Here is a 288,358-nt window from a genome sequence, read left to right as displayed (position 1 = left end):
ACTCTTAGAAGCAAACTGAGACATCAACTTTATCATTAAGCCCTAAGACTCCCGTTGCGTCAGTAGCAATTATCCATTGTGTCTCTCTTCTAAGAAGGTTTTTATCAGATCTTAGCCCCGGTCGTGCAGCTACTTTTTCTATTCCTGCAAACCTTAATGATTCGTGACTTCCTCCATGGGCTTCCACTACATGGGAAATAAATCTGGGAGCTCCCTTTTTAGTGCGTAGAGAGTAAAAGTGCTCTCTAATTCTAGCGCACATTTGTCTGATTGTTTTCCCTATATAGTAGAAGCCACATGGGCAAAATATAATATAGACCACATTTTTTGTTTTACACGTGATAAGTTCGCTAACCGTATGGGTAATTGGACCTATTCTGAATGTTTGCAAGCCGAGATTATATTTACAAAAATTACAATTTTTACATTGAAAATTCCCTGTTGGTACATGGCTAGTTAACCAGTCTGTTTTATTTTTCTTTTCTTTATCTTTTTGTATGTTATGTGCACGTTTCAATACTTCTCCGATTGTTTTCGTTTTTCTATAGGAGATTAATGGTTTCTTTCCTGCCATTTCTTTGAGGTCTTCATCTGTCTCTAGTATGTACCAATTCCTCCTAATTGCTCTCTCTATCATTTTATTTACCGGTGAATTCTGAAATGTGAACGTAAACCTATTCAAGGGCGCGTTTTTATGTTTTTTTCTGCATAATTCTTCTCTATTTTTCTCATCTGCTTTTTGTCTCCCTTTCTTAATTAGATCTGCTGGATAGTTACATTCTATTAATCTTCTTTCTAGCTCAGTTGCCTGTTTTTGATATGTTGAATCTTGAGTGTTATTTCTTTTTAAACGTAAAAACTGTCCGTATGGGATACCATTTTTAACTGCTTGTGTGTGGGAACTTTGATAGTGAAGTATCGTGTTCTTGGCCACTTCTTTCCTGTATCCTTCACTTATTAGTTTCCCTTCTTTCACTAGCAATTTAATATCTAGGAATTCTAGTGTATCTCCACCATATTGGTGTGTAAACTCCATATTATAACCTTTAACGTCATTGAGGTAATCTACGAACTGATAAAATTGGTTTCTGGTTCCCGACCATATTAACAAAATATCGTCCACAAATCGGACATAAGTTCTAATATATTTTATGAATGGATTAGCAGTAGTATATACTATGTTATTCTCAAAATTAGCTAGATACAGATTAGCGTATGTACAGGACACCGGTGTCCCCATCGGGGTCCCGGTGTCCTGTCTATACCATCTGCCTTCATATACAAAAGTACTGTTCTGTAGGACGAATTTGAGGGCGTCTTGTACGAATTTAATGTATTGTATCTGATAAAAACCTTCTTAGAAGAGAGACACAATGGATAATTGCTACTGACGCAACGGGAGTCTTAGGGCTTAATGATAAAGTTGATGTCTCAGTTTGCTTCTAAGAGTGTTTTTTATGATACTAGTCCTGGCAGTCTGAACAAGGAGCTAGATCTAAGTAGGAACAAGCTTAACTAAGCAACCTCCTCCCCTTCTTTTAATGTCACAAGGTGTGTTAGATGGTGATAGGTCCAATTACTAAACTCACCTGTATAAGAAGATGACATGTTCCGGTAAAGAGATAGGCCCGTTGAAGCACTACTAAGTGCGAAACACAAGTGTCGCCTCTCTGTGGTACCCCCCTTGTACCATCCGTCGTCTCCCCGAGAATTGTATTACGGCTGTGAGCAACGTGCAATAAAATCTGCTGAATTGGAAACCCGGTGAGTGCCGACTTTTCTTTGTCTTCTCATGCACTGATAATTTACAAATCTGTTTAACTTTCTAGCACCAGTTGATTTAGAAAAAAAAAAAAAAAGTTTCCACTGGGTACCCCTTTAACCTCTTCAGGACATAGGGCGTATGGATACGCCCTGAATCCCGAGTCCTTAAGGACCGAGGGCGTATCCATACGCCCGTGGGAATTCCGGCCCCCACCGCTAGCCGGTTGGGGACCGGAGCCGGATGCCTGCTGAAATCGTTCAGCAGGCATCCCGGCATATCGCCCAGGGGGGTCATTATGCCCCCCCATGTCGGCGATCGCCGCAGATCGCTGGACAATTCAGTCCAGCGATCTGCGGCGATTCCGGGTCAATCGGGTCTCCGGTGACCCGGAATTACTGGCTGTTCGGGGCCGTCTCTGACGGCCCCGAACAGCCAGAGCCTGCAGGGGTGAGGTGGCACTGGTGCCACCTCACGATCGCCCTGATTCGTCGGCCGGATTACCGGCCGACCAATCAGGGCGCCTGCTGCGGGTGTCACTCCCGCACCCGCTCCGCCCCTCTTCTGGAGGACGTGAGCGGGTGCGGGAAGACGACCCCCGGTGCTGGGGACCCCGATCCCCGGCGCCCCTGTTGGGATCGGGGCCCCAGGAGCAGCTGCGGCGGCGGAGACGACGAAGGACTGACCTGCAGCGTCTGGATCGTTGGAGGTGAGTGACAGTCTCCTGCTGTTGCTTAGCAACAGCTCCCAGCATGCAAAAAGGGCATGCTGGGAGCTGTAGTTATGCAACAGCAGGAGGCAGACCACCACAACTCCCAGCATTCCCTTATGGGCATGCTGGGACTTATGGTTTTGCAACAGCTGGAGGCACATTCTTTCTATGGAAAAGTGTACCTTCAACTGTTGTATAACTACAACTCCCAGCTTGCACAAACAGCTAAAGTGCATGCTGGGAGTTGTAGTGGTGCATCTGCTGGTTGCATAACTACAACTCCCAGCATGCCCGTTGGCTGTCGGTGACTGCTGAGAGTTGTAGTTTTGCAACAGCTGAAGGCACACTGGTTGTGAAACTCAGAGTTTTTTTTTACCTAACTCAGTGTTTCACGACCGGTGTGCCTCCAGCTGTTGCAAACTACAACTCTCAGCAGTCACCGTACACCATGCACCGTACATGCTGGGAGTTGTAGTTTTGCAACAGCTGGAGGCACACTGGTTGTGAAACACTGAGTTAGGTCACAAACTCAGTGATACATAACCAGTGTGCCTACAGTTGTTACAAAACTGCAACTCTCAGCAGTCACCGACAGCCAACGGGCATGCTGGGAGTTGTAGTTATGCAACAGCTGGATGTCCCCCCCCCCCCCCAATGTGAACGTACAGGGTACACTCACATGGGCGGAGGCTTACAGTAAGTATCGGGCTGCAAATTTGAGCTGCCGCAAACTTTCTGCTGCAGCTCAAATTGCCAGCGAGAAACTACTGTGAACCCCCGCCCGTGTGACTGTACCCTAAAAACACTACACTACACTAACACAAAAAATAAAATAAAAAGTAAAAAACACTACATAAACACATACCCCTACACAGCCCCCCTCCCCAATAAAAATGAAAAACGTCTGGTACGCCACTGTTTCCAGAACGGAGCCTCCAGCTGTTGCAAAACAACTCCCAGTATTGTCGGACAGCCGTTGACTGTCCAGGCATGCTGGGAGTTTTGCAACAGCTGGAGGCACCCTGTTTGGGAATCACTGGCGTAGAATACCCCTATGTCCACCCCTATGCAAGTCCCTAATTTAGGCCTCAAATGCGCATGGCGCTCTCACTTTGGAGCCCTGTCGTATTTCAAGGCAACAGTTTAGGGTCACATATGGGGTATCGCCGTACTCGGGAGAAATTGTGTTACAAATTTTGGGGGGTATTTTCTGCTTTTACCCTTTTTAAAAATGTAAAATTTTTGGGAAAACAAGCATTTTAGGTAAAAAAAAAAAAAATTTTTTTACATATGCAAAAGTCGTGAAACACCTGTGGGGTATAAAGGTTCACTTAACCCCTTGTTACGTTCCCCGAGGGGTCTAGTTTCCAAAATGGTATGCCATGTGTTTTTTTTTGCTGTCCTGGCACCATAGGGGCTTCCTAAATGCGGCATGCCCCCAGAGCAAAATTTGCGTTCAAAAAGCCAAATGTGACTCCTTCTCTTCTGAGACCTGTAGTGCGCCAGCAGAGCACTTTTCACCCCCATATGGGGTGTTTTCTGAATCGGGAGAAATTGGGCTTCAAATTTTTAGGGGTATTTTCTGCTATTACCCTTTTTAAAAATAAAATTTTTGGGGGAAAACAAACATTTTAGGTAAAATTTTTTATTTATTTTTTACATTTGCAAAAGTCGTGAAACACCTGTGGGGTATTAAGGTTCACTTTATCCCATGTTACATTCCCAGAGGGGTCTAGTTTCCAAAATGGTATGCCATGTGTTTTTTTTTTGCTGTTCTGGCACCATAAGGGCTTCCTAAAGGTAACATGCCCCCCAAAAACCATTTCAGAAAAACGTACTCTCCAAAATCCCCTTGTCGCTCCTTCCCTTCTGAGCCCTCTACTGCGCCCGCCGAACACTTTACATAGACATATGAGGTATGTGCTTACTCGAGAGAAATTGGGCTACAAATACAAGTAAAAATGTTGTCCTTTTACCCCTTGTAAAAATTCAGAAATTGGGTCTACAAGAACATGTGAGTGTAAAAAATGAAGATTGTGAATTTTCTCCTTCACTTTGCTGCTATTCGTGTGAAACACCTAAAGGGTTAAAACGCTGACTGAATGTCATTTTGAATACTTTGGGGGGTGTAGTTTTTATAATGGGGTCATTTATGGGGTATTTCTAATATGAAGACCCTTCAAATCCACTTCAAACCTGAACTGGTCCCTGAAAAATACTGAGTTTGAAAATTTTGTGAAAAATCGGAAAATTGCTGCTGACCGTTGAAGCCCTCTGGTGTCTTCCAAAAGTAAAAACTCATCAATTTTATGATGCAAATATAAAGTAGACATATTGTATATGTGAACCAAAAAAAAATGTATCCGTAATATCCATTTTCCTTACAAGCAGAAAGCTTCAAAGTTAGAAAAATGCTAAATTTTCAAATTTTTCATCAAATTTACGGATTTTTCACCAAAAAAGGATGCAAGTATCGACAAAAATGTACCACTATGTTAAAGTAGAATATGTCACGAAAAAACAATCTCGGAATCAGAATGATAACTAAAAGCATTCCAGAGTTATTAATGTTTAAAGTGACAGTGGTCAGATGTGCAAAAAACGCTCCGGTCCTTAAGGCCAAAATGGGCTCCGTCCTGAAGGGGTTAATGACTGAGTAGTAAGCTTAGAAAAAATGATCCCATATGCAAAGGATAGAGGTTAAGTGTCCCATCGCCGGGGGTTCAACCGCTGGGACCCCCGTGGTCTCCTGTATGGGTCCCCTCCTGTGGAGTTGTGAGGGAGAGCCGGAGATACCTGAGTACAGTGCTTCGGCTCTCCCACAGAGATGAATAGAGGGCTCTTGCCGACCCTCCCTCTGTGCAGGAGGAGAGTCGGGGCGCCGAGCAGGAGAATAGGGGATCCCAGTGGTTGGACCCCCACCACCATCTGACACTTATCCCCTTTCCAAAGGATAGTGGATACATTTCTTTAACCCCTTAAGGACACATGACGTACTGGAACGTCATGTGTCCACTCCCGATCTATAACGCGGGGCCACGGCGTGGCCCCGCGTCATAGCGGGTCGGGCCCGGCCTCTAACAACGGCCGGGACCCGTGGCTAATAGCGCGCGGCATTGATCGCTGTGCCGCGCGCTATTAACCCTTTAGACGCGGCGTTCAAAGTTGAACGCCGCGTCTAAAGTGAAACCGAAAGCATGCCGGCTAGCTCAGTGGGCTGTTCGGGATAGCCGCGGTGAAATCGCGGCATCCCGAACAGCTGACAGGACAGCGGGAGGGCCCCTACCTGCCTCCTCGCTGTCCGATCGCCGAATGACTGCTCAGTGCCTGAGATCCAGGCATGAGCAGTCATGCGGCAGAATCATCGATCACTGGTTTCTTATGAGAAACCAGTGATCAATGTAAAAGATCAGTGTGTGCAGTGTTATAGGTCCCTATGGGACCTATAACACTGCAAAAAAAAAGTGCAAAAAAAAAGTGAATAAACATCATTTAACCCCTTCCCTATTAAAAGTTTGAATCACCCCCCTTTTCCCATAAAAGAAAAAACACAGTGTAAATAAAAATAAAAATAAACATAAATGGTATCGCCGCGTGCGGAAATGTCCGAATTATAAAAATATATCGTTAATTAAACCGCACGGTCAATGGCGTGCGCGCAAAAAAATTCCAAAGTCCAAAATAGTGCATTTTTGGTAACTTTTTATATCATGAAAAAATGAATAAAAAGCGATCAATAAGTCCTATCAATGCAAAAATGGTACCGTTAAAAACTTCAGATCACGGCGCAAAAAATGAGCCCTCATACCGCCCCATACACGGAAAAATAAAAAAGTTATAGGGGTCAGAAGATGACAATTTTAAACGTATTAATTTTCCTGCATGTAGTTATGATTTTTTCCAGAAGTCCGACAAAATCAAACCTATATAAGTAGGGTATCATTTTAATCGTATGGACCTACAGAATACATATCAGGTGTCATTTTTACCGAAAAATGTACTACGTAGAAACGGAAGCCCCCAAAAGTTACAAAACAGCGTTTTTTTTTAAATTTTGTCGCACAATGATTTTTTTTCCCGCTTCACCATAGATTTTTGGGCAAAATGACTGACGTCATTACAAAGTAGAATTGGTGGCGCAAAAAATAAGCCATCATATGGATTTTTAGGTGTAAATTTGAAAGAGTTATGATTTTTTAAAGGCAAGGAGCAAAAAACGAAAATGCAAAAACGGAAAAACCTCCGGTCCTTAAGGGGTTAAGCTGGATAACCCCTTTAATAACTTTTATTATAATAAATGACCAATAAATGTATTTATGTTCCCTTTTGGAAATGCTTTCTATGAAACAGTCTGTATTAGGGTGCATTCACACTTTGTTTTTACATTACAAGTGCCGGATCCACCCAGGGGACGGGGAAACCGAGCTCTCTCGTACCCCAGTCGGACCAGCGTCGAAATCCATTTACTTTAATGAGCCGATCGAAGTCAAACGGTGACTCTGGTCGGCTCATTTTTGACCCGTATCTGGTTTTGTGACCGGACCTAAAACTGTAGTATACTACGGTTTTAGGTCCGGTCAGGAAACCGCACATGGGTCAAAAATGAGCCGACCAGAGTCACCGTTTGACTCCGATCGGTTCATTAAAGTAAATGGATTTCAGCACTGGTCCGGCTGGGGTACGGGAGAGCCCGGTTTGCCCCTTTTGTAAAAACAAAGTAGCCTTAGAGACATCCACATAGGATCTATCAATGGTGCATTGTGCAGCCCGCTGGTACTGAATTGATGTGTGAATTATTACAGACAATCCGATTACCAGTCTACAACTGAGTAACTCTACAATACAATGGTTAGTACTTATTTATGAGTTTTATTGGTCTATATTTTAAGACCTCCAGACTAGGCACAAATTTAGGTAGAGAAAAGGACCCCTCTTCATGAATACATTGCTATAACTGATGGACCAGGAATAGAAATGACCTTTTTCTTCATCTTGCTGTCAGCCCTTGAGCCTTACACAAAGGGAAATACCATTCTTTTACTGCTCCAAAGACCTCGAGAGCTCCCAATGAAATCTATAACACAGGAACTGAACAGCTGCCTCCATGGCCTTGTATTTAATTATTGATACCCAATGACCTTTCACCTTCTCCTTGGACCCGCTCAGCTGGAGCCAATTTAAACAGATCAAGCAGATCTAATTGTCCCTGCCATGTCTACTCCCTGGTTATGACTGATAAGACCATGCAATGCGATGAGTAAGGGTTTAGCCTGGTCACAGTCTGGAAAAGGCACATTTTAGGATGATGGTCTCCTATGTGGAATAATACAGCAGGTATAGAGTGACACATAAAAATAATTGTAATCCATTATAGTCAGTAGTCAACTTGTTGACTCCTTTAACCACTAGTAGCTTTTTAACTACAGTATATAAAACAATATGGTATGCCCTTCTAAAGGGGGGGGGGGGGGGGAGACAGGATCATTTTATTATTACAAGGAGAAGACTGGGTAAAAACAAATAGAATTAGTCACCTCCTCAAACCCCAGCACTGCTGATCAGATGTTCACTGGGTCCCCCCTGATCTCCATGTCCTGGTTCCCTTTTAACACAGGAAATGCTTGCTCTGCCAGTTACTTGCTGAGGTAGGTACCCACTGTGGCTAATGATTGTCTGAGCAGCATTTCCTTCCATTTCCTGTGTGTCCAGGCCGTGGTGATCAGTATGGAACAACAGTAGAGGAAAATCTAGAAGGTAAGTAAGAGTGGTTTTATTATATTCACCTAATCTATGTAATAAAATTATCCTTACGTATTTGACGCTGTGGATGCGCTACTGACCATCCCTATAGGGAGCCTTCTTCTGTGCCCATTCATCCTGCCTTGTCTGCTCGTAGCAAATACACAGTGATCTGCGAGTCTCTGCGCGCATGCACATTGTACTCACAGACATCGCAGTCACTCCCCCTATTCCCTGAGTTAGTCCGAGAGTGGCCACGATGTCTGTGAGTACAATGTGCATGCGTGCAGAGACTCACAGATCACTGTGTGTTTGATCGTAGCAGCTAAGTGCATACCAAAGCAGGACCACCAGGCACAGAAGAAGGCCAACTCCAGGGACTGTCAGTAGCGCATCCACAGCATCACATACGCTTCGGATGTGCTACGTGTGACCCTATTCTAAGAATGTATTCACATGTACAGTATCATGCGCATATTTGATGCACAAGATTTATTGCTGTGTTAATTACTGTGTAAATTACTTCCTTTAAAAAATCCTAATCCTTCAGTATTTATCAGCTGCTGTATGATCCACAGGAAGTTCTTTTCTTTTTGATTTTCCTTTCTGTCTGACCACAATGCTCTCTGCTGACACCTCTGTTCATGTCAGGAACTGTCCAGAGCAGAATAGGTTTTCTATGGGGATTTTCTCCTACTCTGGACAGTTCCTAAAATGGACAGAGGTGTCAGCAGAGAGCACTGTGGTCAGACAGAAAAGAAATTAAAAAAAATAAGAACCTCTGGAGCATACAGCAGCTGATAAGTAACGGGAAGGATTAAGATTTTTTTAATAGAAGTAATTTACAAATTTGTTTAACTTTCTGGCACCAGTTGATTTTTTTTTTCCAGTGGAGTACTCCTTTAACCCCTTAAGGATGCAGGACGTAAATGTACGTCCTGGTGCGGTGGTACTTAACGCACCAGGACGTACATTTACGTCCTAAGCATAACCGCGGGCATCGGAGCGATGCCCGTGTCATGCGCGGCTGATCCCGGCTGCTAATCGCAGCCAGGGACCCGCCGGCAATGGCCGATGCCCGCGATCTCGCGGGCGTCCGCCATTAACCCCTCAGGTGCCGGGATCAATACAGATCCCGGCATCTGCGGCAGTTCGCGATTTAAATGAACGATCGGATCGCCCGCAGCGCTGCTGCGGGGATCCGATCATTCATAACGCCGCACGGAGGTCCCCTCTCCTTCCTCCGTCCGGCTCCCGGCGTCTCCTGCTCTGGTCTGTGATCGAGCAGACAATACTAGAAGATCACCGATAATACTGATCTGTTCTATGTCCTATACATAGAACAGATCAGTATTAGCAATCATGGTATTGCTATGAATAGTCCCCTATGGGGACTATTCAAGTGTAAAAAAAATGTAAAAAAATGTAAAAGTAAAAGTAAAAAAAAAGTGAAAAATCCCCTCCCCCAATAAAAAAGTAAAACGTCCGTTTTTTCCTATTTTACCCCCAAAAAGCGTAATTTTTTTTTTTATAGACATATTTGGTATCGCCGCGTGCGTAAATGTCCGAACTATTAAAATAAAATGTTAATGATCCCGTACGGTTAACGGCGTGAACGAAAAAAAATTAAAAAGCCCAAAATTCCTACTTTTTTAATACATTTTATAAAAAAAAAATGATAAAAAATGTATTAAAAGTTTTTTATATGCAAATGTGGTATCAAAAAAAAAGTAAAGATCATGACGCAAAAAATTTGCCCCTATACCGCCGCTTATACGGAAAAATAAAAAAGTTATAGGTCATCAAAATAAAGGGATTATAAACGTACTAATTTGGTTAAAAAGTTTGTGATTTTTTTTAAGCGCAACAATAATATAAAAGTATATAATAATGGGTATCATTTTAATCGTATTGACCCTCAGAATGAAGAACACATGTCATTTTTACCATAAATTGTACGGCGTGAAAACGAAACCTTCCAAAATTAGCAAAATTGCGTTTTTCGTTTTAATTTCCCCACAAAAATAGTGTTTTTTGGTTGCGCCATACATTTTATGATATAATGAGTGATGTCATTACAAAGTACAACTGGTCGCGCAAAAAACAAGCCCTCATACTAGTCTGTGGATGAAAATGTAAAAGAGTTATGATTTTTAGAAGGCGGGGAGGAAAAAATGAAAACGTAAAAATTAAATTGTCTGAGTCCTTAAGGCCAAAATGGGCTGAGTCCTTAAGGGGTTAAGAAAAGTGCACTGGCCACTTTCCAGGTATCATTGAGCTATGTAATGTGCCCATAGTACAAATTATATTCTTTGGAACAGTAAGGAGAAGATAAAGATATAAGTTTAAAAAGAAGAAAAGAATAGGTTTTCCCCACTGAAATTTCTGTTATTGCTTACTAAAAGGATACGTCAACAGTCTGCTATAAGGTTTGATGTGGTCTGGATATTATTACATTGTTATGTGGTTGGTTTTACCTGTGGTAAATTCACGTGATTGAACATGATCTGGAAAGACACAACCCTGTCTATATAAGGTCTCAATGATGACAATGCAGATCAGAGCAAAAACCAATACATGAGGTGGAAAGAACTGCCTGTAGAGCTCAGAGAAAGGATTGTGTAGAGGAACAGATCTGGAGAAGGTCCAACAAATTGTCTGCTACACTGAAAGTTTCCAAGGAACAGTGGCCTCCATAATTCTTAAATGGGAGAAGTTTTGGACAACCAGGACTCTTTCTTGAGCTGGCTGCCTCACCAAACTAAGTAATCAGGGGCGAATTTCTTGGTAAGAGTGGGGGCCAAGAACACAATGGTTACTTTGGCTGAACTCCAGAGATCCTGTGTGCAAATGGGAGAAACCCAGAAGGTCAACCATCACTGCATCACTTCACCAATCTGGGCTTTATGACAGAGGGGCCAGAAATATGTTTCTTCTCAGTAAAAGACACAAGTGTTTCCCTCATACCATCCCTACAGTAAAGCATGGTGGGGGCATCATTATCCTGTGGGGCTGTTTTTTAGCAGCTGTGGTAGGAAGACTGGTCAGGTTTGAGTGAAATCCGAATGGAGCAAAGTACAGAGATATTGTTGATGAAAACCAGCTCTGAACCATAGATTGGGCTTGATATAAGACCGGCATTGGCAACTTTTAGCACTGCAGATGTTTTGGACTACATCTCCTATGATACTTTAGCAGCATTTTGGCTGTAAGAGCATCAGGGGAGATGTAGTCCAAAACATATGTAGTGCCGAAGGTTGCCTATGCCTGGTATGAGACAACCACTGGATCTGATGAATATAGACTATACCATATCTTGTTGTGGAATCCAAGGATTCATTTGCTGAACCAGGAAAGTCATGCACTATTACACTACTTTCATGTTCCATTTCCAATATATCAGCTCAGGGACCTATTTTAAGTGAAGAACATAGGTATGTCCCTGTCCTTCATTGAACTCCATTTGGTTAACTGAGTTTAATGATGGAGTGGAAACCAATGAGGAGTCAAAGAAGATAAATTAACCATTATTCACAAGGGACTAAACAATCTTCAGTTTACTATTCAATGAGGGCTTTGAAATTATTGAGGGGGGCTATCAGAGGTTAGGTAATATGCAAAACATAAGAAGTAGATAGTATCTTGGGCAAAAGAGTTGATTGGGAAAAGGCATTGCGGATTCAGGTCTGGGGAACGGGTGGGCCAGTCCCTAGCATCAATACCTTGCCACATGAGGTCTAGCATTGTCCTGCATTAGGAGGAACCCAGAACCAACTGCACCAGCATATGGTCTCACAAGGGGTCTGAGGATCTCATCTCAGTACCTAATGGCAGTCAGGCTACCTCTGACAAGCACATGGAGGGAGAAATGCCACCCCACACCATTACTGACCCACTGCCAAACCGGTCATGCTACAGGATGTTGCAGGCAGCAGAACATTCTCCACGGCGTCTCCAGACTCTGTCATGTCTGTCACATATGCTCAGTGTGAACCTGCTTTCATCTGTGAAGAGCAAAGGGTGCCAGTGGCAAATTTGCCAATCTTTGTGTTCCCTGGCAAATGCCAAACATCCTGCACGGTGTTGGGCTGTAAGCACAACCCCCACCTGTGGAGGTCAGGCCCTCATGCCACCCTCATGGAGTCTGTTTCTGACCGTTTGAGTGGACACATGCTCATTTGTGGCCTGCTGGAGGTCATTTTGCAGGGCTCTGGCAGTGCTCCTCCTTGCACAAAGGCGGAGGTAGAAGTTCTGCTGCTGGGTTGTTGCCCTCCAACTGCCTCCTCCACGTCCCTGATGTACTGGCCGGTCTCCTGGTAGCGCCTCCATGCTCTGGACACTACGTGGACAGACACAGCAAACCTTCTTGCCACAGCTCATTGCCTGCATTCAAAAGTGAGCAAAACATCAGCCAGAAAGCATAGGAACTGAGAAGTGGTCTGTGGTCACCACCTGCAGAACCACTCCTTTATTGGGGGGGTCTTGCCAATTGCCTATAATTTCCACCTGTTGTCTGTTCCATTTGCACAACAGCATGTGAAATTGATTGTCAATCAGTGTTCTTCCTGAGTGGACAGTGTGATTTCACAGAAGTGTGAATGACTTGGAGTTACATTGTGTTGTTTAAGTGTTCCCTTTATTTTTTTAAGCAGTGTATATTGTTGAATAACCAGGGCACTATACGGTATGCAAGCCTACTAGGGAAGTAGTAATGACAATTTAGGATTGTTAATAATTTGTTTAATTTAATAGAAAAAAACGTATTTTAGTCACACTTAAAGGGGTACTCTGCCCCTAGACATCTTATCCCCTATCCAAAGGATAGGGGATAAGATGTCTCATTGCATGGGGTCCTGCTGCTAGGGACCCCCATGATCTCCCTGCTGCACGCGGCATTCGTTTAGAGCGTCGGGTGCCGCACCAGAGGCTCGTGATGTCATAGTCACGCCCCCTCAATGCAATTCTATGGGAGGGGGTGTGACAGCCATCACGCCCCCTTTCATAGACTTGCATTGAGGTGGCGTGGCTGTGACATCATGAGCGGGCTTGACCATATAGCCAGTCATCCGGCATCGAGCGAAGTTCGCTATCCTTTGGCTAGGGGAAAAGATGTCTATGGGCGGAGAATCCCTTTAAAGAATTTGTGAACATAGTAAATATTTTCTAGAAGAACCACCTGCGTGAAGGTCTTACGGCCTCAATTCCTGCTTACCAGGTTGAAAGGCAAATCAGTGACATAACAATTATTACCTATCCGGCAGACAGATAAGGCCAAACGTATGGGATAGAATGGAAGATCCAGAGGTTAACGGACAGGGTGCCCAGAAGAGTGCAATGGTCCCTTTGTTTTATCAATTGGTGGGTGTAACAGGGAACAGACCCGCACTGAATACATCTTATTACTTGTCTCAGTGACATGTCTGAAAAATGTCCTAAACCTGCACATTCACTGACTGTAGTCATTGATAATGAAAGGCGAAGCTACACTTTAATTATAGGTACAGTATATTCTAGGTTGCGTCTGTTGCAAATATATCCTTCTAGACATGTAATTCCTGTAGATATTAGAAATAACTAACATAGTTTTTCTTAATCTCTTTCAGTGCTGGAAGTACTAGTTACTACTTAATCCCCTTTAAACCCCCTTCTGCTCCACTGAATAACTTTCCTTTATCTGACTTATCCGGACTGAGTCCCTAACTGCTCCTCTAATTACTCCTAAATTAGCTCTACACTAAAAAGGGCCATGTTTGGGAGTCATCCGAATTTTCCTTACATTTCGGCAGCTGGGATCCCTATGTTATCATTAGTCCTATTTATGAATGTAATTATTTACAAACAAGTTACTAAACTATGTTTAACCCCTTGGGGACAGAGCCCATTTTTACCCTAAGGACGGGAGCATTTTTTAAAAAAATCTGACCTCTATCACTTTAAGCATTAATAACTCTGGGATGCTATTACTTATACATTTGATTTCGAGATTGTTTTTTCATGACATATTCTACTTTATGTTAGTGCTAAATTTTTGTCGATTCTTGCATCATTTCTTGGTGAAAAATTCCCAAATTTCAGGAAAAATTTGAAAAAGGGACATGTCAAATAAATGATATATTGATTTACATATACAATACAATATGTTAACTTTATGTTGGCATAATAAAGTTGATATGTTTTTACATTTTGAAGAAATCAGAGGGCTTCAAATTATTGCAGCAATTTTCCATTTTTTTTCACGAAAATTTCAAAATCAGAATTTTTTAGGGACCAGTTAAGCTTTGAAGTGAATTTGAGGGTATTTATGTTGGAAATCCCCTATAATGGACCCCATTATGAAAACTGCCCCGTTAAAGTATTTAAAATGACATTCAAAAAGTTTGTTAACCCTTTAGGCTAAGTTTCCACTTGGTTTTTTTTCTGACAGTTTTTGGAAAACTGCCACTGCAGTTTTTGAGCCAAACCCAGAAGTGTATTCAAAAGGAATAGGACAAAGTCCCTTATGTATCCATGTCCCTTATGTATCCAAAGTCCCTTATGTATCCACTTCTGACTTTGGCTCAAAAACTGCAGTGGCAGTTTTCCAAAAACTGCCAGAAAAAAAAACAAGTGGAAACTTAGCCATAGGTGTTTCACAGGAATAGCATCAAAATGGAGGAGAAAAATCTAAATCTCAATTTTTTACACTAACATGTTATTGTAATCCATTTTCATTTCTACAAGGGGTAAAGGGTAAAAAGGCCCCCCAAAACTTGTAATTCATTTTCTCTTGAGTAAGGAAATACCTCATATGTGGATGTAAAGTGCTCTGTGGGCGAACTACAATGCTCAGAATAGAAGGAGCGCCATTGGGCTTTTGGAGAGAGAATTTGGTTGGAATGGAAGTCGGGAGCCATGTGCGTTTACAAAGCCCCCATGGTGCCAGAACAGAGAACCCCCCCCCCCCCCATGTGACAGAGGGGTGCAGTGAGCATTTACACCCCACTGCCATTTGACAGATCTTTGGAACAGTGGGCTGTGCAAATGAAAAAGTAAATTTTTCATGACGACTGTTCAAAAAATCTGTCAGACACCTGTGGGATGTAAATGCTCACTGTACCGCTTATTACAATCCGTGAGGGGTGTAGTTTCCAAAATGGGGTCACATGGGGGGGGTCCACTGTTCTGGCACTATGGGAGCTTTGTAAATGCACATGGCCTTCAATTCCAGCCTAATTGTCTCTCCAAAAGCCCAATGTCGCTCCTTCTCTTCTGAGCCCTGTAGTGCGCCCGCAGAGCACTTTACATCCACATATGGGGTATTTCCATACTCAGAAGAAATGGTGTTACAAATTTTGGGAGGCTTTTCTCCTATTACCCCTTGTGAAAATGAAGAATTTGGGGTAACACCAGCATTTCAGGGAAAAATAGACAATTTTTTTATTTTCACGTCCAGCTTCAACGGAAATTCGTCAAAGATCTGTCACGTGTTAAGGCTCACAATATCCCTTATTACATTTCTTGAGGGGTGTAGTTTCCAAAATGGAGTCACATGTGGGTGTTTTTTTTTTGCATTCATGTCAGCCACAGCCACCCCTGTGCAAATTACCAATTTAGGCCTCAAATTTACATGGCGCTCACTCACTAATGAGCATTGTTGTGCGTCCGCAGATATTTCCGTACTCTTTCTCCTTTTACCTCTTGTGAAAATGAAAAGTAGGGGGCAACACCAGCATGTTAGTGTAAATTTTTTTTTTATACTAACATGCTGCTGTAGCCTGTAGCTTTTCCTTTTCATAAGGGGTAAAAGGAGAAAAATACCCCCAAAATTTGTAGCGCAATTTCTCCTGAGTATGGAAATACCCCATATGTGGCACTTAACTGTTGCCTTGAAATACGACAGGGCTCCATAGTGAGAGAGCGCCATATGCATTTGAGGCCTAAATTAGGAATTTGCAATAGGGACGGACCCGGTTACAAGGATGAGGCTTGTCTCCACCAAAACCCTACGGCAGTGTTTCCCAAACAGGGTGCCTCCAGCTGTTGCAAAACTCCCAGCCTGCCAGGACAGGCAATGGCTGTCCGGCAATACTGGGAGTTGTTGTTTTGCAATAGCTGGAGGCTCCGTTTAGGAAACACTGCCGTATGAGACATGTAAGGGTGTATATGTAGTGTTTTACTCTTTATTTTGTGGTAGTGTAATGTTTTTAGGGTACATTCACACAAGCGGGGGTTCACAGTGAGTTTTACCCTGGGAGTTTGAGCTGCGGCGGAAAATTTGCCGCAGCTCAAACTTGTAGAAGGAAACCTACTGTAAACCCCCGCCCGTGTGAATGTACCCTGTACATTCACATGGGGGGGCACCCCAAACCTTCAGCTGTTGCAAAACTACAACTCCCAGAATGCACTGAAAGACTGTACATGCTGGGAGTTGTAGATTTGCAACAGTTGTAGGCACACTGGTGAGGAAACAGACTCCAGCTCAGTGATTCCAACCCGCGTGCCTCCAGCTGTTGCCAAACTACAAGTCCCAGCATGTACGGTCTGTCAGTGCATTCTGGGAGTTGTAGTTTTGCAACAGCTGGAAGCACAGGGGCTGGAATCACTGAGATAGGAAACAGATTCTAGCTCAGTGTTTTCCAACCAGTTTGCCTACACCTGTTACAAAACTACAACTCCCAGCATGCCTTTGGCAGTCTGGGCATGCTGGGAATTGTAGTTTAGCAACTTTTAGAAGGTCACAGTGAAGATCACTTAACAGCGATCTTCACTGCAGCCTCCTCCACCGCCGCACTTTCCGGCCTGCCTCCTCCTGCCGCCGCCCGATGTCTCTGCCATGCTCCCCCCACTCTGCCTGGACTTCAGTCAGTTGGCAGAGCGGGGGAAATGAACTTTAAAACCCCGCCCGCCCCGAACTGCCATTGGACGGTCAGCCTGACTGACCAATGGTAGGGGATAAGAGGAGGTGGCACTTCTGCCACCTCACTCCTATCCTTTAGGATGGTCTGAGCTGTCTCTGACAGCTCCGATCACTCTTATTTTCCAGGCGACCGGGTCACCAGTGATCCGATTGGCCAGGAATCGCTGTAAATTGACGGTCTGAATTGACCGCCGATTTGCAGCAATCGCCGACATGGGGGGTCTCATGATGATAGACGATAGATATCAGCAGTCATCCATATCCAATCACCGCCCAGCGAGCGGTCGTGATCGGAAATACGGAGGGCGTACAGGTACGCACTACGTCCTTTAGTACCCGGACGCAAGGGCGTACCTGTATGCCCTCCATCCCCTGTAAATCATGGCAAAAGATTTACCTTTCTAATATACTTCATAAGAAAATGTTATGTCCTTTTTATAGAAATCACAGCATAGAAGAAAATGCATTAGTATAGAAGAAAAAAGCAAAAACAAAAAAAAAAACACTAGGGGTCCCCATACTCTCCAGAAGATAATCCTGTCCAGCTGCAGTGTCATCTTTGTCCCAGCTTAAGTGAGAATGGGATTAGCTCTCCTCTGTGCTCACTCCTGTCCTATCAGACTGCAACACAAAAACAGAGGGAAGAGGGTTACAGACCAGTCTGATTGGATGAAGAGACCCAGCACAGCAGACTCAGGGAAAAAGTGAATGCATGGTGAGTGAGGGCGGGCTCAGTGCTTGCCTCGGACATGTTGCTAGAATCTTACTATAGCTTAGAAGAAAAATGATCAAAGGTATGGAGATAAAAGTTGAAATACCATGTAATAAAAATATACCCAGTGCATGCAAAGTACTGCCAAATCGTCAAAATCTAAAAAATGAGTGAATTTATTTCTGTCACATCAATCAAGCAACATTACTTCTCCTATGGAGACATTTTCAAGCTGGCAAATGGCTACCAAGGAGCAGAAACATTGCTTGTTTGATGTGACAGAAATAAATTCACTAATTTTCAGGATTTTGAGTGCTGTGCCATTACTGGTGTGTGTATATATATATATATATATATATATATATGTGATGAGGGCAGATGGAATTACCCTAGGGGCAGATGGCATTAACACCTTGTATTTGTGACGCCAGGGTGTGGTTTAACCTCTTTACCACCCGAAGGTATACCGCTGGATCCTGGGCTAGGCACGGGGGGGGGGGGGGGGGGGGGCAAATAATGACTCCGACGCAAAGTTAGACAGGTGTACCAATGGTAAACCGATGGCAGCTTTACTAAGTTAGACAGGTGTACCAATCTTAACAGCTTAGCCAGACTCAAGGTGGTGACCAGTGACTTCAGGGCTCGCTGAGAGTTGTAGTGGACTTGGACAATTTGATGCAGGGCCACGCTGACCTGACACAGATTGATCTTGACTGACTTGACTGGGAATGACTAGACAGACTTCACCCCATTTGTAGCTTACCAGGATTTCATGTTCACCTGTGGGTTAGTGGACTGGTGGATGCGTGGTAGGCTTTAGGCCTCCTCAGGACACCAGACACTCTCTCAGGACTTGACCTCACTGGACTCAGCAAAGACTTGGACTTTGACTAAGAGACTGAACTAGCTTCACCCAGGGTTTATATGGGGGAGACTCATGACAACAGTATTTAAAGGTACATAACACTATATACACTTTACATTGATTATCATAGGCATTTAACACTATTCACGGAACATAGGTACAGGGGGCCCAGGGGTCACTAAATAGAGTCCGCCTGATAGGGCAGCAAGGGTACAGGGGTGGAACTCCTGTACTGGGCCACTATATATGTATGTGTATATAACAAAGATCATGTGTAGCCCAAATAAGTGCCATACAGTGCTACCATAATATTGTAACACATGCCTACATAATACTGCATCTCAAAGAACAGCGCGATGCTCTGTACACATACATTTGTCATATAGTCCCAACATAATAGAGCCATGCAATGAAAAATAATGTTATTTAGTGCCCAAATTGTACCAGTAGGCACTAGATATATAAGTTGTTTCCAACCAGTGTGCCTCCAGCTGTTGCAAAACTACAACTCCCAGCATGTTGGGCATGCTGGGAGTTATAGTTTTGCAACAGCTGACGTCACACTGGTTGGGAAATACGGAGATAGACATTAAATGGAACAATTATTTGGGCAACACCTATGACCCTCAATTATTATAAATGTGGGGGATCTGCAGGTACAGACATCAGCTGCTGCACACCGATGGATAACTATTCTTCACAAGTCAATACTGTATATACAGTCTGGTCACCAGGTTATTGCACTAATGTGTTTGTGGATGCTGCCTAGCAAATGTAGCATATGAATAAATAATGTATTACTGAATATTTACTGTCAGAAGCTGTCATTACCAGAGATGTCCGTCAAACTAAGGCTCAGCTTCTCCTTGTTTTTTTTTTCTTTGGGGGGGGGGGGGGGGACGCCAAGAAAAACTCCAATTTTGCCGCATGGCGGTTTTTCGTCCAAAAAACGCTGCGGCCAGATGTTGGCTGTAAATCAATAAGAAATCGCAAAATTCTTTTTCCACTTGCCATTTTTCAGTTTTTTATTCCTTTTGGCGTTTTCCCCCCTTTTTTTTGTTTGGCGGTTTTCAGCTCCTTGCCGGTTTTGCTAAATCACAGCATATTGAACCACTGGCGTTTTTTCCCCTGAAATCGTATCGTTTTTCTCCCAGAGAAGTCTGTGGGAGTAAAAAAGCACCAAGAAAAACGTCATGTGGTTTTTACTTTGGCGTTTTTTCAGGCGTTTTTTTTTCTCTTTTGGATCCAAAAAAGTGACGGAGATACCTTTTTTTCGTTTCTTAGGGTACCATTTAAAAAAAAAAATAATAAAAAAGATACAGTAGTGATGGAAAAAATTGTATCTAACGAAATGTATCTTTTTTATTACACAATTTTTATTAATTTTTAAACAGGGATCAATTTATGTGGGCGGGCAGGGACCTAAAAATGTAGCCGGCAATAATAAAAATTTAGTGTGTGTGTTTTTCACTTTTTTCTTTATTTTTATTTTTTACATTTTTTAGGTAGTACTACTACTCCCAGCACACTGTTCCATGATGGGAGTAGTAGTAAATGTACTAATTGTCAGATCGCCCGTTGCGATCCTCCTGTATAATGTATAGATGTGGCCGGACACTCTTCTATGGTCCCCCCTGCACTGTCGCATATATACACCTATTCATATTTCCCACAGAGAGCTGTGATTGGCCAGATGGCTCCAGCCAATCACAGCTCTCTGTGGGAAATATGACTGTGCATATATATGGCCGTGCAGGGGACCATAGAAGAGTGGCCACCCGAATCTATACATTATACAGGAGGATCACAGCGGGTGTCAGGAGTGACATCCTCTGTGATCTTTCCTTAACTGCAGGTACTACTACTCCCAACATGGAGCACACTCTGCTCCATGCTGGGAGCTGTAGTACCAGCATTAATAGACAGATTGCAGCGGGTGTCAGACATTACACTAGCTGTGATCTGTCTATTAATGCAGGTACTACAGCTTCCAGCATGGAGTAGAGTGTGCTCCATGATTGGAGTAGTAGTACCGGCAGGTAAGAACAGATCACAGCGGGTATCACTACTGACACCCGCTGCGATCGTCATGTCTATAGCAGAGATGCGGAGCGGCTCTATGCAGCACTCGCATCTCTGCAATATACTCCGGCCGGCCATATATTTCCCTCAGAGCTGTGATTGGCTGCCATTATCCAGCCAATCCCCACTCTGGGCGGAAAATACGAATGAGTGATGTTCTATTCACATCACTGGCCGGAGTATAGTGCAGAGATGTGAGCGCTGTATAGAGCCGCTCTGCATCTCTGCTATACTATGGCCAATCACATCGGGTGTCCCTACTAACAACCGGGGCGTTATGTCTATTAGTACAGGTACTACTACTCTCATCATGGAACAGTTCATGGAACAAATTTTGGGTACCCAAAAAAAAAACGCCAAAGGGGCCAAAAATGCAATTCCCACACAAATGAAAATGCCAGAAAAAACACCAGATGCAGGAAATTGCATTGGCGTTTTTTCCGGCATTTTTTTCTAACCAAAAAACGCAGGACAAAAAAACGAGAAGAAACTTAGCCTAAACTGTACTTGATGGGTCTGTAAAATAACATCTTCAGAAGAACTCGTACCCACGGGCAGATAGAAGCCTTTCATAAAATGATCATCCCTTTATATGTTTAGGAAGATGTGCGGCCACAGAAAAGGAATGATGGATTGTTTCCCATAAGAGATGATTTCATGTTACTCTATTTCATGTCCACTGGGACAAGACTCCTTCTTGTATGCCTATAAATCAAGCGGTAATAGTGGGAAAGATGTCATGATGTCTCCAATCCTCACACCAAGAGATGTAATCTATGGAAGTATGGAATATTAAAGGGAAACTCTGGAGGGAAAAAAATGTTTTAAACCAACTGGTGCCAGAAAGTTAGATAGATTTGTAAATTACTCCTATTTGAAAATCTTAATCCTTCCAGGAATTATCAGATGCTGTATACTACAGAGGAAGTTGTGTAGTTCTTCCCAGTCTGACCACAGAGCCCTCTGCTGCCACCTCTGTCCATGTCAGGAACTATCTAAATCCCCATAGCAAACCTCTACTGCTTCAGACAGTTCCTCATCAATTAAATAAGATATTTTATTTTGTTAAACTTGGTACCCATCTTTCTTTCTATCGAGAGATGTACCAGAAGTCCCATGCAAGTTAATGGTACTTTGGGTCCATCTCCTGATCACGTTATTCTTGGGCTGCAGAGATTCTGCCACTGGACCAACGTCATAGTAGATTATGAACTGTCCAGCAGGCAAGTGCTGTGAATATTTAGTGAGGGGAAAGATTTATTACAGGCTGATAGAAGAGTGAGAGGGGACAGAAGACATCAGTGAGGGGGCAGGGAGAGAGCATGGCAGAGCTGCTGCAGTGAAGAGTGCAGGGAGGATAAGCAGCATATCACTGCCTATCATTGTCTAGTATAGTACAGTCTAGTATAGGTTAGTATAGTACAGTCTAGTATAACATAGTATAGTATAATATAGTGCAGTCTAGTATAGCATAGTGTAGTATAATATAGTACAGTCTAGTATAGCATAGTGTAGTATAATATAGTACAGTCTAGTATAGCATAGTGTAGTATAATATAGTACAGTCTAGTATAACATAGTATAGTATAATATAGTGCAGTCTAGTATAGCATAGTGTAGTATAATATAGTACAGTCTAGTATAGTACAGTCTAGTATAACATAGTATAGTATAATATAGTGCAGTCTAGTATAGCATAGTGTAGTATAATATAGTACAGTCTAGTATAGCATAGTGTAGTATAATATAGTACAGTCTAGTATAGCATAGTGTAGTATAATATAGTACAGTCTAGTATAGTACAGTCTAGTATAACATAGTATAGTATAGTGCAGTCTAGTATAGCATAGTGTAGTATAATATAGTACAGTCTAGTATAGTACAGTCTAGTATAACATAGTATAGTATGGTGCAGTCTAGTATAGCATAGTATAGTATAGTGCAGTCTAGTATAACATAGTATAATATAGTGCAGTCTAGTATAGCATAGTGCAGTATAATATAGTACAGTCTAGTATAGTAGAGTCTAGTATAACATAGTATAGTATAGAGCAGTCTAGTATAGCATAGTGTAGTATAATATAGTACAGTCTAGTATAGTATAATATAGTCTAGTATAGGTTAGTACAGTACAGTCTAGTATAACAGTATAGTAGTATAATATAATATAGTACAGTCTAGTATAGTATAATATAGTACCGTCTAGTATAGTATAGTATAGTATAGTCTAGTATAGGTTAGTATAGTACAGTCTATTATAACATAGTATAGTACAGTCTAGTATAGCATAGTATAATAAAGTACAGTCTAGTATAGTATCGTATAATAAAGTACAGTCTAGTATAGCATAGTATAATAAAGTACAGTCTAGTATAGTATCGTATAATATAGTATAGTCTAGTGTAGTATAATACAGTCTGATCTGGTATAGAATAGTATAATAATACAGTTTAGTCTAGCATAGTGTGGTATAGTATAGTCTAGTACAGTCTAGTCTAGCATAGTCTGATATAGTATAGTACAGTCTAGTATAGTATAGTATAGTAGTCTAGTCTAGCATAGTCTGGTATAGTACTGTCTAGTTTAGCATAGTCTGGTATAGTATAGTTCAGCCTAGTCTAGCATAGTATAGTCTGGTATAGTATAGTACAGTCTAGTCTAGCATAGTATAGTCTGGTATAGTATAGTACAGTCTAGTCTAGCATAGTCTGGTATTGTACAGTACAGTCTAGTCTAGCATAGTCTGGTATAGTATAGTACAGTCTAGTCTAGCATAGTCTGGTATTGTATAGTACAGTCTAGTCTAGCATAGTCTGGTATTGTATAATACAGTCTAGTCTAGCATAGTCTGGTATAGTATAGTACTGTCTAGTCTAGCATAGTCTAGTATAGTATAGTACAGTCTAGTCTAGCATAGTCTAGTATAGTCTGGTATAGTATAGTATAGTACAGTCTAGTCTAGCATAGTATAGTCTGGTATAGTATAGTATAGTACAGTCTAGTCTAGTATAGTCTGGTATAGTATAGTATAGTACATTCTAGTCTAGCATAGCATAGTCTGGTATAGTATAGTACATTCTAGTCTAGCATAGTCTGGTATAGTATAGTATAGTACATTCTAGTCTAGCATAGCATAGTCTGGTATAGTATAGTACATTCTAGTCTAGCATAGTCTGGTATAGTATAGTATAGTACATTCTAGTCTAGCATAGTATAGTCTGGTATAGTATAGTACATTCTAGTCTAGTATAGTCTGGTATAGTATAGTATAGTACATTCTAGTCTAGCATAGTATAGTCTGGTATAGTATAGTACATTCTAGTCTAGTATAGTCTGGTATAGTATAGTACAGTCTAGTCTAGTATAGTCTGGTATAGTATAGTATAGTACATTCTAGTCTAGCATAGTATAGTCTGGTATAGTATAGTATAGTACATTCTAGTCTAGTCTAGCATAGTATAGTCTGGTATAGTATAGTACATTCTAGTCTAGTCTAGCATAGTATAGTCTGGTATAGTATAGTACATTCTAGTCTAGTATAGTCTGGTATAGTATAGTATAGTACATTCTAGTCTAGCATAGCATAGTCTGGTATAGTATAGTACATTCTAGTCTAGTATAGTCTGGTATAGTATAGTATAGTACATTCTAGTCTAGCATAGTATAGTCTGGTATAGTATAGTACATTCTAGTCTAGTATAGTCTGGTATAGTATAGTATAGTACAGTCTAGTCTAGTATAGTCTGGTATAGTATAGTATAGTATAGTACATTCTAGTCTAGCATAGTATAGTCTGGTATAGTATAGTACATTCTAGTCTAGCATAGTATAGTCTGGTATAGTATAGTATAGTACATTCTAGTCTAGTCTAGCATAGTATAGTCTGGTATAGTATAGTACATTCTAGTCTAGTATAGTCTGGTATAGTATAGTATAGTACATTCTAGTCTAGCATAGTATAGTCTGGTATAGTATAGTACATTCTAGTCTAGTATAGTCTGGTATAGTATAGTATAGTACATTCTAGTCTAGCATAGCATAGTCTGGTATAGTATAGTACATTCTAGTCTAGTATAGTCTGGTATAGTATAGTATAGTACATTCTAGTCTAGCATAGTATAGTCTGGTATAGTATAGTACATTCTAGTCTAGTATAGTCTGGTATAGTATAGTATAGTACATTCTAGTCTAGCATAGTATAGTCTGGTATAGTATAGTATAGTACATTCTAGTCTAGTCTAGCATAGTATAGTCTGGTATAGTATAGTACATTCTAGTCTAGTCTAGCATAGTATAGTCTGGTATAGTATAGTACATTCTACTCTAGTATAGTCTGGTATAGTATAGTATAGTACATTCTAGTCTAGCATAGCATAGTCTGGTATAGTATAGTACATTCTAGTCTAGTATAGTCTGGTATAGTATAGTATAGTACATTCTAGTCTAGCATAGTATAGTCTGGTATAGTATAGTACATTCTAGTCTAGTATAGTCTGGTATAGTATAGTATAGTACAGTCTAGTCTAGTATAGTCTGGTATAGTATAGTATAGTATAGTACATTCTAGTCTAGCATAGTATAGTCTGGTATAGTATAGTACATTCTAGTCTAGCATAGTATAGTCTGGTATAGTATAGTATAGTATAGTACATTCTAGTCTAGTCTAGCATAGTATAGTCTGGTATAGTATAGTACATTCTAGTCTAGTATAGTCTGGTATAGTATAGTATAGTACATTCTAGTCTAGCATAGTATAGTCTGGTATAGTATAGTACATTCTAGTCTAGTATAGTCTGGTATAGTATAGTATAGTACATTCTAGTCTAGCATAGCATAGTCTGGTATAGTATAGTACATTCTAGTCTAGTATAGTCTGGTATAGTATAGTATAGTACATTCTAGTCTAGCATAGTATAGTCTGGTATAGTATAGTACATTCTAGTCTAGTATAGTCTGGTATAGTATAGTATAGTACAGTCTAGTCTAGTATAGTCTGGTATAGTATAGTATAGTACATTCTAGTCTAGCATAGTATAGTCTGGTATAGTATAGTACATTCTAGTCTAGCATAGTATAGTCTGGTATAGTATAGTATAGTACATTCTAGTCTAGTCTAGCATAGTATAGTCTGGTATAGTACATTCTAGTCTAGTATAGTCTGGTATAGTATAGTACATTCTAGTCTAGTATAGTCTGGTATAGTATAGTATAGTACATTCTAGTCTAGTCTAGCATAGTATAGTCTGGTATAGTATAGTATAGTACATTCTAGTCTAGTATAGTCTGGTATAGTATAACTCTGAACACATTAAACATTAGTATATCTCTTGCTTATCTATACTCCTCTATTCCTGTGTTCAGCTTTAATTACTCCTCTTGTGAGATTTGCCATACAAAGTGACTCCTCAGGGGGAAATTAACATAAGGGTGGTGATAATACAACAACTCTGGCAACCTCTCATTAATAATAAGTACACATCTGAACAGGAAAAACTGCATTTTTCTGGATGACTGAGCTTTTTTTTCCTGCAAACAGAAGCAAATTGAAAACAGTACATCCTGCATAAGTGCAGTGAATTAAAACACAGCAATGATCTTCTAAAAGATAACAGATGTTGCATCCGTGATGGGAATACCAGGGACGTCTCGGTTGCTGTACATGTTATCACAACAGGCCCCAGCACAAAATATTTAAATGGTCACTGTCATTTAAACAAACTTTGCAAAAAACAATATTACCAGCAAAATTGTACCAGTACAAAAATCTTTGCAATATATCTTATCAGGGAAAAATGCTTCTTTCTCCTCTTATCACACTTCTTTTCCTCTCCCCTCCCTACTAAACTTTTATTCACACTTAAAACACATCTCAATTCTGTGTTATCTGCTTACTGAGACACCAGATTACATGCTGCTTATACAAATCTATGGAGAAGTGAGGGGTTAGGAGCAAGATGGAGAGGGAGCTCAGAGAGCAGAGTTAGCTTCTTATTAAAAAAAAAAATTATTCATTTAAAATGTATGTAACTATTGTTAACTTGGCAATGTCAGTATAACTTGTAACTTGACTAAACCATCATTTATATTTAAGCCATAATTGAATACATCACATTGTATTTTAATGGGGATTTATGTATAAGTAACCAAGGTTGTCTTATATGAAAACCATCTTGGATCACCCAAATTGTAATGGATTTCAATATACTGGGCACCCCTTTATGTCATGCAAGAACACTTAGCCTGAGCCAAAACAGATTTTATATCGAAATAATTTGGTTTGTCTCAGGCTAAATGATATTGCATAACATAGAGGAGTGCCAAGTACGTGAACCCCTTTCTACCCAAAAATGTATGGATATGTCCTTACAGCTAACACAGTAGTGTGGATGGACATATCCAAACATCCTGCTGATCTCAGTCACTGAGAAACAGAGTGCACAGGATCAGCAGCAGGAGTAGACTGTCAATTACAGCCTGGATCACAGCCGCTACAACTGCTGGGATCCAGATTGCGCTGGTCTCGGCAGTTTCTTCGCAATAAGTACTGACCATGGCATCTATAGGATTGACAGAGGGAGGGGCTCCATACGTCCCCCACCCGAAACCCCTCAATACAATTGCAGGGTCCAAATGGTTTCCATGGCAGCTGGAGGACATGGGGCTTAGTCATTAAATAGGCACTGTCAGATTCAAAAACTCTTTATATGTTGTACATCTTGGCAAAACGCCAACCTTTCTAATATACTTCATAAGAAAATGTTATTTCCATTTTATAGAAATCATGGCTTAAAAAATCATGGCCTTATCCAAGCTGAGAACAGGCATGGACAATGTTCAGTAAGTGAGGGTGGCCTAGCACTGCTCTTTGCTCTCTCCTGTCTGATTGGACTTCTCTGTGCTCTCTCCTGTCTGATAGTACTCCTCTGTGCTCTCTCCTGTCTGATAGTACTCATCATTGTTCTCTCTTGTCTGATAGGACTCCTCTGTGCTCTCTCCTGTCTGATAGGACTCCTCAGTGCTCTCTCCTGTCTGATAGGACTCCTCTGTGCTCTCTCCTGTCTGATAGTACTCCTCATTGTTCTCTCCTGTCTGATAGTACTCCTCTGTGCTCTCTCCTGTCTGATAGTACTCCTCAGTGCTCTCTCCTGTCTGATAGCACTCCTCTGTGTTCTCTCCTGTCTGATAGGACTCCTCTGTGCTCTCTCCTGTCTGATAGCACTCCTCTGTGCTCTCTTCTGTCTGACAGGACCACTCTGTGCTCACTCCTGTCTGATAGTACTCCTCTGTGCTCTCTCCTGTCTGATAGCACTCCTCTGTGCTCTTTCCTGTCTGATAGGACTCTTCTGTGCTCTCTCCTGTCTGATAGCACTCCTCTGTGCTCTCTCCTGTCTGATAGGACTCTTCTGTGCTCTCTCCTGTCTGACAGGACCACTCTGTGCTCACTTCTGTCTGATAGAACTCCTCTGTGCTCTCTCCTGTCTGATAGCACTCCTCTGTGCTCTCTCCTGTCTGATAGTACTCTTCTGTACTCTCTCCTGTCTAAAAAGGATTCCTCTGTGCTCACTTCTGTCTGATAGTACTTCTCTGTGCCCTCTCCTGTCTGATAGCACTCATCTGTGCTCTCTCCTGCTTGATAGTACTTCTCTGTGCTCTCTCCTGCTTGATAGTACTTCTCTGTGCTCTCTACCGTTGGATAGCACTCCTCGGTGCTCTCTCCTGTCTGATAGCACTCCTATGTGCTCTCTCCTGCCTGATAGTACTCCTTTGTGCTCTCTCCAGTCTGATAGCATTTCTCTGTGCTCTGTCTGATAGTACTTCTCTGTGCTCTCTACTGTCTGATAGCACTTCTCTGTGCTCTCTCTTGTCTGACAGCACTCCTCTGTGCTCTCTCCTGTCTGATAGCACTCCTCTGTGCTCTCTCCCATCTGATAGTACTCCTATGTGCTCTCTCCTGCCTGATAGTACTCCTCTGTGCTCTCTCCTGCTGATAGCACTCCTCTGTGCTCTCTCCTGTCTGATAGCACCCCTCTATGCTCTCTCCTGTCTGATAGTACTCCTCTGTGCTCTCTCCTGTCTGATAGTACTCCTCTGTGCTCTCTCCGGTCTAAAAAAGGACTCCTCTGTGCTCTCTCCCATCTGATAGGGCTCCTCTGTGCTCTCTCCTGTCTGATAGTACTTGTCTGTGCTCTCTCCTGTCTGATAGGACTCCTCTGTGCTCTCTCCTGTCTGATAGGACTCCTCTGTGCTCTCTCCCTTCTGATAGGACTCCTCTGTGCTCTCTCCTGTCTGATAGTACTCCTCTGTGCTCTCCTGTCTTATAGGACATCTCTGTGCTCTCTCCTGTCTAAAAAGGACTCCTCTGTCCTCTCTCCCATCTGATAGTAATCCTCTGTGCTCTCTCCTGTCTGATAGGACTCCTCTGTGCTCTTTCCCATCTGATAGGACTCCTCTGTGCTTTCTCCTGTCTGATAGGACTCCTCTGTGTTCTCTCCTGCCTGATAGCACTCCTCTGTGCTCTCTCCTGTCTGATAGTACTCCTCTTTGCTCTCTCTCCGGTCTAAAAAGGACTCCTCTGTGCTCTCTCCCATCTGATAGTACTCCTCTGTGCTCTCTCCTGTCTGATAGTACGCCTCTATGCTCTCTCCTGTCTGATAAGACTCCTCTGTGCTCTCTCCCGTCTGATAGGACTCCTCTGTGCTCTCTTCTGTCTGATAGTACTCCTCTGTGCTCTCTCCTGTCTGATAGTACTCCTCTGTGCTCTCATCTATCCTATCAGACCAGAGAGAGCACAGAGGAGTGCTAGCCCTTACTGGACTTTGTCCATGTCTGTACTTCAGCTTGGACAAAGCCATGATTTTATAAGCCATGATTTCTATAAAAAGGAAATAACATTTTCTTATGACGTATATTAGAAAAGGTTAATGTTTTGCGAAGATGTACAACATATAAAACGTTTTTGTATCTGACAGTGCCCATTTAAGGACAAACAGGTCACGTCCTTAAGGGGTTAAAATCCATGGAAATTTGGGTGAACCATGGAAAACCTTCATAAAGGAAAACCTTGGATACTTATCAGAAATTCCCAATGAAATGTATTGAGTTGATGGTGACAATTTTAGATTCAGTGTAGTTTGACTTGAAATGCAGTTTGACTTGAGGGTAAATGATATTACAGTGTACTGAACTCCATGACAATTTGGGTGAGTTGTTTTTCAAAAAGGATAACCTTGGTTACTAAAATTCCTAATGAAATACAATGAGATTTTTTTTTTTAGCAAGTCACATGTTGTATTGACATTGCAGAGTTATAGTTACATACATTGCGAATGAATAAAAAAAATATTTTGAGTAAGAAGCTGGCCGTATAAGAAGCTACCTTCAGGATCATCTGAGAGATTGAAAATAGACTACACAAACTAACTGTAAGTAATATGTCTCACCCCAGGGTTTGATTCAGTGTAGACTGTTCACTACTGCTCTATAATGTCCTCCATGCTGCTGATGCTTCTTCCTGCTTCTTCCTTCGTGTATGGAGACATAGTGGAGCACAATCCCCTTGCTTGTGTATGTGCAATGTATGGAAAATGGCATAAACAAGTTATATAATGGCCAGAAATAGTACTTCTCACACACACAACACAGCTTATCCTTAAAAGTAACCTAAAACAACAGCTATGCTTTAAATGGGCACTGTCAGATACAAAAACTTTTGATATGTTGTAAAGCATACAAAACCAATACTGAAAAAGCCAGTCAAATAACTAACTGCCCCCCCCCCCCTGCCTGCTTGGACACATACTAGTCCTGCGTCATCACCTATGTCATGGACACATTTCCTTGATTGACAGCTGTGAGTGCAGGGCTCACAGCTGGAGGAAAAATTCCCCCACTGTCAGCTGGGAGTTGTAGTTTTGCTAATGCTAGGGGAGATGTGAGCAGACAGCATACTGAGGGAGGGGACGGAGACCTGCACAGTGAGACCACGCCCCCTCCCTTTGAGAGGAATTCAGACTAGTGAGCTAAATTAAAAGTGTAATAAAAAAAATAAAGGTGCTAGACACATCAAAATTAGATGTACCGTACATGTTCAGGATTAGGTACTAAGTGATATATTAAATGGGCACTGTCTTGAAAACAAAAAAATTATATGTTGTAGTACTTAAGTACTACAACATATCTCTAATATAGTTTAATTAAAAAAAGTGATTTTAAAACCGTTTAAAATCACTTTTAAATTCGGCCACTAGGGGTCGCCCTCCTAGTGGCCGAATGCATTCAGCAGTGACGTCATCAGACAGGCGGGAGCGAGCGCTTTGAAGGCAGAGGACGCGCGCAGGCTCGGGGACAAGGTAAAGTATTATGTTCACTGTATTATGTATACATGTATTATGTATATGTTCAAGTATTATGTATACTGTTCACCTATACATTATGCCTCCAGTTTCCCCACTACAACTCCCAGCATACCCTGGGAGTTGTAGTGGGGAAGCCTGGAGGGACACTGACTAGGTGAACTGAGGGGGAGTGCGTTGAGCGGAGCGGCGGGGCGGGGGGGGGGGGGTTTGCGGGCTGTGCGGCGGGGAGGGGGTACTCTGGGTGAACTAAGGGGGAGGGGGAGCTAGTTGAGCGGCGCGACGGGGCCGGGGGCGGGGGGGGGGGGGTTTGCGGGCTGCGCGGCGGGGAGCGGTATGTGCTCCGGTGTTCACCTATACAGGGTGCCTCCAGTTGTTTCCCCACTACAAATCCCAGCATGCCCTGACAGCCAATAGATGTCAGGGCAAGCTGGGAGTTGCAGTGGGGAAACAGCTGGAGGCACCCTGTATAGGTGAACTACCGGCGGAAGTGCCGCCCCAGCAGGCATCAGTGACGTGGTGCCTGCTGGGAAAGTCTGCCTGGTAGTGAGCACGCTACCAGGCAGACAAAAAAGCATTTTTAATATGTAAAAAAAAAAAATTAAAGGCAGGGAGGGGGTTAGGGATAGATGGGTAATAGGCAGGGACAGAAAAAAAAAAGTGATGGTTGGAGCTACCCTTTAAAAAAATGATTTTTTTTGTTGTTGGATCTGACGGGTACGCTTTAAGGCTAATTCCATTATCATTGACAATGATATGCAAGTCAATGTTGAGTTTTATGGGCTATAGCCATAGCGTGCTGGTCAGAAATCCATCTCCTAGCTAGATGTAGGCTCAGGACGCTGCTCTCTCCCTCACACTTGCAGCTCCTCCTGTTCAGTCTAGCTGTTGTGTCTCAGCACAATCCCTTCTCAGAAACATAACACACTCACGTAACAGAATGGAAAACAAATTACATAGGACTATAACAAGATGTAAAAGGTACAAAGGTGTTAATGTGACTCATGTAACAAAATAGGTTTCCCTTTAGTTTGCAGATAACCAATTGACAGGCAGGCGATGGGAGCAGCCTGCTGTGTGGAGGTTACCTGCTATCTACATGATTCATAACTTGTTATTCATCAGCTCTTACGGCAATTGTCGCACCCTCCGCCCACGTGTGGCTCATATCACCTGCAGCCCCTATTCCTTGTTCTGCCATCATTTTTGCAAAATACACAACTTTCTAGGAAGCTTTCACTGTTTTCTATCAGCACTCCCTTTTCGCACGATCTGAATCATTGATCATGCACAACAGCAGAAGACTGATAACCCGATAGAAGCCATGCTACATTGACAGCGAATGCTTTCATAACACTTTACACACTAGAAGCAGATAGGGAACTGGAGAAGAAAATAAATATTCTGCCAGACACCATATCTGTATATTGTTATATGATAGGTAAGTAGGAAAACATCGAACACGGTGAAATAAAGTATTTGCTCTCTGCTGCCACCTGTCTGTGTCAGGAACTGTCCGGAGTAGGAGCAAATCCCCATAGCAAACCTCTCCTGCTCTGGAAAGTCCCTGACAAGGACAGAGGTGTTAGCAGAGAGCACTGTGGTCAGACTGGAAAGAACTACACAATGTTCACTGTAGCATACAGCAGCTGATAAGTACTGGAAGAATTAAGATTTTTAAATAAAAGTAATTTACAAATCTGTATAACTTTCTGGCACCAGTTGATTTGATTTTTTTTTCCCACTAGAGCATCCCTTTAACATCTTGGGGACGCAGGGCTTATGCATACGCCCTGCATTCCCGATCCTTAAGGACTCCGGTCCCTGTTGCTGGATTGGGATGCTTGCTGAAATCATTCAGCAGGCATTCCGTGACAATGCCTTGGGGTGGCGGGGGGGGGGGGGGGAGGCCTGAGACCCCCTCCATGTCAGCAATCACAGCAAATCGCCGATCAATTCAGATCGGCGATTTGCGGCTATTCCGGGTCAATCGGGTCCCTGGTGACCCAGAAAAAAAGGATGACAGGTGCGGTCCGAGATGGCACCTATCATCCTTTAGCAGCAGGAGTGGGGTGGCACTGGTGTCACCTCACGATCGTCCTGATTTGTCAGCCTGTAATGGCCGACGAATCAGGACACCTGCTGTGGGGTTGTCCCTTACGGCACCCGCTCTGCCCCTGTTCCGGAGGACAAGAACGGGTGCCGGGAGTGTGTACCTGAAGCTGGGGCCCCCGATCCCCGGCAACGGCGGCGGGATCGGGGCCCCAGCAGCGGAGTCGGCAGCGGCAGGCAGGATCTTCACTGCACAGCAGCAGGAGGTAAGGCTGGCCTCCTGCTGTTTCTAAGCACACAAGGGCATGCTGGGAATTGTTATGCAACAGCAGAAGGCACAACTACAACTCCCAGCATGCCCTTTGGTAGTTTGTGCATGACTAGGGGATAGTCTATGCCGCTGTGACCCCTTAAACCTTTAATAAACATACCAACACCCTGTAGGGTAGAAAAAGGCCACAGCAGCCCACTTTTATTAAATAACTTATTTTAACAAATATAAATAACTTTATTAAATAATCAGGTAAACATTACCCATAACATTATCAACAGTGCAAATAACAACCTTAAACCCTATCCCAGCAGGAGGGGGTCCTGAAGGCACCCGAATCTTCAGTCTCCTACTTTACCCTGGGCCGTGTCTCACCTGACCCAAGGGCACCTCATTCGCAGACCATTCCCCCTTTGAGAGCGCTCCCACAGGGAATTTCCACCACCGGCCTCAGCCCCACCATACTAATCTCCAATCCTCTTCTCCGGGTCTCTCCAATTGCCTCCAAGTCCCCCTCCAGCCCCTGCTACAGTAGGCGCGAGTGACACCTTACTCGAGCCAGCCACCCACAACTCCACCGCTCTCTCCACAGCTTCCCGAAGGGCGAGCGCCCACAAGTCCCTCCCGAAGGCGTTCAGATGAATGCCATCGGACACCATGAAATCCCACAAAGGCACTTCCAGATCCCTGTGTCTGACCACCAACCTCCATTCCTGGCCACAAATCTACCAACTTCGCGATTGACTTTAGCCCAGGCCCGATTAATGCCCCGAACCGACCTTGCCTGTCTCCACACCAGCAGGGCCACGATATCAGACCATATGATCAGGATCCCAGGGAATGAGGCCCACAACCTCAACAGGTCTGATTTAATATCACTCATTAACACTCTGGACGTGCGCGCCCCCAGGTCATTGCCCCCGACATGCAACACCAGGACATCAAGAGCCCTATCCAACACCACACATGATTTACCAAATGGCAACAAACCCGCCCACAACAAGCCCCCTATTCCCAACCACCCAACCCGGGCCACCTCCTTGTCCAGTACCAGCTGATGTCCATGCGGGCGAATGTCTGCCCTCACGGTGCCCCTCCTGACGTATGAATGCCCCACGATCCACACGAGACATGAAGCTGGCCTTTGAAAAACACAAACAGAAAAATAAACAAAAACTACCCACCCCAACAGCACACAATAAGCCGCAACCAACCCCTTCATAGCAACTGAGGCCAAACATCCTATCTAAACCGCTCTGATTCCCACCGTCCCATCCTCCGAATTTCCTCAGACCCTAAACCCCATCTAGCCTCCTCCGTGGCCGCCCCAATCCTAAATGAGTGAGAGCTAAACTCCCGAGATGACTTCCCCCTGCACCTCCAAATAGCAGCAAAAAACCTGTGTGAACTGATAACGCAACAAAAATTCCCCATTCTCATGAGCCAATAAGGACCCCGCCCCAGTCGGGCGAAGCACCATGAAAGCGCAAAAACACCTCACCAGACCCATGATGGACCCCTGCACCACAGACAACCGTACAACGAAAACCCGACCCAACTGATCTGTCTTTCTGCATCGAACACGACACTCCAACATCTGCCCCACCAACCCCACATCCGACACAATAAACCCTCCCACCACTTTCTTACTAGGGGCGACCAATTCCGAAACCCGAAAGGCCCCGAAAAAAGCCAAAGCAAAGGCCAACCTAAACAATGCCACATCAAACTACGAAAAACACACCCGCAATAACTCCTATCCCAGCTTTACTAGCAGGGGGAAGGACACCGGGAGCATAGAGTCCAGAACCACAATCCTTCTACGAAAGCCCTTCGCTGCCTGCCGAACCAAAAATGCCTTGGTGATGTCCACCAAACCCCGAACCTTAAACCAAAACGCGAGCGCCGCCAACCCGCGCCCCAGTTCGGATGGAGACGCTCCGTCCCCAAATAATCACCCCACATAATATAAAACCAACACCTCCCAATCCCCGGGCCCCACCTCCCCATCAACTTCTAACAATAGCGCTTCCCATTCTCCCCAACATTGACCATAACTCGTCCAAGTCGACTCACTGACTTACCGCTGAAACAGCACAATCTCCGCTCTCACACCATCGCCCACAGCCAATCCAGGCAAGGAATGCCCCGAACCTCTGCGTCCGGCGACAGCCTCCGAAACTGCTCCCACTGGAAACAAGAAAGAGAGTAAGCAATTTCATTGAGAACCCCAGGCACATGCAAAGCGACAAACTGCACATTGAAAACCAAACACCTCTACACCAGCTGCCGCAACAGCCGCACCACCGGCGGGGAGTCCGCCGTCTGCGCATTAACCGTCTGCACGACGCCCAAATTGTCACAACAAAAACAACCCTTCCGATTGCGAAGGCGATCGCCCCATATCTCCGCCGATACCACAATGTGAAACAGCTCCAAGAGCGTCAAATTACAAGTCAGGCACGCCACCCTCCGCGACTCCGGACACTCACCCACGCACCACTGACCCTGAAAGTAAGCCCCAAACCCTTGACTGAACAACGCGAACAACACGATGTTCCAATTGGACACCTGGTGGTCCATCAACATCGACCTCCCATTATACAAACCCAAAAATTCCTGCCACATCAACAAATTGGCCCGCAGCTCCACCGAAATGACAAAGCAGCCGAGCCCCAGATGTGGCCGTCACCAACCTGCGACAAAAAACACGGCCCATTGGCATAATACGGCAAGCAAAATTAAGGTGACCCAACAGCGACTGCAGGTCGCGCAATTGAATCTTCCGTGCTCGAGACGCCGACCCCACCGCCGTCAGCAATTCCGCCAACTTATCCTCCGGAAGCCGACATTCCATAGCAACAGTGTCAATCACGATACCCAGGAATTTCAACTCCGTGGTAGGCCGCTTCGTTTTATCGGGTGCCAAAGGCACCCCATAACGGGCCGCCGCCCTCTACATGGTTTGACACAAAATGGCGCAAACCGCAGAACCCTTCGGACCAACGAACCAAAAAGTCCTCCAAATAGTGCAAAACTGACGCCACCTGCGACTCTGATCGCACGACCCATTCCAGAAGCGTAGCAAAAAACTCAAAGTATGCACAAAAGTTGGAGCAACCCATCGGAAGGCACATGTCCACAAAAAACTCTCCATCCCAGCAGCACCCCAACAAATGAAAACTATCCGGATGGACCGGCAGGAGCCGGAACGCCGCCTCAATGTCAGTTTTTGCCAGCAGCGCCCCAGCCCTGTACCTCCGAACCCAAACCAAAGCCTTATCAAAAGACGTGTAAGAAACGGTGCATAGCGTAGGATCAATCCCGTCATTTGCCGACGCCCCCTCTGGGTGCGAAAGGTGGTGTATAAGGTGAAATTTATTCTCCTTTTTCATCGTAACCAAACCCAAAAGGGGACAAACGCAAATCAACAACTGGGAGGTCCCAAAACGGGCCAGCCTTCACGCCCAACCCTACCTCCTTCAACAATTTCTCCCGCCCCACCTCCGAATGACGGAGTGCCAAAACCAAATTCCGCACTTCCCCTTCCGGACGCTCCAAGGAACACGGAATGTGGAACCCCTCCTCAAAACCCGCCTGCAATAGCTGAACCCCCTGCCTATCGGGGTAATGGGCGAGGTAAGGAAGCATCCTTCCCACCATCACCGGCATTTCCCATCTTCTGGTCGGCATCGCCACCCACTCGCCCCTAGCCCTTCTTGAAACATCTAGACAAGCTATACCCCCCCCTCCCCCCCCCCACAACAGGAGCACTCATGCCTAAAGCGACAGGATTACCCAAACTTGCACTGACCCTCATTGTACTGCCAGCAACAACCTTTTCCCGCCCCCGCCGGTCGGCCGAACCCGGGTCCGAAAACGCCAGCACCGGTGGAGCCCTGCTCCCTTTTGGCACTGCCATCAGGCACATCCACAGGCTAAGGTCTTTGTGGTCCCACTGCAAAGACGCCCTAACCGCCTTCCGCTGACGAAATTGCTCATCATATCTGAGCCAGGCCGTGCCCCCATAAACCCTATACGCCTGCCCGATAGAGTCCAAATCTCAGAATCAGAATAAAAGGTATAAGCATCTCAGAGTTATTCATGCATAAAGTGAGAGCGGCCAGAATTAAGGTGAAAATGGGCTGAGTCCATAAGGGGTTAAAGGGGTACTCCTGTGGAAAAACAAATGTTTTTAAATCAATTAGTGCCAGAAAGTTAAACAGATTTGCAAATTACTTCTATTTAAAAATCTTTAATCCTTCCTGTACTTAGCTGCTGTATACTGCAGAGAAAGTTGTGTAATTCTTTTCAGTCTGACCACACTGCTCTATGCTGACACCTCTGTCTGTGTCAGGAACTGTCCAGAGCAGGAGCAAATCCTCATAGCAAACCTCTCCTGTTCTGGACAGTTCCCGTCAAGGACAGAGGTGTCAGCAGAGAGCACTGTGGTCAGACCGGAAAGAACAACACAACTTCCTGTGGAGCATACAGCAGCTGATAAGTACTGGAAGGGATAAGATTTTTAAATAGAAGTAATTTAAAAATCTGTTAAACTTTCATGCACCGGTTGATTTAAAAACATGTGTTTTCCACCCCTTTAAGTTGTTCATGAGTTCTGAATGGAAAGAAGATCCACTTCTTGATGGATCCACTTCTAGCTTTCATGAAAAAAAAAAAAAAAAAGAAAGATTATAAAAAAAATTAAATAAAAAACGCAGTGGCAGTTTTACAATATAAAGATGTGTCACCTGCTTTAGGCTGGGATTTCACTTTCTTTCTTTCCTGCCACTGCAGTTTTTTTTTAACTAAAGTCAGAAGTGGATCCAGAAGGAAGGAGAAGTATAAGTCCTTCCATTATATTTCCCATTCCTTTTGAAAACACTTCTGGCTTTGGCTAAAAAACTGCAGGGGCAGGACTCAGAAAGATTGGCAAGTGCCTGAGGGTATCTTCACACATGGCATTTTGATGCAGTTATTGAAGCCATTTGCCGGAATGGATAGAGGGAATCTACTTTTCCTATTTTTCTTCATCCCCTCTTAGCTTTGGCTTCATATCTCCAGGACAGGCAACTCCTTGCCCTACAGCGACGTACAGGAAAGCACTTGATTGGATTGGGCATAACTGATAAGTCCTTATACTATCTGATACTGCAGTCACCTGAGTCAAGCATTGCTTAGCCAACAAATACTTCTTACAAGGATGTTAAAGGGGTACTCCACTGCCCAGCGTTCGGAACATTTTGCAAATGCTGGGTGCGGGGGTCGTGACGTCACGCCCCCTCAATACAAGTCTATGGGAGGGGCAACCACCATGCCCCCCTCCTGTGGGCTTACATTGAGGGGGCATGACGTGACATCACGAGGGGCGAGGCCGTTACGTCCCGACCCCCGCAGCCCGCACCCAAAATGTCCTGAACGCTGGGGAGGAGGAGTACCCCTTTAAGTGTAGATATTCATACAAATTGGATATTTTTTTCTCCGTTATTTGTCCTTACATGTAAACTCCAACCTTGAAGCTTTTTTTCACTACGTACATTTGTAGCTACGTTCCCAGTAAGACATAAACAAGTTCCGTTCTGGAGCAGATCTTTGGATGGCTGACATATTGTTACGGTCATACAACTTGCTAGCATTGTAAAATGATGAAAACATGTTTTTCGTTTATCCATACAACAGCTGCAAATCTGGCAAATCTAACTTTTTTTTTTTTTGCAGTTTAGATTTGCTGAGAGCAGCATTTTGTGGAATGTTTTGATCACTCGCAGGTAAAACAGACCGATTTCTTACATGTCGGAGGATTCCTGCATAATGTAAGCGCTCATGTTCCAACCACAGCGCTGATTCACAAGAAAGCAAAATCTGTAAGCATTATTTCCAAATAGAATATGCATAAATACATTTTTGTTCTTGTTATTGATAGTCATTGCTCTGTCTGCGGGAAGGTTAAACTTCTTCATGAACAAACAGCGCCATCTATAGGATACAGGAGCAATTGGAAAAAGTTCAAGCTCCTTGTGTTTCAAATTATTGCCACTTAGAGTGCGTTCTGCCCTCCGTTCCCCCCCCCCCCCCCCGTTTAGGTTTTCGTTGTTGCATCCGTTTGTATCTGTTATTGTCCTTTTTTTTTTTTTTAAAGTCCGTTTTTATTATTGACAGGAGACGAACAGGACGGGTCTAGACAGCCGTGTGAATGCAGCCTTACTTGTACTCGCATTTTCTTAAAGAATGCTTTACCGTATTTTTCGCCCTATAGGACGCACCGACATATAAGACGCACCCAATTTTAAAGTGCAAAATCTAGAAATAAAGCTTCTGCACCCAACAGTGATCTTCAACCTGCGGCCTCCAGATGTTGCAAAACTACAACTCCCAGTATGCTCGGACAGCCGTTGGCCTGTCCGGGCATGCTGGGAGTTGTAGTTTTGCAACATCTGGAGGTCCGCAGGCTGAAGACCACTGGATAGGAGGAAATACTCACGTGTCCCCGCCGCTCCCGTACCCGTCACCGCTGCCCTGAATGTCGCTCCATCGATGTCGCCGCGTCCCCGGGGTGTCCCCCGACGCTCCGGACGTCTTCTTCCCCGGGATCCGCGCCTCTCCGTCGCCGTCATCACGTCGCTACGCACGCCGCTCCTTTTGGATGACGGGACGGTATGCGCGACGACGTGATGACGTCGAAGGAGAGCGCCGCCATGCAGGGGATCCTGGCACGGAGCAGACAACGAGGAGGCAGGTAAGGGCCCTCCCGGTGTCCTGTAAGCTGTTCGGGATGCCAGCGATTTCACCGCGGCGGTCCCGAACAGCCCGACTGAGCAGCCGGGTTAGTGTCACTTTCCCTTCAGACGCGGCACTCAGCTTGATCGCCGCATCTTAAGGGTTAATACTGCACATCCGCTGCGATCGGTGATGTCCTGTATTAGCCGCGGGTCCCGCCCGTTGATGGCCGCAGGGACAGACCCGATAGGGGTGTATTTGCCGTATAAGACGCACCAAAGAAAAAGTGCGTCCTTATACGGCGAAAAATACGGTTACTTTGTGTTATTTTAAAAATGTTGCATGAACAATAAAAAAGGATACATTTCATTTTCCTTATTCATATGTTATTTATTTTAGAGAAATAAAGAGCAGATGTGAAATGCTGTAGTACCCAGTGATATCAGATAGGTGCAATGACACTGTTTAATATGACTGGGCGCTGTTTATTACTGGGGGAAAACATATCTCCTATACATTAATAAAAATATAAACTTCACAATGTATGGATTGAATCATAGGGTGGGGGGTGGGAGGGCGGGTTTGCAGATCATGAGTTAGAGTGCCTGGTATAAGTAAGTATCACCCCCTTGGACTTTTTGCTTTTTTTGTTACTGTTACAAATAGACCTAAAGGAGAACCTCTGGGATATAACTTAAATAAAAAAAAAATTGAAGACTTGCCCAAAATGGCAACATGTAAAAAACAAAGTGGACTTACTTCCCACCGCTCCTCCGCTGCCTCCGGTGGCCCGCTCCAGGTTTCTACAGCGATCCTCTTCCTTCTTGTGGTCGACGCGTCCCACGGCAGCCCAGCTAATCGTCAGCCGCAGAGATGTCCCACCCCGGCCTGTGATTGGCTGAGTCAGGACAGGGCCCAATACGTCACACTGCCGCTCAGTCTATCACCGGCTGAAGCGAGACATTGTTGCATCCGGTGATTAGTTGAGCCGCAGTGTGACACATCGACCACAAGGAGAAGGAAGAGGATGGCTGTGGTTGGATGGAGGAATCGGGATACCAGAGGCACAGAGTGAGTGGCAGGAGGTAAGTTCAGTTTGTTTGTTTTAAAATACTAGAATTGTGTACAAGTTTAGGAAAAAAAAAAAAGGTATTTCCCAGAGTACTTCTTCAAATAGACTTGTACCACTTAATCAACACAAAATGCATAGTACTTTAAAAGTGCAAGCTACATTTTATTGTCATAATGAGAATAAAAAAAAGAAGACATCTGTGTGTAGGTATTTACCCCCCTGAGTTAATACTTGGTAGAATCCCCTTTTGCTGTAATCTATAGCGGATAGTCTTTAGGGGTTGTGGGGAGATTCATCAAGACCTGTGCAGAGGAAAAGTTAACCAGTTGTCCATGGCAACCAATCAGATAATTTTTTTTTTTCGGAAGCCTTTCTAACAAAAAGCTTAAACAAGCATTCTGATTGGTTGCTATGGGCAACTGGTCAACTTTTTCCTCTGCACAGGTTTGGATGAATCTCCCCTTTTGTCTCTACCAGTTTTGCACATCTAGGGATGTCTGTTGATCTTTTGCAGCTTCTCCAGAGTTATCATGGGTCTTCTTGGTTGCTTCTAATTATAAGCAACAAAAAGAAGACCCTCATTTTTATCTAGTTTTGTTGGGAAACCAAGCCATCAGTTTGCCTATTGGTAAATGTTTTGTTGGTTGTTTCTCATTTTTTCCCTTGCCCTTGCCCATATTGTCTGTTTAGGTGGACGGCCTTGTCTTGGTAGTTTTGCACTTGTGCCATATTCCATTTTCTGATAATGGATTTTATGGTGCTCTGTGAGATGTTCAATGCATGGGATTTTTTTAATACATTTTCTGCTGCATCAAATCTGCAGCATTTCTGCAACATGTGTTCCTACCCTAATGCTGCAATGCAGCTTTATACTTCTCCACATCTTTATACCCTCACCTGTTTGGTGAGCTCCTTGGTCTTCATACAGTGGTTTGTTCAGTAATGCTCTCTAGCAAACTCTGAGGTTTTCACAGAACAGGTGTATTTGCACTGGGTTAAATTATAGACAGGTGGACCCTATTTCCTTATTAATTGACTTGCAATTGGTGGCACCAGGTCTTTGTTAGGGATTTCACAGTAAAGGTGGTGAACATATGCACTCGACAATATTTCGATTTTTATTTGTAACAAATTTTGAAATCCATGTAATATTTCCTCCACATTCAAATGATGGACTATTTTGTGTTGGTCCATTATATAAAATCCTAATTAAAGGGGTACTCCGGTGGAAAACACATTTTTTTTTTTCAAATCAACTTGTGTCAGAAAGTTAAACACATTTTTAAATTACTTCTATTAAAAAATCGTAATCCTTCTTGTACTTATCTGCTACTGTAAGCTCCAGAGGAGGTTGTGTAGTTTTTTCTAGTTTGACTACTGCTGCCACCCTCTGTCCATGTCAGGAACTGTCCAGAGGACAAGTTTGCTATGGGGACTTGCTTCTATTCTGGAAGTTCCTGACAAGGATAGAGGTGACAGCAGAGAGCACTGTGGTCAGACAGAAAATAACTCAACTTTCTCTGTAGCATACAGCAATTGATAAGTACTGGAAGAATTTAGATTTTTTTAATAGAAGTAATATTAAATTTAGATATAAAAAAAAAAATGCCACCAGAGTACTCCTTTAAATAAATTTGAATCAGTGTTTATAACATGACAAAATGTAAAAAAAAGACCAAGGGGAGTGAACCGCCTGCCAGTTTGCTTGCCTGACACCTATCTCTCCTGATCTATACACAAACATGAACGTTGGGCCAGGCGGAGTGTTCATTTGTTTTGTTTTGAAACAGGGGGCTTATCTCCCTGAGAAATAAAGGACTGTGAGGTTTAAAGGGAACCAATCATCAGATTTTACCCTATATAACGCTTGGCAAAGCGTTATATAGGGTAAAATCTTTATTTTCACCATTCCCGGGGGACTCTCCTGCCCCCAGGGATGGTGAAGATATGAAGTTATAAACTAGTCACCGCCGCCGCCGTAAGTAGTCACCCTGGGCGGGGAGCTCTTCTCATCTACTTCCGTTCTTCGGCCGGGAGCGACGCCCCCTCCGCTTGATTGATGGGCCGCGTCATCACTCTGCTCCGTCTGTTCAGTGAGCGGAACAATGACGCGGCCCATCAATCAAGCGGAGGGGGCGTCGCTGCCGGCCGAAGAACGGGAGTAGATGAGAAGAGCTCTCCGCCCAGGTGACTACTTACGGCGGTGACTAGTTTATAACTTCATATCTTCACCATCCCTGGGGGCAGGAGCGTCCCCCCGGGGATGGTGAGGACAACAATTTTACCCTATATAACGCTTTGCCAAGCATTATATAGGGTCAAATCTGATGATTGGTTCCCTTTAAATCCAGCATGCCCCATCCTTCTCTCCCCAACATCATATCATACAAAGAAAGTATATGAATGTGGTTTTACTGCTTTGTAGTGTATTTCTTCCAGGTTTGCAAATCATTTCCTGTAGCTGAAATTAGACCATTTCTGCAATGTCAACAATAGCGACTGTGCACACTATACATATTGGGGGAGATTCATCAAAACCTGTCTGGAGAAAAAGTTTTCCAGTAGTGTAGAGAGAGAGAGGGGGAGGGAGAGAAAGGGAGAGAGAGAGGGGGGGAGGGAGAGAGAGAGAGAGAGAGAGAGAGAGAGAGAGAGAGAGAGAGAGAGAGAGAGAGAGAGAGAGAGAGAGAGAGAGAGAGAGAGAGAAAGGGAGAGAGAGAGGGGGGAGAGAGAGAGAGAGAGAAAGGAGAGAGAGAGGGGGGAGGAGAGAGAGGGAGAGAGAGAGAGAGAGAGAGAGAGAGAGAGAGAGAGAAAGGGAGAGAGAGGGGGGAGAGAGAGAGAGAGAGAGGGAGAGAGAGAGAGAGAGAGAGAGAGAGAGAGAAAGGGAGAGAGGGGGAGAGAGAGAGAAAAGGGAGAGAAAGGGAGAGAGAGAGGGGGAGAGAGAGAGGGGGAGGGAGAGAAAGGGAGAGAGAGAGGGGGAGAGAGAGAGAGAGAGAGAGAGAGAGAGAGAGAGAGAGAGGGAGAGAGAAAGGGAGAGAGAGAGGGGGGGGGGGAGAGAGAGAGAGAGAGAGAAAGAGAGAGAGAGAGAAAAGGGGGGAGAGAGGGGGAGAGAGGGGGAAAGAGAGGGGGAGAGGAGAGAAAGGGAGAGAGAGAGGGGGAGAGAGAGAGGGAGAGAGAGAGAGAAAGGGAGAGAGGGGGAGAGAGGGGAGGAGAGAGAGAGAGAGAGAGAGAGGGGAGGGGGGGGGGGGGGGGGGGAAAGAGAGGGGGGAGAGAGAGAGAAAGGGGGAGAGAGGGGGATAGAGAGGGGAGAGAAAGGGAGAGAGAGAGGGGGAGAGAGAGAGAGGGGGGGAAAGAGAGGGGGAGAGAGAGATAAAGGGAGAGAGAGGGGGAGAGAGAGAGGGGGGGAGAGATAAGTAGAGGGGGGAGAGAGAGGAAGGAGAGAGGGAGTAGGGGGGAGAGAGAGTGGGAGAGAGAATGAGAGAGAGGGGGAGAGAGAAGGGGAGAGAGAGAAGGAGAGGGGGCCCTACTAGTGATTGACAGCTCTCTCTATATACACTGCTCAAAAAAATAAAGGGAACACTTAAACAACACAATGTAACTCCAAGTCAATCACACTTCTGTGAAATCACACTGTCCACTCAGGAAGCAACACTGATTGACAATCAATTTCACATGCTGTTGTGCAAATGGAACAGACAACAGGTGGAAATTATAGGCCAGTGATTCCCAACTGGTGTGGCCATTCGTAAAGTCTCTCAGTAAAGTAATACTTCCTGATATTACTTTTAAACCTTTGCCCCTCTAATTTAAAACTATGTCCTCTTGTGGTAGTTTTTCTTCTTTTGAATATGTTGATTCCCTGTATGTATTTAAAAGTCTCTATCATATCCCTCTGTCTCCTCTTTTTTCCAAGCTATACATGTTAAGGTCCTTTAACCTTTCCTGGTAAGTTTTGTCCTGCAATCCATGTACTAGTTTTATTAGCTCTTCTCTGAACTCTCTCTAGAGTATCTATATCCTTCTGGAGATCCGGGCCTCTAGTAACTGCGCACGATACTCCGAGAGAGGTCTCCCCAGTGTTCTGTACAGTGGCATGAGCACTTCTCTCTTTCTACTGCTTATACCTCTCCCTATACATCCAAGCATTCTGCTAGCGTTTCTTGCTGCTCTATTACATTTTTTTCCTACCTTTAAGTCTTCTGAAATAATTACTCCTAAATCCCTTTCCTCAGATACAAAGGTCAGGACTGTGTCAAATATTCTATATTCTGCCCAAGGGTTTTTACTCCCCAGGTACATTATCTTGCACTAATCCACATTAAATTTCAGTTGCCAGAGTTCTGACCATTCTTCTAGTTTGCCTAAATCATTTTCCATTTGGAGTATCCCTGCAGGAACATCAACCCTGTTACATATCTTTGTGTCATCAGCAAAAAGACACACCTTGCCATCGAGACCTTTTGCGATATCACTAATGAAGATATTAAACAAAATTGGTCCCAGTACAGACCCCTGAGGTACCGCTCTGGTAACAAGACCTTGCTCTGAATATACTCCACTGACTACAACCCTCTGTTGTCTGTCACTCAGCCATTGCCTAATCCACTCAACAATATGAGAGTCCAAGCTCAATGACTGTAGTTTATTGATAAGTCTTCTATGTGGGACAGTGTCAAAAGCCTTACTAAAATCTAGATATGCGATGTCTACTGCCCCCCGCCATCTATTATTTTAGTCACCCAGTCAAAAAAAATCAATAAGATTTGTTTGACATGATTTCCCTGAAGTAAACCCATGTTGTTTTTCATCTTGCATTCCATGGGATTTTACATGTTCCACAATCTTATGCTTTAGTAGGGTTTCCATTAATTTCCCGCCTATTGATGTCAGACTTACTGGCCTATAGTTGCTTGATTCCTCCCTACTTCCTTTCTTGTGAATGGGCACGACATTTGCTAATTTCCAGTCTCCCGGTACGACTCCTGTTACCAGTGATTGGTTAAATAAATCTGTTAACGGTTTTGCTAGCTCACCACTAAACTCTTAATAATTTTTGGTGTATCCCCTCAGACCCCTGTGACTTAGTTATCTTCACTTTAGATAGCAAACGTAGAACCTCTTCCTCTATAAAGACACATGCATCAAACAATTCATTAGTCTTCCTCCCTAATGGAGGTCCTTTTCCTTTTTTTTTTTCTGTAAAAACTGAACAGAAGTATTCATTAAGGCAGTCGGCTAGACCTTTATTCTCTTCTACATACTTTCCTTCCTTTGTTTTTAACCCTTTAAGGATGCAGGGTTTTTCAGTTTTTGCACTTTCGTTTTTTCCTCCTTACCTTTTAAAAATCATAACCCTTTCAATTTTCCACCTAAAAGTCCATATTATGGCTTAATTTTTGCGTCGCCATTTCTACTTTGCAGTGACATTAGTCATTTTACCCAAAAATGCACGGCGAAACGGAAAAAAAAATAATTGTGCGACAAAATTGAAGAAAAAACGCCATTTTGTAACTTTTGGGGGCTTCAGTTTCTATGCAATGCATATTTCGGTAAAAATTACACCTTATCATTATTCTGTAGGTCCATACGGTTAAAATGATACCCTACTTATATAGGTTTGATTTTGTCGCACTTCTAGAAAAAATCATAACTACATGCAGGAAAATTTATACGTTTAAAAATTTCATCTTCTGACCCCTATAACTTTTTTATTTTTCCACTTACAGGGTGGTATGAGGACTCATTTTTTGCGCCGTGATCTGAAGTTTTTATCAGTATGATTTATCTTTTGATCGGACTTTTTGATCCCTTTTTATAAATTTTTTAATGGTATAAAAAGTGACCAAAAATGCGCTTTTTTTGACTTTGGAATTTTTTTGCGCATACACCATTGACCGTGCGGTTTAATTAATTATATATTTTTATAGTTCGGACATTTACGCACGCGGCGATACCACATATGTTTATTTTTTTTACACTTATTTTTTTTATGGGAAAAGGGGGGTGATTCAAACTTTTATTAGGGAAGGGTTAAATGACCTTTATTAACACTTTTTTTTTGCAGTGTTATAGCTCCCATAGGGACCTATAATACTGCACACACTGATCTTTTGCACAGATCACTGGCGTGTATTAACACACCTGTGATCAGTGTTATCGGCGCTTGACTGCTCCTGCCTGGATCTCAGGCACGGAGCAGTCATTCGCCGATCGGACACCGAGGAGGCAGGTAAGGGCCCTCCCGGTGTCCTGCAAGCTGTTCGGGACGCCGCGATTTCACCGCGGCGGTCCCGAGCAGCCCGACTAAGCAGCCGGGTCATTTTCACTTTCACAGCGACGGTCAGCTTTGACCGCCGCTTCTAAAGGGTTAATACCGCACATCGCCGCGATCGACGATGTGTGGTATTAGCCGCGGGTCCCGGCCGTTGATGAGTGCCGTGACCGACGCGATATGATGCGGGATCGCGGCGCGATCCTGCTTCATATCGCGGGAGCAGGACGTAAATATACGTCCTGCGTCGTTAAGGGGTTAATTTAGTTATTCTTTGTTTTAATTTCCTTTTTTCAATTATATATCTGAAGAATGTCTTATCCCCTTTTTTTCACAGACTGAGTTAGTTTTTCTTCTGCCTGCACTTCAGAAGTTCTTATAACCTGCTTGGCCTCTTTCTGCCTAATCTTGTAGATTTCCCTATATTCATTGCTCTGGATTGTTTTATAATTACTAAAAGCTATTTGATTTTGCCCACTTTTGCTGAGTACCACAGTGGTCTCTTCCTTTTCCTGCTTTTACTGACAAGTCTAATGCAGTTTTCCGTTGCCTTCAATAATGCGTCTTTTAAGTAGTCCCATTTCTCTTGGACTCCATGTAATCCGTTCCAGTCTGATAGGGACTCATTTATGACTAATCTCATTTTTGAAAAGTCTGTTTTTCTAACATCTAAAACTTTTGCTTTTGTGTGGTGCGTGGTGACTCCTTCACTGTTCTTATATTAAACCACACTGACTGGTGATCACTAGATCCCAAGCTTTCGCCTACAATAACATCATATACCAAATCCCCATTTGTGAATACCAAATCAAAAATGGCCTCCCTCCGGGTTGGCTCCTCAACCACTTGTTGTAGAGATAATCCCAGTAGGGAATTTAGAATATTTGTACTCCTGACAGAACTAGCTATTTTGGTTTTCCAGTTTATATCCGGAAGATTGAAGTCTCCCATAATGATAACTTCTCCTTTCATTGTCATTTTAGCTATTTCTTCAACTTGTAGATCATCTAATTCTTTAACTTGGCCAGGTGGTCTATATATCACACCTACACGAGTTACTGTCTGATTACCAAACTGCAACGCAACCCAAACCGACTCTATGTTGGCCTCACTAACTTGTATTAGATTAGATTTTATGCTTTCACATATAGGGCCACTCCTCCTCCTTTCTTGCCTCCTCTGTCTCTTCTGTATAAAGAGTATCCTGGTATGGATATGTCCAAGTCATTAATTTCATTAAACCATGTCTCAGTAACAGCCACTAAATCTACACTCTCAGATGCCATTATTGACCCAAGTTCATTGATTTCATTACCTAAACTGCGGGCAAACCATCTTTTTAGTACAGTTCCTTTCTATTCCAAGTAGAGCTATCATGAGACACAAAGCCAAATCCTTGCTCTTGACACCATTTACTAAACCATAAGTTGAACTCCTTAATGCGCCTCTGCCTATCATTCTAAACATTATGCACAAACAGAACTTCAGAAAATGAAACAGTGGATGCAAAATCCTGTACATTACCAAGTGTGATAAAAGTTTCCTTCACCTCTAAAAATTTCATTGCAAGCCAGGTCATTTGTCCCTAGACGGACAAGAACATCCACGTCCCCTTCCTGCTTTGCTTGCTTAACAATATTAAGAAAACGTCTTCTATCTCTTCTAGCAGTAGCACCAGGGAGACATCTCACAAAACCATTTTCCTTAAGCTCCACACTTCTTATGATTGAATCACCCAGCAACAGCTGCTTCCTTTCAGACTTCACTTTATCTTTTTTGTCCTTGGCTGCAGTCTTGCATAGATTAGACATAGGAGTCGATGGTTCCTCACCTTCTGTGCTTGAGCCAACATACATGTTGCCCTTACATTCTGAGAGTGCTGCAAATGAATTATGGAGAACCACAGACTGTGGGACATGTCTTCTATCCACAACTCTAAGTCTTCCAGAACCTACAGTAACCCATCTGCTATTTCTAGTGGTCCTCTGTGGCAGTGGCATTGCAGCAGTCCCAGTCTGGGTTTGTTTAACCTCTTCAGGACGCCGGGCGTATGCATACGCCCTGCATCCCGAGTCCCTAAGGACGTGGGGCATATGAATACGCCCGTGGGAATTCCGGTTCCCGCCGCTAGCCGGTTGGGGACCAGACCGGGATGCCTGCTGAAATCATTCAACAGGCACCCCGGCACATCGCCCAGGGGGGTCCTGAGACCCCCCCCCCCCCCCCGTGTCGGCGATCGCAGAAAATCGCATGTCAATTCAGACATGCGATTTTCTGCTATTCCAGGCTGATCGGGTCTTTGGTGACCCGATCACCGGGAAAATAGGGATGATCGGAGCTGTCAGTGACAGCCCCGATCATCCTGAGGGCTAGGAGTGAGGTTGCAGTTCATCGATCTCCTCCTATCCCCTGCCATTGGTCAGAACTGATTCTGACCAATGGCAGAGCAGGACAGTGGGTTGCCATGGCAACCCCCTGTTCTGCCCACCCCTGGATGTCGAAGGGAACATGGGGAGAAGATGGAGGCCAGTACCTGGAGAAGATGCCTGGTGACCCCGGATCGTCACTGGAGACTGCTGGATGAAAGTGAAAGTAAAGTGATCTTTCCTGTGGCAACCACTAGGAAGGCCAAACTGCAACTCCCAGCATGCCCAGACAGCCAAAGGCTGTCTGGGCATGCTGGGAGTTGTAGTTTTGCAACATCTGGATGGTCACAGTTTGGAGACCAATGTTACAGTGGTGCCCAAATGGTAGCCCTCCAGATGCTGCCAAACTACAACTCTCAGCATGCCTAGACTGCCCAAGCATGCTGGGAGTTGTAGTTCTGTAACATCTGTCCCTTCAGATTTAGCAATTTTCATGAAATTTTTGAAAATTGCTGCTCTACTTTGAAGCCCTCTAATTTTTTCAAAAAGCAAAAGTATGTCCATTTTATGATGCCAACATAAAGTGGACATATTGTATTTGTGAATAAAAATAAAATGTATTGGGAATATCCATTTTCCTTACAAGCAGAGAGCTTCAAAGTTAGAAAAATGCTAAATTTTCTAAATTTTCATGAAATTTGGGGATTTTTCACCAAAAAAGGATGCAAGGAACGCCGAAAATTTACCACCAAAATAAAGTAGAATATGTCATGAAAAAACAATCTCAGAATCAGAATATTCGGTAAAAGCATTTTCGAGTTATTAATTCGTAAAGCGACGGTGGTCATAATTGCGAAAAAGGGCTCAGTCCTTAACCCCTTAAGGACCAATGCAAATAAACCTGTACGCCCCTGAAAGACCAGGCCTGTTTTTTCAAATCGGGGATGTCTGTCTTTATTAGAGAATAACTCCGGTAACGTTTTGCCAATCACGATAATTCTGACATTGTTTTTTTGTCACAAGTCGTCCTTCATGTACATAGTAAAAGTAAGCCGATATCATTTGTAGCTTTTTTTTACAATGCAAAAAATCATGAAATTTTTACAAAAAAATTACGATTTTTTGCTATTTTAACACTAATAGGTTGCATATAGTTATACTTACTGACCAAATAGTTTATGAAACTTATACTTTCAGATGTCTACTTTATTTTGACGTCATTTTTTAGTTTTTAATTAACATTTTAAATTAGTTAGAAGCCTAACAATTTAACTTGAAATTTAGAAAATTTAGAAAATTTGAAAAGTACATCTTTTTTTGCGTGCTATGCAAGGTTTTCAGAAATTAAAAGGTAGTAGAACATAGGAACACCCCCCCAAAATGACCCCATTTTAAAAACTAGACCCCTCAAGGTATTCGCTAGGGGGTACAGTGAGTATTTTAACACCATAGTTTTTTGGCAGGAATTATTACAAAGTCAGTGTTAAAAATTCGAACATTGCAATTTTTCACAAATGCATCATTTGGGGGGCATAATTTTTGTACATCACTTCTGATATTGAAAGAAATGCACCCTATATTTTATTTAGCTGCTTGTCCCATGTTCGGAAATACCCCCGCTTAGGCCATATTTGGTTCCTTGGCGGCGTGGTAGGACCCAGAAGGAGAGGAGCACCATTTGGCTTTCAGGGCAGAACAGTACCCCCACCCCCACAAGTGACCCCATTTATATACCGCACCCCTACAAGTTATTGGCTGGACCAGGGACCTCTCTGATTGGTCCTTGGTCGGCTGGCAGTATAACGCGTCTGTCTGTGGCAGTTAAGGCTCCTGATGGATATATCCGCCATGTTGTGGGAATAAGCACCCGCTCATTGCGAATATATCCATCACTGCTGCGGCTGGGTAGCTCAGTGTGTCCGCTCATGACTGCTGGCGGGAAATCCGCCGCTATGAGTGGACGCACAAAGCTACCCAGCCACAGCAGGGAGCTCATTACCGTGACTGCTGCATAATGTGTAGGATCACATGGTGGACATCCGCAGCATATTACATGCTGCGGATGTCCGCCAATGCGATCCTACACATTATGCTTTTTTTTTTATTAGATTCATTTAATAAATGTATTTTTAAGATATATATTTTTTTTACACTTTTATTACATTTTTATTTATTTTTACACTTTTATTTTATTTATTTATTTTTACACTTTTTAATGCTTTGGAATACTTAGTATTCCAAAGCATTGCAGTTATATGCTGCCTGCCAGTTTTCACTAGCAGGTAGCATATTTCACTAGCAGGCAATACCCAGGGCAGACCTGGGGGTCTTTGTAGGACCCCCGGCTGCCCAGGTATGCAGCAGCACCCCGCGATGCTCCGGGGTGCTGCAGGAGAGACAGAGGGAGCCCCCTCCCTCTGTCAGAACTCCTTACAGCGCGCGGTCACTTCTGACCGCGGCTGTAAGGGTTAAACTGTCGGGAGTGAAGTGAACTTCACTCCCGGCAGTGCGGCAGGTCCCGGCCAGCCGCGTATTACACGCAGCACCCCGCGATCGCGATGCGGGGTGCTGCAGAGGAGACAGAGGGAGCTCCCTCCCTCTGTCATAACACTTACAGCCCGCGGTCACTTCCGACCGCGGCTGTAAGGGTTAAAACTGCCGGGACCGAAGTTTACTTCGGTCCTGGCAGTGCAGCAGGGTCCCGGCTGTGTGATACAGCCGAGTCCCTGCCGCGATCTCGTGGGTGCACTGGGCAGCACCCACGAGAATAATGGACGAGTATAGACGTCCAGGTGCGGGAACTGCCGCCAACCTGGACGTCTATACTCGTCCATGGTCGTTATCGGGTTAAGGTGAAAAAGGGCGGCGTCCTTAGGGTGCGGTGCGTTCACACGGAGTAATTTACTCGAGTAATTCCTCTTAAATTCTCCGCTACAAACTAATGCACATCTCCTCTGCCCATTGACTTTAATGTCGTTTCTGCTGGCCTGTTCACACTGCGGAAATTCTGCTAGTAGAATTCCGACGCTGAATTCCGTTCCGCTTGAAGAAAGAACATGTTCATTCTTCAAGTGGAATCCGCTAGCAGAAATCAATTGAAGTCAATGGTAAAAAAATTTTAAAAAAAATTCACGCACAATTTGCGCGGAAGTGGCTGAAATACCCTTCACTTCTTTCTCCCCCATGTCTGCGCGCAATAAAATTTTTGCCGCCAGTAAATTTTTCAGCGTGAATTACTCTTCATTTACTCCGTGTGAACGCACCCTTAAGGGGTTAACAGATAATTTAAACATCTCAGATTTCAAAAATGCAATTTCCTGCTGCAGTAAGAACTGTCTACAGATCTGACAGCATCCAAACCTCCAAAGAGTGGAACCTGAAATAAATGCACAACAATTCATACACTGAAACAAGTCATTTTAAAGAGGAGAAAAATTCAAAAACAAGCAAATCTTACGCTTTTAGACTGTATCCACCTCCAGCCTACCTCCTGACTATCTCTCCAATGTAGTCTACCCCTCTGTCAACCATGTCCACCCCCTATTCACCCCTCTGACCTCCTGTTACCCCTGTTCACACCCCATCTCCCTTGTCCACCCCCCTGTCATTCATGTTCACCCCCCTGTCCACCCCCACCAATTCACCCTTCTGTCCCTTTGTCACCCCAGTCCACCCCTCTTTTACCCCCTTGTCAATCTCCTGTCATCCATGTCACCTTGGCCAAACCCCTTTCCACCTCTCTGTTGCCCCTGTCCATCCCCGTCACCCATGTTCACTCTCCATTGTCCACCCCTGACCACATCCTTGTCACCCATGTCCATCCCCTATTCACCTCTCTGTCCCTTTGTCACCCCTGTCCACCCCTTTGTTACCACCTTGTCACGCCTGTCCACCCCCGTCACTCCCTACGACCCCCGTCACCCATGTTCACTCTTCTACACCCATCTACACCCCTCTGTCACCCATGTACACTTCTCTACCACCCATGTACACTCTTCTACACCCCTCTGTCACCCATGTACACTCTTCTACACCCTCTCTCACCCATGTACACCCCTCTGTCACCCATGTACACTCCTCTACACCCATGTACACTCTTCTACACCCCTCTGTTACCCATGTACACTCCTCTGCCACCCATGTACACCCCTCTACACTCCTCTGTTACTCATGTAGACTCCTCTTCACCCCTCTTCCACCCCTGTACACTCTTCTACACCCATTTGTCACCCCCTACGCCCCTCTGTCACCCATGTACACTCCTCTACACCCCCCTGTGACCCAAGTACACTCTTCTGCACTCCCGTCACCCATGTACACTCTTCTACATCCATCTGTCACCCGTGTACACTCTTCTACATCCCTCTGTCACCAATGGACAAAAAAAAACGTGCAGAGCCTAATAGGTTTGTTTTGCAGGTTTAATGGTGAAGAATTGTGGTTGGAAGAAATTGTCATGATGGCCCGGACCAGATGGATAAGAAAAAGGAACGACGCTGATTAGAGAAGATGTCATTTGTGAGTTGCTATCTAAAGCAGTACTTTAATCTACATACCCATAGATAAATAGATATTGTGCATTTTGTGTATTGCAGCGCTTTTCCCCTTTTTTTTTTGTTCGACAACCTTGGTAGAGGTGCCCAGCAATTTTTTTTTTCGGAGGGGTGCCCCGAGACGAAAAAGGATGGGAAACACTGTTATATGCAATTAGCAAGACATCCCCAATAAAGGAGTGGTTCTGCAGGTGATGACCTCAGACCATTTCTCAGTTCCTATGCTTCCTGGCTCATGTTTTGGTCACTTTTAAATGCTGGTGGTGCTTTCACTCTAGTGGTAGCATGAGACGGAGTCTACAACCCACACAAGGTAGTGCAGCTCATCCAGGATGGCACATCAATGCAAGCTGTGGCAAGAAGGTTTGCTGTGTCTGTCAGCATAGTGTCCAGAGCATGGAGGCGCTACCAGGAGACAGGCCAGTACATCAGGAGATGTGGAGGAGGCCGTAGGAGGGCAACAACCCAGCAGCAGGACCACTATTTCCGCCTTTGTGTAAGGAGGAGCCCTGCCAGAGCCCTGCAAAATGACCTCCAGCAGGCCACAAATGTGCATGTGTCCACTCAAACAGTCAGAAACAGACTCCATGAGGGTGGTATGAGGGCCAGTCATCCACAGGTGGGGGTTGGGCTTACAGCCCAACACCGTGCAGGATGTTTGTCTATTGCCAGAGAACACCAAGATTGGCAAATTCACCACTGGCGCCCTGTGCGCTTCACAGATGACAGCAGGTTCACACTGAGCACGTGACAGACGTGACAGAGTTTGGAGACACCATAGAGAACATTCTGCTGCCTGCAACATCCTTCAGCATGAACGGTGGGTCAGTAATGGTATGGGGTGGCATTTCTTTGGGGGGGCCGCACAGCCCTCCATGTGCTTGCCAGAGGTAGCCTGACTGCCATTAGGTACCGAGATTAGATCCTCAGACCCCTTGTGAGACCATATGCAGGTGTGGTTGGCCCTGGGTTCCTCCTAATGCAAGACAATGCTAGACCTCATGTGGCTGGAGTGTGTCAGCAGTTCCTGTAAGAGGAAGGCATTGATGCTATGGACTGGCCCGCCCGTTCCCCAGACCTGAATCCGATTTAGTACATCATGTCTCGCTCCATCCACCAACGCCACACGTTGCACCACTGACTGTCCAGGAGTTGGCTGATGCTTTAGTCCAGGTCTGGGAGGATATCCCTCAGGAGACCATCCGCCACCTCATCAGGAGCATGCCCAGGCATTGTAGGGAGGTCATAAAGGCACGTGGAGGCCACACACACTACTGAGCCTCATTATGACTTGTTTTAAGGACATTACATCAAAGATAGATCAGCCTGTAGTGTGGTTTTCCACTTTGATTTTGAGTGTGACTCCATATCCAGACCTCCATGGGTTGATAAATTTGATTTCCATTGATAATTTTTGTGTGATTTTGTTGTCAGCACATTCAACTATTTAAAGACGAAAGTATTTCATACGATTAGTTCATTCATACAGATCTAGGATGTGTTATCTTAGTGTTCCCTTTATTTTTTTGAACAGTGTACATACTTAAGAACATAGAAGTGAAAGGAAAGGACTTAGCATTGGAGTCCATACACTATGCATGTGAATATCTAGGTTGCCAGTCCAGAACCAAATACAAAATTGGACTCTTTTTGGCTTGTATACAACAGTTATACTTTTTTCTGCTTTGTGGAATAGTGCAGTAAATTTTCAATATGGGAGCCTATGGGTGACAAATGTTACTGAATACCTATACAGCGGCATTCAACCGAGGCATACATTGCAACATATACCTCTAATGGACACTGTAAAAAGCAGGTAAATATGCCATGGATAGAGCATGCTGCATTTGAAAAACATTGCAAACAACTTTTTATAGCAGGACTCCATTAGATGGGGTTTTTTAGTCTCTAAATGTAGAATTTATTTTTATCAATTTTGCCCTTAGTAAGTAGAAATCTTAAAACTTATAAGGAATTTAAAAAATAACATCTATCTATCTTTATATAGTCAACACATTTATTAATTATTTTACTTTAGCTATATTTCAAACACAGAATCATTATGAAGATTGGCCACATGATGGCAGCACATAAATGCATAAACCCCAAAGTACAGGGCAATGAGCCTCTATAAGACTAAGTCGGTTTGTGTGACATCAGGATTACAAGGCTACATTGTGACACCTCGGTAGTGGCTGTGAATGTGGTTACATAACGCACAACTCGATGTGACATGTCAGTCGCAAAATGTTTAAACCTGTTGAATTTTTGGTAGCAAATAGCAACTGACTTTTCAGGTAAAGAACTCAATGTTAGATGCGACTACAACTTATTTCTGAAGAACCTTTGTTCTCAGAGTCTCGGTTTAGTGTCATCTTAAATTGAACCCATTTGTCTACATGTTATTGTTGCATTCGATGTCTTTATGCTGCACAACCATACTCGCTATGCAGCCCTAACCTAATACTTGCATTCTCTTACATTTTACATGCTCTTTGACTAGATGTTAATACTATAATGATGGAATGATGGAAATGATCATTTTAGGCTTTTGTATATTGGATACATTGCCATTGGACACCTAGGTACTTCTTTTGATATTAAATGGGCCCTGTCAGATTCAAAAGCTGTACATCTTGGCAAAACATTTCTAATATACTTCATAATACATTTTTTATTTCCTTTTTATAGAAATCATGGCTTATAAAATCATGGCCTTGTCCAAGCTTAAGCACAGGTATGGACAAAGCCAAGTAAGTGAGGGCGAGCTAGTACTCCGCTGTGTTCTCTCCTGTCTGATAGCACTCCTCTGGGCTCTCTCCCGTCTGATGGCACTCCTCTGGGCTCTCTCCCGTCTGATGGCACTCCTCTGGGCTCTCTCCCGTCTGATGGCACTCCTCTGGGCTCTCTCCCGTCTGATGGCACTCCTCTGGGCTCTCTCCCGTCTGATGGCACTCCTCTGGGCTCTCTCCCGTCTGATGGCACTCCTCTGGGCTCTCTCCCGTCTGATGGCACTCCTCTGGGCTCTCTCCCGTCTGATGGCACTCCTCTGGGCTCTCTCCCGTCTGATGGCACTCCTCTGGGCTCTCTCCCGTCTGATGGCACTCCTCTGGGCTCTCTCCCGTCTGATGGCACTCCTCTGGGCTCTCTCCCGTCTGATGGCACTCCTCTGGGCTCTCTCCCGTCTGATGGCACTCCTCTGGGCTCTCTCCCGTCTGATGGCACTCCTCTGGGCTCTCTCCCGTCTGATGGCACTCCTCTGGGCTCTCTCCCGTCTGATGGCACTCCTCTGGGCTCTCTCCCGTCTGATGGCACTCCTCTGGGCTCTCTCCCGTCTGATGGCACTCCTCTGGGCTCTCTCCCGTCTGATGGCACTCCTCTGGGCTCTCTCCCGTCTGATGGCACTCCTCTGGGCTCTCTCCCGTCTGATGGCACTCCTCTGGGCTCTCTCCCGTCTGATGGCACTCCTCTGGGCTCTCTCCCGTCTGATGGCACTCCTCTGGGCTCTCTCCCGTCTGATGGCACTCCTCTGGGCTCTCTCCCGTCTGATGGCACTCCTCTGGGCTCTCTCCCGTCTGATGGCACTCCTCTGGGCTCTCTCCCGTCTGATGGCACTCCTCTGGGCTCTCTCCCGTCTGATGGCACTCCTCTGGGCTCTCTCCCGTCTGATGGCACTCCTCTGGGCTCTCTCCCGTCTGATGGCACTCCTCTGGGCTCTCTCCCGTCTGATGGCACTCCTCTGGGCTCTCTCCCGTCTGATGGCACTCCTCTGGGCTCTCTCCCGTCTGATGGCACTCCTCTGGGCTCTCTCCCGTCTGATGGCACTCCTCTGGGCTCTCTCCCGTCTGATGGCACTCCTCTGGGCTCTCTCCCGTCTGATGGCACTCCTCTGGGCTCTCTCCCGTCTGATGGCACTCCTCTGGGCTCTCTCCCGTCTGATGGCACTCCTCTGGGCTCTCTCCCGTCTGATGGCACTCCTCTGGGCTCTCTCCCGTCTGATGGCACTCCTCTGGGCTCTCTCCCGTCTGATGGCACTCCTCTGGGCTCTCTCCCGTCTGATGGCACTCCTCTGGGCTCTCTCCCGTCTGATGGCACTCCTCTGGGCTCTCTCCCGTCTGATGGCACTCCTCTGGGCTCTCTCCCGTCTGATGGCACTCCTCTGGGCTCTCTCCCGTCTGATGGCACTCCTCTGGGCTCTCTCCCGTCTGATGGCACTCCTCTGGGCTCTCTCCCGTCTGATGGCACTCCTCTGGGCTCTCTCCCGTCTGATGGCACTCCTCTGGGCTCTCTCCCGTCTGATGGCACTCCTCTGGGCTCTCTCCCGTCTGATGGCACTCCTCTGGGCTCTCTCCCGTCTGATGGCACTCCTCTGGGCTCTCTCCCGTCTGATGGCACTCCTCTGGGCTCTCTCCCGTCTGATGGCACTCCTCTGGGCTCTCTCCCGTCTGATGGCACTCCTCTGGGCTCTCTCCCGTCTGATGGCACTCCTCTGGGCTCTCTCCCGTCTGATGGCACTCCTCTGTCCTCTCTCCCGTCTGATGGCACCAATCTGTCCTCTCTCCCGTCTGATGGCACCACTCTGTGCTCTCTCCCGTCTGATGGCACTCCTCTGTGCTCTCTCCCGTCTGATGGCACTCCTCTGTGCTCTCTCCCGTCTGATGGCACTCCTCTGTGCTCTCTCCCGTCTGATGGCACTCCTCTGTGCTCTCTCCTGTCTGATGGCACTCCTCTGTGCTCTCTCCTGTCTGATGGCACTCCTCTGTGCTCTCTCCTGTCTGATGGCACTCCTCTGTGCTCTCTCCTGTCTGATGGCACTCCTCTGTGCTCTCTCCTGTCTGATGGCACTCCTCTGTGCTCTCTCCTGTCTGATAGGTCTCCTCTGTGCTCTCTCCTGTCTGATAGTACTGTGATTTTATAATCCATGATTTCTATAAAAAGCAAATAACATTTTATTATAAAGTATATTAGAAAGGTTAATTTTTTGCCAAGATGTACAACATATAAAAAGTTTATGTATCTGACAGTGCCCATTTAAAGAGGCACTGTCATTATGAAATTTTTATAAACTTTTTATATTTTGTAGTACTACTGATAAATGTCTTTAAAAAAGTCATCTTATTTTTAAAAAAAAATCACAAAAAAATTTAAATAGTTGCCACTAGAGGTCATCTATCTATATGCAGACAGACTACTCTGTATTTTGCAGCATACTGAATATCAGCGTGAGGTGCAAAACTGCACCTCATGCAATTTTCCATCGGCCCCTCCTCTCAGCTGTCCGGAGATTTCTAAACAAACAGCGAGGGAAGGGGAAGGCAGAGCTGTGCAGGACGCAGTTTTGCTCCTCCCTCAGCCCCGTACACAGCTCCCTCCTTGCCCCTCCCTCAGGATGTAGATTTTCATAGCCCCGCTCCTGGATGGAGATTTTGTCAGCTGTGAAAATCTACATCCAGGGGGCTGTGTGAGCGGTGCTGTCGGAATCCCTCTCCTCCTAAAGGGAGGTGAATGAAAATTTACGTCCTGGAGCGAGGCTGTGAGAATCCCTCTCCTCCTAAAGGGAGATGCACAACCCCACTCCCACAGCCCCCTGGACTTAGATTTTCACAGCTGTCAAAATCTACGTCCAGGAGCGGTAGAGGGAGGTGCAGAACTGGGGAGGATTTCCATAAGTGTTTTGGGGGAAAAAGCAGGTTTGCACGGTAATAGCTAAGGCAGAGCAGCGGGAGATAGGATGTACACTCCCTCCTTGATATGACTCCCTCCTTGCTGCCCATGTAAACCTGAGTTCAGAGAACGCAGGAGGGGCTGAGAAGGGGAGATGAGGAGGGAGTCATATGTACCTCCTATCGCCCCCTGCTCTGTCCGTGCAAACCTGCGTTCTCCGAAGGCAGACGGAGAAGAGGGAGGGGAGATGAGGGAGGCGTGTACCTCCTCTCTCCCCCTGCTTTACCTTCGCTCTGCCCTCCCCCCAGCTCTAGTTTCGGAAATCTTCGGAGAGCTGAGGGGAGGAGCAGAAGCAATTTTACACAGGGCGCAAGTTTTCAACTCATACCGGCCCTAAAGTGTGTTGGTATCCAGGAGATCACTGCTGTACCACTGCAGCCTTCAGATGTTTCTAAACTACAACTCCCATGGAGTTGTAGTTTTGCAACAGCTAAATGCAACACTGCTCTAACACGGCTTTACAAACACTGCAGCTCCAGCTGTTGCAAAACTACAACTCCCAGCATGCTTGAACAGCCAAATCTTTCTCTGACTCCTGAATAATAAAGAAGCTGATGAGACATTCAGGAGTCTGTGAAAGCATCCAGCTTTACTAGGAACAGATAGAAAATGTATGCATAAAAACTACTGTACTTTTATCATTAAAATCCTTGCACTAATTTAGAAAGATCTGTTTTTATATTTACACATTTTACATTGTTATAAACTCACCATAATGTCTTAGGAATACTGCAGGCAATCTGTACAGCATGAAACCGGAGAAGAAAGGTTAGAGTGCAGTGATTTGCAGACTGCCAGGCTGCTCCCAGACTCAGAGCATATGAGTCATCACAGTAAGGGAGAGAGATGGACACACCCCCTCCACAAGGCAAGAAGACAAAGCAAGTGAGCAAGGTATAAATGCTATTTGTACGGGATATATAGGTCATAGACACATAAAAATTATATGTACATGATCGGGATTAGGAACTGAGTACTGAGTTTGGACTCCCTGATTTTAGTAAAAAAAAAAAAAACAACTAAAGATATGGTCCCACGTTGCACTTACGCAGCATATTTCACAATGCGCAACAGGAAATATGCTTTGTATTCTGTGATAAGCATACACACAGGGCTTCCCCAGCTCAGCCCTGTGTGTTTAGTGAGGTTTAGGGCTACTGCTGGGTAACCCTGTGTGTATGCTCATCGGAGAATACAATGCGTATGTCCTGTTACGCAGCATGAAATACATTGCGTAAAATACGCTGTGTAAGCACTATGTGGGACTGTACCCTAAATAAAGACCAAAATAAGTCAAAAACTGTAGTTAATTGCCCACAGCAGCTCAGCTTTTATTTTACCAGAGCTCGATAAGATATGAAGGCTAAGCCGTGATTGGTTCTTGTGGAGGAAGTTACTCCAGTTTTTGTCTCTAACAAATTAATCAGCTGGGCCATTAGAGGAGATTTATCAAAACCTGTGCAGAAGAAAAGTTCACCAGTTGCCCATAGCAACCAATCAGATCGCTTCTTTAACTTTTAGAAAAAGGCTTGGGCAACTGGTCAGCTTTTCCTCGGCACAGGTTTTAATAAATCTCCCACTAGTGTGTGAATCCAGCCGTATAAATACGAACGCTTATGCAGGACCATATTTAGCACCAGGCACTGGATGTCTGTAACTTGGGTGATGGGCACCATTGGCTTCTTGCCCCATCTGACGCTTTCCTGTATTAGGGCTGAATCCTTTGCTTGTACTTTATCTTCCTGGCAGAAGATGGGGGGGGGGGGGGGGTTCTTACAGAGGTGGTCAGCCATAGCACCTCGTAGTTTCAATTTACAAAATAGGAGCCTGAAATAAATAGTGTACTATAGTAATGTGACTACACCAAAAGGACACAGTATAAAGCCTTGTGTAGGAGGGGCGCTTATAAAAATGTTCCCTACAGTGCTCCTAAGGTAGCGGTCTTCAAACTGTGGCCCTCCAGATGTGGCAAAACTACAATTCCCAGCATGCCCGGACAGCCAACGGCTGTCCGGGCATGCTGGGAATTGTAGTTTTGCCACATCTGGAGGGCCACAGTTTGAAGACCACTGTCCTAAGGCTATATGGACATGTGTATACTGTCAATACAGAAAATACGAATATACCAACCTATATAGCAAAAGAACTGTTGCAGACAACAACGTGAATGCAAATAACAAGAATTTTGATTATAATTCTTTTTTAATAATAAAAACAAGGATGGCGTCTGACAAACATGGAGCATCTCTCATATGGATACCCCGGAAGAAGGACGCAAGTCCAAAACGGACGTAGGGGTGGACGTCTCTCTATTGCACTTTTTGTCTGCACGTGTAGGTATTTGCTGCTGTGATCCTGCGCTTGTACTTTGCCTATGCACTTTATGTTTGTACCTTATGCACTGTAGTTGGATACAGCACCTTACTATTGTTCTGCTGCTGTAAGATTCCTAGTACTTCCCCTTTATGCTGTGTGGGTATTTTAGATTACTCCATACTAGCAGCTTCCATATGAGAGCTGCTCCATGTTTGTCAGACGCCATCCTTGTTTTTATTAGAATTCTTTTTTGAATAATAAAAATTCTTGTTATTTGCATTCACGTTGTTATCTGCCACAGTTCTTTAGCTATATAGTTTGGTTTAGTAATGTGACTGCAAGAGATGAGCGAACTTACAGTAAATTTGATTCGTCACGAACTTCTCGGCTCGACAGTTGATGACTTTTCCTGCATAAATTAGTTGAGCTTTCAGGTGCTCCGGTGGGCTGGAAAAGGTGGATACAGTCCTAGGAGACTCTTTCCTAGGGCTGTATCCACCTTTTCCAGCCCACCGGAGCACCTGAAGGCTGAACTAATTTATGCAGGAAAAGGCATCAACTGCCGAGCCGAGAAGTTCGTGACGAATCAAATTTACTGTAAGTTCGCTCATCTCTAGTGACTGCAGAACCATAAGAGGCTTTTCCTTTGCGGAGTTGTTAACATATACAGAAAGATCAGTGTATGCCTTGTGCTGTATGATAAAGCATATAGCTGGTGGTAGTACAGGTATATGTGTCCTCTACAGTTAGTACCTGGAACGATTGACCACAATAAACAAAATGCATCATTTACTTGTGTAACAGTCTAATGCAGGGTTTCCCAAGCAGGGTGCCTCCAGCAGTTGCAAAACTACAGCTCCCAGCATGCTGGGAGTTGTAGCTTTGCAACTGCTGGAGGCACCCTGCTTGGGAAACACTGGTCTAATATCATAAATGAAGATATACTTATTGAGTGCATGGCAACTGACTGATAGGGAGGGTACCCAATGTGCTTAATGTGGACATAGATCTCCCAAACATTATGGGGGAGATTTATCAAGAAATGTCTATGTTAGATCAAATTTCCACCTTTTTTTTGTCTATACTTTGACTAGCGTGCGCCTTATTCATCAATAATGTGCAGCATAATGATGAATAAGGTGCAGCTCTCCTTTAGTGTGAAAAGTTGTCTAAAGTACACCTTTTCTAAAAAAAAAAAGAGTCAGACCAACAACCAGAGGCCTGGGTTCTCAGCCCGTGGTACACGTACCCATAGGGGTACGCCACGTGTTGAGCGTTGGTATGCGAAAGCGCTGACAAATACTGGCCATGCACTGGCAAGTACTTGTCAGCACATAGCCGGGCAAACCTCCAGCTGTTGCAAAACTAAAACTCTCAGCATGCATGGTCTGTCAGTGCATGCTGGGAGTTATAGTTTTGCAACAGCTGGAGGCACACGGGTTGGGAAACCCCGAGTTAGAAAACAGATAATGTTTCCCAGACAGTGTGCCTCCAGTTGTTGCAAAGCTACAACTCCCAGCATGCCCGGACAGCCGAAGGGCATGCTGGGAGTTGTAGTTTTGCAACAACTGGAGGAGAACAGATTGGGGACCACTGTGTAGTGGTCTCCAAACTGTGGCCCTCCAGATGTTGCAAAACTTTAACTCCAAGCATGCCCAGACTGCCTACGCAGGGCCAGATGTTACAGAACTACAACTCCCAGCATGCCAGGACTGTCTGGGCATGCTGAGAGTTGTAGTTTTGCAACATCTGGAAGAGCACAGATTGGAGACCACTGCACAGTGGTCTCCAAACTGTGGCCCTCCAGATGTTGCAAAACTTTAACTCCCAGCATGTCTAGACAGCCAAAGGCTGTCTGGGCATGTTGGGAGTTGCAGTTTTGAAACTCCTAAAAGCAGCAGCGAAGATTAGTGACGACCTTCACTGCTGCCTCTGATGCCGCCGTTGCCCCATTGCCTCCCCCATCCCCGGTTTTATAATTACCTGTTCCCAGGGCCCGCGCTACTTCTGGCTCCTGCGGCGTCCTGCACAATGACGAGTGACGTCCTCAACGCCACGTCACCATCAGTGCGCCCAGTGACAGCTCAGGACGCCGCCGGAGCTAGAAGTAGCGCAGACCCCAGGAACAGGTAATTATAATACTGGGGATGGGGGAGGCAATGGGGCAGCGGCGACGGTGGTTGGACTAGGGAGGACCCCAGGACAGGCAGGGGGAGAGAAGCGGGCACCAGCAGTCTCTGGCCCCGCTAAAGCATTGATCTGCAGCAGCTTCTGAGGGGGGAGAGATAGCCGATAACTTATACCGGAATATCGGTATAAGTTATTGGCTATCGGGCTGGTAACAGAGGGACTTCTGCAAGTTAACCCGTTCGATGCTGCGCATCGCCGGGTTAACTGAATGCCGTAGGTGGTGTAGCTTTGCGCCTAAAAATGTACATTTGCGCACAAAATAGCGACTTTTGACAAAAGTCGCAAATGATAAATACGTGACCACTGCATGGTCAAAAAGAAAAAGTTATATGGGTAGGCAAAAAGAGTGAAACTGTCTATATCAAAAGGCGCATAAAAGTCTCAAAATATGCGGCATGCGCCTGAACTGCGCCTAAACATAGACAAAATGCTCTAAAAGCAATGATAAATCTCCCCCTATGTCCTCCTCTTGATTTCTAATGAACAGTAACAGCTGTCTGGGTATGCTGCGAGTTGTAGTTTTGCAAAAGCTGGAGATGCACTCTTTGAAAAACACTGCATTAGCTTAAAGGACAACTATATTGGTACACATTTATATATGCCCGTGCCTCAAAAACAAACAAAATAAACTCATACATACCTTCCTACGAGCCCCCATTGGTCCGGCACAGGCCTCACTGTCCGGTAGTGCTGACATCATTCCACTTCCTGGGGACGGGGACACCGCAGAGCCGTCGGCGTATCACCGGCCGCAGCGATGTCCCGCCCCAGTCGGTGATAGGCTGAGCCCACTGTCATGTAAGGAGCTCTGGCCAGCTTCTTACATGACAGTGGGCTCAGCCTATCACAGGCCGGGGCGGGACATCGGCGTCCCCAGGAAGTGGAATGACGGCAGCACTGCCGGACCGTGAGGCCTGTGCCGGACCAATGGGGGCTCATAGGAAGGTATGTATGAGTTTATTTTGTTTATTTTTGAGGCCCGGGCATGGGCATATATAAATGTGTACCACTATAGTTGTCCTTTAATGCAATAAACCCAATGTAGCCAAAACCTGCAGTCCCATTGTTCTATTTCATCTGACTCTTCTTCGGACTCCGGTTCAACAAGTGACAGATAGTAAGCATTGAAGCTACCAAAATATCGGTTAGAGAATATAGCTTTTATTATTCTTTTTTATTAAGTGTCATTAACATCTGTGGTGCTCTGCAATCCTTCTGTATGCTTCCAGTTTTACAAGGAGATATACAGTATATGCTGTTTGATTCTATACAAGCACCATATTATGGGGTACAGAGCTGCATGTGATGCCATGTGTTCATTTTTTTATGGGTTAATTTTTGCATGTCATTGCGAGTAGTAAAAAAAGCTTACACTTACACTAAGTCCTGTTCTTAGCTATTAAAAAAATAAATAAACAATTAGAAAGATTTTTGGGGGACTTTATTGGGAAAAAGCTATTCATCTTTTGTTTTTTAACCCTTCCATAATAATTTAATCTGTACCCTCCCGGTGCTCCATGACTTGCCCATGCCCACTCTTGGACTTACCATATTCTAAATAGCGCAAGCATTTTCTAGGTCTGCAAGAATAAATCTTGTTTTGAATCACAGACAGCAACTCCTCCACAAGTTCCTGTTTTTTTTCCCAGTCCGAAGCTTCCCTAACACAAACACAAAAAAAATGGTTTACTTAAAAAAAGAGCCAAGATTGTATCATAAATTACATCCTGTTGTTTTCTTGTTCCGCTGCGGCTAAAAGAAAACTGTCAGAGACCGTGGAACTGTGAGATGCTTCTGGGAGCTCAAAAGAGGAATTGAGGATAAAGCCCTGTCTTTAGAATGATAACTTGCATGACTATGCTTTGGGATGTGTCTCTTAAAGGGGAACACCGGTAATGAAGCTCTTATCCCCTATACAGCTCTCCCAATGCATGGAGCGGCAACGCACTCAGCAGTGGTCAACACCCCCCTCCAGGCATCTCTATGGGAGAGCTGGAGTTACATGAGCACTGTATCTCCAGTTATCCCATAGAGATGCATGGAGGGGACATGTTGACCACCGCTCTGCCACCGCAGTGGTTGCTCCGTACAGCCGGGGGTACTGGGTGGTCAAACATTTATGCCAAAGGATTTCGATAGTTTTTTCCAGTCTAAAATTGTCGACCAGGAAGTAGCAATCTAAATACGTGCAACTTTTTCATGATTTTTTGTTCATGATGCATTCTAGGCTATTTTAGATGGAAAAATGCATTGGTGCTGAATTTATCAATTGCGACTTTTCAGGGAAAATTAGCATCAGGCGAAAATATGCCGAAATGTCAGACCATGGTAGAGCAGGATTAAAAACAGTCTAAACTGTAGAGCCTGAAGTCCGTGCGCAGAATTTATTAAGAGCCCTGCGACTTTTGATAAATTAGGCGCACAATAGACCGGCCTAAGATTTTAGGACATTGTTTTACATAAACCTGAAGGCTCAAACCTGAGACACATGTCTCATTGGAATATTTCAGGTACTAAAGAAGGTTAATCTGGTTATAACTCTCTGCTCCATGTAAATCATCAAACAGATAAAGACCAAGACACCTTCTGGCGCTGCCATTAAATCATAACAGATTTAAACATTGAGCAAATCCTGGATTGCAAGAAGCTCAATGGAAAATGCTTCCATCCTATTGATACTTCCTTACTTTGTCTAGTTCCAGTGCTAAATATTAAGGAGGCAAGTGGTTGCCTCTTCCCTTTTTCGGCTTTGTCTCCCTACATTCAGCAGTGGCTCTCCTTCATCAGAGATGTTACACTGCCCAGAAATAGAACCTATTTAAAGGGGCACTCCGCTGCCCCATCGTTCTGAACATTCCAAGCGCTTGGAGCGGGCGTCGGGGGTCGTGAAAACGCAACCACACCCCCTTAATGCAAGTCTATGGGAGGGGTGTACCACACCCCCTTCCATAGACTTGCATTGAGGAGGCATGATCGTGACGTCACGACCGCCACCGCCAGCACAAAGCGTTCTAAACAAACGCTGGGTGCTGCACAGAGATTGCAGAGGTCCCAGCTGCAGCACCCCCCACGATCAGACATCTTATCCCCTATGCTTTGGATAGAGAATAAGATATCTACGGACAGAGTACCCCTTTAAAGTCAGCCTGCAATCCCTTGTCTAATGATTTAGGGTCATGCCATCTTGGCTCTATTGTTTCTATTTGTGGCTTCTGACCCCAGACTGGTCTTTCAGATTGGTCGCCAGGTAATTCTACCTACATAATGCCCAACTTCTCAGCTTTCAAATCCTCTGACCTATCACATCCTGACTACGCTCCTTGGCTCGATTTCTGCCTATGCTATTGTTGAATCAGAGCTTCTTCCACAAACCTTAATAAAGGCTTCACACAGAACCTTCTAGATGATATGTCACCAAGGTATGTTTGTATAAACCCCATTTCAAATTGATTAGAGGAGGATTCCTTGCGGCTTATTTTCTACAATGGCTTTCTTCTTGCCTCTCTCCTATACGGCCAGATTTCAGGAGTACACAACTAATAGTGATTCTGGGGACAGATTCTCCCACCTCAGCTGTTGATTTTTGCAGCTCCTCCAACGTTACCATGGGCCTCTTGGTTGCATCGCTGATCATTTTCTCCTTGCGCGGCTTGTTTGGTTGGATGACCTTGTCTTAGTAAGTTTGCGATAGAACCATATTTCTTTTTTCGTGGAGCCTATATAATTATGTGACTTGCCAATGGAACTTGTGAAGGAAGTCGGTCGCACCAGAACTTTTTTTTCAGAGTTTCACACTTAGGATATGTTCACAATGTGGAATTCTGCGCAGTGAACAGTACCATCAGCGTGAGTGGGTCTTCCACAAGACCAGTTCACACTGCAGAATTTCAGCGGCAGAAATTGTTCAGCATAAAGAAAGAACTGCATAGGCGTCAATGGTGACGGTGCAGTGCCGCAGTCCTTTCACCAAAGTATTTTCAGCAGTGGCCACCAGATGGGATCTCAGCAAGCAGATCTTCTACAGTATGAACGTACCCTAAATAGGGTGAATATATATGCACTCAACACTTCAAAATTATTAACAAATAAAATCTGAAATCCATATAACTCCCCCAACTTCCCAATTAAATAAAATTACAATCTCTGGTTTTATCATGACAAAAATGTAGAAAATTACAAGGGTGAATACATATGCAAGGCACTGCGCACACTACAAGACCTGACGTTTGGAGATGTTCTGCATCACAATTTGGTCTGTGTAAAATGTTACTCAAATCTTCACACCCACTTAGACAGAAGACAAAATGTTTGCTTAATCCCTTAAATGGGCACGGTCACCAACTTTATTTTTTGATATGTTGTAGTACTTATGTACTACAACATATCTCTAATATACTTTTATTATTATTTTTTTATTAAAATGGTTTAATTTACATTTGAAAACCAGCCACTAGGGGTCACCCTCCTAGTGGCCGGCTGCAGCCTGGCGTGACGTCACGCCTGAAAAAGGACTGATGCAGCCGGGCATCGGTCCTTTTTCATTCAGTCAATCAGACAGGCAGGGAGCGAGCGCATTGGCTCCCCGGCCACTCCTCCCGCACATCGCCGTCGCTGTCCCTGCACGCCCGCTGCCGGACTCTGCAGTAAGTGTAATGAGGGAACGAGGTATGCAGGAGGGGGGTTTGTGATGGAGGGAACGGGGTATGCGGGGAGGGGGGGGGGTGGAGGGGGGGGGGGGGCTAGCGCCGCATGTAACTAACTAATAGTTTATCTACACAGGGTGCATCCAGCTGTTTCAATACTACAACTCCCAGCATGCCCTGACAGCCAATAGATGTCAGGGCAAGCTGGGAGTTGTAGTGGTGAAAAAGCTGGAGACACCCTGTGTAGATGAACTAAGGGCGAAAGTCCCCCCAAGCAGGCATCAGTGACGTGGTGCCTGCTGGGGAAGTCTGCCTGGTAGTGAGCACACTGCCAGGCAGACAAAAGGCATTTTTAATATAGTAAAAATTAAAATTATAAGCAGGGAGGGGGTTAGGGATAGATTGGCAATAGGCAGGGACAGAAAAAAAAATAATAATAATAGGATGGTGGGAGCTACCCTTTAACCCCCTTAAGGACCCAGCCATTTTACACCTCAGGACCCGGCCATTTTTTGCACATCTGACCACTGTCACTTTAAACATTAATAACTCTGGAATGCTTTTAGTTATCATTCTGATTCAGAGATTGCTTTTTCGTGACATATTCTACTTTAACTTAGTGGTAAAATTTTTTGGTAACTTGCATCCTTTCTTGGTGAAAAATCCCAAAATTTGATGAAAAATTTGAAAATTTTGCATTTTTCTAACTTTGAAGCTCTCTGCTTGTAAGAAAAACGGATATTCTAAATATTTTTTTTTATTCACATATACAATATGTCTACTTTATATTTGCATCATAAAATTGACGAGTTTTTACTTTTGGAAGACACCAGAGGGCTTCAAAGTTCAGCAGCAATTTTCCAATTTTTCCCAAAATTTCCAAAATCACTATTTTTCAGGGACCAATTCAGGTTTGAAGTGGATTTGAAGGGTCTTCATCTTAGAAATGCCCCACAAATGACCCCATTATAAAAACTACACCCCCCAAAGTATTCAATATAACATTCAGTCAGAATTTTAACCCTTTAGGTGTTTCACAGGAATAGCAGCAAAGTGAAGGAGAAAATTCACAATCTTCATTTTGTACACTCGCATGTTCTTGTAGACCCAATTTTTGAATTTTTACAAGGGGTAAAAGGAGAAAATTTATACTTTTATTTGTAGCCCAATTTCTCTCGAGTATTTTTTTTTCACTAAAATGTGTGTTTCCCCCCAAATTTCACATTTTTGCAAGGGTTAATAGCAGTAAATACCCCCCAAAATTTGTAACCCCATCTCTTCTGAGTATGGAGGTACCCCATAAGTTCCCCTTAAGTGCACTACGGGCGAACTACAATGCTCAGAAGAGAAGGAGTAATATTTGGCTTTTTGAGAGCAAATTTTGCTGGGGGGGGGGGGGGGCATGTCGCATTTAGGAAGCCCCTATGGTGCCAGAACAACAAAATAACCCCACATGGCATACCATTTTGGAAACTAGACCCCTTGAGGAACGTAACAAGGAATTAAGTGAGCCTTAATACCCCACAGGGGTTTCACGACTTTTCCATATGTACATTTTTTTTATTTTTTTTTCACAAAAATGTGTGTTTCCCCCCAAATTTCACATTTTTGCAAGGGTTAATAGCAGTAAATACCCCCCAAAATTTGTAACCCCATCTCTCCTGAGTATGGAGGTACCCCATAAGTGGACATCAAGTGCACTGCAGGAGTGCCACAATGCTCAGAAGAGAAGGAGTCACATTTGCAAACTTTGCTGAAATGGGGGGACATGTCGCATTTGGGAAGCCCATGTGGTGCCAGGACAGCAAAAAAAAAAAACACATGGCATCACATTTTGGAAACTAGACCCCTTGAGGAATGTAACAAGGGGTAAAGTAAGCCTTAATACCCCACAGGGGTTTCACGACTTTTGCATATGTAAAATAAAATTTCACTAAAATGTGGGTTTTCCCCCAAATTTTACATTTTTATAAGGGTTTATAGCAGAAAAGACACTTCAAAATTTGTAAATACATTTCTTTGGAATAAGTACATACCTTAATTTTTTATGATTTTTGCTCTGCGGGTGCACACCAGGTCTTGGAGTGGGAAGTCAGTCAGGAGCCTTGAGCTTATTATAGCAGCCAGGATGTGGGATCCCCCCCTCAAGGAGCATTAATGGGGGGGAGCACTGAGCCCTAAAATAGGGGAACACTATGGGGGACAACGGGCCGTAACTGGGGTAGACAGGTGGGGTACAGAGGCCCGTAATATGGGGTACAGTGGGCCAGAAAACTATAAATCATAAAATAATAAAACAGGATATGTTCCCAGAATGATGACCCAGAGCATAGCCAAAACTAAAAAAAAATATGCCCGCCCCAAACCCTATCCTCTGAGTCCTCATTCTGGGAATGTGATGTGTGTGGCCATCCCTAACCGGTTGCCTCAAATGCTCACCCCGCTCAGCTGGAGAGAGAGCGCTGCGCATTTGAGGCAACATAAAAAGTCCCCGATGATAGTAACTCAGTAACCTATGACCCATTTTTGAAAAAATACCCCCAGATGTGTTATCAGGTTTTTTTTTTTTTTTTTTCTGTTTTTTTGGGGCAATTTAGTGATTTATGGGGGTTATATTTTGAAATGTACTCTGGACTTGGTACATTGGTCAAATTATGGAAAATTCTAATGAAAAGGGAAAATTTAGGGCTCCATGGAAGTGTGATACTCCCTGAAGCAGCCTATGCAGAGGCCCGGATTATCTGGGCAAGTGTCACATTGGTACCTGGTGTCCCTCCGAATCCCCCTCCTGTAACACACACTGCATTTTTTCTGGGATCGCCCCTTCTTTCCACTGTGGGGGATCTCACCTGGAAAGTGTTGGCCTGGCGCCTATAACTCCAGACCCTTGGGAAGTCCGGCCTGCTCTTTCCCGGTCAGCAAAGATCAGGAACCTTAGGACTTCTTCTTGGTACTGGAGGAATGTCCCTGTGTTGCCAGCGTACTGGGATAGTACAAAAGCGTTGTACATGGCAACCTGTACCAAGTAGACCGCAACTTTTTTGTACCATGCCCGTGTTTTCCGCATGGCGTTATATGGCTTGAGGACTTGATCAGAGAGATCAACTCCCCCCATATACCGATTGTAGTCCATAATACAATTGGGCTTGAGGACCGGTCCCGCGGTACCTCGCACAGGGCAGGGGTGCTGCCATTCCCATGAATAGTGGTGAGTATAAGGACATCCCTCTTATCCTTATACCTGACCAACAACAGGTTATCATGGGTCAGGGCACGGGACTCACCCTTGGGGATAGGCGTCTTAACAAAATTTAGAGGGAGGCCTCTCTGATTCTTCCGCACGGTCCCACAAGCGGACGTGGATCTGGCGGAAAGGGATTTGAACAGAGGGATGCTGGTATAAAAGTTGTCCATACGTATACGTGGAAACCCTTATCCAGCAATGGGTGCATAAGGTCCCAAACGATTTTCCCGCTAACACCCAGAGTGGGGGAACAATCTGGGGGTTAAATACGGGAATCTCGTCCCTCATACACTCTAAACCTGCAAGTGTACCCGGAGGTACTCTCGCAGAGTTTATAGAGCTTCACGCCATACCGCGCCCGCTTTGAGGGAATATACTGGTGGAAGATGAGTCTCCCCTTAAAACTGATGAGAGACTCATCTACAGAGAGGTCCCTGAGCGGTACGTAGGCCTCCAAAAATTTGGCCCCAAAGTGATCGATGACCGGCCTCACTTTGTAAAGCCAGTCATGGGTGGGATCACCTCGGGGCGGACATGCCTCATTATCTGCATAATGAAGGCATTTCCGAATCGCCTCGTACCGCTTCCGTGTCATCGCCATACTGTAAAGCGGGGTCTGGTATAGGAAGTCCCCGCTCCAGTAATGACGGACACTTGGTTTTTTGTCCAGGCCCATATGGAGCGTGAGGCCCCAAAATGTCCTCATTTCCGCTGCATCAATGGCACGCCATTCATTGGACCTGGCCAAAAAGGAATCGGGGTGGTGGGCAATGAACTGCTGGGCGTACAAGTTCGTTTGCTCCACCATTAGATTGACCAGGCTGTCACTGAAAAAAAAAATTTGAAAAGTCCAGATCAGTGAACCCAGCCGTGTCAATCCGGATTCCTGAGTCGCCAACATACTCAGGAATCCGTGGCTGATAATCCTCTGGGGGGCTCCAGACAGGGTCAGCGGAAGGGGGCTCTGCTGCACTTGTCTGGGGGGCCGGACTCCTATTAGTACTCGTACTAGTGTCGGCCACTGGGTCACTCATGGGGGGTGCGTGGCCTCGCCTGGCGGCGTCTCCGCCGCCGTACAGGGGACTCATCATCACTACTTGATGATGAGGAGGGCGATGAAGAACACAAAAAAGTTGGATCTTCATCGTCCTCACTGGCAGATTCGGAGTCGGAGGCTAAAAAAGCGTAAGCCTCCGCTACCGAAAATGCCCGGTGGGCTATCGCCTTTTTTCTACGTTGGCGGGAGGGGGGGGGGGGGGTCAGTGGCGGGGGGAGGGTGTGTGTGCGGGGGTGGGGCGGGGAAGTATGTACTGTGTGGTGCTTGGTGTAAAAAGTGTAATAACAGTAATATAAAAAAAAAGCTGTGGCCAAAAAAATAAAATAAAATGGGGTGGCGCACGCAGCTCCCTGAACTCCTAATAGGACCCGGGGTAAGGGATCAGACCCTAATAGGACCCTGGGGGACCTATTAGGGGGTCGGGGGGGTCTGTACTTTTTTTTTTTTCCTTTTATTACACTGTGTTACTTATTTGCTCCTACCTGTCCCTGCACTCAGCTTTCCCTATTCTACAGCTCCTGAGGGGCTCCGGAGCTCTGAGGGGGGGATCAACGGTCCTCTTCCTGCTGCTGCACCCGCTGACTGAACGAAAACAGCGGGTCCAGCAGCGGGAAGGGACCGTTAACCCCTCCTCTGCTGCTCTGCTATTGGCCGGACGATCGCCGGCCAATAGCAGCGTTGCTGGGGCGGTGACAGTATTGTCACCGCTCCCCAGCAACTGCAGGTGATTGGCGGTGTAATTGTACACTGCCGATCACCATTTATTTCCAGGTCATCGGGTCACAAGTGACCCGAATGACCCTAATCGCCGAAGATCGCTTGCGTGATTTTGCAAGCGATCTCCGGCGATCGCCGACATTTGGGGGTCCCGGGACCACCCTCGGCATTTGCACGGCATGCCTGCTGAAGGATATCAGCAGACATGCCGTTCCGATCTCTGCCCGGCGCACGACAGGAATCGGAAAACGCCAGGACGTACGGGGACCTTAAAGCCCAGGGTGCGATGACGTCCCCGTACGTCCTGGGTCCTTAAGAGTTTAAGGACATAGGGGAAGATTTATCAAAACCTGTCCAGAGGAAAAGTTGCAGAGTTGCCCACAGCAAAAATGATACCCTACTTATATAGGTTTGATTTTGTCGTATTTCTGGAAAAAATCATAACTACATGCAGGAAAATTTATACGTTTAAAATTGTCATCTTCTGACCCCTATAACTTTTATTTTTCCGCGTATGGGGAACCATTTTTGTATTTGATCGCTTCTTATTCATTTTTTCATGATATAAAAAGTGACCAAAAATACACGATTTTGGATTTTTTCTTGCGCGTACGCCATTGACTGTGCGGTTTAATTAATGATATATTTTTATAATTCTGACGTTTCTGCACACGGTGATACCATATATGTTTATTTTTATTAACACTTTTTTTAAATGGGAAAAGGGGGGTGATTCAAACTTATTAGGGAAGGGGTTAAATGATCTTTATTCACATATTTTTTTTGCAGTGTTATAGCTCCCATAGGGGGCTATGACACTGCACACACTGATCTTTTACATTGATCAGTGGTTTGATCAGTGATTGATCAGCCATGGGCAACTGCCCCCTCTTCCTCTACAAGGGTTTTGATAAACCTCCCCCTATGTGCCTCAGGTATTCCAGAACAATATAGTAGCTTCTTGCCAATTAAAAATGTTATACCCTTCTTTTATTTGTAAGAGCTTTTCTCCAAATGTCAGCTATGTCTTTGAGTACCTCTTAACCTTTTCATCGCCTAACGAGTACATTAAAAACTGGTGCGACAATGACAAAGCGAAGACTACATTAGCAAAGTACAAAAGGCTTTGGGGAAGAGATAACCCACTGTCCTCATATAACAATACCAATGGGAAGTTCCTTTTCACAGAAAATAGGTCTCATTTCAAATTACATTTCAAGAAAACCTCTTTCTACCTGTGCATTAAGAGTCACACAAGAACTACAGGACTCATCACAAGATCAGAAGTGCTGTCATTATCCATTATCTGCTCCTAATTCTCCAGATAATGTCTTTCTTTGACTCTTCTGACAGGTTTTGGTGGAAGGCATTCAGACTATTTTTTCTACAGTCCCTTCATGTTTATATAAGGAAGTTAAAGTGTACTGGTCTTAAAGGGCTACTCCACCCCTAGACATCTTATCCCCTATCCAAAGGATAGGGGATAAGATGTCTGCTCGCGGGGGTCCCGTCGCTGGGGACCACCACAATATAGCTTTGGAAGCGCCGGAGGGTCTGGCTCCAGACCAGGGGGATGGAAGATCGTGACGTCACGCCCCCTCAATGAAAGTCTATGGGAGGGGGCGGGGCGGTACATGACGCGGGGGAGGAGTTGCGACGTCACAATCTTACGTCCCCGTGGTCGGGAGCCAGACCCTCCAGGGCTTCCGAAGCAGTAACAGGTGGGTGCTGCGTGCTATATTGCGGGGGTCCCCAGCGATCAGACATCTTATCCCCTATCCTTTGGATAGGGGATAAGATGTCTAGGGGTGGAGTACCCCTTTCTCACCCATGACATACATGTACATGGGGAAGGAGGAGGGGGGGGGGGGGGGAGAGGAGGGGTGTTGGGTTGTTAGGGAAGCCAGAGCTCTTACCTGTTCCTCGGTGTCTTCCTCTGTGATTGTTGAATCATGAGCACAGAAGTAAAAAGGTTTTAAAAATATTTTTTTTAAAAATCCTCCCCTAATAAAAATTCAAGTCACCCCCATTTTCTCATTTTTTAAATGAAACACTGTACAAAAAAAGAACACACATATTTGCTATAGCTGTGTGCATAATAATCCGAACTATTAAATTATGTTTATGAACCTGCACGGTGAACTGCATAAATGCAAAAAAATTGCTGATTTTTTTTTTGTTACAATACACCCCAAAAAAAAGAAATTATATAATTTTATATATATATATGTGTGTGTGAATAAGCTAGAATTACACAAAAGTGGTACTGTTAAACTACAGCTCTTGGCGCAAAAAACAAAACCTACCACAGCTCCGTAGGTGGAAAAATACAAAAAGTTATAGGGGTGAGAACATGGTAAAGAACAGTTCTTTCATTTTAAAGTTTAGAATTTTCTTTTTTAACCATAAAATAATAAATGATTCAAGTTTAGTATCATTGGAATCGTACTGACCCATAGAATCAAGAGGGCATGTCAGATTTACCGTATTCTGAACTCCGAAAAAAATCCTTGCCCTACAAAATTGTGCTATTCCATTTTTTTATTTTTTATTTTGCCCCACATTTTTTTCTGGCTTTGTAATTGTATGAAAAGTGTAAAAAATGTTATCAGTTGGGGTCTCCATGCGCAGACCCCTACTGATAAGCAAAGCTGGGAGAAGCATGTGCTTAAGTGCTTCATTCCCCAGCTTACTGTGCTCTCTGTGGGCTGAGTTGTGAAGCAATTAAGTACAAACTTTCCCAGACTTGTTCTGCTGATCCGTGGGTGTCTTATAGAGATAAGTGAAGTTACAGTGATGTGATTTGTCAGGAACTTCTCGGTTCAGCGGTTGCTGTCTTAAGTTAGTCTTAGTTCAGCTTTCAGGTGCTCCAGTGGGCTGGAAAAGGTGGATACAGTCCTAGAAGACTCTCCGCCCACCGGAGCACCTGAAAGCTGAACTAATTTATGCAGGCTAAATTCAGCAACTGCCGAGCCGAGAAGTTCGTGACGAATTGAATCACTGTAACTTTGCTCATCTCTACTCTCCTCCATGTCTCCGCCGTTCTGCTCGAGTTTCCCGCGCCTGCCCTGAAGTCACATATCCACCGGGAGTTGTAGTCCCCTCCCAGCTCCTCACAGCCAGTTCAGTGCGGCTCGGACTACACTTCCCAGAGACGCTGGAAAATTCATATCGTAAAGAAAAAACACGGTATTCGGTATGAACCGATATACCGCCCAGCACTAGGATCGCCCACCATGTAACAATGCCATGATTATTACAACTAGAGACAGATATTTTGAAACAATAAAATTGTAATTTTGGCTGGTATAATAGTTTAATTCATGTTTTCAAAATCCAAGGCACCACATTAATGTCCACAAGATTAAAAAAAAAAAAATTACGACTCCATTAAAAATTGTCACAATACAACTCAAACAGCTTGAACAATATGGTCTTTGTAAAGCCAGAAGAGAACTACAAGGGCAAATCTCTTTAAAAAGGCCATGTTGGCCAAATTGTCATAATTGTAACTTGCCAATTTAATTGCCCAGTTGCCCATAGCAACCAATCAGATCGCTTCTTTCATTTTTCACAGGCCTTCATAAAAATGAAAGCAGCGAGCTGATTGGTTGCTATGGGCAACTGGGCAAGTTTTCCTCTGCACAGGTTTTGATAAATCTCCCCCATTGTGAATATTGGTCAGTTTTAAATAAAAGGGGCAAATGCTAATGCAGTCATTTCAGTTTAACCCCTTAAGGACCAGCCCAAATAAACCTGTACGCCCCTGAAAGACCAGGCCTGTTTTTTCAAATCGGGGATGTCTGTCTTTAGAGAATAACTCTGGTAACGTTTTGCCAATCACGATAATTCTGACATTGTTTTTTTTGTCACAAGTCGTCCTTCATGTACATAGTAAAAGTAAGCCGATATCATTTGTAGCTTTTTTTATAATGCAAAAAATCATGAAATTTTTACAAAAAATTACGATTTTTTGCTATTTTAACACTAATAGGGTGCATATATTTATACATACTGACCAAATAGTTTATGAAACTTATACTTTCAGATGTCTACTTTATTTTGACGTAATTTTTTTTGTTTTTAATTAACATTTTAAAATTAGTTAGAAGCAATTTAACTTGAAATTTTGAAAATTTGAAAAGTACATTTTTTTTGTGTGCTATGCAAGGTTTGCAGAAATTAAAAAGGTAGTAGAGCATAGGAACACCCCCCCAAATGACCCCATTTTAAAAACTAGACCCCTCAAGGTATTCACTAGGGGGTACAGTGAGTATTTTAACACCATAGTTTTTTGGCAGGAATTATTACAAAGTCAGTGTTAAAAATTCGAAATTTGCAATTTTTCACAAATGCATCATTTGGGGGGCATATTTTTTGTACATCACTTCTGATATTGAAAGAAATGCACCCTATATTTTATTTAGCTGCTTGTCCCATGTTCGGAAATACCCCCGCTTTGGCCATATATGGTTCCTTGGCCGCGTGGTAGGACTAAGAAGGAGAGGAGCGCCATTTGGCTTTCAGGGCAGAACAGTACCCCCACCCACACAAGTGACCCCATTTATATACCGCACCCCTACAAGTTATTGGCTACACCAGGGACCACTCTGATTATTCCTTGGTCAGCTGGCAGTATAACGCGTCTGTCTGTGACAGTTAAGGCTCCTGATGGATATATCCGCCATGTTGTGGGAATAAGCACCCGCTCATGGCGAATATATCCATCACTGCTGCGGCTGGGTAGCTCAGTGTGTCCGCTCATGACTGCTGGCGGGAAATCCGCCGCTATGAGTGGACACACACACTGGACTACCCAGCCGCAGCAGGGAGCTCATTACCGTGATTGCTGCATAATGTGTAGGATCACATGGTAGACATCCGCAGCATATTACATGCTGGGGATGTCCGCCAATGCGATCCTACACATTATGCTTTTTTTTTAATTAGATTCATTTAATAAATGTATTTTTAATATATATATATATATAAAAAAAATTAACTTTTTATTACATTTTTATTTATTTTTACACTTATTTTATTAATTTATTTATTTTTACACTTTTTAATGCTTTGGAATACTTAGTATTCCAAAGCATTGCAGTTATATGCTGCCTGCCAGTTTTCACTAGCAGGCAGCATATTAGGACGTGCCTCTGGCACGTCCTTTCAGGCAATACCCAGGGCAGACCTGGGGGTCTTTGTAGGACCCCCGGCTGCCCAGGTATGCAGCAGCACCCCGCGATCGCACTGCGGGGTGCTGCAGAGGAGACAGAGGGAGCCCCCTCCCTCTTTCAGAACTCCTTACAGCGCGCGGTCACTTCAGACCGCGGCTGTAAGGGTTAAACTGCCGGGAGTGAAGTGAACTTCACTCCCGGCAGTGCGGCAGGTCCCGGCCAGCCGCGGACACACACAGCACCCCGCATCGCGATGCGGGGTGCTGCAGGAGTGACAGAGGGAGCTCCCTCCCTCTGTCATAACACTTACAGCCCGCGATCACTTCCGACCGCGGCTGTAAGGGTTAAAACTGCCGGGACCGAAGTTTACTTCGGTCCTGGCAGTGCAGCAGGGTCCCGTCTGTGTGATACAGCCGAGTCCCTGCCGCGATCTCGTGGGTGCACTGGGCAGCACCCACGAGAAGAATGGACGAGTATAGACGTCCAGGTGCGGGAACGGCCGCCAACCTGGACGTCTATACTCGTCCGTGGTCGTTATCGGGTTAAACATGCGTGGGATAGGCATAAGGCTATCCTTCATTTAGGATAGGGCCAGGGACTATTCATAGTATTCAGAATATTGAGCAGACTAGAGTACAATGCCTACGCCCCTGAGATACTTGTAAAGCCAAGTGTACATTTAACCAGCTGAAGAGGACAACAAATATATAACAAGGGCACATGTTAAAAATGGGTCCCAATAATAACTTGTGTTAAGCAATGGTAAATGTGTTACACAACAATGACATTGGGGGAGATTTAGCAAAACCGGTCTATACCCTATAAAAGTTAAATGGGTACTCCACCCCTAGACATCTTATCCCCTATCCAGCAGCGGGACCCCCGCAATATAGCACGCAGCACCCACCTGTTACTGCACCAGAAGCGCCCCCTCCCATAGACTTGCATTGAGGGGACGGGATGTGAAGTCACACGGAGCGGAGTCGTGACGTCATGATCTTCCGTCCCCGTGGTCGGGAGCCAGACCCTCCAGCGCTTCCGAAGCAGTAACAGGTGGGTGCTGCGTGCTATATTGCGGGGGTCCCCAGCGGTGGGACCACCGCAATCAGACATCTTATCCCCTATCCTTTGGATAGGGGATAAGATGTCTAGGGGTGGAGTACCCCTTTAAAAATAAGTGAGGTTTGTTCTCCCTGGCTCCTCCCGAGTTAGACATACAGTACTCTTCGGGTCTATTCACACGTACAGTTTCCTGTGCATATTTGACATGCAGGGTTTAAAGCTGCAGATTTTATGCTACAGAGTTCACCGTTAACTAGATTACAGAACAGTTTTAAATCGCCAGCTTCAAATCCTGCGCCAGATACTGTACATGTCAAGAGACCCTAAGGGTAGGGTCACATGCATTCGCAGTGTATTTAATGCTGCGGATGCACCCACAGTAGTCACAAGTGTGAGTTCCCTGCTGCGGCTTCATAGCTCCGTGTGTGTCCGCTCACAGCTACAAGCAGCCACAGAGCCACCCAGCCATAGCAAGCAGCTCGCCTATGTGACTGCCTTTGGCGCATTCGCAACGTGAAACACGCATGTGACCCTACCCTTATACAAGATTTCAAAGTGAGCTTTTTTAAACAAACTGGTATAAAATCCAGTCCAGCCACTATCCAACCACCCACCAGAAAACACACCAACGAACAACCCACAAAGCAGGTAAAACACAAGTTAAGGATTCCAATTTTTTATTAGAGGAGGCGGTTTGTATTTGGATGTAAAATACAGCTTACAGGGTCCAACATAACAGGATATCACTTTAAAAGTCAGGGCCCAGGCAAGGTATGGAATGAAGGAGGAGGAAACCGTGGCTTCTGGGAGGTAACATGTTTGGGGAATATTGCATGACATGACAGCCTCAGTCTCACATTAAGGTTTTCCAGCACTGGAAAGTGACTACTCATGACACCATTTTGAAATAATAAATTAGAACTTCATTTCTCGTTGTTATTTGGCAGAACATAGGCATGTTTACATTACTTGCATTTTTTTTACATTTTCGTCTTTGTTTTTAAATATAAGGCAACGCCAGCCAGCACGTAATGTTTTAGTCCAAAGTTTGTTACTGTGCTATGGATATTCTGCCATTAGCCTTTGCCAGGATGAAGACCAATAGCAGCACTCTGGCACGGGAAAAGTTAATTCAGAACACCTTTCAATAAGCTAGTACAAATATTAAATAAAGCAGGGTCCTTGCTCTTGTCAAGGAAGGTATCTGGAAATAAAAAATAGAAACAGCTACATTCAGGGGGGAAAAGAAAAATTAGTTAGACCTACATAAAAAAAAAAAAAAAAAAAACTACCCCCCCCCCTCTACTATTAACAAATTTAAGAATTTCTACCCACCTATGAACGTCACTTCAAAACTTGTACTTTTTTCTATTTTTTTTTTTTTTTAATATAATTTTGCCTTTTTTTCTACAGATGTTAGGTTTTCAAACATGCTAAAACTGAAAAGTAGTTCTGTGGACTGGCCTTCATTCTTAAATGGAACAAAAAGAGACACTGTTTTTATGGTTTCAAGTTGCCAGGGGTTGTAGGTCTTTAACTAGACAGTTCTATGTGAAAAAAAAAAAAATAAAAAAAAAAAAAATAAAAAAAAAGGATTATAAAAAAAATAAAAAAAAAAAAATAAAAAAAAAATAAAGGTAAACAATTAAATCTAATACCAGTCACGGGACACAGGGTAAAGCAGCAATGAACATGCCTTATCAGCTAGTGTTGTTTTGTTATCGCCCCATCCCGTTTTGGTCCAAATTATTTGTATAGCTCAAATCTAGAAATAAAACACGAGATACATTAGTTGGTTCTTTTCATAAGCTGTGCCCTTTGCAGCCATAAGAAAAAAATAAATAAAGAACTACAAACATGTTTAACCTGTTCTGAGCAAAGTATCGCTATTCCTGATACTTTGGATCATATAATGCTTCAACTCCTTTGTCCAGAAAGTCGCAGCAGAGCCAACCCCTATATAGGATAAAGAGGCAGCCATGTTGTTTGCCTTGGGCTCAATTTACATAACTTTAAAATTAATAGTGGGTTATGTATTGCTTGTCCGGAAATTGGAAAGGAAAACAATTCAAAAAAGTAATAGCTTTTCCCTCTCCTTTTAAAAAGAGAGAATAACATTTCCACCACTAAACAATTACAGAAGAGGGGGGGGGACAAAAACACACACAACTTTAAATTCTTATGCAAAATGAGCCCTTGATTAAAAACAGTGCAAAACGGATATTCCTTATACCTAACACAAGAACTGAAGGGGCGGAGCATGACAGATGATTTCTCTTTGGTGTTCTTTGAATCTGGTGCAATGCCCCGCCCCCGCAGAACCTACTGTAGGCACAACACAATCACTTTTAGTCATTCTGTTCCTTTAACAAATATACAGGAAATGGTAACACAATTAAATCCTTAGGGTTTGATAACTTGGGAGGCTAAGAACACAGCTGACTTCTCCTGGGTGCTTTACAAGACCATCTGGACCAAGAAATTCTGCTAAGCGAATGAGTGACTGGAATCGATCATAATTGCGTGACTATTAGAATATGTGGGAGAATAAAAACAGGGCTACTTAGAATCAAAAAAGAAAAAAAAAAATCTATAGAGGCAAATACTTAAGGCTTTGTTTGTCTATCTGAAGGTCTGTGAAGGGCGCAGCCAGTGACGGCAGTGGGTTCACTCATACTTGTCTACTCAAACCCACACTAACAAGCAACATTCGTACAGAAATATTACACTTAATTACAGTAGTATAGCATTAAACTTTTAGCCAGTGTACATAGAAAGTATTACATTTTCTCCCTCCCCATGTTTAATATTCATCAAACTTCGTTGTGATCATTATATTCAATCTTTCTCCAATACCTTCGCTGTACGATGAAGTAAAAAGCGCCAGACAGTGCTCAAATTCATTCTATCACAGGGTTTAAGAAGAAGCCAACAAGTAGTAAAGGCTGTCCAGCAGCAATGAAATACATAAGGTGGCATTACAATGTAAACCACAAACCACCACCAAAAGACTCGTTTCCACAAACTAATATGGGATGTACACCAATATTGTTGAATAGATTAGTTAAGTTCGATGCAACAACTTCATGGGCTAAGCCAGGAGTAGACAAATGACTGTAGACTGAGAGTCAAGACCACTTCAGGAGCATGATGGGTCTTATTTAAAGTGACCAGGTGATTGCAACTATCAGACATCTATAGAAAACAACCCAGTTGGGCACAAGCAGCAATTTTTAAGCGCAGAATCTACCTGGCTCCTGACATCTGTCCATCTCTAGGCAAAACCATCACTAGGATCCAGCAATTGCCATCATTACAAAGCGACCAATGGGAGGCATGGAAGGCTTCATAACTCTGAAATAACTTTTCCAGTGATGTGATGACTATCGTTGAGGCACAAAATGGTGGCATCCACTGTGTGTACTGAGATATCCCACTGTAGTAAATGCCTCCTTGTAGTCTACCTTCCAAACCCAATTCTTTAGAAGATAGGCTACATAATTCTGGGTGAAGTCGCATTTAATACAGACGATGGGTAACAGGATTATAAATACATAAATAAAAAGAATGCAAAATCAGTTCTGTACAGTGGAGTATGGGTAAAAACTATTGGTTAGAGATCAAAAATGTTAAAGGAAAAATACTAATGAAAAGGAAAAAAAAAACTTGTATATACATTTTCACAGTTGACTTGTGACTTACGTTATATATCTACACATACAGAATTCAGCCCTGCGTCGTTTCACTAGTATTCATAATGTAACCCTTTGGTTGCTGCAGAGCACGCACTGCAGGAGGACTTCACAGTGTCTTGTACACACTCATTCGTCTTCCAGGAGCTTTGAGACCAGCAAGAAGAGGAACAAGCTTCTAATGTAAACAAAAATGTTGGGCTCAAAATGGCACGAACAGTCAATCTACACCATAGTCCTGGAAATGGCCAACTTCTGAGGATCTATTTCACATAAAAGCCCACAAGTGAAAAAAAAAATGGACGAAGCATCCAGTAAATAAATGTTTTTAAAGGAAAATATATGTATATGGCCAAACTACACCTATGTACATCTGCACATGCCCATCCCTAAGGTGAATTCCCACCATGTCAAATTCTTTGTTAAACAACCCCATTAAAAAGATATACTACAAAATTATTAGTTATCAGAGTGGCATTTCCCCAACCAGTCCTCCTCAACATGCTGGGAGTTTTAGTTTAGCAACAGCTGGAGGCACAATGGTTGGGAAAAACTGCACTAGACAATCTGTACAAGAAAGCAACTCATTGTATATAGATTCACCTACTATATTACTGCTCACTGGCATTTTTATCTTTAGCAGCATTCTATGCATGGGGACATACAGAAGAACAATAAGGGTGGAGCAGTCTCAGCCTTTGGCAGTCCGGACATGCTTGAAGTTTTAGTTTTGGAACGGCTGGAGGCAGGCTGGTTGGGAAACACGAACAGAGTGTTTGTTCATGTTGTGAACAGAAAAAATAAAAATACAAAAAAGCTCTAAAAATAAAGAATCTATTATAGGATAGCCAATCCAGGCAGGTCTTCAAATGTTGCCTAATGAGCCCAACAGACCCTTCCAGCATCAGAATGCTTTTTTATTCTTTGGGCACTGGCTGCTTTATTAACTTTGAAACAGTGACTTTTGACCACATGAAGAGGGTTTACAAAAACACCCATTCCTCCTCCTGACCTTTTTTTTTTGTAAAGCTGGAATGGTAGGTGCTGCCTTCAAAAATCGGATGTACAGGCAATATAACTGAATAGCCATATAGGAGATATTTATGGCACATTGATAGTTTATGCCATAAACATCTAGTAGTGGGGTGTTCCCTTTCGGAGACTCCTACAAATCTGCAGAAAATGGGACGGCTCAGTGTTTGCAGCTCACAAAATGCATGGCAGCCTCTAGATCCCGATGCAGCATTCCCCCCCCCCCCCCCTTTATTCTTCTGAGATGCAAATGTGGTGCTGGGAGCAAGGAGAAGTATTTATTTTCCCTTTCCCAGATAACATTCTTTTGCTTCCTATTGCAGTCAGCAGCGGAAGCAATGTCCAGATACAAGATTGCTAAGGAGTGACAAATCTACGAGTGTGTGTTTTCCTTGTTTAATAAGGTACTCCAGCCGTAGAGAAAGAAAATTCCCATTGGAGCCTCCAGTATCACTGTTTGATGTAATTCTCTTTAAACCCTCTGCCAAAGTACCCTTTTATGTCCCCAAAAAGGTAAAAATAAAATCGCCTTCCTAACAACGAGGCTGGCCAACACTCAACTACAGCAGATTTCCAGCAAAGTCTGACTGTTCAACTCCTTACCAGGCAGGACATTGTTTCTTATATAGTGCAGAAGAGACTATTAGTGAATAATCTAGGAAGTCCCTGTGTATATCTGTTTTAATTGATATTGCATGGATAGTGTGCCTACCACCATCTTCTGCTTCCCTAATGCAGCTTATGTTTTTCCATGTCCCCTCTGGCTTTGAAGAGTAAACACTCATCACTACATTAGCTTTGTCATATCTAAGTGCAGTAAGATTTGTCATAGCTAAATACAGAAAAGAAGTCCCTTACGTGATATTCTATTGTGAGTTCAGAGTTAGGCTTCATATTTCAGGACACTAGAGACAGGCAGTATGATTAAGGGAGTTGTATTACTCTGCAGCTACTCACTGTACAGACTCACCTACTAGATCACTGCTCACTTGGTCTCCTATAGAGGTCAGACATGTCTTTAGCAGCACTCTATGCATAGGTATTAACGAAAGAACAATAAGAGTGGAGCTGGGTGAGGAGGGGTCTGGGAGCTGCCTACTGGGATCGGATAGGTGATGTAATCATGTAGTTCACCAGAAGTCATCCACACAGGAGATCAACATCCTGTCTACCCATTACAGCGTGTCATTTTCTGATTGTTCATTGGGATCACATGACCAATCTGCCGTATTGATATTTATAGCACCAGCTAAGCTAGAATGCAACAATTTGTAGCCTCCACATGCAGGTGTGAACAAGTCTTTTTGCTTTTCCATACAATTTCTGCATTTAGGTGGAAAGGAATTGGAGGAGGAAAAAAAAAAAAAACGAAAAAAAACAAACCCCAGAACAACAGACCTCAATGATTTTGAAGGAAAACGTAGCCTCTGTTGCCAATATATTGATGTCACCCTTTGCGCAATGAAGGCAGGACCCAGCATCAATACCTCCACGCTCTCTGCTTTTATATGTCGGCCTCCTTCAGCTCACATGGCCAGAAGGAGTCCATAACTATTTACAAGGTGGAGAAAGGGAGGCAGGGAAGCTGAGTATGTCGGTTCCTGCCTCCATTGTGCAAGGAACAACATTAACATATTAGTAATGGAGGCTAATACACCCTATATCTCCAGAACAGTAGCACCAATCCGGGTAAGTTATACACCATTTTAATCCGGTTCATCAGCACCTGTGTATTGAGTTTACTGGGGGTAAACTAGTAGTAAATTTCTCTTTAACAGAGTGTTATCATTTTACTAAAATTTATCGGGACAAAAACAAGCCTCTCACTGCAACATCATATTACAGGAGTAACAGTGGAGAAAATTTCTAAATTACTTCTATTAAAAAATAGTTATCCTTCCAGGACTTAGCTGCTGTATGATCCACAGGAAGTTCCCTTTTTTAATTTCCTTTCTGTCTGACCACAGTGCTCTCTGCTGACACCTCTGTCCATTTCAGGAATTGTCCAGAGCAGCATAGGTTTTCTATGTGGATTCTCACCTACTCTGGACAGCTCCTAAAATGGAGAGAGGTGTCAGCAGAGAGCACTGTGGCCAGACAGAAAGGAAATTCAAGAACTTCCTGTTGATCATACAGCAGCTGATTTTTTAAATAAAAGTAATTTACAAATCTGTTTAACTTTCTGGCACCAGTTGATTAAAAAAAAAAAAAGCGCACCATGACTTACATTTACATCCTGTACATGACTGCCAGCATCGGAGCAATGATCGGGTCATGTGCGGCAAATCACGGCTGCTAAAAGCAGCCAGGGACCCGCCGGTAATGGCAGACATCCGCGATCGCAAGGACGTCTGCCATTAACCCCTCAGATGCCGTGATCAATACAGATCACGGCATCTTCGGCAGCGCAGCTACATTTTATGCTGATCCGATCGCCCACGGCACGGACTGCCTCCGCTGCCTTCCAGGCTTCTTCTCTGGTCTGAGATCGAGCAGACGATAGCCCATAACACTGATCAGTATTAGCAATTTACTGATGGGGCCTATTAAAGTGTAAAAAAAAAGTTTATAAAAAAAAGTTTATAAAAAAAAGTTTAAAAAGTAAAACATTTGAAAAATCCCCTCCCCCAATAAAAAAAAAAGTAAGATGTCCCATTTCACCCCCCAAAAGGAGTAAAAAAAATTATAAAAATGTTATGTTAATATGTTAATGATCCCGTACGGTGAACAGCTTGAATGTAAAGAAAAAAAAATCTAAAATTGCTTTTTGTCAAAAAATAAAATATGAAAAGTTTTCTACACACAAATGTGGTATCAATAAAAGTACAGACCACTACGCAAAAAATTTGCCCTCGTACTGCCATCAGTATAGTGGGACTTTAAATTTACAAACTTGGTTAAAAACGTTTGCACTTTTTTTTTTAAGCATCACAGTAATAGAAAAGTATGTAATCATGGGCATCATTTTAATCGTATTGGCCCACAGAATAAACAGGTAATTTTTACCGAAAATTGTACAGCATGAACTTTTCAAAATTTGCTAAATTGCTGTTTTCTTTTTAATTTCCCCACACAAATAGTATTTTTTGGGTTGCGCCATACATTTTATGGTAAAATTAGTGATGTAATTACAAAAAACAAGCCCTCATACTAGTCTGTGGATGAAAATATAAGCGTCACGATTTTCAGAAGGAGAGGAGGAAAAAGGTTTTCTTTATTCTGTGGGACAATACGATTAAAAGGATACTTAACTTTTAATAGTATTTAGTAATAAGATAAATATTCCTCAAAATAGTAAAAAAGTATAGGTGAAGATGAGCTCAGATAATTGGTATATGGCTCAAAACTTCCCCTAGTAGAACACAAACTCCTACAAAGAGTAAACTATGTAAATATACACAAAAATACAATGTTATTAATCCTGACGCGCCCCCCCCCCCCCTCCAAAATAGATAGTGTGGAGTAATGTTGGGTTCATCAGGGGATAGATATGTAGGAAAGAAAGTTAACAAAGCTATGCAGCTGTGATACAAAAAAATGCCAGTTCGTGTGGAATATAGGATGTAAGGTCCAATAGGGACCACTCACTCAGACCCTCAAGTACCGTCCTTGTAAAGGGATGAATGCCCTGGGTGGCCGTATGATGACGGCTAGTCCCCTCCTGGCAGCAGCAGGGGACTAGCCGTCATCATACGGCCACCCAGGGCATTCATCCCTTTACAAGGACGGTACTTGAGGGTCTGAGTGAGTGGTCCCTATTGGACCTTACATCCTATATTCCACTCTAACTGGCATTTTTTTGTATCACAGCTGCATAGCTTTGTTAACTTTCCTACATATCTATCCCCTGATGAACCCCACACTATCTATTTTGGAAGGGGGGGGAGAGGGGGGGAAACGCGTCGGGATTTAACATTGTATTTTTGTGTATATTTACATAGTTTACTCTTTGTAGGAGTTTGTGTTCTAATAGGGGAAGTTTTGAGCCATATACCAATTATCTGAGCTCATCTTCACCTATACTTATTTACAATTATTTTTGTATTTTGAGGACTATTTATCTTGTTACTAAATACTATTAAAAGTTAAGTTTTAAGCGAGCTAACTATTCACCTTCTGTGAAAACCTTAGTGATTTGATTAAAAGGATACCCATGATTTCATACTTTTCTATTATTGTACCGCTTTAAAAAAATCTCAAGCTTTTTAACCAAATTAGTACATTTAAAATCCCTCTGTTTTGACAACCTATAACTTTTCAATTTTTCTGTACATAAGCGGCGGTATTAGGGCTCATTTTTTGCGCCATGATGTGTACTTTTTATTGGTACCATATTTGCATATATAAAACCTATAGTACATTTTTTATTAATTTCTTTGGAATATGATGTGACAATAAAGCAACGTTTTTGGACTTTTTTACGTTTACGCCGTTCACTGTACAGGATCATTAACATATTTTGAAAGTTCAGACGTTTACGCACAAGGCGATACCAAACGTGTTTATTACATTTTTTTTTTTTTTACACTTTTGGTGGCAAAATGGAAAAAAAAGGGACAATATACATTTTATTGGGGTAGAGGATTTTTCACATTTTTGTCCTTTTATTTTTTACACTTATGACCCCTATGCATAGGGCATAGCACTGATCAGTATTATCGGCAATCTTCTGCTCGTCTGCTCTATCGCAGATCAGAGCAGAAGACCCGAGGAAGGCAGCAGAGGCAGGTGAGGGATGAGGATGATCGGATGCCCGCGGCAGCATGTATTGTACCCTGTGCCTGTCGTCAAACACTTTTCATATAATGTAGATAATACAATTATATGTATATTTGTAAAATACATTGGTTAAAAAGTGTGTGTATTTATGGGCGAAAAAGTGCTGTCCCTGCAGCTATTGCCTGTGAGGAGTCCAAATACAGGAGGTGAGGACAGGACAAGCAGGGATCTGTGCGGGATCCTGGCTTGTCAATCATCCTGATGTATGAGCCCGTAGCATGTCAGTCTCACTGCACAGAGCCCTGCTTGTCCACCCTCACTTCCTGTATTTGGACTCCTAGAGACACACAGACAATAGCTGCAGGGAAAAATATACATATTTTTAAATCAATGTATATTACAAACATACATATAATGGTGTTATCTACATTATATAAAAAGTTTTTGTTTATAGTACACTTTAAGATTCTCCTGTTGGATCCAGCCCTCAGAGGCACAAAATGGGGAGTGAATGTGCCCTAAAAAGGCCCAAGAACACAAAATATCATCTGCACCACTATTCTATAAAATTGTTTACATGTAAGCCATAAAAAAATGCAACCACCAGGGTAATTGAAAAGGTTCTCTAAATTTTAATTTCTAGAAATCTGACTTATAAAGCTGGTGGAATGTGACTGCCTGACAGCTACCAATTGGTTTTCTTCACTTGTCTGCTCGGAGAGGAGCCAATCAAACTGAGATAAACAACTATAAATCCATTGGCTGCTAGGTATATAATGCCTCACAACATGAGTGGGGTGGTTTCTATTAACCAGTCTCTCAGCTGTCAGGGAATACCCACACGGAAATTTTCCATGCAGACATTCACGCGTGTGAACATAGCCTAAGGGTCACACATACTTCTCTCTGCTGCAGCAGATTTTGCCGCCCATAGACTTCAATGGGTAGCAAAATCTGCAGCAAAAAAAAATAAAAAATAAGGGCATGTGAACTGACCCTGTGAGAATATTCACAAAGCAGATTCCTTGCAAAAAAAAAAAAAAAAAAAAAAAAAAAAATTGTATGACTATTCTATACAGATCAATGGAAGTGATTCAAGTGCACAAGTTTTGGAAACAAACCTGCCACCTCTGAATACAATCTTATGATGGCAGGCATTACAGAACACCTTAATGTAGAAAAAAAATGTAAGTGCTTAAAGAAAAATAGATCACAATTCATAACGAGACACCGCCACGTCGATATGCATAAACCAGCTGCATCAATTGTAGACAGTGTAATACAAATGGTAGTTCAGCCACTAGCGGCCACAATAAAGTCTTAGCAGGTATGTTGTAATGTCACGTTAAGTCTAACACGTTCCCTGATTATTATCTTACATCGCTTAAAAGAATGATGCAGTGTACTAAAAAGGTTTAGAAACCCACCTACTGGGTCAATCAATCCTAAAACAAGAGCCCATTGTGAGGGTGCTGGTCCAAAAGGCAGATAAGAGACTGCTACTTAAAGGGGTACTCTGCTGAAAATATCTTATCCCCTATCCAAGCGGCGGGACCTCAGCGATCTCCAGACCGGCAGCGGCGGCGTCTGGAACACGAAAGCTTTCAGGTTCCACCTTTATGACCTCACGCCACCTCCATTTATGTCTATGGGAGGGGGTGTGACCGCTAGTGCATAGCTCTACGCCTCCTCCCACAGACGTGAATGGAGGCGGTGTGGCAGCTGGCATCGCCAGTCATCGGGCATGGAGCGGAGGGGTAACGCAGCAGAGATCGCAGGGGGTCCCCAGCGGCGGGACCCTCCCCCCCTCCCCCGCCGCGATTCAACACCATATCACCTATACCTTTGCATACGGGATAAGATGTTTTCAGCAGAGTAGCCCTTTAAGGATATACTGTTTTATATATTGTATTGCTATAGAAACAAATGAGCACCGCCTGTGTATCCACTATAATCCGGTGTAATGAAGGACAGGGTAAATGTAGGGGGTAGGCTATGAACGCCCATCTTTTCACTCCATGCTCTGATCAATCCATTTCTTTACAGCAGTTGGATTACTTTTTATGCAACAGATTTAAAAGATAATTGCCCATATTTATCAAGCTTTGTGCTTTTCCCACAGCAACCAATCACAGCTCAGCTTTCACTTTACCAGAGCCCATTAGCTGAGCTGTGATTGGTCGCTGTGGGAAAACCTCTCCGTTTATTCTCTCTCACACAATTTGATAAATCTGTGCCAATGTGTAAGCAGCCACCGCAAGGGGAAGCGTATATCGTACTGTATTAAAGGGGTACTCCCGTGGAAAAAAATTTTTTTTTAAATCAACTGGTGCCAGAAAGTTAAACAGATTTGTAAATTACTTCTATTAAATCTTAATCCTTCCAGTACTTATTAGCTGCTGAATACTACAGAGGAAATGGTTTCCTTTTTGGAACACAGAGCTCCCTGCTGACATCTCTGTCCATTTTAAAGGAGATGTCGGGCGCAGACTTATTCCTATTCCGTCCTGCCCGGGCTGCAAAAAAAGACAAAACAAACTTTCACTTACCTCCATATGTTCCCCCAGAGCTCCGCAACAGCTGATCGGTCGGGCTGTCTGCTTCCTACTTCCTTTAGCCTGGTATGTCACACAGCGCTTCAGCCTATCACCGGCCGCAGCAATGTCCGGTGATAGGCTGAAGCGCCGTGTGACGTACGGGGCTAAAGGAAGTAGGAAGTAAACAGTCCGGCCAACTGATCAGCTGTTGCGGAGCTCCAGGGGAACATATGGAGGTAAGTGAAAGTTTGTTTTGTCTTTTTGCAGCCCGGGCAGGAAGGAATAGAAAAAGTCTGCGCCCGACATCTCCTTTAACAACTGTCCAGAGTAAGAGAAAATTCCCATAACAAACACATGCTGCTCTGGACAGTTCCTAAAATGGACAGAGATGTCAGCAGAGAGCACTGTGGACATGATGTCAGCAGAGAGCACTGTGGACATGATGTCAGCAGAGAGCACTGTGTTCCAAAAAGAAAACCATTTCCTCTGTAGTATTCAGCAGTTAATAAGTACTGGAAAGATTAAGATTTTTTTAATAGGAGTAATTTACAAATCTGTAACATTCTGGCACCAGTTGATTAAAAAAAATATATATATATTTCCACGGGAGTATCCCTTTAAGTCTTGGGACTTCACAATATGCATTATACCCCAATTTTTTGCTGCAAACAGCCAGGAAAATGTTAAAAGCAGACCTGTCAGCAAGTCTGAGCTTACCAAAAACACTCATACAGAGGTCAAGGAGTCCATACATACCTGATATCTCCGCCATGCAACCTAGATGACCAAGACAAAAGCAGTTTAAGATCCTGCCCCGAAAGTGCCGAGTCCAATCAGGAGACTTGAGCTGTCATTCATAGCTAAAAGCGCCAGGAATGCTCTTAAAGGGGTACTCCGGTGAAAACCTTTTTTCTTTTAAATCAACTGGCTCCGGAAAGTTAAACAGATTTTTACATTACTACTATTAAAAAAAATCTTAATCCTTCCTGTACTAATTAGCTGCTGAATACTACAGAGGAAATTCTTTTCTTTTTGGAATGCTCTCTGATGACATCACGAGCACAGTTCTCTCTGCTGACGTTATTATAATAATAATAAGTCTTTATTTATTGTTGTCCTTAGTGGGATTTGAACCCAAAACCCCAGCGCTGCAAGGCAGCAGTGCAAACCACTAAGCCACAATGCTGACCTTAACATACAACTGCTATGCACGGTTGCTAAAATGGACAGAGATGTCATCAGAGAGCACTGTGCTCATGATGTCATCAGTGTTCCAAAAAAGAAAGGAATTTCCTCTGTAGCATTTAGCAGCTAAGTAGTACTGGAAGGATTAGGATTTTTTTTAATAGAAGTAATTTACAAATATGTTTAACTTTCTGGCACCAGTTGATTTAAAAGAAAAAAAAGGTTTTCACCGGAGTACCCCTTTAATACATAGTGCTCTGAGCACCTAAGACAACCCTCTGGGTGAGTGTTTCCCGACCAGGGTGCTTCCAGGTGTTGCAAAACTACAACTCCCAGCATGCCTGGACAGCCAAAGGCTGTCCAGGCATGCTGAGAGTTGTAGTTTTGCAACATCTGGAGGCACCCAGGTTGGGAAACACTGCTCTGGGCACTTGCAACGACCTTCAACAACTTTTATCTTAAGTATTATTTAAGTATGGACTCTTATCTATATGGGCCTGCCAGCTCTAAACTGCTGTATGCTCTACTTTAACACCTTGTTGATACATAGATCTAAATGTTTTATAGTTTATTATGCTCACGATGGTGGGCAAGAGGTAAAATTACCTTACTTGACTTTGGCTCTCTCACTGCTTTCATTCATATGGTACCTGGTCCTGCGCACGTTCATGGTCGGTACGTGGATATGCCCACTAAATCAAATCACTGGCCTAGGACACAGCTGCAGGCCTATCCACGTGCTGCCTCCTAACCTAGAAGCAACGTACAGTGGGACCAGGGTACCAGGAGCACAGTGGCAGCATGGGAGAAAGGAAAAGGTAAACACAGGTTATTTTAGCTCTTCCCACCTACCTGACCCCCAAAAAAATAATAAAAAAAATAAAATAAAAAATGACTCCATGTGTAGGCTCTGAGTCAGGAATTCTGCACTGTAAGTTTCATTTTCAAACTCCGATTTATAAAAAGGTGTTCAAATAATTTTCTTTTTTTTTTTTTAACCAAGAGATTGGATCTGAGGACAAAGATGAAGTGAAAAGTTCTGTAATAGTTAAAAGAGGGAATGTTTCACCCCCCCCCCCAAATATGCCGAGTAAATTCACATTTTATAACTAAGACCGTGCCTCCAAATTAATATGGATAAAGTATTGATGTCTGTTCGGCCATGTGTTCAGGAAATAGTTCAATACGAGACAACCTATTTAAAATATAAAAAAAATGTTCTAAATTGATGGAAAGGGTTTAGATTGAGCTGCCATGCTTCTGTATCTTCTTCATGCCACAGAAGATCACTATACAAAAAGTTAGTAGAGAGTAAGGGTACGTTCACACTGCGGAATCCCGCGAGTAAAAGCCCACACAGTGAACATTACCATCAGTGTGAATGGGTCTTCCGCGAAACCCGGTCACACTGCGGAATTTCAGCGGCGAACATACCCTTACCCAGTTGTAGAAAGCCAGAGCTAACTTCTTCCAAAAGCAGCACCACCCCCTGTCTGCAGGTTGTGTGTGGCATTACATTGTTCTATTCATTTCAATGGAGCAGAGCTGCAAAATCACACACATAATAGCAAAGAAATATGGTGCAGTTTTTTTTTTTTTTTAAAGAAACTAAAGTTCTGTTTTTCTAAGGCTGGGTAACTCCTACAAAACATCGAATTAAAAAAATGAAAATAAAAAAAAAATAAAAAAAATAAAGTATGAATCTCGTTGCAGTTTTCTAAAAATAAAACAAGAAAAATACAGAAAACATGATCAGGTTCATGTCTTACGCCCATCTGCAATCTTATTTAGGGGCCTGAACTGCAGAGATCATACATTCTCCTCAGGCACCTTTAGAACCCTACAGCCAAGCAGTGTTGACATAGGGAAGTCAGAAAAAAGCAAAGTTACTGTTCACTCTCCTAATGCACACTACTATTTTCATGCATATTCTTTGGCAGCCCGATACCTATAAGCATTCTGCCGTAAAGGAAGCAAAATGAGAAGGCCAGAGGGGTCTGCAGTAGAGACTAGCACATGTGACGGGCATACAGGCCTAAATTGGAGAAAAAAAAAAAACATCTCCTGGTCCATATAGAACAGTGGTCTCCAACCTGCGGACCTCCAGATGTTGCTAAATTACAACTCCCAGCATGCCCGGACAGCCAACGGCTGTCCGGGCATGCTGGGAGTTGTAGTTTAGCAACAGCTGGAGGTCCGCAGGTTGGAGACCACTGATAGAATATTCAAATGATATTTGCAACCAGAACTAACAATAAATAGAACATGGTGATGTTCCATGAGACTGATATAAGGCACTACAGCAGCTAGCCTATACATATCAAAAAAAAAAATAGATGACATATCAAAAAGGTAACCAAACTGCCTTAGCGCGCACACCACCACCGCTCTGAAAACCAATTGATTAATACTTAAAGTGGTTATCCAGGAAAAAACTTAGATAGGATAGATATATATCTATCTATCTCAACTGGCTCCAGAAAGTGAAACAGATTTACTTCTATTAAAAACATCTTAACTTCAGAAGCTCATAAGTACTGAAAGGATTAAGGTTGTTCTTTTCTGTCTAAGTGCTCTCTGATGACACGTGTCTCGGGAACCGCTCAGTTTAGAAGAGGTTTGCTATGGGGATTTGCTTCTAAACTGGGCGGTTCCCGAGACACGTGTCATCAGAGAGCACTTAGACAGAAAAGAACAACCTTAACTTCAGAAGCTCATAAGTACTGAAAGGATTAAGGTTGTTCTTTTCTGTCTAAGTGCTCTCTGATGACACGTGTCTCGGGAACCGCCCAGTTTAGAAGAGGTTTGCTATGGGGATTTGCTTCTAAACTGGGCGGTTCGAGACACGTGTCATCAGAGAGCACTTAGAAAAGAACAACCTTAACTTCAGAAGCTCATAAGTACTGAAAGGATTAAGATTTTTTAATAGAAGTAATTTACAAATCTGTTTAACTCTCTGGAGCCAGTATATATATATATATATATATATATATATATATATATATATATATATATAAAAAAAGTTTTTTCCTGGATAACCCCCTTTAACTGAAATTCTGAAAAGAAAAAAGTTACTTTTAATTCAAAGCGGAATAAACGCTAAATAAACAATACAAGGGACTTATTGTAAACCATAAGGACCTTTGGGCTCTTAGCATAAAGACCTAACAATACTGTTCTATAAAACAAAAAGAAAATCCTGTGAAAGCATAAAACAGTACTTCTTTCTCAAAATCCTGCATGTATCCAGTGATCAATTTCAACGCATTCCGTTTCCTGTTGCACAATGGCACTAAGCTATAACCAGACGTACACGGATGCAGAGGATTCAGAGAAGCAACTTATTCAAATTAGGAAAAGTTGATTAGTCAACCTCTAAAGCCCAAAGAAAAGGTTGGGGGTTAAGGAGTTAAATAAAAACTGGGGAGAGATACCACACTTCTTAGGGCTTAGTGTTCCCAAGACTGAAATAAAGCAGCATTTTAAAGCCCATCAGTGCTGAGAAGCTACTAAGGAACAGACCCGCAACCGTCTTCTCAACTACTGCCACCCAAAAAAAATAAAAAAAATTATTAAATTAAAGAAGTACAGAGCAAGTACGAGATCTTGTGAATTACAGCACCGTCCGGCTTGCTTTGCATATAATGATCACACGAAGTTTGCAGACTGAAGAGGATACAAGAGCCTTGCTTATCAATAAAGACTAAATCCTCTCGGTAGCAAAGTGACTGGCGCCTACCTATACCCTGGATGCTGAATGTGAATACTTCGACTATCAGCTGACTCAGGGGCTCTACTCATTTGGGATCTTTGAATCTTTGCATGTGGAGCCATGCTCTGATCTCTGAAGCAGGACTGCTGAAAGTCCCCTCCAGTTAGGTAATCCATGGTCTGCATCAAGCTGTTCTGGTTGGAGGATCCTCCCCCAACGCCTCTATAGTGAGCATTCCCAGCACAATCCAAGGGTGCACCGGCTGCCTGTGCTCCATGGAAAGGCATGGTAAGGTCCTGTGATCCCGAACTGTCGCTGTTTGGAGTAGGCAAAATGTTATTCCATATGGGCTGAAAATAGTGTCCATTGGTATATGGCAAGGGACCCGGCAATCCATTCACTGGAGGGGAAGGAGTAGGTTTTTCAATTGGGGGTTTTAAGCCAAAAGACTGGCCCATGCACAGTTCTTGTTGGTAAGGGGTCTGCTTACCAGGAAAGCCCTGGGCAGCAATTTCTCTCTGAGCGTGTTTCCCAGAAGGACCACCCGAATCGCCACACATTTGTTGCAGATGTGCAAGCTGATGTTGGTTCCATGTCATGGGTTTAAGATCACCAGGATACGAAGCAGGCACTCTGCTCATGTTCACCATGGGGACATTCCCCGAGGCGGCAGAGGAAATAGCAGCTGCAGCAGCATGATCTACAGATGTTCCAACACATGAAGGCATGGGGATGCTGTGAGTGGAAACCCTGGTACTTGCATTGATAAGCAGGTTACGACTGATAGGACTAGGATTGGCTATCTGGCCCTCACATACAGAGGTAGTGCCTATGCCAGCCCTGGCCTGACAAAACTGGTTTATCTGGTGCACAATGCTTCCAAGGTCTGGTGGTCTATTTTGCTGCAAGGTTGCAGCCATAGAAAGAGGAATAGTTGAGGTAGACACTGTCACATTCGGAGGGGCATCTGCATCAGGCAGTTTTCGTGTTCCATGTAAACCTGGCTGCAGAATGTTGTTGGCAGGGTGTGGCAGAGTCTGGTGGCTTACTCCAGGGGCATGCTGTAATGCAGGCTGTTGGGGCAGGCTTTGCGAATGTTGAGACCCCATGTTCTGCGGATGCTGCATTCCCTGTGTGTGCTGCAGCGCTTGAGACATATTCTGAGAGTGCTGCAGGACCTGTGGGAGGTTCTGTTGGTGCTGCAGAGCCTGTGACATGCTCTGCTGTCGTGGTATCGTCTGTGGAAGTCCCTGCGCATGATGCAGTGCCTGTGGCATACTCTGTGTATGCTGCACACCTTGCGTGTGTTGCACGCTTTGTGGATGCTGAAGAGCCTGTTGCTGGGATATACTCTGCGAATTCTGCAGACCCTGAGAATGCTGCAGCCCCTGTGGCAGGCCCTGTGGGTGCTGCATCGTCTGAGGGTGTGGTAAGCTTTGTGGGTGCTGCAGTCCAGGAGGCAGGCTCTGCGAGTGTGACAAAGTCTGCTGTTGCATGCTCTGAGCATGCTGCAGGGCCTGCGCGTGCTGAAGAGCTTGCTGGGGGCGTGTCAGCCTCTGAGGGTGGTTTAAAGTGCTAGGTGCAACATATGGAGCAGAAGGGGGATTCATCATAGAGTCTGGCAAAAGGCGGGCACGGGCACCGTCAAAGCCTTTTAAAACACTTTTAGCTGGGGACTTGACAATGGCCAAGAGTCCTGTCTTTGTGCTGACCTGCGAAGGGTACGGACTGTAACGTTGGCCTGATGTATCCAGTCCGTTCACGGTGCGGCGGATATGCTTCCTTTGAGGAACCTTTACACTGTTTGGAAAGATTTTTATTGTCAAGGGATTGTTGGCAACCGTCTTAGCATAGGCATCCAATTCTGCAGGAGTAGGATGCTGAGCAGATCTCATCTTCTGTGTAGTATCCCCTGCCAAAAAAAGGAAAGAAAGACACTTGTTTAAAAAGATTTGAGAGATTTAATCATTCTGAGAGACAATGTAATAAATTATCACAATATGAAGTAGATTTACCCAATAACTGGAGAAAAATAAACGCATTGAGGAGTGAACTTAAGAAAGCAGACAATCAGTCCACTAAAAGAAACATTCTCAGTAAAATAAATGGATGTCTTCAGTAGATCCATGAAGCAATGCATACACCTCAAATACTTTGGTTCTAAATGTGTTGCCTACATAAAAGGTATTCTAAAACTCAAATTATGCAGTTTAACGCCAATCTTTTGGTGTCATTGTGGTGTTGTGACCCCTAGAGTGCAACATTAAAGGCTCATTGGCATTTCAGCTATTTATGGCTTACTTTCCATGACCGCACCTATACAAAGACCTGGCTGTATTGTGCCATTTCAACAACTCCCGTTCACACGCACAGGATCCTGCGCAGATTTGTTACTGCTGATTAGAAGCTGTGCTCAGTCATTTAGTTTACATTGAAATCTGCAGCAAAAAATCCGCGTACGTCGAAAGGATAACTCTGGGATGTAACAACTTATCCCCCATCCTAAGGGCCGACTGCTGGGGCCCCCCCGCAATTTCCCAGCCAGCGCCCCGGCTCACTGCATGAAACAAGCCTTTTCGACTACCGCACGAAGCAGCGGCCGACACGCCCCCTTCATGCAGCTCTATGGGAGCGCTGCATTCGGCAATCTCCGGCTCTGCCATAGAACTGCATGGAGTGGGCATGTCGGCCGACGCTTCGTGCGGTGGTCGAAAATGCTCGTTTCATGCAGTAAGCGGGGGCGCCTGTCGAGAGATTGTGTATCTGTGTGTGTGTGTATGTGTGCGTGGGGGGGGGGGGGATGGGGTGCAGCTCACCCTGCTAGGTTTCTGAAAGTCTGAAGTTATGGAAACCATGCAGCAGCAAGCATACAGGTAGTGCTTTAGCAGAAGTTATAGAGAAGAAGAAGAATGTCCAGTGCCAACTCGTGAAAAGGAACTTCTCACCCCTGCGGGGCGAAACACGTCTCATTGCTTGAGTTCCTGTTTCCCATGACAACCAAATTTAGAAGTTCCTTTTCACGAGATGGTGCTGGACATTCTCTTACATGTTATGTGTACGAGTCCTGGTCCATTAGTCTGCAATCCAATGAGATCATGCACATAGAGCTAAGAAAGCACAGACCGTCTCTGGTCAGATGGCAGTATTACACAGAATAAGGCCCAGCAAATATTAGCTTTAGAGACGTGGGAAGGGTCGGCACTCTGGTTCTATTAGTGGTGCACGAGGACAGTTACTGAACAATTGGAGAAAGAAATCCTGGCACTCACTGTTATCTTGTGCCAAACATTGTGTGTTTATTTACAAGGTGCTAAATACATAGGATGCGTTTCGGCCCAAGTCTTACTCAGACTAACATGCGGCATGTCAGTCTGAGTAAGGCTTGCGTCCTTTGTATTTAGCACCGTGTAAATAAACACAACGCTTGACAGAAGATAACAGTGAGTGCCGGGATTTCTTTCTCCAATATTAGCTTTAGAGACTGGCTGGGAATCCCAGGTTCCTATATGAGGGCGAATTAAGTCCCAGAGATATCATTTTTGTTCAAGCAAAGTCCATTGCATCACACCTTTTAATAGACCAAGCGTACTGAGGGTATGTAGGCTTTAAGATAACTATTGATAATTAATTCTCTTAATGAAAATAAAGAAGGGAAAAAAAAAATGTAAACTTTCAGAATCAAGAATACCTCTTAAATTAAAAGGGAACTTCTGTACTTTACTTGTTATTTCCTAGCCACAGGATAGAAGATAAACATCTGATCGCAGGGGTTCCCAACAGGCTCGCAACCAAACCCACCCTGCCCCAATGTTCTGAAGATTTTTGTTCAGAACATCGGCTCTCCTTGTGCACGAAGTGGTGGTGGTGGCAGACATGCCTCCTCTATGTACTGTCAATGGGAGAGCCAGAGATAAACGAGTGCTGTACTTGTGTATCTCTGGCTCTCCCATAAAGATGCACAGAGGGGGCATGTCTACCCCCACACCGCACGGTGGTCACTCCTGGGAGCTGGGCAGGAGATCACAGGGGTCCCAGTGATCAGACCTCCCGCGATTTAAAAGATGGGGGTAACTCACGGACTGATTTGACCACTGAGATCCTTGCTAATCTTTGTTATTCTCTGAATAAATAAAGCCACAGCAACCACATTGCCAGTGCTCCATTCACTCTCTATGGGGTTTCAGAACCTTGCAGAGCTCAGTACTCAGAGAATGAATGGGGCGCTGGCCATCCACACCAGGTATGCTTTGTTCACTTGGGGGCACAATCCTACTGCATTCATTTGATCAGAGGGGTATCGCTGCGATTTATCAATCCTCTGAATGTTGATGCCCTATCCTTCGAAAAAGGCCAAAGGGGTCCCAACTGTCCCAACAGGCCAAGGGGTCCCAAGCGATTGTGATGTTGAGACAATGGAATCAGTTGAGGTACGGTGATGTTTGATGTGCAATGGAGCTCCTACACAGGTGTGAACTTAGCCTTACCTGAACATTCAGGTATACTGGGGAGTTTGGAGGAAAAGCCACCTTGTTCAACCAACAGCTATATAAGAGGTGTTACAGCAACAAGGAGGCCTCATCTCTATGGATGAAGAGATATCTGCACTTTAGTGGGTGTCATTTGGTTGTTTATGATCCTCTGAGGATCTCTGCATCCAAGCATCAGCTCTGAAGAAGACAACTCAGCGGAAAGGATACCTTGTTCCTTTACATTAGTGTTTCACTGGACCAGTGTTTTCCAATTGGAGTGCCTCCAGCTGTTGCAAAACTACCACAGCATTTGGCTGTCTGGCATGCTGGGAGTTGTAGATTTGCCAAAGCTGGAGGCACCCCGGTTGGGAATCACTTCACTGGACATTTAGCAGCAGGTGGGTTGTCAAGAATCATAAAAAGCCGACAAGCTGGCAGCTGAGCAATACTGCAGCTCCTCAGTACTGTAACCAGGTGATCTCATGTTACTTATTCAAGCATCTTATATAAGAAGTATGTCACTTAGTCACAGGTTGGCAGCCTCATCCCCTGTGAGAAATACATAGCCGCTAACCAGGACCCTCAGCTAATAGGCACTTGACCATAGAGAAGACTTATAGTCTATGGTGAAGCGTTTTATTGGATCTGCGCCATCCCAGGCAGTAAATTATCTGCTTATTTCACCTAGGACACAGTCACCGGTGAATACAATATGCTCAGGACTTATTGCTTTCTACCATGAGAGCAAGGCTAAAGGATTATTCTGGTATATTATTATGTATCCAATATCCAAGGGATAGAGATAAAAGATAAAAGTCTGATGGTGGGGGGCCCGAGCGGCTAGACCCCCCGCGACATGTTGCATGGTGCCCTGGCTCTCTGCATGAAAGGAGCTGTATTGACCACAGCATGAAGCGCAGGCTGACAAGCCCCCTGCATGCATCTCTATGGGAGAGCCGGACATACAGCGCTCATGTATTTCTGGCTCTCCTATAGAGAAACATGGAGGGGGCATGTAGACCACCACTTTGTGCTGTGGTCGACAAAGCTCTTTTCATGCAGAGAGCAGAGGCACTGTGCAGGAGATGGTGGGGGTCTGCGGGGGACCCACCACGATCAGATACTCATCCCCTATCCCTTAGGTAGGGGACACATTTTAGTAAACCAGAGTACTCCTTTATGAAAAATCCAGTATTTTTGCCCCCTCCTTTGGCACGATACCCTGTAAACACATCCTATAACTGAGGCTACCGAAAAGGAGTCTCTTTGCAGGAGCTTAGAACTGGGCTCACACACAGTGTACAAGTTACACACCAGCATCACCAATGGAATCTGCATGTGTTGCTAGTGGATTTGTGTTGAGGAAATTGTTTGGGGGGGGGATTTTAAAATGTATCCAAATTTGAAATCCAAAATTTGACAGTCCGCAGCATACCCAGAATCCACTGTAGATTTTCTATGCTGTGAGTTAACGTTCCATTTGCTTACATTGTACTGTAGCTTGCAGTTATTGTATTTTTTTTTTTGCTAATTCCACAACAAAAATACCAACATCAATCCATGAAGACCAGTGCACTCTACGGACTACATCTTAGGCCCTGTTCACAAATAACTATTTTAACTACATTTGGTGTATGTTCCAGGAAAGCTCACAGTGCATATTCCAAACATATTCATAGGTTTCGATGCACCAGGCTTATGCCAAGAGAGTGTACTTCTGGCATATGCCAAGTCTGTAGGAGTCAACATGCTTTTATTTTTCTTTCACTGTACAGAAGAGTGTTGTCCTTTGTCACAGCCTTCTGTAAAAGTGCAAATCAAAAATATCCCAGACAGAGGGCAAAAATATAGCTATAGGTTATGTTCACCCAGGGCAGACACTGCAGATCCTCCACAGTGGTGGATTGGATTTGTGGATGTCTTATCTGCTCACATGTAGAAAATCCACACAGAATCTGCTATAAAAAGGGACCGTTCACATGGCGGATTTTGCACAGATTTTTACATGAACACAATTTTACAGTTTTCGCTATAGGTGAAACATATTTTTGACCATACAGCACATCAGTGTATGTAAATACACCCTTCAGGGCATGTTCACATGTGCAGGATCCACAGCAAGTTTCCTGGTGCGGGTTTGAAACACTGGATTTTATGCAGTGACAGAATCAGTCGCCGCTAGGAAAGTGTTTTCTGCCCAAAAACAAAAAGGATAAATTATTCCTTTGGCTGTGGAAACTGTCGCTTAAATTCCGCAGTGTGGACGGTGCAGCGGAATCCCATTGACATCCCATCTGTAAGCAGAATCGGCTTTGAAATTCTGCAGTGTAAACCTGGCTTTATAGCAGTATTTTCCAACCAGGGTGCCTCCAGCTATTGCAAAACTACAACTCCCAGCATGCCTGGACAGCCTTTGGCTGTCCAGGCATGCTGGGAGTTGTAGTTTTGCAACAGCGGGAGGCACCCTGGTTGGAAAACACTTCCTTACAGGGTGCTCTGAATTAAGACCTTGAGGCTATATTCACACGGCAGAATTTACGCATGCGGAATTCCGCATCAAATTAAAGCCTAACAGACTTTAAGGGGATTCCGCACTCCCATTCACACTTCAGAATTTCTGCGCGAGGATTCCGCACCAAATTCGAACAAGCCAGAAACCACCCAATTGAATGCAGAATTGGTGCAGAAATTCTGGCGTTGGTTTATAGCCTCAGACTGCCCTCTTCCAGCCCACAGGTCACCTCTACCCCATTATAATCTGTTCTTCAACCAAGCATTTTAAAAGGCTATAGACAACTCGGAATTCATCTTTTGATACATTGTTGTACATAAAAGGTCGACCTTTATTGTGGTAATAAGTCATATAAGACGATCGTTTAGGAGGAAGAGGAGTGAAGAGCCATCAGACAGAAAGTAAACACATGCCGGTCCAGAAGATAGGAAAAACACCATGGGGACGTTTTTAAACCCAATGTAGAGGAAGAGTGGAGCAGTTGACCATTACAACCAATCATGTCACTTCTTTCATTTATAAAAAGGCTTCAGATAAATGAAGGAAACTGATTGGTTGTTATGGGCAACTGCACAATGCCCCTGCCCCCCACCCCCTCCATAAGCACAATGACCTAAAATACATTTAAATATTGCCATAGCCTTAAAAAGACTTGAAAAACTGGCAAGAAACCATGCCTTGTGTATATCGCTGTAGCTTTCTAAGCCATGATCAGTGTGGAGGGGAACTGTCCTAAAGCTTCAAGGGAAGGAAAAAATGTATATATTTTATCTACATACACACAGTCATGGCCGTAAATGTTGGCACCCTGGACATTTTTCTAGAAAATGAAGTATTTCTCACAGAAAAGGATTGCAGTAACACATGTTTTGCTATACACATGTTTATTCCCTTTGTGTATTGGAACTAAACCAAAATAGGGAGGGAAAAAAGCAAATTGCACATAATGTCACACCAAAATTCAAGAATGGGTTGGACAAAATTATTGGCACCCTTTCAAAATTGTGGAAAACAGATTGTTTCAAGCATGTGATGCTCCTTTAAAGGGGTACTGCGCCCCTAGACATTTTATCCCCTATCCAAAGGATAGGGGATAAGATGTCAGATCGCCGGGGTCCCGCTGCTGGGGACCCCCTGGATCTACCATGCAGCACCCACCTGTAGCGGCTTCTGGAACCGCTGGAGGTCCTCAGGCTGAGTCCACCTCGACCACCAGGACGGAAGATCGTGACGACACGACTCCGCCCCCGTGTGACGTCACACCCCGCACCTCAATGCAAGTTTATGGGAGGGGGCATGACAGCCGACTCACCTGGGGCAAGTAACAGGCGTGGGCAATATAAAAATCACACCTGAAAGCAGATAAAAAGAACAGAAGTTCACTTAGTATTTGCATTGTGTGTCTGTGTGCGCCACACTAAGCATGGACAACAGAAAGAGGAGAAGAGAACTGTGAGGACTTGAGAACCAAAATTGTGGAAAAATATCAACAATCTCAAGGTTACAAGTCCATCTCCAGAGATCTAGATTTGAACTTTGTCCACAGTGCGCAACATTAGCAAGAAGTTTGCAACCCATGGCACTGTAGCTAATCTCCCTGGACGTAGACTAAAGAGAAAAATTGATGAAAGGTGTCAACGCAGGATAGTCCGGATGGTGGATAAGCAGCCCCAAACAAGTTCCAAAGATTCGAGCTGTCCTGCAGGCTCAGAGAGCATCAGTGTCAGCACGAACTGTCGACATTTAAATGAAATGAAACACTATGGCAGAAGGCCCAGGAGGACCCCACTGCTGACACAGACATAAAAAGCAAGACTACATTTTGCCGAAATGAACTTGAGTAAGCCAAAATCCTTCTGGGAAATAGTCTTGTGGACAGATGAGCCCAAGATAGAGGTTTTTGGTAAAGCGCATCATTCTACTGTTTAACGAAAACGGAATGAGGCCTACAAAGAAAAGAACATAGAACCTACAGTGAAATATGGTGGAGGTTCAATGATGTTTTGGGGTTGTTTTGCTGCCTCTGGCACTGGGTGCCTTGAATGTGTACAAGGCATCATGAAATCAAGGATTACCAACGGATTTTGGGTCAGACTGTACAGCCCAGTGTCAGAAAGCTGGGTTTGTGTCCGAGATCTTGGGTCTTCCAGCAGGACAATGACCCTAAACATACATCAAAAAGCACCCAGAAATGGATGGCAACAAAGCGCTGGAGAGTTCTGAAGTGGCCAGCAATGATTCCAGATCTAAATCCCATTGAACACCTGTGGAGAGATCTTAAAATCTCTTCCAATAAGTGAGACCTGGAGCAGTTTGCAAAGGAAGAGTGGTCCAACATTCCGGCTGAGAGGTGTAAGCAGCTTATTGATGGTTATAGGAAGCGACTGATTTCAGGAATTTTTTTCCAAAGGGTGTGCAACCGAATATTAAAGTTAAGGGTGCCAATAATTTTGTCCAGCCCATTTTTGGAATTTGGTGTGACATTATGTCCAATTTGCTTTTTTCCTCCCTTTTTTGTTTAAGTTCCAATACACACTAAGGGAATAAACATGTGTATGGCAAAACGTGTTACTGCAATGCGCATATATATATATATATATATATATATATATATATATATATATATCCCCCCCCCTTAAAAAGGTAAGTGATGTTTGTGACATAGGAATTGTAGCATTTTCCACATCAAAAACCACGCAGGTTTTACTATTGTGGTGACACAAACTTTAAATAAAGCACACAGAAAAAAAGAGCACAAAAACCCTAATTATAGTGTTAGCACAATGTAATAATAGAAACTGTAACTCAGCGTGTGTGGCATATCATCAAAACTCTAATACTGGACCAGTGTTGCCAAGGATTAAATTTATCCCCCAAAGTTGTTCTATACACAGCTACAATTGCACAAGACTAAAATGGAACAAAAAAAAAACAAAGAATATTTTTTATTTGCTATATATTCAGTGGTGCATTTAGAGAGCTTCAATTACTGGAAATACGATAAACATCCTGGAACAGCAAGGTGCTTTAGGGTTTTCCCCTAAAGTTCAGTCAACAACTAGTAAAAGGTGTATGGGCATACATACATACATACATAACTTTTCTAGTGACGTCAGACTTGATGGCGCGTACAAGGTGCGCTCCTATACACTGCCACGTACATCAGCATAGGTGACTATTAAGCACCCAAGCAGTACTCTCCTCCTCAGTGTAATCTTTACAGATTTTATAGATAGGCAGACAAGCATGTGTAATAGCCGATAATTTATACCGATATTCCGGTACAAGTTATCAGCTATCGGCCTGAAAGGTCGCAGATTATCGGTATCGGCCCTATGCTGGGAGCAGTAGTTTTTCAACAGCCGGAGGCACCCCTAGGCGCAGTGCGGGGGGCGGGCGGGGGTGGGTGGGGGGGGGCGGGGTTGTGGCGGTCATAGGTCTCAGGACCCCCGGACAGGCAGGGGGAGTGAAGCGGGTGGCGGCGGCCTATGGCACCGCAAAAGCCACTGCAGTGCATTGATTTAAAGCGCCCGCTTTAAATCGATGATCTGCAGCGGTGTCGCGGGGGGATAAATAGCCGATAACTTATACCGGAATATCGGTATAAAGTTATCGGCTATAGGCCCTAACCTCCACCAATTATCGGTATCGGCCCTAAAAAAACCGATACCGGTCGATCCCTAATACAGAATACCGAATTCTTTGGGCTGCACGATATGAATTTTCCCCCATACCACAATACCGGTTGGGCCCCTCCCCCTCAGGAATGTATTCTCAGCCCAGCGCAGCTGTCCCCACATCGGGGAACTAATCCTATGTAACCTGCCAGCACTGTTCTGCTCCCCCCCAATTAATGATCAGCCCAGCGAGGTACTACTCACATGTGACCTTCAAGCACCGCCCTCCTCTTTGTTGGGGGCTGCCGGGCGCTGGAACTCTTTATGTACGCCAGTGGTCTCCGACCTGCGGACCTCCAGATGTTGCAAAACTACAACTCCCAGCATGCCCGAACAGCCAACAGCTGTCCAGGCATGCTGGGAGTTGTAGTTTTGCAACAGCTGGAGGTCTGCAGGTTTGAGACCACTGCTGTACGCTGTATCCCTATGCCCGGGCTGCAAAAGATAAAGAAAATAAACTGTAACTCACCTATGTCGGCCACACGCTGGGGACGGGAACGTCGGACAGCCGTCAGCCTATCACTGGCCGGGGCGGGACATCGCTGTGGCCGGTGATAGGCTGACGGCTGTCCGACGTTCCAGTCCCAAGAAACATCGTGTGGCCGACGTAGGCGAGTTAAAGTTTATTTTCTTTATCTTTTGCAGCCCGGGCATAGGGATACAGCGTACAGCAGTGGTCTCAAACCTGCAGACCTCCAGCTGTTGCAAAACTACAACTCCCAGCATGCTGGGAGTTGTAGTTTTGCAATAACTGGAGGTCCGCAGGTTGGAGACCACTGGCGTACAGCGAGTTCCATTGCCGGCGGCCCCCAACAAAGAGGAGGAGGGCAGTGCTTGAAGGTGACATATGTGAGTAGTATCCCGCTGGGCTGATCATTAATTGGGGGGAGCAGAACAGTGCTGGCGGGTCACATGATTTGGGGGGGGGGGGGGGAGGCCGAACACCGCGGGGCGGGTCACATGATTGGGGCGGGGGGGTTAAAATACAGTTATATACCGTGGAACCGCCGAAAGTAAAAAAAAAAAAATATATATATATATATATATATATATATATATATATATATATATATACCGTGATACACTTATTTGGTCATACCGCCCAGTCCTACTACAGAGTCTGTATTACAGACATGGGTCGGGTGCAATGCTCTGCAGTCTGCACATACTCCAGTGTGTATAGGAGTGCTATATAAAAAGTGTAGAATAAAAATTTTTTAATAAATCGCTCCTCCAATAAAATGTAGTCCCACTTTTCCTATTCCTATACAAAAGTAAAAATTTTTTAACAAATTACATATTTGATACTGCCACATGGCTAACTGTCTGAAGTCTGAACTATTAAAATTAAAACGTTGGTGAATCAATATTTTATTTTAATAGTTCAGACAGTTACCCATGCGGCAATATCAAATTTGCGCTGGATGCTGTACAGGATCATTAATGATCCTGTACAGCAACCGGCGTAAACGTTAAAAAAAATGAAAAGGTCCCAAATTGCGGTTTGGTCACATCCCATGCTAGAAACTTTTAATATGACCATTGTACATAATTTTTCAAGTAGAATCAGCTGAACCCCTTTTTTTGGCGCTCACATCCATTCTGATGAATCGATGAAATAATCGCCAACTAATTGATTAAAATAATTGTTAGCTGCATATATATTAGTAAAAATACTAATAAAAAATAGTGCGATATGAGATGTTAATGCACAAAACAAGAAAAAAAATTTAAAGGGCTATTCCGGGCAAAAATATTTTATCCCCAAGGTGTCTGATCACAGGGGGCCCGCTGCTGAGACCCCCCGCGATCTCCCTGTAGGACCCGCATTCTATGTGGGTGCTGAATCTCCAGTTTCGGAGCTGGGGACGTGACCTCTCGCCATGCCCCCTCCATTCATGTCTATGGGAGGGGGCGTGCCGGCCGTCACGCCCCCACCCATAGACATGAATGGAGGGGGCTTGGCGCGACGTCACATCCCAAGTCCCGGAAACCTGGAGGTTTTCGAAACTGGAGATTCAGCACCCGCATAGAATGCAGGTCCTACAGGGAGATCGCGTGGGGGGTCTCAGCAGCGGGCCCCCCGGCGATCAGACAAAATATTTTTGCCTGGAATACTCCTTTAAACTCCCCCCACATGAAGATACTACAAACCTCTAGAGCAGCGTCTCCCCAACCCAGGGTGTGTCCAGCTGTGGCAAAACTACAACTTCCAGGATGCCCGGACAGCCTTCGGCTGGGAGTTGTAGTTTTGCCACAGCTGGAGGCACCCTGGTTGGGGAAACTCTGTTATTGACAGTGGTTATAGTACTGCAAATACTATGTTTCACTGCTCTGTGCAATAAATGCTGCTGAAAATCTTTCCACCCTGTTAACTGAGTTTTCATGGAAATGGCAGGCATTCCCATCATAAACATTGAAGGTATGTCCTATGTCTGAGATCTGGGCCGCACCTCAATCTCCAAAATAAGGGGGAATTCAATGACTGCAGAGGTGAAGTGGTCCCTTCATTTATTTCAATGGAAGTTACAGAGGGGGAGATTTATCAAAACCTGTGCAAAGGAAAAGTTGCCCACTTGCTCATAGCAACCAATCAGATCGCTTCTTTCACTTTGCAGAGGCCTTGTTAAAAATGAAAGAAGCGATCTGATTGGTTGCTATGGGCAACTCAGCAACCTCTGGACAGGTTTTGATAAATCTCCCCCTCAGAGAGTCGACCGAGCATTTCCATGACATAAATGTGCTAATTCGGAATACGCCTTTAAGTTTTTGGCAACTTCAGCAGCAGGAGTTCCTAAATGTAATTACTGACCTGGAAAGGACGGGTATCATGAGAACAGATGTTTAGCTCCGTACATTAAGGTGGTTTCTAACAAAATGTCATATGTAGCTGCAGGCACGGGTGGAGGATAAAGTATATTTATAGGTGTACGTGAGGCCAGTATAAGCTTTATATGGTTTATGTGCATCTGTAAGATCAGAGACACAACCTGGCCTTTGGGTTTACAAGTATATGATCCATAAAGTGCCCTTGTCCAGCAAGTAAAGGTTCGGGTACAATATAAATTATACATGTGTGTGTATGATCTCTAGATCAGGTGATCCAGGGGGGAACTGATGCCAGTACCCATCCCATTGTTGTCAATAGTGGCGTTTCTGGCATCCTGCATGTCAGTTTAATGTATTATTATGCATGTGAGTGGCATTGGGGCCGCTCTGCCAGTGGGTCATCCCCCCCCCCCCCTGTGGGCACTGGTGTTGCAGCGGTGGTGGTCGCCGCCCAGTGCTGCGCCATTTTATGCTAGGGACGTTAGGGACCCACTCAAATTAATTGGCCTTGACGTGGCGAGTGGGCTTGTACCTTTTGATCAAAATGTATACTAACAACCTGTTAGTTTTAGAATTTATGCTGAGAAGCAATTAGATCAAAATACAATATGTAGATGTGCGACCATGTCTGTTTCTTCTACCTGAATTGACGTTACTATATTATCACCCTGCCATTCTGGGATCTGGACAAAACATTTCCTGAAAACTTGGCCAGCTAAAGCCAAGGTGCCAGCAAGTGTGTTAAAAGTAGAAGAGTGATGCTAAGCTACAGTCCATGGTCACTTTATAAAAAAACGGAGCTGCTTTCTTACTACAGTGCCACTCTTGACTTCAGGTTGTGTATGGTATTGCTGCTCAGTTCCATTGAACTGAATAAATCTCAGTTGCAATACCACACACAACCTGAGGAGAAGAGTGGTGCTGTTTTTTGGAAGCAAACAGCTATGTTTATTCTAACCCTGGACAACCCCCCCCCCCCTTAAAAAAAAAAAAAAATAAATAAACAAACGTACGTCACTTATCCAGCATCCTATGGTCCAAAAACCGATGGTCTGTGGTCTGTCCCATTTCTAGCAAAGGGCTACAAGATAATCTGCAATCTCTGAAAACCAGGAGACTGAGCAAAGACTAAAGTGTCAGGATCATTTAAATTAAAAACACTGTCAGAAGTTTTGATTGGTCAGGGTCTGGATGCTGAGACCCCCACTGACACCTGAGTATAGATAAGACTATATAGAAAGCTTTGAAGAAAACCGTGGACTCCGCAGTGCCCACATACTAGGGATATACTCCGGCAGGAAGATGGGAGCACTGCACTGGCTAAATGTGTCGGTGCGCTACTCAAGTCCCAATCATAATGAATAGAGACAAAAGAGAAAAATAGACGAGGGCACTCACCTGGGACACAATCTAGCTTCAATACGCTTTATTCTCCAATACACAGAACATACAGTGCCGTACAGGTGCATCGCTCTGCGATGCACCTGTACGGCACTGTATGTTCCGTGTATTGAAGAATAAAGCGTATTGAAGCTAGATTGTGTCCCAGGTGAGTGCCCTTGTCTATTTTTCTCTTTTGTCTCTATAGACTTTCTATATAGTCTAGTTAGTCTAACGCAGCAAGGAGAGAAGACAACAGCCCATTCCCTGCTCACTATCAGTGAGGGTCTCCGCGCACAGACCCCCAACAAAACGTTTCCATCTGTCAAATATTTTAAGTTACAGTAACACAAAGCTTTTAGTTCATTATGTTTACCGCAACTTTATTTTCTATTCAAATACATGTAACAGCAATAAAAAAACATTAAAATGCCTTCAGAAAGGCTTGAAAAGTATATGGGTCAATACTTTAAACATAATGTGGGTGACATTTCTTCCATTTCTTCCTTTTGCTTTTAAAAACAAAAAGTAATAATGTCATTCATGTTTCTTATTGACCAGAAGAGGGAGCCAATCCAAAAGTAGTTGTCATAGCAATAAATAGGCGCAGTAAGTTCGGCCTGACCTCTCCCTTCTGGTGACCTCACTCCTTCCCTCCCCGTGAGGCTGTGTATATTATGACTAGAGCGGTTTGTGCAGGTCCCAAAACATTGTATTGTACTGTTTATCAGCAACACTGCTTAAAATATAGCTGGTGGGATAACAATGGAGGGGCCTCAGCATCAGGTAAACACTACCATGCTCTCCGTCATCTACAACACAGCTCCAATACACCTGAATGCTGGAGACCCCTTCACTGTGCAGTAGGGATCGACCGATTATTGGTTTGGCCAATATTCAAGATTTACTAAGTTATCGGTATCGGCAATTACCTTGCCGATAATGCGGGCGCTTTAAATCAATGCACTGCAACAGGTTTTGCGGGGCCAGTGACCGCCACCGCTTCTGTCCCCCTGCCTGTCCTGGGGTCCCGAGTCCACCCACCGCCGCTGCCCCATTGCCTCCCCCCATCCTCGGTTTTATAATTACCTGTTCCCGGGGTCCGCGCTACTTCTGGCTCCTGCGGCGTCCTACGCTGTTGCTGTGCACTGCGCAATGACGAGTGACGTCCTCAACGCGACGTCAGTGGCCCGGCGCACGGTGACAGCTCAGAACGCAGAGGGAGCCAGAAGTGGCGCGGACCTCGGGAACAGGTAATTACAAAACCGGGGATGGGGCAGGCAATGGGGCAGCGGTGGCAGTCTCTGGCCAGAGGAAAAGCAGGGGGAGGCAAATCGGGCAGCGGCGGTGGTTGGACCCAGGTGGAGGTCTCTGGCTCCACAAAAGCCATTGAAAAGTTCATTAATTTAAAGCGGGGGGGGTTGTATTAAAATTCACGGAATATCGGTATAAGTTATCAGCTATCGGCCTGAAAGTTCACAGGTTATCGGTATCGGCTCTAAAAAATCCCTACTGTGCAGGACAGCGAACAGCACAGGAATAGAGAAACTTATTCTAGGAGAGAAATAACAAAAGGGCCAGTTAATAAGCCACGAAACTCAACTTTGCTTCGGAAGCTGTTTAATAACTTTAATAAACCCCATCAAAAAGACTCAACAAGTTACACAATAATAGCAAGTTACTAGACACTAGTCTGGCTCCTGAGACTTGTCAGGCCACGTATTAAAAAGGACTCTAGACATGTTGCTGCACTAGATAAAATCCTCTACAAAGACAACACCTATAGAAGCAAATACACTTATAATGGCTGCACAATATTAACCCCTTCCCGCTATAGGACGTATGCATACATTCCGACACGTTCGCGCAATGGGACACATGCATACGTCCTAACGATCTCCTGCAGGAGACCGGCGGCGGGACAAGGCTGTCAATCAAAGATGGGGACACGCGGTAGCTGCCGGGGCCGCGATCACACCGCTCTCGGCAGTGTTAACCCCATAGATGGTGTTCACCAACGGTGGTGCCGTGATATGATCACGGGTTGCCATTGGTTGCTATGGCAGCAGGAGGTCAGCTGATGACTTCCTGTCTGCCTGCTACGGAAGCCTGAGTATCTGCAACACATCAGGTTATACTGTGTTGCAGTACAAATGTATTGTAGCATTGTAGAACCTGGAAAAAGTGAACAATAAAATAAAAGGTTGTTCAATACATGAATGAAGTGTTAAAAAAATAAATAAAATAAAAAAAATAATTGCCCCTTTCCCAATAAAACCCTGTATTGTCATCAAAAAAAGATTAAAAAAACACAAATCATATACATAATAGGTATTGCCACGTCCGTAATAACGTGTACAATAAAACTATAATGAAAATTATTGAGCACGGTGAATGATGTAAAAAAAAAAAAAAAAATTCGACAAATTTGGTACAAATAGCGAAATAAAAAAAGAGCTATAAGGTAGTACGTATCAAAAAAATGATACCACTATAAAGTACAGCTCATCCCGCAAAAAATACAAAGTTCTGGCTGTTAGAAAATGAATGGCAGAAAAAGAATTTTGCTCAGAAAAGGAAAAAAGAACATAGAAAGCCATATAAAATGGGTATTGCCATAATCGTACTGACCCACAGAATAAATATCACTTTGACTGCACAGTGTACACCATAATTAAAAAAGAAACGCCAGAAATTTTCACAATATTTTGGAGTTTTTCACAAACAAAAAATTCATGAGTCAACAAAAATGCACCACTTCTATAAAGTACAATATGTCACAATAAAACAAATCTCAGAATAGCTCTGCTGAGAAAAATCGTTCTAAAGTTATTACCATTTAAAAAGACATGTGAAAAAAAAAAAAAGATTAAAGTAAAAAATGGGTCCATCCTTAAGAGGTTAAACTACATAGGATTGTGTATGACTTTACACATAAAGCTACATCCAATACAATTTTTGGTGCCTAAACAGATTTTTCATTTTAGGATTTAAAGGGTCCAAAGTGAAATGGCAAATACTACAAGACAGTAACATAAAAAACATTTAACGTTTTAGTGTTTGGACTAAAGACAACAAAAACCATCGCTAGAGAACTTACAAAGTGCTAGCGGAGACAGGCGAGTGTGCTACATCAAAACCGCACCACATCGGAAAAGCAGATTTCTGACAGTTACTAGACCTGTTAGGAAGAAGGCACAAGAGTCAAAGCAGAGAAGAGACTGTTCACACTAGGGTTAATGCTAACGAGTCACCTACACCAGACACAGGGTCATTACCAGGCACCAACAAAAAGGAAGGGGGACTAAAAGTGAAAAAACAAAACAAGTCGACTTATAGCAACTAGTGCACATAACGGATGCGATTTCCTTTACATAGATCAGTGTTTCCCAACCAGGGTACCTCCAGCTGTTGAAAAACTACAAGTCCCAGCATGCCCGGACAGCCGAAGGCTGAAGTGCCTATAACTGATGCAATTTCATTAAAGGGGTTATCCAGCATAAGGTGATTTTAATACGTACCTGGCAGACAGTAATGGACATGCTTAGGAAGGATCTGCACTTGTCTTGGGGCTAAATGGCTATGTTATGAGATTACCATAACACTGTGGCTAGCTTTTTGTGAACTTGCATTTCCTGTTTGATTTATTTTTTTAACTACAAATTCCATTTTCCTCCCTCCCACACATCAGCCACCCCACCCATTGAAACATAAATGAGCTGCATCCATTCAAAAGACCTGTGGTTTTCAATCAGGGTGCCTACAGCTGTTGCATTAGTTGAAGATTGATCTCTCTCCCACCAAGTGATCCCTCCACCCATTGAAGCAGACAGGCTCCCTGTCATCAGCTGACTAGTGAGTCAGGTCTCGGCCGCATTGCAACCTGGGAAAAATCTGAGACAACAGTCATTTTGTATGCTGATAAAAATAAATATTGGGGTGAAAATCACAGAAGAATTGTGAAAAAAAACGTCAGACACAGGTACAGACACTATTATGAACTACACTATCTTTACAGCCCCTGTAGCATCGTCAAATAAAAAAAAATTCCTGGAATACCCCTTTAAGGGTGCGTGTACACGGCCGTCTGTTCTGTAAACAGATTAGAAAAGTTTTTTTTTTTTTTTTTAAATCCCATTCATGCCAATGGGATTTTTTTACAATCCGTTTACATCCGTTTGTACCCGTCTGCATTCATTTCCGTTTTTTTGGGCCGGCAGGAAAAAAAAGGCACATGCAGTATATTTTCTACCGTCAAAAAAAGGAAAGAGAAAAATGGACACAGTAAATTTAACATTGAAGTCTATGGAAAACGGATGAGCCTTTAATGTGATCAGTAATGTAATCAGTTTTTTGATGCGTTTTTACTTATGAGCATGCTCAGAGCTTAAAAAAAAAAAAAAAAAAAATGTTTTATGGTTTATTAACTGAACAATAACTGATACAAACAGATCCGTTTGCATCCGTTATTGTCTTTAGTTTTTTTTAAGTCGTTTTTATTATTGACTGGTGAAGAACGGGACGGGTCTAGATGCCCGTGTGAATGCAGCCTTACATAGATCAGTGTTTCCCAGCCAGGGTGCCTCCAGCAGTTGCAAAACTACAAGTCCCAGCATGCTCGGACAGCCTTCGGCTGTCCGGGCATGCTGGGACTTGTAGTTTTGCAACAGCTGGAGGCACCCTGGCTGGGAAACACTGACATAGACATAAGTAAGCATCCTTAACTACAGACCTAAAGTGAGGCATCAGCATTCTGTCTTGAAGACAATAGCCTTGATAAAACCGTAATTAAAATCATTTTCAGAGAATTGGTTAATCCTTTGAATGCAGATTATGTGAAGCGGCAGTAAAATCATCACAGAGAATATCAGGCATTTGAGCCATTTGGACAAGAATACAATAAAAAGCCTAGATAAGGCAAGAAATAGCAGAACGCTGAATATTTTAATTAAGCGCTGTTCACATGTAGCTATGGCCCTACACTTAGCGCACAGGCAGGGAGCAGCTTCTGGCGTATGCATTAAGCGTATTGAAAGGACGCTATTCACAATAGGCTGCGCTGTATACAGTTTAATGGATGCCTATGGGCATCTCCTTGTCCTCACAGGAAGGAATACATCAGACAGGTAACCTCTAGTAAATTGTGAGAAGATCTGATACATTATATGTTTTTCATCTTCTGCACATTTTTATTTTTTTTATGTGGGGTGGGGGGGGGGGCAGTTTATAAGTGTGGGACTACCAAAAAAAGATGCTTAAAATAGTAAAAAAAAAAATTGCAGGAAAATAAAAAAAAATAAAACAAAACAAACGGGAAAATGCTTTGTACTTCAATTTATAACGTAGAGAAGAAATTTTATGGACACTATTTCTAGAAGCCTGCAACAGCTCCGGTAAATGTCTTCCACCATTAGGTTAGTTTATCAGACAAAATTTAATTTGGAAGTGTGATAGTTAAAGGGGAACTCCGCTGCTCACCCTTTTTGAAAAATTGTCCGAACGCTGGAGACGGAAGCTTGTGACGTCATTGCCCCGCCCCTCATGATGTCACACCCCGCCCCCTCATTGCAAGTCTATGAGAGGGGGCGTGACAGACTTCACTCCCCCTCTTATAGACTTGTAATGAGGGGGCGGGCATTACGTCATGCGGAGGCGGGGCTATGACGTCACGAGCTCCCGGTGACAGCTCCAGCGTTCGCTGCTCAGCATTCTTGCCAAGCTGTTCCGGAGTACCTCTTTAAAGGTGTACTCCGGCGCCTAGACATCTTATCCCCTATCCAAAGGATAGGGGATAAGATGCCTGATCGCGGGGGTCCCACCGCTGGGGACGTGTTCGCTCCAGGTCTGATTACTGTCGATCACGGGGCCGGAGCGTTGTGACGTCGCGGCTCCGCCCCCGTGTGACATCACACTCTGCCCCCTCAATGCAAGCCTATGGGACTTGCATTGAGGGGCAGGGCGTGAAGTCACACGGGGGCGGAGTCACGCTCTTTCGCTGGCGTGGTCGGGATCCGAAGCCTCCAGTGTTGCTGGAAGCCGTTGAGGCGAGTGCTGCAGCCGAGAGCCCGGGGGTCCCCAGCAGTGGGACCCCCACCATCTTATCCCCTATCCTTTGGATAGGGGATAAGATGTCTAGGGGTGGAGTACCCCTTTAAGGCCCCTTTCACACTGCCATTGTGACCCCGGTAGGCAGTGGACATTAGAAGAAGGAGGGGAGAATAGTGGGAGAAAAATGACTGCATGCAATGTCTTTTACTACCACGACTTCTGCTAAAAAACAACGGCGCCCAAAGGACACCATTATAGTGAACGGGATGCCACGTCCCGATAATGGATGTTAAAGGAAAAGGAGAGAGAAAAAAAAAAGGGGGGTGGATTTCGGACGGGGCACAACGGCAGTGTGAAAGAACCCTAACTTTGATAGGGACAGTCAGGGATTACAAATATATAATCTATGGACAGACTAGGGTGAATAAGGGTTATAGGGTTTGCTACAATTACTAGGCCATCAATAAGATGGGCCTAGGTAGAGCCCATAAATCTATAACCCCAATAAAGGGTAGCTTGCATGCTCAACTACAGCTCTATTCAAAAGCAGTAAACCAGACCCCATTGGGGCCTGGAAACTTACCACCTATCCTGTGATCTTCAGAGGTACCAGGCCTTCGTACATTAAGGTACGACAAGCGCTTAGGGCAGTGTTTCTTAACCAGGTACCTCCAGCTGTGGTAAACTATAACTCCAAGCATATAGATTGGTTCTTTTTTTATGACCTAAATAGTATCAGATGCCGGCCAGAGAGGTGTCTGTGGGAAAGCCGACCTGACAGTCTGGGTGCTTTCTGTACTCGTCAGTCCATTGGTTGGAGCACACAGAATGTTTTTCATGTCAAAAAAGCCCCTATGGAAATGAGATTTGGGCTGTATTGTTGTTCTCTGCACATACCTGTCTGTGTCCCATTACTCCAATGCTCTAATCTGGCCATGCTACAAATCATACTATCCAGAACATAATCCTGTCCGGCTGCAGCATCATCTTTGTCCCAGCTGAAATACAGGCAGGAACAAAGTCCAGTAAGAGAGGGCAGGACTAACATTCATCTGTGCTCACTCCTGTCCTATCAGACTTCAGCATGAAAACAGAGGTTACCACACAGCAGAGCACACCAGACTCAAGGAGGAGTCAATGCATAATAAGGAAGGGCGGGCTCAGCGCTTGCCTGAGACATGCCCCTTCCTGAGCAGTAGATGTCAGAACAAGCGAGCAGAAGAACAGAGGGATTTGTGAGCCAAATACAGAAGCTGCATGACCTAGTGAGTAAAAAAATCTAAGCATTATTCTTCTGTTATATGTAAGTTACGCTTTAAAAGTCACTGTATTTGCAGCTACCACTTCTTCTGGAAGGTCATTTCATGCATCAACTACTTTACTTCCAGTAAAGTAACACTATAGATTACATGAAGTGGGGAAACCTGTTTAACCGTCAGCAGAAAGACTACACTAAAAAAAAATCAATGCCAGGATCATGTACATGGTAACTATCATAAGTACAGAGAATATTTTTTGTACGAACCTACGATATAACTGAACAAGCCCTTTAAATTGTGTAAAGAATCCATAAGCCTCCGTCTAAACAAAAACCCTACAATATAATTTACTGTGTGCACTGAACCTTGCACCTTAGAGAAAACCCAACAGCCATTACAGGTTTATGATTCATCGGCTCAGCTGTAAACAGAATACGGAGTATTAGGAGACACAATTAAAGGACTCGTAAGGAAACAGTCTAATTGCCTAACCTCCTTCCGCTTGGCAGCTTCCATGTACTTCTTCAGCAACTGGAGAGGGTGGTGATGGGCTGGCAGCAGCGGCGGCATGACCGCAGCCTATTCCTGCACAGCAATCCCAGCACAAAAGGGACGTGCAGATGGCATATGCATACGGCATATACAAACCCTGCTTGCATTCTAAGCATTGCTCTCCCAGAGGAACGCAGGGCTGGGTGGTCTCCAGGGGTCCGCGCTGACAAAACAGCCAATTTAAGTAGACTATATATACTGTGAAAGGAAATGGCAGGGGGTGCATTCTCAAAATTGACTTAACAGTAATTGAAGGTGTATAGAGGTGTTTATCAAACAGCGTGCCTCTAGCTGTTGGAAAACTACAACTCCCAGCATGCCCGGACAGCATGCTGAGAGTTGTCGTCTCGCAGCAGCCGGAGATACACTAGTATATAGAGTAGTGCTTGGCGGTATGACCAAAAGTGTATATCACAGTATTTTTCTAAATTATGGCGGTTTCACGCTGTTTAGCAGTATTTTTTTTGGGGGGGGGGGGGGGTCCTCAGTATAGTGTCAGGTGGTCGGGGGTCCTGACATTGCCCAGCTCCCTGGGGTATAAAGTTGGGCTACATCTCTATGTGCTGAATTTTATCTGCTCTGTGGAAGAATCTCTGTTTGTAAACAGACACACAACAAGGATAGAAGGCTGAAATCAGGCCACATTTTGGGTATATGGCAGCCTGATCCTGCGGGAGAATTTAAAAACTGGCCGCTGATGGATCCCAATAACTTTAAATGGATTATCCACCATAAGGTGATTTTAGTACTTACCTGCCAGAACTGGGTATTTCCTGGTAGATTTTGTTCTCTAAACTACACATCCCACAGTTCCATGCTTGAAAGTTTGAGATCACCACACATCAGCCGCCCCACCCATTGAGCCCCTTTCTAACCAGGAGGCCTACAGCTGTTGAAAAATTTAAGCTAACAGGCTCCCTCCGATCACCTGACTAGTGATGTAATGTCTCGCTGCACTGCAACGTAGGAAATCCAGACACAACAGTAATTTTGTATGCTGTTAAAAATATTGGGGCGATAATCGCATAAGAATTGTGAGAAAACCGTCACACACAGGTACAGACACTATATTATGAACTACACTAACTGTACAGCCCCTGTAGTATAGTCAAATAAAATAAATTCCTGGAATACCCCTTTTAAGGAGACGGACGGAGTCAACTAGTACCTCCGGTCGGCTCACTTTTGAACCATATGAGTTTTGCAGCTGGACTTACAACTGTGGTAGACCACGGTTTTCAGTCCGGCAACGAAACTGGATACGGTCTAAAACTGAGCCGACCAGACTCAATCTGGCTCATTGAAGTGAATGGGGTACGGCGCAGGCCGGCAGAGATAAGGAAGGAGACTTTAAAATTCACTCGAGCCGGATCCAGCTGCCATATACCCAAAATGTGGTGTGAATGCAACCTTATATCTGCAACAGGTCAGCAGAACCCTTCCCCCCTAAATTCTGTCCACGTATGCTGGGAGTTGCAGTTATGCAACATCTGAAGGTCCACAGATTGGAGACCACTGCATTATAAACATAACCTTAGGGTATGTTCACACTGGGGAGGAATCATTTTAGTCAGAAAATTCTGCAAATATGCCACCATTTGTGTGGAATTGTGTTGGAAATCTGGAGAAGGATCAGTGCTAAAACCACCAATAGACTGGTTATTAAAGGAGGAATCGGGCAAAAATAAACGTATCCCCTATTCACAGGATAAGGGATAAGTAGCTGATCACAGGAGGGGTCGACCTCTGGGACACCCCGCAATCACTGGGATGGGACCTAGTGCTCAGTGAGGATCGTGTGCCGTCTACATTTCTATGGGAGCACCAAAAAGCCCGGAGTACAGCCCTCAGGCATCATTGGCACTCTCACCGAAATGAGTAAAAGACATCCGCTCCTAACTGAGGGAACCAGGGTCTCTTCGTAGTCTTTTCAGCTTCTGAGCACCGGGTCCCATCCCAATGATCACAGTGATTCCCAGCGGTCACGGTGGAATGTGTGTGCAGAATTACCCAAGTAAGTTCCTCGGTGTGAACATACCCTAAGGTTGGGTTCACATGGGCGAAAATGTGCAGAATGTCTGGCCTGGAATACATGGGTGGACGTTCCGGCGGGCACAAATGCGGCGTCTCATAGATGACAATGCATTTCCGATTGGAATCCGCAGAAAGAATAGACAAGTATAATCTGATTCCAGATGCTGGAATAGTGCAGAGTGCAGCAGAATCCCACTGAAATGTGCAAATGTAATTTTCCCGTGGATTGAACCTTGGAGTCTGACTACGGTATGAGATAATATTGTGATATATCAGGAAACAAAATGACTTCCATAAATACATGCACATTGCTAGGAAAGGTCCCTAAAATAGTGGATTTTGAGCTGTAGTTTAAAATGAAGAGTGAAATAGTAAAGGACCTTAGGGTATGTTCACATGTACAATATCTCCTGCATGTTTCGCTAAAAACATTCTGCTACCTATTGAATTACACTTGTGCCTACCCAGGTCACTGTGACTACTCTGTGCCCAGAGGATGAATGCCCTCCATTTCAGGGGATACCATCTACTGGCACAACTCAAAAATATTTACACTTTTTTTATTACTCCGAGAATATGTCACCTGTAGAATTTCATGTATTAAGATCTCAGGGTGCGTTCACACGGCCCTCTGTCCCCGTTTTTTATCCCCATTTCGCTTCCGTTCTTGCAGGCCGTAAACGGATTAAAAAGGGTTTTAAAAAAAATACCATTCATGTCAATGGGATTTTTTTTTTTTACAATCAGTTTACATCCGTTTGTACACGTCGGCACTCCTTTCCGTAAATTTTTTTTTTTTACGGCAGAAAAACCGGCACATGCAGTATTTTTATTAACTGAAGAAAAAAACAGATACAGTAAATTTAACATTGAATTCTATGGAAAACAGATGAGCCTTTAGGGTCTATTCACACGTACAGTATTCTGTGCAGATTTGATGCGAAGGATTTCAAGCGGTGTTCAGTTTACATTGAAATGTGCAGCAGAAAATCCTGCGCGTCAAATCTGCACTGAATACTGTACATGTGAATAGACCCTTAAGGTCATCCGTTTTTTTTTTTTTTACTTCTGAGCATGCTCAGAACAAAAAAAAAAAATAATTTTTAATATTAACGGATCCAAACAAACAACATCCGTTTGCATCAGTTATTGTCCGTTTTTTGGGGTTTTTTTTGTGGACGGGAGAAGAACGTGACGGGTCTAGACGGCCGTATGAACGCAGCCTTATATTGAAGAGAAAAATGCACATTTGAATCACTGCACTACTAATAGAGATGAGCGAACTTACAGTACATTCGATTCGTCACGAACTTCTCGGCTCGGCAGTTGATGACTTTTCCTGCATAAATGAGTTCAGCTTTCAGGCGCTCCCGTGGGCTGGAAAAGGTGGATACAGTCCTAGGAGACTCTTTCCTAGGACTGTATCCACCTTTTCCAGCCCACGGGAGCACCTGAAAGCTGAACTAATTTATGCAGGAAAGACATCAACTGCCGAGCCGAGAAGTTTGTGACGAATCGAATTTACTGTAAGTTCGCTCATCTCTAGCTACTAACATACATAGTCACGAGGCTTTACAGTTCTTATTTCATAACACTGATATCTTTGGGAAAATATTTAAAGCTTGTCAGAGGACATCCAGTACAGAAGAACATGGGGACAATTCATGTTCCCAAAATGGGTCACAATATTTTGAAGCAGTCAGTAAGTCCTTATGGGGGGAGAGGGGGGGGGGTATGACAGAGCCTTATGGCGACCATCAAGTGTCCGATTAATCACCCTGACGTAACAATCAGGACAATATCTGGATCATATATTCCTAAATGTAAGGGGTTGTGTTCACACGTCCTATTTGTCAGGTTCTGTTGCAGTGAAAATTACAAACACCGCGAGGGACTCCCTGCCTTATGGTGTCATTCAGTGATGTGCCCAGTGATGGACCTGTCACTAAATCAGTGTTTCCCAACCAGGGTGCCTCCAGCTGTTGCAAAACTACAACTCCCAGCATGCCCGGGCAGCCAACGGCTGCCCGGGCATGCTGGTAGTTGTAGTTTTGCAACAGCTGGAGGCACCCTGGTTGGGAAACACTGCACTGGATTGTAGTTTTAACAACCTGGAAGCCACAATATGGATGTCATAAGCAGGCATGGCTATTTAAAAGGTATCACATTGATCCAATAGACTATATTTAAAGGGGTACTCCCCATGAAAAATTTTTGTTTTGTTTTATTAAATCAACTGGTGCCAGAAAGTTAAAGGAGTACTCTGGTGCAGAGTATTCCTGCTCAGTCCTGTAAAAAAAAAAATGAAAATAACCTCTCACTCACCTTCCTGGGTTCCTGCGGAGCGCCACTACAGCTGATCGGTCCTCCGGTCCATCCTCTTCATACTTCCGGGTGTAACGAAGCGTCACATGGCGTTCAGCCTATTGCCAGCCGCCGCGATGTTCAGCCTCGGCCCATAATAGGCTGAGCGCCATGTGACGCTTCGTTACACACGGAAGTATGAAGAAGATGGACCGGAGGACCGATCAGCTGTAGTGACGCTCCGCGGGAACCCGGGAAGGTGAGAGATGGTTTACTTTCATTTTTTGCAGCCCGGGCAGGACGGAGCAGGAATACTCTGCACCAGAATACTCCTTTAACCCCTTAAGGACGCAGGACGTAAATGTACGTCCTGGTGCGGTGGTACTTAACGCACCAGGACGTACATTTACGTCCTAAGCATAACCGCGGGCATCGGAGCGATGCCCGTGTCATGCGCGGCTGATCCCGGCTGCTGATCGCAGCCAGGGACCTGCCGGCAATGGCCGACGCCCGCCATTAACCCCTCAGGTGCCGGGATCAATACAGATCCCGGCATCTGCGGCAGTGCGCGATTTGAATGAATGATCGGATCGCCCGCAGCGCTGCTGCTGCGGGGATCCGATCATTCATAACGCCGCACGGAGGTCCCCTCTCCTTCCTCCGTGCGGCTCCCGGCGTCTCCTGCTCTGGTCTGTGATCGAGCAGACCAGAGCAGGAGATGACCGATAATACTGATCTGTTCTATGTCCTATACATAGAACAGATCAGTATTAGCAATCATGGTATTGCTATGAATAGTCCCCTATGGGGACTATTCAAGTGTAAAAAAAAAAAAATGTAAAAAAATGTAAAAATCCCCTCCCCCAATAAAAAGTAAAACGGCCGTTTTTTCCTATTTTACCCCCAAAAAGCGTAAAAAAATTTTTTTATACACATATTTGGTATCGCCGCATGCGTAAATGTCCGAACTATTAAAATAAAATGTTAATGATCCCGTACGGTTAACGGCGTGAACGAAAAGAAAAATAAAAAGTCCAAAATTCCTACTTTTTTAATACATTTTATTAAAAAAAAAAATTAAAAAAAATGTATTAAAAGTTTTTTATATGCAAATGTTGTATCAAAAAAAAGTACAGATCATGGCGCAAAAAATGAGCCCCCATACCGCCGCTTATACGGAAAAATAAAAAAGTTAGGGGTCATCAAAATAAAGGGATTATAAACGTACTAATTTGGTTAAAAAGTTTGTGATTTTTTTTAAGCGCAACAATAATATAAAAGTATATAATAATGGGTATCATTTTAATCGTATTGACCCTCAGAATAAAGAACACACGTCATTTTTACCATAAATTGTACGGCGTGAAAACGAAACCTTCCAAAATTAGCAAAATTGCGTTTTTCGTTTTAATTTCCCCACAAAAATAGTGTTTTTTTGGTTGCGCCATACATTTTATGATATAATGAGTTATGTCATTACAAAGGACAACTGGTCGCGCAAAAAACAAGCCCTCATACTAGTCTGTGGATGAAAATATAAAAGAGTTATGATTTTTAGAAGGCGAGGAGGAAAAAATTAAAACGTAAAAATTAAATTGTCTGAGTCCTTAAGGCCAAAATGGGCTGAGTCCTTATCAGCTGCTATATTCTCCACAGGAAGTTTTTCTTTTTGAATGTCCTTTCTGTCTGACCACAGTGCTCTCTGATGACACCTCTATCCATTTAAGGAATTGTCAGGAGCAGGATAGGTATGGGGATTTACTCCTACTCTGGACAGTTCCTGACATGGACAGAGGTGTCAGCAGAGAGCACTGTGGTCAGACAGAAAGGAAATTCAAAAAGAAAAGAACTTCCTCTGTAGCACACAGCAGCTGATAAGTACTGGAAGTATTTAGATTTTTAAATAGAAGTTATTTACAAATCTAACTTTCTGGCACTAGTTAAAAAATAATAATAATAAATTATAATGTTTTCCAGGGGAGTACCACTTTAAATGGGCCATATGGCTTTGTATTTTCTTCTAGTGTTTAGTAATCAGAGACCAGACAAGTGAATTAAAGCTCAAAAGGACATGATGTCTAGTCTACATAGTGGCAGCTGTGGTAGTGCCAGCCTGGTACTGTGCGATACCACTATACAAGAGACAAGAACCATAATCACATAGAATTGTCTCATATGTGGCCATCATCCGGAACCCAACAGTGCCAAATGGCCACGTTTTTCAAATACGGTAACCATATACGGTTTTCTGCAAAAAAAAAGTATACGACCGTGTCAAAAACCGTATGCATAGAGAATGCATTGTAAACCGTATTCCAAATGTTGTGTACGGTTGCATCCGTTTTGCCGATTTTTCAACCGTAGGAAAAAACTTTGTCGACCACGTTTTTGCCTCCGTTTGGAAAACCGTATGCGAACCGTATGCGGTTCTTTTAACATTGTTGTCTATGAGAACCGTACACAGAATTTCAGAAAACGGTTGCACACGGTTTTTCTAATCCGTTTTTGGAGTTGATACATGCGCAGATTGGAATTTCAATAGAACAATAATAACTTTATTAAATTGCTGGAAAACTAATTCCAACAAAATAGCAAAACCGTTGGCAAAAACTGATGCAAACGGAGAGAACCGTACGGGGAAAACCGTATACGCTTTAATTTGGAGTCATACGGTTAAATACGGTTTTTGCCATACTTTTTTTTTTTTTTTTTAGCGGAAAACCGTATACGGTAACCGTATTTGAAAAACGTGGTGTAAACCCAGCCTAAGTAAGGTTCTGTTCAGGGATTAATGCGACATTACGACAATTCATAGTAAACACATTAAACAGAGTGGGAAGACACCCGAGTGTGTGTGTGTGTGTGCCCAGTGCTGTGTGCGAGGAGACCCGAGTGTGTGTGTGTGTGCCCAGTGCTGTGTGCGAGGAGACCCGAGTGTGTGTGTGTGTGCCCAGTGCTGTGTGCGAGGAGACCCGAGTGTGTGTGTGTGTGTGCCCAGTGCTGTGTGCGAGGAGACCCGAGTGTGTGTGTGTGTGTGCCCAGTGCTGTGTGCGAGGAGACCCGAGTGTGTGTGTGTGTGTGCCCAGTGCTGTGTGCGAGGAGACCCGAGTGTGTGTGTGTGTGTGCCCAGTGCTGTGTGCGAGGAGACCCGAGTGTGGGTGTGTGTGCCCAGTGCTGTGTGCGAGGAGACCCGAGTGTGTGTGTGTGTGCCCAGTGCTGTGTGCGAGGAGACCCGAGTGTGTGTGTGCGCCCAGTGCTGTGTGCGAGGAGACCCGAGTGTGTGTGTGCGCCCAGTGCTGTGTGCGAGGAGACCCGAGTGTGTGTGTGCGCCCAGTGCTGTGTGCGAGGAGACCCGAGTGTGTGTGTGTGTGCCCAGTGCTGTGTGCGAGGAGACCCGAGTGTGTGTGTGTGTGCCCAGTGCTGTGTGCGAGGAGACCCGAGTGTGTGTGTGTGCGCCCAGTGCTGTGTGCGAGGAGACCCGAGTGTGTGTGTGCGCCCAGTGCTGTGTGCGAGGAGACCCGAGTGTGTGTGTGCGCCCAGTGCTGTGTGCGAGGAGACCCGAGTGTGTGTGTGTGCCCAGTGCTGTGTGCGAGGAGACCCGAGTGTGTGTGTGCGCCCAGTGCTGTGTGCGAGGAGACCCGAGTGTGTGTGTGCGCCCAGTGCTGTGTGCGAGGAGACCCGAGTGTGTGTGTGCGCCCAGTGCTGTGTGCGAGGAGACCCGAGTGTGTGTGCGCCCAGTGCTGTGTGCGAGGAGACCCGAGTGTGTGTGCGCCCAGTGCTGTGTGTGAGGAGACCCGAGTGTGTGTGCGCCCAGTGCTGTGTGTGAGGAGACCCGAGTGTGTGTGCGCCCAGTGCTGTGTGTGAGGAGACCCGAGTGTGTGTGCGCCCAGTGCTGTGTGTGAGGAGACCCGAGTGTGTGTGCGCCCAGTGCTGTGTGTGAGGAGACCCGAGTGTGTGCGCCCAGTGCTGTGTGTGAGGAGACCCGAGTGTGTGCGCCCAGTGCTGTGTGTGAGGAGACCCGAGTGTGTGCGCCCAGTGCTGTGTGTGAGGAGACCCGAGTGTGTGCGCCCAGTGCTGTGTGTGAGGAGACCCGAGTGTGTGTGCGCCCAGTGCTGTGTGTGAGGAGACCCGAGTGTGTGTGCCCAGTGTTTGCATCCTATGCTATATTCGCTAGGAGGAGACCCGAGTGTGTGTGCCCAGTGTTTGCATCCTATGCTATATTCGCTAGGAGGAGACTTGTGTGTATATATATATATATATATATATATATATATATATATATATATATGCCCGGTACCGGATGTGTGCCCTCTGCAGTATATATATATGCCCAGTACAGTGTGTGTGCGCGCCCTCTGCAGTATATATATATGCCCAGTACAGTGTGTGTGCGCCCTCTGCAGTATATATAAATATATATGCCCGGTACAGAGTGTGTGCCCTCTGCAGTATGTATGTATGTATGCATGTAATATATATATATGTAATATATATGTAATATATATATAATATATATGTAATATATATGTAATATATATGTAATATATATGTTATATATATATATATATAAATATATATATATATATATGCCCAGTACAGTGTGTGTGCCCTCTGCAGTATGTATATATATGCCCAGTACAGTGTGTGTGTGCCCTCTGCAGTATATATATATGTCCAGTACAGTGTGTGTGCCCTCTGCAGTATATATATATATGCCCGATACAGTGTGTGTGCCCTCTGCAGTATATATATATATGCCCGATACAGTGTGTGTGCCCTCTGCAGTATATATATATATGCCCAGTACAGTGTGTGCCCTCTGCAGTATATATATATATGCCCAGTACAGTGTGTGTGCCCTCTGCAGTATATATATATATGCCCAGTACAGTGTGTGTGCCCTCTGCAGTATATATATATATATATGCCCAGTACAGTGTGTGTGCCCTCTGCAGTATATATATATGCCCAGTACAGTGTGTGTGCCCTCTGCAGTATATATATATATATATGCCCAGTACAGTGTGTGTGCCCTCTGCAGTATGTATATATATGCCCAGTACAGTGTGTGCCCTCAGCAGTATATATATATGCCCAGTACAGTGTGTGTGCCCTCTGCAGTATATATATATGCCCAGTACAGTGTGTGCCCTCTGCAGTGTGTGTATATATATGCCCAGTACAGCGTGTGTGCCCTCTGCAGTGTGTATATATATGCCCAGTACAGCGTGTGTGCCCTCTGCAGTGTAATATATATATATATGTACAGTGTGTGTGCCCTCTGCAGTGTGTGTATATATATATATATATATATATATATATATATATATATATATATATGCCCAGTACAGTGTGTGTGCCCTCTGCAGTGTGTATATATATATATATATATATATATATATATATATATATATATATATATATATTTATATTTATGCCCAGTACAGTATGTGTGCCCTCTGCAGTATATATATGCCCAGTACAGTGTGCGCCCCCTGCAGTATATATATATATATATATATATATATATATATATATATGCCCAGTACAGTGTTTGCCCTCTGCAGTATATTATATGCCCAGTACAGTATGTGTGCCCTCTGCAGTAATATATATGCCCGATACAGTGTGTGTGCCCTCTGCAGTATATATATGCCCAGTAAAGTGTTTGCCCTCTGCAGTATATATATGCCCAGTAAAGTGTTTGCCCTCTGCAGTATTATATATATATATATATATATGCCCAGTACAGTGTGTGTGCCCTCTGCAGTATATATATATATATATATTTATGCCCAGTACAGTATGTGTGCCCTCTGCAGTATATATATGCCCAGTACAGTGTGCACCCCCTGCAGTGTGTATATATATATATATATATATATATATATATATATATATGCCCGATACAGTGTGTGTGCCCTCTGCAGTATATATATATATATATATATGCCCGATACAGTGTGTGTGCCCTCTGCAGTATATATATATATATATATATGCCCGATACAGTGTGTGTGCCCTCTGCAGTATATATATATATATATATGCCCGATACAGTGTGTGTGCCCTCTGCAGTATATATATATATATGCCCGATACAGTGTGTGTGCCCTCTGCAGTATATATATATATATATGCCCGATACAGTGTGTGTGCCCTCTGCAATATATATATATATATATATATATATATATATATATATATATATATATATATATATGCCCGATACAGTGTGTGTGCCCTCTGCAGTATATATATATATATATTTATGCCCAGTACAGTATGTGTGCCCTCTGCAGTATATATATGCCCAGTACAGTGTGCACCCCCTGCAGTGTGTATATATATATATATATATATATATATATATATATATATATGTGCCCGGTACCGTGTGTGTGCCCTCTGCAGTATATATATATATATATATATATGCCCGGTACCGTGTGTGTGCCCTCTGCAGTATATATATATATGCCCGGTACAGTGTGTGTGCCCTCTGCAGTATATATATATATGCCCGGTACAGTGTGTGTGCCCTCTGCAGTATATATATGCCCAGTACAGTGTGCACCCCCTGCAGTGTGTATATATATATATATATATATATATATATATATATATATATATATATATATATGCCCGGTACAGTGTGTGTGCCCTCTGCAGTATATATATATATATATGCCCGGTACAGTGTGTGTGTGCCCTCTGCAGTATATATATATATATATGCCCGGTACAGTGTGTGTGTGCCCTCTGCAGTATATATATATATATATGCCCGGTACAGTGTGTGTGTGCCCTCTGCAGTATATATATATATATATATGCCCGGTACAGTGTGTGTGTGCCCTCTGCAGTATATATATATATATATATATGCCCGGTACAGTGTGTGTGTGCCCTCTGCAGTATATATATATATATATATGCCCGGTACAGTGTGTGTGTGCCCTCTGCAGTATATATATATATATATATGCCCGGTACAGTGTGTGTGTGCCCTCTGCAGTATATATATATATATATATGCCCGGTACAGTGTGTGTGTGCCCTCTGCAGTATATATATATATATATATATATGCCCGGTACAGTGTGTGTGTGCCCTCTGCAGTATATATATATATATATATATGCCCGGTACAGTGTGTGTGTGCCCTCTGCAGTATATATATATATATATATATGCCCGGTACAGTGTGTGTGTGCCCTCTGCAGTATATATATATATATATATATGCCCGGTACAGTGTGTGTGTGCCCTCTGCAGTATATATATATATATATATATATGCCCGGTACAGTGTGTGTGTGCCCTCTGCAGTATATATATATATATATATGCCCGGTACAGTGTGTGTGTGCCCTCTGCAGTATATATATATATATATATATATGCCCGGTACAGTGTGTGTGTGCCCTCTGCAGTATATATATATATATATATATATGCCCGGTACAGTGTGTGTGTGCCCTCTGCAGTATATATATATATATATATATATGCCCGGTACAGTGTGTGTGTGCCCTCTGCAGTATATATATATATATATGCCCGGTACAGTGTGTGTGTGCCCTCTGCAGTATATATATATATATATGCCCGGTACAGTGTGTGTGTGCCCTCTGCAGTATATATATATATATATATGCCCGGTACAGTGTGTGTGTGCCCTCTGCAGTATATATATATATATATATGCCCGGTACAGTGTGTGTGTGCCCTCTGCAGTATATATATATATATATATGCCCGGTACAGTGTGTGTGTGCCCTCTGCAGTATATATATATATATATATATGCCCGGTACAGTGTGTGTGCCCTCTGCAGTATATATATATATATATATATGCCCGGTACAGTGTGTGTGCCCTCTGCAGTATATATATATATATATATGCCCGGTACAGTGTGTGTGCCCTCTGCAGTATATATATATATATATGCCCGGTACAGTGTGTGTGCCCTCTGCAGTATATATATATATATATGCCCGGTACAGTGTGTGTGCCCTCTGCAGTATATATATATATATATGCCCGGTACAGTGTGTGTGCCCTCTGCAGTATATATATATATATATGCCCGGTACAGTGTGTGTGCCCTCTGCAGTATATATATATATATATGCCCGGTACAGTGTGTGTGCCCTCTGCAGTATATATATATATATATGCCCGGTACAGTGTGTGTGCCCTCTGCAGTATATATATATATATATGCCCGGTACAGTGTGTGTGCCCTCTGCAGTATATATATATATATATGCCCGGTACAGTGTGTGTGCCCTCTGCAGTATATATATATATATATGCCCGGTACAGTGTGTGTGCCCTCTGCAGTATATATATATATATATGCCCGGTACAGTGTGTGTGCCCTCTGCAGTATATATATATATATATGCCCGGTACAGTGTGTGTGCCCTCTGCAGTATATATATATATATATGCCCGGTACAGTGTGTGTGCCCTCTGCAGTATATATATATATATATGCCCGGTACAGTGTGTGTGCCCTCTGCAGTATATATATATATATATGCCCGGTACAGTGTGTGTGCCCTCTGCAGTATATATATATATATATGCCCGGTACAGTGTGTGTGCCCTCTGCAGTATATATATATATATATGCCCGGTACAGTGTGTGTGCCCTCTGCAGTATATATATATATATATGCCCGGTACAGTGTGTGTGCCCTCTGCAGTATATATATATATATGCCCGGTACAGTGTGTGTGCCCTCTGCAGTATATATATATATATGCCCGGTACAGTGTGTGTGCCCTCTGCAGTATATATATATATATGCCCGGTACAGTGTGTGTGCCCTCTGCAGTATATATATATATATGCCCGGTACAGTGTGTGTGCCCTCTGCAGTATATATATATATATGCCCGGTACAGTGTGTGTGCCCTCTGCAGTATATATATATATGCCCGGTACAGTGTGTGTGCCCTCTGCAGTATATATATATATGCCCGGTACAGTGTGTGTGCCCTCTGCAGTATATATATATATGCCCGGTACAGTGTGTGTGCCCTCTGCAGTATATATATATATGCCCGGTACAGTGTGTGTGCCCTCTGCAGTATATATATATATGCCCGGTACAGTGTGTGTGCCCTCTGCAGTATATATATATATGCCCGGTACAGTGTGTGTGCCCTCTGCAGTATATATATATATGCCCGGTACAGTGTGTGTGCCCTCTGCAGTATATATATATATGCCCGGTACAGTGTGTGTGCCCTCTGCAGTATATATATATATGCCCGGTACAGTGTGTGTGCCCTCTGCAGTATATATATATATGCCCGGTACAGTGTGTGTGCCCTCTGCAGTATATATATATATGCCCGGTACAGTGTGTGTGCCCTCTGCAGTATATATATATATGCCCGGTACAGTGTGTGTGCCCTCTGCAGTATATATATATATATGCCCGGTACAGTGTGTGTGCCCTCTGCAGTATATATATATATGCCCGGTACAGTGTGTGTGCCCTCTGCAGTATATATATATATATGCCCGATACAGTGTGTGTGCCCTCTGCAGTATATATATATGCCCGATACAGTGTGTGTGCCCTCTGCAGTATATATATATGCCCGGTACAGTGTGTGTGCCCTCTGCAGTATATATATATGCCCGGTACAGTGTGTGTGCCCTCTGCAGTATATATATATGCCCGGTACAGTGTGTGTGCCCTCTGCAGTATATATATATGCCCGGTACAGTGTGTGTGCCCTCTGCAGTATATATATATGCCCGGTACAGTGTGTGTGCCCTCTGCAGTATATATATATGCCCGGTACAGTGTGTGTGCCCTCTGCAGTATATATATATGCCCGGTACAGTGTGTGTGCCCTCTGCAGTATATATATATGCCCGGTACAGTGTGTGTGCCCTCTGCAGTATATATATATGCCCGGTACAGTGTGTGTGCCCTCTGCAGTATATATATATGCCCAGTACAGTGTGTGTGCCCTCTGCAGTATATATATATGCCCAGTACAGTGTGTGTGCCCTCTGCAGTATATATATATGCCCAGTACAGTGTGTGTGCCCTCTGCAGTATATATATATGCCCAGTACAGTGTGTGTGCCCTCTGCAGTATATATATATGCCCAGTACAGTGTGTGTGCCCTCTGCAGTATATATATATGCCCAGTACAGTGTGTGTGCCCTCTGCAGTATATATATATGCCCAGTACAGGGTTTGCCCTCTGCAGTATATTATATATATATATATATATATATGCCCAGTACAGGGTTTGCCCTCTGCAGTATATATATGCCCAGTACAGGGTTTGCCCTCTGCAGTATATATATATATATGCCCAGTACAGGGTTTGCCCTCTGCAGTATATATATATGCCCAGTACAGTATGTGTGCCCTCTGCAGTATATATGCCCAGTACAGTATGTGTGCCCTCTGCAGTATATATGCCCAGTACAGTGTTTGCCCTCTGCAGTATATATATTCCCAGTACAGTGTTTGCCCTCTGCAGTATATATATGCCCAGTACAGTATGTGTGCCCTCTGCAGTGTATATATATATATATGCCCAGTACAGTGTTTGCCCTCTGCAGTATATATATGCCCAGTAGTGTTTGCCCTCTGCAGTATACATATGCCCCGAACAGTATGTGCGCCCCCTGCAGGGAGGGTGAGATGGTGCGGCAGGACAATGAGCAGGCCGGACACGGAGCACTTACATTTCTGAAGTCCAGTGTTCATCTGCGGCTGAGGGAGAAGCAGAAGGCGCGGTCCCCTGGTCCTGGCTAACAGGCCAGCATGGCAGAGCTGCACTAACACCGCATGGGGGGGTCACCACACTCCGCCTCGCACTGTACATGGAGAGAGAAAGCACAGGTCAGACCGGGGCAGCGGCAGCAGCAGACACACTGCGGGGCGTAGCCACAGGAGGGCCGCGCTGCAGCCAATGTGCGTCCGGGCCCACCCAAAAAGCACCGGGGGAACAATGAAGACACTCGGAGCACACGGGCGGCCGGCAGAGGGAGGGGACGGCCAGGCCGCAGTGGAGGCTGCGCTCACTTACCAGAGCTGGATCGGATGATCAATGGCAGAGATCAGCCCCGTCCTCCTAGTGCCTGCTGATTTGCCGATTACTATTTGGTGAATCAGCAGGCACTGAGAGAAGGGGCTGAACTCTCCCCATTGGTCCGCCCGGCACAAGTGACGTCAGCACGTACTAACGCGCTACGTCATGCCGTCACACGCAATCCAAACCGAGGCGCTCTCCCGCCCACCACCATTCCAGTGAGGGGGCGGAGCTAGGCTCATTCAGCTGCTCTGGCCCGTCCCCCATCTCCGGCTGCGGTTTATAATTTACCGCACTCTAATCTGAACACTGCCGGTACACCGAATGCCGCTTCGTTAGGTCATTTAAAAGTGACACGAAATTAGTTTATCTTCATTTCTCTACTGCTCCCTCTTACCAACCACATATAACGCTACTGCCAAGAGGTGTGGATCAGGTTATGCAGCGGTTTCCTCATAATATAGGAAATACACTAGAGTAATCCTGTGACCCCAGTGTGTGCAGCCAGAGGATGAGCCAGGTGTCACCCAGACACAGGGGGAAATGTATCAACGGGCCAGAGGAAAAGTGGCCAATAGCAACCAATCAGATCGCTCCTTTCAGTTTTCAGAGGCCTGTTCAAAAATGAAAGTAGCGATCTGATTGGTTGCTATGGGCAACTCAGCAACTTTTTCTCTGGACAGGTTTTGATAAATCTCCATAGAGTCAGGATATGTGACAGGTAGCAGAGATCTTGAAAATAGTGACGTAGTCCGGACATGACTCCAGCTGTAACCACAGGGGGCATACTAAAAGGAATGACAAAGTGGACTGCCCATAGACCAGTGGTCTTCAACCTGCGGACCTCCAGATGTTGCAAAACTACAACTCCCAGCATGCCCGGACAGCCGTTGGCTGTCCGGGCATGCTGGGAGTTGTAGTTTTGCAACATCTGGAGTAGAGATGAGCAAACTTACAGTAAATTCGATTCGTCACGAACTTCTCGGCTCGGCAGTTGATGACTTATCCTGCATAAATTAGTTCAGCTTTCCGGTGCTCCGGTGGGCTGGAAAAGGTGGATACATTCCTAGGATACTCTTTCCTGGGAATGTATCCACCTTTTCCAGCCCACGGGAGCACCTGAAAGCTGAACTAATTTATGCAGGAAAAGGCATCAACTGCCGAGCCGAGAAGTTCGTGACGAATCGAATTTACTGTAAATTCGCTCATCTCTAGTCTGGAGGTCCGCGGGTTGGAAACCACTGCCATAGACTATAATGGAAATGTAATATAGGAATTAGAGACACAACTATTTGACATATCTAACAAACCTTTAGCAGGCATACTGTGCGCGCCTAGTGGGATTATTTAAAATTAAAGGGGTACTACCATGGAAAACTTTTTTTTTCTTTTAAATCAACTGGTGCCAGAAAGTTAAACAGATTTGTAAATCACTTCTATTAAAAAATCTTAATCCTTCCAGTACTTTTTAGGAGCTGTATACTAAAGAGAAATCCAAAAAAAGAAATGCATTTCCTGTGATGTCCTGACCACAGTGCTCTCTGCTGACCTCTGCTGTCCATTTTAGGAACTGGAGAAAATCCCCGTAGCAAACATATGCTTCTCTGGACAGTTCCTAAAATGGACAGCAGAGGTCAGCAGAGAGCACTGTGGTCAGGCCATCACAGGAAATGCATTTTTTTGGGGGGTTTCTCTTTAGTATACAGCCCATAAAAAGTACTGGAAGGATTAAGATTTGTTTTAATAGAAGTGATTTACAAATCTGTTTAACTTTCTGGCACCAGTTGATTTAAAAAAAAAAAAAAAGTTTTCCACGGTAGTACCCCTTTAAGATTGAGTGGGAATATAATTGGTTTCTATGAAATGACAGGGGGAATTACACAATGGAATGCCCATAGACTATAATGGGAAGTAAAAAATTATCCAAGTAAATCGGTGTTATTTAGAAAATAAAAATTTACCCCAAGTGTTCACCGGGTAGAGTAGCACATTGTAAAATAAAAATTACCTGCGATTATATCTGTTTATTATAGAATGCAAAGGTGAATGACAAAATGGAATGCCCATAGACTATAATGGGAAGTGAATATTTGGTTATTTAGTAAATGAACCTTCACCGCAAGTATTCCCCGGGTAGAGTAGCACATTGTAAAATAAAAATTACTTGGGGAAAACTTGTGGTAAAGTTGAATTTTCTAAATAACACATCTTTACCTGCAAACGAGCTCATATTTTACTTCCCATTATAGTCTGTGCGCATTCCATGTTGTGATTGTCATTTCACTGAAACCAATTATAATCCCACTCAATCTTAATTTTAAATATTCCCACTGATTTGCACAGTATGCCTGCTAAAGATTTATTTGATATGTTAAATGGTTCAGACTCCACATTATAGTCTATGGGCATTCCATTCTGTCATTCACCTTTGCATTCTATAATAAACAGATATAATCCCAGGTAATTTTCATTTTACAATGTGCTACTCTACCTACACAGTTTTACGTGCAAACGAGCTCATATGTTACTTCCCATTATACTATATGGGCATTCCATTGTGTCATTCCCCCTGTCATTTCATTGAAACCAATTATAATCCCATTTAATGTTAATTTTAAATAATCCCACTAAACTCGCACAGTATGCCTGATAAAGATAGACTCCACATCAAATTTTGCTTCCCATTATAGTCTATGGGCATTCCATTTTTTCATTCTGCAGAAAACATTGATAATTCCTTTTAATCTGAATAGTAAACAATGTCACTGAGTTTGGAGAGTATGTCTGAAAGACTTATTAGATATGTCAAATAGTTGTGTCTCTAATTCAAATATTACGTTTCCATTATTCTCTATGGGCATTCCACTTCCCTGCTAAAGTCTATGGGCATTCCAATTTGTCATTCCTTTTAGTATGTCCCACCACAGGGTCCTAGTGCTGCTGGGTTATTCACACACTGACCGCACTGATCACCTCCCTGCCATCATAATGTCATATTCAGCCTGTTCTGTCCCTTCATAACTGTACTAGATGTACTCACTATGCTACTAACTACCTGTACTATATGTACTCACTATGCTACTACCTACCTGTACTATATGTACTCACTATACTACTACCTACCTGTACTATATGTACTCACTATGCTACTACCTACCTGTACTATATGTACTCACTATGCTACTACCTACCTGTACTATATGTACTCACTATGCTACTACCTACCTGTACTATATGTACTCACTATGCTACTACCTACCTGTACTATATGTACTCACTATGCTACTACCTACCTGTACTATATGTACTCACTATGCTACTAACTACCTGTACTATATGTACTCACTATGCTACTAACTACCTGTACTATATGTACTCACTATGCTACTACCTACCTGTACTATATGTACTCACTATGCTACTACCTACCTGTACTATATGTACTCACTATGCTACTACCTACCTGTACTATATGTACTCACTATGCTACTACCTACCTGTACTATATGTACTCACTATGCTACTACCTACCTGTACTATATGTACTCACTATGCTACTACCTACCTGTACTATATGTACTCACTATGCTACTACCTACCTGTACTAGATGTACTCACTATGCTACTACCTACCTGTACTATATGTACTCACTATGCTACTACCTACCTGTACTATATGTACTCACTATGCTACTACCTACCTGTACTATATGTACTCACTATGCTACTACCTACCTGTACTATATGTACTCACTATGCTACTACCTACTTGTACTATATGTACTCACTATGCTACTACCTACCTGTACTATATGTACTCACTATGCTACTACCTACCTGTACTATATGTACTCACTATGCTACTAACTACCTGTACTATATGTACTCACTATGCTACTACCTACCTGTACTATATGTACTCACTATGCTACTACCTACCTGTACTATATGTACTCACTATGCTACTACCTACCTGTACTATATGTACTCACTATGCTACTACCTACCTGTACTATATGTACTCACTATGCTACTACCTACCTGTACTATATGTACTCACTATGCTACTACCTACTTGTACTATATGTACTCACTATGCTACTACCTACCTGTACTATATGTACTCACTATGCTACTACCTACCTGTACTATATGTACTCACTATGCTACTAACTACCTGTACTATATGTACTCACTATGCTACTACCTACCTGTACTATATGTACTCACTATGCTACTACCTACCTGTACTATATGTACTCACTATGCTACTACCTACCCGTACTATATGTACTCACTATACTGCTACCTACCTGTAACCACTCTATCTGTACTCTATAGGGAACATTTATCATTGGCTTTAAACAATGTTTTGTGCAATTTTCAGTAGAACATCCTTCAAAGTTGTCTAATGTTTGGTGCACTGTACACCACTTTTTGCATTCAAGCTGTTTTTATTATTTGCGCAAATTAAATTGAGAAGTGTTTTTTTTTTTTTTAGAAAAACCTACTAGGCAAACCTACACCACATACTAGGACATGTACAAAAGTGTCAGATGCCGGAGGGCAAAGCTTAAACCAATCTCTGCAGCTCACTGGCTTCTATAATTGTGCAGAATTTATTAAGTCCTGTGCGCCTTTTTAATAAATTTTGAGCAACTGTGCAAACAATACACCAAGCAAACAGAGGCAAAATCTTTACTACCTTACCCCAACATTGATAAATGTCCCCCTATGTATTTACTATTACTACCTACCTGTCCCACGTGGCTCTTCATTACTACATACCTGTTCTATCCTCCACCTGTACTGCATGTCCTGTACTGCCCTCCACCGGTACTGCATGTCCTGTACTGCATGTCCTGTACTGCATGTCCTGTACTGCATGTCCTGTACTGCCCTCCACCTGTACTGCATGTCCTGTACTACATCTACATGTCCTGTACTGCATGTCCTGTACTGCCCTCCACCTGTACTGCATGTCCTGTACTACATGTCCTGTACTGCTCTCCACCTGTACTGCATGTCCTGTATTGCCCTCCACCTGTACTGCATGTCCTGTACTGCATGTCCTGTACTGCTCTCCACCTGTACTGCATGTCCTGTACTGCTCTCCACCTGTACTGCATGTCCTGTACTACATGTCCTGTACTGCATGTCCTGTACTGCATGTCCTATACTGCTCTCCACCTGTACTGCATGTCCTGTACTGCATGTCCTGTACTGCATGTCCTGTACTACTCTCCACCTGTACTGCATGTCCTGTACTACATGACCTGTACTGCATGTCCTGTACTGCTCTCCACCTGTACTGCATGTCCTGTACTGCTCTCCACCTATGCTTCATGTCATATATTGCCTTCCACCTGTACTACATGTCCTGTACTGCCCTTCTCATGTACTGCATGTCCTGTACTGCCCTCCACCTGTACGGCATGCCCTGTACTGACCTCCACCTGTACTGCATGCCCTGCACTGCCCTCCACCTGTTCTGCATGTCCTGTACTGCATGTCCTGTACTGCATGTCCTGTACTGCCCTCCACCGGTACTGCATGTCCTGTACTGCCCTCCACCTGTACTGCATGTCCTGTACTGCATGTCCTGTACTGCCCTCCACCTGTACTACATCTACATGTCCTGTACTGCATGTCCTGTACTGCCCTCCACCTGTACTACATCTACATGTCCTGTACTGCATGTCCTGTACTGCCCTCCACCTGTACTGCATGTCCTGTACTGCTCTCCACCTGTACTGCATGTCCTGTACTGCTCTCCACCTGTACTGCATGTCCTGTACTGCATGTCCTGTACTACATGTCCTGTACTACATGTCCTGTACTACATGTCCTGTACTGCATGTCCTGTACTGCATGTCCTGTACTGCATGTCCTGTACTGCATGTCCTGTACTGCTCTCCACCTGTACTGCATGTCCTGTACTGCTCTCCACCTGTACTGCATGTCCTGTACTGCATGTCCTGTACTGCTCTCCCCCTGTACTGCATGTCCTGTACTGCTTTCCACCTGTACTGCATGTCCTGTACTACTCTCCACCTGTACTGCATGTCCTGTACTACATGTCCTGTACTGCTCTCCACCTGTACTGCATGTCCTGTACTGCTCTCCACCTATGCTTCATGTCATATATTGCCTTCCACCTGTACTACATGTCCTGTACTGCCCTCCACCTGTACTGCATGCCCTGTACTGCCCTCCACCTGTACTGCATGTCCTGTACTGCGTGTCCTGTACTGCCCTCCACCTGTACTGCATGTCCTGTACTGCCCTCCACCTGTACTCCATGTCCAGTACTGCCCTCCACCTGTACTGCATGTCCTGTACTGCCCTCCACCGGTACTGCATGTCCTGTACTGCATGTCCTGTACTGCCCTCCACCTGTACTCCATGTCCTGTACTGCCCTCCACCTGTACTCCATGTCCTGTACTGCCCTCCACCTGTACTCCATGTCCTGTACTGCCCTCCACCTGTACTCCATGTCCTGTACTGCCCTCCACCGGTACTGCATGTCCTGTACTGCCCTCCACCTGTACTGCCCTCCACCTGTACTGCATGTCCTGTACTACATGTCCTGTACTGCATGTCCTGTACTGCCCTCCACCGGTACTGCATGTTCTGTACTGCATGTCCTGCACTGCATGTTCTGTACTGCCCTCCACCTGTACTGCCCCCAACTGTACTGCATGTCCTGTACTGCCCTCCACCTGTACTGCATGTCCTGTACTGCTCTCCACCTGTACTGCATGTCCTGTACTGCCCTCCACCTGTACTGCATGTCCTGTACTGCTCTCCACCTGTACTGCATGTCCTGTACTGCCCTCCACCTGTACTGAATGTCCTGTACTGTTCTCCACCTGTACTGCATGTCCTGTACTGCCCTCCACCTGTACTACATGTCCTGTACTGCATGTCCTGTACTGCATGTCCTGTACTGCCCTCCACCTGTACTGCATGTCCTGTACTGCTCTCCACATGTACTGCCCTCCACCTGAACTGCATGTCCTGTACTGCCCTCCGCCTGTACTGCATGTCCTGTACTGCTATCCACCTGTACTGCCTGTCCTGTACTGCCCTCCACCTGTACTGCATGTCCTCTCTACTGCACTTTTTGAGATTATATATATATTCTCATATACACATACTTTCTAATCCCCTATGTGACTTCTTTGTTTTAAAATCATCATAGGCCATTAAATGAGAAGGTCAGGCATGCTCAGTTAAATTGTATATTGCTTATTTGCCTATATAGTGTATGCAAGCATATACCCATATAGCAGGCGGCACAACTCCCTTTAGGCCGCGTTGACACGACGAAAAAAAACACCTATCTGCATGAATTCTGCATCTGCATTGGTTCAGTGCAGAATTCTGCAGTTTTTAAACACATGCGGAATTGGTGCGGAATTGGTGCGGAATTCATGCCGAAATTTCCACAAAGATTCTGCATCTCGGTAAAAAGATAGATGTTATTTAATTGAACAGTGATAATTTGTGCAAATTCCGCAGAAAGTCAGCCCCATTGAATGCAATGGGATTCCGCAGCCGAAGTCTGGAAAAATACCAGACTTACATTTTTCCGGACCGCGGAAAACAGAATTTCAGCAGCGGAATCCTGCATGCGAAAATTCTGCTGTGTGAATGCCAATAAGGAATCCAATTAATGTTAATGGGCAATACATTTAGGGTGCGTTCCCACAGGGCGTATACGCAGCGTATTTGACGCTGCGCAAAATTTATGGCAGCAGCGGGAAATACGCTGCGTATCCCTTGCTCACTATACACACAGGGCTTTCCGGCGGCAGCCCTATGTGTGTAGTGAGTTTTGGAGGCGGAGCCATATGCCAGCGTGTCTGTGGCGCGCGGCTCCGCCTCCAAAACTCACTGCACACATAGGGCTGCCGCCGGAAAGCCCTGTGTGTATAGTGACCAAGGAATACGCAGCGTATTTCCCGCTGCTGCCATAAATTTTGCGCAGCGTCAAATACGCTGCGTATACGCCCTGTGGGAACGCACCCTTAGGCAGAATTCCAAGTGGAAAATTCATGAGGAATTTCCGCCGTGTGAAGGCGGCCTTAGGCCGGATTTACATGGTAGAATTTCTGCGCTGAATTCTGCATGAATTTATAGCTGCGGGAATTCCTGCAGGAATTCCATTGAAGTGAAAGAGCAATTAATTTCTGCAGAATTTACTGCAGAATTCCGTGCAGAAATTCTAGCACTTACATCTGTAATACAGAAGCAAATATGCATTTATATTATGTTGTAGTGGTCTGGAGCTTATTTTAGCAGTCCCTGCCAACCAAATAGCGAGTTAAAGGGGTACTCCACTGCCCCAGAGTTCAGAACATATAGTTCCAAAAGCTGGGTGTGGGCTGCGGTGTCGGCCACGCTCCTTTGTGACGTCACGCCATGCCCCCTCAATGCAAGTCTATGGGAGGCGGCGTGGCCCCCTCCCATAGACTTGCATTGAGGGGGCGTGGCCATGGCATCACGACCCCCGCAGCCAGCTTTCAGAACTAAATGTTCCAAATGCTGGGGCAGTGGAGTACCCCTTTAAGATGCCTATGGTAATTTACATAAGACCTACATAAGATGACTCCAAGACTGCTGAGAGTGCTGCCTAAGCCACTGGCCACTAGAATACTATAGATGGGGAAGCCTGGTGCACATAAATCAATGTTAGACACTAGGGATGTAAGAAAAAATCGATTCTCGCGATAATCGCGATTTTTTCATTTGCCGATACTGAATCGATTCAAAATATTTTTGAATCGATTCTTTTTGGGATGTGGAATTTTTATCTCCTGACGCCCGGAACAGCATGTCCTGGGCATCAGGAGATAAAAGTTCCACATTTGTGGAGCCGGGCAGGCCGGATCTGACACGGCGTCGCTCTGGGTGTATGGAGCGGGCTCCGACTCGTGCCCGCTCCGTTTTATGCGACCCCCGGCTGATTTCAGTAGCCATGGGCCGCCGCTAATAGCCAGCATGCGGCGATCGCCGCGGCTGGCTATTAAAGGAGTACTCCGGTGCACACTTTTCTCATGTTATCCCGTCTGGGCTGCAAAATAAAAGAAAACGCACTTTATCTTACCTGCCAACGAGCCCCCGGAGCTCCGGTACAGGTGTTCGGTCCCCGGGCTGTATTCTTCTTACTTCCTGTTAGCCCGGCACGTCACATGGAGCTTCAGCCTATCACTGGCCGCAGCGATGTCCCGCCTCTGCTGGTGATAGGCTGAAGCTCCGTGTGATGTGCCGGGCTAACAGGAAGTAAGAAGAATACAGCCCGGGGACCGAACACCTGTACCGGAGTTCCGAGGCTTGTTGGCAGGTAAGAGAGATTGCGTTTTCTTTTATTTTGCAGCACAGACGGGATAACATGAGAAAAGTGAGCACCGGAGTACTAGATCGCCGCTGTCAAAGCTGACAGCGGCGTCTATTGGGATCTATGAATGCTCCCAGGTGGGCGATGTATCGGGATATATCGCGATGTATCGTCACCTAGACGGTATCGCGATATATCGGGATATATCGAATCGCCACGCTGGTATCGCGATTCGAATCGAATCGCCAAATTCTTGGCGATTCACACCCCTATTAGACACTCTCTTAGGACTTGAGCTGGGCATTATGTAGTATACGTACTTGGGGCGGAAACAGTAAAGGAAAGAACTACTATTGCCAGAGATCTGTTTCTAATGGATAGGTGTCTAGTCAACCCGTACAGTACAAGATAAATCTAATGCTATATGACTACTAGAGATGAGCGAACTTACAGTAAATTTGATTTGTCACGAACTTCTCGGCTCGGCAGTTGATGACTTTTCCTGCATAAATTAGTTCAGCTTTCCGGTGCTCCCGTGGGCTGGAAAAGGTGGATACAGTCCTAGGAGACTCTTTCCTAGGACTGTATCCACCTTTTCCAGCCCACCGGAGCACCGGAAAGCTGAACTAATTTATGCAGGAAAAGTCAGCAACCGCCGAGCTGAGAAGTTCGTGACAAATCGAATTTACTGTAAGTTTGCTCATCTCTAATGACTACTATAAAATTATGTATATACTATAACAGAATAATACTATAATAAAATGTTATACTAGTAGTTACTGTCATCTGCAAGTTAAAGGGGTACTCCCCTGAAATTTTTTTTTTGAAAGTGGTATTCCAGGAAAAAAAACTTTTTTTTTTTATATCAACTGGCTCCAGAAAGTTTAACAGATTTGTAAATTACTTCTATTAAAAAATCTTAATCCTTTCAATAATTATCAGCTGCTGAAGTTGAGTTGTTGTTTTCTGTCTGGCAACAGTGCTCTCTGCTGACATCTCTGCTTGTCTCAGGAACTGCACAGAGTAGAAGAGGTTTGCTATGGGGATTTGCTTCTAAACTGGGTGGTTCCCGAGACACGACAGAAAAGAACAACTCAACTTCATCAGCTCATAAGTACTGAAAGGATTAAGATTTTTTAATAGAAGTAATTTACAAATCTGTTTAACTTTCTGGAGCCAGTTGATATATAAAAAAAAAAATTTTTTCCTGGATAACCCCTTTAAATCAACTGGTGGTGCCAGAAAGGTAAACAGATTTGTAAACTTCTATTAAAAAATCTTAATCCTTCCTGTACTTATCAGATGTTGTATGCTCCACAGGAAGTTCTTTTCTTTTTGAATTTCCTTTTTGTCTGACCACAGTGCTCTCTGCTGACAACTCTGTCCATTTTAGGAACTGTCCAGAGTAGGAGCAAATCCCCATAGCAAACCTCTCTTAGTCCGGGCAGTTCCTAAAATGGACAGAGGTGTCAGCAGAGAGCACTGTGGTCAGACAAAGGAAATTCAAAATTAAAATAACTTCCTGTGGAGCACATAACAGCTGATAACTACAGGAAGGATTAAGACTTTTTAATAGAAGTAATTTACAAATCTGTTTAACTTTCTGGCACCAATTGATTTAAAAAAAAAAAAAAGAAAAGAAAAAAGAAATGTTTACCAGGGGAGTACCCCTTTAAGCTATTGCTACAAATATAAGATAGTGACAATTAATACCATGTCTGTGCTGCACATTCATATAACAACAAGCAAATAGACTATATCAGCCAAACTAAATAATTTCTTTTTTCCCCCCAATGTTAGGACAATATACATTAAGACATAGCAATGACAGCAATACATGATATCGTATACATGTTTTGTTTTTATAGGAGGTAATGTCAGACGCATTCAGCTACACTGAACGGCCAATATATTAGTGACATTTAGCCTTTCACAACTGAATCTTCTCTGTATGGGGATTAGACATGTGATCCTGGAGATCAGCATGAAATCTAGTGAACACGTTTTCTGTGGATCAGTTTCTGTGCAACTCCGTATTAGGGTGCGTTCACACGCTATTACTAGCAGCTGGTTTCCCGCTGCAGGAAACTCACTGTGAGTTACTCTAACATTCATTTGAATGGGTCCGCAGACAGTCCGCAAATCTGACACTATTGCGGACTGTCTCTGGACCCATTTAAATCAATGGTAGCGCAAATCGCAGCGGGTTTCCTGCAGCGGGAAACCCGCTGCTAGTAATAATGTGTGAACGCACCCTTAGTGCATATTTTTGCTTCAGCAGATTTTGCTGCCTATTGAAGTCAGTGGGCAGCAAAATCTGCTGAGACAAATCTGCAGCAAAAATATGCATGTGGAACGAACACACCCTTAGGGTACATTCACACGAGCAGATCCCCAGCATATTGTACGCTGCAGATCCGCTGCTGAAGGACCACTGTATGCTGCCTTTACAGGTGCCTGCTCGGAGCGGCAATAAATGCTACGAGCAGACACACTGAAGCGATGTGCGCAGCCGCTTCCCCTGCTCTATAAGCTAGGCCGAGAGCTACCGCGATGTGTGAGTATACTGCGCATGCTTGCTGGGACTCGCACATCGCAGCGTGTCTGCTCGAAGCGGCGTATTGCCGCGCCGAGCAGGCACTTGTAAAGGCAGCATACAGCAGTCCTTCAGCGGCGGATCTGCAGTGTAAAATTCGCTGGGGATCCGCTCGTGTGAACGTACCCTAAGAAAGGGAAAATCCAGTAATCTGAATGACTTGGAACAAGGCATGGTCATCGGTGCTTGACTAGCCGGGGCCAGAATTACAACTATGGTAGTATATACAGTTGTGGCTAAATGTTTGGAGATCAACACAAATTTTGATTTTGTTTTCACAACATTTGCTGGTTCTGTGTTTTTAGATCTTATAGTCAGGTGCTTCTATGGTTACTGAAGTACAATTATAAACATTTACTACATTTACATTTTTTTTTAAATTTAATTTATATATATTTTTATATAACTATATTATTTTTATACATGAACTTTATGCAAAGACTCAATATTTATAGTGTTGACTTTTTTTTATTTTTTTATTCTGAACTTTGCCCTGACATGCTGGATGTCAGCTTCTAGGCCAAATCCTGACTGATGGTAACCCATTCTTGTCTAACCAGTGCTTGGAATTTATCCCAATTTCTGTGTTTTTGTTTGTCAACCCACTGTTTATGGATTGACCACAGGTTCTCAATGGGATGGAAATCTGGGAAGTCTCCTGGCAAAGGACCCAAAATTTCTATATTTTGTTCGCTGAACCGTTTTTTCTTCAACCTATTGCCCAGGATCATTGTGAAGTTGTCATGGTGGATGTTTAGATACAATTCATTGCAGTGTTCATAAGCAAAATTGTTAGTAAGGGTGCATGCACACCACATTTTCACTGTACGGGTGCGGGATCCGGCTGGGGGACGTTTTGAGGTCCGGTCAGAAAACCGGATACGGGTCAAAAATGAGCCGACCAGAGTAAAACAGTGACTCCGGTCGGCTCATTAAAGTCAATGGATTTCAGTGCCGACGGCCAACGGTTTTCCACTCCCCCAGCCGGATCCGGCACCTGTACAGAGAAAACGTGGTGTACATGCCCCCTAACCCTATTACCTTGGATGAAAAGCCACCCCACACATGAATGGTCTCAGGCTGCTTTACTGTTTGAATGAGACAGGACTCATGGTAGTGCTCACCTTATCTTATCTAGTCATTCATTCTTCCAGATGTTCCACGCAGTCTGAGATAATAACTTTACCTCAGTCCTCTGCAGTCCAATTCTTGTACAAGGTTAAAATTATTTCCCCTGATGAAGCCTCCTTTAGACTGTTTGGGACATCATGAAGAATGACTGGAGAATAAAATGTGAGCGGCACTGTGAGTCCTGTGTCATGCCAAAAATAAAGCACTGTGAGACTAAAGGATAGGGGATAAGAGGTCTGATCGCGGGGGGCCCACCACTGGGACCCCCCGCGATTCCCAGGCAGCAACCTGGCTGCTGCTCCAATCTCTGAAACATCTGAGTTTCCGGTATTGGACACGTGACGTCACGCTGCAACCCCTCCAGCAGTCACGTCCCCTCCCATAGCCATGAATGGAGGGGGTGTTGTGTGACGTCACGTCTCCAATCCCGGAAACTCAGAGGTTTCCGAGACTGGAGCAGCAGCCCATCATAGAATGCCAGGTGCTGCATGGAGATTGCGGGGAGTCCAAGCTGCAGGCCCCCACGATCAGACATCTCATCCCCTCTCCTTTGGACATGGGATAAGATGTCTATGGCTGGAATACCCCTTTAAGTACATTGCTGTCTAAAGAAAACAGAAAGGCAGTGGGCAAAAGAGCTCAAAAATTGGATGCCTGAGTGGGGGAGAAACATTGCCTGGTTAGATGAGTCCATAGATCTGTTGCACCATGCTGATGGAAGGGTCAGAACTGGGAAGAGCAGAATGAACTGAAAATCTCTTCCTGTGATGTGTCAATAGTTCACACTGGAAGAGGTGATGTAATGGAGGAACACTTAGACAGTAGGGTTTATCTAAGCATTATGGATTGCCAAATTCATCCCTTCATGGCAGCCATTTACCCTTTGGCACAAGGACGCTGTCAGCAGGACAATACACCATTCCACAAGAGACGCATAGTCATCGATTGGCTCTAGAAACATTTCCTTGCTTCCCTGACACCATAATCCTATCTCTAGGAGTTAGAACTGGCTATCCCATGTAATGTGCAGCTACAGCAATAAGCTATCCTGTCGGCATTACCCTAAAGAGTCCAACCTGTTACTAGATTAGTGTTGTAATGAAGTTTCCATGAAGTGTATATAGACATATATAGGGGGAGATTCATCAAGACCTGTGCTGAGGTAAAGTTGCCGAGTTGCCCATAGCAACCAGATTTTTATTTTTAGAGGCCTTTTCAAAAATGAAAGCAGAGATCTACTTGGTTGCTATGAGCAACTGGTCGACTTCCTCTGTAGAAGTTTTGCTAAACCTCCCCCATAGTTACATATTTCGGTTGTGTATGTTCTGCAGCACACTAACAATGCAGCCAAACACAATTACACGAACCTAGCCCATCTTCAGGACTTTTCTTAAAGGGATTTTCCAGGCATAAATCCTTGACTATCTTCAGGATCAGTATCAGATGAGAGGAGTGGGAAGGGTTAATCAGCCGTTTGCTACAGCACTGCTATACACAATGAAACAGCAGGTGTCTGCCCACCCACCTTGTGAATGTATATGAATCCCCTTCACCCATATGAGTGGGCGTATGGGAGCAGAAGGGACAGATGCAGGGCTGCTGGGTATGCTGGCTTTCGTCTCCATTGCGCAAAGGGGGTTAATTTGCATACTAGCTATGCAGGCTAATACCGGCTGTATCTCTGGAACGGCAGCACCGATCCAGGTGAGTTATACACAGTGTTTTGGATTTAGTGCGGGTGAAACAGCTGTCAGTTTCCCTTTAATGGCTGCACTGGACATCAATGCTCCATGCAGAGTTATGTCACCTGGTGCTCCAATGTATTCAGGCACCAAAGGCTATGTTCACACAAAGGGGAGATCAAAACTTGTGTAGAGGAACAGTGGAGTAGGTGCCCATAGCAACCAATCAGATCGCTTCTTATTTTTCAGAGGCCTTTTTAAAAATGAAAAAAGAAAATCTGATTGGTTACTATGGGCAAATGCGCCACTGTTCCTCTACACAAGTGAAACACAGAAAAAGGTGCAACTTTATTGCAATGTAGTTTCTGTCTGTTTCAGTTCCACTCCTGGTTTTGGCTAAAAGTACTGACCAAAATAGTTGATACATTTTCTCCAACTGGTTATGTCTAAAGAGGGTCTGAGAGTTCAGCGCATGACTTTAAAGAGGTACTCCGATGAAAAACGAATTTATTTTTTTAAATCAACTGGTGCCAGAAAGTTTAACAGATTAGTAAATTACTTCTATTTAAAAATCTTAATCCTTCCAGGACTTATCAGCTGCTGTATGCTCCACATGAAGTTCTTTTATTTTTAAATGTCTTTTCTGTCTGACCACATTGCTCTCTGCTGACACCTCTGTCCATGTCAGGAACTGTCCAGAGTAGGAACAAATCCTCATAGCAAACTGTCTCCTGCTCTGGACAGTTCCACACATGGACAGAGGTGTCAGCAGAGAGAACTGTGGTCAGATTAAAAAGAACAACTCAACTTCCTAAGTACTGGAAGGATTTAGATATTTAAATAGAAGTGATTTACAAATCTGTTTGACTTTCTGGTATCAGTTGATTAAAAAAAAGTTTTTCATTGGAGTACCCCTTTAAGGTTCACAGAGAACATCAAAGAGTATAAGTGACTTATATGTGTTTCTGTTAGCAGTGCAGCAAGCTTTTCTATGATGTATCTGTAAGACAAATGCCATTACAGCCTATGGGTATCTGAAGCAAACATATATCTTCTATTCCACAGCCATAATGACATCCATTTTAAGGAAATCTTAAAAAGCTATTGTAAAATTTATGGTATATCGGTTAAGCGGATGCCTGTGACAGGTGCCATACTTTGGCATCTTGTCACCCATAGGCTTGTATAGTATTCATTTAATAGGCTTGCTGTTGACAGAAATAGCATAAACTATTACACTGCTTTGTGGTATACTGATGAATATCACCCAGACAGAGGCAATCTTTTGGCTTCCATCCGACAATGGACCCCTATGCAGGCATTTAGCATGTACAGTACAGACCAAAAGTTTGGACACACCTTCTCATTCAGAGTTTTCTTTATTTTCATGACTATGAAAATTGTAGATTCACACTGAAGGCATCAAAACTATGAATGAACACGTGGGATTATATACATAACAAAAAAGTGTGAAAATATGTCATATTCTAGGTTCTAGCCACCTTTTGCTTTGATTACTGCTTTGCACACTCTTGGCATTCTCTTGATGAGCTTCAAGAGGTAGTCACCTGAAATGGTCTTCCAACAGTCTTGAGTTCCCAGAGATGCTTAGCACTTGTTGGCCCTTTTTGCCTTCACACTGCGGTCCAGCTCACCCCAAACCCTCTCGATTGGGTTCAGGTCCGGTGACTGGAGGCCAGGTCGTCTGGCGCAGCACCCCATCACTCTCCTTCTTGGTCAAATAGCCCTTACACAGCCTGGAGGTGTTTGGGGTCATTGTCCTGTTGAAAAATAAATGATGGTCCAACTAAACGCAAACCGGATGGAATAGCATGCCGCTGCAAGATGCTGTAGTAGCCAATTTTGAATAAATCCCCAACAGTGTCACCAGCAAAGCCCCCCCCCCCCACACCATCACACCTCCTTCTCCACACCAGCACACCTGTGAAGTGAAAACCATTTCAGGTGACTACCTCTTGAAGCTCAACAAGAGAATGCCAAGAGTGTGCAAAGCAGTAATCAAAGCAAAAGGTGGCTACTTTGAAGAACCTAGAATACGACATAGGCCCTCATTTACTATTCTAAACCCGACTTCTTTTGTCGTGTTTTTTTGTCGCATCTTTGTCTGCGCCATGTCGCAGACATGGTGCGCCAGTCTGCGACACGATGCAACATTTTTTCCCGACGGACCCGATGTGGATTCTCCCAAACCCGAAAAAGGGGCGTAACCCCTTTTCTGAGCTTTCCCACGTATTTATAAAGGTTTCCAACCCGAATTTGTTGAATTGTTGTGGATTTTTTCCCGACAGCTCAGAGGAGTTGGAAACCAAAACCAACAAAACGCACGTGCGACAAACAGGATGCGACATAATAATAAATATCAGGGGAAAAAAGCAGTCGGGTAAGAAAGCAAGATAGACTTACAACCCGATTTTCTAAGTAAATGAGGGCCATATTTTCAGTTTCACACATTTTTGTTATGTATATAATTCCACATGTGTTAAAGGGGTTGTGCGCTGCCCTGCCTTTCGGAGCTCCGCACGCAGCGTCCAGAAGTTCATTACTCCGAACGTTGTGTGCGGGCTTCCGTGTTCGCAGCCCCCTCGTGACGTCATGCCCACCCCCTCTACCAAAGTCTATGGGAAGGGGGTGCGACAGCTGTCACGCCCCCTTCCCATAGACTTTGGTAGAGGGGGCGTGTGTGACATCACGAGGGGGCCGGGCATGACGTCACGCCCGGCGGCCGCGAACATGGAAGCCCGCACACAGCGTTCGGAGTAAAAAACTTCCGGACGCTGCGTGCAGAGTTCCGAAAAGCAGTGCAGCGCACAACCCCTTTAATTCATAGTTTTGATGCCTTCAGTGTGAATCTACAGTTTTCATAGTCATGAAAATAAAGAAAACTCTGAATGAGAAGGTGTGTCCAAACTTTTGGTCTGTACTGTACATACAGAGCTTTCCCAACATGCACCAAAATGTTAATGGAAAACCATGATGTGAATAGGGGCCCTACTAGCATCTGTCACCAAAAACATCACATATTTTTTTTTCAATGTCATATTAAATCCAAATAATATTGAAGAAACTATCTTCACCTAGAAAAGTTAATTTCAAACCTTTTGGACAAAGTTCAGAGATCACCCAATACGTATATAGATGGGATGTAGCCTTGGTAACCAGTATGACAATACCTATTACTTACAATGTAATCTGTATTCAGAAAAAAAAGGGTTTATATTACAAAGTGACGGATTATTTTATGACTAAACAGCTTCATTTATACAATGGATAAAAGCCCCCTGCAATGTCTTAAAAGAATAAAATGGGATTATGCCGAATATCCATCTAAAGACTGCCTGTTCAACATTCGGCAATGTTCCTCAGTGCATCACAAGAGTCTCTGGTCAGCATCTGAAAAGAACATTGAGTTGCTGTCAGAGCTCCCGGGCACACTGGCAGGGGGTCCCGGAGTTCATGCCCCTAAGGCTGGGATCACAAATAGTATTCTGGTCAGTGGGTAAGAAACAAAATAAAAAGGGGCACATCTTTTTGTGTCAGCTCCACTCCTGGTTTTGGGTAGAATACAGACCAAAATATTCTTTGTGAACCAAGCCTTTCCTCTACCAACAGGTAAGTAGTAGGTCGACACTGGTGTCAAGTTGCTGCAAATGGATAAAATATGCAATAGTAGTAACGAATCCTGGCACACAAAGGGTCTTGATGCAATATTTCTTTCTTTTATTCAAAAGCTATGATTAAAAGGGTACTCCACTGGAAAAGGTATTTTATTATTTTTTTCTCAACTGGTGCCAGAAAGTTAAACAGATTTGTAAATTACTTTTATTTAAAAATCTTAAATGGGCACTGTCACCAAACTTTTTTTTTTTTATATATATGTTGTAGTACTTAAGTACTACAACATATCTCTAATATACATCCATTAATTATTTTTTTCATTAAAATAGTTTATTTTAATTTAAAAAAACAGCCACTAGGGGTCTCCCTCCTAGTGGCCGGCTGCAGGCTGGCGTGATGTCACGCATGAATTCGGACCAATGCCGGACGGGCAATTGGTCCGAATTCATTCAGCCTGCACTCGCTCCCTGCCTGTCAATCAGACAGGAGGGAGCGAGCGCTGAGTGCGCATCGGCTCCCCGGCCTCACACGCCGGATATGTCTTCTACACTATTATGTCTGCTGCATGCCAGGTACACTCTGCACTTAGGTATGCCTTGGGGAGAGCGGAGCGGGTTTGTGGGTTTTCAACAGGGGGGGGGGGGGGGGGGCGTAACGGAGGAGGTAGCACCGTGGCCATGGCCCTAACTTATTGTTTTCCACACAGGGTGCCTCCAGCTGTTTCATCACTACAACTCCCAGCATGCCCTGACAGCCAATAGATGTCAGGGCAAGCTGGGAGTTGTAGTGGTGAAACAGCTGGAGGCACCCTGTGTAGATGAACTAAGGGTGGAAGTCGGCCCCCCCAGCAGGCATCAATGACGTGGTGCCTGCTGGGGAAGTCTGCCTGGTAGTGAGCACACTACCAGGCAGACAAAAATACATTTTTAATATAGTAAAAAAAAATTAAAAATTTAAGGCAGGGAGGGGGTTAGGGATAGATGGGCAATAGGCAGGGACAGACAAAAAAAAAAGGATGGTGGGAGATACCCTTTAATCCTTCCGGTACTTATCAGCTTCTATTTGCTCCACAGGAAGTTCTTTGCTTTTTGAATTTCCTTTCTATCTGACCACAGGACCAAAGTGCTCTCTGCTGACACACCTGTCCATTTTAGGAACTGTCCAGAGCAGGAGAGGTTTGCTATGGGGATTTGCTCCTACTCTGGACAGTTCCTAAAATGGACAGAGGTGTCAGCAGAGAGCACTGTGGTCAGACAGAAAGGAAATTCTAAAAGAAAAGAACTTCCTGTACAGCAAATAGAAGCTGATAAGTACTAGAAGGATTAAGATTTTTTAATAGAAGTAATTTACAAATCTGTTTAACTTTCTGGCACCAGTTGATTTAAAAAAAAGTTAAAAAATGTTTTCCAGGGGTGTACCCCTTTAACCCCTTAAGGACGCAGGACGTAAATGTACGTCCTGGTGCGGTGGTACTTAACGCACCAGGACGTACATTTACGTCCTGTGCATAACCGCGGGCATCGGAGCGATGCCCGTGTCATGCGCGGCTGATCCTGGCTGCTGATCGCAGCCAGGGACCCGCCGGCAATGGCCGACGCCCACGATCTCGCGGGCGTCCGCCATTAACCCCTCAGGTGCTGGGATCAATACAGATCCCGGCATCTGCGGCAGTGCGCGATTTGAATGAATGATCGGATCAGTATTAGCAATCATGGTATTGCTATGAATAGTCCCCTATGGGGACTATTCAAGTGTAAAAAAAAATGTAAAAGTAAAAGTAAAAAAAAAGTGAAAAATCCCCTCCTCCGATAAAAAAGTAATACGTCCATTTTTTCCTATTTTACCCCCAAAAAGCGTAAATTTTTTTTTTTATAGACATATTTGGTATCGCCGCGTGCGTAAATGTCAGAACTATTAAAACAAAATGTTAATGATCCCGTACGGTGAACGGCGTGAACGAAAAAAAAAAAAAGGCCAAAATTCCTACTTTATTACATTTTATTAAAAAAAAATTATAAAAAATTTATTAAAAGTTTTTTATATGCAAATGTGGTATCAAAAAAAAGTACAGATCATGGCGCAAAAAATGAGCCCCCATACTGCCGCTTATACTAAAAAATAAAAAAGTTATAGGTCATCAAAATAAAGGGATTATAAACGTACTAATTTGGTTAAAAAGTTTGTGATTTTTTTTAAGCGCAACAACAATATAAAAGTATGTAATAATGGGTATCATTTTAATCGTATTGACCCTCAGAATAAAGAACACATGTCATTTTTACCATAAATTGTACGGCGTGAAAACGAAAAAACCTTCCAAAATTAGCAAAATTGCGTTTTTCGTTTTAATTCCCCCACAAAAATAGTGTTTTTTGGTTGCGCCATACATTTTATGATATAATGAGTCATGTCATTACAAAGGACAACTGGTCACGCAAAAAACAAGCCCTCATACTAGTCTGTGGATGAAAATATAAAAGAGTTATGATTTTTAGAAGGCCAGGAGGAAAAAATGAAAACGTAAAAATGAAATTGTCTGAGTCCTTAAGGCCAAAATGGGCTGAGTCCTTAAGGGGTTAAAATGTCTTCGCTATAGTCAAAGCTAGGTGGGGAGATAAGCATCAAATATTTCTGACTCCATCTGGTACCATCACCACAATTTTTTTTTGCATATTAAATTAAAGGGGTTCTCCAGTGCTTAGACATCTTATCCCCTATCCAAAGGAAAGAAAATTTATTTTCTTTTAGGAACACAGATCTCTCTGCTGACACCATGACCACAGTGCTCTCTGCTGACATCTCTGTCCATTTTAAGAACTGTCCAGAGTAGGAGAAAATCCCCATAGCAAACATATGCTGCCCTGGACAGTTCCTAAAATGGACAAGAGATGTCAGCAGAGAGCACTGAGGTCATGATATCAGCAGTAAGCTCTGTGTTCCAAAAAGAAAACCATTTCCTCTGGAGTATTCAGCAGCTAATAAGTACTGGAAGGATTAAGATTTTTTTTTAATAGAAGTCATTTACAAATCTGTTTAACTTTCTGGCACCAGTTGATAAAAAAAAAAAAAAAGAAAGAGAAAAGAAAATTAAAGTTTTCCACCGGAGTACCCCTTTAACTAAAGGAACAAAAAAAAAATAGATGGCAGAACCCCAGAGCCCCCTCCCCAATAGTGAATGACTGGTGTAATCTGCCAGTGTCTATAATAAAAACTCTATGGGGGAGATTTATCAAAAGCTGTGCAGAGGAAGAGTGGTGCAGTTGCCCATAGCAACCAATCAGATTGCTTCTTTCATTTTCCACAGGCCTCTAAAGAGGCCTGTGGAAAATGAAAGAAGCAATCTGATTGGTTGCTATGGGCAACTGCACCACTCTTCCTCTGCACAGGTTTTGATAAATCTCCCCCTATGTGGTCAGCTTATATAAACACACTGGGGGAGATTTATGAAAGCCTGTCCAGAGGAAAAGTGGCCCAGTTGCCCATAGCAACCAATCAGCTCGCTTCTTTCATTTTTAACAAGGCCTCTGCAAAATGAAAGAAGCGATCTGATTGGTTGCTATGGGCAACTGGGCCACTTTTCCTTTGCACAGGTTTTGATAAATCTCCCCCACAGTGCCAAGTGTACGAGTATGCCACTGTGAACACCTGCTTACTTTTATATTGTGTATTTCGCTGTTTATCCTGTTTTGCCCGTTGCTCAACCTGCTTGTCAAATATTTTACGTCAAACTTAATAAAACCACCAAACACCCAGAAGGCCCACACATATTGACCTCTCAAACCCTGTCGCTATGGGCATCCAAAGGTCTAACAACAGTACGACACATGATTAACAGGGCTGATAAGAGATGGCACACACCTCATGAGATGGTCCTGAAATACTCACTTCCGGCTGCACATACCTACACACTCATACAACTACACTCTTTTCTGTCGTCCCGGCTGCGAAATGTATCTAGGGAAGCCATAGAACATGACTTTGACCGTCTGGTAGGTGACTGCCCTCGCAAGCTGACAATTTCTAATTTATATCCCTCTCTGAAAAGAGCTCTCATCAGATTAGATCCAGAGTCCATATTCTCTAACTGGTCGAAGTGGGTCCCAGGAGAAGATATTTCAGCGTGTGTCCTGAGGGGATGGCAGGTGATACGACGGCACATCATAAATGAAAGATGGCGCGAGACTTACTTCAAATTTGCTCATAGAGCATTGTATGGTTTCAACATACGTCCATCGCCTGACTTCCCTGACAGGATCACAGAGTGTCCAAAGTGCTCCAGTCCCCTTACTGATATGTGGCATGGGGTATGGTCATGTTCACAGGTTGTGGAATTTTGGCACAAGGTAATACGTTTTGTTAAAGATCTTTGGGGCATTACCCTACCCTTCACACCGAGAACCCTACTGTTCCACCAAAATAGACCCCCGGAAAGGGATGCCCAAAGGGAAGGGAAAACACCTCCATTGGTCCATATAACTTTACTTGTGGCACTGAGATGTCTTTTCTCTAACTGGCTACGGCCAGAAACACCAACCGAGGCCATGCTTATTTCCCAACTAAAACTGCTGTGTGGGATAGACAGGTTGGACACTGAACGCCACAGAGACACGCATACTGGCAAGTTCTTTGATAAATGGAGGGTATTTATCCTTTCCCACTATACAATGTCAGAAATAGTAGATATAGTCACTCCATTTGGTTCCACTGAATGGTACAGTATAGAATCGTTGAGTGGCACGCTAGGAGGCCTACGTTTACCCACCTAATGTCAGAAATGAGACTGTTATCACAAGTCATGGTGCATTCTGAATGCTTACGACTCAGGAAAGATTTGACCACATTAAGAGATGTCGCAAGGGGCTAGTTGCCTCCCGAGAGAGAAGTGGATCGACAGTGATACTTCCTATACGCTGAACTGACCTACCTGTAAGAAATTGCACATAACGTGTAAACTGCTTTGTTGTAGATTCTTTTATTCTATTTTGCTTTTCTGTATTTTGTATTTTCTTACAAAATTGAATAAACTATGTTTGAAAAAAAAAAAAAAAAAAAAAAAAAACTTAATAAAACGATGGAAACCGAAGCACGCCGTGCCACCGATCCCCACCACCTCCCCTGACAGCTGCGGGAACATTTTGACACATTGCATATTTCAAGCTTTGAGTGATTTGTAAGTGTTATTTATTGGAATCTAAAGACAAAAATAATTGCCGACGTGAAACAAATCTGAAAAGAACCTGTTGCTTGCGCTGCTCGGCGCGTTCATTACGCATACGGAATTTACTTCTTCGGCCCGTCGCTTGGAATTTATTAGCAGACTGTTGAGACTTGCAGATAAAATGGCTACGTCGAGATCTGCTCGACTCTTACAAACGCCACAAAAGAAAGACCTTGACACAACCTGTTTCATACCTGGCGCGCGAGGAGAAGTGACGCACGCAATAGCCTTGGCATGAAACCCCATCAAAAGTAAAATGGTAATCTACAGTACATGACTGAAGAAAAGTCCCATAAAAGCCAGACCTGCAATTTCTCACAGCCTGCAATAAGCCGTGTTTTCAAAGGCCTGTAAAAAAAAAGGAGCAAAGTCACAATACTGGCTTCCAACCTTCAAAGCTTATCTGAAATACATTAGGAAAGACGTCCTGTGACCTCACCATTTACAATTCAAACAAGCCTTTCACCAGCCCATGAATACAAATGAGGGAATGAATTCCACACACAACATTTTCCCAGCATCCGCCTATTGGAAACGGCAACTGACAACACAATTCAGGTCTCTCCTCCCGAACCCTTTCACTGCTGGCAGCATTCGCACGTGACAGGCGCTGACAGTTCGGGGATGCAGTTGTCTGTGGGTGACAGCAGCACCATAACTCTGCCATACTAGAGCAGATAATAAGGAAACAAATCATTTATCACACATTTACACATTCTTTTCCCAGGACTACGGCAGAACTGTCACATTCATTTTTGCCTTTCACTCATCAGAAGAGTGTTCCTCCCATAGGGAGCCCCAGACAAATGCAAAAACAATATCTCATCCCCTACAGCAGTGGTCTCCAACCTGCGGACCTCCAGATGTTGCAAAACTACAACTCCCAGCATGCCCGGACAGCCGTTGGCTGTCCGGGCATGCTGGGAGTTGTAGTTTTGCAACATCTGGAGGTCTGCAGGTTGGAGACTAGAGATGAGCCAACAGTAAATTCGATTCATCATGTCTGGAGGTCCGCAGGTTGGAGACTAGAGATGAGCGAACAGTAAATTCGATTCGTCACAAACTTCTCGGCTCGGCAGTTGATGACTTATCCTGCGTAAATTAGTTCAGCTTTCAGGTGCTTCGGTGGGCTGGAAAAGGTGGATACAGTCCTAGGAAAGATTCTCCTAGGACTGTATCCACCTTTTCCAGCCCACGGGAGCACCGGAAAGCTGAACTAATTTATGCAGGATAAGTCATCAACTGCCGAGCCGAGAAGTTTGTGACGAATCAAATTTACTGTAAGCTCGCTCATCTCTATTGGAGACCACTGTCCTACAGAGATATTCTAGTTTATCATTACGGAATAGAACAATAATGTAATTAAAGGGGTTTGCCCATGTCACGAAGTTATGGAGCATCATGTGCATATTTAGACTGTCTAAATTTAATTTGCACCATCTTTAATTTGACTTTGTATTTGGCACATTTAAGCTACGGTATGTCCCCTTTTATCCAAAACCATGACCACTGTTTGCTATGTCTTGCCCCCTGTCGGACAATGCAAAACTCTATTCCGGCAAATCTGTTTTAATAATCTGTTGAACAGATTTTGCACACACACTTCTTCATTCCTTCTCTGTGTTCCTTTGTTATTCCTCTTAGAAATATATGTACTGAAGGCTGTTTCCCTTTAATCCAATGGTTTAAGGTACCTTAAAAGGGATACTCCGCTGCTCAGCGTTTGGAACAAACTGTTCCGAACACGCCCCCTCCCATAGACTTGCATTGCGGGGGTGGGGCGTGACGTCATGAGGGGGTGGGTCTATGACCCGGAGATGGTGATCGGCAGTGTAGTATACACCGCCAATCACCTCCTGTAGCTAGGGGGAGGTGGCGATCCCATCACCTCCCCCCCAGGAGCACGCCCCCTCCCATAGGCTTGCATTGAGGGGGGGGGGGGCGTGACATCACACAGGGGCAGAGCCGTGATGTCACAATGCTCAGTCCCCGTGATCGCCAGTAATCAGACCCGGAGCGAGCACGCTCTGGGGGCTAATTCTAGCGAGGTGCAGCGTGGAAGATCACGGGGGTCTCCAGCGGTGATAGGGGATAAGAGGTCTTACCGCCGGAGTACCCCTTTAAGGACGCAGGGTTTTTCATTTTTTCCTCATCACCTTCTAACGCTTTCAATTTTGCACCTAAAATTCCATATGATGGCTTATTTTTTTGCACCACCAATTCTACTTTTGCAGTGACATTAGTAATTTTACCAAAATATCCCCGGCGAAGCGGAAAATAAAATTGTGCGACAAAATTTAAGAAAAAAATGCCATTTTGTAAATTTTGAGGGTTTCTGTTTCTACGCAGTACATTTTTCGGTAAAAATGACATCTTATCTTTATTCTGTAGGTCCATACGATTAAAATGATACCCTACTTATATAGGTTTAATTTTGTCGTACTTCTAAAAAAAAAAAAATATATAACTACATGCAGGAAAATGTAAATGTTTAAAATTGTCATCTCCTAACCCCTATAACTTTATTTTTCCGCGTACGGGCCAGTATAAGGGCTCATTTTTTGTGCCATACAATCGGTACAATTTTTATATTGATCTGACTTTTTGATCGCTTTTTATTCATTATATAATGATATCAAAAGTGACCAAAAATACACTATTTTGGACTTTTGAATTTTTTTGCGTGTACGCCATTAACCATGCGGTTTAATTAATGATATATTTTTATAGTTCAGACATTTCCGCACGCAGCGATACCACATATGTTCATTTTTATTAACACAGGTTTTTTTTTTTTTTAAATGGGAAAAGGGGGGTGATTCTTACTTTTATTAGGGAAGGGGTTAAATGATCTTTATTAACTTTTTTTCCACATTTGTTTTTTGCAGTGTTATATCTCCCCATAGTGGCTATTACCCTGCACATACCGATCTCACACAAAGATCATTACAGTGCATTGTCATGGCAAAGATCAGTGTTATCGGTGGTCGATTGCTCAAGCCTGGATTTCAGGCTTGGAGCAATCAATTGCAGATCGGACACGACGGAGGAAGGTAAGGGGACCTCCGCTCGCGTTTTAGCTTAACGGGACATCGCGATTTCACCGCAACGGTCCCGATCTGCCCGACTGAGCTGCCGGGAAGCTTTTACTTTCATTTTAGACTCTGAAATCAACTTTGAACGCAGCGTCTAAAGGGTTAATAGCACGCGGCACAACGATCGGTGCCGCACGCTATTAGTCCAGGGTCCCGGCTGTCATTAGCCACATATACCGGGATCGGGCGCAGGGCATACAGGTACGCCCTGCGTCCTTAAGAGGTTAAAGTGACAGTGGTCAGATGTGCAAAAAAAGCTCTGGTCCTTAAGGTGAAAATGGGCTTGGTTTTGAAGGGGTTAATATATAGTCATGGCCGTAAATGTTGGCACCCCTGCAATTTTTCTACATAATGAAGTATATCTCACAGAAAAGTATTACTGTGAGAAATACTTCATGTTTTGCTATTCACGTGTTTATTCCCTTTGTGTGTATTGAAACTAGAGATGAGCGAATTTAGGCTGTGTTCACATCACGTTTTTGCCATACTGTTTTCAATCCGTTTTTCTAAAGAAAACCGTATGGCAAAAAAACGGATGGAACAGTATGGAAAAAAGTAAACCGTATGCGTTTTTAAACAGTATACAGTGACCCCTCGACTTATGATGGCCTCGACATATGATCATTTCAACATATGATGGCCTCTCAGAGCCCATCGTATGTTGAAGGCAGCATCGACATATGATGCTTCTGTGTGTCGGGGCCATCATACAAACAGCTATCTGACAGCGCTGACAACTTCACCAACTGACAGATAGTTGTTTAATGTGCCCCATGTGCCCCGTTCTGCCTCCTGTTACTCACATGCTGTCCTGCTAACTCACGCAGGCTTCCACTGTGAGCTCTGTGTAAGCCCCCCCCCCCAGTGCAGCCATAGCCAATAGCCTGCAGCATCTTGCTGCAGGCATCCAATGAGCTGCTGGCTGCCCTCCCCTTCCTTTCCTATAGAGCTGTAGTCGGCAGGATCGGAGGAGATTCTGTCCCCCCTGAAGGTATTTAAAGGACTGTACAGTACTGTATGCGATGTCACACATTACAGACAATACATATACACACACTATACACCCCATACATCAATGTTTCCCTATCAGTGTGCCTCCAGCTGTTGCAAAACTATAACTCCCAGCATGCCCAGACAGTCAATGGCTGTACATGCATGCTGGGAGTTGTAGTTGTGCAACAGCTGGAGGCACCCTGGTTTGTTAAACACTCCCCATACACTCCACATACAATGGTCATCCCAGAACCAATTAGCAGTTTCCCATAGAGATATGTATTCAACATACAATGGTTCCGAGGCCCCAGAACCAATTACCATTTTTACATAGACATATGTACTCGACATATGATGGTTTCAACATATGATGGTTCTCCTGGAACTAATTAATATCATATGTTGAGGGACCACTGTACTGTTTTTAAAAGTGCATACAGTTCCGTCAGTTTTTATAGAAAAAAACCCATACGTTTTTGAAAATTTTGTACATTTTTAATGGGAGGGGTCTTGGGTGGGGACTTTAGGATTCAAATGCCTATGTGCAAAGTAAAAAAGTATGCGGTTGCAGTACGGTTTTTAAACCGGAGTCAAAACCGTGGTTGACCACGATTTTGTCTCCGGTTTAAAAACCGTACTGCAACCGCATACGTTTTTTTTTAACATGGACGTCAATGGGAAACGCACATGTATACGGTTCCGTATGGAAAAAACGAATACGTTTTTACTTTGCACATGCGCATTTGAATCCTAAAGTCCTCACCCAAGACCCCTCCCATTAAAAATTTACAAAATTTTCAAAAACGTATGTTTTTTTTTTCTATAAAAACTGAAGGAACTGTATGCACTTTTAAAAACAGTATACTGTCTAAAAACGCATACGGTTTACTTTTTTCCATACTGTTCCATCCGTTTTTTTGCCATACGGTTTTCTTTAGAAAAACGGATTGAAAACAGTATGGCAAAAACGTGATGTGAACCCAGCCTTACAGTGATTCGATGCGTCACGAACTTCTCGTCGGCAGTTGCTGACTTTATAAATTAGATCAGTTTTCAGGTGCTCCGGTGGGCTGGAAAAGGTGGATACAGTCCTAGGAGACTCTCTCCTAGGACTGTATACATCTTTTCCAGCCCACTAAAGTCAGCAACTGCCGAGCCGAGAAGTTCGTGACGAATCAAATCACCGTAACTTTGCACATCTCTAATTGGAACTAAACCAAAAAAGGGAGGAAAAAAAGCAAATTGAACATAATGTCATATAAAACTTTAAATATGGGCTGGACAAAATTATTGGCACCCTTTCAAAATTGTGGAAAAATAAGCTTGTGATGCTCATTTAAACGGGTACTCCGGTGAAAACCTTTTTTCTTTTAAATCAACTGGTGGCAGAAAGTTAAACATATTTGTAAATTACTTCTATTAAAAAAATCTTAATCCTTCCAGTACTTATTAGCTGCTGAATGCTACAGAGGAAATTCCTTTCTTTTTGGAACACTGATGACATCACGAACACAGTGCTCTCTTCTGACACCTCTGTCCATTTTAGCAACCATGCACAGCAGATGTATGCTAAGGGCCGCATGGTGGCTCAGTGGTTAGCCCTGCTGCCTTGCAGTGCTGGGGACTTGGGTTCAAATCCCACTAAGGACAACAATAAATATAGCATTATTATTATTATTATTATTATTATTATAATAACGTCAGCAGAGAGAACTGTGCTCGTGATGTCATCACAGAGCATTCCAAAAAGAAAAGAATTTCCTCTGTAGTATTCAGCAGCTAATAAGTACAGGAAGGATTAAGATTTTTTAATAGAAGTAATTTACAAATATATAAAACGAAGAGAATATGCTCGGCACTACTGTATTAACGCTGTAAGGTGGAAAACTACCGGAAAATAGTACTGTCCCCTTGCAACCGCTGGAGATGCCGATAATGGTGCTTCCACGCTTGTAGTAAGAGATAAATTACTTCCAAACAATGTAGATAGAAAAAGCGGAGCACTCAACACAATAGGCTTCTTGATTGCGATCAGACTTTATTCATGTAGTCTTCAGGGGATACAAGCAGGGGTGTGCGGACGGGGGTGCGGTGGTACCCTCTCGATCGAGAGGGCACCCCCCCCCCCCCGCACACCCCTGCTTGTATCCCCTGAAGACTACATGAATAAAGTCTGATCGCAATCAAGAAGTCTAATGTGGCGAGTGCTCCGCTTTTTTTATCTACATTGTTTGGAAGTAATTTACAAATATGTTTAACTTTCTGCCACCAGTTCATTTAAAAGAAAAAAGGTTTTCACCGGAGTACCCCTTTAACCCTTTAAGGACCCGGGCTTTTTCCGTTTTTTCATTTTCAATTTTTCCTCCTTAACTTTAAAAAATCATAACTCTTTAAAATTTTCACCTAAAATTCTATATGATGGCTTATTTTTTGCGTCACTAATTCTACTTTGTAATGACATCAGTCATTTTACCCAAAAATCTACGGTGAAACGGGGAAAAAAAAAAATCAATGTGCGACAAAATTGATGAAAAAACACTATTTTATAAGTTTTGGGGGCTTTCGTTTTTACGCAGTACATTTTTCGGCAAAAATTACACCTTATCTTTATTCTGTAGGTCCATACGGTTAAAATGATACCCTACTTATATAGGTTTGATTTTGTATTACTTCAGAAAAAAATCATGAATACATGCAGGAAAATTGTCATTTTCTGAGCCCTATAACTTTTTTTTTTTCTGTGTTCAGGGCGCTATGAGGCTCATTTTTTGCACCGTGATCTAAAGTTTTTAGCGGTACCATTTTTGTTCTGCTCAGACTTTTTGATCACTTTTTATTCACTTTTTAGTGGTATAAAAAGTGATCAAAAATGCGCTATTTTGGACTTTTGATTTTTTTTTGCGCGTACGACATTGAACGTGCGCTTTAAAAAGCGGTATATTTTTATAATTCGGACATTTCCGCATGCGGCGATACCACATATGTTTATTTTTATTTACACAGTTTTTTTTTATTCTTGGAAATGCCGGGTGATTCAAACTTTTATTAGGGGAAGGGTTAATTGAAAGGGTTAATGATTTTTTTACACTTTTCTTATGCAATATTATAGCTCCTATAGGGGGCTATAACATTGCATTAACTGATCTTTTACACTGATTGATGCATCTCCATAGGAATGGATCGATCAGTGTTTTCGGCGATTGAATGCTCAAGCCTGGATCTCAAGCTTGAAGCATTCATTCGGCGATCGGACAGCACAGGAGAAGGTAAGAGACCTCCTCCTGTGCTACAGCTGTTCGGGATGCCGTGATTATACCGCGGCGATCCCGAACAGCTCCCTGAGGTAGCTGGGCACTTTTACTTTCGTTTTTAGCCACGTCGACATTTAAATGAAATGAAACGCTATGACAGGAGACCCAGGAGGACCCCACTGCTGACACAGACATAAAAAAAGAAAGACTACATTTTGCCAAAATGAACTTGAGTAAGCCAAAATCCAAGATAAATTTAATAAAGCACATCATTCTACTGTTTACTGAAAACGGAATGAGGCCCACAAAGAAAAGAACACAAGTGGAGGTTCAATGATGTTTTGGGGTCGTTTTGCTGCCTCTGGCACTGGGTGCCTTGAATGTGTACAAGGCATCATGAAATCTGAGGATTACCAACGGATTTTGGGTTGCACTGTACAGTCCAGTGTCAGAAAGCTGGGTTTGCGTCCGAGATCTTGGGTCTTCCTGCAGGACAATGACCCCAAACATACATCAAAAAGCACACAGAAATGTATGGCAACAAAGCACTGGAGAGTTCTGAAGTGGCAGCAATGAGTCCAGATCTAAATCCCATTGACCTCCTGTGGAGAGATCTTAAAATTGCTGTTGGGAAAAGGCGCCCTTCCAATAAGAGAGACCTGGAGCAGTTTACAAAGGAAGAATGGTCCAACATTCCGGCTGAGAGGTGTGAGATGCTTATTGATGGTTATAGGAAGCCACTGATTTCAGTTACTTTTTCCAAGGGATGTGCCACCAAATATTAAATGAAGGGTGCCAATAATTTTGTCCAGCCCATTTTTGGAGTTTGGTGTGACATTATGTCCAAGTTGCTTTTTTTCCTCCCTTTTTTGGTTTAGTTCCAATACACACAAAGGGAATAAACATGTGTATAGCAAAACATGTGTTACTGCAATCCTTTTCTGTGAGAAATACTTCATTTTCTAGAAAAATTTCAGGGGTTCCAACATTTATGGCCATGACTGTATACACACATACACACATACTTACATACAATGCATTCGGAAAGTCTCCAGACCCTTACACTGTTTTTACATTTTTTTATGCTGCGGCCTTGTGCTAAAATAAAACAAAACATTTCCACCCATCATTCTGCACTCAGTACTCCATAATGACAAAGTGAAAACCAAATTTCAGATATGTTTGCTAATTTATTAATGAAAAACTAAAATATTAAAATCAACAAGTATTCAGAACTTTACACAGTAGTTAGCTGAAGCACCTTTGGCAGTGATTACATATAATGGCTTTCACTGGGAGGGGTTTCTTCTGGCCAATCTACAATGAAGCCCAGATTGTTTGAGTGTTTCAGGTGATGATTGACCTTCTGGAAGTTTCTCCCATCTGCACATAGGATCTTAGGAGATCAGCCAAAATGGCCATTGGGTTCTTAATCAGCCAGCTAGTGGAAGAGTCCTGATTGTTCTGAACTATTTCCATTTAAGAATTCTGGAGACCACCATGCTCTTGGGAACTTCCAGTGCAGCAGATTTCTTTTCTACCTTTCTCCAGGTCTGTGCCTCCACACAATCCTGTCTCTGAGCTCCATAGGTAGTTCTTTCCTCCTCATGGCTTGGGGTTTGCTCTGATATGCATTGTCAGCTGTGAGACCTTATGTAGACAGGGCTGTGTATTTGTATTGGAAATCCTGTCCAATCACCTGAATTTACCACAGGTGACTCCAATCAAGGTGTAGAAACATCTCAGAGATTATCAAAAGAAATGGGAGGAGCCAGAGCTAAAATGTCATATGCGTCATACCAAAAGGGTCTGAATACTTATTTCCATGGGAAATTTTAGTTTTACCTTCTTAATAAATTTAAAAACTAATTCTAAAATTATGTTTTAACATTCTCATTATAGGGTACTGAGTGCACAATGATAGGGGAAAACTTGATTTTAGTTTTTTTTCACAAGACAATATCAAAAAGGTAAAAAAAAAAAAGGTAAAAGGGTTTGATGAAGTCTTTCTAATGCACTGTATCTGTTAAAATAAATATATATATATATAAATATATATATATATATAAATATATATATATATATATATATATATATATATATATATATATATATATATAAGAGTGTTGTGAGGGTGATGAGCTTACTAGAGTTTTTAATGTGCAGACAGGAACTGGGAAAATCACCTTCATAACATTCTGGTATCAGCCGTCTTGAGACATCTCACAATGATCGGAATCGAACATTGCCTTCAAAATGTTCCAAGGCTAATTATGTTGAGACATCAGGTAAGAAGAACATAGACTTGTTCCAATTATTTGCAAGATCAAAAAGGAGGACTGCTGTTATGAGCTCTGTTCTGAACAGTCTCCTACAAATGAATGTTGATGATAAAAAAAATGTATTATATATATATATATATATATATATATATATATATATATATATATATATCTATCAGGAGTCAGAAGATTCATAGGCAAAAGCTCAAGGCTTTTTAACCAGACACTAGGTGTAAAAATAAACTGAATTAGCATTTTGCACAAGAAAAAATGTACCAAAACAAAAAAAAAAAAAAAAAAAAAAAAAGGAAACTTTTCTCTGAAAGCCAACAAAAAAAGAATAAAATTAAAATACACACTTTCAGGGTAGGGTAACACATAGGGCATATGCAGTAGGGATCGACCGATTATCGGTATGGCCGATATTATCGTCCGATAATCACGATTTTGGGCATTATCGTATCGGCAATTACCTAGCCGATAATGCCCCGCCCCCCGCACCGCCCCCACCACACCGAACCCGCCACCCCCCCTGACCTGCCGCACCGCGACCAACCCCCCCCCCCCTGACCCACCGCACCACGTCGCACCCCCCACCGTAGTGCTGGGCGGTATACCGGTATGAACGGTATGGATTTTTGCCCATACCGCTATAACGGTCGGGCCCCTCCCCCACCCTCAGAGTCAATAAAAAAAATTAAACTCACCCGTAATGGGGGTGGTCCGGGCCATCCATCCTTCGTGTAGTGTCCGGCGGCATTCCGGGTGGATGGTGAACCGGTCCGGGCTGTCCTTCTCCGGGGGTCCTCTTCTCCACTTCGGGCAGGCTCCGGCCTAGTACGCTGCTAGTACGCGGCCTAAACGCCGCTACGCCTTGACGTCAGGTGCGTCACTGCGCACGGGCGTCACTGCGCAGCGGCATCTATGCTGCGTTACTAGGCCGGAGCCTGCCCGGAGTGGAGAAGAGGACCCCGGAGAAGAAGTACAGCCCGGACCGGTTCACCCTCCACCCGGAATGCTTCCGGACACTACAGGAAGGATGGATGGCCCGGACCACCCTGACAGGTAGGGGGAGAGAAGCGGGTGGCGGCGGCGGTGTATGGCACCGCAAAAGCCACTGCAGTGCATTGATTTAAAGCGCCCGCTTTAAATCAATGATCTGCAGCGGTGTCGCGGGGGGATAAATAGCCGATAACTTATACCGGAATATCAGTATAAGTTATCGGCTATCGGCCCTAACCTCCACCGATTATCGGTATCGGCCCTAAAAAAAACGATAACGGTCGATCCCTAATATGCAGCATATTTCACATTGCAAGAAATCCGCCAGGCAGCGAGAAATATGCTGCTCATTTTGCTATGAGAAGACACACAGGGCTTCAACGTAGGGCTGGGTGGTATACCGGTTCATACCGAATACCGAAATTTTTGTGCTGCACGATATGAATTTCAACCCATACCGCAATACCGGTTTGGCCCCTCCCCCTCTGGAATGAATGTATTATCAGCCCAGCGCATCATGTATTATCTGCCCCTCCCCCCCCCCCCCAATTAATTATCAGCTCAGCACTGTCCCCATCAGGGTGCTACTCACATGTCACCCGCATGCGCTGCTCTCCTCGTCCTGTTTGTTGCGGCCGCCGGCGCTGACACTCTATACCAGTGGTCTCCAACCTGCGGACCTCCAGATGTTGCAAAACTAAAACTCCCAGCATGCCCGGACAGCCTTTGGCTGTCCGGGCATGCTGGGAGTTGTAGTTATGCAACATCTAGAGGTCCACAGGTTGGAGACCACTGCTCTATACTGTGCGGCATCCCTATGCCCGGGCTGCAAAAAAAAAAAAAAAAAACTTTAACTCACCTCCCGTTGGTCCGGTACCGGCCTCACTTGTTTCCTGGGGACGGGAACGTCGGAGAGCCGTCATCCTATCACCGGCCGCAACGATGTTCCGCCTCGGCTGGTGATAGGCTGAGCCCACTGTCATGTAAGAAGCCAGCCAGAGCTCCTTACATGACAGTGGGCTCAGCCTATCACCGGCTGAGGCGGAAGATCGCTCCGGCCGGTGATAGGCTAACAACTCTCCGATGTTCCCGTCCCCAGCGTAAGGCCGACGTAGGTACATTAAAATTTATTTTGTTTACCTTTTGCTGCCCGGGCATAGGGATACCGCACAGTATAAAGTGTCAGCGCCCGCAACAAACAGCACGAGGAGGGCAGCGCATGCGGGTGACATGTGAGCATTTACCCCGATGGGGATGTGGGCTGATAATATGGGGGGGGGGGGGTACCGTTATATACCGTGGAACCGCCAAAAGTTTAAAAAATACTGTGATACACACGTTTGGTCATACCGCCCAGCCCTACTTCAACGTCACAACCCTGTATGTGCAGTATGGTTTAATGGCAGACCGAGCACACCAATGTGACAAGAACAAACAACCTAATAATATAATATATCTTTTATGTATGAAGGCAGAGCAAAGCAATGGAGATTCAAACCCTGGGGCTCTCCACGTATTGGTAGAACAGAGGATCCTGGACCCTACTTCACCAGCCATAAGATCACAACCAGGAGGAGTGAGAATGGAGCATCGGTCAAGCCTGCCACCAGCCGCTCCTTTCAAAGTTTACAGCACTGACAAAAACAGCATGCTACTTCATTGCCATTGTATACTGTAGAAGCTATGCCAAAGATCACGAGGAGCCATACAGCTGGAGTTCTATAAAGTACAAAGATTTATAGATATTTGTTGTTTGTTTATGGATCAAAGACACCTAAAGCTTTAATATCAAGACTTTCCTTTATGTCGTTTTTGTTGTTGTTGTGTTGTTGTTTTTTTTATTAATCCCTACCGTTTCTTTCTTACTCCTGTGCTTTTTAGTCTTTAGTCTGTAAGTCTGTATACTTTCCAGTAGAGAGATTTGTCGCTAAAGTTATAATGTGTGATACCTAGATGCTGAGAGGACAACTTTATTGAATGCACACAGCCCTGTGTCATATCCTTTGATAAAATAGATGAATCATGTTTTATAAGAGACAGAAAGCCACATAAATAAAACTTGGTAATAAATGAATCATAGAAAGCCAAACAAAACCAAAACCTTCACTATGACGGTAGCATGCCGCTATCTATTTGATTTTGCAAAATTTCTGTTAACAAAACAGGTCAGACCCAATAGTCTACGTGCACCATAGGGACTTCTGCATCCGGAGCAAAGTTTCTCCCTTGAGAATGACATGTTTAATGGTGGTCTATTTTTTTTTTTTTCTATATTTCTTCTTGTGTAGAAGGAGACAAATGTACAATTTTGTGGGGTAATATACATACCGTATATACTCGAGTATAAGCCGAGTTTTTCAGCACGACTTGTCGTGCTGAAAACGCCCACCTCGGCTTATACTCGAGTGAACTCTCCACCTGTCAATCCCTTCTCAGTGGTCTTCAACCTGCGGACCTCCAGATGTTGCAAAACTACAACTCCCAGCAACATCTGGAGGTCCGCAGTTTTAAGACCACTGCGGCCTTTGTCATCATCCAGTCCCCCCCTTTTGTTTTGTACTCACCTCCCCTCGGAGGGGATTTACGGTGAGCTGCTCCGGGCCATCTATGCTGCAAGGACCGGGGATGGTTAGTCATTGCGGGCTGTCCATTTTCACCGGGGGGCCTCTTCTCCGCGCTTCAGGCCCGGCCCCGGAGTAGTGACGATGCCTTGTCGACGAAGCACAGGAACGTTCATGCGCTACGTCCCTGTGCATCGTCGTCAAGGCAACATCACTAGTCCGGGCCCGAAGCAACGACTAACCATCCCCATCGGACGTTCCCTGCTGCATAGATGGCCCGGACCAGCTCACCCTAACTTCCTGCCGAGGTGAGGCTAGTACAAAACAAAAGGGGGGGGGGGAGGGGGGGCTGGATGATGACGAAGGCCGCAGTGGTCTTCAACCTGCGGACCGGACAGCCATGGGCATGCTGGGAGTTGTAGTTTTGCAACATCTGGAGGTCCGCAGGTTGAAGACCACTGATGAAGGGATTGACAGGCGGTGATGGTGAAGGGGGGGGATGATGATGGGGGTCTGGATGATGACGGGGTCTGGATGATGACATGGGGGATGATTTATTTCCCACCCTAGGCTTATAGTCAAGTCAATAACTTTTCCTGGGTTTTTGGGGGTAAAATTAGGGGCCTCGGCTTATATTCGGGTCGGCTTATACTCGAGTATATTTGGTACCATGTGGGTGCAAGATCACATGCAATGCAAAATAAAAATAATAATACACCGACATGATACAGGATGACTGCAGTATAGTTGGGCTGGAAGGGATAGGAAGAGTAATACCTGTTTATCAGAGATGCAAGGAGATTAAATCATATAAAAGTACTGTCAGCTAATATCCTTGACCATAAATATGCTCGCCTAGCTGAGCATACACATGTTTTTTGGACAGATAGGGCAGTTAAAATCCAACATGCCGATTCTTCTCTTTCCTGCCATCTGCCATCAAAGTAGAGTTGGGTGGCCCCCATTCACATTAGATATTCGCCTGGATCTGCTAAAATCTGTGAGTTTAGCTTAGGCTGCATTCACATCTCGTTTTTGCAATACGGTTCCCGTATCAGGTTTTTTGCAAAAAAAAAGTATGTCTCAAAACTGGACCAAACCGTATACAACCATATATACCTCTGTACGGTTTTAAACTGTATACGATTTGAAACCGGATGTCTGCTTACAAACGGTTTAATTTTGAGGGACAAAAGCGGATACGGTTTTATGTTTGTCCTTCATTAAAGTTCTTCTTGTTCTATTTGTGGGAAGAACTCTCGGCGTGCACTGCGCATGTGCAAACTGCAAAACCGTATTGTGCAAACCGGAGGAAACTGTATGCACATACGGTTCTGTACGTTTCCCATTGACCACCCAAAAAAATAAAAAATAAATAAAAAATGTATATGGGTTGTCTCCAGGTTTTCACCCGGACATAAAACCGTAGTGGAATACGGATAAAACCTTAAATGATGCAAAACGTAAACAACTGGATGCTACGTTTGGCATACGGTTTTCAATGACACGTCTATACATACGGTTTGCATATGGTTTTAACACTGAAACCGGATACGGGAACCGTATTGCAAAAACAAGATGTGAATGCAGCCTTACACTTATCTAACATGTACGGGCAGATCTAGGGTAGGGTCATTTAGGGTAGGGCTGCTGCATATTATTCTACCCATTGAAATGAATTGGTAGCAAAATACACAGCTGATTTTGCTACCCATTTGCTACCCATTGTCCAGCAAAATAGGGCACCTGTGACCCTACCCCAAGGGTACGTTCACGCAGGTTTATTTCTTTGCAAACTCACAGCTTATTTCCCAGGGGCGGGGTTGGCAGCAGAATCCCTGCTGTTGAAGATCCGCCGCAGACCATATTGGCTTCAATGGGGTCTGCGGCGGAGATTTCGAAAATTTGCTGCGGCTAGCCAGCGGAGACCCCACCCCTTTTCAAACTCGCAACGGGAAATCGGCTGCGAGTTTGAACATACCCTCAAGGGGTATTCTATGGAAGATAAGAGGGAAAAATGGATCATCTCCTGATGCTTGTGCTCAAGTCCAAAATTATTATAGGTTTATTGCACAAAACCATGCAATAGTAATGGGCCCTTTATCAGGTCGGTGCGCACTTGTAAGAGGCTGGAAATTGAGATCTTTTGCACAGAAGTCACACAGCTTGCCCTTTGTTTCTTTCTGATCCTTATTAAAAGATAAAAAAAAATGCTGAATGATAAATATAGTACCCAGCCTTTTCTTCAATGCAATTACGGAAGAAAACACAAGGAAATATTGATGTCACCCCAGTCTGAAGCAGCTCATAGCATTACCATCTTTATGGTAGAAGGGGGCCTATTTTGAAACTATCAAGCATGTAACCTCCAAACATCCTCGCTACATTATGGCTGAAATAAAAAAGTTTCACCAGCGGCAACCAGAAGAATATACCATCTGCAGCCTCATGCGAGTCAGTCACAGTCAATTACTGCCTGCGCCACCTTCATTAGCCGAGAACTGCCTCTCAAAATACAGGGTAATAAAGGTCAGACTGTCTCTAGAGAAAGAGACTGGAGGCCATTCACCTTGAATCAGAAATGAAATGACATTAAAAGGTGGGTATTCAAAATTAGAAAAACTGAGCCAATTGCTTAAATAAAAAAAACAACTAAATAAATTATAGCACCACGCCTGTCCTCAGGTTGTGTGTGGTATTGCAGCTCAGTTCCATTAAAGGGGTACTCCACCCCTAGACATCTTATCCCCTATCCAAAGGATAGGGGATAAAATGTCTGATCGCGGGGGTCCTGCCGCTGGGGACCCCCGCAATATAGCATGTGGCACCCACCTGTTTCTGCTCCGGAAGCGATGGAGGGTCTGGGTCCCGACCTCGGGAACGGAAGTTCGTGACGTCACGCCCCGTCCCCTCAATGCAAGTCTATGGGAGGGGGCGTGACGCCAGCTCTCATAGACTTGCATTGAGGGGATGAGGAATGACGTCACACAGGGGCGGATTCGTGACGTCACGAACTTCCGTTCCCGAGGTCGGGACCCAGACCCTCCAGTGCTACCGGAGCAGAAATAGGTGGATGCCCGAAGAAACGTGTCTTGCGCGAAACTTTGCCTGCAGTCGCCTCCACTCTGAGCACCCTGCTACCAGCTTGATGCCAGCTATATCCTAGAGTCCAGAAGAGTCGGTCTGCTGTTTCCTCGCGGTCAGAGCGGGTACCTATTTATCTCTATTTGTATATACATACGTCTGGTTGCAATAATAGCATATTAAAAGGGGTTGCCAATTTTTCTATGTAGACATGCTGAGGCAAAAAAAAAAAAAGTGTATATATATATATATATATATATATATATATATATATATATATATGTACTCGCCTTCCCTGCGCCCCTGCTGTGCTGATGATGCCCGTTTCTACTGCTCAGCACTTCCCACCCATTGTCTGTCTTGACACATGGAAGTGGCTGCTCAGCTGATCATTGGTTGTGGCAGGAATATGTTGGTGCAGTATCAATAACAGGACAGAGATCACTCATAAAAGCCATTAAGGTAGTGAGAACTGTAAGTCACACCTGTCCGCACCATTATAGTCAGCCATAACATGATTTTCACTTATAGAACACATTTATCATATCCAGAGTTTCAATTAGCAAACCTCATTTCAGGGTCATGACACGGTCTCTAAGGAGTCTTATGCTTTTCTTGCATCTACTCCATAATGCTGGCAGCACAAAATTAGACATTGGGAATATTAACGGACCCATATGATATTATTAGGGCATTGGAAATTAGCGGTTTGTTGGCACTGATAATTGAAAACAGCAACAATAATTATTTTACTCTGCAAATCTTGGATGAAACCACACAAGTTTTTGGCTGCATTTGGCCTGAATGCAGCAGCCAATTTGCACAAGCTGGAGGCCAGTGCCAATGCCAGCATACTCCTACGGTGATCAGTTGGTGCATTTTGGCCACATGTGGCTGCAGCTCATGTGGTTTGGCCCCTCTGAAAAATATGGCTGCTTTTCATCACATATAGCCCCACACCTGTTGCCAAAAGTGCCTCCTTGAAGGGGTACTCCGGCACTAAGACATCTTATCCCCTATCCAAAGGATAGGGGATAAGATGTCTGATGGCGGGGGTCCCACCACTGGGGACCCCCGCAATCTAGCATGCAGCACCCATCTGTTAGCACTGTAGGAAGCGCTGGAGACTCCAAGTCTAATGCCTCCCGACCACGGGGACGGAGTATCGTGACGTCACGCCCCGCCCCCTCAATGCAAGTCTATGGGAGGGGGCGTGACGATCAGATATCTTATCCCCTATCCTTTGGATAGGGGATAAGATGCCTTAGTGCCGGAGTATCCCTTTAAATTGAACTCTTTGTAGGTAAATGGGAACCTGCCATGTTGAACAAGCACAGTCTGATCTGTCAACGTCATGTTAGATAGCATTTTTTAATGTAATGTAGGAAAAGATCAGTATAAACTTGTCTTAATTTTAATTTTATTTGACAAAGTTGAACAGCTGCAATTGCTAGGTAAGTGGAACCGGATTTTAACAACCCACTTTAGAAAAAGCTTAGAGCTCATGCACATGGCAAAGCCTGTAGGTTTGGTGTGGATTACGAAGTATGTTCTGTGCCCCTGAACCCAACATTTGCCATGGCGGTTGCGTCACAATTTTGGCTCCACATACACCAACATTATGACGCACAACCATTGAGACATTTGTTATGCCTTTTGATCCAGAAAATGTTAACAGTTTAATGTGCTTGGAATACAAGGATGTGTGGTTTATAATATAAGGGTAGGGTCACACGTGCCATATTTTGCTGCATATTTTCCTGCCTATTGAAATCAATGAGTAGGAAAAATACGCAGCAGCAAATACAGGGCATGTGCAAAAGAGGGGGTGGAATAAACAGTGCATGGTAGGTACCAATATCTTGGGACATTACCTTTGCCTAAAGTAAGCCAACTAATAGCTGTGTGTAAACTTGACAGACAGGTTACGAACGGACAAATTTATCAAACAACTAGACCCATTGTGATAAACCTGACCCTTTTGCGGTCGGTTCATCTTAGTCTGCGCTAAGAATTCCCCAGTGTTCCTTATATCTCTATGGTACACTGTTCTAGGCGACATTTGTTCCTAGTATGGCCACTTAGTTCTTGTGTAGTCCTCGTGCCAGTATCTTGAAGATCCTGTTTATTGTATACCTGGTTGGTTCAGCCATAGAGATGAGCGAAGTTACAGTAATTCGATTTGTCACAAACCTCTCGGCTCAGCATTTGCTGACTTTATCCTGCATAAATTAGTTCAGCTTTCAGGTGCTCCGGTGGGCCAGAGACTCTTTCCTAGGACTGTATCCACCTTTTCCAGATCACCGGAGCACCTGAAAGCTGAACTAATTTATGCAGGATAAAGTCAGCAACTGCAGAGCCGAGAAGTTTGTGATGAATGGAATTACTGTAAGTTCGCTCATCTCTATTCAGCTACTTTCTTCAGCCTTGGTTCTCATGTCCTAGTCCTAGTGTCCTCCTGTTTGTCTTCGTGTCAGTTTTGAAAAGCCTTCAAATCCAGGTTTTCGTTAGGGATATTTGCAGGGACAGTGAGGATCAGTGGTAACTGGTGTTAGGGTCAGTGCTCAACAGATATAAGGAAATATTCAGGGATAGCTTGGTCAGTTAGGGTCAGGATTTGTATTTTGGTTTGATTGATAACCTCTTTCTTCATCTTCCTTTACTCCCTCATCCATTCTGCCATCATTGTGTTTGTGTTAGTTTATTGGCACATTCCTATTCTTGTTATTTACTTCTTACATGCATTAGTTCCTGTGGTTGTTATTTATTTCTTATGCATTGATACACTGTCATATTTGTTCCTGTGGTTGTTAAAAGATTTTGTCCTACTGGAAAGTCCTGGGAGTATCTGAGTACCGGGACCCAGGAAAGGCAAATGCTATAGGCCATGTCCAGTTCTGCCAGTCTGACCATCTGATGCTGTTACACCTAGAAGCAACACTCCTATGGCAGAAAACCTGTGTAAAAGGCAAAGAGCAGTAGTAGAGGCCTCGTGGATCTCTAAAGCCGGCTTAGTTGTGCCAATATGTGTATTGCACACAATTCAGAGGTCATGGACCTTGTTCTTTAGATTTTGTTAAACTTTAATAACCATGTGGGTGTTTGATTTCCCCAGATCACCTATGGTATACACAATACCCACATAGTAAAGCATTTAGTCAGACTCGCTTTCCATAGTAATCAACAGCAGGATTAAATGTGTAAATCCTTCACGTAAAAAAAAAGCTGACAGCAAAAAGTATATAATGAATGTATGTAGGGGAGAACGCGGAGCGGATTGAGGGAGGCAGCGGAGGACCGACAGGCCACTACTTCGTCATTTCGCGTTATTATAACCCATCAAGCTAATATTTTAGCTCTGGGATAACCACAGGCAAGGCAAATTTTAGAAGCAATTATCGCTGCTATCTGCAATAAAAGTTAATTGGACGTAATTGAACCGAAGGCCTAGTCTGAATGAAGCCGGCGCTGGCAAGAAGTGTTTTTCTTACATACAAAACTGTTCCCGATAATTTGCGGACAAACAAGAGCTGACTCTCGCGGTTAACTCGTGCCACATGACAGCATGCAGCTTAGCTAATTCCCAGCTATGCATGCCAAGACGTAACAGCTCAAATGACTGTTTCCCAAGACATACACATAAAAAAAAGCTAAAAAAAAATAATGTGATCAGATATAACAAGCTGAAAGTTCATGAACTGCCAGCTGCTGATCTAGAGTCTAGGATTAAAGGGGTATTCCAGGAAAAAAAAAATTTTTTATATATATATATATATATATATATATATATATATATATATATAAATATATATATATCAACTGGCTTCAGAAAGTTAAACAGATTTGTAAATTACTTCTATTAAAAAATCTTAATCCTTTCAGTACTTATGAGCTTCTGAAGTTGAGTTGTTCTTTTCTGTCTAAGTGCTCTCTGATGACACGTGTCTCGGGAACCGCCCAGTTTAGAAGAGGTTTGCTATGGGGATTTGCTTCTAAACTGGGCAGTTCCCAAGACACGTGTCATCAGAGAGCACTTAGACAGAAAAGAACAACCTTAACTTCAGAAGCTCATAAGTACTGAAAGGATTAAGATTTTTTAATAGAAGTAATTTACAAATCTGTTTAACTTTCAAGAGCCAGTTGATATATATATATATATATATATATATATATATATATATATATATAAAAAGTTTTTTCCTGGATAACCCCTTTAACCTAGGCAACTGAAATGTCTTTAGATGGACTAGAGCAAGATCACACGTGCTTCACCTCTATTACTTAAATGCTACCTGTCACCATAAATGAAATTTTATATTTTTAGATTAGCCTATTTGATAATATACTTCTTAAAAGGGGTATTCTGGGATTTTTTTTTTTAATTTGACTATGCTACAGGGGCTGTGAAGTTAGAGTAGTTCATAATATACAGTGGTCCCTCAACATACGATGGTAATCCGTTCCAAATGGACCATCGTTTGTTGAAACCATCGTATGTTGAGGGCTCCGTGCAATGTAAAGTACAGTATAGGACAGTGGTCTACAACCTGCGGACCTCCAGATGTTGCAAAACTACAACACCCAGCATGCCCGGACAGCCGTTGGCTGTCCAGGCATGCTGGGAGTTGTAGTTTTGCAACATCTGGAGGTCCGCAGGTTGAAGACCATTGGTATTGGAGGTTATACTCACGTGTCCCCACCGTTCCGGACCGTCACCGCTGCCCTGGATGTCAACCTCCATCGCTGTTGCCGCGTCCCCGGGGTGTATCCAACGCTCCGGCAAGGCCTCTGCTTCCCCGGCATCCTCGCACTGTGCGCAGCGACGTGATGACGACGATGGAGAGCGCCGACGATGCAGGGGATCCCGAAGAGGACACGCCGGAGCCCCGAAGACAGGTAAGTGATCGCCAGCCGACCACACGGGGCACTGTAAACGGCTATCCGGTGGCAGCTGAAGCAGTCTGCGCTGCCGGATAGCCGTCTATGCGATGGCCCCGACATACAAAAGCATCGTATGTTGATGCTGCCTTCAACATGCGATGGCCTCTGAGAGGCCATCGTATGTTGAAATGATCCTATGTTGGGGCAATTGTAGGTCGCGGGGTCACTGTAGTGTCTGTACCTCTGTTTGTGATATTTACCCCAAGGTTTATTTTTAATAGCATACAAAATGAGTGTCGTCTCAGGTTTTCCCAGGTTGCAATGCAGCCAAGACATTACATCAATAGTCAGGTGATCAGAGGGAGCCGGTCTTTGCTTCAATGGGTGGAAGGGAGATCATTTTGCAAGAATTGTAGTTTTGCAACAGCTGGAGGCACCCTGGTCAGAAAACACTGGTCTATTGCATTCAAGGGATCACAGGTGTGTTTTAATGGGTGGCTGATGTGTGGGAGGGAGAAAAGTGACCTCACACTTACAAATAAGGAATTATGGTATTGGTAGTTTAAGGGAAAAAACTCCAAAAGAAAATAGCCAGTTCATAAAAAGATGGTAATCTCATAACATGGCCATTTAGCCCCAAGACAAGTAAGGATCCTTCCTAAGCATGTCCATTACTGTCTGGCAGGTACAGACTAAAATCACATTATAAAATGTTGTAACAATATGTGTTAAATTAACCCCTTAAAGTTTGGCCACCAGGGGTCCTCCTTTTGGTCCTGCCTGCAGATTGTCTCCTGCAGCAGCCTGGCAGAGACCAAAGTCAGTGGGGGGGGGGATTTATCAAAACCTGTGCAGAGGAAGAGTGGTACAGTTGCCCATGGCAACCAATCAGATTGCATCTTACATTTTTGTGAAAACCTGTGAAATATAAAAGAAGCGATCTGATTGGTTGCTATGGGCAACTGTACCACTCTTCCTCTGCACAGGTTTTGATAAATCTCCTCCAGTGTATAGAGCTGAATATTTCAGTTCCCTTTCCCTTTGAGCTGAGCTAGACTGTAGAGCGGGGTTTCCCAACCAAGGTGCCTCCAGCTGTTGCAAAACTACAACTCTCAGCATGCCAGGACAGCCAAAGGGTGTCCAGGCATGCTTTGAGTTGTAGTTTTGCAACAGCTGGAGGCACACTGGTTGGGGAAACACTGTTGTGGAGTCATGATGCCTTGATATTGTTCTGTAACTTCTGCTCAGTCAAATCTTCATAAAATACCTTATTGTGATTACAGGTCAAATCACTTTCTCCTCATGGCAAAATGTCTCTACACAATGCACTTTGACTAAGAAAACACATCAGGTGTGAACTGACCCCAACCCACCTTGGTGACCTCTGCCTTCGGCTGTCCGGGCATGCTGGAAGAAGCACTATTGCAACAGCAGAAGGCACACTGGTTGGGAAACACTGGAGTAAAGACAGACAGACAGACAGACAGATAGATAGATAGATATATAGATAGATAGATATGAGATAGATAGATAGATAGATATGAGATAGATAGATATGAGATGGATATGAGATAGATTGATAGATATGAGATAGATAGATATGAGACAGATAGATATGAGACAGATAGATAGATATGAGATAGATAGATAGATAGATATGAGATAGATGATAGATAGATAGATATGAGATAGATATATAGATAGATAGATATGAGATAGATATGAGCTAGATGATAGATAGATAGATATGAGATAGATATATAGATAGATATGAGATAGATATATAGATAGATAGATATGAGATGGATATGAGATAGATTTATAGATATGAGATAGATATGAGACAGATAGATATGAGACAGATAGATAGATATGAGATAGATAGATAGATATATATATAGATAGATATGAGAGAGATATGAGATAGATATATAGATAGACAGATAGATATGACATAGATGATAGATAGATAGATATGAGATAGATAGATAGATAGATATGAGATAGATGATAGATAGATAGATATGAGATAGATGATAGATAGATATGAGACAAATATGAGATAGATGTATAGATAGATGGATATGAGATAGATAGATAGATAGATATGAGATAGATAGATATGGATAGGAGATAGATATAAGATATTTACACAAATGTGAGGGGTGTACTCACTTATATGAGGTATTCTATCTTTTCATGTGACAACTCTGAAGAAATGACCCTCTGCTACAATGTAAAGTAGTGCCCAGCCTGTATAACAGTGTTTAATGTTGTGTCCTCTCAAAATAACTCACAGTCATTAACCTCTTAAGAACACAGTTTTTTTTTTCATTTTTGCACTTCCGTTTTTTCCACCTCACCTTCTAAAAATCATAACTCTTTCAATTTTCCACCTACAGACCTATATTAGACATGGGCGTGCAGCTGATTGCCGCCGAGACCACCCCACTATAACACGGGGTAAGCTTGTGAACCCACGTCAAAGCATGGGAGCGGGCGCAGGGCGTACAGGTACACCCTGCGTCCTTAAGAGGTTAACAGTGGTCATCTTGGACATGTGTTTGAGGTCATTATCATGTTGTAATATTGCCCTGCGGCCCAGTCTCTGGAGGGAGGGGATCATGCTTTGCTTCAGTACATGTTGGCATGTAGCCCCCCAGTGCCAGCAGCTCTCATACAGGCCCACACCATGTCTCTCCCATCACCATGTGACGTTAGGTAATACACACTTGTCTTTGTTCTCCTCACCTGCCATCACACACACTTGACACCATCTGAACCAAATAAGTTTCTCTCGTTCTCATTAGACCACAGGACACAGACCCAGAAATCCATGTCCTCAGTTTGTTCGTCTTCAGAAAACGGTTTGCAGACTTTGGTGTGCTTCATCTTTAGAAGAGGCTTTCTTCTGGGATGACAGCTATGCAGACGCAGTGTGCAGCATATGGCCTGAGCACTGAAAGGCTGACCCCCCCCCCCCCCCCTTTCATACGCCTGTTTCCAAAAACAACCTCTGCATATGGAGCTGAGCACATGCCCTAAATTTGTTGGGCTGACAATGGCGATGCCTGTTCTGAGTGGACCCTGTCCTGTGAAACTGCTGTATAGTCCAGCCCACCGTGCTGCAGCTCCGTTTCAGGGTCTTGGCTACCTTCTTACAGCCTAGGTCATCTTTATGTAGAGCAATAATTATTTTTTTCAGGTTCTCAGAGAGTGCTTTGCCATGAGGTGCCATGGTGAACTTCCAGAGACCAGTATTAAAGAGTGTGAGAGTGATAACACTTATTTAAGACACCTGGCTCCCCATTCACACTTGAGTGAGACCTTAAAGGGGTACTCCGGCCCTAATACATCTTATCCTTTGGATAGGGGATAAGATGTCTGCTCGCTGGGGACCCCAGCAATCTGTCATTCAGCACCCACCTTTGTGAGCTCTCTGCAGCGCTGGAGGCTCCGAGTGTGCAGCATTGAGGGGGCGGAGTAGTGATGTTAAGATTCCGCCCCTGTGACATCAGCCCCCGCCCCCTCAATGCAAGTCTATGGGAGGGGGCGTCACGCCCCCTCCCATAGACTTGCATTGAGGGGGCGGGGTGTGATGTCACACGGGGCGGAGTCGTTACGCTGCACACTCTTGCGAACTCTCCGCAGCGCTGGAGGCTCAGAGTGTGCAACGTAATGACTCCACCCCTGTGTGACATCACACCCCGCCCCCTCAATGCAAGTCTATGGGAGGGGGCGTGACCTGACCTGTTCAGCTTTGAGGGGGCGGGACCTGACGTCACATGGGGGCGGAATCGTGACGTCACGACTCCGCCCCATTTTACATCACGCCCCTCCCCCTCAAAGCTGAACACTCGGAACCTCCAGCGATGCAGAGAGTTTGCAAAGGTTGGTGCTGAATGACAGATTGCGGGGGTCCCCAGCGGACGGACCCCAGTGATCAGACATCTTATCCCCAATCCTTTGGATAGGGGATAAGATGTATTCGGGACGGAGTACCCCATAAGTTGAGACCTTGTAACAATATCGAGTCGCATGAAACCAGGGAGGCAAAATTACTAATTAGGTCCAATTTGGCCATTTCCACTTAGGGGTGTACTCAATTTTGTTGCCAAGGTTTAAACATTAAACACTGTAAGGGTGCTTTCACACCACGTTTTGTACTTACGGTTCCCGAATACGGTTGGGAGGAGGGGCGGGGCTTAATTGCGGTGCCCGCAGTGCGGGCGCCGCGATTAAGCCCCGCCCCCTCCTCCCAACCGTATTCGGGAACCGTAAGTCCAAACATGGTGTGAAAGCACCCTAATACAGGTTGTGCACTCACTATTTTGCATCTTAGCAGAAGGTCATTTCTTCAGTGATGTCACATAAAAAGATATAATAAAGTATTAACTAAAATGTAAGGGATGTACTCACTTATAGATACTGTAGATAGACAGCAGCCTGAGTTAAAGTATTCTTGCAATTAAAAGTAAAGTTGTGAAGGATTCATGAGCTGCCGCTGCCAGTAGTAAGGATAGCCTGCAGGTGATACAGTTGATGCTATAACCTTGTAAAAAGCAGGGAACATCTCATGGGTCCAAACTGTGCTCAATGTTCCGGGGCAAGTAATGGCTTGGCACAAAAAAAAAAAAAAATAGCACAAAAGCGATATGTAAGGGTTAGCCAATGGAATAGCAGAAAATAATGAAATCAGCCATGAGTGTGATCTCCCTAGATTACTTTATACACCGGCTGCAGAAATCATATTTAGCTTAATGCTAAAAGAAAGTTCAACTGGAAGTCAGAAAGTGGCGTCCTTAAGGCCATTACACAGTAATCTTACTGCTACCTCCTAAGTCATTTAAATAATGTTAACTTCAGCTATTCCAATGTTAATCCCTGCTGGGTATTTTCTGTGCTGTTAGCTATGCGAAATCGAAAAGAAAGATGGCAGGAAAAAAAAGAACTGACAGAACACCAGCTTTAATTCCACAAAAAATAAAAGTGCTTTGGTATCATGGCCCATTTGCAAAAAAGAAAATAAATAAATAAAAATAAACATTCTTAAAGGGGTACTCCGGCGCTAAGACATCTTTTTCCCATATCCAAAGGATAGGGGATAAGATGCCAGATGGCGGGAGTCCCGCCGCTGGGGACCCCAGTGATCTTCCACGCCGCACCCCGTTAGAATCAGCCCCCGGAGCGTGCTTGCTCCAGGTCTGATTACTGGCGATCACAGGGGAGGAGCATAGTGATGTCACGGCTCCACCCCCCTGTGACATCACGCTCCGCTCCCTCAATGCAAGCCTATGGAGGGGGCGGGGTGCTGCGTGGAAGATCACAGGGGGTCCCCAGCGTTGGGACACCTGCGATCAGGTAGATAAGATAGGGGATAAGATGTCTTCGCGCCGGAGTACCCCTTTAAAGGGGTACTCCACTGGAAAACATATTTTAAATGAACTGGTGCCAGAAAGTTAAACAGATTTGTAAATTACATCTATTAAAAAAATCTATTTTTTTTCCAAGTCCATTTTAGGAACTGTCCGGAGTATGAGCAAATCTCCATAGCAAACCTGTACTGCTCTGGACAATTCCTGACATGGACAGAGGTGTCAGCAGAGAGCACTGTGGTCAGGCAGAAAGGAAATTCAACAAGAAAAGAACTTCCTTTGGATCATATAGCAGCTGATAAGTACTGGAAGGATTAAGATTTTTGAATAGAAGTAATTTACAAATCTGTTTAACTTTCTGGCACCAGTTGATAATGTCAGTTTGGTGAACAAATACATATTCTATGATAGGAAATCACCTCTGGATGAACTGTATGTCAATGCATTGAAAGGGTCCTGGCAAATGTGAGTCACCAGACCAGTGTTTCCCAACCAGGGTGCCTCCAGATGTTGCAAAACTACAACTCCCAGCATGCCTGGACAGCCAAAGGCTGTCCAGGCATCCAGCAGTTTTACAACACCTGGAGGCATCTTGGTTGGGAAACACTGCACCAGACTGTTATGCTTTATGCTGATGGTCCTATATCAGGGACTCATTTCTATCAGATCTTTACATCAATGGGAGCTGAGCTGCAGTAACCCAGTATAACCACTACACCAGGGCTTGACAAATCCCAGGCACCAGGTTGCCATGTTGGTTAAGAATGTCATGGTCTCCTCCAGGTTTTTGTCATCCCTTTCTAATAGGACCACCAAAGTCAATCAGTGGCCACGGGGGTGACACCCTGAACTTGGCTGGAGCAGTCACGTGATATTGGAGCACTGACCAAAGACATGCATACATCTGTACATCAGAGGCAGAACAGAGGATCATTGTGAGAACTGAGGCGAAGGTAAGTAAAACAGTTTAAGGTGACACATGCTGTGGATAAGCGGACATTAATAACCAGCAAATAGGGGAGAGATAAGGGGATATTAATACCTGACACAGGGAGGACATGGGGGATCATTAATAACTAATAAACAGGGGATGATGAGAGGACAATAATTAACACACTTGGGGGAGATGAGAGGACGCTAATGAATGTGACACAGAGAACTAATGATTTTGCACATGGAGAGAGATAAGGGGACGCTAATGACTGTGGCACCAGGAGAGATGGGGGACCTTAATGACATACACAGGGAGAGATGAGGGGACCTTAATGACATACACAGGGAGAGTTGAGGGGACACCAATGACTGTGACACACGGGGAAATGAGAGGGCACTAATGACTGATCATATGACGTCACATGGCACGTGGCAGCATCCTGGCTCCTAACTTTTTTTTTTTTTTTGCTGGTTCCTAAATTTGTCATGCCCTCCACTACATAATGTACGGAGCTGTCTGGTTCTGCATATGTGGCCGCTGTGACTTAGCAAACAGCTAATCCTCTGGTTTTGGGTGTTGGACCCCACCAATCAGATATTAATTCATGGCCAATGAGGACACAACACATCTTTTAAAATTGGAAAGTTGTATCCATTCAAGCCAATTATCTGTCTGTGTTTCCCAACCAGGGAGTCTCCAGTGGTTGCAAAACTCATGCTCAGACAGGGGATATTTGTGCAATAGAAGTATTTAGATTGGTTTGGGAGATTAGCTCAGTAGAACCATTCAAATAGTGGCAAGATAGAATGAAAGACAAGAACACTGAAGTAACGTTTAAACAGGGCTTCTCCTGTTTCTGTCTCTAGTAACAAAACAAATACAGCCATTAACTTTAGGAACAAATTAATACCAAATAAATCCTGCTTGTTCAGTGCTAAGTACACAAAATATTCCACCCAACAAGACAGTCACCCAAAATGTGTTATTCCCACAAGATAAATGTTTCCTTTAAAGGCTGCCCATCTCAGGACTTCAAGGGGTTGTGGGCTGCCCTGACTTTCGGAGCTCCGCTCAGAGCGTCCGGAAGTTCATTACTCTGAACGCTGTGTGCGGGCTTCCGTGTTCCCAGCCACCGGGCGTGACGTCTCGCCCGCCCCCTCAATGAAAGTCTATAGGAAGTGGGCGCGACCGCTGTCACGCCCCCTTCCCATAGACTTTGGTAGAGGGGGCGGGCGAGACGTCGCGAGGAGGCGGGCGAGGGGTCGGGCGTGACGTCACGAGGAGGCGGGCGAGGGGCCGGGTGTGACGTCACGCCCGGCGGCTGCGAACACGGAAGCCCGCACACAGCGTTCGTAGTAATGAACTTCCGGACACTGTGAGCGGAGCTACGAAAATTAGGGCAGCGCACAACCCCTCCTATTCTTAAAGAGGTACTCTGCTGTTAGACACCATGCCCCCTCCCAAAGACTTGTATTGAGGGGGGGGGGCAGTGACATCATGATGCCCCATCCCCTGCACCTCCTGTCATCAGCCTCGGAGAAAACTTAGCTCCAGGCAGCTGAGGTACAGGGCTGCTGCATGGGGGATAGCGGGGGGTCCCCCCACGATCAGACATCTTATCCCCTATCCTCTGGATAGAGGACATCTTTGAGGTTGCAGCTTTTGTCTGTAAACAAAAATGCTACCATTCAACGTCAGCAAACAGAGATACTGAAAATGGTGAATAACTGGAACACAAAGAAAGCTGCAGAACCTTTTATTATACAGTGAATAAGTTTCATATACATAAAACCGCTTTAATATTTTACAAGTCTGTAATAAAGATTGCTTGAATGGCTATAAATGATTTATAGATACCTATAACAATGGGAAAATGCCCGTTCAGCTGTAAAATGAGGCGAGTCAAATTTTGGTATGATGTTTGGAGTAAAGTATGTACAGTGGTAGGAAGTACAAGATGCATCTATGTCTGTACTCCCAATATATAGGACATTAAAACTAATATATATATATATATATATATATATATATATATATATATATATGGAAGAGGATAGCAGCACCCCACTAAGCAGGGTGTACGGGTGCCTCCCATTGTTGATCCGGGTCAGGGATCCAAGTTAGGCTGGGTTCACACTATGGTTTGTCATTACGGTCCCCGTATACGGCTGGGAGGAGGGGTGGGCGGGGCTTAATCGCGGCACCCGCACTCAGCCGTATAGGGAACCGTAGTTAATGTATTTCTATGAGCCGACCGGAGTGAACCGCAGCCTCCGGTCGGCTGCTTTTTCGGCCGTAGGCGGTTTCCCGACCGCAAGCAAAAACGTGGTCGACCACAGTGAGCACATAGGGGGAGATTTATCAAAACCAGTGCAAAGGAAAAGTTGCCCAGTTGCCCATAGCAACCAATCAGATCGCTTCTTTCATTTTGCAGAGGCCTTGTTTAAAATGAAAGAAGCGAGCTGATTGGTTGCTATGGGCAACTCAGCAACTTTCCCTCTGCACAGGTTTTGATAAATCTTCCCCATAGTGAGCTCACTATGGAGTGAATAAAGACATCACTTTTTCACCCACCTGGAGTGCCACTGCTTTTATTTGGATGTATATATATATATATATATATATATATATATATATTTATATCACATAAGAGCATCTAATATAATCATGCCATCTTCAGATATAAAAAAAATAAAATAAAAAAAATAAGAAAAAAACAGAACAAAGAGTTGGTGAGTTTAAGGAACTGAAGGGAGAACTGGTACCCTTGAGGAGAGCACCAAACTGCCAGGTAGATTCCTATAGGCCATGCAATGTTTCACTGGGGAAAAAACATCCAAAGTAGCTCTCCAGAAGGAAAAGAGCTTGCTCTCTGGTGCCACCTACTGAAAGTAGCATTCCTAAGTCATTGTTCAGCCCTATAAAGAGCCTTAAAACATGACTGGGGATTCTTAGTTAAAGGGGTACTCTGTTGCCCCATCGTTCAGAACATTTTGTTCCGAACGCTTGGAGGGGGGTGGCAGGGGTCCTGACGTCACGCCCACGCCCCCCGTGATGTCACACCATGCCCCTCAATGCAAATCTACGGGAGGGGGCGTGGTGTGACGTCACAAGGGGCGTGGTCGTGACCTCACGACCCCTGCCGCAGGAACCCAGCGTTCGTTAAGAATGCTGGGTGCTACACAGAGATTGCGGGGGTCCCAGCTGCGGGACCCCCACAATCATACATCTTATCCCATACCCTTTGGATAGAGGATAAGATGTCACGGGGCAGAGTACCCCTTTAAGCAAGAATGACTTCCAAAAGAAAGAGTTACCCATCTATAGACCGCTGTTTTCTAGAGGAAGCACTAAAGAGCAAGCTCCCTTCCTTCTTGGGGAGGGCTACTTTGCATATTGGGTAAATTTCACAAATGCTTATTCCAGGTGTCTGGTGGGTTAACATTATTCTTGGTTGTCCAGCAACGGCACGGTACTATGAGGTTTCTGGTCCTATACTAGGCACTAGCCATAGAATTCAATGCAGGAAACAAGAGGGAGGCCGTGCCCTTTTGTTACACAGAAGTCCATAATGAAACAGAGCGTTCAGGGTAAGACAGCTGTAGGTTAAAGGGGTACTCCACTGGAAAAAATTTTATTTAAATCAACTGGTGCCAGAAAGATAAACAGATTTGTAAATTACTTCTATATAAAAATCTTAATCCATTACTTAGCTGCAGTATGCTCCACAGGAAGTTCTTTTCTTTTTGAATTTCCTCTCTGTCTGACCACAGTGCTCTCTGCTGACACCTCTGTCCATGTCAGGAACTGTCCAGAGCAGTACAGGTTTGCTATGGGGATTTTCTCCTGCTCTGGACAGTTCCTAAAATGGACAGAAGTGTCAGCAGAGAGCACTGTGGTCAGACAGAAAGGAAATTTAAAAAGAAAATAACTTTCTGTGGAGAATACAGCAGCTGATGAGTACTGGAAGGATTAAGATTTTTAAATATTAGTAACTTACATATCTGTTTAACTTTTTGGCACCAGTTGATTAAAAAAAAAGTATATATATATGATTTCCAGTGGAGTATCCCATTTAAGGTGTACTCCGGTGGAAAACTTTTTTTTTAAAGAACTGGTGCCAGAAAGTTAAACAGATTTGTAAATTACTTCTATTAAAAAATCTTAATCCTTTCAGTACTTTTTAGCAGCTGTATGCCACAGAGGAAAATCTTTATTTTTTTTAATTTATTTTTTTTGTCTTGTCCACAGTGCTCTCTGCTGACACCTGATGCCCATATCAGGAACTGTCCAGAGCAGGAGAAAATCCCCATAGCAAATCTATGCTACTCTGGACAGTTCCTGACATGGATAGAGGTGTCAGCAGAGAGCACTGTGGACAAGACAAAAAGAAATTCAAAAAGTAAAGAATTTCCTCTGTAGCATACAGCTGCTAAAAAGTACTAAAAGGATTAAGATTTTTAAATAGAGGTAATTTACAAATCTGTTTAACTTTCTGGCACCAGTTCATAAAAAAAAAAGTTTTCCAGTTGAGTACCCCTTTAAAGGCCTGTACTAACAGCAGTGGGCTTAGTACACCAATGTACACCACATTGGATGGGCCAGTACTATATTATTGCAGTATTGCATATGTGAGCTCAAATGAACAGAAAGTCATTATCAGAAACAATTCCATAGGATATGATCTCACAGCCCGGCAAAAGATAAGGAGAGTCTATGGAACTGGATTGTTGTCCAGTGAAAAACACATCTACGGCCATCATGGCCATCTCCAATCTAAAGCATTATGTAGAAAAAGGGAATCACTCTTGGTCATATCAGAGATTTGTGATACCCTGTGCATAAGATGCGGACACCACAGGATACATTTTCTTAGCCAAAATAGATTGCCTTCAATAAAGGTGAAGGAATGTTTCCCCCAAGAATAAAGCTCCCCCTTATAAGGACCTATATTTTTTTCTGCTATGGTAAGCGAGTTCTGTGGGCATTTGTTTTCTTTTGCTTTGGGTTTGCTTATGTGTGACACACAGTCATGGCCGTAAATGTTGGCACCCCTGACATTTTTCTAGAAAATTAAGTATTTCTTACAGAAAAGGATTGCAGTAACACATGTTTTGCTATACGCATGGTTATTCCCTTTGTGTGTATTGGAACTAAACCAAAAAAGGGAGGAAAAAAAGCAAATTGGACATAATGTCACACTAAACTCCAAAAATGGGATGGACAAAATGATTGGCACCCTTTCAAAATTGTGGGAAAATAAGATTGTTTCAAGCATGTGATGCTCCTTTAATCTCACCTGGGGCAAGTAACAGGTGGGGGCAATATAAAAATCACACCTGAAAGCAGATAAAAAGGAGAGAAGTTCACTTAGTCTTTGCATTGTGTGTCTGTGTGTGCCACACTAAGCATGGACAACAAAAAGAGGAGAAGAGAACTGTTTGAGGACTTGAGAACTAAAATTGTGGAAAAATATCAACATTCTAAAAGTTACAAGTCCATCTCCAGAAATCTAGATTTGCCTTTGTCCACAGTGCGCAACATTATCAAGAAGTTTGCAACCCATGGCACTGTAGCTAATCTCCCTGGACGGAAGAGAAAAATTTATGAAAGGTGTCAATGCAGGATAGTCCAGATGGTGGATAAGCAGCCCCAAACAAGTTCCAAAGATATTCAAGCTGTCCTGCAGGCTCAGAGAGCATCAGTGTCAGTGCAAACTATCCATCGACATTTAAATGAAATGAAACGCTATGGCAGGAGACCCAGGAGGACTCCACTGCTGACACAGAGACATAAAAAGCAAGACTACATTTTGCCAAAATGAACTTGAGTAAGCCAAAATCCTTCTGGGAAAACGTCTTGTGGACAGATGAGACCAAGATAGAACTTTTTGGTAAAGCACATCATTCTACTGTTTACTGAAAACGGAATGAGGTCTACAAAGAAAAGAACACAGTACCTACAGTGAAATATGGTGGAGGTTCAATTATGTTTTGGGATTGTTTTGCTCCCTCTGGCACTGGGTGCCTTGAATGTGTGCAAGGCATCATGAAATTGAGGATTACCAATGGATTTTGGGTCGCACTGTACAGCCCAGTGTCAGAAAGCTGGGATTGCGTCCGAGATCTTGGATCTTCCAGCAGGACAATGACCCCAAACATACGTCAAAAAGCACCCAGAAATGGATGGCAACAAAGCACTGGAGAGTTCTGAAGTGGCCAGCAATGAGTCCAGATCTAAATCCAATTGAACACCTGTGGAGAGATCTTAAAATTGCTGTTGGGAAAAGCCGCCCTTCCAATAAGAGAGACCTGGAGCAGTTTGCAAAGGAAGAGTGGTCCAACATTCCGGCTGAGAGGAGCAAGAAGCTTATTGATGGTTATAGGAAGTGACTGATTTCAGTTTTTTTTTCCAAAGGGTGTGCAACCAAATATTAAGTTAAGGGTGCCAATAATTTTGTACAGTCGATTTTTGGAGTTTGGTGTGATATTATGTCCAATTTGCTTTTTTTTCCCTCTTTTTTTTGGTTTAGTTCCAATACACACAAAGGGAATAAACGTGTGTATAGCAAAACATGTTACTGCAATCCCTTTCTGTGAGAAATACTTCATTTTCTAGAAAAATTTCAGGGGTGACAACATTTACGGCCATGACTGTATTTATTATACTATCACAGGGGGTTGATACATTTGGCTCACATAAGCAAAAACCAATAAAATCACTTTGGAATACCAATTTCTTAGCACACATAAGCAAAAAAAAAATGTGTGTGTGTTTATTACATTTTTTTTTTACCATTTCCCCCCCCCCCCCCCCCCTAAATGTAGTAACCCATTTTTTGTTAAGTTTTTTTTTACATTTCAGATCCGTCTATCCTGTGGACTACTTCAGGTTAGGTGGACTACGATGACCAGCGTTTTTTTGTTTAATATTAAAAACATTTTATAACAAGGGCTTTTGGGGGGGGGGGAGTGATTTTTTTAATAAGAGTTGTTTAAATGTGTTTTTTAAATTTTTTATTAACTTTACAGGCTTAGTATTGGAAGCAGAGTCCATTACTAAGCTGAGGCTTAACTTTAACCCCCAATTATTATCCCGGTACCCACCGCCACAGGGGTGTCGGGAAGAGCCGGTACCAACAGGCCCAGAGCATCAAATATGGCGCTCCTGGGCCTAGCTGGTAACAGGCTGGCATTATTTAGGCTGAGGAGGGCCAGTAACAATGGTCCTGGCCCACTCTGGTAATGTCAGCCTGTTGCTGTTCGGTTGGTATCTGGCTGAGAATAACAATATAGGGAACCCTATGCATTATTCTTTTATGATTTAATTACTTGTGGGGGAAAAAAAACGCATAGGGTTCCCCATATTTTTATTCTCAGCCAAATACCAACCAAGCAGCAACAGCCTGATGTTACCAGGGTAGGCGAGGTCCATTGTTACTGGCCCTCCCAAGCCTAAATAACGCCAGCCTGTTTTAGATAGGGGATAAGATGTCTAGGGGCGTAGTACCCCTTTAAAGGGTAACTATAACTTTCAAAAACTTCTGATAACACAGTGATATATCTAAAGTTTTGATCTATCCGTGTCCATGATCTGACACCCCCACTAATCGGTAAAACATGTAATTAGAACAGCTTAGCTGAGCAGCGTGCCCATTCGTACAGAAATTCTGTACTGTGAACATGATCGAAAGAGGAGACTTATGCGGTTCCCTCAGCCGTAACAGCCAATACAGCACCCACAGCTACTATTGCACACTATAGCACTTGTTCTAATGCATGCCCTGTTATGGAGGGTTTTTCCCTTAGAAGCATAGCTGTATACAGTGGCAAACAAGCAATATATGATCGCACACAAAGCGTTTATTGGTCTGTAGTACAAATCCACTGAGACTTCATGTGTTGCGGTTCAGGTGGCTCCATGCCCATAACTTTGCAGAACAGAATCTGCAAATACAACAGTTTATATGACTGTCGGAAGCCAAAGCGACTGCATTGGGAAAGAAACGGGAAAAGGGACAGAGGTTCCCATGATGGTTTTTAATAGCACAAGTTCAGGGGAAAAGGTTAATATGCACGAGTTAAAAATCTGCCTTTCCCCATGTGATCTGTAAGAAACAAGCTGAAGGGAAGACACACAAGCACAGCCAATTGGGTCGTGCGAAAACATTCTTTTGTTAAAATCCCTGTAGCAAAGACAAATAGGCAAAGCTAAATAAAGTGCACCACAGCAGGAGGACATGAATGATGTCTAGTGTGTGACTGGCACATTGATACTTGTTGGGAAGCATGGCATGCAGGCTGAAGGTGAAGCATACTCAGTACTTTTCCAAGAATAACAGCCAATATTTGTCCTCAACCACATGATGATTACAGGCTGGTTTATATAAATGTCTCGTGTGCCTATAAACCTATAACCTACTTCCTCATAAAAGACTCCAGAACCAGGGCTCTACCCAGCCCGTCTACTGCCCGAGGCAGCAACCGACACCATCTCAGTCCTATTATTTACACAACCTACATTCTGCAGGAAGTGATCGCTTATACGAAGATGCAATGCTAGGACCTCACAGCTCAAAAGGACAAAAAACATTAAAAAAAAAAAAGATAGATTTACCGGTTACAGACTGCTTTAAAAGACTACTTTAAAGCAAAATGCATTTATGGCTGCCATGTGCAAAACAAAGAAGAACTGTCCTTGCATAGTTCCTTAAAATCCACATCTTTTATTTTATGACGATAAAAATGTGAACAGAGAGCAATTCTTATGTCTAGAGACTGACAGGTTTCTAGCAAGGAATGCACTTAATCATAGTCTAGGATTATGAGCATTCCTTGCTAGAAATGCGTCAGTCTATAGACCTAAGAAGTGATATCTGAACACATTTTAATTGTCATGAAGTAAAAGATGTGGATTTAAAACAGTACATGTAATATCCCACATAAAATGTTACTCAGTACCTAATCCTGATCAAGTATAATATAATATTTATGTCTAGCACCTATATTTCTCTCACAAATACCTTCTATCTGTTGCTCACTTGGTTTGTCAATCTGTGCTTTGGAGGAGGCATGTCCTTACTCTGAATGACGAGAGCCAGCACAGCAGACTCAGGGATCCATTCAATCACTGCAGGCTGCTCTGTACCTCCCTCTCTGTTTTTATGCTGCAGTCTGATAGGACAGGAGTGAGCAGAGAGGAGTGTAAGTCCTGCCCTCACTAACTGGACTTTGTTGCAGCCTGCGCTTCAGCTTGGATAAAGATGATGCTGCAGCCGGACAGGATTATATTCTGGATAGTATGGGGACCTCTAGTGGTCTTTTGTAAGCCGTGATTTTTATAAAATAAATAAATAAATGGAAAATATTTTTTATGAAATATATTAGAAATGTTAATGTTTTTCCAAGATGTACAACATATAAAAAGTTATTAAAGCTAACAGTGCCCATTTAAAGTGTTACTATCATTAGTAAGAAAATACAAAGTCAGTGTAGTAATGTACCCTAAGACCTGTATGCATAATAGGCATATTTTTATATATAAAATACCTTTTGACCTATGTCAATGCTATGCTCATTCTTCTTGCACTCCTCTTGAAAGCAAACTTGCTCCTTTACTACCCCCTCCCTTGTCATGAGGTCTACACAAACATTATTACATTTGCAAAGCTATGTGCTAAAAGTGCATGCTTTTTAACTCTAAAGCAACCATGTGAACATAATGTTACAAGTACACAAGAAAAACCTAAACTTTTTGACAAACAATAAAACATTTGTACATTTGCAAAGCTTTGTGCCCAAAGTGCATGCTTTTTTTTTTTTTTTTTTTTTTAACCCTAAAGCAGCCACGTGAAACCTATGTGGTGCAAGTACACAACAAATAACATTATAAAAAGGACCAAAGATAAATAATTTTGCACCTTGTATTGGTCGTCAGCGTGCATGGACATGCTCCTCTAATGAAAAGACAGCAAGCTGTCTGCATCTCACAGGTGTTAAGCTCATAATTGTAAAAGCTGGGGAGAAAACCACACCCCCAGGTCCACAATTTCTTGTTGTTAGGACCAAAAGGACTTGGTTACCAGGGTTTGTTTGAAAAATTGAAGACAAATGCCCCCTAGTGGCCATTTTTTAAACCATGTTTTCACATCTTTAGAAATAATTTTTTTTTAGTAAATTAGATTAGGAAAATGCTTTGTTTTTAAGGAAGTATTAAAACGGGGAAAAAATAAAAAGTTGTTTCTAACATCAGTAACGCTTTAAGAAACTATCCAAGGACTATTCTTTGTTCTACTGTTAATGTGGGTACATATACTCTAACAAAGTTCTCTTTCAAAAGCACTTCAACATTGCCAGCATCCTTCGCAGCTTCATTCACAACCATCACAGGCAGTAATGCATCCAATTTTGTAGTATGAACTGTAGAATAGCTTTACCCACAGTTCAACTCTTCGGCCGATACGGCGAGGAACAAAACAGGTCACACAGAAAGGAGGTCAGAGAATAAAGGGTCTGTGATTAGAATCATGATTCCAGGTAATTATTAGTACAAAGAGAGATGACAGAAAGTGTATTCCGCAGCTGCCGGCAGGTCCGGCTCCACTAATCCCTCTTGGCATAATGCTGTATTTGTGCCCTCCTGTGCACCTTTCCACTGAAACCGATAGTTCGTTAATGCTGTATAATGAAGTGTACAACGTTGGCAACTAACTCAGCTTGAAGATTTGTAAAATAATTGTGCAATTTAATGTAATGTCCGCTTGGTAATAGGCGATAATTTTGGCCAGAAAAATAGGACCTCTCTCTCTCTGCGGAAATTTATATGAACGCTGGGACATCAGCCTACCCATTTCCTAGGGAGCAGTGGGCAGAACGTCACCGACTCCACTGGTTACAGATGAACTAATAGGCTGCATGCTCAGAAATGTCATTGAATCCTAGCGTTTCCAGCCTGCTTTGTCATGAGTCAGTTCACAATGAATCACCAGGTCACTCGGTACAACCATTATGTCACTGTGACTGCAAAATGGATATAGCTACAGCTAATACTGGCTGCTTAAAATAGGTCAAACTTTTTCTATTCCGGCCAATAGATATGGCAATGCCTCCCAACCAGAGTGCCTGCAGCCGTTGAAAAACTGCATCTCCTAGCATGTCCGGACAGCGGAGACAAAATAGTAAGCACTATTTTTAGCAGACTAGATGGGCCCAATGGTTCTCATCTGCTACACATTCTATTTTTCTGTCGCATATTGGTGGCATATATGAAAATGTTTTTAAAAAGCGCCGTACTCACCATGGGTTCATTGAGTTTAATTAATTGAATGTAGTCTACTAGTATTCATTTTCTTCTGCGCTTTTAAGTCTCGCATAGAAATAGTGTGATTCAGGAAACTGAATGTATGCTTGATATGTTATATATATATATATATATATATACATACACACCTGTCATGATCTTGTTAAATTTTATAATCCTCCCAGTTCACTGCTCCATCATAATAAACAACCCCCTGCCTTTATTTTTTTAAATTATTTTTTAGTTTTCTACCTTGATATTGCACTGTATTTTCTGCTCAGATTCACAGACTGGAACGGGCATTCCCCAGCAGGAGTGACATCATCTGCAGCCATACAGGGGAGAAATTCCTCCCTCGCTCAGCATAGAGCAGTTCAGTGTGTGAGATGAGCTATGATTGGATAAGGCTGCACACACACTCCTCAGCATTTCCTGATTCTGGACTTCTGCCAGGCCAGCAGGAGTCCAAAGTCTGTGCAAGAGATAGAGGAGATGTACTCTGGACAAGTAGGGAGACACCTAGTGACAGCTTTTTTAAAGCATAAATAAAACATAGAAAACTTCATTTAAAAAATAAATAAATAAATAAATAAATAAAAAGAACAGTAGAAAGATTTTTAATTTACCATAAGGAGTGCAATAGCAAAAATTAGTTTTAATGAGAGTGCCCATTTGACAATATGCCATACCTAACAGAGGAGAGTGGGCAACTCCCTATGACATCCATTCGGCCGACATGGATAGATGTCTGCTACCATCAGTTTCTGGTGGTTTTACTGTTTTGCCTATGCATATAAAAGGAGTCTGTATTTATGTTAATATAAATATTAGGGATGCACCGAAAATTATCTACAATTCATGGCGGTTCAGAACCTTACTGAAGCATCAAAAGAAAACAATTCTGCAGATTCTTTCAGGAGTATGAATAAAAGGCAATGTTTGAGGGCATCATGAATCATGGACCATTTATTATGAATTATGCTCCTTTCCGGCATGCTGTAAAACGATGAATTAACTCCAAAAAAGATGCAGATTCTGAGAAAATCCAGTTGGATAAAGTAGTGTTCATGTAGTTTACCACAATTTGTACATAAAGCAAATGTGTCACTCCACCATGATAACAAAGAACTCAAAGTGCTTTCATGTGGACATGGAAATGACAGAAAATGCAATGTCTGATGAATGACTAGAACTTCAAAAGAAATCTGCCGAGTACACAAAAGCTGGATGTAAGCAGGGACATTTTTTTTCAGAAGATGCCGAAGCAGCTGGAAAATGCAGCTACATTTTTTGTCTTTCTCCAACAACACCAACAATTGTTGATGGAAATAAAGAAATAAATGGCAGCTATGATGGTAAAGGCACCAATGGCGCCGTTTAGTACCACAAGACCTCTTAGCTCATGTTCCAGTTTAATACTTGCACATTAATGAAATACAAATTCTGGAGAATCTTTTCTTACAATTCTACATGTCTGATCCCTCTATTATTACTCCTGAAAATGATGGAAGAAATTAAAGGGCTACTCCAGTGGAAAAAAAGGTTTTCAAATCAACTGCTGCCATAAAGTTAAATAAACTTGTAACTTCCACTACTTCTTCGCTGCTGTATGCTACAGAGGAAGTTGTGTAGTTCTTTCCAGTCTTACTACAGTGCTCTCTGCGGATACCTCTGTCCATGTCAGGAACTGTCCAGAGCAGGAGAGGTTTTCTATGGGGATATGCTTCTAATCTGGACAGTTCCTGACACATACAGAGGTGGCAGCAGAGAGCCACTGTGGTCAGGCTGGAAAGAACTACACAACTTCCTCTGTAGCATACAGCAGCTGATAAGTACTGGAAGGGTTAAAATTTTGAAACAGAAGTCATTTACAAATCTGCTTAACTTTCCGGCACCAGTTGATTTGAAAACATTTGTTTTCCACCAGAGTACCCCTTTAACAACTAAGCATTACCATTACACTTGTCAACAGGCAGTGATTGGGACCATGCCCAAGTGTGGGGAACACAACTCCCTGAGAACTATAAATGGCAAGTACCAGTTGTCAATGTATTCATACATTTCCAGGAGGAATAAAAGAGGAATGGCACAATGCACAGTTGCAAGTATTTATTAAAACAGACATGTGAGGAGACCTGAAAGGTTCTTTTAAATCAGACCTGTTAGGTGGTTTACACTAGGGATCGACCGATATCGTTTTTTTAGGGCTGATACCGATAATCGGTGCAGGTTAGGGCCGATAGCCGATAACTTATACCGATATTCCGGTATAAGTTATCGGCTATTTATCCCCCCGCGACACAGCTGCAGATCATTGATTTAAAGCGGCGCTTTAAATCAATGCACTGCAGTGGTTTTTGCGGTGCCATAGGCCGCCGCCGCCACCTGCTTCTCTCCCCCTGCCTGTCCGGGGGTCCTGAGAGCTATCACCACCACCGCTCCCCCCACCGTGCCGCACCACACCTGCGACCGCCCCGGCCCCATTGCCTCCCCCATCCCCGGTTTTATAATTACCTGTTCCCGGGGTCCACTCCACATCTGGCTCCGGTGGAGTCCTCCTGAACTGTCACTGTGCGCACTGATGGTGACGTCACGTCGCGCACGTCACGTCACTCGTCATTGCGCACAGCGTAACGCAGGACACAGCAGGAGCAAGAAGTAGCGTGGACTCAGGGAACAATTAATCATAAAACCGGGGATGGGGGAGGCAATGGGGCCGGGGCGGTACGGTGGGGGGTACGACGCGGTGCGGCGGGTCGGGGGGGGGGGTTTGGCTTTCGTGGTGCGGCGGGTTGTGGGGGGGGGGGGGGGCAGTCGCGGTGCATTATCGGCTTATCGGCAAGGTAATTGCCGATACCGATACTGCCCAAAATCGTGATTATCGGCCGATAATATCTGCCATACCGATAATGCCCAAAATCGTGATTATCGGGCGATAATATCGGCCATACCGATAATCGGTCGATCCCTAGTTTACACTGCCTTCTGTGAGAGCAGGGGGATACAATAGAGACAGAGAAGAAGAGTTCTGTGATATATAGGTCTATGGTTTGTCAAAGGATATCTGAGTAAAAGGCAAAAAATCCCCAGAATCCTGACAGGACTCATAGAAGAGACCGTTAGAGTCCTGTCTACCACGGTCACCCCCGCTGACTGATAGCTTTATCAGTGTATAGAGGAGCCTGTCAAAGACTAGGTGTGGGCGGGGTCAGCAGGACTCTTATTGTACTGTCACGATTTACTCTGCTTGTAACTAGAGATGAGCGAACTTACAGTAAATTCGATTCGTCTATATAGAGCTTAGCTATCGTCCCTCTATCATGTCCTGCTCTCAGAAAGGACAGAATAAATCACCTGACAGGTTCGCTTTAAAGAGTACCTATGCCTTTGGAAAAAAACAGGTCCCCCATTGATTGGTAAAATGAATGGGCCTAAGCCCTGTGCCTGTTTTTACCACATGGAGAGCATGAGACATAAGCGGTTGATAGATCTAAAGAAAGTCCAAAAGTGATCATTGGGGCCCTCGGCACCTATATCCCCACTGATCAAAACTATGGTATGCCAGAAGTTTTTTGTAGAATAAGCTGTTGAATACTTTACTGAAGCCCGCCATCAGCCTGACATTTTCAACCTGATACCAGGGAATGGCAACAAACAACAGAAATGTCCAGCTCACTCCCCAAGCCCACAGTGCCCGGACTGGCGTGGGCAGCGCCTTGTATGCAGGAATATAGAACAGACGAATGTCCAGCGCAGGTATGTGGAAATGGAATGCTTTATTTCGGAAACTTCAGCACATGGATGACAAAGACACAGGCGACGCGTTTCGACCCTAAGGCCCAACTCCAGGGCCAAAACGCGTCACCTGTGTCTTTGTCATCCATGTGCTGAAGTTTCCAAAATAAAGCATTCCATTGCCACATACCTGTGCTGGACATTCATCTGTTCTATGATACTAGGGAATGTGTTACTATAAAAATTATCTTTAATTTACTGGCATTATGTTATACAATAGGACAGTGGTCTCCAACTTGTGGACCTCCAGATGTTGCAAAAATACAACTGCCAGCATGCCCGGACAGCCGTTGGCTGTCCAGGCATGCTGGGAGTTGTAGTTTTGCAACATCTGGAGGTCCGCAGGTTGAAGACAACTGCAATAGGAGAACACAAATTTATTTATCTATAGCTTTGTGGGGGGGGGGGGGGGGGAAATCTGCATAACTTGTAACTATTTGGTTGAAATGGCTGTTCATTCTGTGCTTAGGAGCACAAAATATAGCTCCAAAGCCTCCACACTACCTGGTTATGTTCCCTTTGAACCATTCTGCTTGATATGAATGGCTACTGTGGCCCCTGTTGTCTTCTCTGGCTCCTTGATATTCTTTACCATCTTTCTCTCCAATTGCTAACATCACCCAGCAATTATTGCAGCTCCTCTCTGCCAGCCTCCACCCCTCTTCTCTGACAAGTAGAAAGAGGTTCAGTGTCTGATTGGCCGAGACAACACAACTCCCAGTTTTCAACACTAAAGAGAGCATAATTCATTAGTGCAGGGCAGAAACCCCACGGTCTGTGTCTGTCAGGAGGGTGGGGGCTGCTTTCAGAGAGGGATTTGGACAGAGAGAGAGTGGATGGCTGGATGATGTCATTCCCTCACTTCACGCATGTAAGTGACAACAAAAGAGGAGAAACTGCTCTATATAGCTAATAAATGATATTGAGATAATTAGTTTGATGAGAGGGAATGGATGGGCAATGGGTTTACATCCCAGGAGCACTCCTTTAACAGCCTTCCCTGTAGGAGCATGAATAAACAGATAGATGACAATCATTGAGTAGGACCGCCCACTGGACTCCAAAGCCCAAAATAAGCAGATTTAAATAATAAAATTCTATTTCATACTGAATGTTTTTCCATAAAACTATAAATTGATCTACTCCGTACCTTCTGCTATATTCGATCTGCTGGCATGCTCAATGGGTTATCTAACTATTTCCACTACAAAATTACTGTAGGACACAAACCACCTTCTTCTGGAAAGTCTGTTTTATCCTAAAATTGTACTTTTTGGGTAGGTTTTGGTGCTGAAAAGGATAGATCGACAAAAACCTTGGAATGAAGGAAGGAGATAGTGAAAGGACATAATAAGCTATTTAGATTTCCCTACATATGAACAGGTCAGCTGGACTGAGAAACTAAGAAAAATAAATGTAAATCCAATTACGTAGAGCCGGCACTATTGCGTAGAGTAATTACATGGCTGCCATGCATTACTGTATTCCCCTTAAGGCCACAAGTCCCATCACATCTGAATTCTTCCCATGTAGTGCTCTTTTTCTAATCTTTGTCGCTAAGGAGGCTCTAAAGCATGCGCTCGGAAACCTGCACAAGAGTAAATTAACTTACAGTATTCAGTCCGAGAACAATCACCAGCCAATTTATTCTCTGCAATACCTTAATCATTCTCCTGTGCTAGGGCTGTAAAATCCTACTTTAATCTTAATAAAACGGCATTAGGCTAGGCAAGATATTGCTATGGATTTCCTGCATTTTAAAGAATATGAAGCTCAGATCAATAGTTCAAGCAAGAAAGGATAATGTGAGCAGCTTTGATACATGGTGCAGCGATTATTACAGAAGTGAGATGCTGTTATTGTTAAAAATATATTTGGTTGTTTATAGGAGAACAATCAAAAAGCGCAAAATTGGTAAGACTGTAACCTTTGATCTACACCATGGAGGGAGTTTTTTGCCGATACAACGCAAGTCATTTATTGAAACTTAGTCTTTATCATTCAGAACAATGCATTTGACATTTCTTCTAGCACAGATCAGAATTCTTGTCGATCAAATTTTTTTTTTTACTCTGCTCAACCTTAACCCTTTAAGGACTCAGCCCATTTGGGCCTTAAAGGGGTACTCCGGTGGAAAAACATTTTTTTTTTATTTTTTAAATCAACTGGTGCCAGAAAGTTAAACATATTTGTGAATTACTTCTATTAAAAAATATTAATCGTTCCTATATTTATTAGCTGCTGAATACTACAGAGGAAATTCTTTTCTTTTTGGAATGCTCTCTGATGACATCACGAACACACTGCTCTCTGCTGACATTATTATTATAATAATAATAATAATAAGTCTTTATTTATTGTTGTCCTTAGTGGGATTTGAACCCAAGGCCCCAGCACTAACCACTGAGCCACCATGCTGCCCTTAGCATACATCTGCTATGCATCTGCTTGCTAAAATGGACAGAGATGTCAGCAGAGAGCACTGTGCTCGTGATGTCATCAGTGTTCCAAAAAGAAAGGAATTTCCTCTGTAGCATTCAGCAGCTAATAAGTACTGGAAGGATTAAGATTTTTTAATAGAAGTAATTTACAAATATGTTTAACTTTCTGGCACCAGTTGATTTAAAAAAGAAAAAAAAAATTGTTTTTCCACCGGAGTACCCCTTTAAGGACTCTTTTCTAATAACTCTTATATTTTCATCCACAGACTAGTACGAGGGCTTGTTTTTTGCGCGACCAGTTGTCCGTTGTAATGCCATCGCTCACTTTACCATAAAATGTATGGTGCAACCAAAAAAAATACTATTTGTGTGGGGAAAATAAAAAGAAAACCACAATTTTGCTAATTTTGGAAGGTTTCGTTTTCACGCCGTACAATTTACGGTAAAAATGACATGTGTTCTTTATTCTTTGGGTCAATAGGATTAAAAGGATAACGTGATTACATACTTTTCTATTACTGTTGCGCTTTAAAAAATTTGCAAACTGTTAAACCAAATAAGTACGTTTAAAATCCCCCTATTTTGAAGACCTATAACTTTTAAATTTTTCCTTATAAGCAGCGGTATGAGGGCTCAATTTTTGCGCCGTGATCTGTACTTTTTATTGATACCATATTTGCTTATATAAAACTTTTAATTTATTTATTATTTATTTATTTTTTAATAAAATGTTATTGAAAAAAAAAAGAAGCTATTTTGGACTTTTTCTTCTTTTTTTTTAACGTTCACGCCATTCACCGTACGGTATTTACGCACGCGGCGATACCAAATATGTATATAAAATATTTTTTTTACACTTTTTGAGGGTGAAATAGGGAAAATGGGACAATTTAGGTTTTTATTGGGGGAGGGGGTTTTTCAAAATTTTTTTACTTTTATTTTTACACTTTAATAGTCCCCATAGGGGACTATTTATAGCAATCATTTGATTGCTAATACTGTTCAGTGCTATGTATAGGACATAGCACTGATCAGTATTATCGGTCATCTTTTGCTCTGGTCTGCGGGAAGGCAGTGCGATCGCGGATGTCCGCCATTACTGGCGGGTCCCTGGCTGCTATCAGCAGCCGGGACCTGCCGTGCATGACCCAAGCATCGCTCCGATGCTCGCGGTTATGTATAGGACTTAAATGTACGTCCTGGTGCGTTAAGTACCAGCACACCAGGACATACATTTACGTCCTGCGTCGTTAAGGGGTTAAAGGGGTACTCCGGCCCTAAGACATCTTATCCCCTATCCAAAGCATAGGGGATAACATGCCTGATCGAGGGGGTCCCGCCGCTGGGGACCCCCACAATATTTCATGTAGCACCCCACTATCATCAGCCTCAGGACCGAACATCGCTTCGGGTCAGATGAATCACGATCACAAGGCCGGAGTATTGTGACGCCACGGCTCTGCACCCCAGAGTGATATCAGGCTCCGCCCCCTCAATGCAAGCCTATGGGAGGGTTCGCTCCGGAGGCTGATGATAGCGGGGTGCTGCATGAAAGATTGCGGGGGTCCCCAGCAGCGGGACCCCAGCGATCAGGCATCTTATCCCCTATCCTTTGGATGAGGGATAAGATGTCTTAGGACTGGAGTACCCTTTTAAAGGGAAATCCAGTAAATACAATACGTAAATACAAGACCATACAAATGGTTAAACAAATGGTTAAGAAAACCGTAAAATCAGAGCAAATACTTTTTTTTCACAGCACTGTAGACTCTGTCAGGGTTTGCTATATATGGATGAAAATCCACTACCAAAGCCCTTGTAAGCATAAAGCAAAGCGGTACAACCACCTAGGGATCCACACTGAAACCATACTAGTGTTTACTGAAAATAAAGCAGTAAACATTGTGCTCCTATGTGAGAAGCACCTGGGTCTCTTTGAAGCCCGGGTTACGTTCTATAGTCTTTACAGAATTGGCTTTGCTCTTCCGCAGCCCCCAGTTCTTCAATGATTTTTCCACCCTGAGCGGTAACATCAGCGCTCGGCTCTACAACTTCCACTGATGGTAGTTAAGGCCACAATGGCAGAAAATTACTCTCATTATAACAGAATGATAAACAGCATGTGTAATGCTCTCTCCCAACCGCATCTCCAGCCACTTCACACAAGCGGCACACCATAAATACAGTATCTATTTGCATGCATAGTTTTCAGATGTTGCTTTTCAGCTGAACTAGCAGCTTTATTGTATTTTTTATTCATTTGGCTGCAATTTCAGAGATTAAAGGTACAGTGAAAAGAACACTTCAGAAAAAATGCTCCCCATCCAAAAAAAAAAAAAAGGAGACAAGAGACCCCTGTTCTTGTGATCAGTAGGGGTCCCAGCAGTCCAAACCAATTAGACTCTCAATACTTATCCTGTGGATAGAGGAGTGTCTAACATGGCAAATCCCCTTTAAATTGTACCAGTCAGTTAAAAAAAAAACTATTTGACATGTCCTAGATCAGTCAGGGTCTAGGTGTTCAGACACCAACCGATCCCTAGAATGAGCTGGGGAAAGAAGCACTGCTGAGAGACAATCCCATAGATTTCTATTGTAATTTTGTCAAGCTTAGCTCTGGACAGTTCTTGACATGGACAGAGGTGTCAGCAGAGAGCACTGTGGTCAGACTGAAAAGAACAACTACACTTCCTCTGTATTATACAGCAGCTGATAAGTACGGATAGGATTAAGATTTTTATATAGAAGTAATTTACAAATTTGTTTAACCTTCTGGCACCAGTTGATATGAAAAATAAAGTGTTTTCCACCGGAGTACCTTTTCAATCCCTTCACTTGTTTTAATGTTATGGCTGATGGGTATGATAAATATTTTAGATAAAAGACAACATAAAGGGGTTGTCCGGTGAATAACAACTTATCCACAGGATAGGAGAAAAATGTCTGATTGTGGGGGAACACGTAGACAACACACGTTCCATTCATTTCTATGGGAGAGCACAAGATACCCGAATACAGCACTCTGGCATCTTCTGAGCTCCTATTTCATTGGCAATCCCATTGAAAAAGTAAAAAAAAAAAAAAAAAAAAGAGAATGAATATGAGTTGAAATGAAAATAGTGGCTTCCACGTGGCTTTATTGTTTTAAAAGTATCCTAGTTACAATACTGTTCCAGGATATAACATATTGGAACAGAAAAACTGTGCACACACGGAAGTGCCTAAAGCGCAACCCCATAGAATGACATTAGGGAAGTGAGATTTTTATCTTGAGGATCTCCGCTATTAACAACCCTACAATTGCTTACAGAAGTTGGCCCTAAATGGCAAATAAATCTGACTGCCATGTAGTATTACATCTACCGGTTCCTAGGGCTGGGCGGTATGACCAAATGTGTGTATCACGGTATTTTTTAAACTTTTGGTGGCTCCACGGTATATAACTTCCGGACAGCCAATGGCTGTCCAGGCATGCTGGGAGTTGCAGTTTTGCAACATCTGGAGGTCCGCAGGTTGAAGACCGCTGAAAGGGATTGACAGGCGGTGATGATGAAGGGGGGGGGGTGATGATGAGGGGGGGGGGTGATGATGAAGGGGGGGGTGATGATGAAGGGGTGGGTGATGATGAAGGGGTGGGTGATGATGAAGAGGTGGGTGATGATGAAGAGGTGGGTGATGATGAAGGGGGGGTGATGATGAAGGGGGGGTGATGATGAAGGGGGGGTGATGATGAAGGGGGGGGTGATGATGATGAAGTAGGGGAAAATGAAATGACAGGGGGGATGATGACTTGGGTGGATGATGTATTTCCCACCGTAGGCTTATAGTCGAGTCAATAACTTTTCCTGGGTTTTTGGGGTGAAATTCGGGGCCTCGGCTTATATGCTGGGAGTTGTAGTTTTGCAACATCTGGAGGTCCGCAGCTTGGAGACCACTGGTATAGAGTGTCAGCGCCGGCGGCCGCTACAAACCGGATGAGGAGGGCAGCGCATGCGGGTGACATGTGAGTAGTACCCTGATGGGGACAGCGCTGGGCTAATAATTGGGGGGGGGGGGGGCAGAACAGCGCTTGCAGGTTACATAGGATTAGCTCCCCGATGGGGGGGCAGCGCAACGCTGGGCTGATTCATTCATTCCCAAGGGGAAGGGGCCAAACCGGTATTGCGGTATGGGTTAAAATTCATATCGTGCAGCACAAAAATTTCAGTATTCGGTATGAACCGGTATACCACCCAGCCCTACTGGTTCCCTTTTCCCTACTGATCTGCTAATATATCACAGTAGTTCATACATTACATCCATGAACCAGGAGCCTTCATAGATAGGGAACTGAATTCAGACAGAAGAAAATCCATGAATATAAGTAGAAAGATTCTGCGTCCAGGGATCTTATCTATAAGGGGCCCATAGAATAGCTTTTTAATATCCGAAGTGATGGAAACCTGCTGTCCAATGTTCATTTCTCCCCCGATCACCTCACAATATTACACTGGCAAAGCACATGCATTATAACGTATGTGTTGTGTAAAATTCCTATAGTTTACAACGTAGTTTCTAAGCAATAAACCTGACTATAATAAAGTAGTGTCAAAAGTAAATATAGTGCTTCCAAGTCTGTGGTAATAAGAAATGTGTTACTGACCTGACACAGCTCACAGCCTACAGATGCGGACGTCTGAACTCTGTTAGGGGGAGTCCCCACAGGGCGGAAATGATGCAGACCTTTAAAATATGGCAGGTAGAATCCACAGCGGACTACTGTACTAGACTTCACAACTCTTATCAATAGCTGCAAACACTGCTGCATAGCTGCACAGAAACTGACCTGAATGGTGAATCGTTAGATTTTCGCTGTGGATTTAAATGAGCACTGTCAGATTCAAAAACTCTTTATATGTTGTACAACTTGGCAAAACATTAACCTTTTTAATTTTCTTCATAAGAAAATGTTATTTCCTTTTTATAGAAATCATGGCTTATAAAAATCATGGCTTTGTCCAAGCTGAAGTACAGACATGGGCAAAGTCCAGTGAGGGTGAGCTAGCACTCCTCTGTGCTCTCTCCAGTCTGATAGAACTCCTCTGTGCTCTCTCCTGTCTGATAGCACTCCTCTGTGCTCTCTCCCGTCTGATAGCACTCCTCTGTGCTCTCTCCTGTCTGATAGAACTCCTCTGTGCTCTCTCCTGTCTGATAGCACTCCTCTGTGCTCTATCCCGTCTGAAAGAACTCCTCTGTGCTCTCTCCCGTCTGATAGAACTCCCCTGTGCTCTCTCCTGTCTTATAGCACTCCTCTGTGCTCTGTCCTGTCTTCTGTGCTCTCTCCTGTCTGATAGGACATAAGAGAGCACAGAGGAGTCCTATCAGACAGGAGAGAGCACAGATGAGTGCTATCAGACAGGAGAGAGAGCACAGAGGAGTGCTATCAGACAGGAGAGAGAGCACAGAGGAGTGCTATCAGACAGGAGAGAGAGCACAGAGGAGTGCTATCAGACAGGAGAGAGAGCACAGAGGAGTGCTATCAGACAGGAGAGAGAGCACAGAGGAGTGCTATCAGACAGGAGAGAGAGCACAGAGGAGTGCTATCAGACAGGAGAGAGAGCACAGAGGAGTGCTATCAGACAGGAGAGAGCACAGAGGAGTCCTATCAGACAGGAGAGAGCACAGAGGAGTGCTATCAGACAGGAGAGAGCACAGAGGAGTCCTATCAGACAGGAGAGAGCACAGAGGAGTACTAGCCCACCCTCACTTACTAGACTTTGTCCATCCCTGTGCTTCAGCTTGGACAAAGCCATGATTTTATAAGCCATGATTTCTATAAAAAGGAAATAACATTTTCTTATGAAGTATATTAGAAAGGTTAATGTTTTGCCAAGATGTACAACATATAAAAAGGTTTGTATCTAACAGTGCACATTTAAGCCATTTTCATGTTGCCAGAGTAGAATCCACCGTGACCCTGGGTGTTATACATATGGATTTTGCAGCAGATTTTCCAAAAACCTGCAGGGGAAAAATCTGGCAAATATGAACCTACCACACTGACATGCAGGAGGATATTTCAGAAGACAAGTGTTTTAGTGTTGAACCAAGTTTTTCTAGGTGTAAAGCATAATGGAATAGGTTAACACTACAGAATAAAAAAATTTGGCACAAAAAAAAAAATTCACAAAAAAATAAAAAATGAAAATAATAAAACAATTTGCCAAATTTGAGACTGGATTTTGACTGGATTGTGGATTCACAATTTGCTGAGTGTACTCTGTTTTCTCTATACCAGTGTCTTTCAACCAGGGTGCCTACAGCTGTTGCAAAACTAACTTTTTTCCGGCACACCAGACACCCGATTGACCAAGAATCACCGCAAATCGCCGGTCTGAATTGCTGACATGGGACCCACCAGGGGTTTGCACGGGGTGCCTGCTGATAGATATCAGCAGTCATCCTGGTCCGGTCCCCACCCAGCGGAGACCAAAATTCCCACGGGCGTACAGGTACGCCCTGGGTTCTTAAGTACCAGGGCGTCAGGGTGTACCTGTATGCCCTGGGTCCTTAAGTGGTTAATGCTTTTTCACTGCCGTCCTGTTTTAGTAGTTTAAATGCTTTATTTTTGTCATTTATTGCCCCCTTACCATTTTTATCCATCCATATTGAAGTTTTCTTCCTGTATGGCTTCAGATGAAGTCAAGTCTGCTGGGGAACGCCCCTTCCAAGTCTGCAAATTTGACTGAGATTGAGCAGAAGATATAGAATAATAATATCAATGTAGAAAAGTAAATAACAAAAGTAAAGGCAGGGGGGTGGTTTATCATAAAGGATGGAGAGAACTGGGAGGATTAAAAAATTTATCAAGCTCATGCCAAGCTCTCTAAAAACAGCAGCATTTCTGCAGCAAAAGGTCACTGCGAAAATTACAGTGTGAATGGTGCAGAGACATTCTGGACCACAGACCCCGCTGAAAGTATGAACATGCTCATTCTTTCAGTGGAGTTGACTCTGAAACGCATTGCTATCTATTGAGACGGCACATTTCAGGCTAGATCTAGCGCCAGCTTCTTTTGCCCTTCGCCCACTACAAATGAGATCTCCCACCCAGAATATCTCCATAGTACGAATAAGCCGTAAAGATAGGGTCCCACTTAGCACATCTGCAACTGGTTTTCTGCAAGCGGAAATTCTGCTATGGAAAATCCCCAAGCGGATTATGTTGCTAACCACTGACTTCAAGATAAGGAGTCTGCAGTGGAAAATCAGCAAGCAGGATTTTAGCTGTGGGAAACCCACTGCACATGCGCTACGTGTGACCCTACCCCTTTACATGAATCTTCCAAGCAAATTATAGAGAGCGATCTTGTGACTTCTAGAATTCACGATACCACTGAGCTACCTTAAAGGGGTACTCCGCTGCTCAGTGTTTGGAACTGTTCTGAACGCTGGAGCCGGCACGGGGAGCTTGTGACATCATAGCCACGCCCCCTCATTACATCCTGCCCCACCCCCCCAATGCAAGTCTATGGGAGGGGGAGTGACAGCTACAGTTTTGCTACAGCTGGAGGCACCCTGGTTGGGAAACCCTGCTCTATATACTCCTACACATGCCATATAATTTACACTCTGCAAACTGCCCTGTGTGTGCTTTCCTCCCTATTCGCTTTCCTGTTTGAGCTGCCCTCTATGTGCGCGCTCCCTACTCTCAATGCGCTGATCTGTTGTACACAAACTTCTCTCCCTCCCTGCTACTAACATTAACACTGGGAGACGGGAGAGGGAGAGCAGAAAGTCCATAAGAAACACACAGCTCTCTGATCTGAGTGAATTTTCTTTGCATTTGCTTTTATGCACGAAGAAGGTCACTTCATATCAAACACTATATTGAACTTCTACATAGATGTCACTCCCTGTCCGGCAACCACATACCTCACTGCTAGTTTTTACATAGGTCAATGTCTACAGCTAGTTTCAGACACATCCCATTATCACTACATGAGTAGTAATATTTTTTACTGTAATTCTGGCCAATAAAAAAGTTTCGAGGGGCCTTCTACTTGTAAGCAACAAAATTGAATAATGCAATTTTTATATACCGTATATATTTCCTTAAAATTATTAAAATCTCTGTTAGCTTTAAGTGAATGGAAACCGTAATTACATTCAGTGGCTGATGATGTTTTGTGACCATGTGCTGCTGCATCTGCTTAGCCTATCCCCTAAATGCCCTAATATTAAGGTTCTCCACCACAGAAGGGAGCTGTCAGGTGTTAGGAATTCTAATTTAAAGTCTGTAACCATACAATTTAGTGAGAAGCATTCGACCCCTTGTATCCTGACCCTTGTCAGTTTTGTGACTGCTGCTGCTTTAGTTCTCAGAGAACGGACCTGTACATGACATAGAGAGGATTAAACTGATTGAGATGCAATTTGCCTAGCAACCATTCATTAGGTAAGGTTCAGAAACCGGCCGGCAATCCAATCCACCTCCTTATCGGCTGAAAGGATAACCGTCTCCTTTACCTTCAATTCCAGTGTCAGTGTTTAACATCTGGATCAGTATTAGAAAGATAGAAATGTATAGCCCAGATGACACCACCACTTGTGTCTTGTCCTACGTTTTCTCTTTCTAGACATGTATTTCCATTAAACAGCAGTTACCGGCTTCAAAATCCGCTTCTTCTATAACAGGGCCAGATCTAGAATTCCAGACCTTGCTACATTCAGGATAATATGAATTCAGCTTTGGTGGAGGGTTCATAGTTATAAGTTTAACCAGGAAGCCTGGCTGCATATTAGAAAGCACAGTCTAATAACATTGAACGTGGGTGCTATTGCAGCAAAGCTACAGCATTTTTCCAAGGTCACAGACCAAGGTGGTATTAAAGGATAACTCCGGGATGTAACAACTTATCCCCTATCCCAAGGATAGGGGTTAGATCGCAGGAGATCCGGCCGCTGGGGCTCCCCACAATGTCCTGTACGGCACCCCAGCTCCCTGCATGAACCGAGTATTTTCGTCCACCGCACGAAGCTGCGGCCAACACGCCCCCTCCATGAAGTTCTACGGCAGAGCCAGAGATTGACGAAGGTAGCACTCCGCCTCTCCCATAGAGCTGCATGGAGGGGGCGTGTCGGCCGCAGCTTTGTGCGGTGGTCGAAAATGCTCATCTCATGCAGGGAGCCGGGGCGCCGTTCAGGAGATCACTGGGGGGCCCCAGTGATCTAACACTTCTCCCCTATCCTTAGGATAGGGGATAAGTTGTTACATCACGGAGTTATCCCTTAAGGACTGACCTTTTAACAACTGGAGTGACACTGGCAGTGAACAATCTTACTGCCTGGAGACAGAGGCCAGGACTACCAACATGGTGATGCAGGCCGCTGCACGGCCCTGATGAAGCCCCCATAAGTGAAACATGTGTTGGGGTATGTATACATGGGTCTGGTCCTACACATGGCATGAAAGTGTTGTTTAGGCTTTTTTAACTTTTCATACATTTTTTGGTGTTTCTGTGATTAGGATACCCTTATGCAGTACAGTTCCTTGTGGTATTTGTTATTTCAAGTCACACTTACAGTGCTGTTTTCTATTGTGTCCTAGTATATATTCTTTTTTTTTGCCTTACGGACAGTGTTTAGGGGCTCAGCTCATGTATACTTTCCACTGTGTGTGCTGGTGCCATTTATGTAAATGTTTCTTGAGATTTTATATCATATTTATGTTGTTTACCTTGTTTTATCTTATTTTAGTGTTAGTATACTTTTTCTTTGGTCTTTGATATATATGTAGAGGACCCCTCTCTGGTGAGTAAACCCACTGTTACAGCAAATCATCACCACAATAAAGGAGGCTAATGGGAAAACAAAGCAGCAGATCAGTCCGTGGTAAACATCATTTTCATCAGTACATACACTACAAGCTTGTACCAACAGGTAAGTGCAGGTGACACTGATGACAGATTCCTTTAAATGGGTACTCCAGGGAACTAAACCCATAGCCCATTCTTTCCCTCTCACCAACCTATCTATTTGTCTAAATATCATTCATGAGCTTTATAGAGCATTTTCCCTCTTTCAGCTGTCACTTACATACAGGGAGTGAGAGAAAGTTGTCATTATCAGTTCCTGCTTGCCTTTGTGTAAACCCCTCACTGAGACTAGCCCCCAGCCTCCTGCAAGACAAACACCACATGATTTCTGGCTTCACAGGCACACCTCCACTCCCCTTACCCTCCCTGTGTGAGGATTTTGCCGAAGACTCCTCAGCACATAACGCTGCTCTTTTCCTGTTGTAGATCTTATCACTGACTGCTGCCATTCAGGGCATAGCATGATTTTTTGCTAGAGGTAAGGATAGTTTAAAAGAAAAGACATCTAGTGTGCACACAGACAGAGAAAGCAATTGGCTGGCAGCCATTACACAGAGCTGCAATGACTTCTGGGAGTTGTAGTCTGGGCTGCAAGCAAGGAAAAGTAATATTAAGGAGACTACAGGGGCCACAAGAGCTGCCAAAACCACATGGATAACTACAGGGGACACAGAACAGGTATTGTGGTGGCTTTGGGGAATTTTTATTTTTCTTAACCATATGGCTGTCTCTAGAGGCAATGCAGAAATGAAGTTGCTTATGGGAACTATGCTCGAGGGTATTAACTTGTTATATCACGACTTCGAGGTCTCTGAGAGGATGGGTATTGTCGGGGAGGGGGGGGGGGTTGTAGTTGGAGACTTGGTGGACCAAGTCCCTCCTATGAAAAAGGACTAGTAATGTGTGATTGTTAATATTTCCACACAAGCTGCTGAGGTAGATGACATTGAGAATGGCCTGCAGCACAGCAATATACACCTTATTGTAGTCCTAAAGAGAGCTGAGGGTGGTACTCCTGAGGCTTGGCTACTATCCATCTTTGGAAAGCACACATTGTTCGCCATGGAAAAAGCACAAAAGGGTGTTGTTGCCACCGGGGGGCTCCCCAATGTGCACCCCTTGTGCACATTCCCCACTAGACAGATACATTAATTTGAGCAAGGCACAAAACATGGAGAACCGGACAATTAATGTAGAGAAGATCCCCATTTTCACAGATTTCTCAGCTGATTTACAAAAACAGGGGAACCAATACCAGGACATTAAGAAGGGCCTTCGTTCCATTATTGTGCTGTACTCTATTTTGTATCCGGCCAAATCCAGCTGCTCTCCAGCTGCTGTGGCATGGCTAAATGAGAATGATGCCTTTCTGTGTTAGAATTGCTCGTGTCACTGACAAACTTTTGTAGTATAGCACAAATACCCACTATTGCTGAGTGTGCCCCACTTTCTGTCTGGATTTCCCAATTTGGAGCTTACCTGGGATAGGAATTTTGTCTCTATATGATACGTTCTGGAGTCACTTAGGTGCCCTGGTTATGAGCTTTCTGGAGACTCTACCAGGTGGAAGGAAACTCTGGGACACTGACTAGACAGTGGGGAGTTACTTGTTTGTATCAGGAGGGAAGGGACTAGATGACTTTGCCCCCCCCCCCCTCCCTTTTTGCGTAATTTGGGCATTTTTTCTGTGTTCCCTGCGTAGTTTAACTTGTTGATTTTTGAAGCATCTGTGTAATGTCTGGTCCTTCATTTTGGGTGAGATATCAGACAGGTAGCCAGGAGATGCCTTGGTTGGCCTATTGAAGGTAGGGCTCACCATAGTGTCTAGGTTGGTAACAAGGCCCTTAGGAATAGGTTCTAGAGCAGGGTCACCCATTTAATGGTGATAACTCAGGAAAGGCATAAGGTGTAGTGAAATGGGGAATACTAGGGACAGAATGAGATCCCTAGGGCCAAGTGTCATATACCTCCCCTAGCCTAATGGGGACATCCTTTAGGGCCAGACGTCATTTCTAGTAATTTAACTCAACTTTACTAGCATCTAATTCATCTGATATTTGATGTTTGTTTGTCTGTTCTAGAAGTGAATATTTTAACAGCATAAATAAAGGTTATGTTTTAGGTTGTTCTTTTTTGATGGATTGTACTTGACTTTACACAAGCAGAATATATAAGATGTTCTGTGATGGCAAAGCAGTTGGTGCACCACAGATAATTCCTCTCGATTCTGTCATAAGAAAAGGTTCAAATGCTGTACGAGGATCCAGGTTTATGGATTGTTTGATCTCTTTCCATTGGGAAGAACGGTGCCATTCAGGGTTGTCCTCTCTTGCGTTTCCTATTTGCTCTGTCCATCAAACCTTTAGTTCACATGCTTAGAGCTTTAGATAAAGTTAGGAGATTTTAATCCCCCCTTGGAAATGGTTGAGTATCTAATGCATATGGAGGGTGGGGAGTAGGCGTACCGCTGCAACTTGGCCGGCCTCTTCAATTATTCAGCTGGATTAGAAAACAGCAGCAATATGGGGGAGATTTATCAAAACCTATGCAGAGGAAGAGTGGTGCAGTTGCCCATAGAAACCAATCAGATTGCTTCTTTAATTTTTCACAGGCCTCTTTAAAAAGAAAAAAAGAAGCGATCTGATTGGTTACAATGGGCAACTGCACCACTCGCTCTTTACACAGGTTTTGATAAATCTCCCCCTATAAGTTTACAAACTGCAGCCACGGTAAGTTAAGGTACGATCCTTCCCATCTTCTTATGATCCAATGTAGAGATGTGCAGCTCTGTACCTCATACGGAGGTGACAGATGCACTTAAAGTTATGGTTCTGTACAGGGGATGCCAGCAAAATAACACTACATAGCTCTGCAGCTATTGGCTGAACGTGCACCTCAGCTTTCCTTGTATCCTGAATGCAATCTGCACATTATACTGGTCATACCGAGAATACTCTATCAGAGGTTTTATCCCGCATTTGCACAAGAAAGCAGAAGGAATTACGTGAGCGCTTTTATTCACATCTCCGTATTACATGTCTATCTGGGAGCCATAAATCTTGCAGCAAATAGGCTATAGGCTTAGAATTGTAATGGGAATTTAAAGAAACCCCCCTCAAATGGTTAATTCCTACAATATTATTCAATAAGTTTTTGAGTTTTTTTGGCCAAATTACTGGCTCCCCAACAATAATGTAATGTAATGCTAAATTGGTTTTAAAAGGTAGTTTCCTGGCCAAAATTATTCCTGGCCAACATTATTGATGGATTCTCCAGTACCCCCGCTAATCGGCACAGCTGTGGCGCTGGAAATAACGTACCGGAGATGGAAGTCTCAGCTCTGGTAGTGGTGCTGTGTTACTGTAGAGAAGCTCCCATTCACTTTAGTGATAGCTTCCTGCGGTACCCCGGAGGCCCCACTGCAACCAATCTAAGGAGCCAAGTTTTCCGGCTCCCGTTTATGGTTTATTTCCAGCACAGCAGCTGTGCCAACTAACTATTGATGGCCTATCCTGTAAGACATCAATAGTTTTTTTTGATTGAAACAATCAGTCAGTCTCACCTTTAAAGGGGTACTCCGCTGCTCAGCGTTTGGAACAAACTGTTCTGAACGCTGGAGCCGGCGCCGGGAGCTCGTGAGGTCACGCCCTGCCCCTTATGACGCCACGCCCTGCCCCCTCAATGCAAGTCTATGGGAGGGGGCATGACTGCCGTCACGCCCCCTCCCATAGACTTGCATTGAGGAGGCAGGGCGTGACATCGTGAGGGGGCAGGACTATGACACCACGAGCTCCCGGCATCGGCTCCAGCGTTTGGAACAAACTGTTCTGAACGCTGGAGCCGGGAGCTCGTGGTGTCATAGTCCGGCCCCCTCATGACGCCATGCCCCGCCCCCTCAATGCAAGTCTATGGGAGGGGGCGTTACGGCAGTCACGCCCCCTCCCATAGACTTGCATTGAGGGGGCGGGTCGTGACATCATAAGGGGCAGGGCGTAACATCACAAGCTCCCGGCGCCAACTCCGTACTCTTTTAAAGGGGATAAAATGAAGGGGGAAACTGACTGATTGTTTCACCTCCAATAAGTACTAAGTACTTGAGTATATATAATAAGAACTTGTAATAGTATATATAATAAGTACTTGGAAGAAATAAAAAAAATAAAAAAACAACAAGGAAACACCTGCACTGACGCTACTGACCCCAAATTACAATTTAGGTTCAGGACTTTTAAAAATAATAAGATCTATGTAAACATACATATAAAAACCCATACATACAATTGACAAACATAGATACTCCAAATTGTCCATCAAGCACTGGTGCAATCAGATTTGGATCAGCATATTTTATGGTCTCAGAGAAAATCCTGCCCTACCCCCTCTAAAATCCCTTCAATATCATAACCAGCATTTTATATGCATTTCTGATCACTGTTGGAAAGATTGTAAATAAGTCTAAATGATTTACTAAGTCAAGGTAAGAATCAGGCTGTGTAGGGGGAGATAGTAAGCACTTCAACAGATCAGAGACCCCTAAATCCCAGAAAGATGTAGAACTTGGAAAATGATTCAGTGCAATGATCCAAATGGGCCATTTCACTATTCAAAGAAGGAATGACTGAACGTCCACTGGATCACCACTGCCACATAGGACATCAAAGTAAAGGTCAATATCATTGAAAATATAGTGATGCCTTTATTTATGGACCGTTTTATTACAATGCAACTTGCTGTATAACGTGGGCAAATGACGTAAACAATTACTAGTCATACTGACGAATCTACTGTAAATACTTACCACAATAGAATAGGACCCAGGCCAGGTGATCGACAGGGAGTGAAGCCCAAATTTCAATATCCCTACAATGCAAAGGGACAAAAACAAGTATGAATAAATAATACATTACATCACACTCATGTACATGGAATCTTTATGGTATAGACTAGTGGTCTTCAACCTGCGGACCTCCAGATGTTGCAAAACTACAACTCCCAGCATATAAGCCGAGGCCCCAAATTTCACCCCAAAAACCCAGGAAAAGTTATTGACTCGACTATAAGCCTACGGTGGGAAATACATCATCCACCCAAGTCATCATCCCCCCTGTCATTTCATTTTCACCTCCTTCATCATCACCCCCCCCCCTTCATCATCACCTCCCCCCTTCATCATCTCCATGCTGGGAGTTGTAGTTTTGCAACATCTGGAGGCCCGCAGGTTGAAGACCACTGATATAGACCTTGGACTATAGTACTTGTCCTATGGACTTGCTAGCAGAGTGATTACTGGCTATAAATGACTGAAATACACTACATCCAGCTTCTTAGTGATCCTTTATGTGTCATTCATTCATACTTAAAGGGGTTATCTGGACCCAATTTAAAAAAAAAATATTTTGGGTGCATGAAAAAGATAAAAAATAAAGTCATACTCACCACAGTCTCCTAAAGCTCCTGATGTGACGTAATTCAGTCCTCCTCTTATCCCTGCTCCTTTCGAGACAGAGTAAACTAAGCAGGAACTGCCCACTCATTAGCCACAGTGGTGTTTCCTCCTGACAAAGGCCGCAGTGGTCTTCAACCTGCGGACCTCCAGATGTTGCAAAACTACAACTCCCAGCTTGCCCGGAGACAGCCAATGGCTGTCCGGGCATGCTGGGAGTTGTAGTTTTGCAACATCTGGAGGTCCGCAGGTTGAAGACCACTGAAAGGGATTGACAGGCGGTGATGATGAAAGGGGGGTGATGATGAAGGAGGGGGGTGATGATGAAGGGGGGGTATGATGATGAAGGGGGGGGGGATGATGATGAAGGGGGGGGGATGATGATGAAGGGGGGGGTGTTGATGAAGGGGGGGGTGTTGATGAAGGGGGGGATGATGATGAAGGGGGGGGGTGATGATGAAGGGGGTGAAAATGAAATGACAGGGGGGATGATGACTTGGGTGGATGATGTATTTCCCACCGTAGGCTTATAGTCGAGTCAATAACTTTTCCTGGGTTTTTGGGGTGAAATTAGGGGCTCGAGTATACGGCTTATACTCGAGTATACACGGTATACTGAAACACCAGCGAGTGACAATGTGATTTTTGCTAAATTAGCACAGAATCCTGGACCAATTTAGTCCGACAAAAAAATAAATAAATGTAAAAAAAAAATGAAAACAAGGGTCAATCAGTCATCTACATATAACAAACTATGTAGGTTCATATAAATAATAAAAATATGTCTCACAGCCTCAAAATCAGCAGGTCACACTACTAGAACACAGGCCCGAAAAGAGATATACAGCTCTAGAGACACAGCGGAATGCAGATAAACCTATTAAATGGCACCAACAGTTACAAAGTACAGCTTAAATCATGTCCTGTAACAATGCAGCTGGAGCGGACTGGGATACAGCACCAGCATATTGATTTTACACCCACAATTAGCCTCCAGATATAATGACCCCTCACAGGTACATTTGACTTGCAGAAGAACCTTAAAATTCCTTTTAATGTTTTGCAAAAGGTCTCCACATAATTGACATTCAGACTGGCAGCATCTCGTGCCCAGAATTCGTCACGCTGTTTGCTAATCACCAGAAGATAAACTTGCTCCACACATCCAGATAGAAATGCCCACTTGTAGCAACTTATAGAAATCATAGCAATCCAATTATCATGTCGGCACCAGCTGGCGAGGAGATGCCAAATTTAGATCTTTATGTTTAAAAGCTAATTAGTTTTTTTTCCCCCCTTAATTTATGGAACGGTGTTGCTGACCCTGTTTCTAAAGCTGGGAATATATATATATATATATATATATATATATATATATATATATTGTTTTACACATACAAAAAGTTGTTATACCAAACACTGAAAATATCTGACCTGCCGAACCTGGAAAGTTAAAGGGGTACTCCGCCCCTAGACATCTTATCACCTATCCAAAGGATAGGGGATAAGATGTCAGATCACCGGGGTCCCGCTGCTGGGGACCCCGGGGAACGCTGCTGCAGCACCCCGCTATCATTACGGAATGACGGGCAATACAGGGGCCGGAGCATCGTTACGTCACGCCCCCTGCCATAGACTTGCATTAAGGGGACGGGCCGTGATGTCATGAGAGGCGGAGCCATGACATCACGCTGCTCCGGCCCCCGTATCGCCCGTCATTACGCACAGAGCGAACTCGCTCTGCGCAGTAATGATGGCGGGGTCCCCAGTGGCGATCCCCGGGGTCCCCAGCAGCGGGACCGCGGCGATCTAACATCTTATCCCCTATCCTTTGGATAGGGGATAAGATGCCAGGAGCGGAGTACCCCTTTAAAGGGGTTTTTCAGGAAAAAACAGTTTTTAAATATAAACTGGCTCCAGAAAGTTAAACAGATTTGTCAATTACTTCTATTAAAAAATCTTAATCCTTTCAGAACTTATGAGCTTCTGAAGTTAAGGTTGTTCTTTTCTGTCTAAGTGCTCTCTGATGACACCTGTCTCGGGAACCGCCCGGTTTAGAAGCAAATCTCCATAGCAAACCTCTTCTACACTGGGCGGTTCCCAAGACACGTGTCATCAGAGAGCACTTAGACAGAAAAGAACAACCTTAACTTCAGAAGCTCATAAGTACTGAAAGGATTAAGATTTTTTTATAGAAGTAATTTACAAATCTGTTTAACTTTCTGGAGTCAGTTGATATATATATATATATATATATATATATATATATAAAAATGTTTTGCCTGGAATACACCTTTAAACATGGATGATGAGCTTTAGACTTATACTTGCACAATCAGGTCAGTTGAACGTGCATGTTTTTTTGGATGGAGAGGGGGCGGAGAAAACTGCTGCCAGAACAGAAGGATCGGTTGTGTCGAAATCCAACTGCACCACACTTCTTTTCCCCAATATCTGCCTCAGTGAAGAGTTGAGCGGCCCCATACACATTAGAAGATCTGCCAGTCGTACAGAAAATGGTGGGTTTGCCTGACATTTACCCAATGTGTATGATCAGTTTTAAAGGCTGTCGACTATCTTAATACATTTTAAGAACTTAAAATGGAAAATCACAAAAATGTTAATTTTTCAAGTGTTGTATTTACAGGTGCTATGCAGAACCATGTTTCTTTATAAAGACATTAAACAAACCCTGTGTAGTCTGATCCGGGAGCCATACTGCCTTCTGCCTACCCACTACTCCTAACATACATTGTCAAGTGTAGCAAGGAATAAAGGGCAGAATGCCAGCAGGATGACACTTAATAGGGTTTGTTTGTTACCTGTTATTTCGGAAATGTATAGGTTTGCGTATGAGCTGTAGACCCGAAATAATTAGCAATTTTAAATCAAGACTACTTGCAAAATTGCTTCATTTTTCATTAGACATGAACTACTGGTGTGACAGTGGCTTTCGAAGTCATTATACTAAATATCTAATGCAGTGGTCTTCAACCTGCGGACCTCCAGATGTTTCAAAACTACAACTCCCAGCATGCCCGGACAGCCGATGGCTGTCCGGGCATGCTGGGAGTTGTAGTTTTGCAACATCTGGGAGGTCCGCAGGTTGAAAACCACTGATCTAATGCCTACCTAATAATAAAATAAAAAAAATATACTGCTCAAAAAAATAAAGGGAACACTTAAACAACACAATGTAACTCCAAGTCAATCACACTTCTGTGAAATCACACTGTCCACTCAGGAAGCAACACTGATTGACAATCAATTCCACATGCTGTTGTGCAAATGGAACAGACAACGGGTGGAAATTATAAGCAATTAGCAAGACATCACCAAAAAAGGAGTGGTTCTGCAGGAGGTGACCACAGACCACTTCTCAGTTCCTATGCTTCCTGGCTGATGTTTTGGTCACTTTTTAATGCTGGCGGTGCTTTCACTCTAGTGGTAGCATGAGACGGAGTCTACAACCCACACAAGTGGCTCAGGTAGTGCAGCTCATCCAGGATGGCACATCAATGCGAGCTGTGGCAAGAAGGTTTGCTGTGTCTGTCAGCGTAGTGTCCAGAGCATGGAGGCACTACCAGGAGACAGGCCAGTACATCAGGAGACGTAGGGGAGGCCGGAGGAGGGCAACAACCCAGCGGCAGGACTGCGACCTCTGCCTTTGTGCAGGGAGGAGCAGTAGGAGTACAGCCAGAGCCCTGCAAAATGACCTCCAGCAGCCCACAAATGTGCATGTGTCCACTCAAACGGTTAGAAACAGACTCCAGGGTGGTATGAGGGCCTGACGTCCACAGGTGGGGGTTGTGCTTACAGCCCAACACTGTGCAGGACATTTGGCAATTGCCAGAGAACACACAGATTTGCCACTGGCGCCCTGAAAGCAGGTTCACACTGATAGAGGAGTCTGGAGACGCCGTGGAGAACATTCTGCTGCCTGCAACATCCTCCAGCATGACCGGTTTGGCGGTGGGTCAGTAAAGGTGTGGGGTGGCATTTCTTTGGGGGGCCGCACAGTCCTCCATGTGCTTGCCAGAGGTAGCCTGACTGCCATTAAATACCAAGATGTGAGACCATATGCTGGTGCGGTTGACCCTGGGTTCCTCCTAATGCCAGGCAATGCTAGACCTCATGTGGCTGGAATATGTCAGCAGTTCCTGCAAGAGGAAGGCATTGATGCTATGGAGTGGCCCTCCCGTTCCACAGACCTGAATCCGATTGATCACATCTGGGACATCATGTCTCGCTCCCTCCACCAACAACACGTTGCACCACAGACTGTCCAGGAGTTGGCGGATGCTTTAGTCCAGGTCTGGGAGGACATCCCTCAGGAGACCATTCACCACCTCATCAGGAGCATGCCCAGGCGTTGTAGGGAGGTCATACGGGCACGTGGAGGACACACACACTACTGAGCCTCATTTTGACTTGTTTTAAGGACATTACATCAAAGTAAGATCAGCCTGTAGTGTGGTTTTCCACTTTGATTTTGAGTGTGACTCCATATCCAGACCTCCATGGGTTAATAAAATTTGATTTCCATTGATAATTTGTGTGATTTTGTTGTCAGCACATTCAACTATGTAAAGACGAAAGTATTTCATACGATTAGTTAATTCATTCAGATCTAGGATGTGTTATCTTAGTGTTCCCTTTATTTTTATGAGCAGTGTATATGCAATGTTTAAATACTATGGGCTCCTTTGTACAGATTTTTTTCCACTGTGCATTGTATAATGTTGTCTGCTCAAGACAAACTAAAGCTACTTTTTAAATTGTCTTTATTAAAAAATGTCCTTCCATTCAGCTGCTACTGAGAGAAAGACAGACTGTCTGCTCTCGCAATGTTAGAGATAAAAGAGGGTGAAACACACCAGCTCAGGTAGACTGGGGGTGAGAAACATTGGAGGTCAGTTCACACAGGCTGGAAAAAGAAAGAAGAGCAGATACAAAACAGTCTACAGGGGAGAAACATCGAGAACGTATGTACCTATAGAGAGAAAGTAGAGCTCATCTCTACTACAAACTCAAAATAGAGGTTGTGGAAGAGAAACCATGTAAAATTGTTAATAAAGACCTATAAAGAAACTGTTTTCTACCTACAAAGTGAAAAGAAAAAAAAAGAGAAAACTTTACAAAAAGGTGAGGTGATGCTGTCCATCCTACATTTGTGTGGTCTCGCTCAGAAAACCCCTTAATATTAACAGTTTCATATAGTCCAACTTTATTTTAAACTTCAAAAATTCAACTAAACTGCATACCCAGAAAACAAGACATCCCATCCACACAGAAAGCAATAGAACTTAAAGGGGTGCTCCACCCCTAGACATCTTATTCCCTATCCCCCTGCGATCTTGGCTGCGGCACCCCAGACAACTGGTGCACGGAGTGAACCTCGCTCCGTAGCGGATGACTGGCGTTGTGGGGCAGAGGCTCATGACATCATGGCCACGCCCACTCAATGCAAGTCTATGGGAGGGGGCGTGACTGCAGTCACGCCCCCTCCCATAGACTTGCATTGAGGGGGCATGGTCATGATGTCACGATCCTCCGCCCCACAATGCCAGTCATTAGGCACGGAGCGTAGTTCTCTCCGTGCACCAGTTGCCTGGGGTTCCCTATACGAACGCCAGGTGCAGCAGGGAGATTGCGGGGGTCCAGCCGCTTTGGATAGGGGATAAGATGTATAGGGGTGGAGTACCCCTTTAAATGACCTAAATAAGCATGTATTTGTTTAAACATGAAAATAACTTAGTAACTATATAAAAATTAAATAAAAAAAGAAGATTTGATTGATTTCTGTTGTACTTAAAAAAAAAATTAAAAATTAAAAAAAATGAATGTTCTCCTAGAGAATATAAAAATCTGATAACTCCAACCTTGTAAGAACGGTGGAGGACTAAAGCTGCAGATGGCACTTCTAACAGGCTTGTTAATTTTCCATTGTGCAGTGTTGTAGCGAAGCTTAAACCTCAAGTAAGATTACAAAAAAGTAATTTGGCAAATGTTTAGGGATTTAGATTATTGGGAGTCGGCTACACCTTCCATAGAGAAAATTGCATTTTCTCTGTCTGGTCTCAGGTCTGCATCTGGTTGTATACGTCTGCACACAGCATCATGAGAACGACGTTCCCTAAACATATTGCGGGCGGGAGCCTTCCGCCGCCGTGTGTTCTGTACAGGAGCTAATTAATTTTATCTTTGTTCGCACTGCAATTAAGCCCCATGGTAAGCCAAGCTTAACTGCGCAAAAAACCCCAGAGATAAGATCGCTTCATCAATATGCTAGCTGACTCATGGCCACCGGTCCCCGTGCACTGACACCTTCCCACTGAGAGCTTCCAACAGAAAAACCATTTGCACCTTTTAGACATCAATCATTCTCTGCCCGGGATAGAACATTCAGCACATGTAAGAGACTACGGAAAGCAAGTAAACAGCTACGCCAACCTTGCCAAGGGCTTTGACTCTGTTCACGTCACATTTGGAACCTATGATTGGCTTATATGCCTGGAAAAGCTCTCAGCATGTACGGTCAAATGTATTTTTAAGGTTCCATGTACCTAAAGTAAGAGTGTCAAAGAGAGTCGTCCTGGCCTCTTTCAGCCCGGCAAACCTATTGTATAACACAGCTGATGTGAACGGGGTCTTACATACTGCCGGCATGGAAAAAAAAAAAAAGAACAAAAAGCTGTGTTTTCCAACCAGGGAGCCTCCTGCTGTTGCAAAACTTCAACTTCCACCATTCCTGGAAGGCATGGAGATGTAGTTTTGCAATAGCTGGGGGCACCGTTGTTAGGAAACATTAACCCCTTAAGGACCAGACCAATTTTATTTTTGCATTTTCGTTTTTTCCCCCTCGCCTTCTAAAAATCATAACTCTCTTATTTTTCAATCCACAGACCCATATGAGGGCTCGTTTTTTGCATCACTAATTGTACTTTGTGATTACATCACTTATTTTACCATAAAATGTACAGCGCAACCAAACATATATTATTTATGAGGGAAAATTGAAAAGAAAACCGCAATTTAGCAAATTTTGGAAGGTTTTGTTTTCACGCTGTACACTTTCCGGTAAAAATGACATGGTTTCTTTATTCTGTGGGTCAATACGATTAAAGAGATACCCATTTTATATTCTTTTCTATAATTGTACTGCTTAAAAAAAATCTCAAACCATTTTAACAAAATTAGTATGTTTGAAATTGCCCTATTTTGACTACCTATAACTTTCTAATTTTTACGTATATGGGGCGATATGAGGGCTCATTTTTTGCGCCATGATCTGTAGTTTTTATCAGTATCACTTTTGCTTAGATTTTACTTTTTATAAATTTTTTATAATTTTTTTTTAGAATAAAATGTGACAAAAAAGCAGCAATTTTGGACTTTTACGTTTACGCCATTCACCGTACGGGATGATTAACAATATATTTTAATAGTTCAGACTTTTACGCACGCGGCAATACCAAATATGTGTATTCTTTTTTTTTTTTACGCTTTTTTGGGGGTAAAAGGGGAAAAATGGACGTTTTACTTTTTTATTGGGGGGAGGGGATTTTTCACATTTTTTTACTTTTTTATGTGACATTTTTTTACCGCACTGCTGCAGATGCCGTGATCTTTATTGATCACGGCATCGGAGGGGTTAATGGCGGACATCCGCGTGATCGCGGATGTCCGCCATTACCGGCGGGTCCCTGGCTGGGACCTGCCGGGACCTGCCAGGCATGATGCGAGCACCGCTCCGGTGCTCGCGATCATCTCGGCGCGTAAAAGTATGTCATGGTGCGTTAAGTACCACGTCACCATGACGTACAGAAAGTTAAACAGATTTGTAAATTACTTCTATTAAAAAAATATTAATCCTTCCAGTACTTTTTAGGGGCTGTATACTAAAGAGAAATCCAAAATAGAAATGCATTTCCTCTGATGTCATGACCACAGTGCTCTCTGCTGACCTCTGCTGTCCATTTTAGGAACTGTCCAAAGCACGAGAAAATCCCCATAGCAAACATATGCTGCTCTGGACAGTTCCTAAAATGGACAGCAGAGGTCAGCAGAGAGCACTGTGGTCATGACATCAGAGGAAATGCATTTCCTTTTTTTTTGGATTTCTCTTTAGTACACAGCCCCTAAAAAGTACTGGAAGGATAAACATTTTTTAATAGAAGTGATTTACAAATCTGTTTAACCAGTCTATTTAAAAAAGTACCCCTTTAAAGAAGAAGTTAAAATAACGACTAAAGGAATTTATTAAAACAAAATAAAATAAAATTTTATTTATCATATCACAGTTTTAAATGTTTTAGTCTGTACAAATAACTGTAAAATCAGATAAGCAAGGAAAAAGCCATAGTTCCATTCTTAGTGCTGTATACACAGTAAAACCATGCTGTAGCTGAAATTTCCAAATGTAAAAACCCATTTGCAATACCTTATTAAAAGGGGTACTCTGGCGAAAAACTTTTTTTTTTTTTTAAATCAATTGGTGCCAGAAAGTTAAACAGATTTGTAAATTACTTCTATTAAAAAATCTTAATCCTTCCTATACTTATTAGCTGCTGAATACTACAGTGGAAATTATATACAGTGCTCTCTGCTGACATCTCTGTCCATTTTAGGAACTGCCAGCGTAAAAGTAAATCCCCATAGCAAACACATGCTGTTCTGGACAGTTCCTAAAATGGACAGAGATATCAGCAGAGAGCACTGTGCTCATGATGTCAGCAGACAGCTCTGTGTTTCAAAAAGAAAAGAATTTCCGCTGTAGTATTAAGCAGCTAATAAGCACAGGAAGGATTAAGATTTTTTTAATAGAAGTAATTTACAAATCTGTTTAACTTTCTGGCACCAGTTGATTTAAAAACAATACGTTTTTCACCGGAGTACCCCTTTAAAGTGTTTCCCAACCAGTGTGCCTCCAGCTGTTGCATGCTGGAAGTTGTAGTTTCACAACAGCTGGAGGCACACTGGTTGGGAAACATGGTCCTATTAGATAATAAAGCAGAATCTCTTGTTCGGAGACCAATATATAGAGCAGCTACAAAGCACTTTTCCTGCTCTAAATGACCCAGCACTTCCATCAACTATTTTTATCATTGAAAGTTATCTCGTAACCACAGGTCAGACCACTGGGACCCCCCTTTGATCGGCAGGACATGTGTGCAGTCAACTCTCCATTCATCCTCTATGGGGCTTCTGAACATTTCTGGCTCAATAGTATGGCTGCAAATAAGTCATAAAGACCCGTAGCACAGCACCCATAGAGGCTGCAAAGTCATATAAATTCTATATAAATCAGGCATTTAAAAATGAATATAATACAGAGGAAGTGTATGTGCACTCACCGCTCCATATAGGTCACTGCGTTCCGGGGTCCGGGTCATGGGAAGCTGGATCTCAGCATGGGGCGCATGAAGGTAGCACTCGGAGGCAACGCCGGCAGTTTCGCACGTGAGTGCGTGCTTCTTCCGGCCTCTAGAGGCCGGAAGAAGCACACGCTCACGTGCGAAACTGCCGGAATTGCCTCCGAGCGCTACCTACATGCGCCCATGCTGAGATCCAGCTTCCCGTGACCCGGAACGCAATGACCTATATGGAGCGGTGAGTGCAAATACACTTCTTCTGTATTATATTCATCGATACTTCATCTGTAGTATATGCACCCCGCAGGAGGAACCCATAGACGGCGCCGAGATTGAGATGCGGATTCCATGCAGGTGAAGTTGCCGTTCAGTGTGCCCCCCCCCCCCTTTCTGTCTCGCATACTTATTTAAAAATGTATATTTTAAATGGCTATGTTTTTCTACATTGGGACCGCATGGGTGACCATACCCAATGGAGGAATGTATTTAAAGCAAACATCTATGCATACAGTACACAGACACCAAAAATGTGAAGTGACGTTACTAGCTATTAAGTATAAGCTGAAAAGGTACCAGAGTTTTGATCAGATATGAGTGTTCAGACCCAACCGTACGCTAGAACTAGCGGGGAGAAGTGCACGGCTGAGTACTGCTTCTCCCTGCTCCCTGTGCACATTCCCTAAGACAGTGGTGTCCAAACTGCGGCCCTCCAGATGTTGCAAAACTACAACTCCCAGCATGCCCGGACAACCATTGGCTGTCCGGGTATGCTGGGAGTTGTAGTTTTGCATCACAAGCAGGTAGGGATGTCCCGATAACAATACTAGTATTTGGTATCGGGGCCGATACTAGCCATTTCCCTGGTATCGTGGACTCGTTAAATGTCCCCGATACCAAATCCTATACCTGCTGCCGCTCCGCTGCCCCATTCTCCTGTCCGCATAATGGCGTTCCATGGAGGAGCATGTGACACACACTTCGGAGGAAGCAGAGTGACTTGTATGTGACATGCTCCTCCATAGAACGCCATTATGCGGACGGGAGGACACAGCAGCGGAGCGGCAGCACCCGTCAGAGGACAGCCTCAGGTTACCTTTCTACAAGGGTGGGGGCTGAGGTCTACACAGGGCCTGATACTAATGTCTAAAGGGGGGCCCTGCTATTTACAAGGGGGGCTGCTACTAACATCTGCAGGGGGGCTTGCTGTCTACAAGGGGGGCTGCAGTCTACAGGGAAGCTGCGGTCTACAGGTGGGCTGCTACTAATGTCTACAGGGGGTGCCTGCTGTCTACAAGGTGGGGGGGCACTGTCTACAAGGGGGGGCTGCGTTCTACAGGGTGGCTGCTACTAATGTCTACAGGGGGCTGATACTAACATCTGCAGGGGATACTACCTACTATTAAAGGCAATCTTACAGCAGAGTCACCTGCACTAACTTGAATTTATAGGTAGATTTCTACCGCTGCTCACCATGTGGTCATCGGTCTCACCCATAATGCAAATTTTTTGTTCTGCCCAATGGAGAAGAGAGAAATCTTGGCTCATATTACAGCAGCCGCCTCCATTGTACACAACAAGGACCCACATATCATACAGTAAGCAGCGCCAGAGACCGGGTCACCCTGGTGTCAGGTTCCCTTTAAAATAAAAGTACTTGTACTTGGTATTGGCGAGTACTAGAATTAAAGTATCGGTACTCGTACTCGTTGTTACAAAAATGGTATCGGGACATCCCTACCAGGAGGGCCGCAGTTTGGACACCACTGCCCTAAGACAACTCCATAGAGTTACATTATGAGTTGGTGTCAGTCACACGGCACAGAGTTAGGAAAGAACGCACTTGGCGTGATCTTCTACCGGTTTATTTTAGCGATTTTCCTAGGACATGTCAAAAGTTTTGTGAAAACCTTGTGATCAAATAATTTTTTGTGGTCCCTTTGAAAGCACTGAGCTTGGCAATGATCAGAAGCCCAATAAAGAATAAAGGATGGGCTGGCTGCACATGCGCTCTGTTCATTCTAGGGGACATTTTACCTCTATTTTTGTGATCGGTGGAGGTCACAGCAGTGAGATTCCCCAGTAAACAAGCTAGCTGTCCCCTAGCCTATGGATAGAGATATCTTCTGATTGTGGGAAAGCCCCTTTACGTAAAAAGGAATGTGTAAAGTAGACAACCCCTTTAGGCTGACAAATACTGATGAAGAAATGGCATTCTTTTAGATGGAATAGTTTCCCCTTCTGGACTTCCTTTTTATGGTTTACCTCACAATGAACGACGACTCTTGTAGAGGAGAAGGTGAGGCAGTAGACCATGTAAGGCTTTTCAGATCACCAGCCGATGAGTGTCAATTTCCAGAGGGTCTGAAAAAAAAGAACAAAAAGAACACAGCGAGCACAAATATTAAAAACTAGAAATCAAGATGCTATCTATACTTACTGCCTCATTTTTCACAGTGGTTTTGAAGAGCTATGGGTATACATCCTTAGCCTCCTTAGGGATGCATTGTTGTTAGGTCCTTTTGGTTGTCCTCCCGTATAAATGGTCGAATGTATCTGGAATTGATTATCTGTGAAAGAACAAAACTATTTTAATATCACTTCATTTTAATATGATTGTAAATATTTTTACAAACCAAGAAGCCAATAAGACTCCCCAGTCTTTTACCTGTAGGTCTACTAAGAATCTGTAAAGTCACCTTTAATTTATTTCTCTTTTGTGTCAAATTAAAGGGGTATTTGAGGATTTTTTTTTATTTGACTATGTTACAGGGGCTGTAAAGTTAGTGTAGTTCATAATATAGTGTCTGTACCTGTGTGCGACGGTTTTCTAACAATTCTTCTATGATTTTCACTCCAATATTTATTTTTACCAGCATACAAAATGTCTGCTGTCTCAGATTTTTCCCAGCTTGCAATGCGGCCGAGACCTGACTCACTAGTCAGCTGATGACAGGGAGCCTGTCTGCTTCAATGGGTGGAGCCATCGCTTGGTGGGAGAGAGATCAATCTGCAACTAATGCAACAGCTGTAGGCACCCTGATTGAAAACTACAGGTCTTTTGAATGGATGCAGCTCATTTATGGGTGGGGTGGCTGATGTGTGGGAGGGAGGAAGATGGAATTGTTGGATTTGTAGTCAAAAAAAGAAAAGTCAAACAGGAAATATTAGTTCACAAAAAGCTAGCCACAGTGTTATGGTAATCTCATGACATAGCCATTTAGCCCCAAGACAAGCGCAGATCCTTCCTAAGCATGTCCATTACTGTCTGCCAGGTATGTACTAAAATCACCTTATACTGGAAAACCCCTTTAACATTAAATGTTTACTCCTGACCATAGTGTTCCCTGCTGACACCTCTGTCCATGTCAGGAACTGTCCAAAGTAGGAGAGATTTGCTATGGGGATTTGCTCCTGCTCGCAACAGTTCCTGACATGGACAGAGGTGGAAGCAGAGAGCACTGTGGTCACACTGGAAAGAACTTCACAGATGCAGCTGATAATTGCTGGTAGGGTAAAGATTTTAAAATCTGTTTATCTTTCTGGCACTAGTTTATTTAAGAACACTTTTCCTCCAGAGTACTCTTTTAACCTCATCAACAATGAACCATGAAAAGGACTACAGTTTTTATGATATTACAGTTCTCTCACATTTACAGCTATAACATATCTTATCTGCTACTGTGATAAAGTTCTGCAATTCACTAATGATGCACATTGTGCTGCATGTAATGCACTCCACCTCTAAAAAGGGGTACTCCGGTGGAAACCTATTTTTTATTTTATTTTTTTAAATCAACTGGTGCCAGAAAGTTTAACAGATTTGTAAATTACTTCTATTAAAATATATTTACCCTTCCAGTACTTTTCAGCAGCTGTATGCTGCAGAGGAAATTATTTTTTTTTTTTTTGAAGTTTCTTTTTTTCTTGTCCACAGTGCTCTCTGCTGACACCTCTGTCCCTGTCAGGAACTGTCCAGAGCAGCATAGGTTTGCAATGGGGACTTTCTCCTGGACAGTTCCTGATACGGCATCAGGTGTCAGCAGAGAGCACTGTGGACAAGAAAAAAAGAAACTCAAAAAGAAAAGAATTTCCTCTGTAGTATACAGCTGCTGAAAAGTACTGAAAGGGTAAAGATATTTTAATAGAAGTGATTTACAAATCTGTTTAACGTTCTGGCACCAGTTGATTTAAAAAAAAAAAATGTTTTCCACCAGAATACCCCTTTAAGGCACAAAGGAGGAGAAGAGAGCAATGGAGATAGCAGGAAAGAAGAGATATATAATGAGTTACTTACCAGACTATAGGGAGGGGTGGGAGTCTAGGGTAACAATGCACTCAGAGTTTGGGGCATCACATCCCATATGACTATGTGAAAATGGCTTAAAGAAGTATTTCAGCCAAAGAAAGTATATTAGTAAGTAACTAACAATACTGTATGGAAACCATCTGCACACAATGTTTAAAGTTCGAAGGCACTGGTAGGAATCAATGTTTAGATGCACACAATATAAACCAGTGTTTCCCAACCAGGGTGCCTCCAGCTGTTGCAAAACTACAACTCCCAGCATGCCTAGAGAGCTGACACAGCAAAAAGTCATCCTTCAGCACACAGAAGAGGAAACATCTTGTGTAGGAAACCTCTAGGGCAGTGTTATCCAACCAGAGTGCCTCCAGCTGTTGCAAAACTACAACTCTCAGCATGCCCGGACAGCAGAAGGCTGTCCGAGCATGCTGGGAGTTGTAGTTTTGCAACAGCTGGATGCACCCCGGTTAGAAAACACTGATATAAACTATAACAAACCAGCAAGAGCTGAAGAGAAAGGACCATAGGAACGACAGTACAGCTACACGTGTACAAAGCGCCCACACCTTCAAGATTTCTCAATTAGGATAAAAGCAGTATAAATAAGCACACCAAAGGGAACTTTATATGCAATTATTTAAATAAACAAACATACACTGCTCAAAATAATAAAGGGAACACTAAGATAACACATCCTAGATCTGAATGAATTAACTAATCGTATGAAATATTTTCGTCTTTACATAGTTGAATGTGCTGACAACAAAATCACACAAAAATGATCAATGGAAATCAAATTTATCAACCCATGGAGGTCTGGATATGAAGTCACACTCAAAATCAAAGTGGAAAAACACACTACAGGCTGATCCAACTTTGATGTAATGTCCTTAAAACAAGTCAAAATGAGACTCAGTAGTGTGTGTGGCCTCCACGTGCCTTTATGACCTCCCTACAATGCCTGGGCATGCTCCTGATGAGGTGGCGGATGGTCTCCTGAGGGATGTCCTCCCAGACCTGGACTAAAGCATCCGCCAACTCCTGGACAGTCTGTGGTGGATGGAGCGAGACATGATGTCCCAGATGTACTCAATCGGATTCAGGTCTGGGGCACGGACGTGCCAGTCCATGGCATCAATGCCTTCCTCTTGCAGGAACTGCTAACACACTCCAGCCACATGAGGTCTAGCATTGTCTTGCATTAGGAGGAACCCAGGGCCAACCGCACCAGCATATAATCTCACAAGGGGTCTGAGGATATCATCTCGGTACCTAATGGCAGTCAGAACATTCTCCACGGCGTCTCCAGACTTTGTCACGTCTGTCACATGTGCTCAGTGTGAACCTGCTTTCATCTGTGAAGAGCACAGGGCGCAAGTGGCAAATTTGCCAATCTTGGTGTTTTCTGGCAAATGCCAAACCTCCTGCACGGTATTGGGCTGTAAGCACAACCCCCACCTGTGGATGTCGGGCCCTCATACCACCCTCATGGAGTCTGTTTCTGACCATTGGAGTGGACACATGCACATTTGTGGCCTGCTAAAGATCATTTTGCAGGGCTCCTCCTTGCACAAAGGCAGAGGTAGCGGTCCTGCTGCTGGGTTGTTGCCCTCCTACGGCCTCCTCCACGTCTCCTGATGTACCGGCCTGTCTCCTGGTTGCCCCTCCATGCTCTAGACACTATGCTGACAGACACAGCAAACCTTCTTGCCACAGCTCGCATTGATGTGCCATCCTGGATGAGCTGCACTACTTGAGCCACTTGTGTGGGTTGTAGACTCCGTCTCATGCTACCACTAGAGTGAAAACCCTGCCAGCATTCAAAAGTGACCAAAACATCAGCCAGGAAGCATAGGAACTGAGAAGTGGCCTGTGGTCACCACCTGCAGAACCACTCCTTTATTGGGGGTGTCTTGCTAATTGCCTATAATTTCCACCTGTTGTCTGTTCCATTTGCACAACAGCGTGTGAAATTGATTGTCAATCAGTGTTGCTTCCTGAGTGGACAGTGTGATTTCACAGAAGTGTCATTGACTTGGAGTTACATTGTGTTGTTTAAGCGTTCCCTTTATTTTTTTGAACAGTGTATATATCCACACACACAAAGCCTGGAAATATAAAGCTCTACCTCACCTTCAATAGATTTTAGGGGTTTCAGGGCCAATTACAAAGCCGAAACATTACAGATTATTTATAGTCCTATATTAAAAAGATATACAACTATACCGTACTCGCTGCACGCACTAAAACAAGACCATAAATCAAAGCGTCATTTGTGCGCCTATAATATTTTAAAGCAATATAATATTTACGTAACCACACTGCCGAATTCCCAGCGCTGTCAGCCATACAGAGGAAAGGTCAGGCTACTGGTGGGAACATACCCTTTAGTATCACAGCCAGGAAACCAATACTGACTTATCCGAGATCTCTGACATTCAAACACCGCACTCAATTCACAGAAGCCCCCGTGTTTGTCAAAGAACTGGAGAACACCCGGCTGCTTGTACTGAAAGCACTGTATACTCTATGCTGCATACACGGCCAAAAACGGCTGCAATTTACAATAAATCACTAGTGCTATGGGAGTATAAATGGTATTTTATATGAAGTATTTAATAAAAAATAACAATTAATAAACTTATCCTGTATTGACCACTATGGGACTTCTGGTACCCCTACTGATCAAATGCACATCCTGTTGCACTGTGTCTTAAAATGCAACTAAAATGAATGAGACCGAGCTGCAATACCAGACACAGCCACTGCCAAATGTATGGAGCTGTGCCTGGTAAATATTCAAGGGGTACTCCACTGCCCCAGCGTTTGGAACATTTTGTTTCGACGCTGGGTTCCGGCTGAGGGGGTCGTGATGGCACACCACGCCCCCTCAGTGCAAGTCTATGGGAGCCAAGCCCCCTCCCATAGACTGACATTAAGGGGGCGTGTCATCATGACCCCCAAAGCCAGCATCCAGCATTCGGAAACAAATTCTTCAGAATGCAGGGGCAGTGGAGTACCCCTTTAAAGAGACTGCAGCACCTCAACAGCCGATATGTGTGGGTGTCTAGGGAGTTGGACCAACACTGATCAGATCTTACAGCCCCAGTAAATCCCTCCAAAACCAATCCACTTTTAAAAAAAAAAACACGAGATGTCACAATCATCATCTATGAATTTTCAGACAGCTGGAAACCCCATCTTATGAGCATAATTGTTACCTTTCACTAAAACCCTGCCTGTAACAAGGAGAAGACTGCTGAAAAGCTTTATCTACAGAAATGGAAGTGTCAGCCTATTATTAGGCTTAGTGGCCAGAGTGAAAGCTGCAAGATTTCAGGAATTTGATATAGAAGTTTAAAAAAATAAAATAAAATAAAAACGACAAATATTACTTAATATATATGTTAAGCATAAAAAAAAATATTCCAAATAGGGCATTTTCTGGTGTTACTTTTTCTTTCAAGGGGTTATCCACCATGAGGTGATTTTAGTACATACCTGGCAACAAGTAATGGACATGCTTAGGAAGGATCTGCGCTTTTCTTGGGGCTAAATGGCTATGTTGTGAGATTACCATAACACTGTGGCTAGCTTTTTATGAACTGGTATTTCCTGTTTGACTTTTCTTTTTTTGACTACAAATCCCATAATTCCATTTCCCCCGTCCCACACATCAGCCACCCCACCCATTGAAACATAAATGAGCTGCATCCATTCAAAAGACCTGTGGCTTTCAGTCAATGTGCTTACAGCTGTTGCATTCGTTGCAGATTGATCGCTCCACCCATTGAAGCAGACAGGCTCCCTGTCATCAGCAGACTAGTGATCAGGTCTGAGCCGCATTGCAAGCTGGGAAAAATCTGAGACAACAGTCATTTTGTATGATGGTAAAAATAAATATTGGGGTGAAAATCACAGAAGAATTGTGAGAAAACCGTCACACACAGGTACAGACACTATATTATGAACTGCACTAACTGTACAGCCCCTGTAGCATAGTCCAATAAAAAAAAATCTGGAATACCCCTTTAAATACTATGGCTGCCAATGTTATAAGGCCACAGCAGCAGGTTGCGTCATTGTTATGGGGGTACTTAAGCTGTCCTTGTTTTCAGTCATTACAAATGGAAATTTAAGCAAATAATAAAAAGGTTTTTCCCCATGTAAGTCAGCCTTCAACTATAAACTTTGATGGGAAGTCGATCATTTCTTAAAAAAAAAATAAAATAAATTTGTATATTTGACCGGCTATGTTAACAACTCAAGACCAAGCCATGAGGATGACGTAAAATAAGACGGCGGTGCTGAACGTCTCATTCCCTTTATTTTGTATAAGCAGAATTATTTCAAAGTAAATATTTAGAGGAAATTCACAGCGAGGCACCACCCTGATCGAGATATCAACGTCCTTATACTTATAAAAACATCCTGTTATGTATACATAACAATAGGAATCCTGTGAGATCAGCAGAAAGTGACTTGTGGAATCAACGGAGGAAGGGGGGGGGGGTAATGTCTTATTCAAGGAAAGGACTTATTTCTGTTTGCATTTCCCATCTAGAAAATGGATAACATATTCTACATGATGACAGTCATGAGCATAAATGGCTCTCCTGACCAAACATATTACTCCAGCAACTACCGTAGGTTATCATTTCTGAAAACAAAGAGGACCGGTGGAGTCTTTGCAGCACCACTACATAGAGCTGAGTGAACTTACAGTACATTGGCTCGTAGCGAACCTCGCAGCTCGGCTGTTGATTACTTTAGTCTGCGTAAATTAGTTCAGCTTTCCAAGGGCTCTGGTTGCCAGGAAAAGTCCGGGATGACAGTCTTAGGTCTCCTAGGTCTGTACCACCTTTCCAGGCAACCAGAGCCCTTGGAAAGCTGAACTAATTTACGCAGACTAAAGTAATCAACAGCCGAGCTGCGAGGTTCGCTACGAGCCAATTTACTGTAAGTTCGCTCAACTCTACCACTACACTATAGTTTGTGGGCCTTTATTATCTAGCCTCCATGTTCCCCAGCCAGTGGTGATTTAAGTTTTAGCATTCCATATGCTTAAGAGATCATATACCGTCATCTGGGCAGTAACCACTTCTACTTCTTGACACGAAGAACCTAAAGTTCCACAATCACAACTGTGCAGTGACGACCCCAAACCCCCCGATAGCCTTTACACATTGTTGCAGTCTATAGTCCAGTGGTCTCCAAACTGTGGACCTCCAAATGCTGCCACATATGAAGGTCCATAGTTGGAAGACCACTGGTCTAAGGACTGTCAAGGTTACAGCTCTACAGCTTTCCACACTGAGATGGTTAAAGAGGTACTCCACAGCTCAGTGTTTGGAACAAACTGTTCCGAACGCTGGAGCTTGTGACATCATAGCCCCACCCCCTCATGATGTCATGTCCCGCCCCCTCAATGCAAGTCTATGGGAGGGGGCGTGACCGTCCCTCCCATAGACTTGCATTGAGGGGGCGGGGCTATGGCATCACGAGCTCCCGGCGCTGGTTGGAACAGTTTGTTCCAAACACTGAGCAGCGGAGTACCCCTTTAAGGCGAGTGCCCAGTTCACAGTCTATGCATTCATTAGCATAAAGGATCACAAAACTAATAAGCTACTACTACTAAGTTGCAGTGCCCATGCACCACTACTGCTAAAAAAAAAAAAAAATGCAGGTATGATTGGCGGCAGTGGGTGGGGGGTACTTGCCAGGAGTCGGACCCCTGCCAATCTAAAATTGTGGACTGAAATAAAGTTCTCATCTGCGTCAGAAGCTCTGTTCAGGACCTCCGTCATCAGACACAGTTTGGGGCCAGAAAACGGAGCAGGATGGGCCATTGCACAACAGACAGATTCCCATTGACTTTAATGGGGGATGTCTGGGCTACATATATTTAGCAGGATCTGGCTATACAAAAAAAATCATTGCTTGCAGCACATTTTGATCTAAAGGCTATTTTCACACTTTGGAATGTCCCCACGCAAAATTCTGTGCGGATATTCCGGAGACTACGGGTGCCAGCAGAACATGTTGGCACTAGGACTCAGAGACAGCTATGCATTCTGTGTGGAGTCCGCAGAAAGAATGGACAGGTTCATTCTTTCTGCGGACACGGAAATCGAATTTCCTTGCCAGCACAGCAGAATCCCATTTAATTCAACAGGATTTTGCTGCTCCGGAATCTCCGTGCAGAATTCCCTCTGCACTGGCACATCTTGGTGCCCACTATTATAAAGGGTTGCTAAGCTAATGCACATTTGATGCTGTGACTAACACACCTTATTGGATAACACATCACAATCAATGATGTGATCCATTATACGCAAACCTGATAAAGTGGGAAGAACAAATATTTGATACACTGTCAATTTTGCAGGTTGTCCTACTTACAAAAGCATGTAGAGGTCTGTAATTTTTATCATAGGTACTCTCAAACTGTGAGAGACTGAATCTAAATAAAAATGCAAAAAAAAACATTGTATGAGTTAAAAAAAAAATGCATGACAAGTATTTGATACATAAGAAAAGCATAACTTAATATTTGGTACAGAAACCTTTGTTTGCAATTACAGAGATCAAACGTTTTCTGTAGTTCTTGACCAGGTTTGCACACACTGCAGCAGGGATTTTGGCCCACTCCTCCATACAGATCTTCTCCAGATCATTCAAGTTTCGGGGCTGTTGCTGTGCAATACGGACTCCAGGACCTTGAGATGCTTCTTAGGGAGCCACTCCATAGTTGCCCTGGCTGTGTGTTTCGGGTCACTGTCATGCTGGAAGACCAGCCATGATCCATCTTCAATGCTCTTACTGAAGAAAGGAGGTAGTTGGCCCCATCCATCCTCCCCTCAATATGGTGCAGTCATCCTGTCCACTTTGCAGAAAAGCAGCCCCAAAGATTGATGTTTCCATCTCCATGTTTCACAGTTAGGATGGTGTTCTTGGGGTTGCACTCCTCCTTCTTCCTCCTCCAAACAGGGAGGGTGGAGTTTAGACCAAAAGGTTCTATTTTTGTCTCATCAGACCGCATGACCTTCTTTCATTCCTCCACGGGATCATCTAGATGGTCATTGGCAAATTTCAGACAGGCCTAGACATACTAGCTTGAGCAGGGGAACCTTGCGTGCGCTGCAGGATTTTAATCTATGACACTGTAGTGTGTTACTAATGGTTTTCTTGAAGACTGTGGTCCCTCTCTGCAGGTCATAGACCAGGTCCTGCCGGGCAGTTCTGGGCTTATCCCTCTCTTTCCTCATGATCACTGATGCCCCACGAGGGGAGATCTTGCATGGAGCCCCAGAACAAACGAGATTGACCGTCATCTTGAACTTCTTCCAGTTTCTAATAATTGCGCCAACAGTTGCCTTCTCACCAAGCTGCTTGCCTATTGTCCTGTAGTCTATTCCAGCCGTGTGCAGGTCTACAGTCTTATTCCTGATGTCCTTACACAGCTCTCTGGTCTTGGCCATTGTGAAGAGGTTGGAGTCTGTTTGATTGAGTGTGTGGACAGGTGTCTTTTATACAGGTAACAAGTTCAAACATGTGCAGTAAATACAGGTAATGAGTGGAGAGCAGGAGGGTGTCACAAAGGGGAACAAACAGTTCCGAACGATGGAGCCGGCGCCGGGAGCTCTTGACATCATAGTCCCGCCCCTCATGATGTCACACCCCGCCCCCTCAATGCAAGTCTATGGGAGGGGGCCTTACAGCATTCACGCCCCCTCCCATAGACTTGCATTGAGGGTCGGGGCGTGACATCATAAGCGGCATGGCTATGACGTCAAGAGCTCCTGGCGCCGACTCCAGCGTTTGGAACAGTTTGTTCCAAACACTGAGCAGCGGAGTACCCCTTTAAAGAAAAAAATAATAGGTCTGTGAGTGCTGGAATTCTTACTGGTTGGTAGGTGATGAAATACTTATGTCATGCAATAAAATGCAAATTAATTTTTTTTTAAATCATACAATTTTCTGGATTTTTGTTTTAGATTCCGTCTTTTACAGTTTAAGAGTACCAATAATACCAAAAAAAAATTGCAGACCTCTACATGCTTTGTAGGTAGGAAAACCTGCAAAATCTGCAGTGTATCAAATACTTGTTCTTCCCATTGTATATTTTTTGCACATAAAACATAACTCTGGTTGCCATAAAAAAAAATACAGTAAACTATTGTTTACTATACCGGCTTCTGAAATGTAAAGCTCGAAAAGTCAGAATCAAAGCCGTGCTGCAACCATCTCAGAAAGTGTCTCTTGATGTAAAGGGCACCCTAGAGTCAGGCTGGGCTGGCATCATTTCTGTATATAATGCTTTGTTAGAATTTGTCTCAGTACCTTTTTGTATCTGACAGACTGAATCAATCGCTGACACCCTGGAAGAAAAAGGTTAGCGGCAGAAATGTAGGGGGGGGGGGAACCTTTGTCACTAAGCACTGTAAGCTAAATAAGGCAAATAATGCAAGTTAAGCATACAGTAAAATAATGCCAGAGACAGAAGTGCTGCCGAGGTAACGTAAGCAAATGTAGAAATGAATTATAGCCTCACCAGACAAAAGGCTTTGTGAAATGCCTAGCATAATGCATATACAGACCTTAAAAAGCTTGACTAAGCTTAGTGGTCAAAAGAGAAGGAGAGATTGAGCAAAACTCATCCACTGAATAACCTATACCCCAACAGAGAAAGATCTATGAATCAAGGCTGGTGGGGGTGGGGAGAAGCCACTAGGGACCGCCCTGATGACTCCTGGTTTGGGCAGCATGAAAGTGATGACAGGTTCCCTTTAAATCCCTTTGAAACTAGCGCAGTCACGAATACCGTGAACAACATATGGCACTTGCCGACACTTTTGCACACTTGTATGCAAGGCATCACCCAGTGCAACCATTTTATACAGGAACAGTCAGCTATACTGATATGGTAGCTTTAGTAAATATTTGTATCTGTATGTAGGGACACTGCCTGATGACAAGGGGAACAGTAATGCCTAGTCGTCAATTTATTCATACATTGCCAAAAGGAATAACAGAGGAACAGCACAATATAGAGTTCTAAAGAAAAGAAGGATTTAATGGAGAATACATGTTTACTACTACAGTATTATACTACTATACATGTTGGCAATGCCACTTTAAGTAAGCAGAAAAGGGGGGGGGGCGCATGTTCTCCCCATAGTTGTTAGGTTTACACACAAAAATACACATACCGTATATACTCGAGTATAAGCCGACCCGAATATAAGCCGAGGCCCCTAATTTCACCCCAAAAACCCAGGAAAAGTTATTGACTCGACTATAAGCCTAGGGTGGGAAATACATCATCCCCCCCCCCCTTCATCATCATCCAGTCATCATCCCCCCACCCCTTCATCATCACCCCGTCATCATTCCCCCCATCATCATCACCCCATCATCATCACCGCCTGTCAATCCCTCAGTGGTCTTCAACCTGCGGACCTCCAGATGTTGCAAAACTACAACTCCCAGCATGCCCGGACAGCCATCGGCTTTCCAGGCATGCTGGGAGTAGTAGTTTTGAAACATCTGGAGGTCCGCAGGTTGAAGACCACTGCGGCCTTCGTCATCATCCAGACCCAGCTCGGTGGGAAGGGTCGTCAAGGCAACGTCACTAGTCCGGGGCCGGGCCCGGAGCAGAGAAGAGGGCCTCCCGGTGAAAATGTACAGCCCGGAATGACTAACTCTCCCCACTGGACGTTCCCTGCAGCATAGATGGCCTGGACCAGCTCACCCTTCCTTCCCACCGAGGGGAGGTGAGTAGAAACTAAAGGGGGGCGTCTGGATGATGACGAAGGCCGCAGTGGTCTTCAACCTGTGGTCCTCCAGAGGTTTCAAAACTACAACTCCCAGCATGCCCGGACAGCCGATGGCTGTCCGGGCATGCTGGGAGTTGTAGTTTTGCAAAATCTTGAGGTCCGCAGGTTGAAGACCACTGAGAAGGGATTGACAGGCGGAGAGTTCACTCGAGCATAAGCCGAGGGGGGCGTTTTCAGCACGAAAAATCATGCTGAAAAACTTGGCTTATACTCGAGTATATACGGTAGGTTCATTTGGTAATGAGGCTATAAGACCAAATGAGGACAGGGACCGGTCAGTAATCTGTGTACAGTTCTGCAGAATATTTCAGTACTATACAGACAAAATTTAAAAAAAGCTGTAACTATGGGCTAACACTTATAGTGTCTACAGATCCTGTGGAGTAGGGCATTATGACATATTTGCATTTCAAGGGAAGATCCACCTTCACAATCAATATATTTCTTGTTCTAATGTATTTTATCTAAAGAATAAAGCAACTTTGCCTGATCCTGTGGTAATAGTTCTATTCTATCCCCTATTGGTTTTCAACCTAGAAACTGTGCATAAGAAAGGAGACAGATGGGAGGAATAAGACTGCGGGATCAAGACTACTAACTATTTGTCTATTAACAGTGAAACACTTTACTATCGCTGAACTCATTACTAAGCTTAATCATATTATCAGGCTGGAAAAGGGTGTGTATCATAAAAGGAAGGCTATTTCTAAATTCAAATCAATTTGGGGACCGTGGATTGATACCCCGGGTCTGCCTTCCACGTATCTTAGAAGAACTCACATGGATATATTGCTGGGAAGTGTTGGGGGAGGGTCTCACTGATGTATGACCATCTTTGTTTTATCCTATTTCTCTTTTGTGCTTGTATATGTGCTGACCTTTACTTCTCTACTTTATGTTCAACTGTTTTTGAGTATTTGTTGGGGGTGGACCTAGTCGGTTTGGTATACTGATGTCTACTGTACGTTTCAATTGTCTATTTGCTCCCTGAATGGTCAGTTGCCGATGCCTCAGTTTGGCGTTTCGGACACATTGCGTATTTGTATGTTAAAATGTTTATATATTGTACTGTACTGTTCGTACCGAAAGTGGTTTATTGCTTTTTGTGAAGAGAAGACACGCGGGTGGGAAGTGGGTGGGTTCTTTGTGGGTGGGGGGTGGGGATTTGTGTATGTATTGTTTTTTCTTTTTTTTTGTGTGTTGTTCTTGGAAAAGGTTCAATAAAAATTTACCTGATTTAAAAAAAAAAAAAAAAAAAACAGTGAAACACTTGGCTGTCTATAAAAGCTATAGGCCCAAACTAAAGGTTACTTTCAATTAAAGAGGTTTTTCGGGACTTTATTGATGGCTTATCCTCACGATGGGTGATCAATATTTGATCGGTGGGAGTTTGACACCAGTCATCCTGCCAGTACTCACGCACCAGCAAACACAACAAAAAGAGCTGAAAGCAGACAAGCTCCATACACTACAGTGGACCTGCTGGGTTTCTGCAGCTTGGCTCCCATTGCTACAAGGTGAACTAACCCAACAAGATCACTACACAATGTAAAGAGGTGTCTGGGCACTGTGGCTCTGGAAAACAGCTGACCGGTGGAGGTGCCATGTGTCAGATAGAGACATAGTAGAGACATGTAAAAAGTTGAATGGAGTGCTCAGACCCCGACGGTTCACCAGATTAAGCTGGGACAAAAAGGCACTGAGCATGTTCTTTCTTGGCTCTGTCCCATGTGAAAGAGACAAACTTACAAGGTAAATCTATAGAATTGCCCTGGTCACCGGCACAGAGAGCAGGGAGTGAAGCTCTCAGCTACGAGCGTTTACCCACTGCATGTTTTTTGTGGCAGGATTCCCTCGGTCCATTGGCCTCCTTTTTTCTTTCTTCTTCCCTTCTTTTGCTTTCTACCTAGTTGTGCCCTTCAGTAGATTGGCTGGTCAGTGTTCCATATAGTCTAGTGTCCTAATCTTCCTCTAACTGTACAGTTTTCTTTGGTTGTTGGACCGGCTTTCCTTTTACTCATTGTACAGTAACAATACAATATAATAGTATAATTGATCTGGTTATGTATGAGAAATCCTTTATGCTGCATTACTTATTTACGTCACACTCTCGAGACCCACCAGGTCTGATTTGTCATTGACTTTTTGCTCCAATTTTGTGTATTTTTAAATGGGCAATCCCATTAAAACTATTTTTTGCTATTGCACTCCTTATGGTAAATAGAAAACTTAAAGTATATTAGAAAGATTTTCTATGTTTTATTTGTGTAAAAGCTGCCACTGGGTGTCTCCCTACTTGTCCAGAGCACATTTCACCCCATCTTTTGCACAGACTTTGGACTCCTGCTGGCCTGGCAGAAGTCCAAACACAGGAAACGCAGTTTGGAGTGCTGAGGGGGGGGGGGTTATCCAGCCTTATCCAATCATAGCTCATCTCACACTTAACTGCCTTTTGCTGTTGGTTGCAGAGTGAGGGAGGAAGTTCTCCCCTGTATGGCTTCAGATGATGTCACTCCTGCTGGGTAACGCCCCAAGTCTGTGATCCTGAACCTGAGACTGAGCAGAAAATACAGAACAATATCAAGGTTGAAAACTAAAAAAAAATAAAGGCAGGGGATGGTTTATCATGATGGGGACAGTGAACTGGGAGGATTATAACATTTATCAAGTTAAAGGGGTACTCCGGTGAAAAAGTTTTTTTTTTTTTTTTTTTTTAAATCAACAGTGCTCTCTGCTGACATCTCTGTCCATTTTAGGAACTGTCCAGAGTAAAAGGAAATACCCATAGCAAACATATGCTGTTCTGGACAGAGATGTCAGCAGAGAGCACTGTGCTCATGATGTCGGCAGAGAGCTCTGTGTTTCAAAAAGAAAAGACTCTCCGTTGTAGTATTCAGCAGCTAATAAGTACAGGAAGGATTAAGATTTTTTAATAGAAGTAATTTACAAATCTGTTTAACTTTCTGGCACCAGTTGATTTAAAAACAAAAAAGTTTTTCACCGGAGTACCCCTTTAACCTGTTAAGGACCCAGGGCATAAACTTACGCCCTGAGTCCCGTTCCTGCGATATAACGCGGCGGGGCCGGCGTCATAGTGAAGCCGGGACCCGCCGCTAATAGCGCGCGGCACTGATCGCTGTGCCGAGTGCTATTAACCCTTTAGCCTTAGGCTAAAAACGAAAGTAAAAGTGCCCGGCTAGCTCAGGGAGCTGTTCGGGATCGCCGCGGTATAATCGCTATAGAATAGGAGGAAGGTCTCTTACCTTCCTTCCTGCAGTCCGATCGCCGAATGAATGCTTCAAGCCTGACATCCAGGCTTGAGCAATCAATCGCCGAAAACACTGATTGATCCATTCCTATGTGGATTCATCAATCAGTATTAAAGATCAGTAAATGCAATGTCATAGCCCCTTATGGGAACTACAATATTGCATAAGTGTAAAAAAAATCATTAACCCTTTCAATTATCCCTTCCCCTAATAAAAGTTTGAATCACCCGGCATTTCCAAGAATAAAAAAAAAACAGTGTAAATAAAAATAAACATATGTGGTATCGCCGCGTGCGGAAATGTCCGATTTATAAAAATTTACCGCTTTTTAAACCGCACGTTCAATGGCGTACACGCAAAAAAATTCCAAAGTCCAAAATAGCGCATTTTTGATCACTTTTTATACCACTAAAAAGTGAATAAAAAGTGATCAAAAAGTCTGATCAGAACAAAAATGGTACCGCTAAAAACTTCAGATCACGGTGCAAAAAATGAGTCCTCATAGCGCCCTGAACACAGAAAAATAAAAGTTATAAGGCTCAGAAAATGACAATTTTAAAAGTATAAATATTCATGATTTTTTTCTGAAGTGATACAAAATCCAACCTATACAAGTAGGGTATCATTTTAACCGTATGGACCTACAGAATAAAGATAAGGTATAATGTTTGCCTAAAAATGTACTGCGTAAAAACAGAAGCCCCCAAAACTTACAAAATAGTGTTTTTTCATCAATTTTGTCGCACATAGAATTTTAGGTGAAAATTTTAAAGAGTTATGATTTTTTAAAGTTTAGGAGGAAAAATTGAAAATGAAAAAACGGAAAAAGCCCGGGTCCTTAAAGGGTTAATGATAGGTACTCTTTAATAAGCTTTTTTGGAATTTGAAAAAAAATCTTTTGACAACCCCCTAGGACAGTTTAAGGCTAGGGACACTTTACGGCTATTTTCAAAGCTGATTTACGTAATTTTAGAGTTATCTAGATATTAAGCCTTTGGGTAAAAATAACCTTGACTCTATGGGGGAGATTTATCAAAACCTGTGCAGAGGAAGAGTGGTGCACTTGCCCATAGCAACCAATCAGATTGCTTCTTTCATTTTCCACAGGCCTCTAAAGAGGCCTGTGGAAAATGAAAGAATCAATCTGATTGGTTGCTATGGGCAACTGCACCACTCTTCCTCTGCACATGTTTTGATCAATCTCCCCCATGTGTACGGGAACGTGGAATAAAATAATCACTGAAGTGACTTAAGAACAGTGATGAATAAATAGGATGTATTATTAGGAGTAATAAAAACCTTTAATGTCTCACCAGTAAATGGCTGTTACTAGTTTTCCTGTTAATGGGGACAGAAGTTCATAACACCTTGTCCTTACACCTAGGGAGCCCAAAAGGCCATCTTCCACTAAAAAAAAGTGGAAAGCCCTGTAGGCATGAACCCAGGAGCTACCAGCTATGATCATCACTGTATGGTAAGAAGTTTAAAGGGGTACTCCGGTGTAAACCTTTTTTCTTTTAAATCAGCTGGTGGCAGAAAGTTGAACATATTTGTAAATTACTTCTATTAAAAAATCTTAATCCTTCCTGTACTTATTAGCTGCTGAATACTACAGAGGAAATTCTTTTCTTTTTGGAATGCTCTCTGATGACATCACGAGCACTTGTACAGAAAAGATCAACTCCACTTTAGAAGCTCATAAGTACTGGAAGGATGAAGATTTTTTAATAGAAGTAATTTACAAATCTGTTTAACTTTATGAGTCAGTTGATATATATATATATATAAATAAAAAAAAGTTTTTCCCTGGATAACCCCTTTAAATGATGTACTCAAGATGTCTATTCTAGCGAATTGGGGTCTTCTAGCAGTGGGCGCCCCCCCCCCCCCCCAGAGATTAGACATTCATCCCACCCAAGACAGTCTTGTTTTTCCAACCAGTGGTTTTGTAAAAAGCCATTTATGATAACTCTGTATTGTGGGTTTCTAGACAACCTATAGCCACTGCATCAGGGCCACCGACTACCACTAGCATGTAGTTGTGCCCTTGAGCAGAACTAACACTCAGCGTTCCTCGTATTCATTCGCTCCCAGTTCTCTCTGTCCTTGTTTTTAAGCGATCTCGAGATTAATGTTTATTTCCCCGGGTTAGGCTATGACAAAGCACAGCAGAATGACCTGGCAGAAGAATGCAGAACAACCTTCATAGATATTGCAGCCATTGTGAGCTCATCTGTATTACAGTCATTGTGTGCTACATCTCTCAGCAATCCGCTCCCCGGCTGTTAGGCGACAGCAGCCAAGTTCATAGGAGTCATAGGAGAAGGTGTGATGTGCCCTGAATCAACCGTTCCACTACAAATCCGAATTTCTGCAATCTCGGGGACATATTACAACCTGCAAAATATATAGCATTTCTGCTACAACAAACTACAACCCATATACCATTGTGCATGGTGACTCCTAGCTACTCAAAGTAAGCGAGGTCATATCCTAGAACAGAGTTTCCCAAACAGGGTGCCTCCAGCTGTTCCAAAACTACAACTCCCAGCATGCCCAGACAGCCGAAGGCTGTCTGGGCATGCTGGGAGTTGTAGTTTTGGAACAGCTGGAGGCACCCTGGTTGGGTAACACTGTCCTAGACCATATCATTTATTATAAACCACACCAAAAAATTGGTGTGAATTAGGGATCGACCGGTATCGATTTTTTTTGGGGCAGATACCGATAATCTGTGACCTGTCAGGCCAATAGCCGATAATTTATCCCGATATTCCGGTATAAGTTATCGGCTATCGCAGGAGCCAGAAGTAGCACGGACCCCGGGCCCAGGTAATTATAAAACCAGGGAGGCAATGGGGCAGCGGCTGCGGTCGTTTCTGGCCAGGGGGGCGGGGCATTATCGGCAAGGTAATTGCCGATACCGATAGTGTCCAAAATCGTGAATATCGGCCGATAATATCGGCCAAACCGATAATCAGTGGATCCCTAGTGTGAATCATAGCAAAAAATCTATGTCAGCTCAGGTGGCTCATGGACAGTCTCCCTCTTTGGGGCTTCTTCCTCCAGTGCATGTTTGTATTAAAGGGGTCTTCTTCTCAAGATCAAAAATGATCCTATGTAAACACACAATAGGGCAGTAGTCCCCCAACCCAGTCCTCAAGGCCTATTAATATTCTGTTTATTTATTTTTATTTTTTTAAAGCCAATTCTCAATTTAAAGTGTGCCTGTCGCTTTAAAAAAAAACTTTTGACATGTCCCAGAGACATGTCAAAAGTTTTGGTCGATGGGGGTCTGAGTCTTTAGACCCCGATCAATTGTTAGAACCAGAAAAAGGAGAAAAGTGCAGCTGACTGAGACAATCCCATAGACTAACATTGAAAATATGTCTCGCTTAGCACACTCGTCTCCCAGATAGTTCCAGCCATTGTTCGCGGTCTGAACGCCCATACCCCTAGGGATCCAAACTTTTGGCACGTCTATACTAGAGATGTCCAGATACCATTTTTTTAAAGGGGGTACTCCGGTGAAAAACTTTTTTTTTTTTTTTTAAATCAACTGGTGCCAGAACGTTAAACAGATTTATAAAAAATCTTAATCCTTCCAGTACCTATTAGCTGCTGAATACTACAGCGGAAATTCTTTTCTTTTTGAAACACAGAGCTGTCTGCTGACATCACGAGCACAGTGCTCTCTGCTGACATCTCTGTCCATTTTAGGAACTGCCAGAGTAAAAGGAAATCCCCATAGCAAACATATGCTGTTCTGTGCAGTTCCTAAAAGGGATAGAGATGTCAGCAGAGAGCACTGTGCTCGTGATGTCAGCAGAGAGCTCTGTGTTTCAAAAAGAAAAGAATTTCCATTGTAGTATTCAGCAGCTAATAAGTACAGGAAGGATTAAGATTTTTTAATAGAAGACATTTACAAATCTGTTTAACTTTCTGGCACCAGTTGATTAAAAAAAAAAAAAAAGTTTTTCACCGGAGTACCCCTTTAAGACAGAGTACAAGTACAGATACTTTTTAAAAGGGGTATTCCAGGAAAAAAAATATATATATATCAACTGGCTGCAGAAAGTTAAACAGATTTGTAAATTTCTTCTATTAAAAAAATCTTAATCCTTCCCGTACTTCTCATCAGCTGCTGAAGTTGAGTTGTTTTCTGTCGGGCAACAGTGCTCTCTGCTGACATCTCTGCTTGTCTCGGGAACTGCACAGAGCAGAATAGGTTTGCTATGGGGATTTGCTTCTAAACTGGGCGGTTCCCGAGAGAGGTGTCATCAGAGAGCACTTAGACAGAAAAAGGACAACTCAACTTCAGCAGCTCATAAGCACTGAAAGGATTAAGATTTTTTTTAAATAGAAGTAATTTACAAATCTGTTTAAAGGGTACCTCTCATCAAATAAACTTTTGATATATTTTAGATTAATGAATGTTGAATAACTTTCCAATAGCATGTTAATGAAAAATATGCTTCTTTCTATTGTATTTTTCCCGATCAGTCCTGTCAGCAAGCATTTCTGACTCATGCTGGAGTCCTAAACACTCAGAGCTGCCAGCCTGCTTTGTTCACAGCCAAACAGGATGTGAACAAAGCAGGCTGGCAGCTCTGAGTGTTCTCCTTTGTGAACAAAGCAGACTGGCAGCTGGTAGTGTTTAGGACTCCAGCATGAGTTTTTTCCTGGATAACCCCTTTAAGTACTCGCTGATACCAATTACCGATACTTTTTTCTATGTCATGTGACTGGGTTTTTTTTTAGGTTTGTTTTTTAATGGGGAAAAAGTTTTTTCTAGTTTTTTTTTTTACACATTGTAGTCTATTGGAGACTGCGATCCGCGCGGTCCTGAATCAGCCGCACACTGAATCTCTGGGCGGATATTCCGCAGTGTGAACCTAACCTTAGGGGCCGGGAAGCATTGTTACATTTTCCATTTCTGCAGAACATTCGGCTTGCAAGCGCTCTTACCATATTATCATTATTCATTATTATTGTAGCAATATTTCTCCCAACCCTAAACTTGCTGCATTTTACAATTTGACACTGAGACATAAAAATTTCCACATTAAAAAAAGGTCCCCAGTAAACACAATGCGCAGCGCGCTGATAACAAGTCAATTATTTACTCCGAAATGACACTTGACGTGTTACATGTCAGAATAGTAAGAGGCCCGATAGAATGACAGAGCGGAGCGCCAATAACAATAAGGCATAATGCAGCAGAATGGGCATGATGGATCACCGGGCTCCGTAATGACTGCAGACTGCCGGATCATAACTCCGCCACAGCCATGTATAATTACGTTACTTAATACAATGCCTCTAAATTACAAAGTTCGCAGCAATTATGTGTCAGAAGCAGTTGTGCCGCCATGTCGGTGATATAATCCTGCTGGCAGGACATGTCCACTGCCCCCGCTACTACACCACGGGCTCAGAGCTATAAAAATACCAACGTTTCATCTCTGTGTGCGAGGAGGAGACTTATGGGCCACATTTATTGCATTTTTTCCGCTGTAGTATTATACCTCCTCAGTAACCACATGTAATGGTAGTGCCACAGAAATTATCATCCTCCAGGTAACACATTAGCACTATTTTTTGGCAGCAGTTTTATTAACCATAACATGACCTATAACCGGGGTCTCCAAACTGTGGAAACAAACTCTGCAGAAAGCCATTGAGAAATGCGCAGGGTAAGGCCATGTTCACACGACTACATTTTTCATTCGGAATCTGATGGATAAATTCAGCTTGGAAGCTCTGTTGCAGCATTGTTTTTGGATTCTGCTGCAGAATTTCCGCAGCAGAAGTGCCCGCTAAGGCTAGGTTGAAGGTTCCCACTACGGAATTTCCGCCTGCAATTCCACTTTGAAATTGCAGGCAAAAATTCCGCTTGCTAAAATGTATATAGTGTAGTGAATGGGTTTCCATTCACAAATTCACACTTTGGAATTTGTGAAGCGGAATTTGTGAACGGTAAATCTGCTTGGAAATTTCCACCTGAAGAATGACATTGCTCATTCTTCAGGTAGAAATACTCGCAGAACACATTGCAGTCTATTGGAGACTGTAGTGTCCACTGATTCAGTCGACGCTGGCCGCACTCGGAATATCTGGGCAGAAATGTTCTGCCCAGAGATTCCGGCTAGGTTGAAACTGCAGAATCTCCGGGCAGAAAGTTTCCGCCTGGAGATTCCGAGTGCGGCCAGCGTCCACTGAATCAGTCGGCTCTAGGACCGCACGGACAGTGCAGTCTCCAATAGACTGCAATGTGTTCCACGAGTATTTCCACCTGAAGAATGAGCAGGGCCATTTTCCGTTCACAAATTCCGAAGTGCAAATTTGTGGACGGAAAGCCATTCATTAAAATATACATTTTAGCAAGCAGAGTTTCTACCTGCAATTTCAAAGCGGAATTGCTAGCATAAATTCCATAGTGTGAACCTAGCCTAATTCTTTTGGTGCAATCCGCCTGAAAATGCATTGCCATCTATGGAGATTTCTGCGGCAGATGAAGTCTTTCGCCGGAATCTGCTTGGAAATGCGTTGCCCTCTATGAAGATGGCGCCACCGTCCATAAGTGACACCTCTCTATATGTTCATATAGGGAGAGACGCATCACTCAGTGCCAATGGGGTGGGGACCGCCACCCTGTGACTACTTGCCCAGATACCAATGTTTTTGTTTTTTTCTTTTTTATATTATATTACAGTGTGTTGGAATTGTAGTTGCTGTTCGGGCAGCATGACAGGTTCCCTTTAAACAACAGGTCATTTTTTAATGACACCTTCCGCTTGGAGGGAATTTGTAAGAACACAAAACATACTTAGGTTACCAAGAAAACATTTTTCAGTATCGTGGGAACAGCTATTGCAAGTGCCCAGAAGGTGGACTCTGCCCGAAGTTCTGGGCATAGAGCCCTGATCTCACTTCTGATGGACGGTTCAAGCAGTCCCCTGACTGGATGCTACAGTTGTCATTTAGAGTTGGGAGAAGAGGCAGAGGAAGCGTTCAGTGCAGAGGTCTGGCCTCTTCTCACTTAGTGCCCAGGACAGTAAGGTCTTGTTCACACGGTGGAATTTCCAAGCAGAATTCAGCAGAAAAAATCAGCTTGGAAATTCTGTTGCAGCAGAGTCCCATTGTTTTCAATAGGATTCTGCTGCACCCTTCACATGGCATAATTTCCTGACTCCAACCACTGTGGAAAGAATCCACTTGGAAATGCATTGGCATCTATGGGGACAGCGCATTTCCAAGTGGTCCTGGCGTTGGCATGTACTGCCGCCACCCACTGTTTGCAGAATGCCTGCCAGAAATTTGCAAAAATTTCACCATCTGAACACAGCCTAAAAGTTGTTTTTTAGGTCGTGCCACCTGTTTGACCACAAATCCCAGGAAAGTTTATAGTCCTCTCCCTGTCCTCAATATAGGACTCAAAACTGCTGACCGATTCCCTTTCAGCTGCAGCTGCCGCTCCTTGTAACGGTGCGGTTTGTGGCCTCTCAGCTACAGTAACATTACAGGTTTCTTAGAGATTGATGCACGAGTTTGGCCAAGCAGGTTTTCTTTTATGAATTCTTTCGGTTACACATCTCAGCTCCCCGCCAGCTCCTAACTGTTCCACACGTAAGCTTTTAAATAGAGATTGTGATTATTTATTGACTTCTCCGGAGTGCGCAATAAAACTTCACAACATGTGGCTGTCTGAAACCTTTCTCCAGCTCGCGGAAAGGTACGTTCTTTGTCTCACGCTGCAGAGAAAGCTCCGCTCGGGCTAATGAATTCACCAAATACAGGCCAAATATCTCCGCTCCAAATCAGATAGAATTAATCGATACGCTGATTCTCATTATACCGGATAGGCTGGTGGAAAGTAATATGGGGGGGGGGGGGGGACTGACGTAGAGACGCGTGCGCTAAAAGGCCTTGTAGCTACAGGTGAAGTTGGGTTTAGGTTCATTTAATGGCTCTTGTGGAGTTCACATTAACCCGTCCAGGACACAGTGCGTACGGGTACGCCCTGACACTTCAGGACTCAGGGCGTACCTGTACACCCTGCTCCCGATAAGGCTGGGTTCACACCACGTTTCGTTAAATACGGTTCCCGTAAACGGCTGGGAGGAGGGGGGCGGGGCTTAATCGCGGCGCCCGTACTCAGCCGTATTCGGCAACCGTATTTAATGCATGTCTATGAGCCGACCGGAGTGAACCGCAGCTTCTTGTCGGCTTAGTTTTCGGCCGTATGTGGTTTCCCGACCATAGGCAAAAACGAGGTTGACCACGTTTTTGCCTGCGGTTGGGAAACCGCATACGGCCAAAAACTAAGCCGACCGGAGGCTGCGGTTCACTCCGGTCGGCTCATAGACATGCATTAAATACGGTTCCCGAATACGGCTGAGTGCGGGCGCCGCAATTAAGTCCCACGTCCCTGCCGTATACGGGAACCGTATTTAACAAAACGTGGTGTGAACCCAGCCTAACAGGGTTTAAACCATTCTCACAAGCGAAGAACGGGTTAAACTCCGTGGGTCCCGGTTGCTATGGGCAGCTAATGCTGGGCACCGCCGATCGGGCCGATCAGCTTACTGGACGACGAGAGTATCCTCACCTGCCTCTTCATCGTCCTTTCTGCAATCTGCTGCTCCAAGCCAGCTCAGCAGGCTAGAGCAGCAGAGCCCCGAGAACACTGATCAATGCTATGGCACAGCACTGATCAGTATATGCAACCAGAAGATTGTAAAAATTAAAAAAAAGTTAATAAAAGTGAATTAACCCCTTCCCTATTAAATGTTTAAATCCTCCCCCCCCTTTCCCATTTTTTAAATAACAATGTAATTAAAAAAAAAATAATGTGGTACCGCCACGTGCGTAAATGGCCGAACTATTAAAATATAAGGTTAGCTAAAAAGGTGGATGGCGTACACGTAAAAAAAAGTCAAAAAGCGATCAAAAAGTCCTATCAAAACAAAAATGGTACTGATAAAAACTACAAACCATTGTGCAAAAAAATGAGCCCTCATGTAGTTAAAAAAAAAATTTAAGTAGTAAAATAAAATAAACCTACATAAATTAGGTATCCTTGTAACCCAATGGACCTTCAGAATAAAGATCAGGTGTCATTTTACAGAAAATTGCATTGCGTAAAAACGGAAGCCCCCAAGAGTTACAAAATGGCTTTTTTTTTTTTCAATTTTACCCTACAAATATATATATATATTTTTGTTTTGCAGTAGATCTTGCAACTAAATGATTTATGTCTTTACAAAGTACAATTGGTCGTGCTAAAAACAAGCCCTTTTGAGTCTGTAGGTGCAAAATTGAAAGCGGTATGATTTTTAGAAGGAGAGGAGGAAAAAACAAAGTGCCAAAACAAAAATTAGCCTGGTCCTTAACCTCCCCGGCGGTATGATTCTGTCTGGAAATTTGTACCAAACGCGGTACAATTTTTTGCATTGAATTTCACATCTCCCCCCGCACATTTCACATTCTCCTCCCCCTTGTCACATTCCCCCCCCCCCCGTCACATCCCCCCCTCTGTCACATTCCCCCCTCTGTCACATTCTTCCTCCCCCCCCCCGTCACATTCTCCCCCCCCCCCCCCGTCACATTCCCCCTCTGTCACATTCTTCCTCCCCCCCCCCGTCACATTCTCCTCCCCCTTGTCACATTCCCCCCTCTGTCACATTCTTCCTCCCCCCCCCCCCGTCACATTCTTCCTCCCCCCCCCCCCGTCACATTCTCCCCCCCCCCCCCCCCCCCTTCTCACCTTGTCTTGTCCTGCAGCAGTATACACTGGCTTTGCCGGGCAGATTTCAAACCTAGTGTATTTGCTGCAGAACAAGTCCTTTCCCCTTCAGCCAATCACAGGCTTTACACCACCGCGGCCTGTGATTGGCTGAAAAGGGAAAGGTCCCAGAAGATGACTAGTGAAGAGAGCAGGGACCAGAGCGCACGGAGGGGAACGACATCTGCAGGGACCGGGATTAGGTAAGCAAAAGTTTTTTTTATTTTACTACTTTTTCTTTTTACACTTAGCTCAGTGTTTTTCTAACAGGGTGCCTCCAGCTGTTGTGAAACTACTACTCCCAGCATGCTGGAGGCCCCCTGGTAGAGAAACACTGACTTTTAGTGTTTTTTCTTTACCTGCTCTGGCCGGCCCCCCACCATGGGACCCGATCAGATAATCGCATGTTTTCCCGGGGGCCGTATCGCTATATTGCATTGCTTTTGCGATATATCGTGCAGCCCGGCCGGCAACTCTGCAATTCTACCCCGAGCGTGACTCGGGATTACCGATCCTGGCAGGGAAAATTAACCCAGAGTCATGCTCGGGATAACCGCTCAGGAGGTTAAAGGGGTATTCCAGGCAAAAACTTTTTTTTTATATATATATCAACTGGCTCCGGAAAGTTAAACAGATTTGTAAGTTACTTCTATTAAAAAATCTTAATCCTTCCAATAGTTATTAGCTTCTGAAGTTTTCTGTCTAACTGCTCAATGATATCACGTCCCGGGAGCTGTGCATGATGGGAGAATATCCCCATAGAAACTGCACAGCTCCAGGGATGTGACATCATCATTGAGCAGACAGACAGAAAACAACAACTCAACTTCAGAAGCTAATAACTATTGGAAGGATTAAGATTTTTTTAATAGAAGTAATTTACAAATCTGTTTAACTTTCCAGAGCCAGTTGATATTTAAAAAAAAAATTTGGCCTGGAATACCCCTTTAAGGTCAAAATGGGCTTGGTCCTTAACCCCTTAAGGACCCAGCCATTTTACATCTTAGGACCAGAGCATTTTTTGCACATCTGACCACTGTCACTTTAATAACTCTGGAATGCTTTTACATATCATTCTGATTCCGAGATAGTTTTTTCGTGACATATTCTACTTTAACATAGTGGTAATTTTTTGTGGTAACTTGCATCCTTTCTTGGTGAAAAATTCTAAAATTTTATGAAAAAATTGAAAATTTAGCATTTTTATAACTTTGAAGCTCTCTGCTTGTAAGAAAAATGGATATTCCAAATACATTTCATTATGTTTGCATCACAAAATTTATGAGTTTTTACTTTTGGAAGACACCAGAGGGCTTCAAAGTTCAGCAGCAATTTTCCAATTTTTCACATTTTCAAAACGCACTATTTTTCAGTGACCAGTTCAGTTTTGAAGTGGATTTGAAGGGTCTTCATATTAGAAATACCCCACAAATGACCCCATTATAAAAACTGCAACCTCAAAAGTATTCAAAATGACATTCAGTAAGTGTGTTAACCCTTTAGGTGTTTCACAGGAATAGCAGCAAAGTGAAGGAGAAAATTCAAAATCTTCATTTTTTACACTCGCATGTTCTTGTAGACCCAATTTTTGAATTTTTGCAAGGGGTAAAAGGAGAAAAATGTTACTGGTATTTGAAACCCAATTTCTCTCGAGTAAGGACATATGTCATAGGTCTATGTTAATTGTTCGGCGGGCTCTAGTAGAGGGCTCAGAAGGGAAGGAGCGACAAATGGTTTTTGGGGGGGCATGTCACCTTTAGGAAGCCCCTATGGTGCCAGAACAGCAAAAAAAAAAAAAAAAAAAAAACATGGCATACCTTTTTGGAAACTAGACCCCTCGGGGAACGTAACAAGGGGCAATGTGAACCTTAATACCCACAGGTGATTCACGACTTTTGCATATGTAAAAAAAAATAAAAATTTTTTTTACCTAAAATGCTTGGTTTCCCAAAAATTTTACATTTTTAAAAAGGGTAATAGCAGAAAATACCCCCCCCCCCCCCAAAATTTGAAGCCCAATTTCTCCAGATTCAGAAAACACCCCATATGGGGGTGAAAAGTGCTCTGCTGTCGCACTACAGGTCTCAGAACAGAAGGAGTCACATTTGGCTTTTTGAAAGCAAATTTTGCTCTGGGGGCATGCTGCATTTAGGAAGCCCCTATGGTGCCAGAACAAAAAAAAAAAAAAAAAAAAAAAAAAAAAAAAAAAAAAAAAAACACATGGTATACCATTTTGGAAACTAGACCCCTCGGGGAACGTAACAAGGGGTAAAGTGAACCTTAATACCCCACAGGGGTTTCATGACTTTTGCATATGTAAAAAAAAAAAATATTTTTTTACCTAAAATGCTTGGTTTCCAAAAAATTCTACATTTTTAAAAAGGGTAATAGCAGAAAATACCCCCCAAAATTTGTAACACAATTTCTCCCGAGTACGGCGATACCCCATATGTGACCCTAAACTGTTGCCTTGAAATACGACAGGGCTCCAAAGTGAGAGCGCCATGCGCATTTGAGGCCTAAATTAGGAACTTGCATAGGGGTGGACATAGGGGTATTCTACGCCAGTGATTCCCAAACAGGGTGCCTCCAGCTGTTGTAAAACTCCCAGCATGTCTGGACAGTCAGTGGCTGTCTGGAAATACTGGGAGTAATTGTTTTGCAACAGCTGGAGGCTCCGTTTTGGAAACAGTGGTGTACCAGACGTTTTTCATTTTTATTGGGGAGGGGAGGGGGGCTGTGTAGGGGTATGTGTATATGTAGTGTTTTTTACTTTTAATTTTATTTTTTGTGTTTGTGTAGTGTTTTTAGGGTACAGTCGCACGGGCGGGGGTTCACAGTAGTTTCTCGCTGGCAGCTTGTGCTGCGGCAGAAAATTTGCCGCAGCTCAAACTTGCAGCCGGATACTTACTGTAAACCTCCGCCCATGTGAGTGTACCCTGTACGTTCACATTGGGGGGGGGGGGAAACATCCAGCTGTTGCAAAACTACAACTGCCAGCATGTACGGTCTATCAGTGCATGCTAGGAGTTGTAATTTTGCAACAGCTGGAGGCACAATACTTTGGCTGGGAATGCTGGGGATTGTAGTTATGCAACAGCTGGAGACACACTGGTTTGCTACTTAACTCAGTGTTTCACAACCAGTGTGCCTCCAGCTGTTACAAAACGACAACTCCCAGCATGTCCGGTGCATGCTGGGAGTTGTAGTTTGCAACAGCTGGAGGCACAACGGTCGTGAAACACTGACTTAAGTAAAAAAAAAAACAACTCTGTTTCACAACCAGTGTGCCTTCAGCTGTTGCAAAACTACAACTCTCAGCAGTCACCGACAGCCAACGGACATGCTGGGAGTTGTAGTTATGCAACCAGCAGATGCACCACTACAACTCCCAGCATGCACTTTAGCTGATTGTGCAAGCTGGGAGTTGTAGTTACACAACAGCTGAAGGTACACTTTTCCATAGAAAAAATGTGCCTCCAGCTGTTGCAAAACTATAAGTCCCAGCATGCCCATAAGGGAATGCTGGGAGTTGTGGTGGTCTGCCTCCTGCTGTTGCATAACTACAGCTCCCAGCATGCCCTTTTTGCATGCTGGGAGCTGTTGCTAAGCAACAGCAGGAGGCTGTCATTCACCTCCAACTGCTGATCCACACTGCAGGTCAGTCCCTCGTATGAGAACGTCATGTGTCATTAGGGGGTTAAAGGGGTATTCCGGTGAAAAGTTTTTGTTTTTTTTTCTTTTAAATCAACTGGTGCCAGAAAGTTAAACAGATTTGTAAATTACTTCTATAAAATAAAAATAAAAATCTTAATGCTTCCAGTACTTATTAGCTGCTGAATACTACAGAAGAATTTTTTACTTTTTGGAACACAGTGCTCTCTGCTGACATCATGACCACAGTAAATGTAAACTGAATGACTTGAAATCCTGCATCAAATCTGCGCAGTATACTGTACGTGTGAACAGACCCTTAAAATGAGGCCCAGTTATCCCAGTTTATTGAGAATATTGCTTGGCGCTCAAACACGGCGTCCAAATCCCACAACAGACAGCGACGCCTGAAAAGACAATGTTCGATGCCGTTTTACATTCTGTGGGATTTAGAACTCTTCCTCCTGGTTGTCCTTCCGTATTCGTACAGCCATGGGGGTCACCATGCAGAATATGCTGTGCAGAGAATTCTGCGCAATGTACAAGCCTGCAGGCATTCAGGAGGGGACCCTGAGGGCGAATGCATTATTAATCCATTGGTAAGTGGGCTACTCTTTAGTCACATGGCCGTAACCAAAAAGAAGTAGGCAATGGCAGACAAGCGCTGTAGACGCCGGCATTACAGGAACTTCAGGCACAACAGTAATGGGAATGTGAGGAGTCACACAATGTGCGCAATTCAATGCAAATGGGACACTGTCTTCTAATGGTTACTCAGCATAGTCACTCATAAACCAGCATTTCCCAGCCAGGGTGCCTCCAGCTGTTGCAGAACTACAACTCCCAGCATGCTAGGATTTCAGTTCTACAACAGGGGGAGGCACCCTGGTTGGGAAACACTGTCCTAGTCTGATTTTCTCTTCTACAGAGTTGAGTCTAACGCCACTATTCACACCACATTCTGATATTGGCCAAAGCATTGTTGCATCCCGGCACCTTAACCCCTTAAGGACCAGGCCCATTTTGGCCTTAAAAGGGTACTCCGCCCCTGGCATCTTATCCCCTATCCAAAGGATAGGGGATAAGATGTTAGATCGCCGCGGTCTCGCTGCTGGGGACCCCGGGGATCGCCGCTGCGGCACCCCGCCATCAATACTGCACAGAGCGAGTTCGCTCTGTGCGTAATGACGGGCGATACAGGGGCCGGAGCATTGTACATGGGTCGTATAATGTTCACACACAGTTTGAGGCTAATTTTTTCAGCCGTATTTAAAAAAAAATAAAAAAGGCAATTTGTAAAGGAGATGGCTAAAAATATGGATGCATGTTGGCACAAACAGCTAAAAAGAATTCCTTATGCTTAAAGGGGTACTCCGCCCCTAGACATCTTACGGCGTCTGATCGCAGAGATAAGATGTCTGATTGCGGGGATAAGACGTCTGATCGCGGGGGTCCCGCCGCTGGGGACCCCCGCGATCTCGGCTGCGGCACCTCAGACATCCGGTGCACGGAGTGAACTTTGCTCCATGCCAGATGACTGGCGAAGCGGGGCAGAGGCTCATGACATCACAGCCACCGGATGTTTTAAACAAACGCTGGGTGCAGCAGGGATATCGCGGGGGTCCCAAGCGGCGGGACCCCTTCGATCAAACATCTAGGGGAAGCACCCCTTTAAATGGCCACTCATTTAGAAAAACATTTGTTTTGTCCTTTTTTAATTGGGGGGGGGGGGTGGGTTGAAAGCCTAAATGGTAAATTCTTAGGCCATTTTAAAGGGGTTGTCCGGAGCAGAAAAAGGTGCGACCTTTCTGCTCCCCAGCACTATGAGTCAGTCACGAGTATCATGCATGTGCGAAACCACATCCAGCAGCTATTGGTCATCAAATGCAGGCTAGGTTTCACCAGCACAAGATGACCGTAACTGGCACCCTCCCCCTCATCTCTCTAGAGCAGTGGTCCCCAAACTGTGGCCCTCCAGATGTTGTAAAACTACAACTTCCAGCCGTTGGCTGTCCAGGCATGCTGGGAATTGTAGTTTTGCAACATCTGGAGGGCCACTGTTTGGGGACCACTGCTCTAGAAGGTATATTTCTGAGACAGGCAGGGGGTGGAAGTAAGTTCTGGGGAGCAGAGTAGCTACGACCTTTTTTTGCTCCCCAGACAACCCCTATAAGTCCCAAAAAAAAAAAAACAGTTCGATACAAAAACTGGAGTACTTTCCCCAAAACAACCAATCACAACTCAGCTTTTATTTTACTAAGCTCATAAAGTTTGTTTATTTTTATTTGACCCGTATATTGCCGATCTGAACAAAAACTGCTTGTACTGTAGTTTCTTACTTGCACATACTATGCTAAAAATAAAAACAGTGTGAAATGACTGTTTACAGGCTGCAAATTAATGGACATGTCACCGTCACGCTGTGAAAAACGGGGGTCAGGTGGTTGTTTGGTGTCAGGAAAAGTGTCTAATGTTTGTCTCTCGCAGATTCTGGCACCACGCTGAAGTTATCTGTTCTCAAGATACAAGGTATGAACTCCATGAGCAGGCATGGCGTGGGGCGGTGTCACCTCTATAATCCTCCCACAGTGAGCAGGCATGGCGTGGGGCGGTGTCACCTCTATAATCCTCCCACAGTGAGCAGGCATGGCGTGGGGCGGTGTCACCTCTATAATAATCCTCCCACAGTGAGCAGGCATGGCGTGGGGCGGTGTCACCTCTATAATAATCCTCCCACAGTGAGCAGGCATGGCGTGGGGCGGTGTCACCTCTATAATAATCCTCCCACAGTGAGCAGGCATGGCGTGGGGCGGTGTCACCTCTATAATCCTCCCACAGTGAGCAGGCATGGCGTGGGGCGGTGTCACCTCTATAATAATCCTCCCACAGTGAGCAGGCATGGCGTGGGAGGTGTCACCTCTATAATAATCCTCCCACAGTGAGCAGGCATGGCGTGGGGCGGTGTCACCTCTATAATAATCCTCCCACAGTGAGCAGGCATGGCGTGGGGCGGTGTCACCTCTATAATCCTCCCACAGTGAGCAGGCATGGCGTGGGAGGTGTCACCTCTATAATAATCCTCCCACAGTGAGCAGCATGGCGTGGGGCGGTGTCACCTCTATAATAATCCTCCCACAGTGAGCAGGCATGGCGTGGGGCGGTGTCACCTCTATAATAATCCTCCCACAGTGAGCAGGCATGGCGTGGGGCAGTGTCACCTCTATAATCCTCCCACAGTGAGCAGGCATGGCGTTGGGCGGTGTCACCTCTATAATAATCCTCCCACAGTGAGCAGGCATGGCGTGGGGAGGTGTCACCTCTATAATAATCTTCCCACAGTGAGCAGGCATGGCGTGGGGAGGTGTCACCTCTATAATCCTCCCACAGTGAGCAGGCATGGCGTGGGGCGGTGTCACCTCTATAATAATCCTCCCACAGTGAGCAGGCATGGCGTGGGGCGGTGTCACCTCTATAATCCTCCCACAGTGAGCAGGCATGGCGTGGGGCGGTGTCACCTCTATAATCCTCCCACAGTGAGCAGGCATGGCGTGGGGCGGTGTCACCTCTATAATAATCCTCCCACAGTGAGCAGGCATGGCGTGGGGAGGTGTCACCTCTATAATCCTTCCACAGTGAGCAGGCATGGCGTGGGGCGGTGTCACCTCTATAATCCTCCCTCAGTGAGCAGGCTTGGCGTGGGGCGGTGTCACCTCTATAATAATCCTCCCACAGTGAGCAGGCATGGCGTGGGGCGGTGTCACCTCTATAATAATCCTCCCACAGTGAGCAGGCATGGCGTGGGGCGGTGTCAACTCTATAATAATCCTCCCACAGTGAGCAGGCATGGCGTGGGGCGGTGTCACCTCTACAATAATCCTCCCACAGTGAGCAGGCATGGCGTGGGGCGCCGTCACCTCTACAATAATCCTCCCACAGTGAGCAGGCATGGCGTGGGGCGGTGTCACCTCTATAATAATCCTCCCACAGTGAGCAGGCATGGCGTGGGGCGCCGTCACCTCTACAATAATCCTCCCACAGTGAGCAGGCATGGCGTGGGGCGGTGTCACCTCTATAATAATCCTCCCACAGTGAGCAGGCATGGCGTGGGGCGGTGTCACCTCTATAATCCTCCCACAGTGAGCAGGCATGGCGTGGGGCGGTGTCACCTCTACAATAATCCTCCCACAGTGAGCAGGCATGGCGTGGGGAGGTGTCACCTCTACAATAATCCTCCCACAGTGAGCAGGCATGGCGTGGGGCGGTGTCACCTCTATAATAATCCTCCCACAGTGAGCAGGCATGGCGTGGGGCGGTGTCACCTCTATAATAATCCTCCCACAGTGAGCAGGCATGGCGTGGGAGGTGTCACCTCTATAATAATCCTCCCACAGTGAGCAGGCATGGCATGGGGCGGTGTCACCTCTATAATAATCCTCCCACAGTGAGTAGGCATGGCGTGGGGACGTGTCACCTCTACAATAATCCTCCCACAGTGAGCAGGCATGGCGTGGGGCGGTGTCACCTGTATAATAATCCTCCCACAGTGAGCAGGCATGGCGTGGGGTGGTGTCACCTCTACAATAATCCTCCCACAGTAAAATGGGAAAAACCATCAGAATAGCGCATAAGCAAACTAGCAGCATACAGGAGTACAGTCTCATAAAGAACAACAATAAGACAGTAGAAAATCTGCTCAGTGACCCAGGTAAACTTAGGCCCCTTTCACACTGCTGGTATGCCAAGTCAAATTCGGCCATCAAACTCCCTTTTTTTTTGCAGTTTAATGGCCATGATTTTGACGGGTCATAACGGGCAATATCGGATCCCGATGGACGCCATTTTCTGAGAGAATAGTGGGAGAAAAAGACTGTGCAATCACTATTTTTTCTCCGGCTATTCTCGATCCTAAAATAACGGGGTTCACACTGCCGGAGATAACAGACCGGGTGAATGTAGCCTTATTGGGGGGAGATTTATCAAAACCTGTCTAGAGGAAAAGCTACTGAGTTGCTCATAGTAACCAATCAGATCGCTTCTTATATTTTTCAGAGGCCTTTTCAAAAATGAAAGCAGCAATCTGATTGGTTCCTCTGGACAGGTTTTGATAAATCTTCCCCATAAAGTAAAAAAAAAAGCACCAGACTTATCACAGTGGCTTAGGCTTTTTATAACAAACACACACACACACACACACAAACACAAACACAAACACACACACACACACACACACACACACACACACACACACACACACACACACACACACTATACTCGAGTATAAGCCGAGTTTTTCAGCACAAATTTTCGTGCTGAAAACACCCCCATCGGCTTATACTCGAGTGAACTCTCCGCCTGTCAATCCCTTCTCAGTGGTCTTCAACCTGCGGACTTCCAGATGTTGCAAAACTACAACTCCCAGCATGCCCGGACATGTCCAGGCATGCTGGGTGTTGTAGTTTTGAAACCTCTGGAGTTCCGCAGGTTGAAGACCACTGCGGCCTTCGTCATCATCCAGACCCCCCCTTTTGTTTTGTACTCGCCTCCCCTCGGTGGGAAGTTAGGGTGAGCTGGTCCGGGCCATCTATGCTGCAGGGACCGTCCGGTGGGGAGGGTTAGTCGTTGCGAGCTGTTCATTTTCACCGGGGGGGCCCTCTTCTCCGCTCCGGCCCCGGACTAGTGACGTTGCATTGATGACGACGCACAGGGACGTTACGCATGAAGTCCCTGTGCTTCGTCATCAAGGCAATGTCACTAGTCCGGGGCCAGGCCCGAAGCGCGGAGAAGAAGGCCCCCGGTGAAAATGGACAGCCTGCAATAACTAATCCTCCCCACCGGACGGTCCCTGCAGCATAGATGGCCCGGACCAGCTCACCCCAACTTCCCACCGAGGGAAGGGGAGTACAAAACAAAAGGGGGGGCTGGATGATGACTAAGGCCGCAGTGGTCTCCAACCTGCGGACCTCCAGATGTTTCAAAACTACAACTCCCAGCATGCTCAGACAGCCGATGGCTGTCCGGGAATGCTGGGAGTTGAAGTTTTGCAACATCTGGAGGTCCGCAGGTTGTAGGCCACTGATGAAGGGATTGACAGGTGGTGATGATGAAAGGGGGGGGGGGTCTGGATGATGACATGGGGGGGGAGATGATGACAGGGGGGGATGATGACATGGGAGGAGGATGTATTTCCCACCCTAGGCTTATAGTCGAGTCAATAACTTTTCCTGGGTTTTTGGGGTGAAATTAGGGGCCTCGGCTTATACTCGCGTATATACGGTATATATATTTTTTTCTTTTATTATTGAGCAATTTTCAACTGTTACAAAAACACATTCAAAGAGAGAAAGAGTAGGCATAGTAAAATACAAAACAAACAAGTTCCCAGTGCAACCAGGTGGCAGGGCTTTTTGATAAATCAGGTGCAGATTTAGGCTTCTTTCACACTACCGTCATGTCCCTGCATTTTAACAGCTGTTTATCTGCAGAAAGAGGTCATAAAAAAATAGACAAAATAACTGGACATAACGGATCGCCAATGTCCGTTATTTTAACGGGCATTCTGTCAAAATACTGGACATGCTCCATCTGTTATGACCAGTTATTTAATCCGTTCTAGTCCTTTATTTTATTTCCATGTTCTGAACATAAACAGAACAAATAACAGATCATAACTGACGTTAAAATAATGGGCACTAACGGATGTCAATTGTGAACATCCGTCACCCATAGACTTCAATGCTGAAATTTTAACGGCCGTTAATCTACAGTTATATATCAGACAGGAGGCTCATATCTTATGCATTAATCTTCCTTTATTAATGCCCATAGCAGAAATTCAAAACTCTTTTAATGAATTTTTACTAAAAAACTTTAAAGAACCACTTAAAACTACAACTCCCAGCAGTCCATAGGGTGTATTGACCAATCCCTGGCCGGGATGCTTGGTATATAAGGGACTGCTTCCATTGTCTCCTCCTCTTTCTTTCTGCTCATAGCAGAACTTCAGATAAGTATTATCACTGTTGTTTGACTGTCTGGGCATTTCAAGTATAGGTCTGTATTCTATAATACAGTCCTCCCTGTTGCCCTGTGTTTTCATTCTTTTCTATTTACATTCTATTCCATTATATTTTCGATTATATAATCTATTGTTCTATACTCTGACTTTACTAGTGCTGCGCCCTTATACCCCACTCCGGGTTTTCTTTCCCCTGTCAGCGGCACACGCCGCCCCTGTGCGGCGCCTGTCACAAGTTTCAACTCATTTCTTCTTCAGCGCCATCTTCGGCACCATTTTGTTTACTTTTCCTCTTCTTCTTCCTCCTTTTCGCGCTCGCTCCGCGCGGAGGGGAGGTAGGCGTGTCTTAGTCAGCTAGCTCGTCCTATCTGTACACAGTGAGCGGTAATCTCGCGAGATTACGCCGCTCTGCGATTTTCAACGCTCCTCCCTGCATCGCAATCTCCAGTTCAGTGAGATCGGCGTGAGGGACGGAGCCTGGACTAGTTTTTGCTGTATATTGTCGGTATTTACTGGGAATTTATTCCCTCTTACCCCCTACTGCCCCCAGCTTACCTCTATAGAGCCCTTTGTAGACTTTAACTGCTACAGCCCCTGGGTACATTCATATACCCCATACTGATTAACATTATGGCAGATGACAATACTACTAGTTCCCCCAGGGGAGAGGATCCTACCTTGGATGCACCCCTTTACCTGACTGCTGCCCAGATCCAAGATCTGATAAACAAATCAGTGCAAGCAGCGATGTCCTCTGTCCTGCCTCCCAAAAGTTTGCAGCATCCTGCACATACCTCTCAGAAACCCTCATGCAGTGGCGAACCACCCTATAAAAAGGGTAAAGCGTCTCAGAAACGCAATCATACCATCATGGTATCTGACTCCCCGGCAGGGGAAGTAAATTTTATGCACAAGGCAGTTCCCGACCCGGCCTGCCGACCCACTTTGCCTCCAGACTCTAATAGACCCCTGGGCCCCGGGGAGTTGCGCAAGCAGGGGCAACGATCCGCTAGACGGACCAAACCGGATTCATTTGTAGATTCTACAGATGAAGAATCCTCCGCAGAATCCGAAGTGGCTGATGCCAATGAGTCTGACAGTGCAATAGAGGATAGTGGGCATATGGCGATCCCTGAGGACGCTAACCCTGTACCCCAGGGTGACATCGTGTTAGACTCTCGTGGAGAGCCTTTCTTTGACCCAGAGGCTATAACCCATCCGCGCTCTGGAGACTGGGCTCCCACCCCTGAAGTGTCCCAATATATAGAACATTGGGCTCGCAGGTCGGTGGATAAGGCTAACCGCAACAAGTTAAAGGCGGAATGCCCCCGACCATGCATTCCCAAGAAGGTGGTGCTTACGCCCGAAATTGACCCCATACTCTTACGATACCTCACTAAACATGGAAAATATTCCAAGAAGGGTATCGAGAGGTCCTTTAGGACCAGCCAGGATCGAATCTAGGACCTCTTCGGCCCTGTCACCATGATTCTCAATCTATCGGAACAGGCGGCGGCAACTGATCAACCGATCGATCTGCTGCAACTTAGAGGTTGGGCCCAAAGAGCAGTATGTCTGCTCGGGTGTGCAAACACCACTTGTGCGACTGAACGTCGACGATCAATCTTGATGAGACTTGACCCACAACTCTCTCACTTAGCGGAGACTGAACCCGGACCCGCTGCCGAAGGCCTTCTCTTCGGAGATACCCTTATCAAGGACATCAACAAGATGGTCGGGCTGTATACCAGCCTTGACAAAGCCCAAACATCCCTTAAGAAATCGAGTTCGGCTAAGGTTTTCACAACGGCCGGCAGAAGCAGGAGCCGATCTGCCGGCCGCAACTACAATACTAGGCCGTACAACAGAGCTCCAGCTCCTCAGTACAACCAGGCTCCACAACCCTACCCTGTGCCAGTCGCACAATCTTCACCCTTTTTCCCACCCCGTGGACGTCCTTGGAGAGGACGTGGAGGAAGAGGTTACCCCCGCTCCAGACATACTACCGGTGAGTACAACACACCTGAGTTCTTTTCCCATTCCCGTAGGGGGCAGACTGCAACATTTTATCCACGCATGGTCAGCAATTACTGCAGACGCATGGATACTCCGGACAGTGGCAGGGTATCAAATAGAATTCTGTTCCCTACCAGACTTGACTTCAATTCCACATCCCATCCGGTTCTCCGAACTAAACGTTGCTCTTATAGACAACGAATTGCAGGACCTTCTGTCCAAACAAGCGGTGATGGAGGTGGACCCCCTTTCCCCGGGGTTCCTCAGCAACCTCTTTCTAGTCAAAAAGAAAGGGGGAGGTTATCGCCCTGTCATAAACTTGCGAAATCTCAACCAACATGTCGTTTATCGACATTTCAAGATGGAAGGCATCCACTTTCTGCGGGACCTTCTACAACCAGGAGACTGGTTGGTAAAGGTAGATCTGAAAGACGCCTATCTCACGGTTCCCATACATCAGGCCTCCCAACACTTCCTACGTTTCCTGTGGAGAACCAGAATGTGGCAATTTACTTGCCTACCCTTCGGTCTCTCGTCCGCCCCATGGTGTTTCACCAAACTTCTGAAACCGGTGGTGGCAGCCCTAAGGAGCAGGGGAGTGAGATTGATTATATATCTAGACGACCTGCTCATCATGGCTCGTTCCAAACCTCAAGCGGAGGAACATGCCGGCTGGACGGTTCAATTGTTACAACACTTAGGATTCATCATCAATCACGAGAAGTCAGTTCTCGTCCCAGCTCGGGAGATGGAATTTTTGGGATTCTTGGTGGACACCGATCATGCTGTCCTCAAATTACCCAAAACCAAGCTTACTACCATCCGCAAGGAAATCAGGGCCGTGTTACACAAACGACGAGTGTCGTTAAGTGTGCTAGCACGCCTGGTCGGACTTTTATCAGCCTCCATACAGGCCATATTTCCCGCCCCTCTCCATTATCGGGCCCTTCAAAGGCTCAAGTCACTACATTTGCGACAAGGGCTTCGTTACGCGGACGAAGTTCCCCTATGTCCGGAAGCCGTAGTGGAACTTCGGTGGTGGTTGCGTCATGCCGTCGAATGGAACGGCAAGACCATCTTCAATCCCACTCCAGACTTCATTTTGGAGTCGGATGCGAGCCGTCACGGTTGGGGTGCTCGATGCGGTCTCTCTTCAACAGGAGGGACATGGTCCGCAGAGGAGTCTCTGCTGCACATCAATGCGCTGGAGCTTCTGGCAGCATTTTTTTGCCATCAGGAGCCTTCTACCTCGAGCATCCAATTGCTGTGTATTGTTGCGCATGGACAATATGTCTGCGGTCCAATATGTCAATCGATTGGGGGGTCCCAGGTCCAGAGTACTTGCAGACCTCGCGAGGGAGCTTTGGCATTTTTGCCTTGCCCGCAACATTGTCCCGATAGCGGAATACATTCCGGGGGTTTCCAACATGGTGGCGGACTGGAACTCACGCTACCTGACAGATTCCAGCGATTGGCGGCTGGACCGATCAGTCTTTCAGTCCATTTGCCGCCTGTGGGGTCCACTCTCTATGGACCTGTTCGCCTCCCGACTCAATCATCAACTACCCCGCTTTTACAGCTGGAGGCCGGATCCAGAAGCCTACGCGGTAGACGCCTTCCGCCACATATGGCCCCGGGGGACGCACTATGCATTCCCACCGTTCTCAATGATCCTCAGGGTGCTTTTACAGATAACGAACCTGAGGGCGTTGGTGGTGGTGATCACTCCCTGGTGGCCGACACAGCCATGGTTTCCCCTTCTTCTGGGGATGACTGTGGATTTTCCCAGATTGCTCCCTCAGCTCCCTCATCTCCTGTCCAATCCGACAGGGGATCTTCATCCTCTGATCACAGACCACACCCTGCATCTCCTCGCATGGTTGGTTTCGGGGTGCCAGACACAGATAAAGACCTTTCAAGATCAGCTAGGGACCTCCTTGCCTTGGCCTGGGCCCCCGGGACTAGATCGGCATATCGATCAGCCTGGAGACTCTGGGTACGTTGGTGTGATCAACGGCAAGTTGATCCCGTTCAGGCACCTGTGTCTGTAGTGGCCAACTATTTGGCGGATTCTTTTGAATCCGGGAAATCTTATAGTTCTATCAATGTGTACCGATCTGCAATCTCTGCTTATCACACTACAGTGGATTCTCTACCAGTAGGCAAACACCCTTTGGTATGTCGCCTCCTGAGAGGCGTTAAATTTAAACGTCCTCCTCGCCCCAAGTATCAAGCCACCTGGGACGTATCTAAAGTCCTATCCATGTTCTCGGCATGGGAGGACAATGACGCACTTTCTCTGAAATTGCTGTCCTTCAAGCTTACGGTGCTTCTATGCTTGATCTCCATCAAGCGCGTATCGGACGTTCGGGCTTTAGACATCTCCAGGCGACAATTCTCGCCATTAGGAGTTAAATTCTCTGTCGTACGTAGGACAAAAACCGGACTTCATTCTGTTTTCTATCCTTCTTTTCCCGCACATCCACGCTTGTGTGTGGTCCGCTGTCTTCAATCATATGAGTCTCAGACTGCTTTGCTACGTTCCTCGGAATCCTCCCAACTCCTCATCTCTTACGTGCGTCCTCACCAACCGGTGGCTTCAGCCACTCTAGCACGGTGGGTACGCTCTGCCATGGATATGGCAGGGATTGACGTTTCCCTGTTCGGGGCCCACTCGACCAGAGGTGCGATGGCTACTAAAGTGGTCACCGCGGGAGGTTCCCTGGCAGATCTATTGATGGCAGCGGATTGGTCTTCAGAGGACACCTTCCGTCACTTTTATTTTAGACCGGAGGAACACATATCTATGTCAATTTTGTAATTATTGACGGGACAAAAATTAGTGCATGCACCGTCTTTTGTGCCGACAAACATAATGGCCATTAGTCATTAGGCCAAGTTTCCACTTGGTTTTTGTTTCTGGCAAGTTTGGAATACTGCCACTGCAGTTTTTGAGACAAAGTCAGAAGTGGATCCATGAGGGAGGAGAAGTGTAAGTCCTTCCTTTATATGTCTTATTCCTTTTGAATACACTTCTGGGTTTGGTTCAAAAACTGCAGTGGCAGATTTCCAAAAACTGCCAGAAAAAAAACAAGTGGAAACTTAGCCTCACGGGACATAACTGGTGCTGCAGGATGGTCAAAAAATCCCATTGACAAGAATGTGATTTTTTGACAGCCGTATTAGGGACTTTCAGACAGGAGTTCTTGCAGGGTGGTAACGGTAGTATGAAAGGGGCCTTAGTTGGTAAATTTATTATATAGAGCCAATGCCGTCTTTCAGAAAAGCCACACACCTTTTTGTTAAACCGGTACTCCGGGGAACTAAAACCAGAGCACATAATTTCCCTCTCAACAACCTATTTAATTGTATATCATTAGCTAAATAGAGCATTTTCCCATCTTTAAGTTGTCACTTACATGCAGGAAGTGAGAAAAATACATCATCTAGCCATCCACTGTCTCTGTCCAAATCCCTCTCTGAAAGCAGCCCCCACCCTCCTGAGAGACACAGGCAATGTGGTTTCTACCCTGCACTGATGAGTCAGGCTTCCTTTAGCTGGGAGGTGTGTGCAGCCTTACCCAATCAGATGCTTAAAGGGGTTGTGCGCTGCCCTGGCTTTCGGAGCTCCGCAAGCAGCGTCCGGAAGTTCATTACTCGGAACGCTGTGTGCGGGCTTCCGTGTTCGCGGCCGACGGGCGTGACGTCACGCCCGCCCCTCAACGAAAGTCTATGGGAAGGGGGCGCGACAGCCCCCGGCGGCCGAGAACACGGAAGCCCGCACACAGCGTTCGGAGTAATGAACTTCCGGACGTTGCGTGCGGAGCTCCGAAAGCCCAGGCAGCGCACAACCCCTTTAATTTCTTTCCTTACAGAGAAGGAGTTTAGGGGCTTCTCTCAGAGAGGGAGTTTGACAGCAGTAAGAGCAGAGCTGCAATGGATGCCAGGAAATGTAGTATTCATGCTGATAAAGGATGGCAAAGAATATCAAGCAGCCAGAGAAGACAACAAGGTCTACAGAAGCCATGCATATAAAGTAGGATCACTTACAGGGAAAATAGTAGTGTGGTGGCTTTGGAGCTTTTTAAGTTATATATCTACTTCCCTGGAGCTCCCCTTTAAGCAAGCAGCAAAGAAAAAAAAAGTGAATAAACTCATAATAAATGTGGCTCCCAGTCAAGTAAGCTAGTTTTTGTTGTGTGTCTATTTTTTTATTTTTTAGACAAAAAATCAACTGGTGGCAGAAAGTTAAAACATATTTGTAAATTACTTCTATTAAAAAAAAATCTTAAAGGGGTACTCCGCCCCTAAAATGTTAGATCGCCACGGTCCCGCTGCTGGGGACCCCGGGGATCGCCGCTGCGGCACCCCGCTATCATTACATCACAGAGCGAGATCGCTCTGCACGTAATGACGGGCAATACAGGGGCCGGAGCAGCGTGATGTCATGGCTCCGCCCCTCATGACATCACGGCCCGTCCCCTTAATGCAAGTCTATGGCAGGGGGCGTGACGACAGCCACGCCCCCTTCCCATTGACTTGTATTGACGGGGACGGGCCGTGACGTCACGAGGGGCGGAGCCGTGATGTAACGATGCTCCGGCCCCTGTATTGCCCGTCATTACGTGCAGAGTGATCTCGCTCTGCGCAGTAATGATAGCGGCGTGCTACAGCAGCGATCCCCGGGGTCCCCAGCAGCGGGACCCCCCCCTCGATCTGACATCTTATCCCCTATCCTTTGGATAGGGGATAAGATGTCTAGGGGCGGAGTACCCCTTTAATCCTTCCTGTACTTATTAGCTGCTGAATACTACAGAGGAAATTCTTTTCTTTTTGGAATGTTCTCTGATGACATCACGAGCACAGTTCTCTCTGCTGACGTTATTATAATAATAATAACGCTTTATTTATTGTTGTGGGATTTGAACCCAAGTCCCCAGCACTGCAAGGCAGCAGTACTAACCACTGAGCCACCATGTTACCCTTAGCATATATCTGCTATGCATGGTTGCTAAAATGGACAGAGATGTCAGCAGAGAGCACTGTGCTCGTGATGTCATCAGTGTTCCAAAAAGAAAGGAATTTCCTCTGTAGCATTCAGCAGCTAATAAGTACTGGAAGGATTAAGATTTTTTTTTAATAGAAGTAATTTACTAATATGTAGAAAACAATAGAAAAGAGGGTCATCTTGCCGCCAAATACATATTTCAGGGAATGAAGGTGACTAGGGGTCCAGAAGCACGCATATCTCTAGCAAATCTGGCCAATTCCGGGTGGCGATCATAAACAAAAAGTCAAATTAGTCTTCGGCTTCTTACAAAATAATTAAATCAGGCCCCTCCATACATCTCTATGGGAGAGCCGAAGATAGCCGAACAGCTCTCTAACAGAGAGATATGGAGGGGACGTGGCGGCCCCTACTTTGGGCGGGGGTCGTGATGCGCCAGGGCTCCATACAGGAGATGGCTGGGGGCACCAGCATTCGGACCCCCCCCCCCCCGCGATCTAAAACTTATCTCCTATCTTGAGGATAGAGGATAAGTTTTTGTCCATGAGAGCTCTCCTTTAAGGCTGGTCCCACAGGAGCTTACTGCGAGGTCACAACATCAAAGCATATTTTTCATTAACATGCTATTGGAAAGTTATTCTGGATTCATTAATCTAAAATATATCAAAAGTTTATTTGATGAGAGGTACCCTTTAAAGGGGTAGTCCAGTGGTGAACAACTTATCCCCTATCCTAAGGATAGGGGATAAGTTGCAAATCGCGGGGGGTCTGACCGCTGGGGCCCCCCGCGATCTCCTGTACGGAGCCCCGACAGCCCGCGGGAAGGAGGCGTGTCGACCTCCGCACGAAGCGGCGGCCGACACGCCCCCTCAATACAACTCTATGGCAGAGCCGAAGCGCTGCCTTCGGCAATCTCCGGCTCTGCCATAGCGATGTATTGAGGGGGCGTGTCGGCCGCCGCCACCCGCTATCTGGCCGGAGAGCCGGGGCCCCGTACAGAGAGATCGCAGGGGGCCCCAGCAGTCGGACCCCCCGCGATCTCAAACTTATCCCATATCCTTAGGATAGGGGATACGTTTTTCACCACTGGACTACCCCTTTAACTTTCTGGCACCAGTGGATTTAAAAAAATAAAATAAAAAGTTTTCCACCGGAGTACCCCTTTAACAAAAGGTACAATGGAATGAGAAATCTAACCTGCCGATATGATAAAGCAGTGTTTCAGAACCAGGCTGGCTCCAGCTGTTACAAAACTACAACTCCCAGCATGCCCGGACAGCCGAAGGCTGTCCGGGCATGCTGTGAGTTGTAGTTTTGCAACAGCTGGGGGCACACTGGTTAGGAATCAATGTATAGAGGAAATGTGTATAATTATGTTATATTCTACAATCTTGGCTTATAAAAAGTAGCGTGTCCAGAAGTCACATCCAGCCTAACAGTGCGGGGAGCAGGGATCGGTCCGGTCATAATGTGATTATTATAAGTACAGGAGGGAACGTGATGTATATTCATACACTGGACTGCGGCAGTATACAGCATAGGCACTGCAATGTGCACAGCCCGCATTGATCCTGGCCCTACACACTGGCTTCTCTCTAATTCCTCTTAATTAGTTCTTGGCATTTCTATTACTCAGGATTTTGGCAAAGAAAGGATTCAATATTTTTCAGGAAACTTCAAGACAGAATGTGCCGCTTCTACCCGGCCTAGACATGAAGCCAGGGCTCCTCCATACAAATCCATAACGGTAATATTAAAGTGACTATGCAGAGAGTCGTGGCCGCAATTCTTATGTACATTTGCTTGGCATGTCAATAAAGTTATTGCCTTGTTCAAATCTGCAGCGGATATGGTGGACACTACAGCATTTTCGAGCTGGGAAATTGTGATGCGGCAGCCTCCCATTGTTTTCAATCTGATTCTGCTGCACCGAGTACACCATGGAATTTGAATTCCAGACTCCACCAAATGAATTAACACATCCATTCTTGTGGCGAAATCCACTCGGAAACGATTTGCCATCAATGAAGAACAGCATGGGCCCCGAGGGTACTTCACGTATTTTGCTGCAGATTTTCTACAGCATACTTTTTGCTGGTAAGTCAATAACAAAATCTGCAACAACAAAAAATCCACATGCCCATGGGAATGTACCCCCCTTAGGGCTTGTTCACATGGGTGGATTTTATTACAGAGTTTGAATGGGGGTGGGCTCTCCACGGCAGATGATGATGCTAAAAAACTGCTGCAGACCCCCATTGAGAGTCCATTCTTTTTCAGACTCACGAGTTTGGAAAAAAAAATCCTCCAATGAGAACATACCTTTAGGGAAGGGTCACGTTTACAGCATTCGCAGCATATTTTATGCTGACAATTTTCCTACCCATTGACTTCATTCAATAGCAGCATAAAATACACAGCAAAATATGCTGCAAATGCTCTACATGTGACTCTACCCTCAGCGTAAGTTCACACTGATGTATTTCCCGCAGATTTTCTACAGCATATTTGCTGCAGAAAATCTGCAGACACCATTGACTTTAACAGGTCAGCAGAAGGGGGGAGATTTATCCAAATCCGTACAAAGTTGCCCAGTTGCCCATAGCAACCAATAAGATTGCTTCTTGAATTTTTCAGAGGCCTTTTCAAAAATGAAAGAAGCGATCTGATTGGTTGCTTTCGCCAACTCAGCAACTTTTCTTCTGGATGGGTTTTGATAAATCTTCCCACAAGATCTGCAAATCTGCCACTATTGCAGATTTTCCGTAGACCTACTGAAATCAGTGGTAGCAAAATCTGCTGTTGATTTTTTGCAGCAATCACGTCTGAAAAACAATAGGAAATACGTAAACAAATCCATAAAGGTAGGGTCACAAGTACCATATTTTGCTGTGTATTTGCAGCTGCGTATTTTCCTACTCATTGAAGTCAATGGGTAGCAAAATCAGCTGGAGAAAATACGCAGCAAAGTACGCAGTGTGTGACCCTACCCTACATGGGTCCACCATTTTAGCTGGTAATTGGCTGAGGGGGCCATCACTCCTGCTCGTCTCAGATGGTGGGAGCCGAAGCACTCTGAGGACAGGTAAGTTGCTGGGCCCCAGACAGGAGATCATGGGTGTTCCCAGTGGTCGGACCCACCGCGATCAGACACTTATCTCCTACCCTGTGGATACGGGATAAGATGATTTGCCCGGAGAACTTCTTTAAGGGGTATTCTGACTATAGTCATATATGTATCCACCCTGAAAATATTATACATGACGTCACACAGGGAGGTGACGTCACAATACTCCGGCACCGTGGTCGCCACCTGGCTGTTTGTGAGCTGGCACCGCGGCGTGCAGCTCAAACAGGTGGGGGGCGAATACAAGATTGCAGGGACCCCCGCGGTGAGACATCTTATCCCCTTTCCTTTGGATAGGGGACAAGATGTCTCAGGGCCGGAGTACCCCTTTAACCCACAGACTTTTCAAAGACTACTCTTTGCTGCATCTTTCCCACCTACTGGGGATCAGGGGCCCCATTCTCTTAGTAGGTTGTGGTGCAAGAATGTTACCCCAACCTATCGGACATTTATGGCACATTCTGTTGATAAGACATAAATGTCTATGGTACTTTAAAGATTATTGAACATACACAAGTTGTTTAAAGCCCAATTGATAGGACTGTCCAAAAAACGTGGCTGCTTTTATCCAGAAACAGCACCCCACCTATGCATAGGTTATATCTGGTATTGCGACACAACTTCAGGGTTGAGGTGCATTGTCACAAATAACCCGCATACAGTGTCCATTTTAGGACATCGTCAGTAGTGATGAGCGGCAGGGGCCATAATCGAATTTGCGATATTTCGCGAATATATGGAAGAATATTTGTCCTATGTTCGCGAAATTCGCATATTCACTAGGTTTGTCTTTTTGGGGGTTTTTTCATGCGAAAATTCGTAACAAAATTCGCATAGTGCGCATGCACAATTATATCTTTCACCTAAAAGAAGGAAGGGATCATTGCCCGGTCTGGAAGTGCCTATATTCGCATAAATATTTTCGCATTAAAAAAATGAATATTCGTCATTACAAATATATATCACTATATTCTAAATATTTGCAAAATCACAAAGTGACGATATTCGTGGTAAAAATTGGCATTTTGAATATTCGCGCTCAACACTAATCATCAGTTGTCAGCCGTAACTCCGTCTCACATCAGGCAAAACAGCGTCCCGCCTCCTCCCTCGGACCAATCTCCGTCAGGCGCAACTCCCTCCTCCGTAATCCGAAACTCAAGCCAGTGTCGGCTCCCTGCTATACGGTTCTGCTGTACAAGCTATTCAGTGTTGTCTCTGCTATACAGACTCTGTAGCACATGTAGTGTCTGTAGTACACGTGAAAGTTTCACAGTTTCGACTCTGCTATACATGCTGTGCAGCGTCGGCTCTGCTATGTGGCAGGAAGTTTAGTCTGAGGGAGAATCGTCTGAGGGATGACGGTGTTTTGGACGAGGGAGTTTCGGACGAGGAAGGAGGGGGTTGTCGCTGAAGGATGATGGCGATTGGTGTAAGGTAGGAGGTGTAACGCTGTTTTGCCTGACACAGGACGGAGTTCTGGCTGACGACTGACTATGTCCTGAAATGGATGCCGTACCCATGAGCAAATGTGGCACTGTTTCTACAACAAAGTAGCCATGTTTTTTCTAATACAGTGACCCCTGACCTACGATGGCCTCTCAGAGGCCATCGCATGTTTAAGGCAGCATCAACATACGATGCTTTTGTATGTCGGGGCCATCGCATAAACGGCTATCCAGCAGCGCAGACTGCTTCAGCTGCCACCGAATAGCCGTTTACGGTGCCCCGTGTGGTCCGCTGACGATCACTCACCTGTCCTCGGGGCTCCGGACCGTCCTCTTCAGGATCCCCTGCATCGTAGTCGCTCTCCTTCATCGTCATCACGTTGCCGCGCACGTCGTCCCGTCATCCAATAGGAGCGGCGTGTGCAGCAATGTGATGACGGCGATGAAGAGCGAGGATCCCAGGAAGCAGAGACGGTCCGGAGCAGCGGGGACACGGCGACAGCGATGGAGGGTGACATCCAGGGCAGCGGTGACTGACCGGAGCGGCGGGAACAAGTGAGTATAACTTTCTATATTATTGTTGCACAGATCCCTCAACATGCGATGGTTTCAACTAGAGATGAGCGAATTTACAGTAAACTCGATTCGTCACGAACTTCTCGGCTCGGCAGTTGATGACTTATCCTGCATAAATGAGTTCAGCTTTCAGGTGATCCCGTGGGCTGGAAAAGGTGGATACAGTCCTAGGAGACTCCTTCCTAGGACTGTATCCACCTTTCCCTCCCACCGGAACACCTGAAAGCTGAACTAATTTATGCAGGATAAGTCATCAACTGCCGAGCCGAGAAGTTCGTGACGAATCGAATTTACTGTAAATTCGCTCATCTCTAGTTTCAACTAACGATGGTTCATTTGGAACGAATTACCGTCGTATGTTGAAGGACCACTGTACTGAAGATAGGTTATCCAGCCTTGTAGATCGGCAGGACATCTAGCAGACAGTGTGCGCCGGGAGAACGCGCTGGCACTAGGAGCACTCGGAGATGTGCCTTCCACATAGTAAGCGAGCCGATTCCGAAGAAAGAATTAACACGTCATTTCTTTCTGCGGAGAGGCCGGAATTTTAATTTCCATGTGGAAATTCTGCCGTGTGCACGGTGCAGCAATATCTCTGAAAACAATGGGACTGCAACAGAAAGGGCAAGAGGACATTTTTTGCCGGATTTCACCTGTGAAGGCCTTTCACTGCCACAAAAATATATTTCCTTTTCCTCTAGTGCACATATTACATAACAAAGATACAATAGAATGAGATAAATCAAAATTGATTTGTTTTTCCCAACCAGTGTGCCTCCTGCTGTAACAAAACTACAACTCCCAGCATGCCCGGACAGCCTTCGGCTGTCCGGGCATGCTGGGAGTTGTAGTTTAGCAACAGCTGGAGGCACACTGGTTTGGAATCAATGCATATAGTTATGTTATATTATGCAATCGTGGATTATAAAAAGCCACAATGCGATGAACTGGCACTACGTAAACACTAAAGAGGACGCAGCATCAATGAGCAGTGTGGTGTGGTGGTACCTTCAAATCGCGGAGAGCTGGACCCCCCTGACCTGCAAGGTTGGATAACCCCTTTATGCATAGATCTCCCAGGAATCAGCAAGATTTGGAGATGTGGATTCAGACAGAAAAAAGGAGAATCATCACTGAAAAGGTACAGTGGTCCCTCAACATACGATGGTAATTTGTTCCAAACGACCCATCGTTTGTCGAATCCATCGTATGTTGACAGATTCGTGCAATGTAAAGTATAGGAAGCTGTACTCACCTGTCCCCGCCGCTCCGGACCAGGTCCTCACCGCTCCCGATGCGGTCCCAGGGGCTCCCGATGCTGTCCCGCTGCTCCGGTGTCTTCTTCGGGATCCTCCGGCTTCTTCCGCATCTTCTGCAGGGTCCGGGCCTCGCTTTCTGGTGACTTTATTACGTTGCTGAGCCGGCGCGGCGTGCGTAGCGACGCAATAACGACGCCGGAAAGCGAGGCCCGGACCCTGGAGAAGATACAGAAGACGCCGGAGAATCCCGAAGTGGACCCGGAGCAGCGGGGATAGGTAAGTGAACCTGTCCGGGATGCTTAAACTGCTATCCGACAGGAGCTTAAGCATTTTGCGCTGTCGGATAGCAGTTTATGCGATGGCCCCGACATATAAAAGCATCGTATGTCGATTTGATCATATGTCGGGGCCATCGCATGTCGGGGGGTTACTGTACTTTAACCTCAGTAGATCTAATATAATACAATAAAGGTCCTCTGTGGGTGGTCGCCTCTTGTCAAGTTCCGTATGGCTGTAGGAAAAAATGATCAGCTCTTTCCATAACTCTTCATATTTGCTGCTCCTATCAACTTGGCCTTTTCCCATATTGAGCCGCCCCGTTCTCCATTCTCCCATCTGTGAGATATCTACTGCACGTCTAATGAAAAGTTCTTAAAGGGGTACTCCACTGAAAAACATTTTTATTTAATCAACTGGTGCCAGAAAGGTGAACAGATGTGTAAATTCCTTCTATTTAAAATCTTAATCCTTCCAGTACTGATCAGTTGCTGTACGCTCCACAGGAAGTTCTTTTCTTTTTGAAGTTACTTTCTGTCTGATCACAGTGCTCTCTGCTGAAACCTCCGTCCACGTCAGGAACGGTCTGGAACAGGAGAGGTTTGCTATGGGGGATTTGCTCCTACTCTGGACAGTTCCTGACATGGACAGAGGTGTCAGCAGAGAGCACTGTGGTCAGACAGAAAGGAAATTCAAAAAGAAAGGAACTTCCTCTGGAACATACAGCAGCTGATAAGTACTGAAAGGTTTAAGATTTTTAAATAGAAGTCATTTACAAATCTAATTAACTTTCTAGCACCAGTTGAATAAAAAAAAAATAAAAAATAAAAAAAAAAGTGTTTTCCAGTGGAGTACCCCTTTAAAAGAGGGACTCACTCACAGCTTTGTACCACCCTAAAATACACTGCACAAATATGCCATTTTAGTAACTCCATAACCTGACAATTGGTTGGTCTACTCCCATCATGCCAGGAGTTGTAGTTTTGCAACAGCTGGAGGTCCATCGCTTGGAGACCACTGGTCTACTGTATCACGCCTCTGAATCTCTGTGATACATGTACATTTAAACACATCCATAACTTGGCATAAGGGGCACCTACTTTAAATGGGCACTGTCATTATGTATTAGTGTACTTAGTTTAAAAAAAATTATGTTTTCTATGTTTTATTTGAGTTAAAAAGCTGCCACTAGGTGTCCCCCTACTTGTCCAGAGTGCATTTCCCTGCCTGGCAGAAGTCCAAAATCAGGAAATGCAGTCTGGAGTGCTGAGAGGGGGGGGGGGGCTCCTTAGTCAATCATAGCTCATCTCACACTGAGCTGCTCTGGGCTGTGTGTAGCAGAGTAAGGGAGGAAGTTCTCCCCTGTATGGCTGGTGGGGAACATGAATGGAGGGGGCGTGGCGTCACATCACGTCCCCAGTCCCGGAGGTTTCCGAAACTGGAGACGCAGACCCACATAGATTGTGGGTGCTGCAGGGAGATCGCAGGGGGTCCCAGCAGGGGGTCCCAGCAGTGGGCCCCTCGCAATCAGACATCCCCCACAGAGCATAAATATATATTCCTATGGCAGTGCTGTCATAAGCCCCGGCAGCGCTATGAATGAAAAGTTTTCTACAGCAGTGCATCTGGCGAAGTGCTGCTGAAGATACTTTTCATTCATAGATATATAGTAGCGCTGTGGGGGACAGATATATTACCCTCCACCCAGCGATTCTATATATCTTTTCCCATCGCAGCACTTCAATTTGAAAACCCCGCTGGGAGCCCTGAATGGCTCCTCAGTACCGGCCATTCAGGGCTCCCGTTGGGGAATTAAAAAATGAAATTAAAATACATTGTACATAGTAGGGGAGCGAAGCATGCTGCTTGACCCGATGCGATCAATCCCTCAGCCCCTGTACTACAACCCCCATCATGGATCAGAGTCTGTTACATGATGGGGGTTGTTGTAGTACAAACACTAATGTAGTCTCCACAGCCACCGGCAGCTGGGGAACTACTACTCCCATCATGGAAACAAGTCTGCTCCATGATGGGAGTAGTAGTAGTCCCTGCTGTGGGAGTCTGTAGGCAGAGGTGTTAAAATGGCCGTACATGAGGGATATTATAATGGGTCTTAACGGATGAATAGGCCCGTTATTTTGACGGACGTTATTCAGCTGTTAGCACCCGTTATTTCATCCGTTATTATACATCCGTTTTTACACGGAAAACCAATATTTAATAACAGATGAATGGTCATAGTGTGAAAGGAGCCTTAGAGTGTACCTGTCCTTTGCAAATTATTTTTATATAATTTGGATAATTCCATTATATGTATAATTGTAATATACATTGGTTAAAAAATTATGTATATTTTTGGGTGAAATATTCTGTCTTGTCCCTGCAGCTATTGCCTGTGTGTCTCTGAGAGGAGACCAAATACAGAAAGTGAGAACAGGACAAGCGGGGCTCTTGGCTTGTCAATCATCCTGCTGTGTGAGCCGGGAACATGTCAGAGAGCCTCGGCGCACAGGGCCCCACCTGGCCTCGGCGCACAGGGCCCCGCCTGGCCTCGGCGCACAGGGCCCCGCCTGGCCTCGGCGCACAGGGCCCCGCCTGGCCTCGGCGCACAGGGCCCCGCCTGGCCTCGGCGCACAGGGCCCCGCCTGTCCACGGCGCACAGGGCCCCGCCTGTCCACGGCGCACAGGGCCCCGCCTGTCCACGGCGCACAGGGCCCCGCCTGTCCACGGCGCACAGGGCCCCGCCTGTCCACGGCGCACAGGGCCCCGCCTGTCCACGGCGCACAGGGCCCCGCTTGCCCTCGGCGCACAGGGCCCCGCTTGCCCTCGGCACACAGAGCCCCGCTTGCCCTCGGTACACAGAGCCCCGCTTGTCCTCAGTACACAGAGCCCTGCTTGTCCAGCTTGACCGAGCCCTAAGGGCCAGTGCACACTACAGTAATTCAGTAAAGAATTTCCAAGCAGAATTCTGTCCACGGATACGCACAGCACGGAATCGAAGTTAATTTTGCATGGAATTTGTTGCAGAATCTAACCCTGCAATGTGAAGTCCCAGTGACAATAGGCTTTTCCGGTCTAAAATTCTTTTGAAAGAATGAACATAAACTTGGATCCGCTACAGAACTTCCATAGTGGGCACAGAGCAGCAGAAACCCATTGAGATTAATGGAATTCTGCTGCAAGCAGATTCCGCTCTAAAATCCTTAGGCTATTTTCACACGGCAGATTCCTTTCTGCCAAGCTGTCAGCAGATTTTTTTGCAGCTTTGCAGATTCTATGCGGAATGTGGATGGAATTTGTGCTGAATTCATGCAGAATTTCTTGTGCTCAACACACAGATTCCATACAGCATTCAGAGTCCCGTTGACTTAAATGCTGAGGAATTCTGCAAAGACTAGTGACAGGTTCAAGGTTTTTGCAGAATCCGGAATGCAGCAGAAAATCTGCCGGGTGAATGGGACGGCGCAAATTCCATTCACCATAATGTTAACTTCATGTAGCAGAATTTCCAAGCTGAATCTTTCCTCCAGATCCTGCACGGGAAGTCTGCTGTGTGAACGTAGCCTTAGCATGCATGGACCCTAATAAAGTCACACAATAGCAAGGTGCAGAGCAATTGCGCAGATATTTTAAGCACGCAACCGGTTACCACGTATAGGGTTACACAAGAATAATAACAATCCAGTACTGTATAAACATCAAACATCATATAATCAGTACTCGCCAACAGTCGCAAAACTACAACTCCCAGCATTGATTCCTACCTAACCAGCGTGCCCCCAGCTGTTCCAAAACTACAACTCCCAGCATTGATTCCTACCTAACCAATGTGCCCCCAGCTGTTGCAAAACTACAACTCCCAGCATTGATTCCTACCTAAACAGCGTGCCCCCAGCTGTTGCAAAACTACAACTCCCAGCATTGATTCCTACCTAACCAATGTGCCCCCTGCTGTTCCAAAACTACAACTCCCAGCATTGATTCCTACCTAAACAGTGTGCCCCCAGCTGTTGCAAAACTACAACTCCCAGCATTGATTCCTACCTAACCAGCATGCCCCCAGCTATTGCAAAACTACAACTCCCATGGGCTGGAAAAGGTGGATACAGTCCTAGGAGACTCTTTCCTAGGACTGTATCCACCTTTTCCAGACCACCGGAGCACCTGAAGGCTGAACTCATTTACGCAGGAAAAGTCATCAACTGCCGAGCCGAGAAGTTTGTGACGAATCAAATTTACTGTAAGTTCGCTCATCTCTAATTCCTACCTAACCAGTGTGCCCCCAGCTGTTGCAAAACTACAACTCCCAGCATTGATTCCTACCTAACCAGTGTGCCCCCAGCTGTTGCTGCAAAACTACAACTCACAGCATTGATTCCTACCTAACCAGCGTGCCCCACAGCTGTTACAAAACTACAACTCCCAGCATTGATTCCTACCTAACCAGTGTGCCCCCAGCTGTTGCAAAACTACAACTCCCAGCATCGATTCCTACCTAACCAGTGTGCCCCCAGCTGTTGCAAAACTACAACTCCCAGCATTGATCCCTAGCTAACCAGCGTGCCCCCAGCTGTTGCAAAACTACAACTCCCAGCATTGATTCCTACCTAACCAGCGTGCCCCCAGCTGTTCCAAAACTACAACTCACAGCATGCCCGGACAGCCGAAGGCTGTCCGGGCATGCTGAGAGTTGTAGTTTTGCGTCAGCCATTGAGCCATGCATTGCAGACCACTGCCATATATATATATATATATATATATATATATATAGTGCAGATCACTGCACCGCCAAATCGGACCACTTAAAATCTCCCGAATTTTACGGGACGGGTCAGTGATCATCATACAATTGCCATATGCACCAATGTGCTTTATGGATATCTGGTGCACATGTGTAATCTTAGCCATCATCCATAATATGACATACATGGGACAATGTGTAGATGTGATCCTATACATTGCATTGTAGTATGTGCTGTAGTGCACTGAGGTGTGATGGCAGGGTGATGAATGATAGCATGCACTGCGGATGTGGAGGAGGCTGCTGACAGGTGCACAGGGCTGGGGAATCTCTTCTCTGCAGATCCCATTCATCATGACCTTCTTCCATCCAGCAATGGCCATGACTGCCCTGGATCTGTACACACAGCATCATTACAATGACCCCCACACTATACCCCAGCACTAGCCCCTATAGATCCCAGCTATAGGGGGCTATATACAGGGAGATTAGGGGGGGGGGGGAATCCTACTGGCACTACAGCAGCTATACCGGATCTATGAGCAGCTACACTGGGAGCGGCGGCTGTCAGCAACTTACCCGGGAGTCCTCGGCCACGGAACCATGAAGTGGATGATGATGATGATTCCCCAGGACACAGTGCAGGGCCGGGCTCTGGCCAGGGGATCACACACCGGAAGTGACGTCAGCGCCCCACACACGTGGAGTGTCAGGGAACTCCATAGCAGAAGAGGGCGACAGGGACAATGCAGTGCGGAGCATACAGTGAGACTGACTGGAAAAAAAAGATGTCTCCTGACTAAATACTTTATACAGCAAAATGGGACACGTGAAACTAAATAAAATAACACTTCTACGACAACTCTAAAGTGATCCAAGAAAAAAAAAATCGGAAAAGCTGTCATTGTTGTCCATAGCAACCAGTCTCATCTTTTTTTTTTACTCCCCTTTCATCCCTGTGACTGGTTGCTATAGGCGACAGCAGTTTTTCTAGTATGTTCAACGGACACCGATATTAGCAGCATATAGCAGGAGTAAAACTACAACTCCCAGCATGCCTGGACAGCCGTCGGGAGTCATAGTTTTGCAACAGCGGGAGTGATTGCCATACAGTGACTAGTAACACTATCTTGAGCGCCCAACATACAGTACCTAAATAGTTAATTTTAATACATGTCCCCATCTATGACCCAAATAATACACTCATAAATACCACTATACAGTACCCAAATAATACACTCATACATGCTACCATACAGTACCCAAATAATACATTCTCATACATACCACCATACAGTACCCAAATAATACATTCTCATATATACCACCATACAGTACCCAAATAATACATTCTCATATATACCGCCATACATGACCCAATAATACATTCTCATATATACCACCATACATGACCCAATAATACATTCTCATATATACCACCATACATGACCCAATAATACATTCTCATACATACCACCATACAGTACCCAAATAATACATTCTCATATATACCACCATACAGTACCCAAATAATACATTCTCATATATACCGCCATACATGACCCAAATAATACATTCTCATATATACCACCATACAGTACCCAAATAATACATTCTCATAAATACCACCATACAGTACCCAAATAATACATTCTCATAAATACCACCATACAGTACCCAAATAATACATTCTCATATATACCACCATACAGTACCCAAATAATACATTCTCATATATACCACCATACAGTACCCAAATAATACATTCTCATATATACCGCCATACATGACCCAAATAATACATTCTCATATATACCGCCATACATGACCCAAATAATACACTCATAAATACCACTATACAGTACCCAAATAATACATTCTCATATATACCACCATACAGTACCCAAATAATATATTCTCATATATACCACCATACAGTACCCAAATAATACATTCTCATATATACCGCCATACATGACCCAAATAATACATTCTCATATATACCGCCATACATGACCCAAATAATACACTCATAAATACCACTATACAGTACCCAAATAATACATTCTCATATATACCACCATACAGTACCCAAATAATACATTCTCATATATACCACCATACAGTACCCAAATAATACACTCATAAATACCACCATACAGTACCCAAATAATACATTCTCATATATACCACCATACATGACCCAATAATACATTCTCATATATACCACCATACAGTACCCAAATAATACACTCATATATACCACCATACATGACCCAATAATACATTCTCATATATACCACCATACAGTACCCAAATAATACATTCTCATATATACCACCATACAGTACCCAAATAATACATTCTCATAAATACCACCATACAGTACCCAAATAATACATTCTCATATATACCACCATACAGTACCCAAATAATACATTCTCATATATACCACCATACAGTACCCAAATAATACATTCTCATATATACCGCCATACATGACCCAAATAATACACTCATATATACCACCATACAGTACCCAAATAATACACTCATAAATACCACTATACAGTACCCAAATAATACATTCTCATATATACCACCATACAGTACCCAAATAATACACTCATAAATACCACCATACAGTACCCAAATAATACATTCTCATATATACCACCATACATGACCCAATAATACATTCTCATATATACCACCATACAGTACCCAAATAATACACTCATATATACCACCATACATGACCCAATAATGCATTCTCATATATACCACCATACAGTACCCAAATAATACTCTCATACATACCACCATACATAACCCAATAATACATTCTCATATATACCACCATACAGTACCCAAATAATACATTCTCATAAATACCACCATACAGTACCCAAATAATACATTCTCATAAATACCACCATACAGTACCCAAATAATACATTCTCATATATACCACCATACATGACCCAATAATACATTCTCATATATACCACCATACAGTACCCAAATAATACATTCTCATATATACCACCATACAGTACCCAAATAATACATTCTCATATATACCGCCATACATGACCCAAATAATACACTCATAAATACCACTATACAGTACCCAAATAATACATTCTCATATATACCACCATACAGTACCCAAATAATACACTCAT

At 44.1% G+C, this 288,358-nt stretch overlaps 1 protein-coding gene across 17 annotated transcripts; it reads right to left on the bottom strand.

Annotated features, from left to right (window-relative positions):
• Positions 1 to 81,145: 81,145 nt before the first annotated feature.
• FAM222B (family with sequence similarity 222 member B) lies at positions 81,146 to 286,020 on the bottom strand. Of its 17 annotated transcripts, XM_056559075.1 has the most exons (8): positions 285,750 to 286,020; positions 231,287 to 231,416; positions 231,112 to 231,210; positions 218,831 to 218,892; positions 135,230 to 135,361; positions 115,394 to 115,474; positions 97,454 to 99,338; positions 81,151 to 81,776 (listed from the first exon to the last, which is right to left on the bottom strand). In XM_056559075.1, exons 7-8 carry the CDS (start codon positions 99,319 to 99,321, stop codon positions 81,677 to 81,679), a joined length of 1,968 nt encoding a protein of 655 aa, XP_056415050.1. In that variant the 5' UTR covers positions 99,322 to 99,338; positions 115,394 to 115,474; positions 135,230 to 135,361; positions 218,831 to 218,892; positions 231,112 to 231,210; positions 231,287 to 231,416; positions 285,750 to 286,020; the 3' UTR covers positions 81,151 to 81,676. The 17 variants fall into 17 exon arrangements, with proteins under 17 accessions (XP_056415053.1, XP_056415052.1, XP_056415057.1 ...); XM_056559066.1 differs by lacking the exon at positions 115,394 to 115,474; XM_056559067.1 differs by lacking the exons at positions 115,394 to 115,474; positions 285,750 to 286,020 and adding an exon at positions 239,719 to 239,839.
• Positions 286,021 to 288,358: the final 2,338 nt, after the last annotated feature.

Source organism: Hyla sarda, chromosome 2 (assembly GCF_029499605.1).
Source record: "Hyla sarda isolate aHylSar1 chromosome 2, aHylSar1.hap1, whole genome shotgun sequence".
NCBI classification, from domain to species: domain Eukaryota; kingdom Metazoa; phylum Chordata; class Amphibia; order Anura; family Hylidae; genus Hyla; species Hyla sarda.
Note: the sequence above shows the minus strand (reverse complement) of the source record. Positions and strands in the feature narration are given on the sequence as shown.

Bases quoted from the DNA above. Each gene is read 5' to 3' on its own strand.
- FAM222B (XM_056559066.1), bottom strand. From the start codon at position 135,251: ATGAACACTGGACTTCAGAAAT. The intron at 99,339-135,229 runs GTAAGTGCTCCG...TTTTTTTGGCAG, and splicing joins GAACACTGGACTTCAGAAAT to GGGATACTACACAGAAGATG. The intron at 81,777-97,453 runs GTAGGCGCCAGT...CCCTGAATGTAG, and splicing joins ATTCAGCATCCAGGGTATAG to CTGTTTCTATTTTTTATTTC.